Source organism: Bos mutus, chromosome 12, assembly GCF_027580195.1.
Source record: "Bos mutus isolate GX-2022 chromosome 12, NWIPB_WYAK_1.1, whole genome shotgun sequence".
Classification (NCBI taxonomy): Eukaryota; Metazoa; Chordata; class Mammalia; order Artiodactyla; family Bovidae; genus Bos; species Bos mutus.
In genome coordinates, this window is record NC_091628.1 from 20,471,557 (window position 1) to 20,709,547 (window position 237,991).

Below are 237,991 nucleotides of genomic sequence, written 5' to 3' on the forward strand. Positions count from 1 at the left end.
AGGGAGATTCCCTCTAGAATTTTTCCCAGCCAAATGCTACATATCATTATTGTATTCATTTTTCTACACAGTCTATTTCTGTCCCAAACTTCAGAGAACTGAAGCCTGAAAATCTCCAGCACAGGCATTTTCTTAAGCTGAGATGGGCGTCAGAGGAAACTATGAGCCCCTTGATATTGTAGTAAATGTTATGGGATATACGCTTTAGCATGGTTTAGTTTGCTGTGGGAGGGGGATTGTTTTTTTTCTTTCTTTCTTTCTTTTTGAGGAAGAAAATGTTCATGGCTTTATCAGATGTTCAAAGAGATCTGTGATACAAAAAAATGTTTAATGTTGACATCCTGCTCTAGAAAAATAACCATGACTTTTAAAATGTAACCAGGAAAAGACATTATAAATGTATTCTTCTTGAGCACATCCTCCGCCTGTGACATTCTGCCAGGCACGGTGGTGAGATGGTCTCGAATATGTAGGCACATCTACACTTTACATCTGTGGAGTGCTGATGAAACAGTTCCCCAGATGTTAATTGATGGCATCCTTGTGGCTTCCTCAAGAAAGAAGCATCCTTTCCACCAACATCATTATGGGTTCTCAATTCACAAATGAGAAGATGGGCCTGGAGGGGTCAGGAGACTTGGTGAAGGTCTGATCAGGCGAGTGAGAATAGTCTTTAAACCCGGCGCCCCAGCTTCGAACGCAGAGTGCTGGTCCCCTGCTGTTTGGTTCTCAGAGCCCTAAAGGCATGCACTTCAAGGTCTCCTGGGTGTGCGTGTCGGGGGTCTCTACCTATCCCACGTCTCTGGCTTTACACAGGCACAGTATCCAAGTATCCAGGATGGACAGGAGCTGACAGAATTCCTTCTCTGAGAAATCCAGGGTCTATGACCCCACTGCCTTTCTCGGTAGCTTGTTCCACTGGGCTTTATGATGATACTCAATCCACATGGATTGAGACAAAGTTTAAATAGATAAACAATGAAGTCTAGAGACTTCCCTGGTTGCCCAGTGGTTAAGACTCTGTGCTTCGACTGCAGGGGCACAGGTTCGATATATCTGGTCAGAGATCAATCCCAAATGCCGCTCAGCAAGGCCTAAACAATTTTTTAAATGAAATCTAATCTCTATTATACTCAGAATGTCATAAGAACCTAACCTCTATCTTCATGTATATTCTCCCCCACTGTACCCCTGCCTCCCGGATGGATTCTTCCTGAAGTCCAGACTTGGGAGGAAAATGGAGAGACTATTAAAGCGACATGACTTGGCAAGCACTTCATGAATACCAGGGGCAGATGGAAGAAGCAGCATGACCCAGCCAGCTGACTGTCCCACTTCCTGCCCCACACCAGCCACCTTCTCACCGGAGCTCCCACTGAGGGGGTCGAGGAGGGAATGCTCTCTCCCTGCAAACGCACTTGTCATCTCTGCTCAAGAAAATTCATCCCAAGAGGCAACTGCTTTTACATCATATTCAATTTCTCATGGCCTCACTAGAAGGAACGGATGGCCTTGTAAAGAGAGTTTTGAGATCTGAAACTAGGCATCACAGACAATTCTTCCCTTGCAATGGAGAACACTGGGCATGCACCTAGGTGGAGAACGGGGAAGGGCCTGCATCCACACCCCCGGCCCAGCCCCTCCACACCATCCCCACTGTGGACTGGGAAACAGCCCACTGTTCTTGGAAACCAAACCTGCTCTCTGTGCAGCTAGCAAGAGCCTTGAGGCTTGGCCAGGGCCCCAGAGACTCAGCATAAGGCAACTTGTTATAAGAAACGTTGCTTTATTCCAGAATTCCTCAAACCCAAAGGGCAGCATCCCAGCACAGGGCAGATCAGCCCAGAAGGACCTGCTCTGTAGCATTGCTGAGAGATGGCAGCTGTGGGCAGGAAGGGTGTAGGAGGATGATTAAGCTTCTCTCTGCTCCCAGGGGAGCCTCATTTGTGCTGCTGGGCAATGCTCTCGGCCTGGTGGGCAGGGCAGGGAGGTAGGGAAGAATGAGAGCATGGGCCTCGCTCAGATGTGATCTGACTCCCAGATCTGCCACTGACCAGCTTGGAAACATTACTTCAACTCTGAGCTTCAGTGTTCTCATCTTCATGACACAGGTTAAGTAGACATTACCAATGTCATGGAGTTTTTGGTCATGATTAAATGAGGTAATACAGAAGAGCACTTAACAGGGAATATTTGCTCAATCAAAAGTAGCAATTAAAACTTTTATAATAAAAGTATGATTATTACTACTTCTATTTTATAGCACCCAGGTGCCAAACTATTGTTCCAGGGCAAATATTTTGCATTCAGGCCTATCATCCTTCAATATTTGTAGAGATCAAAGGCCCAGATGGACCACCCTTAATAATGATGAGCTTAGAAATCGGCAGGTTAGTCTGCTTCCCTGAATGATGCTGAGCTTCACTTCCTGAGAGACTAGTTGTCCTGAGCAACCTGCCTGCACAGGGCCAAGCATGCCATCCCTCCGAGTGAGCCCTTAATCCCTTCCCTCCCCGACAAGGGGCTCCTTGGCTATTGTCAGGGTAGGATCAGGGATGATCCCAGTGGGACTCGCATCTCAAAGTGGTTGATTCTTCAGCCCCACCAGGCAACTGCGATTTCTCTAAAGAATCCAGAGTGAAAGAAAACACTCTGTATGCTCGCCCCGCGCCTGGAGATCCCCTTGGCTGTATCCTCGACAGGAAAGCCATTCTGAATGGGCATTTCCCAAAAGGCAGGCTAAAAACAAAAAGTGGAAAAGAGGCAGGAGGGGGAGGGGATGGAGAGGAAGAAGGGAGAAAATGAGAAAAGGAAGAGATCGAATCGTCTGTGCTGAATATTTAATAGAGGGTAAGATTACAAAGTTCGACAACATGTATCCCGTGTCATGCCGGTCCATTTGCACAGCCTGCTGGAACATTCTGCATTCTGGTTGTGCTGTGAATTGTGAGGGAAAGAATTTCCCCAGGAGACCAGCTCCTCTGGCTCATGCAGTGCCTCTGGGCCTGTGTCCAGTGGAACACAACCCTCCGGGGGTCAGAGCCCGTCCTGTCCCGCTGGGCTCGGTCCTCTACCTATGGAGACAGACACAAAATGCCAACAGGTGGCTTCACTGTTCCTTCTTACTTTAACATGCTTGGAAATCCTTTAAAAGTGTGCCTGTAAGTAAAAAGAAATGGCAACCCACTGCAGTATTCTTGCCTGGAGGATTACATAGACAGAGGAGCCTGGCAGGCAACAGTCCCTGGGGTCGCAAAGAGTCGGACACGACTTAGCGACTGAGCATGCAAGTAAACATCAGCTCCTCCGAAGTTCACAAGACTAAAAGAAAGCGACATGGTGCCTAAGGCCACGGAGGGTTGGTGGCTGTACTTGTGTCCCACCCTGAAAGGCACAGCCTCAACTTGGAAACTGCCATTAATGGAACGCAGAGTGGGCACATCTGCGGGAGGGTGGAAGGGGGACTCAGCTGGATTAAGACTACGGGCAAGTAGTGAGAAACAGGGCTGGAGAAAGCTGGAGTGGGGAGTGAAGGTGGCATCAGGCACTTAAAGGAAACTTGGAGGCCACACCATCTTTTGGGTTTAATTTTGGGTTTAATTCAACAGAATATTCTTTGTCAGAGTCTCCCTTACACGACTTAGAAAGACTGCCCTCTCTAGGCCCGGCCAGCAGTCCTTACTGGCTCCCTTGGCCGGATCCCCTGGAGCAGTGCACAACCCCTACAACTGTATATGACAACCCTGACTGGATAAGAACTTAGAGTGGAAGATGGTGTGGTAAAAGGGATTTTCAGAAAATTCCATTTAGAAACCTTAAGTAGGAGCTCTGTCAGATTTAGGAAAAGTGAGGGCTTCACTTCTCTCTTACCATGTATAATCCACCCTGAGACTTAGTGGTTTAAACTCAGCAATCATTTTATTTGCTCACAATTCTACAGTTCATCTGGACTGGTGATGGGCATGGCGGTGGTACTCCCATGCCTGCATTCAGCCGTGGGCAGGCTGGGACTGGGTTCAGCTGGGGAGCTGGGACACACAAGCCTCTCCTCCACATGGTCCCTCCAGCAGAGTGGCCAGAATTCTGCCTCAGTTTCTCAGGGCTTCCAATAAAGCAAAGGCAGAAACTGCCAAGCCTAACGGCTTAAGACGGGAAAGAGCACCATGTTCTCCTGCTTCTTCATACTGTTAATTAAGTCAATCACAGGACCAGCTCAGCAGGTAGTATGAGAACCAGTAAGCATGGCTCACTGGGGCCACCAGTGGGACAGGCTGCCATGGTCTGCTGGGGAGCTGTGGTAACCATCCTTGTAGAAGGATGAGGCTCTCATCGGAGGGCAGCCAGTGAAAGGGTTCTCTATAAGAGCAACCCCCGAATCATTTATATTTGGCTCAGGGTGTATTATATATCCCCAGGGGCCCAACCAGACCCAAGGTCCACAGTGTTTTCTAGGCTTCTTGGCAAATATCAGATTGGGTGAGAGACTTCCCAGAGATTCTTGAGAATTGTAGCAACTTCTTACCAACCTTTATAGAAAAACCACCCCTTAGGGGTTTCAGGCTGTCCTTCCAGATCTTTCTGTAACCTCCCACCTGCTTTCCCTCCCCCAGTTTCTTTTCATGGCGTATAAACCCCCAAACCCTGTATTAAGCCTCTATTCCTCTGAACAGAGCCTTCCTTTCTCTTTTCCTAAGAGTTAAATGGAAATTCTTGCTTTTATTCATACTCCAAAGAAACCTGTTACCTCAGCTCACAGGAAAACCCTCTCTGTGAGATTTGCTATCTTTGTCCTCCTCAAGTCTTGGCTGGAAAGAGGGGTGACGTATCGCTTCAGGCTCTGAAGAGAGCCTGGTCTCTACTCAGTGACAGCCTCTCTCCTGGGCAGAGGTGCTGGTCTGTCTTTGTGACAGCTAAAGGAGGAACAGGTGTAGCTAGAGGCAGTCCGTCTTTCAAGGTTTGCCAAGACGATGGGCCAACCTTCCAGAGTGCCTGTCCATCCTGACCTGTATTTGCTGACTAAATTCTCAGCTCCCGGACCTGCCCCTTCCAGCAAAGCATATTATTTCCCTCTCCATGGAATCAGAGCAAAACTGCTACTGTGCATCAGATATGGATGCCAGGTTGAATCAAGGTCTCAGGGCAGAGACTGCACTGTTCAAGAATGCATGTTTCATCTCTAAACCCTTTAACTCCCTTTGAGTAGAAAATGGCTGTAACCCAAACAGCTGATGGAGAGGAGCCTCACATCTCTGCCACAGGGCTGGGTGGATTAAGTGATGACAAGAAGTGAATATTGAAAAATGTCCAGATTCAGCAGGATTCTCGGTGTTTGTATGGAACTGGGTCACTTCAATTGCTGTTACAGAATCCCAGTCTATCTACATACAGCCTTCAGGCTTATCTTTTTAATCAATCAACAAATATTTACTGGAGGTGACTTGGTACTCATCACTGTAGACTCTATGGGGGTTTTCCTGTGGCTGCTCCTTCTCTGTGTCCTTCATAATTTCCTCTTTCTCTGTCAGTCATTAAATAAGTACAACCACACAGTGCGATTAACTAATGCTTACTGAGCTCTTGAAAGGTGGAAACTGGGATTTCTTTCATTCTGCTGAGCATGCAAGTCTTAAAAGTTCCACCAGAGGGCAGCACCTACACACACGCGCCCAGATCTGGGCAGTACAGACAGCAAAGCGAAAATGATTCACACTGATGGACGCTGATGTAATAAAGGTGAGCGAAAGTTAGACGGAAAGGAAACCTGTCTGAATGAGTGAGTGCGTCCAAATTTTCTGTCTGTGCCTGTATAAGTGGATGGAGCTACATGTGTTTATTTACATCTTGTAAATTTCGACAAAGGCATAGTCACCTACCTTATGCCAGAAATTGTGCCTCTTGCTTTTTTCTAATTTTTTAATTTTTTTTTCTTTTAATAAGGAATAATTTGTACTTTATATAAAGACCAGGAGAAGGCAATGGCATCCCACTCCAGTACTCTTGCCTGGAAAACCCCATGGACAGAGGAGCCTGGTGAGCTGCAGTCCATGGGGTCGCTAAGAGTCGGACACGGCTAAGCGGCTTCACTTTCACTTTTTACTTTCATGCATTGGAGAAGGAAATGGCAACCCACTCCAGTGTTCTTGCCTGGAGAATCCCATGGACGGAGGAGCCTGGTGGGCTGCCGTCTATGGGGTCGCACAGAGTCGGACACGACTGAAGCGACTTAGCAGCATATAAAGACCAGTGCCTGAAATGCATGTGTCTTCACACATAAATGGGCTTCCACAGGTGGCGCTAGTGGTAAAGAACCCGCTGGCCAATGCCAGAGACGAAAGAGTCACAGGTTTGATCCCTAAGTTGGGAAGATCCCCTGGAGGAGGGCATGGCAACCCACTCCAGTATTCTTGCCTGGAGAATCCCCTTGACAGAGGAACCTGGTGGGCTAAAGTCCATAGGATTACAAAGAGTCAGATACAACTGAAGCGACTTAGCACACATAAGCATTTCCCTCTAATTTTGTTAACCCCACTGAATTGGCTAAAGCATCCTTCCTGTTAAAAATAACATAAAAAATAGAGTAATTGTATTCAGGGAAAAATTCGAATAATCTGGTGATGAGAGGAGGACAAGGGAGAGGATGTTCAAATTACTTATTGAAGTTAAGACAGTTCTGAATTGAGCTACAGTTTTTTAAAGCCCTACGACAGAGCGGCTTCACTTTCACTTTTCACTTTCATGCATTGGAGAAGGAAATGGCAACCCACTCCAGTGTTCTTGCCTGGAGAATCTCAGAAATGGGGGAGCCTGGTGGGCTGCTGTCTATGGGAGCAGACACGGAGTCGGACATGAGTGAACCAACTTAGCAGCAGCAGCAGCAGCAGCTTTTAATCCATTTGTTAAATTGTCCACATGCACCCAAGATTCTCTGCTGCTTTACTTGCAAAGAGCAATGTATTTGCAAATGGGGCCTGGGGACGGTGCTGGAAGCTCTTTGCAAGGTTTAAAACTGAGTCTTGTAAGAGGGTTGGCTTCACTGTCCTGGCCTGGGAAGTGGTCTCTAGGGTGCAGAGGGCCAGAGAGGACAAGAGGAGACTGCCAAGGGGGTTCTGGCCCAAGATTGGGGTGAGCTGTTGCTGGTATTGTTTGATAGACAAAAACCGAGGCCATATTGTTGTGACTAAGGAGGAATCTGGTAGGGACAGAGTGCTAGGTGCCTGGGGGGGCGGGGTGGTTTACAAGATAAGAGGGGGCGGGAAAAGGAGGCAGGTGGGAAATTGTAGACACCTCCTGAAGGAATAACAGGCAACGGCTAGAGAGTTCAAACCATGTGCCAGGCATCGGTCTAGGAAATGCATGGAGTCACTTACTCCTGACAGCAGCGATAAGGTAGATATGAACTCCTGAAAATGCCACTAGAGGCCTCCTCCGTTTGGCTTCCCTGTTTTCAGCCCGGTAACCTAGGCAGGAAACCAGCCACCTTCCGTCTTGGGGCTCAGCCCCCAGGACAGCGGGAAGGGAGGCAATGACGTGGAGGGGGTGGGTGGGAAGCCCAGGCCAGTGCCGGGGCCACAGTGGTCCCTGCCCCAGACGACACACAGACCAAGCCGGCCCCACCGTCCAGGGCGGAGGGGAGGGGATGGGAAATGTGCTACTGCCTCGCCCACATCTATACCCCTGCAGCAGCCTCAGCCAACTCCTCATTTGCAAACCTCTAAGCCCTCCTTCCTAGGATCCTTCCCTTTCTGCTTGGCCAGATCCCCAGGTGATGGAAGAGTCCAGAAGTCTAGCCCCTGACTCTGGGGCAAACCAGAGATGAGCTTTAACGCAGATGCCTCCACTTCCAAAGTCGCCCGAGGTGGGGAGACCTGTGTTCTGGGAACCTGGGCCAGGGTTGCGAGCTGGAGGAGATGGGCTTCTGGCCCACCGGTGCCCCTGGCCAGGGCAAAGGTCCCACTTCCCCTCCCCCAGCCCACTGGTGCCCCAGGGCCTGGCTGGCTCACCCCGCCCCCACCCCCTCGGGGTCAGCCCCATCCATAGCCCCTTTTCTTCCATCTCATGTGGCCGCACAACCACCCTGGGTGTATTTTGTTCCTTCGACTGATAGGAAGACGTAGGTGACACTGCAGCGCGCTCCCCAATAAACGGCGAGGGGAACCCAGATCATTTTGAACCCAGAGCCCAGGCAGGATGTGCCCTCCAGAGACCCAAGTGCTTCTGTTATCTTTGCATTTGCAGACCAGAACCCAGGGCTCGATACACAGTTACTGAACTCCTCAGATTCTGAGTCATAAGCATTGGGAGTGAGGGATTGGGTCAGTGTTCTTCCTAAGGGCTGTCAGCATGCAGCAGCGTGTATGCTCAGTCATGTCCAACTCTGTGATGCCTCTGTCCGCGGGATTCTCCAGGCAAGAAAACTGGAGTGGGTTGCCATTTCCTCCTCCAGGGGATCTTCCCCACCCAGGGATCGAACCCAGGTCTCCTGCATCTCCTGCGCTGGCAGGCGGATTCCTGACCACTGAGCCACCTGGGAAGCCCCAAGAGCTGTCAACTAAAGCACAGCAGTGACACGCGGCTTCCCAGAAGGCTGCCTGCTGCAGAAGGCGCTGGTGATGAAGTGGGTCCAGGGCCTCACCCCAGGGCCTTTGACAGGCTCCCCAAACCCCCAAATGAACCTCAGGCAGCCCAGAGTTGGTACCCACCAGGGGAGAGGACCACCTCGAGAGTATAGGGCACACAGAGACAGACTCCTCACTGGTCCAGGGATGGGTGGGATGGGGAGGCCTGGAGGGGTGTGAGGCCAAGGGTGACCCACCCAGGGGCCGGGTCCCCAGGGCTCAAGAGCGAGGCAGCTGAGAGTGCATTCTTGCCATCTTCCTTCACCCAGAAAATGAGCGGCAAACTTCCACTGCCCAGGTCCTTGCTGCTCCCAACTCCTCCTTTGAGGGCAGCCCAGTGGCAAAGAGGACCCCTCAGGGGCTTGATGTGGGGGGAGGGAGGAGAGCAGCAAGAGCCAGGCCCCAGGGCCCGTAAGAGAGAAGATGTGAGTGTGTGTCTGTGTGTCTGTATGTGTGTGTCTGTGCATACGTAACACAGCCTCGTTCACTCATGGCCCTTGGTTATCCTGAAAACTAAATGGAGTGTGTGTGGAAATCAAATGAACAAATTATTTAAGGATCAATCATAAATGGTATATGTGCTTATATAGATTGGTTAGCCAAAATTATGCCTCAAATTAAACTTCCCTTTTAACAGTTACATAGTACTCTGAGCCACAGATGTATCAGGACTTATGTAATCAACAGTGTCCTCGACCGCCCCCCGTACCCCTAGGTCCCCCTCCTCCCTGCTCTCTGCCCCTCATTCTCAGGGAATGTAAGTAGACTGAGGGCAGGCCCTGGAGGGGAGCAAAGGCAGGGACCCTTGAATCAAACTTCATGTTCACAAAGGGTCTTGGAAAAAAAGCCCCTGATAGGACTCTCAAAAGCTGTAAGGCACCCAGTGCTACAGCCTGAATTGTGTCCCCCCTCCCCAAATCCATATGCTAAAACCTGAGACCCCTGTGTGAAGGTATTAGGAGGTGGGGCCGTTGGGAGACAATTGGTTCAGAGGTTGGAGCCCTCCGGACAGGATTAGTGTCCTCTAAGAAGAGACACAAGAGATCTGTCTCTCTCCTTTATGCGAGGACTCAAGTCTGCAAGCCCGGAAGAACACTATCATCAGGAACCAGGCTCGCCAGCACTTTGTTGCGGGATTTCCAGAACTCTGAGAATCGAATGTCTGTTGTTCAAGTCACTCGGTCAGTGTTGTTCTGTCTTAGCAGCCCGAGCTAAGAGGCCCACCGATAAAGCGACACCCACACAACAGAAAGATGCTCACTACACAACTTGATTCTTGTGGCCCATTGTCAGACACCGCCTAAACGCCAATACCCCTAAACAGTGTGTTATGATTCCACACTCTTAGAAACCCTGTTATTATCTTGTAAACAGCATGATCATCTTGCATCACACACCTGGGTGTGTGTTTGAAAGCATTCATTTGTTAAATCCAAACATGTAAAAGGCACCCTGATTTCTTCATTCATTTTAGAATGTCTAAATTGTGTAAGAGGTCTTCCTCTTTTGACACCCAGGGCATCTAACAAGTGAATGTCTGCAGAAGCAAGACCTCTGAGACCCCCCACCACCACTTGAGACAACACAGGACCCTGGTGTGCATCAGAGGATTTCCCACTTTTTTTACATTTGTGAGCTATGTTCCATCTGAACAAAACAAGCCACGTGTGTGCCCTCAGGTATAAACTGAAGTGCCCCTTGCCAAGGTTTCTGGGTCTCTCCTTAACCTCAGTGTACGCCTTGCCATAAGCGTCACCTGAACAGATCTCTCCGCTTGCAGTGGTCCACTCTGACCTTCTGCCTGTGTGAAAGGTCACGGTGTTTGCTTGGCTTGTATCCGTCTCAGAACGTCTCGCTGGAAGCAGTGAAACACGGTGGCAGCTGCCGCAGGTGGTGGGGGGACCCCGAGGAGCTTTGTCACAGACGTGGACACCCTTTCTTATCTGAAATGCGAGAGAGGGGCCTCAGATTCAGCACTGCTATGGAGCAAACTCAGTCCCGCTAGGGGATGTCCATGGCCCGGCTCTGCCCTGTGCCCCATGAGAGGGAGCAGGGCTGCGAGGTCAGTACCGTTATATGCCTGGCCTCTACTTACTCATCTGTAAGCCTGGGGAGGGGGCGGGTAGAAGGGGCCGGGTCCCCAGCCTCAGGTGCACCATGGGATCCCTGGAGAGCTGTCTGCCCCCTCTATCTGTGCCTCCTCTTGGACCAATTAAATCAGAACCTCTGGGGTGAGGTCTGGGCCAAGGCTCCGAACTAAGCGCACACAGGCTCAAGGATACCCCACCCCCGCCGCCATCACTGATGACGGCGATCCCTGTGTGGCCCTGAACTCTGGGAGAAGCTGGGCCCTCCTCTGCCTCCTGCCTCTTCTCTCCTAATAACGGGGTCCCGGAAAGCAGACGGGCTTGCAGTAAATGGAACCAAGCGCATGGAAATAAACAGCACTTGAGAACGCTGTGCACTGGCAGAGTGCCTTGGCCCCACTACGATCTCCATAACCCCCCGTGGTAGACTTTGCGGCTCTTATGACTTCTAGTGGGGTGGCCACGCCAGGGGCCCGCAGACAGGAGTCTTCACTGGCCTTTTCCACTGCCCCCTCCCAGCCCTTGGGCTCAGGCCTCTCCCTCCTCGATGCAAAGGTTGGAGCTCCTCTTCCAGGGGGACGCCATACCAGACGCCAACCCTGCCCAGGGGAGAGAAGACAGACATGCAAACCTACTGCATCAGAGCACATGAGCTGAGCACTGGGAAGCCAGCCTGCAGGCTGCCAGGAAGATAGAGAACAATGCTGTCGGTTGCAGGTAAAGGCTTCTAAAAATCTCAGTACAAGTCAGGGCAGGAGACATTTAAGCTGAGAGCTAGAAGCTAAGAGCGGGCAGGCCCGTGAAGCTCCGGGAGACTCACAAATGGACAACGGGCTGCATGGATTCACCACGGGTCTTGCTTTGCTGTTGTTCAGTCGCTCAGTCGTATCTGACTCTTTGCGAACCCCATGCACTGCAGCGCATCAGACTCCCCTGTCCTTCACCGTCTCCTGGAGTTTGCTCGGTATCCCTTGTGAAGAGAGATACAAAACTCTGTAACAAAATATTAGGCAGTAAAACACAATACTATATGAAAAGATCAGGTAGAGTTTATCCCAAGAACGTAAAGTTCAACGTTCAAAAATCAAACATTGTATTTCACAAACATTCAAAAATTAAACACTGTATTTCACATATTGAAAGATGTTGCTCAGTTGTTAAGTTGTATCTGACTCTTTGCAACCCCATGGACTGCAGCACATCAGACTTCCCTGTCCTTCACTATCTCCCAGAGTTTGCTCAGTCTCATGACCATTGGGTCAGTGATGCTATAGAACCATCTCATCCTCTGTCGCCCCCTTCTCCTCCTGCCTTCAATCTTTCCCAGCATCAGGATCTTTTCCAGTGAATCGGCTCTTCGTATCAGGTGGCCAAGGTCTCGGAGGTTCAGCTTCAGCATCAGTCTTTCCGATGAATATCAAGGGTTGATCTCCTTTAGGATTGACTGGTTTGATCTCCTTGCTGTCCAGTGGATTCTCTCCATGGGCCCCATTAGGATATAAGATGGCCACCCACAGACTTGGTCTGTGGTGTATGTGTGTGTGAGCTCAGTCGTGTCCAATTCTGCAACCCCATGGACTGTAGCCCACCAGACTCCTCTGTCCCTGGGATTTTTCCAGGCAAGAATACTGGAGTGGGTTGCCACTTCCTCCTCTGGGGATCTTCCTGACCCAGGGATCGAACCCGTGTCTCCTGCATTGGCAGGCGGATTCTTTACCACTGAGCCACCAGGGAAGCCCACTGTGGCATATGAGAAGGAAAGAAAGATTTCTTTCCTGCCACATGGTGGGGCTTCTGGCTTACTGACAGGAATCCCACTCCCACAGGGGAGGACCTGCCTTAGGAAACAGGAGAGTAAAAACCCTTCTCCAGCTGAGGGTACAAATTCCCCGTAGACCTCAGGTGCCAGGGCTCCATTTAAGTGGGCTCCTCCCCTGGCGCTCTGGCCAGACCAGCCCTGACTGTCCCTGGCTGGCACAGCCATGCTATAGCTTCCCAAGGCTGAGGCTCCTGGGTTTCCAGAATCTTCCAGACTTCTCTGCAGGCTGACTACTCCTGACTCCTTTTATCTGGGAGAAGGCACAGCAAGCATCTTCCACACCCCACAAAGGAAGCTTCTTTCCTTTCCTTTGACAAAGAAGTTTCTAACTGTTCCTGCCCCCCCCCCTTTCCCCAACTCCCACCCCCACACATAGATTTACAGAGAAAGGCCAGTATCTTGAAGCTTTTGAATTGAGGCCTCCTTGGGCCCCACAGGAAGAGCTGGGCAGGAATTTCGACTAGGCAGCAAATTTCATTCAATAGCTGCAGTGGCAGCCTCCTGCTTTCCCACTAGATGGCGCCCTTGGTCTCTACAGCTCAGTTTCCATCATTTCATTTGGCTCTGAAACCTGCTCAGAAATTTTTTTTTACCTAGCAGAAAGCTTCTTTTACAGGAAGTGGCCATGGGCGAAAATCAGAGAAGCCTTTGCAACACTGGTTTCATCTGTATCTTCCTTAATTATCAAATATGATAAAGGTGAAATGTGCTCAGTCATGTGCAACTCTTTTGTGACCCCATGGACTGTAGCCCACCAGGCTCCTCTGTCCACAGGATTCTCCAGGCAAGAATACTGGAGTGCCATGCCCTCCTCCAGGGGACCTTCCTGACCCAGGGATCGAACCTACACCTCTTATGTCTCTTGCATTGGCAGGCGGGTCGTTTACCACCAGCACCACCTGGAAGCCAAATAAGGGTTAAAAAAAGGAAGTGAAGTCGCTCAGTCGTGTCCCACTCTTCGCGACCCCATGGGCTGCAGCCTACCAGGCTCCTCTGTCCATGGGGTTTTCCAGGCAAGAGTACTGGAGTAAGTTGCCATTTCCTTCTCCAGGAGATAGATCTTCCCGACCCAGGGGTTGAGTCCATGTCTCCTGCTTTACTGTCTGAACCACCAGGGAAGCCAGGTGTTTGCAAAAAAACCTAGCAAATCTGAAATAGAGATACTTGTGCAGTCAGCTAGAAACTGACTCCTCTAAATAGAGAGCCATTGGGAAAATGCCCCTGCCGGCTCTGCCCCTCGAGACAGCCCAGAAGCATTAACTCTGGACAATCAGGCTGAAAAAATCCTCTGGGTTGGTCACTGTCCCCATTTTGCTCGGTCAATGGCAGCCTGCTTCTGACTGACCAACCCCAGGTCACAGACACGCAAATGAATAAGACCAGGGAAAAACAAGGTAGTGAATCTTCTCAGACATTTTTGGGCAGAACTGAGGTGGTGTTAGGCATAACAAGAACAAAAGAGAGTCTGCATTTGGGATTTCTCTGTTGGTTCAGTGTTTAAGATTTTGCCATCCAACGCAGGAGATACAGGTTCAGTTCCTGGTTGGGGAGCTAAGATCCTACATGCCTCATGGCCAAAGAGCCAAAACATAAAACAGAAACGATATAGTAACAAATTCAATAAAGACTTTAAAATACCTAAAAAAAAACTTTTAAAAAGTCTACATTTTTGCACAAGAAACAGAACTCTCCAGAATACAGTACAATATTGGTATTTTAACATCGTTTTAGAACTTTGCCTGTATAAGCAGAGCCCTTAACAAGCAAAATCAAAATTTTGAAGTGTAATGTTTTCCTAGATACATGACAGTTTTAAAGAAACTTAAAAAAAAAAATTGGAAGCTAATTACTTTACAATATTGTGGTGGTTTTTGGCACACATCGACATGAATCAGCCACAGGTGCACATGTATCCCCCCCACATCTTGAATCTCCCCCCCACCTCCCTCCCGACCCCATCCTTCTGGGTTGTTCCAGAGCGCCAGCTTTGAGTGCCCTGCTTCATGCGTCGAACTTGCACTGATCATCTATTTTACATATGGTAATATACATGAAAGTGAAAGTCAATTAGTCATGTCCGACTTTTTGCAACCCCATGGACTATACAGTCCATGGAACTCTCTAGGCCAGAATACTGGAGTGGATAGCCTTTCCCGTCTCCAGGGCATCTTCCCAACCCAGGGATTGAACCCAGGTCTCCCGAATTGTAGGCAGATTTTTTACCAGCTGAGTCACGAAGAAAGCTCTTTTTGAAACGCTTTCACGGGGCGCCACAAGAGGTGTCATTGGCATGCTTTGAAAAGGATGGCTGGACAAAAGCACAGGCTAAACCTTGACTGATAAGCTTTTTATTTATTGGAAACCTGCCTGCAGGGACCGCTTACATTTCCCAGGGATGCAGGGCATTTTTACTAAGAACAAGTGGCCTTTGGGCACTTGGCCATTGGGAACACAAGCTCTTGGGATACTTGATCATCATATTTCACCATTTTTACTCACAGTTTACAGCCACAGGCGTCCTATCGCCTACTGGAAAAACTGAGGGGAACAGGTATTGGGCTTTGTTTTCATTACGTGCTGGGAGCAAGCTGAAGATAGTTTCTTAGGAAGTAAAATTAGAACTTCAGCCATTTGGAAAGGGGCTTTAAGTAAAGTGTTTGCTGAGGGATCTGGGGATGGATGGTGGTGATGGTGGCAGGACAATATGAATGTGCTTAATGCTGCCCAACTGTGCATTGAAAAGTGGTGAAGGTGGTAAATGTTATGTGTATTTGCCCACACCTAGAATGTTTCCATTAAATTTCTTAAAATGTACTTTCTTTAACACATTTCTCTGTCCTGATCACAAAGCATGCATGTGTGCACGCTTAGTCGCTTTTAGTCGTGTCTGGCTCTTTGTGACCCCGTGGACTGTAGCCCGCCAGGTTCCTCTGTTCATGGGATTCTCCAGGCAAGAATACTGGAGTGGGTTGCCATTTCCTCCTCCAGGGGATCTTTCTGACCCAGGGTTCAAACCCGTGTCTCTTGCATCTCCTGCACTAGTAGGCAGATTCTTATCACTGAGCCAGCTGGGAAGCCCTCTAAGTGCTGTACTACTTAACTCACAACCCCACAATATATATCTGCCAATACTACCCCCATTTCTGCAGATGCGGGAATTAGGCACAGAGAGGTCGAGGTGCTCACCTAAGGATACACAGGTAGGCAAAGCAGAGCTGGAACTGAAAACCCAGTCGCTCGGCAGAGCTTACGCTCCTTGGCCAAAAAGCCAGACAGACCAGGGTTAAAATCTTGCCTCACTACTTACTGTTATAAGATTTCTCCGAAAGTGAAGTGAAAGTTGCTTAGTTGTGTCTGACACTTTGCAACCCATGGACTATACAGTCCTTGGAATTCTCCAGGCCAGAATCCTGGAGTGGGTAGCCTTTCCCTTCTCCAGGGGACCTTCCCAACCCAGGGATCGAAGCCAGGTCTCCCGCATTGCAGGCGGATACTTTACCAGCTGAGCCACAAGGGTTTTCTCTAACCTACAAATTCACTTATAAAATGGAACAAAAGATACTCACCTTATAAGGTGATTGGAAAAGCTGGAGAAAAAAATATACATATCTATAGTTAGCTCAAAACAGGTACTTGATCAAAGGTAGTTACCACATTTGTTTGAAAACAAGAGAGAATCTGAAAGCCATTCAGTTCCTTTGTCCGTACATCTGGTGACGGGGTATGTTCCAGTTTTCCAGTGTTACTGCCTCCCTGGACCAACTCTCATTCAGACTGGTTCACTCCACTGTGAGGGAATGACTTATCTGTTACCTGGTGCCATAGGTGGGTGAGGGCAGTTTACGGCTTTCTGTGAGTATAAGAGGGGCCTTCTGCACAATTACAATTTCAATTCTCCTTAACTCTGGTGGAGCCCATGGACAGTACAGGGCACCATCATAGCCATACAGCTCAAATGTCCAGATCCGGGTAGAAAAGATTTCCAGCACCCCAAAGGCTTCCACTTCTTCTTCCCCATCAATTCCCACTGGCCCCCAAGAAGTGGCCACTGGTCTGACTTCTACTGTCTTAAGATAGTTTTGCCTATTCTTGAACTTCATGGAAGTGGGGTTTCCGAGCTTTCACTTCAGCATTTTCATGGATCTTCTCCAGGCAAGTGAACGAGAAACCTGAGGGCACTTTAAAATGTTGAATGAATAGAGTAGGCTTAGTAGAAGCCTCTGTGGGTCATCTAGTGAGAAATGTTCACTAAAATTCAGAAGTAGGCAATTAAACATTGACACCCAAACAAAGACCTTGCCAAGGGTTTGTAAGTGGCAAGGACGGGAAAAGAGGAAGGCTTATAGCCATAATAGTTCAAGAAATCTCAAGTCACTACTTTTTTTAATTTAGTTTTTTTTTGGCCCACATCTTCTGACATGTGGGATCTTAGTTCCCTGACCAGGGATCAAACCGGGTCTCCTGCAGTGGAAGTGCAGAGTCTTAACCATTGGACCAGCAGGGCAGTCTCTCATATCACTACTCTTAATGATATTACTAAGAATAACGGTTAAGGAAAACCCCAGCCTTTTCTACATTTACAATACCCCAGGCCTACAATGGACTTGGTGTATACTTTGCTTCAGTGAATAGGTTTTATTCCCACCCGTGTTGCAGACTGCTGTTCACTTGCAAAGTGGTATCTGACTCTTTGCGACCCCGTAACCTGCAGCATGCCAGGCTTCCCTGTCCTTCACTATCTCCCGGAGTTTGCTCAAATTCATGTCCATTGAGTCAGCGATGCCACCCAATCATCTTTTCCTCTGTCACCCCATCCTCTTCTTGCCCTCAATCTTTCCTAGCATCAGAGTCTTTTCCAAAGAGTCAGTTCTTCGCATCAGGTGGCCAAAGTATTGGAGCTACTGCATAAGTCCTTCCGATGAGTATTCAGGGTTGATTTCCTTTAGGATTGACTGGTTCGATCTCCTTGCTGTCAAGAGTCTTCTCCATCACCACAGTTTGAAAGCATCAATTCTTTGGTGCTCAGCCTTCTTTGTGGTCCAGCTCTCACATTGAACATCACTACTGGAAAACCCATAGCTTAGACTCTACGGACATTTGTTCACAAAGTGATGTCTCTGCTTTTTAATACACTGTCTATGTTTGTCATAGCTTTTCTTCCAAGGAGCAAGTGTCTTTTAATTTTGTGGTTGCAGTCACCATAAGCAGTGCTCTTGGAGCCCCCCAAAATAAAATCTGTCACGGATGGAAAAGCAGAAATTCAGGAAAGTTATGTAAGTTTCACAAGGTCCCCCAGGAAGGGCCAGGATTTGAACCCATCTCTGTCAGGTTCCAGAATCTGTTCTCAGCCATCAAGCTATCCAGAGATACGAGGCCAGTGGGATCCTGCCAAGAATGTCAGCTTTGACGATGGAAAGGGGTGGGTTTGAAGGCTGCCTCTTCCTCTCACTGCTGGCTAGCCAAGTAAATGACCTCTCCAAAAATCTCATGCAAGAAAAGAGCAGGGAGGGGTGACAATTCCTACCTTGCTGGTTTGTTGAAAGTCAAGTAATAATGTCTGTAAAGGGCCCACACAGAAGGCGTTCCACAAAGGTGGCTGTTATGGTGATTCACCATTCACCAGAGGCGATTTGCCCATGGTGATGCTCGTGGCTGCATATGACAGCAAGGTCAGCCCAGCCAAAGAAGCACCCGCTGCCCACGGTGAGCCTGGTGTTCACCTTCTGGTAGGGTCTGCCTTGGCCTGAAGTTCCCCTGTGACACTTTGCAGGCACGGCAGCAACTGAGCACACCAGCCAACAGATGGATCTGAAGAGCCTGAAGTAACCCGTCAATCCAATGAAACAACTGCTATTGATTTCTGGCTTTTCTTCCCTCCCCACTGGTTGTTTAACTGAATTGATGGGTGTTGGGTGGAATTGCACCAGCCAGTCCTTGTCGTGGTGTGCTGGAGACAAAACGATAGTGCTCCCCAGAAAATGAATGAACCTGGAGAATGTTCAAGCAAATGAATGTTGCCTGTGACAGTAGCTTTCCTCCCTGGCTCCTTCTGCAAAGGGAATTAGGAAGCATTTCAGGGGGCCCTCATTGCAAGTAGATATGCTGATAAGCTGACTCCCTTCCCATTTTCTTACGATTCCCAGGGACTGATTAGATGCCAAAACGAACCCACCCATCTCTCTCTCCCCACACCCAGACTTTTGCGGGTGCTGAGTTCCTGAAACCCTTGTGTTTTATATATCCCACCCCTGCCCCTACCCCAAATCATACAGATGAAGGCTGATTTTCAGCATTCAGTGAAAAATACAGGCTCTTGTGCAAGTCAACAGCATGCCAGCTCTTGGGGGTGATGATTCACACACCTATGATTGATATTTTCTTCCCCGGAGGTTGCTCTTTGTGGGTTTCAGACAGCACCATGCTTGTTTTCACTGACAGTGATGAAAAAAACAGATGTCAGGACGAGGATTGGAAGGGCGATGGGGGTGGGCTTAGGGGGGTGTAGAATGACAAGAATGGAAAGAGAGCCGAGTCCAGAGAATTCTGAAACCTTTTTTTTGAGTCGCTGAGCTCTTAAGCTTCTTCCAGCCTCAGGGAGGGATCAGCTAGGTGACCCCCTCCCCTTTCAGGAAATAGATTATAGTTGCATTTTTATTGACTTAAAAAAAAATCGATTTCTCTCTCTCTCTCTGAGTCTTTGCTGCTGTCATTAATCCCATTGTGATGCTGAGATCTCTGGGTTCTTGTAATTAGCAGCACAACTGAAATTCTCACATATAATGAAAGAGAAAAAGACCCTGAGGACCCGGGGTCTCGCTCTCGTACAGCACCATAAGTCAGCTTGGAATTTGCAATATATCTTTTGCATTTTTATGGATTTTATACAGACTGGATATCTCATTCCTGGTAACTCACACGTAATACAGCGTGACAAGAAGACTGGCTCGACACAATGCCAATTTTTAAGAATTTGATTTGCTCCTCCATATTGACATACTTTACAGTGAACAAAAGATAAGGCAGGAACTAAGCCCCTCTCACTAACGAGGAATTGTGAATTCAACTGTGAGACTGGAAAGCAGATTATTTCTCAGTGGTGTTAGAAGACCATCTCTTAAAATAGCAAGTGGGAAATGAATGGGAATATCCATAAGTGACTTTGAAAGAATAAAAAAGAACCTCTGAGCGAACTATTAATAGAAATAGAAAATTGCTTAATTTTTTAAAGTAGCTACTAAAGTGCTGCAGAGTGATACTCATATTGGTAGTCACCAAAGGTACTCTTTCTGAAATAAGGCAGAGGGCAAGAAAAGCTGTGGGCAGCACTTTTAGGCAACATTGAAGATCCTGCCAGCATAGTAAGATAAAGGAAAGAACGTCTGCAAGGACTGGGGATAAAGACACAAACTGGCAGCTTTCTCAGTTAATATGATTGTCCAAAAGCAAAACTCAAAAGAGATAACTTATAAATAAGTGGACTTAATAAGCAAGTTCAAAGAAACAAAGAACAAACCGGCCGTTTTCACAGTTAATATGATTATCCGGAAAGAAAACTCAAGACACAGCTTATAAGTGGACTTAATAACCAAGTTCCACACTGCTATCCAATATCAAAATCCATATGCCAGTATCTGTTAGCTTCCTATATCCAATTCATTTAGCCAGCAGATACTTACTGAACACTTACTATGTGCTCCAGTGCCATGAATCAAACACAAAGAGCCCTGCCTTCTTGAGCTCACCAGTCACTGAAACAATGAAATTGACATGAAGACTAGATGGTCAATGAAGCTGGGGTGCGGAGCCTTGTAAACATCCGGGTCCTGATCTCTGGGGTTCCCTGCATTCAATGAAATTTAGCAAGGTGTACACCTGCTCTTGGATAACAGAGACCCAGTGGAGTAGACAGAACTCAGACCAGCACAAGAGCCAAGTGTGACCTTTGTCTAGCAGACAAAATGATAAAAAAAAAAATCACACCCCTAAAACTTAATATGGTCTCAGTAATATTCAACTATTAAGCAATCCATATTTAAGTTTCCCTAAATGTCCTAATAAAAGTTCTTTATAGCTGCTTTTAAAAAATCTAGGATTCCGTTAACACTCAATAATTCATTTGCTTGTCATATTGTCTTGGTCTCTAATCTAGATGACAGGATGGAGGAATAAATAGGTTCACCTATGGGGACTGCAAGTCTTTGTGACACAAAATGACAGGAAAGTGACAAATGGCCTTTAAATTTTATTTTCACGATTAGAAAAGTCTCAGTGTTCCATTTATTTATTTTTCATCTTGTGGGTGGATATCTATTTTATATAAGCATAAATGCCTGATTGGGCCTCAACTAATCAACTCCATGGTGTTCTGATTTCACCTGGGTATGTTGGATGAAATCATACTTTTTCTAATTTGATCACTAGGCTTTGGGTGTACTGTACATCCTGATGTCTTATGGCTTTTAATTTTTTTGTCTCTGAAAACTCTGTACGCTCAGAGAAGCTTTCAAAATCATTTATCTTAAGCTCCCCAGCTGCTGCCTCTGAGTATGTGTGTCCAACTAGACGATGAAATTCCTAAGAACAAATCAAATCTGAGTTCTAAACCTTCACCTGGCTATATAATTCAGCCTTCTGATAGAATTTCCAGAGTGAAATGGGAAAATGGGACCCTTCATTGTGACCACCTACTATGTGTCGGATGCTCTGACACCTTATAAACATTAACTCCCATTTGTTATCTCTATTTCATAAATAGGAAAACACATTTGTGGGAGGTCCAGTTACTGATAGTAGGAGGCAAAGATAAGTTGTGTTTAGATTATTAGTGACTTAGATGAGCCATTTCTCAATGACTGGTAAAGTTTTATATGCCAGAAATTCCTAATTATCCCCCGGCAATCATCCTCCTTTCTCTCTCAATTTTAGTGAAACAAATGGTTTCCCCCAAATCAAGGTTACATTTCCCAGCCTTCCTTTCAGTGCAGTGTAGTCATGTAACAAATTTCTGATGAATGAGAAGTAGAAGTGACGTGAGCTTCTTCTACTTTGCTCCATTGAAAGAAAAGAGCTTTCCATTGGTCTATAGATCTTTTATTCCTGTTTGGATTACTGCAACTTTATAATATATTTTAAAATCAGGAAGTGTTATGCCTCCAACTTTGTTCTTCTTTCTTAGGATTGATTTGGCTATTTATGGTCTTTTGTGGTTCCACATGAGTTGTGGAATTTGTTTTCTATTTCTGTAAAAAAAAAAAAAAAAAACCTTTGGAATTTTTGTAGGGATTGCATTGAATTTGTAGATTGCTTTGGGTAGTATGAATGTTTAAACAATGCTGAGTCTTCTGATCCATGAACACAGATGGCTTCCCATGTGTTGCTCTTAATTTTTTCATCAATGTTTTATATTGTTTAGTATATAAATTTTTACCTCCTTAGTTTATTCCTAAAGAACAAAACATAGAGCCCAGAAATAGATTCACATGTATACGGTCAGTTAATTTTCAACAAGAGAGTCAAGAATGTACAATAGGGAAAGGATAGTCTCTTCAATAAATGTTGGAAAAACTGGATATCCACAAGTAACACAATGAAATTGGACCCCTGACCCATTTTTTATATATATATATACATCATAACCCATATCATATACCATAAAATCAACTTGAAATAACTTAAAGACTTAAATGTGAGACCTGAAACGATAAAATTCCTAGAAGAAAATATGGAAGGGAAGTTTCATAACATTGGTTTGGCAATGATTTCATAGATAGGATACCAAAAGCACAGGGGAAAAAAATGAATATAAACAAGGGTATGAACGTGAAAGTCGTGTCTGACTCTTGAGACCCCATGGACTGTGGAATTCTCCAGGCCAGAATACTGGAGTGGGTAGCCTTTCCCTTCTCCAGGGGATCTTCCCAACCCAGGGATCGAACCCAGGTCTCCCACATTGCAGGAGGATTCTTTACCAGCTGAGCCACAACAAGGGAGACTACATTAAACTAAAAAGCTTTTGCACAGCAAAGGAAACAGTCAACACAGTGACAAGGCAACCCACAGAATGGGAGAAAGTATTTGCAAATGATAGCTCAGATAGGAGTTAATGCCCAAAATACATAAAGAATCTGTACAGCTCAACAGCAAAACAAAACCAAACAATCCAGTTTAAAATCATTCCCATCACTAATCCATATTGTTCATGGTCCTATCCTGAATTTTGATCAGGCTCTACATGTTAGCACCCTCAGAATTCTACAACTCCTACAAAACGACGCTCCGGCTTTGATTTCTTAATTAGCTTCCGGGTGATAAGCTGAGTCTTAGCGGTTTCCTCGGGTCCACTGCTTGCTCCCTTGCTGAAAGCAAACAATGAGAGTGCAGTCATAGGGATCGAAGCTTTCTCAGCGCGGATGAAAAAGAAACACAACATTAGGAAAACGTTGCTTCTGATCTAATTACCCTTGCTTTGTCCTGATCACTTCTTTGTGATATCATCAGAATCCCCCAAGTTATTTCTAGATAGAAACGTGTACCTTTGGCTGAGGCAGCCTTTGATTTACTGAGTTCCTTCACCTGGCCAAGCAGCACACAGACTACAGAGCCCACAGGTTGATTAAAACACAATGGACCCACATCAGGAATAACCAAGGCACACATCAACATCCTGAAATCACACAGCTGTGTGTTGTGTCTGAAGGCGAGTGGCCTTCTCCACCACTTTTCCAGTGCTCCCTTCACAAGCTGTGAACTTAAGCCCCTAGAACTGAATTTCCATGCCTTGAATGATGGGCTTCCCTGGTGGTGCAAGAGCAAAGAATCTGCCTGCAATGCAGGAAAAGCGGGTTCGATCCCTGGGTTAGGAAGACCCCCTGGAGGAGGGCATGGCAACCCACTCCAGTATTCTTGCCTGGAGAATCCCTTGGACAGAGGTGCCTGGCAGGCTACAGTCCATAGTGTTGCAAAGAGTCAGACATGACAGAAGTGACTTTGCAAGCACACACTCCTTGAATGATGCTGGACTTTCTAAATTCCTTGCACACTCTGCCTCCACAAGGCCAACCATCTGTCTCGGCTGGGAAATTCTACCTTCACAAGAGATACATTAAGCTCTGGGCATTCCATTTCCAGGTCCTACTTCCCAACCCAGCGATCAATCCCAGGTCTTCTGCATTGCAGGCAGATTCTTTGCCATCTGAGCCACAAGGGAAGCCCAAGAATACTGGAATGGGCAGCCTATCCCTTCTCCAGGGGATCTTCCCAACCCAGGAATCGACCCGGGGTCTCCTGCAGGCGGATTCTTTACCAGCTGAGCTATCAGAGAAGCTCCACAGTATCTCATACTTGATATACATTCAACAAATAGAGCTTAGTATTATTTATCCCAACAGAATACAGAAGTGGTTAAAAACTTGAGCTTTTGTATCAGACATGAATTAGTATTCACATCAGTTCTGTGATTTGGGAAAACATTTTAACTTCCTAAATTTGTTTCTGTGACTAGAAAGTATTAGTGAAAATGTATGTACTTCTTGTTGAGAGGATTAGGGTTGATTTTTGTAAAGCACTCAGCACTTGGAATGTGCTTAATAAACGATAACTGTTATTTTCCTTGATGTTACTATTATTATTATTACTGGGCACCTTTCCAAGTACAGGTTCAGAATGCTCTTTCTCTTAGCAGAATTAACTACCAAGTCAGTTAGACAACTCCATGCCTTGGGGTCCATGTTTCCATGTTGCCCACCCTATTGCTGAGTCCTGGATATGAGGATGAGAAAGGGTTTCCATTTCTTGATTTTTGTGGCCTCTGAAAAATGTCTTGGTTACCACACCCAATCTTCAGGGTGACTAAGCAAGCTGTCAGCCATGATGATTTCTTCTTCACAGGTGGGAGAGTGGCTGTGGAAACTTTGAGCCTGAGGTTATGGAAGCTTATAGGGCTGAAAGCCCAGAAAAAAAATTTGTGCTGATCTGCCCTTTTGTGTGTGTGTGTGCTGGGTCTTAATTTTGGTATCCAGGATTTTTATTTGCCCACGTGTGAACTCTTAGTTGCTGCATATGGGGTCTAGTTCCCCAGCCAGGGATTGAACCCAGGCCCCCTGCATTGGGAGCATGAAGTCTTAGCCACTGGGCCACCAGGGAAGTCCTCAATGCTAACCACTTTTAAGGGAAACAGTAAAGATTATTATTGTCACTCAGGAAATGAGGTCTCTGCCATACAATCCATGCTAACACTCACTGACAAATTGAAGGTTACCAAACGCTCTTCAAGTTTTTCTGTTCTCAGACCAGACAGTTGCACTTTCCTATGAAAATATGGGAGCAATTTTGAGGTTTTTAGCTTCCAAACCTGTCAGAAGTCCCTTTGATTTCCTTGCATTTCCACCTGTGTAGTTTCTGATCTCTAGCAGCATGGTCATTGTATGTAACTCATGCCAACCCACTTGCATTTGGGGGTTCACGTGAATCCTTTTTCACCTGGCTTTTATGGTAGGTATTGTCTGCTCATGTGGATTTGTATTTCTACTGCCATCCCATCCCATCCCATCCCATCCCATTCCACAGTCACACGGTATGGATATCCTTGCCAAATGATCTGCAAAATTGGTGACTGAGAAAAATAGTGGTCATCACTCTACAAGACATACTTAGATGAGTTGTAGATGAATTGAGATGAATGTTAAAATGTAAACATTATGAGGAGATAGTATGTAATGATGGGTCATATTTATTAAGAGAATGTTGGTTTTCTAAGATTAAAACTCTAGAATAACAAAGAAAACCATGAAAAATATCCATATAAAATTTCAAAACCTGAAATAAAAGAGTGACAAACAAATTAAGCAATAAATAACAAGAAAAATATTGACAATATAGCAGGATTAATCTTACTAAAGGATTGATAATAAAAAGGTTGTTAGTAAAGGATTAATAATTTTAATATATAAATACCATGGAACAAATCAACACGGATGATACAAAAATCTATGGAAAAATTAGCATAAGGCATGAACATGTAATTTGTTGTAAAAGAAATACAAAGACTAATAAACACATGAGTAATTGTTAACCTCTCTAGTAAGCAAAAATTTGCAAATTAAAACAACAGTATAATATCTTCCCCCCAAAATTTCCAATATTTAAAAACCAGGTATTGTCTTTACCTAGAAAGGATGCTGAAGGACTGGCATGTACAAGGACTGCTGTTGAGAATTAGTACAGAATTTCTGGATGAAATTTGTATTAAATGGGGGTGGTAATCATTTCGTAATATGTAAGTATATCAAGTGAACATGTACACCTTAAACTTACACAATGTTATATGGCAAGCATATTTCAATAACCTGGGGTGGTGGGGGGGCAAGAACACAGAACCTCTCCATAGTCTTGCCAAAAAGATTAAATGCATGTCTGATCAATACTTTTGGTTCAACTACCAATTTGCATGCGTGTGTGCTAACCAGTAGCTCAGCAGTAAAGAATCCCCATGTGATGCAGGAGCTGCAGGAGACTCGGGTTTGATCCCTGGATGGAGAAGATGCCCTGGAGGAGGGAATGGCAACCCATTCCAGTATTCTTGCCTGGAGAATCCCATGGACAGAGGAGCCTGGCCCGCCACAGTCCATGGGGTCACAAAGAGTCAGACAACATGACTAAAACAACATAACATGGCCGCAGACTGATTAAAACTTGGGTCCAACTATTAAGTTGCAGGACACACAAAAGACAGAGGAGCATGTTGGCTTGGATCAGTTTCCAGCCTTTTCTCATTCTTCCTCTTCCTTTCCTCCCTCCCTCCAGCATCCAGGTTAAATACACATCTGATCATGTTTATACATGATCCATAAAACTATAGGAGCCGTAAAACTGCAGGAACCTTGTGTGTGGGGCTCCCTCAACAGTGAGACACTCCCAGGTCTGCATTCATTCCATGGGGCACAGTGGAATGGGGAGGGGGTCGATGCTGTCTCCAGGTTTGTCCTCTTGCTTATAATATCACAGTAAGTGATGAAAGGCTTCGCTGTTACTTTCTTGTTACTTCAGTCACCACTCTAACACCTGACAACTCAGCTCTCTACAGCTCAGCTGATCTCCTGACAAAACACACAACCATGATAATCACGCTTTAAAGATATTTGGCATTTTAATTTTAGATCCAAGATCCTACATCATTATGAACTATTTCTGCACTTAGTGATAAATGCTTTCATGCTGGTTTAATCTCCCAAGACCACCCGCTGCAGCCAGACAACTTTATATTCTAATATAGGTAACTATAGTTACATATAAATACCTATTGAAGTCCACTAGCAATAGATATAAACCTCCCTATACACACATAGGGATGTCTCAAGTGGCCCTAGTGGTAAAGAACCCGCCTGCCAATGCAGGAGACGTAAGAAAAGCGGGTTCAAGTCCTAGGTTGGATCCAAGATCCCCCGGAGGAGGGCATGGCAACCTACTCCAGTATTCTTGCCTGGAGAATTGCATGGATAGAGAAGCCTGGTGGCCTTCAGTCCATAGGGTCACACAGAGTCGGACATGACTGAAGCGACTCAACACACATATACATATAGATACATGTGTTAACTTGAGACTCCTCTGTTGTTCCTATGTCTTGTCCATCAATATTCCCTGAGTTCCAGATATTTCTCTTCCTGTCCTCGACAGCACTTCCATGAGTCTTATCTTATTTACCATTCAGGCTAAACCTGTAATGAAATGGAAATACATTATCAATCTGCCTATCATCCCTTCCTTCAGGGGAAACATCCTTCTTACAATCAAGGTTGTCAAAGTGGGAACGATACCAACGATACTTTAGTCCTAGAGTTGGGTATGTGACCCGAGCGTGGCAAGTGGAGGGCTCTAGCCCTGTGGTCATAATAATGGTTTCAGAGATGGGCGTGTAAGCCAAGCTGAATTACAATCTTCCCAATGATTTTTTTTTTTTTTGCCATAGATATGGGGAAAGATTCTTCTTCTGGAATTTTTAGTCCTAAAGTCTATAAGTTCAAGCTGCCTTGAGTTTGAAACCTTCCTTGACTAGAAAAAAACTGCTCTAGGAATGAGTAAGGCCAACACTCAAAGGAAATAGAAGAAGAAACTAAAGAGATTGAAAAGTTGACTCTTGGGGTCCAATTATACCCAAAGCGTACCTCAATTTTATAGTGACATGAATCGGTAAGTTCATTTTCCTCTGTTTTAAATCAGTGTGAGTTGAGTTTGTCGCTTGCGAACACAAAAATTCTGATTAATACACCCAGGACAGCACAGTTGTATGTTTATTTAACATAACGCTTTCCTGGATAATTGTGTTAATGAGGCAAGATCTGAAATTAAAACTGTAAAGTGAAGATAATAGCATTCAATTAATTCTGTCACATATTCATTTATTCAATTGTCATTATGGAGGGTAAGATTGGAGAGGGAGGATAAGAAGTCTTTTATAGCAGAAAGCTCTGATAACTGGATTGCAAAATTCTAATCTCTGTAAGATGAATATGGCTATTTCTGCTTGAGAAATGAGTGGTTTCTGCCTAATTTTGAATTTTTGCCTTATTGTGTGCTCTGAATCAGTACTTCTATGAATGGGAAATATTAATTCTCATCAGAACCCATTTGAATTCTGACAATAGTTGTGATTTATATTTGCATCTAATTACATTTTACTAAAAGGGACAAAATTGAATGTATCAGAGACTGAATCCTATTGAATCCTGAAGAGATACAGGAGTCTACAAAAATTAGAGGAAGAGTCTGATGGAGTTAGAAGAGAGTAGATGCTTGAGGAGGGCTTCTCTGGTGGCTCAGGTGGTAAAGAATCCATCTACAATGCAGGAGACCTGGATTTGATCCCAGGGTTGGGAAGATCCCCTGGAGGAAGGCATGGCAACCCACTCAAGTATTCTTGCCTGGAGAATCCCTGTGGTAGAGGAGCCTGGTGGGCTACAGTCCACAGGGGCTCAAGAGTTGGACACGACTGAGCAACCAAACACAGCATAGGACACGTGCTTGAGGGGCATCAAGTTTTCACCACCTGAATATAAGGGAAGGTATGACACACATGCCAATGTCAGCATTTCTTGGGCTCCCAGTAAATACACACACATGCATGCACATACTTGCGTGCTGTCAAACACAACATTCACACACATACACACTCCTACACACATGATCTCAGATGCTCTTTGTTTCTTTCTAGCTCCTTAAATACCTAGACATTACTGACCACATTTATTATCCAAACACTTAAAAGAATGATTAAAAAAGATACAAAATGTTAACATGCCTACTGATTTACTCATTTCATCTAGCCTCTGTGATCCACTCCAGGCTTTAAACATCTTTAAAACAAATGCTGTACGATTTGTGAAAAACATACTACACCCATCCCAAATATCTGATGGCTGGTTTTCCCTGGTGGCTCAAACGGTAAAGAATCTGCCTGCAATGAGAGAGACCTGGGTTCAATTCCTGGGTAGGGAAGATCCCCTGGAGAAGGGAACAGCTACGCACTCCAGGATTCTTGTCTAGGGAATCCCATGGATAGAGGAGCCTGGTGGGCTACAGTCCATGGGGTCACAAAAAGACAACACTGAGCGACTAACACTTTAGATATTTTATACAAACATCTATGATATTGTTTCCCACATGCTGCTGGGGGTGGAAATAACTTTATTTGAAGAAGTTTCATGATGGTCCTGATGCCTCTGTTTCTTGCATTCGTTTAATCTCAACCCGTTTTTCAATGGCTCCAAAGTCCTGCTGCATATCAGTATTCACTGGGGAGGCTTCTTGGGAATCCACGCGTGGAAACCTCTACTCTACAGCCCAGTCAATCACAGTGTGGTCTGAGGCCCAGCAGCACTGGCATCAATCTCCTGGGAGCTTCTGAGAAATGAGGTCAGTGTGGCTCTACTGCAGACATAAGGAATCGAACTCCCCAACAAAGATCCCTAGGTGGGTCTATGCGCACATTAGTGTCCAAGAAGCATCTGCAGGACACGGTCAACAAAACTGGATTATCTGTTCTCCATTCCTATTATCCAAAATTCTGACTTCTTCTACTTCATTAAGAATGTTACAGTGCACTTAAATTTGATTTATTCTTCATCTGTACTTTGCTCCAATAAAATTTAAGTCTTTTCTTTGACTGCAGGTAAGAATAAGCCTTCAAACTTGTAAAGGCCTCTTTGATGTCTCATTTTATTTTATTTTCAGAAGCAAATTCCCCACAGGTCCACACTACTAATGTGTTCTGAGCTTTTTTCTTCCTGTATCTCTTGACCTTTGCTTCCCATGTAGGTTTTACTTCCAAGGCTATTTCATCTTAGCCATGACCTTGCCATTCATCTCCTGCTACCTAAATTTTCAAAATCTTTCTTTTGACAGACTTCCCAGCCTCTTACCTGCCTTTCGTCTTTGGGGCCAGCTTTAATTTTTGACTAATGTGGAGATCCATTTTCTCTAGGCTCTCAGGCTAGATGCGATGACATATTCCAACTTTACGTTTCATTTCTAGGAAATTGTCTGCCAATATCCACTTTCTGGATGTTACTATTTGACTTCAAAATGTCTAGACAAAGGTTATTCATCAGTCACCTTGACATTGCATCTTTCCACTGCTGGATACTTGGTGTTACTCCAACCATCTTCTTGAGGATCCTCAATTTTCCACTTTCCATCTGGATCTTTTGATGTTACACGGAAAAGGGAAACTGAAAACACTCCTGAACAGTGACTGGCTTGTTATCCTGATAGCAGTAGGGAGCAAGCGATGATCATCAGAGCGAGACGATTGTTATGAAATGAGTTCTGCCTCCGTGTCTTCACTTCCAAGGACCTGCGCTGCTATCCCCTTTCAGTCACCCCTCCCCTGGTCGGACCCTGGACTAGGCCAACATCAGGAACTGTTCCATATTTGACACCCTGAAAGCCAGTTTCCCACTGCCTGAGCAAACATCTTCTGTCTGTCAGGCTTGTGTTCCCCCATCCATGCCTGTTGATCTTGATTCAGGCTGAAATCAACCAAAATGTCAACTCAGCCTTTCATCAGTTTCCACAGGAAAGCAAGTTACCTAAGCATGTCATCGCATCTGAGGTCATTACTGAGGATGTTATGCGGCTGTGTTGCTCAGTCATGCCCAACTCTCTGCAGCCCCATGGACTGTAGCCTGCCAGGCTCCTTGGTCTGTGGGAGTCCCTGATTGACCCTCCTCTCCTCAAGACCACACTCAAGTTCTCCCAGCTCTCGTGTAAGGAAACTCCACTCTTCTCCCAGCTCCTACTCCCCCAAAGCCAGAGTATCCTTTGAAACCAAAGTCAAGTGTGCTGCAGAATTTCAAGAATCAAGACAGGAAAACATATCAGTAAGGGATGAGACCAAGGTTATGAAACAACAAGGCATTCTGAGGAAAAGGATTTGAGAAAGAAGCCACTAGAAATCAAGCTGTGTATGCACCCCGTTTACCAAATGCTGACCCAAGTTTTTGCATCACTGGGCCTCAGTGTACAAAAACTATATGAATTTACTACAGTTGAAGAGGGCAGTTGTCCATCCTGTAGGACTTAACAGCAGAGAGGTTAGATGTGAAGCTCTGGCATTCCACTGCTTCCTGACTAGCTCGGAACAAATTACTTTCTCCCTTTGTGCCTCATCTCTAATACGGGGGTAATAAAATATCTGCCCCCAAGGGTTGTGATGAGGGGTATATGACATCATCTATGTGAAGGGCTTAGCACAGAGCCTAGCTTCAAGTAAACACCAAATACACTTTAGTTACAGTAAGGATCAGCATTGGTTATAAACCTTCTACTGAAGTACTTATCTTAAAACCAGCATTTACTCCTTTGTTTATGCATTTATTTTTTTATGGAAGTATAGCTGATTTACAAAGTTGTGTTAGTTTCTACTGTTGCTGCTGCTGCTGCTAAGTTGCTTCAGTCGTGTCCGACTCTGTGCGACCCCATAGATGGCAGCCCACCAGGCTCCTGAGTCCATGGGATTCTCCAGGCAAGAGTACTGGAGTGGGTTGCCATTTCCTTCTCTACAGCAAAGTAATTCAGCTATACATATATACACATTCTTTTGGGCTTCCCTGGTGACTCAGACGGTAAAGAATCTGCCTCCAATGTGGGAGACCTGGATTTGATCCCCGTGTGGGGATAATCCTCTGGAGAAGGGAATGGCTACCCACTTCAGTGTTCTTGCTTAGAGAATTCCATGGACAGAGGAGCCTGGCAGTCTATAGTCCCTGGGGTTGCAAAGAGTCGGACACGACTGAGCGACTAACACTTTCACTTTCATGCATTTTTTTAACATATTCTTTTCCATCATGGTTTATCACAGGATTTTGAATACAGTTCCCTGTGTTACACAGTAGGACCGTGTTGTTTATCCATCTCTGTATGGATGCCTCTGCTAATCCCAAAACTCCGACTCCATCCTTCTCCCAGTCTCCACCCTCTTGGCAACCACAAGTATGTCCTCTATGTCTGTGAATCCAAAACAGCATTTTGTTTTGATAATTTCATGTTTGTCTTTTCTTTTGACCTAGCTTCTGTGTGGGTCAAGATAAAAGAAACAAAAATATAAATTGAAGTGGAGATAGCCTGGATCATTGAATTTTAAACAAAAGTGATGAAAAGAAATATAATTCCTCTGCCCTGATGAATTATTGCAGAAATATACTCCAAAATTAAACCAATATTGTCCAGGAAGAAAGAAAGGTCATCTACTTGGCTCTCCTGTCTTCACTCAGGCCCACATCCAACTTATCCTTGGGAGGCAAGAATAAGTTTTATTTTCAAAGGATCTCTTTGCAGAGATTTGCATTCTCCCTGCATAACCAACTCCTTTTCTTCTGACTGTGAGGCAGGAAAATGCAGGTCCTTTTGTTCTAGAAATGGACATATGTATAGAACAAAACCTGAGTGGTGAGGGGGCATAGAATTGAGAAAAATTCCTATTTTTATTTATGGTCTGTTTCCTAATTGCCAAACATGATTTGTAATGAGCAAGAAATAACTGGGTTTCCCTGGTAACCCAGCTGGTAAAAAAAAAAAAAAAAAATCCACCTGCAATGCAGGAGACTCTGGTTGGATTCCTGGGCTGGGAAGATCCACTGGAGAAGCAATAGGTTACCCACTCCAGTATTCTTGGGCTTCCCTGGGGGCTCAGATGATAAACAATCCACCTTCAAGGCAGGAGGCCTAGATTCGATCCCTGGGTTGGGAAGATTCCCTGGAGAAGGGAGAGGCTACCCACTCCAGTATTCTGTCCGAAACGCTGTACTTCCACTCATATATTCTTAGCCAAATTTGCCTTGCTTCCTCACTTTATGAAACCCTAATCACTTGTATAGTCTTGTTCATCTAAATTGGTAAAAATGATGTTAATAAATATTAAACTATGACTGCCACTTCAAAATCAGACAGTCAGCAATCACCCTTAGGTTGCAAGAGCATCCTTCTGTTCCTGATGTGAAGGAAACATAAAAAGGGCTAGAATCAGGAAGCATTGCTCTGAGGCTGTGGGGTAACACAACTGAGAAATGTTGGGAGTCCAGGCTAGTTAGTGTGGTGGGGGTGGGAAGAAGACAGTAAGGAAGTAGGGTGACAGGACATGGTGACAAATTCTTTCTGTCTAAATTTTTTCATTTGTTATATTAGTCTGCAGTGAAAAAAAGAAAAAAAAAAACTTTCCATGTTTATATCTGGCAATTCATCATACCTGGTGGTCCACTTGGACTTTGACTTCCAACACAGGGGGTGCCGGTTCAATCCCTGGTCAGGGAGCTTAGAATCCACATGCTGCACGGCCAAAAAATCAAAACATAAAGCAGAAACAATATTGCAACAAATTCAATATTTTTAAAATGGTTCACATGAAAAAAAAAGTCTTAAAAAATATACATCATACCTATTGAGGAGGGGAGAAAATTAATATTTCCTAAATGTCTACAAGGTCTTTGGACCTCTTCTCTATCTGTGTCTATTCCTGTGGTGATTTCAACCTCACAATTTTAAATATACATATACATTGAGGGCTCCAAATCTCCTCTGTCCAGCTTAGCTCTTCCTTGAACTCCAAGCTAATATACTCAGCTGCCTACTCAATTTTCCTACCTGGGTGCCCATCTGGGGTCTTCACATCCCCCCAAACAAGTTCCTGATCATTTTTCATCTGCTCCCTCTTCAGTCTTTCTCAGTTAAGTTATTGGTTTCTCCATTCTTAAACATTCAGGTCAAAAACCTCCCAGTCATCCTCAACTCCTCTTTCTGTTACATACTTCTTCCACTCAATTAGAGACCTATTGGGTTTACCTTCAAAATATGTCCAAAAGGACTCCTTCTTTCCAGTAACAATGGGTGATCTTATCAAACCAGACCTAACAACAAAAAATTATTGGACAAGATATTTTTTTAAATCTAAGAGCTAATAAGATAATGGGGAATTACAAAAACCAAAGAGAAATTATAATTCAGGAATAAAAAGGAGGGGGAAAAAAGAGAGACATCTTTCACCTGAGAATACGTGTCTAAGCCAGAACATTCTCCTGGAGAATGTAAACATTATGGGGATATAACAAAAAAACTCTCCCCCACAGAAAGTTGAGAGGTTAAAGGGCCTAATGAGATAAGGCTGGCCCAGGAATGAATCAGTCCTCTCATGGAATTACACTTGAAATTTATTTCTGGGTCATCTAGTGAATCTCAAACCTTGAACTTGATTTAAGTTACTCCCAAGCTGGTAGCACCCTGGTGCCAGGCAGAAGCAATGACAAATTTTATCTAGATGGAGTTCTCTTAATTCATTAATGAATTAAATTTCATTCCTACATATTTTTCCAAATAAAACATCCAGTATCCAGTCAAAAATAACTGGGCACACAAGGAAGCTAAGAAGAACCAGCAGAAGCAACAGAAAACACAATTCACAAGGCTTAGATATGGGAACTGTACTGCAACCCCAAGGACTATGGCCCGCCAGGCTCCTCTGTCCATGGGATTTCCCAGGCAAGACTACTAGGGTGGGTTGCCATTTCCTTCTCCAGGGGATCATCCTGAACCAGTGATCGAACCCATGTCTCCTACATTGGCAGGCAGATTCTTTACCACTGAACCACCAGGGAAGCCCAGATATGAGAATTACCAGAGTCTTTAAAGTAACCGTGCTTACTATGTTTGAATAAAATAAAAGACAAACTCCAGGCTCTCTGAAAGAACAGAAAACATATAGAAAATGATACAACAGACAAACTAGAATTTTATCAAAACAAAACATAGTAAGTTTGACTTTATTGGCAGCTTTTCCTCCAAGGCTCCTTTAAGGCACGCCTGTGATGTTCTAAGAGCCACAGCTTACTCTCCCTGCTCTAACGTTCTCTTCTAGCATTTCCATATGGGTCATCCCACCCGGCAGAGGTGGAGCAAGCCCGGATGTTCTGGAAGGGGCTGAGTGCCCTCACGATTCCCTAGGAGAGAGGGGTTTTCCTGACTCGACTTAATTGGTGTCCACAGACAATGCTCCTGCTGGCCGCTAAAAGCAGGTCCAGCAGGCTCCACACTGCCCCATTTTCAGACGGAAGGCATGGCCAGCACCCTCCGTCCTGTTCTCTTCGCCGCCTTGCTGAGGACCGCGCCTGTGACCCAAACACACACAGAAGGATGAAGCAGGCCCAAGAATTGAGCCTTTAATAAAGGCTTGTGAAATTGCATTATTAAGTCAATTCTCCCAGCACGTAAGTGGTACTTTCTGGAGCTACTTTAATAAATTACATCTCCAGTGTATTTGCATAGCTATTAAGCATCTTCATTATTAGGATAGGAAATTGGGCAGCAAGGGATAAGGCATCAAACCCTACATTGGATGAACACAGTGGGAAATGTTAGCAGTAGGATCAAGTTTTACCTTCATTCAAATTTGAGGAAGAAAGACTTTAAACTCTTGGGTCATACAGGCTCATAGCCTCTTATCAGCAATTCTATTTCTAACAACTTGCCCTACAGGGATAGCTACACGCAGATAAATGAACAAATAAGGTTATAAGGATGTTCACCCAGGTATTGTTTGCATTAATCAATAAGTTACTAATTTGTGGCCATCCTGCAAGGAAATATTAAAAGAAAGGCTATTTAAAAGGGAGGCAAGCCTGTAATATATTCCCAAAAAACATCCCTAAAATACATTAAATGAAAAAAATCAAGCCTGGAATGCCCCAGTGGTTAGGACTGAACACTTTCACAAGCTGGGGCTGGGTTCAATCTCTGGTAGAAGAACTAAGATCCCACAGTTGCATAGAGTGGTAAGGGGAAAAAAAGGAAGAAAAAAAAAATCAAGGCAACACAGTCTGTAATATTGAAAATTGGCTTAAAATAATATATTCATGTATGTGAGTATATGTATGAAGTGTTCCTCGGTTGCGCCCGACTCTTTGTGACCCCATGGACTGTAGCCCGCCAGGCTCCTCTGTCTGTGGAATTTCCCAGGCAAGAATGCTGGAGTGGTTGCCATGCATGGAAAATGTCTAAAGGAAGCAGAAAAAAACATGGAAGGAAGTTAGGTTGAAAGGACGAGAAATTTAAGTGGAAAAGAGCCTCATTTTTCATTGTAAATGGTTTGGTTCTATTTCAAATGTTATTACCATATTATGCATATTACCATATGCATATCTTTTTTTACTGAGAGTGTCCTTCATTTGATTACATCAGTTAAAAAATTGAGATAAGACTGGTTTATAGCATTATATAAGTGGCATGTGTGTGAAGCCACATTACTAACCCAATAACTTAGAATAACTTAATAAAAACACTCAATTTATGTTAAGAAGACTGAAATCCTTTTAGGCAATTTTATTCTTCTTCGCTTGTATTGTTCCTGAGAAGATCTTTCAGTTATCTTTTGCTAGTCGACCATGCCCCTGTAAATTCATTCTGACCCCTAAGCAGTTCTGCAAAGCGTGTCTGTTCTATTTAACACTTTAAATGTAGCTCTGGAGCAAGCACTAGGGCCCGATGCCCAGTGGGGGCAAATAAACAGCTAAAATATATAGTTTGTACAGTGATGGCTGCTGCTTGAAAAGAATTCAGCAGAGTGGGAGAGGGGTGAAGTACAATTTTTAAAAAGGTGATTGCTGCTGCTAAGTCGCTTCAGTCGTGTCCGACTCTGTGCGACCCCATAGACGGCAGCCCACCAGGCTCCCCCCCCGTGCCTGGGATTCTCCAGGCAAGAACACTGGAGTGGGTTGCCATTTCCTTCTCCAATGCATGAAAGTGGAAAGTGAAAAAATAAAGTGAAGTCACTCAGTCGTGTCCGACTCCTAGCGACCCCATGGACTGCAGCCCACCAGGCCCCTCCGTCCATGGGATTTTCCAGGCAAGAGTACTGGAGTGGGGTGCCATTGCCTTCTCCGAAAAAGGTGATTAGGGAAAGTTTTATTGATAAGTTGGTATTTGAATAAAGACTGAAAGCAAGAGATGAGGCTATTGGTAATAAGATTTTGAGGCACAAGAGTAGCAAGTACAAAGGTCCTGGGTTGGGAGTGTGTTGATCAAATAATATGCTGGATTATTTTCAGCTTTATATTTTAAATATGCATATTCACTTCCTAACTTGACATAGAATTTGAACATAATAGGTTTGATCTACATCACTGTTTGTTTAATATCCAGGATGAAAGACTCTAACCAAGTAAATAATTTCATTATTTCAAGCAAATGGAGATTACTGTTTGAAGGGCCCTGGAGCTGAGGTTACTACCCAAGAGAATTGAGGTGATCCTTCCAGGAAAGCCTGGGTGATCCCTCTGACAATTGAAGTTGCTTTTCAACAAGTCATAAATACACAGGCCAATTATGCAAATAACCCTGAGCCATAAGTTTTGAGCCCTTTTGTTTGGACATTATCCCAATAAGAACACTTGGCCAACACCTAATATAGTCATGGCTTAGCTCACACACCTGGGTTCAAGTTCATACTGCCTAGTTCTCCAGTCTGATTTGGGTCTGCCACCCCTGGACTGAAATCAACAAACATACTCGTCATCTGATTCTCAGTATCCCCATCACTGTGATGACCCCTTGTTTCACTTTCTACAGTGAAAGCCCTGAATCAGGGCTTTCTGATTCGTAGCACCTTCTCCGTGCATCTCATCCAACGTGCCCTCCACATAGTATCTGACACTCTTCTTTATCATTAATTTTTGCTGGAGTATTAAGTTCTTTACAATGTTGTGTTAGCTTTTACTATACAGCAAAGTGAACCAGCTATAGATTGTTGTTCACTTGCTAAGTCATGTCTGACTCTCTGTGACCCATGGACTGTAGCACACCAGGCTCCCCTGTCCTTCTCCTGGAAGTTTGCTCAAATTCATATTCATTGAGTTGGTGATGCCATCTAACCATCTCATCCTCTGCCATCCCCTTCTCCTCCTGCCCTCAATCTTTCCCAGCATCAGGGACTTTTCCAGTGAGTTGGCTCTTCGCATCAGGTGGCCAAAGTATTGGAGCTTCAACTTCAGCATCAGTCTTTCCAATGGACATACAGGGTTGATTTCCTTTAGAATTGACAACTATACATATATCCCCTCTTTTTTGGATTTCTTTCCTATTTAGGTCACCATAGAGCACTGAGTAGAGTTCCCTGTGCTGTACACTAGGTTCTCATTAGTTATCTATTTTATACCTAGTGTCAATAGTCAATGTTAATCCCAGTCTCCCAGTTCTTCCTACTCCCCTCCCCTTGATACCCATATGTTTGTTCTCTCTGTGTCTCTCTTTCTGCTTTGCAAATAAGATCATCTATACTGTTTTTCTAGATTCCACATATATGCATTATTATATGAATATCCTGACACTCTTGATGACTATGCATGTTCCCCAAACTCTCACCTTTGGCTGCCATAGCACAGTCTCCCACTAAGCTACGATCTTTCCTGGTCTCCTCTTTCCTGAACTTCTCCCTTAAAGTTCCCAAGGCTGCTTTGTTTCCTTTCTCTTTCCCTAGACACTGCTGCTGCTGCTGCTGCTGCTGCTGCTGCTAAGTCACTTCAGTCGTGTCCAACTCTGTGAGACCCCATAGACTGCAGTCCACCAGGCTCCCCTGTCCCTGGGATTCTCCAGGCAAGAACACTGGAGTGGGTTGCCATTTCCTTCTCCCTAGACACTGGCTCTCGCTTAAATGCTCACAACACTCTTCCTACATTAATCCACAGAGAGAAGGGAGGCAATCCACCCCCATCATCACTGTAATTTATAAGTAATGTCACCTGCTGAGTATTAAACAGAAGAACCAAGAGCACAGTATGTTAAACATATATAGAAGAAAATGAAGAGATTGTGTAGAAACATACAATTGATGCTATTTGCATGTGTTCAAGCCCAGCTACGCTGCCTTGAGAGTGCCTTCTTCTCTAGGCAGCACAAGAGAGGTGAGATTTTTAGCTAAGAAAGCTGAAATCCCAATGGATAGATGCGTACGTATGGCTGAGTCCCTTTGCTGTCCACCTGAAACTAGCACCGCACTGTGAATGGGCTACACTCCAAGATAAAATAAAAAAGTTTTTAAAAAGCTGAAATCCAAGCAATTGTATTTTGCTCTCTCCAAAGAAAGACTCTAATAGAAGGCTGTGGTCGGTAGGAAGAGCAACCAGACGGTGCAGCCCTGCACAGACCAGGGGGAGGGAACCTGTGTGTTCTGACCTGAGAGCTCATCTCCAAGCTTCACGCTCTGTTTCCCCATCACCACCTACAACCCTCCCCTCAGTTTGCCGTCCAGAGCTGGGGTGCTTAAGAAAGAATCTCATCTTTTGGTATGTGGGTAAGAACGAAAAAATAGAAAAGGCACCAATGTCCCAGCCCCCACCTCAGCCCCCTCTCCTAGCCTGGTCCTCAGGTGGAAGCCCCCTCCCCACTGACTATGGGTGCAGGCATGAAAGTGAAAGCGAAGTCGCTCAGTCGTCAGACTCTTTGCGACCCCATGTATACCAGGCTCCTCCGTCCATGGGATTTTCTAGGCAAGAGTACTGGAGTGGGTTGCCATTTCCTTCTCCAGGGAATCCTCCTGACCCAGGGATCCAACTCAGGTCTCCCACATTGTAGACAGACACTTTACCATCTGAGCCACCAGGGAAGTCCGGGGTGCAGGCATATGTGTCCTCAAACTGATTGTGACTTATTACAGATGTGATGTGATCACCTCTTCTGGGACCATGGGTCATAGACTTGGGACTCTCACTTCAGTGTCCTGTGTTCATTTCAGGAATGATCTATGTAGCAAAAGGAAGAGGTGGGGATCTTGAGACGGTGAACTCAGGAATCAAACCAGCTGGGCGAAAATCGCTGCTTAGCCACTTACTGGTTCTGTGCCTTCAGTAAGCTCCCTGCCTCCCTGTACCTCCATTTTCTTACCTGCAGGTTAGGGATACATAGAGCATCCAGCAGGCTTCCCGGGTGGTACTAGTGGTAAAGAACCCACCTGTCAATGCAGGAGACATTAGAGATGTGGTTTCGATCCCTGGGTCAGGAAGATTTCCTGAAGGAGGAAATGGCAACCCACTCCAGTATTCTTGCCTGGAGAACTCCATGGACAGAGGAGCCTGGCAGGCTACAGTTTGTAGGGTCTCAAAGAGTTGGACATGACTGAAGAGACTTAGCACAAACACACACAGAGCATATACCTCACAAAGTTGTAAGTAAGTAATGAGTTAATGTACTGAATAAGCCAGGCTCAGAATTAAATTCTTGACATCATCATAATGGGCAGAAAGGCACTGCTGCTGCTGCTGCTAAGTCGCTTCAGTCGTGTCCGGCTCTGTGCGACCCCATAGACAGCAGCCCACCAGGCTCTGCTGTCCCTGGGATTCTCCAGGCAAGAACACTGGAGTGGGTTACCATTTCCTTCTCCAATGCGTGAAAGAGAAAAGTGAAAGTGAAGTCACTCAGTCGTGTCCGACTCTTAGCGACCCCATGGACTGCAGCCTACCAGGCTCCTCCGTCCATGGGATTTTCCAGGCAAGAGTCCTGGAGTGGGGTGCCATCGCCTTCTCCGAGAAAGGTGCTGCTGCTGCTGCTAAGTCACTTCAGTCGTGTCCGACTCTGTTCGACCCCAGAGACGGCAGCCCACCAGGCTCCCCCATCCCTGGGATTCTCCAGGCAAGAACACTGGAGTGGGTCGCCATTGCCTTCTCTGAGAAAGGCTCTGCTGCTGCTGCTGCTGCTAAGTTGCTTCAGTCATGTCCGACTCTGTGCGACCCCAGAGACGGAAGCCCACCAGGCTCCCCCGTCCTTGGGATTCTCCAGGCAAGAACACTGGAGTGGGTTGCCATTTCCTTCTCCAATGCATGAAAGTGAAAAGTGAAAGGGAAGTTGAGAAAGGCTCTAGAGGAATACAAATCTCAGTTCTGAGTAAATTTATTGCCTCTCCCAATTTCTGCTCATTAGAACCAAACTTGCTCTGCACGGCTTCTTTTCCCCCAAGGCAACTGCCTCAGAAGCATTGGTGCTTATCTCTCTTGGGTATTTTTTTCCTGAGACTCTAGCAGAAAGGAGAAATCAAATGACTATTCACTAAACTGCTTTATCTTTCTCAGGGCGAAAGTTTAATAAATTAGAGCATCCTTCCGGCTGGCTCCTATGGAGAGTCCAAAGTTACCTTTGGAATTATGATACATTTTGAGCTAAATACTTCTACCTAAATTCTGAACATTTCCATAGCCTTGTGTTTTCTTTTGGTTATTTGTACGCCCCCCCCCACCCTTTTTTTTTTTTTTTTTTAACAAGGGAGCAAAAACCATTTGTAGAGAATAATTCTCATATATATAAATAAAAACAGTTACAGAAACAGACTCACAGACATAGAGAACAGATTTATGGTTGCCAAAGTACGGGGCGAGAGAGGGAAGGATTAGGAGTTTGGGATTAGCAGATATAAACTAGCTAGTGGTAAAGAATCCACCTGCAATACAGGAGACTAAGATACATGAGTTTGATCCCTGGGTCAGGAAGATCCCCTGGAGGAGGGCATGGTAACCCACTCCAGTATTCATGCCTAGAGAGTCCCTGTGGACAGAGTAGCCAGGCAGGCTACAGTCCATGGGGTCCTAAAGAATCAGACACAACTGAAGCAATTTAGCATGGATGCATGCAAATACAGGATGCATAAACAACAAGGTCCTACTGTTCAGCACAGGATATTCAATATCCCATGATAAACCATAATGGAAACAAATATGAAAAAGAATATATATGTATAACTGAGTCGATTTGCTGTACAGCAGAAATTAACATATGGCATTGTAAATCAACTATACTTCCATAAAAAAAAAAAAAAAACAGCTCCACTGTTTTTATCCCAACCTTACCTATGCACCAACAACTTCAAGACACAGCCTCAACAGTATCTGGAAACATGTACATGAATTTCTGGGCCGACAATTCAATAAGAACCATTCATCTTATTTCCCTACCTTGGCTTTTAAGCTCACCAAACAGCCTGCTGGTTATAATTTGTCTTAGAGAAAGTATCGAGTGGTGAACTTAAGTCTTGGGGAGAATTTTTGGTATTTCTATTTCTCACTCTAAATTAATTAATGAATTGATATCATGATTGTACATCAATCTCTTGTGAGTTGGGTACATACAAAACAGCCACTAAGTCACCGGTTAGTTCTGGGGACACCAGCGACTTAGAGCTCCCTACCCTTTACAGCCTCTAGAATGCTATGGTCACACCTAAGGGTGGTTGTCATCTTGTGAGCCCTTACTGGACCTTCTTTATTGTTGTTCAGTCACTATATTGTATCCGACTCTTTGGGATCCCATGGACAGGCTCCTCTGTCCTTCACCATTGAGTCACCAGAGAAGCCTTCTGCTGCTGCTGCTAAGTTACTTCAGTCGTGTCCGACTCTGTGCGACCCCATAGACGGCAGCCCACCAGGCTCCCCCGTCCCTGGGATTCTCCAGGCAAGAACACTGGAGTGGGTTGCCATTTCCTTCTCCAATGCATGAAAGTGGAAAGTGAAAACTGAAAGGGAAGTCACTCAGTCGTGTACGACTGTTAGCGACCCCATGGACTGCAGCCTTCCAGGCTCCTCCATCCATGGGATTTTCCAGGCAAGAGTACTGGAGTGGGGTGCCATTGCCTTCTCCGGGGAAGCCTTCTAGTTTACCTTTATAATGTCTCCATTTGGTTCTTTTTTACAGCAAGCAGCCCCTACCGTAGTTACATCTCCTACTAGGACATCTCTGCATCTGCCCAGCAGACCCCAACTGAATGCCCCACAGGCGTTTCAAGCTCAACACTTCTAAGACATAATTCACAGTCTCTTCCTACAAGCCCATTCTTCCTGCTGCTCCCACAGTGGTAGGGGATCCTAGAAGAGCTTTGAGCAGAGCAGCAACATGATCTGATTTGCATTTCTATAAGAGTTCTCTACCTGGTATTGAGAATACATCATTAGAGGGCAGAGGCAAATGCTGGGCACCAGTTAGAAGGATATTTCAGTCATCTCGGTCAGCAGGGATGTTGGCATAGACCGAGGGATGACATTGGAAGGGGAGGGAAGGAACAATTATGAAATATATTCAGGGTGTATGTGTGATGACTGGAATGTGAAAGGTGGGACAGATAAGGATCCAAAGATGACCCTGGTTTCTGGTGGATAGTGGGATCATTAGCTCTGAATAGACAGCAGGTTTGGGGAAGAAGGTCATAGTTTCTCTTTTGGACATGTTGCCTTTGATACACCTCTGAGACATCTGAGTGAAAATTCCACTTGGGAAATTCGACTTATTGTTTGAGCTCAGCTGGGAGAAATGGGTCAAAGATATAAATTTGGACACTGTCTGCCTATTGATAATACTTGTCTTCAAGGGCATGCGTAGAATCATCAAGGAAATTATTAGAGGATGAGAAGAGAAAAAGAGAGAGCTAGACAGAGAGAGAAGAACTAGCACAGAGAGACTCCAACACAAGAAGTCAGATTGCTCTTAGGATCTGCGGTCATCTGGGCTGCAAGGTCCAGAGCCATGCAAGAACAGCCGGGGTGCTGTCAGGAGAAGAAGATGCTGTAGGGAGGAGGGCGTGGCCACCCGTGGAGGCTGGTGCTGAGAGGTCATGGTGAAGTGTCTATACCCTTTCTCTTGGGAAAAATTCCATAATAGAACCCGAAAATGTTTATTACAAACCCCCCGCAAACAAACAAACAACCCAACCCTCTGGGTACCCATAAGTTATGGTTTGAAATGCAATGCAAATCCAAATTACACAGAATAAAGAAAATTTTCAAAGATGATTTATGCAGCACCAAAATAAAGAATTAAAAAAAACCCAACCCCACACAACACTTCATCCAGAAAGTTTGTCAGTGCAGTATCAGACATTCACATGTTTCCAAATATCTCTGTGTTTTGCATCATCTAAACTAAATGGGCAGATGTTTGGCTGTCTCTTTTTCCCATGAATCATCCTGACAGTTAGCATTGTGGGCAAAACAACCTAAAACTTTCCACAGCCCACCGACCCACATTCCCACCTAACATAAAGCGGTGGCTGCACCTTGATCCTTCCGGTTTATGCGCTGTTGGTTTCTTAAATCACTTAGCACACCATTTGTCAGTGTTCCCAGACTCACAGATGAAATATCACATGCATTCCCTCCCACCGTGAAGCCAAACCCAGATAAATTTTGAGTCCATAGCATAAGCCCTCCAAGATCCTCACATCGCGCTTTGCTTGTTTCCTAGGAGACGAAGCTGTGCAGCTAGTTACTATTCCAAAGCACACAGCCAGATTCCCATCACTATGATATATTCCATTTTCTATTCAATTTCATCCCCAGGAGGAAACTCAGGGGTTATATGGAATTGCACATCTAGACTTGCCCTCCTGTCAAACATTAATAGGATCACGGAATCATAATGCAGAGAGAGAGACTGGGGAACTCATGGAATCATTTCACTCCCCATCAGCAGGAGAACGTTTAACCTAACCCTGAGGAACCAATGAATACCCGTATTTAATAGACAGCTCCTTTCTCTTCCACAAGAGAAGATTCGACAACCTCCGGCAGACAATTCTCAGTGCTTAGCAACCTCTACCCTGTGAGAATCCTGGGTGACACGCCATCAACACCCATCACAGTAGGAGACCGCTAGTCAAAGACAGACTGGGAAGAAAATGATCTCATTCACTTACAGACGATTCTGGTATAATATTTTGAATTCTGGAAAATACAATGGAAAAGTGAAAGCATCAAAACACAGCCAGTTCACAATATAATGTTTTCCACATTAGCTTACTCACACTGGGCGGAGTCCAGAGGTTGCTTGGGTCAACTCTTGAGGAGCTGTGGGAATTAACCACTGTCACTCAGTGTACCCTTTTTTTTTTTTTTGGTCATGCTTTTTCCAGTAAATAAATCTCCCAGTGGGATGAAACAATTATTTGAACTGTATCTGCTCTGTGACATATTCTGCCTTGTCCATGATGAATGTTTTAATGAAAACTAAGTCATTTTTAAAAGGAGAGTGAACATCTTTGGAAAGTTTTCTAGTGTCCTCCAAGGGATTACAAAAGGTGTCAGGACATCCATCACTCACATACTGAGTCACCCTTTCAGTAACATTGGCAGAATACCTACTGTGTGCTAGGCTCAGTGTTAAGTGCTCAGCATAGAGACATCTGTTCTAAGGACATCCTGTGTCAACCATTCCCATCAACAGTGAAGGTACCACGATGAGAGGAAATCATCTGATCTTCATGAAACTTCTCAGTTAGAAGTAGTTGTTGCTCAGTTGCTAAGTTGTGTTCAGCTCTTTGTGACTCCATGGACTGTAGCACACCAGGCTTCCCTGTCCTTCCCTGTGGAACAAGGAAGGAACTTGTTCAATTCATTTAGAGGTAGAAAGAGAGAATGAGCAAAGTACCATAAAACAAATACAGAATGACTGCTATGTTAAGATCCTCTGAAAGCAGAAATGAGGAATCCATTTAATGAGGCATGAAATAATGATTGAGGCAATCGGATGACCAAGTGAACCAGGTCTGCCCAGATAGAGAAATTGGCATGGCAGGGCCTCTGTGCCTGGAGGGAAAGTCTAGCTGGTCAACAGTAGTAGCAGCATGAGTGGCTCAGTCGTGTCCGACTCCTTGTGAGCCCATGCACAGCAGCCTGCCAGGCTCCTCTGTCCATGAGATGCTCCAGGCAAGACCACGAGAGTGGGTTGCCGTGCCCTTCTCCAGGGGATCTTCTAGACCTGGGATCAAACCCAGGTCTCCTGCATTGCAGGCAGCTTCTTTACCATCTGAACCACAAGGGAAGCCCAATTTGATCATTGGAGAAACTAAAAAAAGGCCAGTGTAGTCAAGCACAGAGAAGCAGAGAGAATGGCAGGGGTTGGAGAACAGTGATGACACATGGGTGGAGGTTTGGTACAATTCTGGTCTCCATCATAAGAGCAACAGGAAGTGTCGTGGCAGTCCAAACGCAGGTTGGAAAAGAATTTTCCAACAGAGCATTTCAGAAGGGAGTGAGTTTATTAAGAGCAATGGAGCAGAGATAATGTGGGCGTTGCGAGCACAGCAGGCTGCCTCATGACAGATCAGGAAGAGCTGGCTTTTCCTGGTTAGTGTCCAATTTTTATAGCCTCAAGGCAAAGAAAATTTCTGCTGGAAGGGCAGCGTTAGGTGACTGGTTAGGGCACTATAGAGTAAGTACTGGAGTGGGCATTTCTGCCTAATTCAGGGTCAAGAAGCCTGCTGGTGATGATGGCAGGTTGGGGGGAGTGCTTTTGCCAGTGGTTACAAAGGGGCTCGGTCAGCTTCAGAGATGACCTTGGTTCTGGGCTCCGTGTCTGTAGCCTTGGGACAGGACTCCACAGGAAGCTCTTCCAGTCCTTCAGAATGTAGGGCAGGTGCTGCAGCCAGACCTGTCTTTCAGGAAGAGCACTCTGGCTCCAGTATGGCGACTAAACGAGAGAGGCAGCAATGGATGTGGGAGCCATGGAAGATCAGTGTAATAAGCTAGCCTAGAGAAAAGGGAGGAATGGACCAGGATGATGGCAGTGGACTTTAAGACAAGAGAAAATCTTAGGGTACATCTAGCAAGCAAGAGGCTGAAGGCCAAAGAATTGATGCTTTTAAATTGTGGTGTTGGATAAGACTCTTGAGAGCCCCTTGGACTGAGAGGAGATCAAGTCAGTCTATCCTAAAGGAAATAAATCCTGAATATTCATTGGAAGAACTGATGCTGAAGCTGAAGCTCCAATACTTTGGCCACCTGATCTGAAGAGTCAACTCATTGGAAAAGACCCTGATGCTGGGAAAGATGGGAGACAAAAAGGAGAAAGGGGATGGCAGAGGATGAGATGGTTCAATAGCATCACTGACTCAACGGACATGAATTTGAGCAAACTCTGTGAGATAGTGGAAGACAGAGGAGCCTGGCATGCTACAGTCCACGGGGTTACAAAGAGTCAGACATGACTTAGTGGCTGAAAAATAACAGCAAGCAGTAAGCAGAGGGTTCAAGTGTTTGTCTGTATTTTGTAAGTAGAGGGTGGCCATGAAAGTTCTTAAAGTTGCAAATCCATCCAGAGCTTAAAGGGTGGCTCAACTCTGACTTACATAAATAGAAGTCTTCATGAGGTTAAGGACCAGGTGGGGAGACAGAAATGGGAGTTGGAAGGATGGGAACATAAATTTGCATCTTGGAGTTTTAAATGGCCATTGGAGCAGTTGTAAAATCACAGCAGTATTGGAAAGGGTGGCTGTGAGCCAAATGTCCAAGTCCTCGTTGGACCAGAGGAGGAAGCAGCAAGACTTTAATATCAACCCACCAGGAGCAAGGGGACCAGGAAGGGTGGGAAGGGGGCAGAAGGAAAGGCAGAACAGCCTAGACTTCAAAGAAGACAGGTCTCTGCCCTTCCCCTTTCTGTCTGGTTGGTGAGTTCTATTCACTCCTCAAGTCTCAACTTACACTTTCTATTCTGTGAAACTTTTCTTATCCCTTCCTCATCATCCCCTTCCTGCTGCTCTCTCTCAGGATGTATTGTCTCCTCCCTTCCACGGACTCTAATAGCATCTTGTACATGTTTTAAAACTGAGTTACACACATACTGATTACGTCCTATTGAGGTTTGGGGTTTACTTGCCTGAATCCCCCAGTTGTGACATCAGGGTTCAAGGGCTCTGTCTTATTTGAACCAGATCCATCAGGATACTCAATCCAGTGTCTTTGGAGGAGAGAGCGAGTGTGCGGCATTTGCGTGGAAAGGGGGCGATGCATTTGTACAGAAGGTGAGAGAGCTCATGGAGAGAGAGAGACTTGGAAGCTGACTATTGAGCAAAATGATGATTAATGTTAATACCCAACACTCCCCACATGCCAGACACTACCTCTGTAATAACTCCTCCATCCTCACAAGCCCTTAGAGTGCCTGCGATACAAAGAAAGAAACTGATGGTCAGAGAGGTTACAAAACGTGCCCCAGATTATAAACCTAGTTACGTCATAGACTGTCGAGTTTGAACTCAACAGTCTGGCAGGGATAAAAACTCAAATCTACCCATTACACCTACCATCCCACCTCCTACATGAGATGTGTTTGAAAGCAGTGTTATGGACTACATTTTGCACCTGCAAATTCACATATTGGCACCCTAACCCTCAGTACCCCAGAAGGTGACCAGATTTGGAGTTAAGGTCCTTAGGGAAATAAATTAAAATGAGGCCATTTAGGGTGGGCCCTAGTTGCTCAGATGATAAAGAATCTACCTGCAATGCAGGAGACCCAGGTTCAATCCCTGGGTCGGGAAGATCCCCTGAGGAAGGGAATGGCAACCCACTCCAGTATTCTTGCCTGGAGAATTCCATGGACAGAGGAGCCTGGCGGGTTACAGTCCATGGGGTTGCAAAGAATCAGGTATGACTAAGTGACTAATTCAACCTCACTGGTGTCTTTACAAAGAGAGGAAATTTGGACACACCCAAAGACGCCAGAGATGTGCACACTGAGGAATGACCACGTGAGGGTGCAGAGAGAAGGCCAGGGACCTCAGGAGAAACCGCATCTGCCAACACCTGGATCTTGCCCTTGCAGCTTCTTCCAGAGCTGTGAGAAAGTAGACTCCTGCTGTTGAAGGCCCCAGCGTGTGGTACTTTGCTATGGCCGCCCTAAGAAATGAGCGCAGGCAGGCAGAATGGTGGAAGATTGCGTCACTGAAGGAAAGTGTGAGGACAAGAAGGCGGAGAGCTAAGATCCCATGATAAATAGATGCCTCGGCCACAGTTCCCAGGGGCACAGCCCTCCTCTCAGGGGCCTGGAGGGCAATGTCCTGAGTCTAATGTTTCCCTATATTTATAAATCTCTGCAGCACTTTTCCAGAAGTCTTTCGGGTTCCCATCTCATTTTTCGCTCACCACCTGGCAGGTGGAGGGGTAACGGCGGGCACAATGTGGGGTGTCTGTCCTTGGACTCTGGATCTGCCCCATAAAGCAAAGGCTGAGAGTTCTTTGGAGGCTCCAAGGCAGGACCACTCTCTCTGTTCTTCCCTATCCAAGAGGAGTCATTTATATTTTAATAAGATTATTTTCCAACGCAACAGTTTATCTTTAGTTTCATTTATCCCTTTGCCATCTGGTCCCCTTATGCTTGCCTGTAAGGCTAGTGGCTTTCTTTGTCTAAGTAAATTTGTCAATAGTTTATAATTTTTCTTGTCATGATCATAATATTTATTTTTCACATCAGACAAACTCTTCTGGAGTCTTGGAAGAAAGATAATTTTTCTTCCATGTCTCTCTTTAACCTGAATTGTTATTTCTGGGAAATGTTTTTTTATTTTTTTTGCCACATCACACAACATGTGCGATCCTGACCAGGGATCGAACCTGCACCCTCTGCAGTGGAAGCCCAGGGTCTTAACCACTGGACTCCCAGGGAAGTCCTGAAAATCTATTTTTTTTTCCAAATAAAGAATTAAATAAAAATGAATGAGCAAAACTTCTCAAACCAACATATCTCCCAGTTCAATTTGCTACTAGATACCATAAGCCAGAATTTCACTTAAAGAACTATCTTAGGTCAGGGTGGCCATACAACAAATGATCCAGAAGATTTAGACTCATGCAATGAGATGGCCTAACTTCCCCCTGAACTGAAACTCAAACCTAAGCAAATCCAATGCCTAGGAGATTTTAATTTTTTAAAAAAATATTACAACCTCTAACCGTTAGATTTCTTATCTTAAAGTTTTGTTGTTGTCATTTAGTCGCTAAGTCATGTCTAACTCTTCTTGCAACCCCATGGGTAGCCTGCCAGGCTCCTAAGTCCACGGAATTCTCCAGGCAAGAATACTGGAATAAGTTGCCATTTCCTTCTCCAGGGGATCTTCCTGACCCAGGGATCAAATTCGTGTCTCCTACATTGGTAGACTGATTCCTTACCACGGACTGAGCCACCAGGAAAGCTCCATCTTAAAGCTATTTATCTCGCACTAACTCCTTTGGCACTGTCCCTATTACTTTTTTGATCACTACTCTCTCTCTTTCACTGACAAAATTGATGCTCTTTCCTATCAGATTATTTTGAGTTTCTTCCTTCAGTAAAGTGCATTGATATTCCAGTCCTACTCTAATAGACAAAGGCATCTTTCAGGTGCCGGGGGGTGGGGGGCGGTGAGGGGGGTGGGAATGGGGGTGGATGGGAGGGAGGCGGGTTTCCTCTAAGAAAGCTCGGCTTGGTGGAAAGGCCAGCCCTGCCGGTGGATCTGGAACAAGATGAACTGTCCTCTCCCGACCTCAAAAGCTCCATGAGGCCAGCCACGGCCTCTGACTCGTTCACCAGTGTGCCCCTGGCACCCGGCCACTGCCTGACACACAACAAGTGCTCAACAAATAAATGGACGGATGGTCTTTTTCTAACACACCACCGTATGCAGCAGCATCCACAGAGGCTAAAAAGAGTATCCGGGGTGAAATCCAACAAGAGGTTGGGTTCAGATCTCTCTAAGAAAACGGTGATTGAAAAACACCAGTGACACCTTGTGATCATATGCTTCACAGTTTCTAGAGGCCTTCACATCTCTTGTGAGACTTACAACAGCAAGCCCAGTTTTTAAAACTTAATTCATTTCTTTTAATTGAAGGATAATTACAACATTGTGACGGACTCTGCCATACATCAATATGAATCAGCCACAGGCATACATGTGACCCCCTCCCTCCTGAACCGCCTCCCACCTCCCTCTCCCCACCCCTCAGAGCACTGGCTTTGGGTGCCCTGCGTCATCCTTCAGACTCCCACTTACTGTCTGTTTTACACAGGGTAATGTGTATGTTTCAATGCTATTCTCTCAAATCATCCCACCCTCTCCTTCTCCCACTCTGTCCAAAAGTCTGATCTTTATGTTTGTGTCTCCTTTGCTGCCTGGCACATACTATCTTTCTAGATTCAGAACTATCTTTCTAGATTCAGAACTATCTTTCTAGATTCCATATATATGCATTACTACACCACAACCTCATTTGAAGGACAATGGAAGCCCCATAGTTTTGTGTGAGGATTAAAGAGCTTGTGCATGGAAGGCCTGTACTTCAATGCCTGATGTGTAGTGAGTGCTTCTAAATCAGCTGATGATCTGCACTGTTACTCTAGTGACTTGATGAATTCTGGTTAGAAATCAGCTTTCATGTTTCCTGGTCTATGACAACCTACCTCAGTTTTCCTCCCACACTGGCCTCAGACTCCAATGGGAACATCTTTAAGGGGTTTGGACAGGACATGCTAAGCAGACCAGGGACACTTCTCTGCTCATATCTTACAGGGGGAGGAGAGGGTGTTGCACCCTCACAATTAAAGTGATCAACGTTAAACAGCTGGAAGGAGAGCCCGGGAATCATGTAAAGGTTATGGGCAAGATATCCTTTGGTGACCGCTACAAGGTCCTTTTACCAAAAAAACAAGAAAGGGAGGCTCCTGAGACCCAAAGACTTAAGGGAGAGCCCAGCTGGATACTCGTGCTCAGAGGGACAGTGAGTACTGTTCACAATTTTTGTCTTCCTGATAATAAATACATCATCCCTGAGTCACCATCGGGGGCTGTGCCAATGAAAAATAACACTTGTGTCCCCTGCAATCAAGGGGAGGTGGGTCAATCCATCATTTGAGACATGGTCCAGGTTTTTATCTAATTGACCTTTCTCTGGTTATTTGAGAAAGACTGCAGGAGATGCATTGAAGAAGGAAATGGCAACCCACTCCAGTGTTCTTGCCTGAAGAATCCCAGGGACGGGGGAGCCTGGTGGGCTGCCGGTCTATGGGGTCGCACAGAGTCGGACACAACTGAAGGGACTTAGCAGCAGCAGGAGATGCAGGAGACAAGGGTTCAATCTCTAGGTTCAGAAGATCCCCTGGAGGAGGGCATGGCAACCCACTCCAGTACTCTTGCCTGGAGAATCCCATGGACAGAGGAGCCTGGTGGGCTACAGTTCCTGGGGTCGCAAAGAGTCAGACACAACTGAAGAGACGCATGAAAATAATTTAAGCAGCATCTCATTTTCTAAGGATCATGCTGATTTCACTGTTTCTTCTCTGCTCTTTTTCTTAGTGTCCTCTTCCCGAGGGTGTGACAGCCGGCCCTTTGGCCTTTCTGGCAGATGACAAGGACTCCATCCACATTCAATGGGTCACCTGGCTCCTCTGCTCATTCACTGGGTGGCCTGGGCCAAGGCCCTTGAACTCACTGGAATTTAGTTTCCTCAACTGCCAAGTGAAAAAATAAACCTACTTCAGAGAACTTTGTCCAGGATTAAATGAGGTGACAGATATGAATTGCCTCTACACAGAATAGACAAAGGTAGGTGCCCTTGAGGCTGTTAAGGAGAACAAGACAGCTGAATGTTCATTATCTTATGGCTGTTGTTCAGTTGCTCAGTCGTGTCCGACTCTTTGCAACCCCATGGACCGTAGCACACCAGGCTTCCCTGTCCTTCACTATCCTCCGGAGTTTTCTCAAACTCATGTCCATTGAGTTAGTGATACGATCCAACCATCTCATCCTCTGTCGTCCCCTTCTCCTCCTGCCTTCGATCTTTCCCAGCATCAGGGTCTTTTCCAATGAGTCAGCTCTTCTCATCAGGTGGCCAAAGTATTGGAGCTTCAGCTTCAGCATCAGTCCTTCCAGTGAATATTCAGGGTTGATTTCCATTATACTTACCTATTTGGCCCCTTTTCTCAGCCCTTAAATCTGGTTTCATGGACAGCCTTTGTTCTACAACTTTTCAAATAGACTATAATGGTCTTTTGATTTCCAGGAGATGTCATATTTATACAGAAATGCCTCACTGTCATCTTTCCCATTTGGGGTCCTTCTGGTCCCCCCGCTTCCCTCCGTCTCTAATCACATGCTCAGTGCTCTGTCCTGCCGCACTCTTGCTGGTCTCTGTACCAGGGGAGCTCTCCTTACTACCTCCCCTACCCCAGGCTGTGGCTGCTTTCCCTCCATTCACTCAGCAGGTGTCTATTGCTCCAAGGACTACTCCAGGTACTGGGGATACAGCAGTGAATAGAACAGAGACTCTGCTCTTCTGGAGCTGGCATTCCATGGGTAGGATTAGGGTGGGAAGAAGAGGTCATCAGTCAATAAATCTATCTTATGTCAAGTGCTGGTAGAGTTATAAGAAGGAAGAGAACAGGGTAAGGGAACACTGTGATGCAAGTTTAATCAGGAAGGGCTCTCTGATCAGGGGCCATTTGAACAGAGTCCTTTAAGTTCAATGTTTTCTTAAAATTTATTTTTAGTTGGAGGATAATCGCTTTACAATGTTGTGTTGGTCTTTCTGCCATACATCAATATGAATCACCCCATAAGCAAACGTATGTTCAGGGCCTCCCAGATGGCTCAGTGGTAAAGAATCTGCCTTCAGTGCAGGAGACCTAGGTTGGATCACTGGGCCGAGAAGATCCCCTGGAGGAGGGCATGTCAATACACTCCAGTATTCTTGCCTGGAGAATCCCATGGACAGAGGAGCCTGGTGGGCTGCAGTCCACGGGGGTCGCAAAGAGTTGGACACGGCTGAAGCAACTGAGCATACAGGCATGCATACATATGCTCCTGAAGCTCCTTCCCATCCCCCACCCCACCCCACTCCTCTGGGTTGTCACAGAGCACCAGGTTGAGCTCCGTGTTATGCAGAAACTTCCCATTAGCTATCTGTTTTGCATATAGTGAACTTCCTGATGTTCAAGCTGGTTTTAGAAAAGGCAGAGGAACCAGAGGTCAAATTGCCATTATCCGCTCGATCATGGAAAAAGCAAGAGAGTTCCAGAAAAACATCTATTTCTGCTTTATTGACTATGCCAAAGCCTTCGACTGTGTGGATCACAATAAACTGTGGAACATTCTGAAAGAGATGGGAATATCAGACCACCTGACCTGCCTCTTGAGAAGTTTGTATGCAGGTCAGGAAGCAACAGTTAGAACTGGACATGGAACAACAGACTGGTTCCAAATAGGGAAAGGAGTACATCAAGGCTGTATATTGTCACCCTGCTTATTTAACTTATATGCAGAGTACATCATGAGAAACGCTGGACTGGAAGAAACACAAGCTGGAATCAAGATTGCCGGGAGAAATATCAATAACCTCAGATATGCAGATGACACCACCCTTATGGCAGAAAGTGAAGAGGAACTCAAAAGCCTCTTGATGAAAGTGAAAGAGGAGAGTGAAAAAGTTGGCTTAAAGCTCAACATTCAGAAAACGAAGGTCATGGCATCCGGTCCCATCATTTCATGGGAAATAGATGGGAAAACAGTGGAAACAGTGTCAGACTGTTTATTTGGGCTCCAAAATCACTGCAGATGGTGACTGCAGCCATGAAATTAAAAGACGCTTACTCCTTGGAAGGAAAGTTATGTCCAACCTAGATAGCATATTCAAAAGCAGAGACATTACTTTGCCAACAAAGGTCCGTCTAGTCAAGGCTATGGTTTTTCCTGTGGTCATGTATGGATGTGAGAGTTGGACTGTGAAGAAGGCTGAGCGCCGAAGAATTGATGCTTTTGAACTGTGGTGTTGGAGAAGACTCTTGAGAGTCCCTTGGACTGCAAGGAGATCTAACCAGTCCATTCTGAAGGAGATGAGCCCGGGATTTCTTTGGAAGGAATGATGCTAAAGCTGAAACTCCAGTACTTTGGCCACCTCATACGAAGAGTTGACTCATTGAAAAAGACTCTGATGCTGGGAGGGATTGGGGGCAGGAGGAGAAGGGGATGACAGAGGATGAGCTGGCTGGATGGCATCACTGACTCGATGGACATGAGTCTGGGTGAACTCCAGGAGTTGGTGATGGACAGGGAGGCCTGGTGTGCTGCGATTCATGGGGTTGCAGAGAGTCGGACAGGACTGAGCGACTGAACTGATGTATATATTTCAATGCTTCTCTCTCAATTCATCCACCTTCTCCTGCCCCTGCTGTCTATAAGTCTGTTCTCTGAACACAGTACTGAAAGATAATGTGGCAAGAGCCTTGCAGAAAATCTGGGAGCAGTTATTCCAGGGAGCAGAAACAGTAAGTGCAAAGACCCTGAGGCAGAAGAGGGCTGAATATCCCTTCCTGAGAGAGCATTCCCTGACATTCCTACTTGAATTATGTCCTCTCTCAGGACACACTGTTCTTTTTCTTCATAGCATCCATCTTCATTTATGTTATATATATATATATTTTAATATATACTTATTTCATTAGTCTCCCTCTCCTTATAAGGAGAGGGATTATAAGCTCCGTGAGGGCAAGCATAATATCCATTGCTGTTTTCCTTCATTTATATATCCAGAACTCAGCCTTCTAAATGGTATTTATTGACTGTACCAATAAATTTAAGTTGGTCATTAATGGCATTGTGCTGTAAATCTCTTACAACAATTCTTTTGTCTTGTCTGAGAATTTTTCTTTTAGAAATCAGTATATAGGGTGGGGGTGGGGTGGCAGTGAGGGGGATCTCCTTTGAAGAATTGACATGCTCCTTCTTTCAGCTAATGAGCACAAACTGAGTATAATATTTCAATCTCTATTTTGTGTGCAGGGAATTTTATGCTCAGCAAGCACAATTCAGTTAAGATTTGGGGTTGGCATATTTACCTATGTTTTTTTCTTGCTAAGATTGCATGTCTATTCTTTTGTTTAGTTAGATCTCTGTTTTGTGTAATTTAATTAAGAATCAAAGGGAGTGACATTTAAGTAAGTAGGAAGGAAGAACAGAAAAGAGAGGAGAGGGAGAGAGGAAAGAAAAATAGATTCCCCTTCTTGAAACCACTTGTCACTGCTTTGCAAATCGAGACTGGGACTATAGCTAGCTCATGCTTTAGAAGTAATGATGGCTGCCTAGGACTAGTTCTTATCAGGACCAACACTACATATTCTTACATATGATCTCATTAAATTCACAACAAGCTACAGGGTAGATATCAACAGTCCAATCTTACAAAGAAGTAAATCAAAGCTCAAAGAGGCTAAATAACTTATCTCAAAAAAGAAGAAACTAGAAATGAGTGACTTCCTGTGCCTTGGGCAGGGCTGTCAGAATTAAATCCAAATAGTTTTGCTCCTTCCTGACCCCAAACTCTATCCAGCCTCACCCTAAGGGGAAGAGATCCGCTTCAATAGTGATCATTAACTCACCCCAGGGGCTGAGCAGGGTATTTTACAAACATCCATTATCTCCCTACAGCAGCAACCCCTGAATGCAGGTGCCTGCAATTGTCTTCAAGTTATTTGTAAAGGCTTTTTTTTTTTTTTTTTAACTAGCAAAAGGTAGCTCAGATGGTAAAGAATCTGCCTGCAATGCAGGAAACGCTGTTCAATCCCTGGATTGGAAAGATATCCTGGAGAAGGAAACGGCAACCCAGTATTCTTGCCTGGAGGATTCCACGGACAGAGGAGGCTGGGGGCTACAGTCCATGGGGTTGCAAAGAGTTGGACACGACTGAGCGACTAACACACAAAATGACATGACACTAGCTGTAAACTGGCAAGTTGGCGGTGGGAAGCCACTCAGACCTGTGCTAAAAAAGGTGATAATAAATTCAGTGTTGGCAATTCTGAGGGAACTGTGAGAAAACACCTAGATGCTCTGGAAGTAAAACAGGTTTCTCCTCGCTTCCACCGTGCGCCCTGCTGTTTCGCCGTGGGAATTGCAACGCCGCCGGGGCTCAGGAACCTCCCCGCGATACCTAGGAATTTGGATTCCAGGACTGTGGGCCCAGGAGAGTGGCGCGGCTCACTCACACGGCTCACTAGCGAGGCACTCGTTTCTACTTTCTTCTTTTTTTTTTTTTACCAATAATTATAGATTTAAAAAACAGTATTTACATATTTGTTTTTAAACCAGAATGAATAGAATCATAGACTTTTAGAGCCCCCAAATTATGATTCAGATAGCCTAGGAGTGTATCTGAGTCTGGACAAGTTATTTAACCTCTTTGAGCTTTGATATACTTATCTGTAAGATTGGACTGTTGATATCTACCCTATAGCTTGTTGTGAATTTAATGAGATTATATGTAAGAATATGTAGCACTGGTCTTGATAAGCGGTCACAAAGCACAGACAGGAACACGCGCCCCCCAAACACCCAGAAGTGTACACCGACCAGTGTATTACATGCCTCACCCACCCACCCACACAAACCACAAGTGCACGAGACCGCACAGACCTCATCCATTCGTTCACTCACACCACACACGGGCACGCAACATGCGGGCTCATGCGAGCTCGCGCACACGCTCACACCCGGTGCACACACGCTCTCGCGCGCGCACCTACGCTCGCTCACAGGCACATACTTTCTTGCGTGCGCACAGACTCCGCGCACACACGCGCGCGCGCTCACACCACGTGCACACGCCCTCTTGCGTACGCACAGACCCCCGACTCGCGTGCACACGCCCTCTGGCGCGCGCACACGCTCGCTCGGCATCGGCGAGGGGCGGAACGCGAGCAGTCCCCGGGGGCCCGGCTGGGCGCGGCCAGGAGAGGGCGCGGCGCGGGGCGGTGCCGGAGTTGTTTGCCGGAGCCCCGGCCGCCAGACTCTCCGAGGGAGCCCCGCCAGCTCGCGCCGGGCCGGGTTGAGCTGGGCCGCCCGGGTCACGCCGGCGCTCGCGAGCGGAGCGCGGCGTGGAGCGCACCATGGACCCCAAGGCGGGTGGCGGCGAGGAGGATGACTGCGTGGACTCGGGCGCCGAGACTGGAGGGTGAGCCGCACGGACCGGGCCGGGCAGTGGGCGAGGGGGGCACTCTCCGAGTTGCGCGGCGGCTCTTCCCGGCCGGGGACCTTCCTGGACCGCTCGCCGGAGCCGCTTGGGCTGGCCTTGAGCCACGGGGGCTGCTCCTGCCGCTGGGTCCCTCGGGGAAGCCGGAGGGGCTGCGGTGAGCCCATCTGGGCGGGCCTTGAGAACAGAACGGCGTGGTTCGTGGCTGCTCGGGTCAGGGCGGTCCCCTCCCTGAGGGGCAGAAAAGTGGAAGGACTCTAGGTTCACAGTAATCCCACACCGCCGCAGCCCACCTGCCCTCCGCTATCACTGAGATGATGCAGCGTGCAGTGCAAATGCAGTGTCCCCTGTATCCTCCTTAGACCAGGGACGCGCTTGCACTTGTTTCCACCTTCCGCAAGGACTTTCTTCCTGTAACTCCGGGGCCCCCTGGAGTCCGGGATGGGGGCTTGGGGATGAGAAGTAAAGAGGGTAGGACACGTGAGACCTAGAAGTCTTTCAGAAGTCGCCTAAGAGAATGGCGTTTCTCATTTTGTGCTTGATTGTACTTGGCGAGACGCCCTGTCTCCCAAACCCCTCCGCTGCCCAGCCTAAACTTCCTCGCCCCTGTGCGCACCTGTGCCAGCTGGATGCACTAGCCTTGAACACAGGTGGTGTGAGGATAGTGCTATGATCTAGCCCTGTTTATTATTATTATTTTTAATATCCTCTTCGCTTCAGCTGACTCAATTAGCCCAAACCTTTGGAGACTCATGTAATTAACCCTCTCCCACCAACACTGTTTTCCTGAGTGGGACAAAAGACTGAATGTCTTTTAGGAGACGGAGGTCATTGTAAAGGCTCCCGCCCAGCCCCTATCTCTAGAGGACTTCCCGGTGCAGAGTCAGCGCTACATCCCGGATGCGGGTACCGACCCAGAAGGAAAGGGTGTCTTTTCCTATCAGCGGTAACCCGGGGGAGGGGGTGGTGGGGAGGACCGGAGCTGCCCAGAGGACAGAAAGCCTCATTCCTGGAAGGTTGAGGGGGAGGGGAGTAATTCAGAATAATCTCAGGATTTGCAACCCTGGGAGGACAGGAAGAGAGTCCAGGTCCAGAATGGACCCAGGGTCTGACCTGACTCTGGGAGAGTCTCGCTAGGCAGCCCCTCCTGCCTGCCCACCCCACCCTTACTTGCAGCCTCCACTGGCTCTAGCCCACATCTGGGACTTTACTGCCCCAAAGCATTTACCGTGCAATGTGCTTTCCTTGTTACCCACACTTGTGATCACTAAGGGTCACTACAGAACCCAATTACCTTCCAGTGTTGCAACTGATTCCAAATACTGAACTCCTGTGCTTCCTCCCACATTCTGTATATGTGACATTTATCCACTTTAATCAGAGATTCTTGGCTTCCTGCCCCTCACGCCCCGCCCCCCATCTTTAGTTAGCTAGACCATGAGTAGAAGGAACAAAGCAAAATTAACCAGCTCATTTTCAGCTGGATTAAATAAAGCATAAGCTGGTCCATTGGTTTTCAATTTGCAGAACTCTCGTAAAACAGATCTTTTTTGCAAGGGCTGTCTTGAAGAAGTGCAGAGGAAACCCTGACCCAGAAGTGTCACACACTCACACTCCCAAGGAACAGCATGACAGCTGTCAGGGCTCTGGGGAGGGCTGAGCATTCTGCCACCTCTCTGCCTCTGTCATAATGTGTACGTTAATAGGACAGAATTGTTTGAAGAATTCGTATTACTTCTGTAGCATTCTTAAAGCTAAAGTGGCATACATTTAAATGAAATAGTTTAGGCTATTTCTATTAATCTAGTATTTGCCACTTATATATCCTTTCTGGAGAATGCGATGGCACCCCACTCCAGTACTCTTGCCTGGAAAATCCCATGGACGGAGGAGCCTGGTAGGCTGCATTCCATGGGGTCGCTAGCAGTCAGACACGACTGAGCGACTTCACTTTCACTTTTCACTTTCATTCATTGGAGAAGGAAATGGCAACCCACTCCAGTGTTCTTGCCTGGAGAATCCCAGGGACGGGGCAGCCTGGTGGTCTATGGGGTCACGCAGAGTCGGACATGACTGAAGTGACTTAGCAGCAGCAGCAGCATATATCCTTTAAAGTTGAGTTTACTTATTTAAAAAACTGTCCATAATTTCCCTGCTTTTCTGGTGCTTACCCCCTCTTTCCCTATCCAGCTTTTATATAGCTGCCTGTGGAGACTGCAGAAAACATGCAGAAAGCATTCAGCATGAGTTTGCTTCCCAGGTGGCGCTAGTGGTAAAGAACCCACCTGCCAAGGCAGGAGATATAAGAGACTCGGGTTCCATCCCTGGGTCGAGAAGATCACCTAGAGGAGGGCATGGCAACCCACTCCACTGTTCTTGCCTGGAGAATCCCATGGACAGAGGAGCCTGGTGGGCTACAGTCCAGGGGGTCTCAAAGGGTCGGACATGACTGAAGAGACTTAGCACAGCATATTTTTAAAATGCAAATCTGATCATGTCTCTCTGCCTTACAAGCTTTTAGTGGTTCTGTTGTCTACAAAGGACAAAGAGTTTAGCATGGCCCACAAGCCCCAGTGTTATACTGCTGCTGCTACTGCTAAGTTGCTTCAGTCGTGTCCGACTGTGCGACCCCATAGATGGCAGCCCACCAGGCTCCCCCGTCCCTGGGATTCTCCAGGCAAGAACACTGGAGTGGGTTGCCATTTCCTTCTCCAATGCATGAAAGTGAAAAGTGAAAGTGAAGTCGCTCAGTCATGTACAACTCTTAGCAACCCCATGGACTGCAGCCCACCAGGCTCCTCCATCCATGGGATTTTCCAGGCAAGAGTACTGGAGTGGGATGCCATTGCCTTCTCCACAGTACCCCCGACCCCCATTCTCTGGCCCTTTCACTTAACAGGCCCATCCTTGCACCCTGCATCCAACCACATCAGCTGGATTTTCTCCAGTTCCCTCACCTGTGTCAAGCTGCCCTCTCTGCCTGCTGGGCCCTTCTCCACCTGGCACGCCTGTCCGCCAGGTGAAACTCTACTCTTCTTTCAAGAGTCAGCTCAAGTGACACATCGTCTTAAGACAAGGAGTCTTAATTTGGGGTGCATGAATTGCTTTGAGCTGTAAGCAAAATGATGGGCTTTGTGTGGTTTTATGAGAAGACACTATTTTTCATCAGAGTCTCAGAGTAGCCCTTGATATCCTCCAAACACAGTTTGGGCAGGGTATGAGAAGTTTCCTCTTCAACATGCTGTGTTTGAAGTATTGGGAGACATTCAAGGAAAGATAGTGAGTCAGCAGTCAGGTAATCTACCTAGAGAGGAGGACTGCAGGATGGCATTGCATTTGGGAACTGCCAGCCTGAAAATGGCAATTAAAGCCTTCAGAGAGGATTAAATCAACTAAAGGTCATAGCAAACACGTGCCTGGCATTTACTATGTGCCAGGTACCATTCTAAGACTTGTGATGTGTGCTAAGTCACTTCAAAAGTGTCCTAGTCTTTGCGACCATATGGGCTATAGCCCGCCAGGCTTTTCTTGTCCGTGGGATTCTCCAGGGACGAATAGTGGTGTGGGTCACCACTTCCTTCTCCAGGGGATCTTCCCAACCCAGGGATTGAACCCATGTCTCTTATGTCTCCTGCATTGCAGGTGGGTTCTTTACCACTAGGGCCACCTGGGAAGTTTCATTGTTGTTTTTCAGTCGCCCACAGTCACCCAGTTATGTTCAACTCTTTGTGACCCCATGGACTGCAGCACGCCAGGCCTCCTTGTCCCTCACCATCTCTCGGAGTTTGCCCAAGTTCATGTCCATTGCATTGGTGATGCCATCCAGCCCTCTCATCCTCTGGTACCCTCTTCTCCTTCTGCCCTCAATCTTTCCCAACATCCATATTTCATTAACTCAGTTAATCCTTCAACAGCTCTGGGAAGCAAGTGCTGCTACTGCTGCTGCCAAGTCACTTCAGTCATGTCCGACTCTGTGCGACCCCATAGACGGCAGCCCACCAGGCTTCCCTGTCCCTGGGATTCTCCAGGCAAGAACACTGGAGTGGGTTGCCATTTCCTTCTCCAATGCAGGAAAGTGAAAAGTGAAAGTGAAGTCGCTCAGTCGTGTCTGACCCTTAGCGACCTCATGGACTGCAGCCCACCAGGCTCCTCCGTCCATGGGATTTTCCAGGCAAGAGTACTGGAGTGGGGTGCCATTGCCTTCTCCGAAGCAAGTGCTATTGAAGGCCAGCCTTGCAAAACTACAGTATTTAAATGTCAGGTAAAGGAGGAGAGAAAAAGGATTCATAGAGTGAAAAAAAGAAGGGCGTACCCTGGAAGCCAGGGGGGAAAAAAGGAAAGAGATAAGCTATGCTACTGAGAAGTGAATCAGGAGGAAGGTGAAGTGTCTTCTTTTTTTTTTTTTTTTTGCATTTTTGGCTGTGCTGGGTCGTCATTGCTCCACGTGGGTTTCTCTGGCTGCCACGAGCCGGGGGCTGTTCTTTAGTTATGGTGTGCGGGCTTCTCACTGTGGTGCTTCTCTTGTTGTGGAGCACAGGCTCCTGGGCTCAGGCTTCAGTAGTTGCAGCCCGTGAGCTTAGTTGCTCTGCCCCATGTGGAATCTTCCCGGACCTGGGATCGAACCCGTGTCCCCTGCATTGGCAGACGGATTCTTAACCACTGGACCATGAGAGAGATCTGGAAGTGTCTTCTTTGTAAACGGAGATGAAGAGAAGGTGGAGTAGTAGTTGATGGAGGAGAAGTGGGTGCAAAAGCCAGGTCAGCATGAGGGGAGAGGAGGTGGCTGGGAATGGGAGGGGTGAGGAGAGGCAGTAGCTGGGAGTGGGGAATGGGATGAAGGAAGGAGCCTTCAATATAAGCAATAATCGGGCGGTAAATGCTCACAGAAAGGATTCTGTGAATGAGAAAGGCTAACTGTATAGGAGAAAGATGTATATCTGTAATGTCAGCTTTCTAAAAAGGTGGGGGCAGATGGACCTTGGACCAGCTGGACAGATTGGCCTTGGAAAGAGGGGGACATCCCTGTTGCAGTCAGTGGGAGAGAAGGGAACATGGGTTTCCACTGAGTCCAGATGCAGCCCCCAGGAGAATGGAGACCTGCCGTGGTTGCTCAGGCAAAGATGAGCGAGAAGCCAGGTGAGATTAGTGATTACATTGGAAGGAGCCAGTTTGTCTCTCCTGCAGCAGGGTTCACCTGCCTAGGGGCAGGCAGAGAGAGAGTGGGTAGCTGGGATCATCAAGGTTGGTGGGGGGACTCTTGCTAGGCAGGTGTGAGCAGAACAGAGGAGCAAGGCATTCTGGGGCTATTGCTTGAGCCGATGACTGATCCTTTCAGCAGCGCATCTGAAATGCCTCTAAGAACCTCTCTGGGTCCCACTGCCAGGGCGTGGACTGTGCTCATCCCTTTGAAAGTCAAAAGAGCCAGTCAGCTGCGGTTTAAATGCTGGCTCCTCCACTTAGGAATTGTGGAACCTTGAGCCAGTTGCTTAACCTCTCTCTGCCCTCAGCTTTCCCTTCTGTAAACTGTGGGTGACAATAATAGTGCCCTCCTCATAGGGTGGTTGTGAGGATTGAACGAGTCTATACACTTAAATTCCATGGACAGCGGAGCCTGGCGGGCTACAGTCTGTGGGGTTGCAAAGAATCAGATACGACTGAGCCACTAACATGATACACTTAAAGACCCTAGAATGGTGCCTGGCATAAGTAAACCCCCAGTATGAAAAATACTGCAAATGGTAAACTTGAGGATTAAAAAAAAACATATATATATATAGGCTGCACTGGGTCTTCACTGCTATGTCCAGGTTTCTCTAGTTGCTGCCGGCCTAGTTGTGGTGCTCAGGTTTCTCATTGCAGTGGCTTCTCTTATTGCGTAGCACAGGCTCTAAGGTGCGTGGACTTCAGTAGCTGCAGTACTCAGGCTCAGTAGTTGTGGCCCTCCGGGCATGTGGAATCTTCCAGGACCAGGGATCGAACCGGTGTTCCTGGTATTGCAAGGCTGATTCTTAACCACTGGACCATGAGGGAAGCCCCTTAGAGTTTTTTTTTTTTTTTAACGCTGTTTTTTTTTTTTTTTTTTTAAGTTTATTTTATTTACTCTTCTTTTTGGCTGTGCTGGGTCTTCATTGTTTTTGCACAGGCTTTCTCTAGTTGCAGCAAGTGGGGGTTACTGTTCCTTGCAGTGCGTGGGCTTCTCATTGTGATGGCTTCTCCTGTTGCACAGGCTCTAGGGCCAGCAGGCTTCAGTAGTTCCAGCGCTCAGACTCTGGGGCACAGACTCAGTAGTTGTGGCACACGTGTGTAGTTGCTCCATGGCATGTGGAATCTTCGTGGACCAGGGATCAAACCTGTGTCCCCTGCGTTGGCAGGCAGATTCTTATCCACTGTGCCACCAAGGAAGTCCTTAAAGTTGTATATAATAAAAAGGTACATCTCCAGGTACACTCAAAACCATATATTCTGTGGCCTCATCACAGTAGAGGCTCTGATGCTTTTAAATGCCTTACAAATTTGGTCATTGTTCAGAACATCTGAAAGGCTATGTCACATGCCTCGATATAATGATTATTTTTCTTTTAAAGATGAGGAAATGAAGGTTTAGGGGGTACATGACTAGTTAGTGGGTTAGTTTGAAGCCCAGGTCTCCAGCACACTTTCCACCTGGTAAAGTTGTCTTTCAAGGAGCAGCTGGTCTGTAATTCTTATTTTCTGTTCAAATACTTTCTTTTGCTTGGAATGCTATCAGTACCTTTGCAGTCTGACCCCTCAACATGGGCTAAGACTAAAAGCAAACTAGCATTCTGGGGTAATTGATGTCGTTTTGAAACTTGCATTCTCTAGATCCACTTGAAAACCTGCTTTGTGCTTCCGTGTACCTTCTGTTAGAAAAAGATTGGCAAGTCGGCTACTGACTGTAGTCCACTATCATAAGAAACAGAATCTCTTGAACAGAGAGACAAGCAGAGTTTTGTAAACCAAAACAAAAGACTAAGCTGAATGTTTTCCAATGGGTGTTTCTTTAGTGCTGTTTCCCAGATTTGGCCTTTAAGCCACTCTTTGAAATATAACAATAGCTGATGGGTTATTTTCATTCAGAAGTTTGACCTGGCATTAATGGCAGTAATGTCAGCTGTCACTGAGCTTCTGAAAACATAGGGTCATATTATGTCCTTTATCTTCAGGTGACCTCCAACAGATGCATCACTGTGATTTCAGAGATAACCAACAATTCACAGGTCTAGCATGTATAAACCGGTGGATGGGAAAAAATAGGTAGAGCAGATTTTTAAACGAGACGTTTAAAGAATGGTAGATGGGGAAATCTTGCATAGAAGAAAACACGATCTGTTAGATACTCTATTATCTTTGTGTTCAAGGTGGAGCTTGATAGCTCTAAATTACTTTGGCATCTAATTCAGTTGACTGAGAGTTCACAGATGAAGTCCATGGGGCATTGAGCTGATGTTTACCAAAATGTCAAGATCAATTTCACTGAAATGTCCTGATCAATTCTTACCCCAAGATTTCCCTGGAAAAGAGAATTTAGGAAGGTATCTATTTTAAATGAATATAAAAATTGGCCAGTAGGCTGTTAACAGTGCTAAACTATCTTAAGTGCCGACCTCTTTCTATTTAACCCCTCTATGTATAATTGTTGGAGAAGGCAATGGCACCCCACTCCAGTACTCTTGCTTGGAAAATCCCATGGACGGAGGAGCCTGTTAGGCTGCAGTCCATGGGGTCGCTAAGAGTCGGACACAACTGAGCGACTTCACTTTCACTTTTCACTTTCCTGCATTGGAGAAGGAAATGGCAGCCCACTCCAGTGTTCTTGCCTGGAGAATCCCAGGGATGGGGAAGCCTGGTGGGCTGCCGTCTATGGGGTCGCACAGAGTCGGAAATGACTGAAGTGACTTAGCATAGCATAGCATGTATAATTGTGATTAAAGTCCAGTCAAGGGACCACATATCACTTTCTGTTTAGTATTACATTACTAAATAAATGTAATGTTTGAAAATGTGTCTACTATATGTTCCAGGCACGTGAATATATATAATCTTTGTATTATCCTGCTTATCTGTATCATGTGTCCATAAATTTTTCTTCCTAAAATTTGTGGATTCACCTGGCATACTTCATTCTGGGAGAGCTGAATATCTTATGCAGAGCCACCTAGATAAATTCTTATAAATTCTTCTCACATCTTAGGATGTGAGACCAATGAATAAGATTCCCAAGACAGGTACCCTATACTTGCTTCCTCTCATCTAAAGAACCTGCGAGTACACGCCTCGGAGAACCAGAGTCAGTATCCAAAATTGTTTGACCATATTTATGCACAAAATTGTTTCAAGCTTTACTGTTTGTCTTCCATTGTCCATATTTCTAGTAAATAACCTTCCAGGGTTATTTGGAATGTCTTTTAAGAACTACAAAAGTCTTCATACCTCAACTCAGTTCCTATTCCCCATCCTGATAATTTTTCTAAGGAAATTAAATATATTGATAAATATCTCATCTCCGTGTACTTTGCAAAAGTGAACAATCAGGAACAGCCATATAGCCCACAAAAGGGACATAGTTGACTAAATTATAGAATTTCACTGTGTCTATATAATTACAGGAGCTATGTGGCAGCATTTTATGATAGAGTTAGTGAAAAGAGTAGTTTAAAATTGTATCTCTGTCATTATAGCAACTGGGTACAAATGACATCACCAGGACCAGAGGCTGGAAAGCAATGTGAGGTTGTAAGTGACTTTTCTTTCTGTTTGATTTCTGTTTTGATGGCGGACAGGGGTAGAAATTGGAGTGACGGATGAGACTGCAGAGCTGAGCAGAGGCCATCAGTCATAGAAAGAGGGGTTTATGTCCAGCTTGAACTTCTTCAGATTTGTGCTTTGCAAAGATTGGCTGCTGTATGAGGGAGGAATTCGAGCAGGGCAAGAGTGACAGAAGACTGACCGTTTGGCATGCCTGACCTGGGCGGTGCTTTTCATCACAAGAAGTATGGAGAGATTCAAGGCACAGGCATCCATTTTGCTAGCACCTGCCCTAAAATACCCCCTCTGCACTTTAAGATTCTTGGAAAATGTTTCAAATGTAAATTTTATTCTACATACGTATCCATCCATATGTAAATCTTTTAAAATGTATGCATGTGTGAAACCCATATGCTTCGAGAGCATTTGGAAAACCCTAGCCGAAATTACTGACAAAATTTTAATGGTAAAAATCAATACGATTGCACATTCTTATAGAATGTTCTATTGGACTTGTCATGCAATTTCTTTGAAGCCTGGCCATAAGATGATCACATTGTCATGGAATTGTTTTGCTATTGCATCTACCAAGTGGATGCTGGTTGAGTATTCATTGCATTTATATATAGTTACATTTCTAAATATCGTCCTAAAGTTTATTTATGTCCTGCCTGGTTCCAGAAGGAATTTAATGCACTGACTTACAAATCCTGCATTTCATAATGTTCCTGATCCCTGACTCTCCTTTCTCTCCTTCTCTCCCTGTTCCTGGAGCTAGCGTGTGTCTCTGGGCTCTGCTCGCCATTCTCGCTTCTAACTCCTTCCTTGCCACCACCCTAGTTCAACCTTAATCATATCATTCCTCATTTCCTGGTCGCCTTACAAATATTATCACCTTAGTTTCCAAATCTGTGGTATGAAAACTTGGATGAGATTCCAGTGGATGCAGTTTGTAGTCTCGAGGGATATGCAAGTGTTAGTAGTTGTTATTCTTTCCAGTTTTAAAATTCAGTGATTCTGTGACAATTAAAGTATGAGTTGGCCAAAGAACTCGTTCGAGTTTTTCCATGATAGCGTTCTGAAAAAACCCGAACAAATGTTTTGGCCAACCCAGTTTCATTTAGGCTTCCCAGGTGGTGCTAGTGGTAAAGAACCTGCCTGCCAAAGCAGGAAACATGAGAGACATGAGTTTGATTCCTGGGTCAGGAAGATCCCCTGGAGAAGGGCATGGCAACCCACTCCAGTATTCTTGCCTGGAGAATCCCATGGACAAAGGAGCCTGGTGGGCTACAGTCCATAGGGTCACAAAGAGTTGGCCACAACTGAGCACGCAGTATTTCATTTGAAAAGAGAAAATCACTCACTGTCTTGCTTTCATTGTGTCCCTCTGTGTGTAAGTCAGCACATCATTTTGTGTGAGCGATATAGGTTGTTTTTACTAGTATGAGAGAGTGCTTTTTATGATCTTAAAAATTTTTTTTGTATATGCCTTTTTAATGTGGTAAGAAACTCAATGGAATAAAAGATGATTCAAGAAAGCCCACATGAGGCTTAGTAAATACAGGGAGTGTGTACCTATAAAATTAAACATAATTAACTAGTCTATTTGCATAACTATGTCCCCTAACTACCACCTTGGCAGAATAAACCCCTCCGTGCCTGAGAGATTAGTTGCCTACTGAGAATGACTTGGGGACCCTGCAGGGAGAAAACCAATAGCTTCTATACCACGGAAGTTGCCAGAGAGGGACGGCTTAAGAGCCACACAAATAGAGCAGAAACTTAGTAGAGATTAAGCAGGCAAGTTCTTGGCTAGATTCCCATTCTCACAGAGGCCTAATGCCAGCAGCTGATTTTCTGTGTAGAAACTGATGGGTTATTTCACCCTGGCCCTAACCCTGCCTTTGCTGATCATAGCCCACATCCTGTTACTCTAGTATCAGCAGGATTTCTTCCCAGATGGAACTGAAATCAACCACCATTGTGCCTGAGTGTTTCCTGATAGTCAGCCAGACCTTGAGCATAGGGGCCCTCCCAGCCAGGGTCCCCTCTCACTCACCAGGAGTCCACTTCACCTCTGCTTACATCAGCAAAGAAACATTTTCCCAAGGGGTGGAACTGACCTTTGAAGGGTTTAACCTTTTGCAGGTTTAACCTTGGGGTGGGGAGTGGGTTGCGGTGTGGTGGGGGAGGTTGTGAACCCTTTCTAGAACCTGTTGAAAACACTGAGCCTTCTCCCCAGACAAATAAGCTTCCATTCAAAACTTTGTCAGTAAATTTAGATGGTTCGGAACTGATCTGGTCTCCCATGTGGGAGACTCACAGAGCCCATATGAGGGACCCTGGGTTTCTAGAATGTCTTTATAGTTGTGCTTTCAAATTCAGACATAACTTGATTCTCTGCAAAACAGTCCACAGCATGACACTTTTTAATTTGTGGCATTTCTTTACCAGTTACATGCTACTACTGACTGTTTTAAGATTCTAGCTTGAAGCGATCACTTGGATAGAGAAAAATAACATCTAATCCTACTAATACTGAGGTTTTGTGTTTCAGGTCCGACTACAGCCACGTGTCCTCCACCAGCAGTAAGTATGGCTTAAATGTCCTTCCTGTTTGTCTTGAGTACCCTGGGTGGGATGGGCAGTCAGTCCCAATTCTGTATGTAGAGAAGGCTATCCACACTTCAATAGTAAGAATCACAGAAGGTTTACCAAAGAACGTGACACAGCATCCTGTAAATCTGGGAAGTAGAATTTGATTGTACCTTGACTTTAGGGCCAGGCATGCCACTATTTTCCCTATGGAAATTCAGCCTGGAGGAACTAGTCCAGGCTTTATTTACCTGCATGCTTGGAAAATACCTTCTCTGGTAAAGCTGCGGTCATTCATTCATTCAACAAACGTGTCAAATACCTACTGTCTGGAGCTCACATCTCAGAGTGCTCTCATTGGATCTATGAGGTGGCCCCAACTCCTCTGCTGGGCAAACTTCCTCCCATGTATGTCTGTACCTCCAGGCAGATGTCATAGGTGACTATTACATATGGTAAAAGCCAAACAAAAAAAAAGAGGAGTATGTTTATAAGCATACTCTGAGCATAAAAAAGGTGCCTGTATTAAATATTGTTAATAACTTACAAATCTATTTATGGGAAATTAGGCCCTACATCTTGGAGCAATGTGCAAAGATGAAGATCACTACAAAGCCATTCAGATTAATGAAACACTTATCTTATAAACAAAATAACAGAAAAATTGTCTTACAGTAAAAGCCCTTTTTTTTTTTTTTAATTTGAATCAGTAAACCCTGAATTGTTCTGTCCTAACTCACTGTTAAGCTCTCAATTCTAAATAGTTCCCAAATGGAAAGATACTTAATTGGATTATTCTATTTATTGATGTTCTTGCTTAGTTTTTTCCCTTGCAATAAGGGACTGTGTGGAAAGCTGTATGTCTGGGATGGTAATTTAGTGTCAAATTATATTTAGTTATTCGTATAACCTCAGTGAGCAATTTCTGATCATTTCAGCCAACTGGAGACCCAGCATTGCCCCTTAGTTATTAAGAACCATTAGTAATAATGAGATTAATGCTCTAGTGATCCGCATTCCCTCCCTGAAGCTTCTGCATTCCGAAAACCAGAGAACATGCTTTCTCTCTCTGCCACCATTTTCTGTTTTACCCAGAGGCTACATTTCTTTAAGAATGATTTTTCTAAAATACTTGCCCGAAACCTTTGTTCAATCTGTAGCTCTCAAATCAGTCCTCTGGGTCACCACAAAGCACCTCTCTTGTCAGTGAAACTGGTAATTTGGTTTGGGATGTTTTTCTCTCCATTATTTTAATTGCGATCTCTGAGCTGGAATTTTTCTTGGTGCAATTGGGATCAATAACCTTTTATTGTTGTTCCTTTTCTCTTTAAATACCTGGCGATTCCTGCCTCATTCTTCAGTGTTGGGGCCTCTTGGTGAGTGAGGGTGTATACATGCATTTTGCACTTCAGTTAGGACATGTATTTGACTACTAGTAATAGAGAAAAATAATGACTTAAGTGTGGTTTTCTTTTCCTCTGTTGTGCATCAGTTGCTAAGTCATGTTTGACCCTTTGTGACCCCATGGACTGCAGCACGCCAAGCTTCCCTGCCCTTCACTGTCTCCTGGAGTTTGCTGAAATTCATGTCCATTGAGTCAGTGATGCCATCCAAGCATCTAATCCTCTGTCGCCCCCTTTTCCTCCTGCCCTCAATCTTTCCCAGTATCAGGGTCTTTTCCAATAAGTTGGCTGTTCACATCAGGTAGCCAAAGTATTGGAAATTCAGCTTCAGCGTCAGTCCTTCTAAAGAATATTCAGGATTGATTTCCTTTAGAATTGACTGGATTGATCTCCTCCAAGCTACTCTCAAGAGTCTTCTCCAGCACCACAATTTGAAAGCATCAGTTCTTTGGACCTTCTTTATGGTCCAACTCATATATTCATACATGACTATTGGAAAACCACAGCTTTGACTAATGGACCTTTGTCAGCAAAGTGTTTTCCTCTAATTAAGAAAAAAGTCTGGAGGAAGCAATGCAGGTCTGTTACTCAGTCCTTGGATTTTGGTTTCCATCCTCAGAGTTGCCTCAGAGTTACAAAATAGCTGCCTCTGCCACAGCCATCACATCATTGTTCTGGGCAGCAAGAAGAGGTGAGGGGATACTGGTGGGCCTCTGGATGTCTTTGTCCTGTATGTTGCCTGAACTGCCTTTCCTCCCAGCTAGGATCATTATCGTTCCTCACAAACGATAATCAGAGGACTGAGCAGAAAGAAGGTTAATAATTTTCCTCTTCCTTCTGAATGGCAGAGTTGCAGGGTCACCCCCCCTCTCACAGCCAGCTTGGTGGCAGCATCCTCTGTGTGACCCAGAGGGCTCACCAGTCAGTCCCAGTTCCCATATGTTGGTCGTGGAAGCACCTCCTGCCCGTCGGTCATTCTGCTGCTGTTGGTCAGCCTCTGTCCACTGGATGGCTGGTTTCTGAATGATTCCTGATTCCTGATCAGGGTTTGAACACTGGTACTAACTGGTCACTTTTAGGAAATGGACTTATCTGTGTCTGCAGGTGGTTCTTAACCGAATACCACATGATGTGCCTTTAACTGTTTGATCCTGAGTTCACAGAAGTGTAAATGCTTCCTTGGGATGAGCTGGGGTTGGAGTGTGTCTGTCCAGGGTTGGGTTTTGTCATTACTGGGGTGGTCGGGAGAGCTTCCTCCAAGAATACCACTCTGTTTGGCCACCAATTTTCTTCTTAGAATGCAGAGGCTGCTTCCTCATGCTGCCTGCCCTGATGGCGGTAGAAGAAAGGTCAGCCCCAAGAGAAAGGACCAGAGCGGTGATGTGGGGTCCAGGTGTCCTAGTCCTGGTTCTGCCATGAATTAGCTGTGTGCTCTTGGGAAAGTCGTCTACCCTCTCCGAGCCTCGGTTTCCCCTTCTGTAGAATGAGGCGGTTGGACTGAATGGCCCCTGAGGACCTCCCCAAGAGCTCTGGGATGCTCGGATGTGACTGTCTTAGAAACTCCACTAAAGAGAGAGAAGAAGGGAGGGAGGAAAGACAGTGTAAAGACTCAAGGACTGTACCTTTTTTCTTTGTCCTGGAATAAGAGTCCAGAGGGTGGGCATCCTCTCTGGTGGATGGTATCACTAACCCTGAAGTGAGGGCTGTTCAGGTCAGTTTGAGCTTCCGTGAGCTTCCTCTAAGTCAGCTTCCTCTCAGTCAGTAGAGACATTGTGGTGAGGGGCAGTTGCTTCTTTTTATCCCCCTCCCCTCAAATAAGTGGATAGGGGAGGGGAGAAGGAGGGTACATATCACTGGTCATCTTCCTTTTTTTTATCTTTTTAAAAATGTCATTGAAATATAGTTGATTTATAGTGTTGTGTTAATTTCTGCTATACAATAAAGCGATTCAGATACATATATACATTATTCTTTTTTAATATTCTTTTCCATTATGGTTTGTCACAGAACATTGAATATAGTTCCCTGTGCTATAGAGTTGTTGTTGTTTAGCCGCTAAGTCATGTCTGACAATTTGTGACCCCATGGACTGTAGTCCGCCAGGCTCCTCTGTCCACGGGGTTCTCCTGGCAAGAATACTGGAGTGGGTTGCCATTCCCTTCTCCACACTGGGCGTCTTGTTTTTCCGCCACATCCGGGATTAAAGGATTGCATTTCCATTGACTGTGTCCAGTCTCACTTTCAACTCAGGAGAGTGGCTCAGAGGCTTCTTCAGTGGATGTTTTGGTTTTGTGTAGATGAATTTTCTCATTGCAACTGGTCCATTTGCCCTTTTTAGATTGATGGCCAAAAAGGCTTTTCATTTGTTTCTGCAAAAACTGTACACATGCTGAGCATTCAGGAGATCTCAGTAAAGCATGATGCTTCCTTAGGAAGTTGACTTTAATTTACACTCTCAGAATTTGGGGCCTCCCTGGTGACTCAGAAGGTAAAGAATCTCCTTGCAATGCAGGGAACGTGGGTTGGGAAGATCTCCTGGAGACGGGAATGCAACCCACTCCAGTATTCTTGCCTGGAGAATCCCGTGGACAGAGGACCCTGGCAGGCTACAGTCCATGGGGTCGCAGAGTTGCACACGTCCGAGCAACTAACACTTTCACTTTCTCAGAATTTTAGGTTGTTTTTTTCCAGCAGCCTGGCTAGAAGATCATCAAGCCACTGTGTACAGTTTGCATTCTTAAGCGATTTAAATAAAAAGAGGAAATTTTATAAATGGGATAAAATAAAAACAAACATTATGCCAAGGGGAAAAAAAATCAACTGCACTTCCTGTGATGTGTGATTGAATATTTCCATTCCAATAAAGATTATAACCATACTTGGAGAATTCCTCTTAGAAGATGCTGGGAGTTGGAAAATGATATTTTCAGGACAGTATAACATTTCTTGGGGACTTCTAGCCACAGGATAACGCCGGTAGTCAAAGAATTCATGAGTTCTCTCTGTTTAAGACTCTTCTCCAAAACCCTTCTCTCTTTGCCCTCCTAATTGTGCCTAAGTCTGTTTTTTCTCGAAACTCAAGTAGAGTCATTAACTCCTCACCTGGCTCTTATCAACTGACAGCAGGAATGCCTGGCAGGTTTGTGCTCTTTCAGACTTTTCAAAGCACGCATGGCAAAAGAACAGTTGAAGTGATCAAGAAGGTGCTTGGCAGTGCCCTGAGGAATCCTCTGTGTCTGAAATTATGGAGAAATGGCCTTGAGCAGTGCGTTCTGCTCATCTGAGCCCAGGAGCATGTAGTAAGCTGTGCAAAAAAAGGCACCTGTATGGGTGGGCAGGAGTCACTGAATCTGTTTTCACCCGTTTCTCCCCCATCTTCCCTGGCCCCTGCCTATGCCTCATATTCCTGCCCGCCAGTTTCTCTCCTAGCTTTCTGTCCCTTGCCTCCTGCCCTGCCCTTCTAGTGAGTCAGGTAGCTTCCCTGTTTCCCACCCACTCTCTCCCTGATGGTCCCGAGCTGCCACAAGCTGTAGGTCCAGTGGACTTCTGTCCCCTCAGTTTTCCTGGGGCCACCGTATCTGTGATTGGCCCTTGAGGGCAGCCTCAAAGAGGCCCAGCTGCTGCTGTGGGCCCCTGAACACATTCTCGTCTCAAGGAAAAATGGTCGGTAGATTGCAGGTGTTTGTTTGTTTGGGGTTTTGTTTTGATAGGTAGGAAGTGAATTTAGAGAGAAATGCACTCCACAAACAGAGTATGGGCCATCTCAGAAGGCAAGAGAGACCTCAAACTATGGTGTGGTTAGCTTTTATTTTGTGGTTTAATCTCTAAGTTGTGTCTTACTCTTGTGACCCCAGGGACTGTAGCCCACCAGGCTCTTCTGTCCATGAGATTTCCAGGTAAGAATACTGGAGTGGGTTTCCATGTCCTTCTCCAAGGGATCTTACAGACCCAGGGATCAAACCTGGGTCTCCTATGCTGCAGGCAGTCTCCTGCATTATATTTGAATTCTTTACCAGCTGAGCTACCAGAGAAGCCCCTAAGCTATTATGGGCTGGGCAGTTTTCATAGGCTAACGAGTGGGGCAGATTATTCTAACTATTTGGGAGAAGGGGTGGGATTTCTAGGAATTGGCCCACTGCCCACTTTTTGGTCTTTGGTGGTCGGCCTTGAAACTGTCATGGTGCCGGAGTGTGTCACTTAGCTTGCTGGTATGTTACAATGAGCATTTACTGAGGCTCAAGGTGTAGTGGAAGTCAACTTGTCTGCCATCTTGGACCCATTTGTTCTAATCAGTTTATGTCATGTCCTCGAGCTCTGTCATTCTGTCGAAGGCTGTGCCCTGCCCCCGCAGGTGCTTTTTAAATGGAAAAAGTTGGGCTATCTGGATTAAATGGCAACCCACTCCAGTATTCTTGCCTAGAGAATCCCACGGACAGAGGAGCCTGGTGGGCTACAGTCCATGCGGTCGCAAAGAGTCGGACACGACTGAACGACTTCACTTTCACTGTCTTTCACTTCACTTGGTTAATTGCAAGGCACTGGCACCCCACTCCAGTACTTTTGCCTAGAAAATCCCATGGACGGAGGAGCCTGGTAGGCTGCAGTCCATGGGGTTGTGAAGAGTTGGACACAACTGAGCGACTTCCTTTTCACTTTCCACTTTCATGCATTGGAGAAGAAAATGGCAACCCACTCCAGTGTTCTTGCCTGGAGAATCCCAGGGATGGGGAAGCCTGGTGGGCTGCCGTCTATGGGGTCGCACAGAGTTGGTCACGACTGAAGCGACTTAGCAGCAGCAGCAGTAGCTGGTCGAGAGCCACCTTGGGGCTTGTCAAGTCTGCCTCGCTGTTCTGATGGGAGGACATCCCATCCCTTCCCAAGGCTCCCTTTGTTCACAGGCGTGTCTTTCTAAATGCTGTCTTTTTCTTTTCATTTCTTAGTGGTGTCATCATTTCCATACTATTTCAGGATACAGAAGCATAATACGTTTAGATTTTTGTCTCTGGCTACATCTGTGCCTCCCCTCAGCATGGGGGGAAAGTTAAGCCCATTGTGATATAATTAATGAAAGAATGTAAGGAGCTTTTAAAGCAGCAGCACCTTGAATATGTATGGTTTTGTCCTGTAGGACTCACCAATGGTGAGGAATATTTGTGTATATGATCTGTGTCCCTATATCCAGAGCTAAATTCAGACTTGGGATATGAAATATTCATTATTTTCTTTCTGTTTTTATTAGAAGAGAAGATAACTTATTGACAGAGTTTGCTCATTTTACAGCCAGTTTTTATCACACACATCCAGAAACAGGAAGATCAGTGTTTTGGAAGAGGTGACGGGAGTCAGTTTCACTTTGATCCATTTGTAAATGTCTTAATTTTGTTTTCTGTGTACAATACGTTCCCCATTATGATTTTTAGAGCAAATCTTCCAGAACAAATCTTCCAGAATCTTATTCCTTAAGATCTAAGCAGAACTCAAACCTATGTATTAATCCTTATGAAGAACAATTTCAGCCATTGAAGTTGCTTAATTCTGTGATCAGTGTGGAATTGGCATTATACACAGGCTTGCCAAAAGACTAAAAAAATCCACCTATTCCATCCCCAGCTTCACATTCTATTGCAGTAAAAGCACCAAAAGAAAAGTCACCAATTTTCTAATTTAGAGTATTGCCTTTCAGACAAAGTTAGTTATAGTTAAAGATGGTAATACGGTCTTTAAAAACCAACCTGACCAGTATCTTAGGTATCTCAGTTCACATGCATCACTACTTTCTTTCATTTTCTACTTCCTCGGATTCTAAAGGGCTTATTAATGTTAATACTAGTGATGCTGTCTGACATCCTGTTGTATATATACAGTTGATATAAATGAATGCACTGGGGACATGTGTATATATTTTCAGTGCAGGACAGTCAGGGTTTTGTGTGCCAGGAAGGCTTGAGTGTGCAACTTCCAGCAAATGAAACCCAACAAGAACTACTTCCATTTTTATTCTGCTTGAGAACCTGTTCTGGCCTAACAGTTAGGTTCACATGCAGAGCTGCTCTCGTGGAGGTTCTGGTGAGCTACTGCACAACTGGAATGATGCCCCAGCCCTAGACAGGTTTTGTGATGTTATCACTGATGATACAGCCCTTCCTCGTCTGTGGTCATGGTCACAGAGACCAATCAGAAACCATTACGATGTTGTGCATGAAGACGGATCAGTCTGATTTTCTTGTCCAGTCTGTCCTGCCTTGTGGCTCTGCCTTCCAAAGAGTGGGATTACTGCTTTTACTCAGAAATACCTATTGCGTTCCCTAGCCTGGGGCATCTGGGCCACCCACTGCCAGCTCCTGCAGCCATGTGGGAAAGAGCCCTCAAGACGTCCTCTCTCCTCCTGGGGATGCACTGGTCTCGCTCCAGTTAGGAACCGGCTCTTCTGCCTATGGAGAAGAGCCCTGGTGCTTGTGGCTCTTCCCAGGCCCCCGACACTGAGGCTTCCCCTGGGGCAACTGTGGCTTCGTGTTTGAGACAGCTGCTGTGCTCCTGGGCCTTCCTCTTGGGGCTGGAGCCATTTAGCACATAGCTTGTAGGGAACACTAATACAGACACCGCAGCCCTGTGAGTGTCATTTTTGACAGGTCTGGGCCTTGCAGCCACACAGGTGGAGCTGAGCAGAGGCTGAGAGCTACAAAATGCAGCTGGTGCAGCTATGTGCCCATTCCACATTTTGTCAGCTGCCCAGACAAGGTGTTCTTGGCTTGGCATAGCACCTTAAATCACCAAACAGGAAAACTTGCTACTCAGAGTGTGGTCCACAGACCCCTGCGTCAGCATCACTCTGTTAGAAATGTAGAATCCCAGGCCCCACCCCTGAACTCCTAAGCCAAGTGAGTTGTTTGTACTTATATTTTGCAGAGCACTGATCTAGCCCATCCCCCCAATAAATAAAATAAATAAATCATCCCTGATTGAGGTGGTTGATCCAAGTTTCTTACTTTCAGAGGCTAACTTTTAATGGTACACTCAAGGAAATGGGAACCCACTCTAGTACTCTTGCCTGGAAAATCCCATGGACAGAGGAGCACGGTAGGCTCCTACAATCCATGGGGTCACAAAAAGTCGGACACGACTGAGCGACTTCACTCACTCATTCACTCTTTGGGCTCTAGGATTTGTATAACTATGATATCTAGATAAAATTATCCACTTACTATTTAAGTTATTTTATCTGATCTGATCTGATGGATAATGTAAAAGAATTGTATTCCTCCTCCAAGACTAGATTTTTTTTTTAATGAATGTGTTTAATTTTTTGGCTGTGCTGGGTTTTCACTGCTGCATGTGGGCTTTCTCTGGTTGTGGTGAACAGCAGCTACTCTCTGGTTGGGAGCACCAACTCTGAAGTGCAGGTTTTGGTAGTGGTGGCACACGGGCTTAGTTGCCCTGCAGCACATGGGATCTTTCCAGACTAGGGATCAAACCCATGTCCCCTGCATTGGCAGGCAGATTCTTAACCACTGGACCACCAAGGGAAGTTCTAAGAGTAGTTAATTGTAAAACGTAGGACCTGTTCTTTATCAGGCTGGCTAGAGGTATTTGTTTGGGGTTCTTTTGAGAAGGAAGTAGCAGCTTTATCTATATGATCATGGAATTAGCAAATGAAACCTGAGATGAATGAACCTGTTGGAGCTGAAATTGTGAGTGCACTTTGAACGTTAGTTAGTTGATGGTGTGGAATCTATATATTCAGAGTCCTCTGAGTGGGAACCTGAAAAACTAGACAGTATTACTGTTTGACAGTTGATAAGAGAAAAGCAATAACCAAAGATACTCATCAGGAAATCAGAGTCTGAGTTCAGTATCCCATATGGACAACTCCTCTGGTGGTCTGTTACACGGACATCTGTTTCCAAAAAATTGTTGTGTAGTCCTCTGGCTTCAAAGATAAGTTTTAATTGTGTGATTTCAACTACATAAAGGGTGTCAATTTCTAGCCAGGATATGAAAGAAAAACAGAGGCAGGATTCTCATGATCAGATTTTTCCCTGAAGGACTGAAGTGACACTTCAGGGACATCTGGTCTACCACAGTTGTCAGGATCCCACCCCCATCCCAAGAGAGGGAACAAAAGTGGATAGCTGCCATTACACATTCCCCTAGCATGCCAGGTGCTTTTCTCACCGAAAGAAGAAAACTCAGAATGCTACCATTCAGAAACAAGTCATAATTTGGTGTCTGCCTTTACAGATTTTTTCTGGGCATTTATATTCCTATATATATGTATATTATTACCAAAAGTAGTATTGGAGAGTTTTATAGTCTGATTTTCTCACTAAGCATATTGTGAACTTTCTTTATATACCAAACTTACTTCTGTAATAGTTTAACTGTACAGTATTCCATTGTATTTCTTTCTGCACCAAACTTCATTCAGTTCAGTTCAGTCGCTCAGTCATGTCCGACTCTTTGCGACCCCATGAATCGCAGCATGCCAGGCCTCCCTGTCCATCACCAACTCCCGGAGTTCACCCAGACTCATGTCTATCGAGTCCGTGATGCCATCTAGCCATCTCATCCTCTGTCATCCCCTTTTCCTCCTGTCCACAATCCCTCCCAGCATCAGGGTCTTTTCCAGTGAATCAACTCTTCCCGTGAGGTGGCCAAAGTACTGGAATTTCAGCTTTAGCATCATTCCTTCCAAAGAGCACCCAGGGCTGATCTCCTTCAGAATGGACTGGTTGGATCTCCTTGCAGTCCAAGGGACTCTCAAGAGTCTTCTCCAACACCACAGTTCAAAAGCATCAATTCTTTGGCGCTCAGCCTTCTTTACAGTCCAACTCTCACATCCATACATGACCACAGGAAAAACCATAGCCTTGACTAGACGGACCTTTGTTGGCAAAGTAATGTCTCTGCTTTTGAATATGCTATCTAGGTTGGTCATAACTTTCCTTCCAAGGAGTAAGCGTCTTTTAATTTCATGGCTGCAGTCACCATCTGTAGTGATTTTGGAGCCCAGAAAAATAAAGTCTGACACTGTTTCCACTGTTTGCCCATCTATTTCCCATGAAGTGATGGGACCAGATGCCATGATCTTCGTTTTCTGAATGTTGAGCTTTAAGCCAACCTTTTCACTCTCCTCTTTCACTTTCACTGGTACCCTATTGTTGGTCCTCTTCTCTTTTTTCACTATTATAATCAGCATTGGCAGGAATATTTTTATACCACAAGTTTATGCATATCCTTCATTATTTCCTTAGGATAAATTCCTACAAGTGAAATTGTCAAATATTTACTTTTTAAAGCTTCTGATCTCTCTTGCCGGGTTATTCTCCAAAAGAACTATTTCACTGTCCTGTGGGCGTGGGTTTGAGTGCCGGGGTCTAATAAAAATTGAGATTTTATGCAAAAAAACTGTATAGATGGCTACTCACACACACTATACACAGATGTACACAATAAGAATGGGCAAAACTGCTCTAAAGAGTAGATTGTAAACAGGGAGACCCAGCTTTTGGAGGCCCACAAGCTGGAGTCTGTTCTGTGGTTCTCATTAAATGTATGGTATTGATTATACACCCGCTCCAACCTCAGGCGTTATTAACAGTACCCAAACACCATGAGTACGCTGCACAGGCTTCATGAAAAGCAATTTCCCTCCAGTAGCCAATTTCTATCTTTATTCAACATCAAAATTGTTGCCATTAACCTTTGAGGGAATAACAGGTTGGGAATATTCAAGGACTGGTATGTAAAAAGCCAGGTCATAGCCACTAAAGGTTATAATCAGAATTGACCAAGAAAGCAAAGAGGATCCCATTAGTCCTTTCTTTCTTCTTTGTAAACCTTCTCTTCCTCCAGATTTGTTGTGAAAGCATTAGTTGCTCAGGTATGTCCAACTCTTTGTAACTCTGTGGACTAGCCCCCCAGGCTCCTCTGCCATGGGATTCTCCAGGCAAGAATACTGGAGCAGGTTGCCATTCCCTTCTCCAGGGCATCTGCCTGACCTAGGGATCGTACCTGGAACTCCTGCATTATAGGCAGATTCTTTACCGTTTGAGCCACCAGAGAAGCCCCCCCACATTTGTTAAACTTTCAAATTTTGTACAATACACTGGTTATGGAAGAGAAGAAACATTTTACCTGCTCTCCGCCTTTTTTATCTCATTCTGACATCTGACATTATTATTGATATCAAAAGGGAATGAAGCTGAGCTGTGCAACCAATGCTTGAAGGACTTCTCTTTCCTTCTGTATAACAAGAATAATTGTGAGAAGTCTTTCTTTTGTCTGTTGCTGGGACAATGGGCTTCCTCTGTGATTCCATTTTTAATATTCCACTGCCTCAGGCTTGAACATAGTGAGGCTAAAGTGTGTGGGTCATAGATAACCTAGACTTAGAAACTGGAGGTCTTTCTATAGGTTGGCATGTTTAGAGGGGGTCCCTGTCAGTTGGATCATAACACTTTCTGCTGTCTATTAAGCACTCTCTATGAACCTCCTGATACAGTGAGTAGGAATTTTTCACAGTCACCCGCTCAGGTATAAAAGTGGAACTGCCGTATATCTCTGCAATAGAGCTGAACTTCATTCCTGAGCCTCTGCCCTCACCCCCTGGCAAGGGAAGGCACAGGTCTGCACTGGGGGCCCCACCCCCGCAGGGCTCAGCCTGGGACTTCAGTACGTGATCCATCCTGAGAAACCTTCTGGCATCCAGGCTTTGGTCCCGTCCCTTCTGGTCTTCTCCCTCCCACCAGGAGCCCAAACACGACATCATCTGAGCGGGAAAAGCCACCCCCAGAGCACCACACATTCTTCTTGACTTCCAATTCACAAGGTGAAACCCCTGCTCTAGGTTTTTAGCCCTTTTTGGCTCAGAAAGCGTCTTCTGTCTCCAACCCCCGAATCCTCACAGTAGAGAGCTTTGCGCTTCCAGGCTGTTTCTTCTGCTGTGATAGGAAAACAGCCTAAATTCAGAAGCGTGATGAATGAGTCCGTCAGACCCCATGCTCCCTGAAGCAAGGAACAGCCCGGACTCTGCAGGGGGGATGCAGGCAATAAGAAAATAGGGAAGAGGGAAACTTCAGTTATTATCTCTGAAATTCATCCTCTAGAGCATCCTGAACCTACCACCTCCCATTTTGTGTTTTTCTTATGTTGCTCACGTGTGAGCGTCTTGCTTCCTTAATTAGCTTGTGAGCTCGGGAAGGGACTCTGTCTCTGCCTGCTTTGCAGTCCTTGGCCCATCAGTAGGAGAGGGAACTTCAGAACCGGGCAGAGCTGCAGACTGGGAGTTGGGACGTGTTTCTTCTCTTTCTCGAACTGCCATTGACTAACTGGTCCACTTGGGCCAATTGTCTGATGTCATCTGAAACATGCGGGGGGTGGGGGGGCAGGCAGACTGAAATGCCTCCCCCATCTTTTTTTTTGGCCATTCCGCATGGCCTGTAGGTTCATAGGCTAACCCGCCCCCTGTGCATTGGGAACGTGGAGTCTTAACCACTGGACCACCATGGATGTCCCTCCCCCATCTTTAATTTTTGAGTTGCCCCCAGGAACCTTGTTCTTCCAATGGGCTGTAACATACAAATTTTTCTATGGAAACTTGGAAACAAGGCCCGGGGGTATATCAATATCCTATTCAAGTTGGCAAAGCTTTTGAATGTTTCACTGAATTTTAGGGCAAAAAAAATAAGAGAGTCCACAGGTTCCATTTCCCATATTGCTAGTTTGATCACGAGCAAAACCAAATTTAATCGCTGATTTTCCTAAGACCATCCACTATGTCTTTTATATGCCTGTCAGTAGTAGTTTTTTTTTCGTAGACTTGTAATGACTAATCATGGCCCGTCTCATTTCTCAACATCCTGCCAGACAAATCCCTTTTAAAAATAAATCTTAATTACTGTAATTGTGAGGGTTCCTCCTGCTAGCTGCATTGTAAGGCTGAGCGGTCTTGGTGAACAAATCCTGGGGATAGGTTTGGTTAACATCTTCCTCTTTTGTCTGTTTGGCTTTGACGGATACACCTTACTTCTTAAAACAAGATTAACCCTCCAGTCGTGTTGTTGGCAAGCCCTGCTGCCTCACCTCCAAATCTTCAGAATTTTATTGAGGTCCTGAATTTTATTCAGGGGAACCGTGCCACTGATGGAAATGACAAGATATAACGTGTTTTAGGAAAAAATGGCAGTTACTGAGTAGAGTGATTGTGTGTAGAATACTAGAGACTCTGCAGTTCTGAACAGTATAATTTTTATACATAAATGGTCTAGCACATTTTTAAAAATTTTTTATTGATGGAGTTGCTTGAGCACGCCTTTGTTTTGTTTTGTTTTTTAATATATATCTGGCTGCACTGGGTCTTCGTTGGGTGATGTGGAATTTAGTTCCCTGACTAGGGATTGAACCCAGGCCCCCTGCATTGGGAGTGCAGAGTCTTAGTCCCTGGACCACCAGGGAAGCCCCCTGAGTACATTGCTAAGCATTGGGTGTTAGTGTGCGTCAGACCTGTCTTACCTTCTCATAAACTTACAAAATCATTAAGTCCTCAGGACTTGGATAACGATGCCAGATATGCTTAAGTGTTTTTAGCTGAATTAAAGCTTCTCAGACTAATCACATATCAACTTCCCGGCCCTCTTCCAGAATTGCTGTCAAGCAGTGTCGAAATTTAAAGTGACTTGGTCCTTCCTGGCTGGTTGGTGTCTGGCCTTTGATTCCCCCTCTTCTCCCCATCTGGTGTGTGAGACATCATGTGTGTCTCACAGCAAAGCTTAGAAATACCTTTAAAGTCAAGTGGACATCACATTTCCACATGAAAAAACATGCAGTGTGTCTAAAGCATCTGCCTTGCTTTCTCTATTATTACTTTCTTAATAGTTTTAGAATGAGCTTAAGAATATGAATCACATGTTCAGATTCCTGACATTGTTTCTGCAACAGATGATGAAAATTGAGAGAGTGGTCAAATACAGTAACAGCAAAGCCGTACCTCTTACAAAAGCCCAAGTATCAGAAAGATGCCCTAGTGTTTTCCTCTGTCAAAGGAAAACAGGTTTGTTTGTTTTTTTCTTCAGCCTATATGCGTACATGCTGAGTCATGTTTGACTCTTTGTGACCCTATGGACAGTAGTCAGGTTCCTCTGTCCATTGAATTTTCTGGGCAAGAATACTGGGGTGGGTTGCCATTTCCTTCTCCAAGGGATCTTCCCAATCCAGGGATCGAACTCGAGTCTCCTGCGTTAGTAGGTGGATTCTTTACCACTGTGCCATCCTCCTGCTTTCCGACTTCACCCGTTGGTCTATGCCCTGGGCGTGTGCACCCTACATACCTGATGCACCATTTTCCATGGGTTTTTTACCACTAGGTCATGTGTGTCTGGTCGATAGACTAGGTGTTCTAGCCTGTATTCCATTCTTCAATTATAGGAAAGTCGGTGGTGCTAGTGGTAAAGAATCTGCCTGTCAATGCAGGAGACTTAAGAGATGTAGGTTTGATCCCGGGGTCTGGGAGATCCCTTGGACGAGGACATAGCAAACCACTCCAGTATTCTTGCCTAGAGAGTATCATGGACAGAGGAGGCTGCTGGGCTGTAGTCCATAGGATCTCAGAGAGACAGACACCACTGAAACGACTTAGCGTGCACACATGCTCTGTGAATTCAGGCTGAGGAGAAGCATTTTGGATCCCCTATGTTAAATATTCTATATGTACCTCACTGCCTCCAGATTGCCACTATTGCCAACCCTGTGTCTCGTTTTGACTGTATTTTGGAGCTGGCACTGGGACCAGTCTTGTTCCCTTCACAGCTCAAAATTTCAGGCCAACCAAAGGCCTTGTCAAAATCATAAAAGTACTAAGAATTGAGTATGTCTGGGGCTTTAAGTGTTGTCAGAGACAAAGGGGTTTGCCTCAATTTTTAATTAGTTTAGAGGTTCGAAGAACTGGCTTTAAGAAAAACTGTAAAAGAAAAAAAAAAGAGCTGAAGGCAGGTTATTCATTACATTTCGGATGAATAGATTCTCCCAGGAAGGAATTTGGAAGCCCCTTTCTGGCAGCTTTTATTTCTGGCATTCAGGAAAGACCTGGCAGCTTTTATTTCTGGCATTCAGGAAAGACCAGGCAGCTTAATGGTGAGAGGTTGGCCCCCTGTGGCACTTTAATGCAGCGGGTTTTGTGTTCCTTGTCATTCTAGGGTCTCTTTCCCTCCTGCTTTCTGACCTAATCTTACTTCACACGTCAGTCTATGTCCTGGGTGTGTGGATCCTTCATACCTGATCCACCGTTTTTCTGTGAGTTTTCTGCCACTTAGTCATGTGTGTCTGGTCAGTAGATTAGGTATCCAAGCCCCTGAACTGTTGGGTACCTCAGAATGGGGCTTTAGAAATGTAAATAAGTTTATTCAATCTCCTGCATTTGAGGTTGGAGGGACTCTAGCTAAACTCTGGAGCCAGGTTCCCTGAAGCAAGCAGCCTGCAGCAGCTGGAGGGGGCCTTGTTCAGACTCTGTTGGCCTCCTGAGCTGTTTGGGGGCCCTGTGGGTCTTAAGGCCCTGGAATGGTCCAGGGCAGTTTATTTAGGTGATGGTAGTGGTTATGGCTGTTGCCTTGGAAACACCTGCGGTACCCACTTTGAACATGAGTTTGTACAGTGAAGTGTCTATTGCATTTAGGACCTGACTTCATCTTATTTATTTGTTTATTGTCTATCTCCCCCACTAACTAGATGATAAGTTCTATGAAGGCAGAGACTTTTATTCACCACTGTATCCGACACTTCTGGCAGATAGTAGGTGCTCGATAAACATTCCTTGATTAAATAAGTCAGTGCCATGCGTGCATGCTTGCTCAGTCACTTTAGTCATATCTGACTGATTGTGACACTATGAACTGTAGCCCACCAGGCTCCTCTGTCCATGGGGATGCTCCAGGCAACAATACTGGAGAAGGTTGCCATGCCTTCCTCCAGGGGATCTTCCCAACCCAGGGATCGAACCCACGTCTCCTGTGGCTCATGCATCGCAGGCGGATTCTTTACTGCTGAGCCACCAGGGAAGCCCAAGTCATTGTCACAGAATTGCAGACTGTCAATGATAAACGGTGGATAAAGTGACAAGAGACATTAATCATTGCCCAGAAATTCTAGAAAGGGGTGTCTGACCTTGTCATGTCCTGAGACTTGGCCAGGCATTCATTCCCTTTGGAACAGATGATCTGGACCTTCAATTTGACGTACCTGCTATTAGGAAGTCAGTGTCTTGAGGAGACAGCAGTTTGTCAGTTCTGCAAGGAAGGCCAGGCTGGTGGACACCAAACAGCGGGGGACAGTGCAGGCAAGGCTGGCGTGAAGCCTTGGGATACAGAGAGTGGCAGTGAGGGGTCCTGGCACAGGCAGCATTGAGATAACCCAGTGGGAGGCCCAGCATCGGGTCATCTGTCAACCAGCAGGAGGACTCGGTCCCCTCCCTGTGCCTCCACCAGACTCAGGACACCCACACGGGTCAGAGATTGCCAGAAGCTGCCCAGACACACTGGTCAGTCCATTCACAGCAAAATTACCCAACCACGTTTCCTGATGGAGCCTAGCCAGGCAGGCTGAGGTTCAGGGCAGGATGATCATAAGGTTGGTGGGCTCAAGAGGCAAGAAATAGCAGGACTTCCCTGGCAGTCCAGTGGTTAGGACTCTGTGCTTCTACTGCAGGGGGCACAGGTTCGATCCCTGGTCAGGGAGGCAAGGTCCCACAAGCTGTGTAGTGTGGGAAAATAAGTAAATTTATTTAAAAATAAAAGCGGCAAGGTGATTTCCCTAGCAGTCCAGTTAACACTCCACTCTTCCATGGCAGGGGCTGTGGATTTGATCCCTGGATGGGGAACTAAGATCCCACAAGCCATATGGTATGCAATCCCTCAAAAAAATTTTTTTTGAAAACTAAAAGGGGCAAGAAGAAGCACATGTTGAGGAACATAGAGATCCAGTTCTTCCTCAGCCTAATGGCCTTTGGCAAGTCAGTTAACATTTCACCTGCAAGATGGAGAGAAATGATATACCTTTGATCTTGGGGCTTGGGTTCCCAGCTAGAGATTGAGGCCAGTTCGCAGTGGTGACGGCACCTCATCCTAGCCACTAGACCAGTGGTCAGTGACAAGGGCCCTGGCCCTTTGGCTTTGCAGGAACAAACTCCCACAAAGACAGAAAGTAGTGAAGCTAGTAAAGTATTAAGAGGGAAAAGAATACAGTACATGTGAATAGACACACAGGCAGACTCAGGGAGAGAGAGTCGCTGAACTCGTGGCAGTCTGAATTACTTTTATGGGGTATTTCCTCTGGGTTTCCTTTGGCTGGTCATTTTTATTTGCCTGGTTCACAGTTCATATCTGTATATCTCAGGATCCTCCCATGTGTGCACACACATCTCTTAGCCAAGATGGATTTTACTGAAGAGGCGTATGGGTGGAGAACATCCCTTGGCATCACTTCCCTTTGGCTTCCAGGGAGCCTTTTCTGCTCATGTGTGGTCAGGAAGGTCTCCTGACTTCGAGAAAAGAAACATGTGGTCTGGGCAGGGCCCAGCCTCCTCCCTTAAAGATCCTGCCCCTGTCTTTGAGTTTTGATCCACAGGGAATGAATCTCCAATTGCTTTACCCCATAGCTGGGAGGTGGGTGTTGGGGAGCCTCTACCTCCTGCCTCACCTTTATCATGGTGGTGCTTTAAAAATTGGTTGGTTGGTTTAGTTGCTAAGTTGTGTCCCACTCTTGCAACCCCATGGACTGTAGCCCGCCAGGCTCCTCTGTCCGTGGGATTTCCCAGGCAAGAAAACTGGAGCAGGTTCCTTCTCCAAGGAATCTTTCTGACCCAGGGATCAAACCCAAGTAAAGCTTAAATGAGAGATTTGAGGCTTTTAAGATAGTGTCTGACAAACAATAAGAACACAATACCTGATTGTTATCGTGTAAGTTATTTTCTGTTACACTTAACAAGACAAAAACAGGGGAGTATACAAGAGAGTGAAATACTGGGGTAAAGGGAACAAATCCTCAAGTTAATAATACTCTTTCTGCCTCATAAAAGGCCTGACCTGGTGCAGTGCTTTACTTACAGTTGCTTACAGTGTTATACATTCTCCAAGGAAAATCTAATGGTATATAATCACACGGGAAGGAATCTTCCTCATCCTCTTGGGAAGCACAAGCCAGTTGGAAAGCTTGGTGAACAGCTCTGATCTCTCTCCAGCCCTGGCGGGGAGATTGGCCTCTTGGGTCTGTGTCCTTCCCTCTCTGAACAGGTGCTCTCTGAGGGCCTTTGAGAGGCCGTGTAATAGATATGATAAAGGCATATCCCACAGTGATGTCGTCCCTGCTCCTCCAGGGAGGCGGAGAGGCCTTTCATGGCAATTAATTATTCACATTTTCTCTCCTGCCCCTCCAATACTTGGTTTTCTATCTAGCTCCATGGAGGCAGGTTCTCTCTGGGGCGTGTGTAACCCCAGTGCCCGATGGTGGTTTGGAGCTGTGTTCTGTCCCCCTTGGAGCCTGTTTATTTAAGGGTCACATGCAGTGGGCACAGGCTGGCAACAGCCAGAGTGTCCTAAAATCAGCACTCATTCCCCTGACTCTTCTTGGGGACAGGATACTGGCTGCTGATGTCTCTATGTTTCACGGTCTCCATCCTCGTTGCTTGGTCGATTGGGGTTACATCCTGCACCGCCCGGGCGAGCCGGGCTTGGTGGAATGCCTTTCAGCCCTGTTCCCTGCTCTGAGGCTGGGCATCTTGCCCTTTTTGCAGAGCTGTAAACAGTCACTCAGGCATGCAGGCTTCAGCCTGGCCTTTGTTACTGCTCCCCAGGAAACCTTTGTGCTGCTGGTAGAGGTGGCCCAACGCTGGGCACCCTGACAACTCTGTCTTGGAGACTCAGAAGTTACCTTCCCCCTCTCATACCGGCTGCTTTCCCAGTGTTGCTGTTCTGCTTTTCTGTGCCTGTCACGCCCACCTGCAGTGCTGGCTTGATCCAGTTCCCCTTGAAGACAGTACTCAGATGTAGAGACTGGGGGATATGCCCTCAGGGAGGTGGTTTCTGGGGCATTCTCCCTCAGAGACCCAGGGCCAGAAGGAAGAGATGTAAATGTGTGACCACAAAATAAAGCTAGGACTGGGGCCGAGGAGCAGGCAGGAGAGCAGGAGAGGGAAGTGGCGGCAGCGCGGCCAGAAAGGGCTGGAGAGTGACAGCTGCCCCTTCAGCTGGGAAGCGAGTCCTTTTGCAAAACCTCGGAGAGGACAGCACCCACAGACCTCAGATGCCACAGCCAAGTGCCTGCCCGCTCACTCCCTGCCTCTGTGCCCTTGGCAGGTTCCTCCACCTCTTTGTGCCTCAGCTTCCTGCTCTAGGACTGTTGGTGGGAATTCAAATTGATAATAACCACTATGGAAAACAGTATGGAGATTCCGTTAAAAAAAAAAAAAAAAGGAATAAAACTACCATATGACCCAGCAGTCCCACTACTGAGCATATACCCTGAGGAAATCATAATTGAAAAAGACACACCTACCCCAGTGTTCATTGCAGCACTATTTATAATAGCTAGGTTATGGAAGGACTTCCCAGGTGGCACAGTGGTAAAGAATCCACCTGCCAATACAGGAGATGCAGGAGACACAGTCAATCCTGGGTTGGGAAGATCCCCTGGAGAAGGGAACAGCAACCCACTCCAGTATTCTTGCCTGCAAAATTCCATGGACAGAGGAGCCTGGTGGGCTATAGTCCATGGGGTTGCAAAGAGTCAGACACAACTGAGTGCACATGTGCGCACACACACACAGGACATGGAAACCACCTAGATGCCCATTAACAGATGACTGGATAAAGAAGTTGTGGTTACATATACATAATGGAATATTACTCAGCTATAAAAAGGAATGCATTTGAGTCAGTTCTAATGAGGTAGATGGACCTAGAGCCCATATACAGAGTGAAGTAGATCAGAAGGAAAAAAGGCAAATATATATTAACACATATAAATAGAATCTAGAAAGATGTTACTTACGAACCTGTTTGCAGGGCAGCAATGGAGATGCAGACATATAGAACAGACTTGTGGACCCAGTGAGGAAAGGGGTGGGTGGGATGAATTGAGAGAGGAGCATGGGAACATATACACTGGCGTATGTAAAATAGATCGCCAGTGGGAATTTGCCATTTGACTCAGCTCAAACCAGTGCTGTGTGACAACCTAGAGGGGTGGAAAGGATTGGGAGGTGGGAATGGAGGCTTAAGAGAGAGGGGACATATGTATACCTATGGCTGATTCATGTTGATATATGGCAGCAACAACAGAATATAGTTAAGCAATTATCCTTCAATTAAAAATAAAATAATATTAAATTTTAAAATGCCCACTCTCACCACTACTATTTGACATAGTTTTGGAAGTCCTAGCCACAGCAATCAGAGGAAAAAAAAGAAATGAAATCCAGATGGGAAAAGAAGTAAAACTCTCACTGTTTGCAGATGACATGATCCTCTACATAGAAAATCCTAAAGACACCACCAGAAAATTACTAGAGCTAATCAATGAATATAGTAAAGTTGCAGGATATAAAATTAAAACACAGAAATCCTTTGCATTCCTATATACTAACAATGAGAAAACAGAAAGAGAAATTAAGGAAACAGTCCCATTCACCATTGCAACAAAAAGAATAAGATACTTAGGAATAAATTTACCTAAAGAAACAAAAGACCTATATATAGAAAACTATAAAACACTGATGTAAGAAATCAAAGATGACACAAATAGATGGAGAAATATACCGTGTTTGTGGGTTGCAAGAATCAATATAGTGAAAATGAGTATACTACCCAAAGCAATCTATAGATCCAACACAATCCCTATCAAGCTACCTACCAATGGTACTTTTAACCCAACTAGAACAAATAATTTCACAATTTGTGTAGAAACACACAAAACCTTGAATAGCCAAAGCAATCTTGAGAAAGAACAATGGAACTGGAGGAATCAACCTGCCTGACTTCAGGCTATACTACAAAGCTACAGTCATCAAGACAGTATGATACCAGTACAAAGACAGAAATATAGATCAGTGGAACAAAATAGAAAGCCCAGAGATATATCCATGCATGTACAGACACCTTATCTTTGACAAAGGAGGCAAGAATATACAATGGAGAAAAGACAATCTCTTTAACAAGTGGTGCTGGGAAAACTGGTCAACCACCTGTAAAAGAATGAAACTAGATCTAATTTCCTAACACCATACACAAAAGTAATCTCAAAATGGATTAAAGATCTAAATGTAAGACCAGAAACTATAAAACTCTTAGAGGAAAACATAGGCAGAACACTCTGACATAAATCACAGCAAGATCCTCTATGACCCACCTCCCAGAGTAATGGAAATGAAAACAAACAAATGGGACCTAATTAAACTTAAAAGCTGTTGCACAACAAAGGAAACTACAAGCAACGTGAAAAGTCAGCCTTCAGAATGGGAGAAAATAATAGCAAAACAACTGACAAGGAATTAATCTCCAAAATACACAAGCAGCTCATGCAGCTCAATACCAGAAAAATAAATGACCCAATCAAAAAATAGGCCAAAGAACTAAACAGACATTTCTCCAAAGAAGACATATAGATGGCTAACAAACACATGAAAAGGCGTCAGCATCACTCATTATCAGAGAAATGCAAATCAAAACCACAATGATGTACCATCTCACGCCAGTCACAATGGCTGCTATCAAAAAGTCTACAAACAATAAATGCTGGAGAGGGTGTAGAGAAAAGAGAACCCTCTTACACTGTTGGTGGGAATGCACACTAGCACAGCCACTGTGAAGAACAGTGTGGAGATTCCTTAAAAAACTGGAAATAGAATTGCCATATGACCCAGCAATCCCACTGCTGGGCATACACACCAAGGAAACCAGAATTGAAAGAGACACATATACCCCAATGTTCATTGCAGCACTGTTTACAATAGCTAGGACATGGAAGCAACCTAGATGCCCATCAGCAGATGAACAGACAAGAAAGTTGTGGTACATATCAGTTCAGTTGCTCAGTTGTGTCCGACTCTTTGCAACCCCATGGACTGCAGCACACCAGGCTTTCCTGTCCATCACCAACTCTCAGCTTGCTCAAACTCATGTCTATAGTAATGCCATCGTGTCAGTGATGTCATCCAACCATCTCATCCTCTGTTGTCCCCTTCTCCTCCTGCCTTCAATCTTTTCCAGCATCAGGGTCTTTTCAAATGAGTCAGTTCTTCACATCAGGTGGCCAAAGTATTGGAGTTTCAGCTTCAACATTAGTCCTTCCAGTGAACACTCAGGACTGATCTCCTTTAGAATGGACTGGTTGGATCTCCTTCAAGAGTCTTCTCCAACACCACAGTTCAAAAGTATCAATTCTTCAGCACTCAGCTTTCTTTATAGTCCAACCCTCACATCCATACATGACCACTGGAAAAACCATAGTCTTGACTAGATGGACCTTTGTTGGCAAAGTAATAGCTCTGCTTTTTAATACCCTGTCTATGTTGGTCATAACTTTTCTTCCAAGGAGCAAGTGTCTTTAAATTTCATGGCTGCAGTCACCATCTGCAGTGATTTTGGAGCCCAAAAATATAAAATCTGTCACTGTTTTCACTGTTTCCCCATCTATTTGCCATGAAATGATGGGACCAGATGCCATGATCTTCATTTTCTGAATGTTGAGCTTTAAGCCAACTTTTTCACTCTCCTCTTTCACTTTCATCAAGAGGCTTTTTAGTTCTTCATAAGGGTGATGTCATCTGCATTTCTGAGGTTATTGATATTTCTCCCGGCAATCTTGATTCCAGCTTGTGCTTCTTCCAGCCCAGCATTTCACATGATGTACTCTGCATATAAGTTAAATAAGCAGGGTGACAGTATACAGCCTTGACATACTCCTTTCCCTATTAGGAACCAATTTGTTGTTCCATGTCCAGTTCTAACTGTTGCTTCCTGACCTGCATACAGATATCTCAAGAGGCAGGTCAGGTGGTCTGGTATTCCCATCTCTTTAAGAATTTTCTACAGTTTGTTGTGATCCACACAGTCTAGGTACATATACACAATGGAATATTTCTCAGCTAACAAAAAGGATGCATTTGAGTCAGTTCTAATGAGGGGGATGAAACTGGAACCTATTATACAGAGTGAAGTAAGTCAGAAAGAGAAACACCAATACAGTGTACTAACACATATATATAGAATTTAGAAAGGCAGTAACAATGACCCTATACGCAAGATAGCAAAAAAGACACAGATGTAAAGAACAGACTTTTGGACTATGTGGGAGAAGGTGAGAGTGGGATGATATGAGAGAATAGCATTGAAACATGTATATTTCCATATGTAAAACAGATGACCAGTGCAAGTTCAATGCATAAAGCAGGGCACTCAAAGCTGGTGCTCTGGGACAACCCAGAGGGATGGGATGGGGAGGGAGGTAGGTGGGGGATTCAGGATGGGGACACATGTACCCATGGCTGATTCATGTCAATGTATGGCAAAACCATCACAATATTGTAAAGTAATTAGCCTCCCATTAAAATAAATAAATTTTTAAAATAATAATAAAATGAGGACGAGAGTCGCACCTCCTCCTTTTGGGGTTGTTTATGAGGATTCTGTGAGTTCATACATATAGAATGTTGAGAAGATGCCAGCCCACGCCAAATGTCATTTGTGTGTTAGCCAACAACTTCACCCCACACCCGTGGCCGCCTGCACACCCTGAGTGTGATGGGGTCAGGATCTTATTGGGACTGTCTGATGCTCTGATGACTTCTTTTCCCAAACACTCTTCCTACCCCATGTGTCTTTCTTTCCCTCATAGAAACCATTAATAATCTTCTCAAGTGAGTGTCTTCATTCCCAAATTATTCAAAGCCCTTCTTTTCCATTTATAGTGAGCATCCATTACTGTTTAGTGAATCATGTATCTCCAGTGGTGGGTGATGAGGATACCATGGAAAAGTGAAATGGGCATCGCTGGTGACTGTGGTGTCTCTTGCCACCGGTGACGCTCCTGACCGGTGGGAAATGTCATTGGTCTGTGTTTTCACTACTTTTGCATCAGCTGCACTTCTGTTGATAGTGGTGCTCATGTTCAGTGAAACAGAAAGTAGCCAGGTGAGCAGAAAGAGCATGCAAAGAAAAGGACCAGAATCACCCATGAATTCTGCTTGTTTTTAAAGCCGTCCAGGTGAATTTTCACCGGTTCAAATCAATATCTTGGTGTTTGATCACTAAGTCGCATCCAACTCTTTCAATATGGTCACACACTTAAGAAGTAACTGCATGAAAGTGAATGCGGCCTAACGGTAACTGGTCCATCCTTGAGTTCAGCCCATCACCTCAGCAACGCGCAGGTCCACTGCCAACAACACATCCCTCCTGGAAGTCACTGGGGCATCTCAAGCCAGCCTGGCCAAAGGAGAGCTCATCTTTCCCCACAAACCTGCCATTCTTCCTCTGTTTTCTATCTCAGTTAAATATCAATATCAGACAAGTTGCTTATGCCAGAAACGTCAAGGTCAACTCCTCTCCTGCTTTTCCTGCCCCCGTCCCCAGGCCCTGGACTCCCTGTGCTTCCTGAATAGCCTAAGACTATGTCTCCTCTGTATACCCACTGACTCTGCCTGCAGCTGTAAGTATCGCTGTGTAACAACAATCCCCAAACAGTGGCTTGAGTCAGCTGATCCAGACCAAGCTTAGTTGGGTGGCTCTTACCACATGTCTTTGGGTGTCCGGTCCTGGCTGATGGAGACTAGGCTCAGCTAGGCTGGGTCTGCTCCACATGGCTCTCATCCTCCCTTCTGGCTCCAGTGGGCTGGCCCAAGCGTGTTCTTCTTGTGGAAATGTCAGAGGCACAGGAAGGCAAGCCAAAACACACGCTACTGTTGTGTGTTTCCGTTGGCCAAAGCTAGCCATGTGGTCTCATTCAAAGTCAAAGGGTGGGGGAATGCACTTTAACCATTTAGTGGAAGGAAGTGTAAAGCCACATGGCAGAGAGAAAGGTGACAAGAGAGAAGAAAGAACCAGGGCCAATAATGTAATTTCCCACATCCTTGTTATCTCTTACTAGACTCATCACTCATTTTCTAACTTCTTACTTTGCCTGCAGCCAACCTCCGCTGACTTGATTCCAACATCCCTTTATTAAAACTTTCCACTGCCCCCTTATCCCAAATTGAGCTGAAGCCCTGTACAACTTGGCTCCAGTCCATTTTTCCTTCTGCATCTGTTGCCGTGTTTCAGAGTTACTCACCACCCACTTCCAAATGTGCTTGTTTTTCATACTGATCTGTGCCTTCGTAAACAGTCTTCCCTCTTCCTGCAGTGATCTCTCCCGCATTTGGGGTTATTGTGAGATGTTGTTGACCCATCAAAACCCAATTCACCTGGAGCCTCTTCCAGAAAGCCTTCTCAGAGGCCCTGTGGAGAAAAAATTGCTCCTTCCTTTGTGGTATGATAGTAAATTGAAATTGCATCATGCTCATACTTAACTCGTATCAGTTTGGGAATACATGTTCAACCAGAGAGAGAGAGAGAGCTTAAATAATTCCACCCACCATTCAACTCCATGATTGTGGGAGTACGGAGACTTCACTTTGTTGTTACATTAGTCATCCTTCGGTTCCAGAAGCCTCTTGTAGATGAAATACACAGCCTACTGAGCAGGGGTCTAGTGTTTAAATGATGCAAGACTCTTATAACAGCCATGCTGCAAGCCTTTATTTCATTTACTAGTCAACCAAAGGAATATCTATCTGGCTGTGTGGTCTTGTTGCAAGTCAGGACCTTCTAGTTCCATCTTGGAAATTCAAGGGACCTTCAGTGGTAGATCGTCTATAGTAAATGTTTATGTCATTGTGACTTTAGAATCCTCCCGCATCGAAGATGCTCCTGTACCATATCTCCTATAGATTTATGTCAGATTGAATTTTAATCTTTTATGTTGGTGTTGCCCAGCTAAGTTATGAGGGTCTCATTTGTGGCTCATGGTTCTTTACGGCTGCTGCCTGTGGCTGTGCAGGTCATACACTCTAAGGGGGCACTAGTCATGCCAGAGTCTATAGTAATGGACTGTGTAGTAGTCATGGAGCCAGCTTCCTTGTCTCCCAGTGCCTGGTACATAGCGATAGCTCAAGAAACACGTGGATGAATGAGTGAAGGAGAAAGAGGCAACAACAGACTGAGCTAAATGTTCCTGAAATGGGTTTCCCAAGTGGTGCAGTGGTAAAGAATCTACCTGCCAATGCAGGAAAAGCAGGTTCAATCCCTGGGCTGGGAACATCCCCTGAAGAAGGAAATGACAACCCATTCCAGTATTCTTGCCTGGGAAATCCCATGGACAGAAGAGCCTGGTTGGCTACAGTCCATGGGGTCACAAAGAGTTGGACATGACTGAGCTCTCACACACAAATGTTCCCAAGTGAGAGATTTAAGAGTCAGGGTTCCAATGAAAATTCAGACAGGTTTTGCTCCAGGAAAATTAAGACCATGTTATCATTGGTGCCTGTGATGAAATGTACCTGTCAACCCACTTGAAATGTCTTGTTTAACTACCAAAAAATCACCTTTCATCATGTGAACCGATTGAAATGATGGTTCCTACAAGGACATCATTCTTCTCAAACGTTACTGACGGCACGATGGCCCTGTGCCTAACACCCTAGTGGACACTGTGAGGCATATATGTGGAGACAGATCTAGATGCTAGATGAATCTTGCCCTCCAAGTCACAATAGACTTAAATTTTCCTTGATTTCCCTTGGATGGTCATACAACTTAAAAGAGAGCCATTGTAAATAAGAATAGGGTTTTTATCAGGTTATCTGATAAAATATGCTGAACATTCCTTAAGTAGGGTGGCCAGCAAACTTTTCACCCCATGGGAGAAGGTTGCCAAGGTAAATATCAACTTCACACTTGTTATCCGATGTTCTGCCAGAGGACATGGGGAGGGGAACTGACCCACTCGGGATGTGCGGGCTTCTGGGTGGATGTGGCCCAAGGAGGGGTTCAAAAGGCAGCATGACACGGGCAGTGATGGTCCAACTATGCCTCACCCCACCCCAAACCACAGGCCTAGGAAGCTCTGACAGAACGTGGGGTTCACCCCCTCCCCCCGGATTGTTCTTCCCTGTGTCTCCAGCAGCAAGACGATCACCTCCTGGCCACCCCACCAGCATGACAGTCCAGCAGGATGCCTCACCAGCCAGGGCTTGATGTGTCCATTAGAGGAAGTACCTGGTGAAGAAAGGGTTCCATAAATGTTAAATGAATGAGCAAAGTGATGAATAAGCCAACGAAATAAGCACACCAAAGGAGTGCTTATAGGGAACATTTGTGGGGGAAGGCACTACAGTAACCCTAGGAAATTCTAAATGGTATAAATGGATCTTCCCAACCCAGGGATCGAACCCATGTCTCTTATGTCTCCTGCAATGGCAGGCAGGTTCTGTATTTTAGCACCACCTGGGAAGGAAATGTTGTACACCTAATGCTTAATGTACAGCTCTTCCCTAAGGGCCCTGGTATCCTTTCCAAATGCATGGAGACTTAACTGTGTTGTTCAATGGAAGATACGTTCAACCTGCTGCAGTACCACACCAAGGTCGTCCTAATACCATGCAGCTTGGGAACCAGGGTAATAGTTCTTGAGTTTGGGGCTGCTGTTGTGTATGCCCAGCTATGTCCCTTCAGTCGTGTGTCCAACTCTTGGCCACGTATGGACTGTAGCCCACCAGGCTCCTCTGTCCACGGCAGTCTCCAGGCAAGAATACTGGAGTGGGTTGCCATTCCCTCCTCCAGGGATCTTCCCGACCCAGGGATGAAACCCCAGTCTCCTATGTCTCCTGCATTGGCAGGCAGCTGGGTGCCCCAACACTCCTATTTGCACGTGAACTTGGGTTCAGGATTTCATAAGATCAAGGAGTCAGTTCAAATGGAGCTTCTGTTTCTGCCAAGACCTTGCATGTCACCGCGGGCCACCTTCATGAAGTAGTCACCATGTGTTCTCTGGGGTTTCTTTGTGTGTGTCGCTAGGTGAGTACTCCACCGAGGAGGCGCAGGACCCTTTCCTGGTCAGCATCCACATCATCGCGGACCCAGGGGAATCCCGCCCCCTGCAGGAGGCCATCGACAAGGTCTTGGCATGGATCCACCCGGACCTCCCGCTGTTCAGGGTCTCGGAAAGGCGGGCGTGCCGCCGGCGGAGGAGGGTCCCCAAGGCGGCACAGCCGGCGCTGGCGGTGGTGCTCTTCCTGCAGGAGGAATACGGCGAGGAGCCGATCCTGCAGCTGCACCGCACGCTGCAGCGGCCGCCCTGGCGCCACCACCACACGGAGCGCGTGCCTGGCAAGTTCCTGCCCTACCTGCCCTGCAGCCAGGACTTCTTCACGCTGGCCCCGGGGACGCCGCTCTGGGCCATCCGGCCGGTGCACTACGGCAAGGAGATAGTGCGCTTCACCATCTACTGTCGCCATGACAACTACGCCGACATCCTCAAGTTCTACGAGCTGATCCTCAAGCGGAGCCCCAGCCAGAAGAAAGCGGACTTCTGCATCTTCCCCATTTTCTCCAATCTGGACATGGACATCCAGTTTTCCCTCAAGAGACTGCCCTGTGACCAGACCCCGGTCCCCACCGACTCCTCCGTGCTGGAGTTCCGGGTCAGGGACATCGGCGAGCTGGTGCCGCTCTTGCCCAACCCTTGCAGCCCCATCAGTGAGGGGCGCTGGCAGACAGAGGACCATGACGGCAACAAGATCCTTCTGCAGGTACCTGGGGGAATGTCCGTCTGTCTCCCTGTGTCTGTCTCCCTTTGATGATAACAGAGAAACAAGTGAAATGGCTTTTCCTGAAACCCTAGCAAGTACCTGTTAAGAAACAAGGAGTTAAGAAAAAGGAGGGATCAGTGACCCTCTTTTTGGCTTGAAGACCAAGTCAAGTTGTCCTCTAATTAAATGGTTTTCACTTTGCTGCCAAGGTCATGTGCCCCAGGCCAGCAATAGCTGATCCCTCTCGTGTGATAAGCATCCATCCACTACATGCTTGTGGTTCCAGGGGATCTTGAATGAGCTGATATCCCAGGGAATTCGCTATTAAAGATTGTTTAGTCTACTCCCTCACAAGTAGGCGGTTTTTACCAGTGAATTCTTCATTTCCACAAAGGAACTTCAGGAAAAGCCATCCGTGACAATTGTAAAATATGTTGACATTCAGTAGAGAAGATATGTTTTCTTCTTTGCTCTGGTGCCTCGCCTACTTTCCACCCTTCACCCTCCTGCTACTGGGCATTACGTTGTTAAAATTCAGTGATTACTGGGAAATGCCTTCTAGGCGTTTTAAGGAGTACTGTGATGTCTTTGGGGCTTCTGGTTTCATTAAGCATGGGAAGAGGGGAGTAAACACATAGAAGGAAATGGATGCAGCAGGCTCTTCTGTTGCTTCTGTGGTTAATGTCTTGGTTCAATTACTGGACCCCTTTCTTCTCCCATCCTTCCAGCAATTATCCCAACTCTTTAGAAGTCATTAAGTTACACTCTTGAATTCAAAATTGAGCATATAGATTTAAGAATGTCCTATATATGCCCTACCTGATACATGCTTTCAAGACCCAGGCTTTCTAGAATTACTAATAACAGGTAAATCAGTTCCAGGCATATACAATTTTGTCTTTCTGAAATGCCTCTGCCTTTGGCATCTCGGTTTTCACAAATGGCTACCTGAGAGGAGAAAGCTGATAGCAAATTAGGCAACGTTGTCTTGAAAGGTGTTGGCTGATTGTATTTACTTGAATCACAGGTAAAGTTTCATGGTTTCTGTTGGTTTTAGCGTTAAACATCAGAAGTATAATCCACATATTGCAAAATGAAGTGAGAATTTGGCACATGTCAGATACCTGGTTCAAACTATAGCTAGGCCACATTGCTCAAGTCAAAAAAGTCACCTTGAAATATTTACGATTTAAAGGAAATAGGTAATTTTCAGATTTCTCTTTGAATTATGCAAATACGATATAATATTGCTTTATTATTCACTGAACTAAACCCTATTTGTTTTAATTTTTATTTTATATTGGAGTATAGTTGATTTACAATGTTGTGTTCATTTCAGGTATACAGCAGTGTTTCAGTTATACGTATATCTATTCTTTTTCAGATTCTTTTTTCATGAGGTTATTATGGAATATTAAGTGGAGTTCCTCGTGCTATACAACAAGTCCTTGTTGATTATCTATTTTTATATATAGTTATATATATATGTTAATCCCAACCTTCTAGTTTATCCTCTACCCTCCACCTTTTCCCCCTTTGATAACCATAAGTTTGTTTTGGAAGTCTGTACATCTGCTTCTGTTTTGTAAATAAGTTTATTTCTATAATTTTTTAGATTCCACATATAAGTGATATTATATTTGTCTTTGGCTTACTTCACTTAGAATGTTAATCTCTAGGTCCATCCATATTGCTGCAAGTGGCATTATTTTAATCTTTTTTATGGCTGAGTGATATTCCATTGTATATATGTACCATATCTTCTTTATCCATTTATTTGTCAGTTGGACACTTAGGTTGCTTCCATGTCTAGGCTATTGTAAGGAGTGCTGCAGTGAACACTGGGGTATATGCATTCTTTTTGAATTATGGTTTTCTCCAGATATATGCCTAGGAATAGGATTGCTGGATCACATGGTATTTCTGTTTGTTTTTTTAAGGAACCTCAAAGCGGTTCTCCATAGTGGTTGTACCAATTTACATTCCTACCAAGAGTGTAAGAGAGTTCCTTTTTCTCCACACCCTCTCCAGCATTTATTGTTTGTAGATTTTTTCATGCTGGCCATTCTGACCAGTGTGAAGTGATACTTCATTGTAGTTTTGATTTGCATTTCTCTATAATTAGTGAAAAGGTCTGCCTAGTCAAGGCTATTGTTTTTCCAGTAGTCATGTATGGATGTGAGAGAAAGCTGTGAAGAAAGCTGAACACTGAAGAATTGATGCTTTTGAACTGTGGTGTTGGAGAAGACTCTTGAGAGTCCCTTGGACTGCAAGGAGATCCAACCAGTCCATTCTAAAGGAGATCAGTCCTGGGTGTTCTTTGGAAGGAATGATGCTAAAGCTGAAACTCCAGTACTTTGGCCACCTCATGCGAAGAGTTGACTCATTGGAAAAGACTGATGCTGGGAGGGATTGGGGGCAGGAGGAGAAGGGGACGACAGAGGATGAGATGGCTGGATGGCATCACCGACTCCATGGACGTGAGTTTGAATGAACTCTGGGAGTTGGTGATGGACAGGGAGGCCTGGCGTGCTGTGATTCATGAGGTCGCAAAGAGTCGGACACAACTGAGCGACTGAACTGAACTGAACATCTTTTCATGGGTTTTTGTTTTGTTTTGTTTTGGCTATCTCTATGTTGTCTTTGGAGAAACATCTGTTTACATCTTGTGCCTATTTTTTGATTGGGTTTGTGTTTTTGATATTGAACTACATGAGCTGTTTGTATATTTTAGAGATTAATCATTTGTTGGTTGCACCATTTGCAAATAGTTTCTCCCATTCTTTGGGTTGTCTTTTTGTTTTGTTTATGGTTTCCTTTGCTGTGCAAAAGCTTTTAAGTTTAATTAGGTCCCATTTGTTTATTTTTGTTTTTATTTTCATTTCTGTAGGCTATGAATAGAAGATCTTGCTGTGATTTATGTCACAGCATATTCTGCCTATGTTTTTTCTAAGGGTTTTATAGAATCTGGTCTTACATTTAGGTCTTTAATCCATTTTGTGACTTTTTTTGTGTATGGTGCTAGTGTTCTAGTTTTATTCTTTTACATGTGGCTGGCTGTTCTCCCAGCACCACTTGTTGAAGATTGTCTTTTCTCCACTGTATGTTCTTGACTTCTTTGTCACGATTAATTGACCAAAGGTGCAGGGGTTTAATTGTGGGCTTTCTGTTCTGTTCCATCGATCTATAAGTCTGTCTTTGTACTCGACCATACTGTCCGTAGCTTGGTAGTACAGGCTGAAGTCAGGGAGCCTGATTCCTCCAGCCCTGGTTTTCTTTCTTAAGATTACTTTGGCTCCTCGGGGTCTTGTGTTTCCATACAAATTTTAAGATTTTATTATTCTAGAGCTGCAAAAAACGGCCTTTGGTAATTTGATAGGCATTGAATCTGTAGACCACCTTGGGCAGTATAGTCATTTTGACAATATTTATTCTTCCAGTGTAAGAATACAGTATAGCTTTCTATCTGTCTGTGTCATCTTCCATTTCTTTGATCAGCATCTTATAGGTTCTGGAGTACAGGTCTTTTGCCTCTGTAGGTAGGTTTATTCCTAGGTGTTTTATTCTTTTTGATGCAATGGTAAATCGGGATTGTTTCCTTAATTTCTCTTCCTGATCTATTGTTGTTGGTGTATAGGAATGCAAGAGATTTCTGTGTGTTAACTTTGTATCCAACAACTCTACCAAATTCATGTATGAGCTCCAGTAGTTTTCTGGTAGCATTTCTAAGATATTCTGTGTGTAGTATCATGTCATCTGCAAACAGTGACAGTTTTACTTCTTTTTTCCAATTTGGATTCCTTTTATTTCTTTTTCTTCTCTGACTGCCAAAACTACGTTGAATAAAAGTGGTGAGAGTGGACATCCATGTCTTGTTCCTGAACTTAGAGGAAATGCTTTCAGTTTTTCATGTTTGAGTATGATGTTAGCTGTGGGTTTGTCATATTTTGTCTTTATTATGTTGAGATAGTTTTCCTCTATGCCCACTTTCTGGAGAGGTTTTAACATAAATGGGTGTTGAATTTTGTCAGGAGCTTTTTCTGCTCCTGCATCCTGTTGAGATGATCATATGTTTTTATTCTTCAGTCTGTTAATGTGGTGTATCATTCTGATTTGTGAATATTGAAAACTCCTTACATCCCTGGGATAAATCCCAGTTTTTCATGGTGTGTTACCCTTTTAATATATTGTTGGATTCATTTTGCTAGTTATCTTGTTGATTTTTGTGTCCATGTTCATTGGTAATATTGGCCTATAATTTTCTTTTTTGTGGTATCTGTGTTTGGTTTTGGTATCAGAGTGATGGTGGCCTCACAGCATAAGTCTGGGAGTGTTCCTTCCTTTGCAATTTTTCAGAATAGGATGGGTGTTAAGTCTTCACTAAATGTTTGAAAGAATCTGCCTGTGAAGCCATCTGGTCCTGGACTTTTATTTTCTGGGAGTTTTTCCATCACAGTTTCAATTTCAGTACTTATGGTTGATGTGTTCATATTTTTTATTTTTTCCTGTTCAGTTTCAGGAAATTTGCTAAGAATTTGTCCACTTACTCTAGGTTGTCTATTTTATTGGCATATAGTTGCTTATACTAGTGTTTTATGATCCTTTGTATTTCTGTACCTGTTTTATAATCTCTCTTGAAATGTGAGAAAAGTTTTCTTCTGTATTTGAAGACTGCCAATTCTTTATGCAAAACATAATGCATTTGCGTAAGTAAAAATTAATGAAAGGACTTTGTTTATACTAAAAGTCCAAAATGAATGTGATTGTTTCTGAGGGAATTTTTCCTTTTTGTGTTATCTAGAATACTTTTTTCCCCCCTCAATCCCTGTAATAATATAAATGAAAGAATAAAGTAAGAAAGCTTGGCCTGAAACCCACTCGAAGGAACCATTGAAAGAATATTTCAAAGAAAAGTCACAGATTTAAATAGCTATACAATCTGTATGGGTACAGGCTTTTGAATTTGTAGCATCCAAGTATGAAAAGAGTAAAAGATTTGTATCATGGGGGTTTCAGGAATTTGGGCTTTTGTCCAAAATGGCAGTATGTCAAAGAGTTAAATTAATGTGGGAAGACATGAATAATGGTCCCCTCTCACAGTTCTTGATTATGGCTGTTTGAATAGGTTACTGTTACTGCATCACTGTAGAAAGACGCTCTCTGCTCTAGCTTGATACACCTGCCCACCTGTGTGTGTGTGTGTGTGTGTGTGTGTTAGTCGCTCCATTGTGCCCAAATCTTTGTGACTTCAATGGACTATAGCCCATCAGGCTCCTCTATACATGGAATTCTCCAGACAAGAATAATGAAGTGGGTTGCCATTCCCTTCTCCAGGGGGTCTTCCCAACCCAGGGATCAAACCCAGGTCTCCCACATTGCAAGGAGATTCTTTACTGTCTAAGCCACCAGGGAAGTCAGTCCAACTCTTTTAAGTTCCTTTTAAAAGTAAAAATTTATATGCTTCAGTCTTTAGCAAATTAAGATGTTTTGGTTGTGGGAGGAGGGACGCAGTGGAAACAGCACCTTTTTTTCCCACATTCTCCTTAGCAGTGTGGTTCCCGAGTTTCATTTTCAACATACATGCTTTTGTTCACTTGAGTGCGGTTATACACTGAAGACGATCTTGGCTGGGTAGTTTTTAGTTGCTTTCTTAAAATATAGGTTGCATTTATTTTTTCATCCTGCCCCATTGACTCGACAGTCCATATTTCAGAGACCTCCTTCAGTGTTTAATTCCTCTGAAGGAGAAAAGCTGAGAGGTTTGTTTCTGGGACCTATTCAACCTCTTTTAAGAATTTGGAATTATTTTTTGTAAAATTCACTCTTTTATCTTTTTATAGTTTCTTTACACCGTTGCATTAGTTTCTGCTGAACAGCAAAATGAATCAGTTATTCATCTACATATATCCACTTTGCTTTTGGATTTCCTTTTCACTTAGGTCACCACAGAGCATTGAGTGGGCTTCCCAGGTGGTGCTAGTGGTAAAGAACATGCCTGCCAATGCAGGAGACAAAAGAGACATGGGTTCAACCCCTGGGTTGGGAAGATCCCATGGAGGAGGGCATGGCAACCCACTCCAGTATCCTTGCCTGGAAAATCCCATGGACTGAGGAACCTGGTGGGCTACAGTCCATGGGGTCCCAAAGAGTCGGACACGACCAAAGCGACTTAGCACACACGCAGAGCGTTGAGTTCCCTGTCCTATACAGTAGACTCTCATTAGTTATCTATTTTATATATAGTGGTGTATATATGTCAATCCCAATCTCCCAATTCATTCCACCCCCTCCCTCACCCTGGTAACCTGTAAGTTTGTTTTCTGCATTTCTGACTCTGTTTCTGGTTTGCAGATAAGTTCACCTGTACCGTTTTTCTAGATTCCACATATTATTTGATATTTGACTTTCTCTTTCCGCCTTCCCTCTGTATGACAATAGGTCCATCTAGGAAGTGAGTCCCAGAAGATCTTGCTGCAATTCCTATCAAAGAATGTCTCTGTTTTCCTCTAAGAGTTTTGTATTTAGGTCTTACTTTAGGTCTTTAATCCATTTTATGTTATTTTTTGTGTGTGTATAGTGTTAGGAAGTGTTCTAATTTCATTCCTTTACATGTAGCTGCCTAGTTTTCTCAGTGCCACTTGTTGAAGAGACTGTCTTTTCTCCACTGTATATTCTTGCCTTCTTTGTCACAGATTAGGTGGCCACAGGTGTGTGGGTTTATCCCTGGACTTTCTGCCCTGTTCCTTTGATCTGTATTTCTGTTTTTGTGCCAGGAACAAACTGTCTTCGTTACGGTAGCTTTGTAGTATAGTCTGAAGTCAGGGAGCCTGATTCCTCTAGCTCTGTTCTTCTTTCTCAAGATTGCTTTGATTAGTTGGAGACTTGTGTTTTTGTACAAATTGTGAAATTTTTTGTTCTAATTCTGTGAAAAATACCACTGGTAATTTGACAGGGATTGCACTGAATCTGTAGATTGCTTTGGATATTATAGTCATTTTCACAATATTGATTCTTCCAATCCAAGGATATGGTATATCTTTGATTTCTTTCCAGATAGTTTTCTGACTTCGTCTTTTACCTCCTTCAGTCAGTTCAGTTCAGTTGCTCAGTTGTGTCTTTTTGCCAGACCATGGACTGCAGCACGCCAGGCGTCCCTTCCATCACCAACTCCCAGAGCTTGCTCAAACTCATGCCCATTGAGTCGGTGATGCCATCCAACCATCTCATCCTCTGTCATCCATTTCTCCTCCTACCTTCAATCTTTCCCAGCATCAGGGTCTTTTCCAGTGAGTCAGTTCTTCGCATCAGGTGACCAAAGTATTGGGAGTTTCAGCTTCAGCCTCAGTCCCTCCAATGACTATTCCAGTTAATATTCAGGACTGATTTCCTTTAGGATTGACTGGTTTGATCTCCTTGAAGTCCAAGGGACTCTCAAGAGTCTTCTCCATTAACACAGTTCAAAAGCATCAATTTTTTCCAATACCACAGTTCAAAAGCATTGATTCCTCAGTGCTCAGCTTTCTTTATAGTCCAGCATTCACATCCACACATGATTACTGGAAAAACCATAGCTTTGATTAGATGGACCTTTGTTGGCAAAGTACTGTCTCTGCTTTTCAATATGCTATCTAGGTTGGTCATAACTTTCCTTCCAAGGAGTAAGAGTCTTTTAATTTCATGGCTGCAGTCACCATCTGCAGTGATTTGGGAGCCCAAAAAAATAAAGTCTGACACTGTTTCCACTGTTTCCCCATCTATTTCCCATGAAGTGGTGGGACCAGATGCCATGATCTTCGTTTTCTGAAGGTTGAGCTTTAAGCCAACTTTTTCACTCTCCACTTTCACTTTCATCAAGAGGCTTTTGAGTTCCTCTTCACTTTCTGCCATGTAGTAAATGGGATTGTTTCCTTAATATGTCTTTCTGATCTTTGGTTGCTAGTATATAGAAATGCAAGACATTTCTATGTATTAATTTTGTATCCCACAACTTTACTAAATTCATTGATGAACTCTAGTAATTTTCTGATGGCAACTTTAGGATTTTCTACTTATAGTATCATGTCATCTGCAAACAGTGACAGTTTTACTTATCCTTTTACAATTTGGATTCCTTTTGTTTCTTTTTCTTCTCTAATAGCCCTGACGAGGACTTCAAAAACTATGTTGAATAAAAGTGGCAAGAGTGGACATCCTGATTTTATAGAAAATGCTTTCCACTTTCACCATGGAGTATGATGTTAGCTGTAGATATGAAGTATATGACCTTTATTATGTTGAGGCAGGTTCCCTCTTATCCCACTTTTTAGAGAGTTTTTATCGTAAGTGGGTATTGAACTTTATCATAAAGCCTTTTTTGCATCTATTGAGATGATCATATGGTTTTTGTTCTTCAGTTTGTTGATGTGTATCACACTGATTGATTTGAATATACTGAAGAGTCCTTGAATATCTGGAATAAATCCCACTTGATCAGGGTGTACAATCCTTTTAATTTGTTGTTAGATTTGGTTTGCCAGTATTTTGTTGAGGATTTTAGTGTCTGATTAGATGGAAAGCAAGCCTTCCACCTCCTGAAGCTCACCTCTCCTTTCTTGGCATTGCCTGACTCAGGGGGGACAGGCAGAAAGGTAGGTGGGTGGGGAGTTGCCAGCCTCTGAAGTTGCCCAAGATATCTCTCTATAAAATATATCTCAGAAATTTGCGTTAATGCTTGCTGATCGAAACTACAGCTTTCTGGAGCCAAGACCTGTGTTACACACACTAGAACATGGTACTTTGAACGTAGTAGGTTCTCTTTATACATTTTCCTTACTTTTTCTTGAAGAATCATATAAATGATATATACAAGGAAAAGTGCAAATCATATATCCATGCTCAGTGAATTTTCACAAATTAAACCTTTGCCTGAGCAACACCCAGATGAAGAAACAAAGCATAGAAACAGAAGAGGAGGCTTCTCTTTCCCCGCTCGTGGGACCCCCTTCCCTGAAATGAACATATTGATTACTCCAGATTGCACAAAGGGGTGGGGGCATACGTGATCAAAAAGGGGGGAATATGGCCACGTTATCTGGGGCTTTTGTCTTTATAAGGAGATCCCACATCATTTTTTTGAAAAGACTGAGGTTGATTGATAAATACAGGCCACACCAGAAGATTAATAAAGATAATTAAATATTAATAATTAAATACCAAAGAAACTTGAAATGGAGGAGAAATTTGGATAATGTTAGGAAAGTAGGTAAACCATCTGTGAGATCCAAGATTTATGTCATTCCCTACTTGAGAACTTTGCCATGGAATCTATAGCCACTAGCCACACATGGCCATTTAAATTTAACATTGAAGTTAAAATAAAAAAATTCAGTTCCGCAGTCTCACTCATTTCAAGTACTCAGTAGCCCCATGGGGCTGGTGGCTACCATGTTGGGCCGCACACATACAGAACACTGCCATCGTTGCAGAAAGTTCTGTTGCACAGCATTCTTCCAGAAATAGGACCCCAATTTGATTTTGAGTTCCCCAGCAGCAAAACCAGAATGCAACATCATCACTGATGCAATTTAGAGTCCACGAGGGAGAAATAGATTGCACTTCAGATTGCTGACTCTGAGTCCTGGGAGCAGCATTGCCCACGCCTTCTCACGTCCATCCAGGCGTCGGTAGCCTGCCTTCAACTGTGCGTCTAGAACGACTGCACGGAGGCCTCCCAAGGCTTCCTTACATGGCACCTGCAGGGCGGGCAGGGTTCCCAGTCAGCGTAGTGCAACAAAGACACCCCGCAGAGGGAGGCTGGGCAAAACCAGGTGGTCCCACCTGCAACTCCTGGGGACTTAACCCCAAAGGGAGGGATACACCTTCAGTCTTCCCAAAGTTGTTTCTTACAGCCAAGTTTTTGGTAGATTTTAAGTGACAGTGAATTTGGCTTGTTTATTCCCGGCCCAGTCCCTGGAGTACACCTGTTCCCATGTAGCTGGTAAAGGATGGAGTCGTTTGTCCTGCGACTCACTTGAGCTGGGTTGTGTGTTGACATCTTCTTGAGATGCTCTGAGGAGCCTCCAAAGGACACAGGCCTGAATAGTAGCCTACCACCTCCCTTAGAGGTCTACCATGGGAGTGCCATGGGCTGGTCCACACCTTAAGAAGCAATTTGGGGTCTGTCCAGACACATAGAGGCACAGTTGACTCAAAGGTCGGTTTCACCAAGAGAATGTGGCTGCAGTTTTAGGCTGGACAATGTGGAAAGTAGATCACTCCATGTCTTTGGAGAGGCGAGGGAATTTAACAGTGGTGTCTAAGTCCTTTGGAGGACTTCTTCCATAGATGGTCACTGGCTGTTCTTTGCATTCTCAGAAGGCAGAGGAGAGAACTGGCTTAAACAGAAGGTTTTGTGTATGCTAAGTCACTTCAGTCGTGTCTGACTCTGTATGACCCCATGGGCTGTAGCCCAACAGGCTCCTCTGTCCACGGGATTCTCCAGGCAAGGATACTGGAGTGGGTTGCCATGCCCTCCTCCAGGGGATCCTCCCAACCCAGGGATTGAACCTGCATCTCTTACGTCTCCTGCATTGGCAGGCAGGTTCTTTACCACTGGGCCACCAAGATTTAAGTAACATTTGAGTGAGTAAGTGAAAGTTGCTCAGTTGTGTCCTACTCTTTGCGACCCCATAGTAGCCTGCCAGGCTTCTCTGTCCATGGAATTGTCCAGGCAAGAATACTGTAGTGGGTTGCCATTTCTTCCTCCAGGGGATCTTCCCAACCCGGGATCAAACCTACGTCTCCTGCATTGCAGGCAGATTCTTTACCAGCTGAGCTACCAGGAAGTAACCTTTTTTATTTATTTTTTATTTGATTTTTTTTTCTTTTAATAAAAAAGTTTTGCCAAATATCAAAATAAATCCACCACAGGTATACATGTGTTCCCCCTCCTGAACCCTCCTCCCTCCTCCCTCCCCACACCATCCCTCTGGGTCGTCCCAGTGCACCAGCCCCAAGCATCCAGCATCGTGCATTGAACCTGGACTGGCATCTCGTTTCATACATGACATTTCACATGTTTCAATGCCAATCTCCCAAATCTTCCCACCCTCTCCCTCTCCCACAGAGTCCATAAGCCTGTTCTATACATCAGTGTCTCTTTTGCTGTCTCGTATACAGGGTTATCGTTACCATCTTTCTAAATTCCATATATATGCGTTAGTATACTGTATTGGTGTTTTTCCTTCTGGCTTACTTCACTCTGTATAATAGGCTCCAGTTTCATCCACCTCATTAGAACTGATTCAAATGTATTCTTTTTAATGGCTGAGTAATACTCCATTGTGTATATGTACCACAGCTTTCTTATCCATTCATCTGCTGATGGACATCTAGGTTGCTTCCATGTCCTGGCTATTATAAACAGTGCTGCGATGAACATTGGGGTACACGTGTCTCTTTCCCTTCTGGTTTCCTCAGTGTGTATGCCCAGCAGTGGGATTGCTGGATCATAAGGCAGTTCTATTTCCAGTTTTTTAAGGAATCTCCACACTGTTCTCCATAGTGGCTGTACTAGTTTGCATTCCCACCAACAGTGTAAGATCTCATCCATGCCAGTTCATTTATCTGTCGTCTTCACACAGCGAGGAGATTGTCTAAACAATCAGTTGCTAAATACTGGGGTCATCATTGCCATGAGGACAGGGAGATGGGTGCTGATGAGGATGCAAATGGGAGACTAAGTGGCCTCCAGAGACTTTCTAAAAAACATTTTTTGACTGTAGTAAAATACACGTAACAATACACACAGCAGTGAAGTTGACTGTCTGAATCCTTTTTAAATGTAAATGTATGTAGGGTGTTACTGCACCCAGCCATCACCACTGCCCATCTGCAGAGCTCTTCTCATCCTGCAGAGCTGAAGCTCTGTCCTAGTTACACAGTAACCCCGCATCCCCACCTCTCTCCGGCTCCTGCCAACTGCTGTTCTACTTCCTGTCTCTATGCGCTTGACTGCTCTAGGAATCTCATACAAGTGGGATCGTACTGTGTTTTGTCTTTTCTTGACGGGCTTATTTCACTTCGCATAATGTCCTTAAGGTTCATCCAAGTTGTAGCCTGTGTCAGATTCCCTTCCTTTTTAAATCTGAATACTATTCTGTCGTGAACATGCCACATTTCGTGTATCCATTCATCCGCTGATGGACACGTGAAATGCATCCACCTTTGGACTATTGTGAATAATGCTGCTGTGAACGTGTGTGTGCAAATATCTCTTTGGGTCCCTGCTTTTACTTCTTTGGGGCTTATACCCAGACGTGCAATTGCTGAGTCACATGGTGAGTCTGTGTTTAATTTTTAGAGGAAAGTAGCTTTCATATTCTTTTCTGTAGTGGCTGCGCCATTTACGTTTCCACCAGCAACACATGAGGGTGAGACTTGTTTTTTAAGAAAGTAGAGAGGGACTTCTCTGGCGGTCCAGTGGTTAAGACTTTGCCTTCCAATGCAGGGGGTGTGGGTTCGATCCCTGGTCTGGGAGCTAAAAGCCCATGCTGCCTTGTAACCCAAAAAGCAAAACATAAAATGGAAGCAATATTGTAACAAAATACAATGAAGACTTTAAAAAATGGTCCACGTTAAAAAAGAAATCTTAAAAAAAAAAGCAGAGAAAGACTTTGCTCTTTGTGGGGTACAGTGGTTACTTCAGTTGTGTCCAACTCTTTGCGAGCCCGCCAGGCTCCTCTGTCCATGGGATTCTCCAGGCAAGAATACTGGAGTGGGTTGCCATCCCCTCCAAAGCTTCCCATGGCCCTGACAGCCTTTCCAGATGTTCACCAAGGCCCTTTTGTCAGCTGCTCATCTCTCAGGCTTTATCTCTCGCTTCTTACTCCCTCTCTGCCTTCCCTGTCGGCCTGCTTTCTCTTCCTCAGATGCAACAAACTCTTTGCTGCCTCAGGACCTTTGCACCTCCCGCCTGGGATGGTCTCCTCCAAGATCACCACACGGTGGGTTCCTTCTCATGATTCAGGTTTCAGAGAGTCTTTCCCTGCCCGCCCCACCCACACAGCCTCCTGACCAGTCACCTTACCTCCACCCTCACTTGCCCACTGGACAGTGAGAAGGTCCCTGTAGAGTATAAGCCAGATCAGGTGACTCCTGTGCTTGGAACCGCTGCCTGTCCCCTCCCTCGTGGAGCCGGTTTCCTCCCAGTGGCCCTTCCTGCTCTGCTCCCCTCCCCTCACTCTGCCCCAGCCACCCTGCTGTCACTCTTGACCCTTCGGAACACCCTGTGTCAGTTCTGTCCTTCTTCCTGGACCCCCACCGCCCAGCTGGCCACGTGGCTGTTCCCTCTCCCCCACACCCCGAATCAGGGCTCTGCTCCGTGTCCCTGCCAGCGAGAGCTTCCCTGGCCATGATGTTGAAGAGCATCTCTCTCTCCCATTCTCACACACGTGCCCCTGCCCTGCCAGCCTTTCCCCGTAGCGCCATCCCCCGTAACAGATGTGCAGTGATCCAACAGAGGCTTGTCTATCTCTCCCACCAGAACCTGGGCACCCGGAGGCAGGGACTTTCCCTGTTTTGCCCGCTGCGGGCTCCCTAGTGTCTCTGACAGTGCCTGGCACACATTGGACACTCACTGTTGAATGAATGAACAAAGAAAAGGAGACAGAAGGGGAGAAAGATGGGAACTTGGGGCTGTTCTGGGCAGGCCCCCTGGAGGCAGCCTGAGCAGGGGAGAACCCTGGCTGGTGGTTAGAAACAGGGAGGGGAGTGACCAGGACCCAGAGGGGAGACCGGGCCAGGAGGCACCCATGGTGTCTGCTGGAGAGCGGGCCTCCAGCACTGAATGCAGGGTAGGGGGCAAAGGGAATGTGTGGATGGCCCCCTACCCCTCTAACCCTGACATCGGGTGAGAACAGTGGCCATGCCAATAGAAGCCCCTCTTCCTAGAGCCCCTCCGCTCCCAGGGGAGGTGGAAGAGTAAGGCGTGGGCTCAGCCTGCATCTCTGGGAGGGCCAGACAACACAGGTGACGAAACACTGTCCACCCTACAGACCGGGCGCCTCTGCCTCCAGCTGCCAGAGACGGACACAGACCACCTCCAGTTGGTGAGCTTCTTGACTGGGGAGGCGCAGGGAAGAGTTTCCCCAAGAGATATTGGGTTGGCCGAAAAGTTCACTCAAGCTTTTGTACATTTTTATGGAAAACCCAAATTTGTTTGGCCAACCCAATAATACTGGTGTGATGGTGAATATCAATTGGTTGCTTGGGAGTTGCCATGCCGTGGGCTTAGTACATTCTAATACCTTCCTTACTGCACCCTCCCAGCGTGTCTACCAGCAGGGGGACCACTCACACCCCTGCCCTGCAGACACACCCCAGACATTTAGGTCAGTACCTGCCATGCCCAGAATCACCAACAGCAGGGGAGACTGGGAGCTCACTTGGGGACTCAGGAGCCCACACCGGCTGTCTTATTCCCTGTTCTTTTCCAAGGAACCCATATGGAACCTGGGCACTGCATCTGTCAGCACCCCTCCAGCTTCAGCAACCCTGAAAATCACAGATTCCCTGGGTCCCCCCTCCAGAAACTCAGATCCAGGAGGTGTCGGGAGAAGGACCTGAGATCCTGCATTTCTAAGCAGCTCCCGGGTACTGAGGACCATAGCACCCTCTCTACATGGTCCCTCGCTCAGGATATTCTCCACAGGACTGCCCAGTTGTCACTGCATGTTTGATTAGCACTGCCTGGGGCACATTCCTTCTAAAAAACGTATTTTAACTGTACTTCATAGCAGGCTCAGGACAGACCATCAAGAGTACAAGTCATAATATTGTGGTGGTCACTCACAATAGAATTACATGTATTGAATCGTTGTACACCTGAATACCTAATACAAAGCTGTGTGTCAGTTATAAAACGGATCGTATCCTGTTCCTAGCCCCAGGCTTGAAGTGCAATGCACAGCGACTACGCAGTACGTGTTAGCTTGTCCCTCCTCCCCCTTGGTCTCTGGGCAGGCCTGCAGTGACCCAAGGAGCAGAGCATCACATATGGAGCAGGGAGGGGTGTGAATGAATAGGAGGCCATTGGGCTCGGTACACTTGGTCAGGGTTTCTGGCTCCCAGTCCAGACTCTAAAGAAGATTGCTGTTTCCAGCCAACCACGTTGCCTACACTGGGTTAGTTTATCGCTGCACATTGCCCAGGTGGCTGAAAGTCATCCCCAGAATATAATTTCCCAGAGTATCTCCCAAGTTTGATATTCCTGCAGAATGTATATGTGACATTGGAGCTCTTTCAGGCCTGGAAGTAAGAGTAATTTTCTTTCAGGTTTAAAAAAAAAAAAAAGAAGTGAACTGGGCTTATAGGCTTTTGTAGGACTTGGAATCAGATCTTTGAGGGAGAGGAAGGAAAGTGAGGGATTCTAAGCAGTGTTTTCTGCTCTCAGTCCTTAGAGCAGCTTTCCCTGGTGGCCTGCCTGCCTCACTTGGCTTATTTAGTTTGGCCTGTCCACGGCTCTGCTTCCAAAGGGGTTTGGTTTGGCGGTGGACCTGGAAGAAAGGGCTGCTGATTCTGCCCATGGCAGGTGGCTCCCAGTAGGTAGGGCCGATCCACTGTAAGCCACAGTGTGCCTCTGACTAATTAAGTGCAGGGGAAGGGACAGTCCAGCGCCAAGGCTGGGAGCTGCTCAAGTCGGCAGACACTGTCTCCACTCAGTCAGATGTGGGACTGGAGATGGACCAAGATGAACAAGAGTCCCATGCTCCAAGTTCACGGCTGGTCCAGACCACCCCATGGAGTGTGACACGTGCGAGCTGTGGTATGGGAAAGTGGGGTGTCGTGTGTTTGCTCCAAGGGAGCATCTCCTTCCAGGGCGGGGAAAACAGGAAGACCATAGCAGAAGGCTTCTGGGAGCCAGCAGTTAGGAGTTGGGGGTGGGGGGGGTCTCGATCCCACCGATCTAGACTAGATCCTGTTGGGACAGTGCTTAGGGTTTGGCTGAACCTTCAAACGGGGGGCTGAAAGGCCTGCTTTAATTTTCCCTCTATGTTAATGTATTCTTTGTTAGCACACAATTAAGTATCCTTTTTATTGAAGTATAGTTGATAACGCAATATTATATAAGTCACAGGTATACGATACAGTGATTCACAATTTTAAAGGTTATACTCCATTAATACTTATTATAAACTATTGGCTGTATTTCTCGTGGTATATAATACATCTTGTAGCCCGTTTTATACTTAACAGTTTGTTCCTCTGAACTCCCTGCCCCATACGGCCCCTCCCTACTTCCCTCTCCCCCTTGGTAACCACCAGCTCTCTGTATCTGTGAGTCTGCTGCTTTTTTGTTATATTCTCTAGTTTGTTTTTTAGATTCCACAGGTAAGTGACATCACACAGTGTTTATATTCCTCTGTCTGCCTTCTTTCACTTAGCAGAATGCCCTCCAACTCCATCCATGTTGCTGCGAATGGCAAATTTTCATTCTTTTTATGACTGATTAGTATTCCATTGTGTATATATACTACATCTTCTTTATCCATTCATCTGTTGTTGGACACTTCCATTGCTTTTATATCTTGAAAATTGTGACTTTTGCTGCTATGGACATTGGGGGTGCGTATCTTTTTGAATTTGGGGGGATGCATATCTTTTTGAATTAGTGTCTTTTTTTTTTTTTTTTTTCAAACATAGACCCAGGAGTGGAACTGCTGGGTCACATGGTAGTTCTGTTTTTAGTTTTTCAGTCTAATATTTTCATTTAAAATTTTTTATTATATTTTTTAAAGATTTTTTTGATGTGGACCATTTTTAACGTCCTTAATGAATTTGTTACAAAGGTCCATCTAGTCAAGGCTATGATTTTTCCTGTGGTCACATATGGATGTGAGAGTTGGACTGTGAAGAAGGCTGAGCGCTGAAGAATTGATGTTTTTGAACTGTGGTGTTGGAGAAGACTCTTTAGAGTCCCTTGGACTGCAAGGAGATCCAACCAGTCCATTCTGAAGGAGATCAGCCCTGGGATTTCTTTGGAAGGAATGATGCTAAAGCTGAAACTCCAGTACTTTGGCCACCTCATGCAAAGAGTTGACTTATTGGAAAAGACTCTGATGCTGGGAGGGATTCGGGGCAGGAGGAGAAGGGGACGACAGAGGATGAGATGGCTGGATGGCATCACTGACTCGATGGACGTGAGTCTGGGTGAACTCCGGGAGTTGGTGAAGGACAGGGAGGCCTGGCGTGCTGCGATTCATGGGGTCGCAAAGAGTCGGACACGACTGAGCGACTGAACTGAACTGAATGAATTTGTTACAATATTGTTTCTGTTCTATGTTTTGGTTTTCTGGTCGTGAGGCATGTCAGGTCCTAGCTCCCTGACCAGGGATCAAACCCACACACCCTGCATTGAAAGGCAAAGTCTTAACCAGTGGACTACCAGGGAAGTCTCTATTATATTTTTATTAGAAAATAATCAAACCACAGTACCCAAAATATTTTGGGGAATTAGAGATTTAAAAAAAAAAGTTACTACCACCATAACAGAGCACTATGGTATATTTTCTGCCAGGTTTTTTTGGTCATGTAAACTGTATGTTATGCCAGCTTTCTGACAAATATGAAGGGAAATATACACTTACACATACAAAGGGAAACTCTGTATTTCTCACTTGTCCCCAAGAAAGATAGGAAAAGAACCTCTTGCTAAAGGGCTTCAGACCTTTGGGTTAGACTGTCCCACCACCAGCCTTCCAAACACCCAGATGGAAGGTCAAACATTGTTTAGACTTTAAGGCACTTTCCACTGGATTCTTGGCTTCATGCTGGGAGAATGAGCCCTGGGATCCTCTGGAATTTTATACTCAAAGAATTTGTGTCTCCCTTTTTGTACTCAGATATAGGGTCCCACGAGTCAGGATTTTGTCACCTCAAAGGAGTCACCTTCTTCTGGGCGTAGTCTGGAAGGGTGTATGTGTGAGGATCCACTCAGTATGCGTGAGTACGGCTGTCACAGCGTCTGCCCAGAGCAGGTGCCCAGTAAACACCTGCTTCTGGGGAAAAAAATAAAACCCGTGTGTCAAGCACAACTGGCCTCAGAGTTTTAGAACCACTCACCAGGCCACATGAGAGGGGAGGGGGACCCACTGTCGCCCCGGCTGCAGTCCGTGGCAGCGGGGAGATCTGCAGCCCCTCAGATGGGAACCTGCCCTCTCCCACTGAGCGACCTCTAGCTATGACCTCTCTCTCCCTCTCTGCTATCTGGACCAAGGGTGGGGGGTGGTAAACAGTGGGCCTTGAAGGGAGGCAGGAAGGAATAAAGGAAGGACCAAAGGGCCTCAGTCATGGGAGGCAGAGCCTGGACAGCCTCCAGGCCAGGCCTGCAGGGCACTCTGTCCATCTGCTGCTGAAAGCTGTGTGCCACCAAGCTGCCGCTGCTCCCAGGAGACCAGCTGGGACTCTAGATCAAGCAGAGAGCACTTTCTCTGTGTGCACGGGAAGGAAACGGCTGGGTTTGACCATCCTGCCCTGCCCGAAGGGGCCTGAATGGTTTCCTGCCCCTGGACCTGACTGTGTCCCTGAGATGCCTGTTCGCTGAGTCCTTGCCTGGACAAACACGAGGATGTGCACCCTGGCGCACAGTTACCATAGTCACCAAGTGACGGCACCATATCTCCACGGTGTCGCACAGAGGGGATGGCCCTTGGTCACGTCAGCCTTTTCTAATGGACTTCAGACCCAGTGACCTATAACTAGGGGAGATGTGGTTAAAACAGGAGTAAATTTCACCTGGACACACAGACCTCTCCAGTCCACCTTGAGGTGGAAGCAAGTCAACGGTATCCCTCATTTCACAGCTACTTATTGAGAATATTATATAATGCTATTTTCCTCCAATACTTCTTACTGTTTATATATGGCATTTGTAAATTATATACTGACTTCTAAAATATCTTAAGTATATATGTATACACACACACACACACTGTCTTGTCAGTTATTAGTTGACTGTGTCTATGTGTATGCATGCATGCTCAGTTGCTTCAGTGGTTTCCGATTCTGTGCAACCCCATGGACTGTAGCCCGCCAGGCTCCTCTCTCCATGGGATTCTCCAGGCAGGAATACTGGAGTGGGTTGCCATGCCCTCCTCCAGGGGATCTTCCCAACCCAGGAATCAAACTCTCATCTCCTGCATTGCAGGCAGACTCTTTACTGCTGAGCCACCAGGGAAGCCTGACTATATATATGCAAGGGTTTATTTCTGGGCTGTCAAGTGCATCCCACTCGTCTATGCGTGTATTTTTATGCCAGTACCGTACTATTTTGATTACTATAGCTTTATAATACAGCTTGAAATCAAGAAATGTGATGTCCCCAGATGTGTTATTCTTTCTCAGGATTGCTTTGGGTATTCTGGGTCTTTTGTGGTCCCATATAGATGTTAGAATGGTTTCTTCTATTTCTGTGGGGGAAAAAAAATGCCATTGGGATCTTAATAGGGATTGGATTGAATCTATACATGTCTTTGAGTTATGAATAGTTTTAACAATAATAGTTTTTCTAATCCATGAACATATAGGATACCTTTCCATTCATTTGTGCCTTGAATCTTCAGTTTCTTTTATCAATGTCTTGCAGTTTTCAGTGCAGAGAACTTACACTTCTTCAGTTAAATTTATTACTGAGTATTGTATCATTTTTGATTCTATTGTGAATGAAATCATTTTATTTCCTATTCAGATAAATTACTAGTAGTTTATAGAAAAACTACTGATTTTTATATGTTAATTTTTAATCTTGCAACTTTTCTGAATTCATTGGTTAGCTCTAACAGTTTTTTTGGTGAAGTTTTCACAACTTTTATATATTTGCAAATAGAGATCGTTTTACTTCTTCCTTTCCAGTGTTGATGCCTTTTATCTTTTTCTTGCCTGATTGTTCTAAGAGTCCATGCTGTGCGGAATAGGAGTGGTGAGAGTGGGCACCATGGTCTTGTTTGCAATCTTAGAGGAAAAGTTTTCAACCTTTCACCAATGAGTATGACATTAGCTGTGGCATGTTATATGAGGCCTTTAGTATCATGAGGTATGTTCCCTCTGTATCTAATTTGTTAAGAATTTTTAACATGAATAGATGTTGAATTTTGTCAAATGCTTTTTCTGCATCTATTGAGATTATCATTTGATTTTTTTTTCTTTCATTCTATTAATGTGATATATCATATTGATTGACTTGCATGTATTAAACCATCCTTGTATTGTGGGACAGTCTTACTTGATCATTGTGAATGATCCTTTTAATATACTACTGAATTTGGTTTGCTACTGTTTTATTGAGATGTCTACATCAATATTCATTAAGGATATGGCTTGTAGTTTTCTTGTGTCTTTTTCTGGCTTTGGTGTCAGGGTAATACTGTCCTTATAAAATGAATTTAAGAGTGTTCCCTTTTCACTTTTTTTCGAAGAGGTTGAGAAGGATTTAATTCTTCTTTAAATGTTTGTTAAAATACATCAGTGAAGCCATCTGATTCTGGGGTTTTCTTTGTTGGGAGATTTTTGATTACTGAGTTAATCTGCCTCCCAGTAATTAGTCTGTTCAGATTTTCTATTTCTTTATGATTCATTCTTGATAGGTTGTATGTTTCTAACAATTTTTCCATTTCTTCTAAACTGTATGGTTTGTTGGCACTTACTTTTTTATAGCATCTTCTTATAATCCTTTGTATTTCTGTGATATTAGTTATAATGTCTCCTCTTTCATTTATAACTTTTAAATTTGGGTTCTCTATTTTTTCCTTGGTTTGTTTAGCTAAAGTTTTGTTTATATTTTCAAAGAACCAACACTTAATTTGGTTACTGCTTTCTGTTGTTTTCCTGTTCTCTATTTCTGTTCTGATCTTTATTACTACCTTCCTTTGGCTAAACTGGGGTTAGTCTTTTTTCTAGTTCTTTGAGGCATAGATTTAGGTTGTTTATTTGACATGTTTCTTGTTGTTTATGTAGGTGTTTTTTTTTTTTATCGTTATGAACTTTCCTCTTACAACTGCTTTTTCTGTATCCCATAAGTTTTAATATGTTGTTTTCATTTTCATTCACCTAAAGGTACTTTTCAGTTTCTTCTTTATTATTTGACCCACTGATATTTCAGAAGAGTGTTGTTTAATTTCTATGTGTTTGTGGTTTTTCCAGTTTTCCTCCTGTCACTGATTTCTAACTTCATGCCATTGCGGTCGGAGAAGATTCTAGGTATGATTTCAGTTTTCTTGAATTTGCTAAGACTTATTTTAACATACAGTTGTTATCTTAGATAATGTTCCATGTGCATTTAAGAAGAATGTGTGCTCTGCTGTTGTTGCTTGGAGTGTCCCGTACATGTCTGTTAGGTCTGCTTAGTTATCGTGGTGTTCAAACTTGCTGTTTACTTGTTGATTCTCTGTCTGAATGATCTATCCATTGTTGAGAGTGTTTTACCAAAAAATTCAACTATTGTTTATTTCTTCTTTTGCCAGGTTAGTTTTGCTTTACATATTTATGTGCTCCAATACTGGGAGTGGAAATTTTGAAACTGCTGTGTCTTTTAGAAGGGTTGACTTCTTTGTTATTAGATAATGACCTGCCTTGTATTTTCTTTTAAAGTTCTATTTTGTCTAATATAAACATCCTGGTTTTTTGTGTGTTTTTTTGGTTACCATTTGCTTTAAATATCTTGATCCTTTTCTGAAAGTCTGTATCCAGTTTTAAAGCTCAAGTCAGTCTCTAGTAGGTAGTATCTAGTAGTATCATTGGACCTTGTGTTTTTTTTAAATCCATTCAACCAGTCTTTGTCTTTTGACCAGAGAGTGCAATCCATTTATGCTTAGAGTAATTATTGATACTTAAGCACTTAATAGTGTCGTTTTGTTCATTGTTTTCTGGCTGATTTTTAGATCCATTGTTCCTTCTTATTCTGCAGTCTTTTTTGTGTTTTGATATTTTTTGGTATCAGCATGCCTTCTTTATCATATTCCTTTGTGTAATTACTACAAATTTTCCCCTTGTGGCTACCATGAGGCTTATATAAACTATCTTATAATTAACACCCTATTTTAAACTGATACCAAGTCAACTTTAATAGCATTCCTAAAATTTTGCACTTTTACTTCTCTCCTGACATTTTAGGTTTTGATGTTACACATTACATATTTTTATCTTGTGTATCTCATAACAGATCATTGTAGTCATAATTTTTACTCACATTTTTTAACTTTTAAATTAGAGGTATAAATGAATTACACACCACCATTACCATATTACTGAGTTTGCCTGTATATTCACCATTACCAGTGAACTTCACACTACCTTCTTATGCTTTAATAATGTTAAATGGCATCCTTTCACTTCCACTCAAATAACTGCCTTTAGCCTTTCTTGTAAAGTGGGGTTAGTGGTTGATTTTCCTTATACAAGCATTTGTTAGTTTGGCAAAGTCTTTCTCTCTCCATTTTGAAGGGAAGTTGTGCTGGGTACAGCATTACTGGTTGACACTTTCTTTCAATATTTTGAATATATCATCCCATTTTCTCCTCGCCTTAGAACTTTTCTGTTGAGGCCCTCATCCCTCAGGTAGCGGTGTGGTCCACCCAGCTACACGATGGAGCCGGGGTCCAGTGTTCAGAGCCCTTCCTCCTGGGACATGGGGTGTGGCTGGAATGGTGGCCGCCCCCTTGCCCGTCACACACCGCATGTTTTTGGGGAAGCTGGTGCTAAACCATTCGTAGACAACGTGCTTCTGGGTCAGGGTTTCATACCTCGCAGAGCAGCTCCCTCACTGCGGTCTATTGAAAGTCAGTCCTCAACAAAAGGGTTTGAAACTAAAAAAAGAGAAAAATAAATAAAATGATACACTAAATTAATAAAAAATTTTTTTCTGTTGAGAAACCCACCAGAAGTCTGTGGGCGTAACTTTGTATGTAATGTGTTTCTTCTCTCTTGTTGCTTCCATAATTTTTTGTCTTTTGACATTTTAATTATAATGTGTCTCAGTGCTGTCTATTCAGATTCAACCTATCTGGGGTCCTTTAGGCTTCATGGATCTGCGTGTCCATTTATCTTCATAGGTTTGGGAAGTTTTCCGCCATTACATTTTAAATATACTTTCTGTCCCTATCTTACTGTCCTTCAGGAATTCTCATAATGTAGATACCATGTCCTTTTATTGTGTTCCATTAGTCCAATAGGCTTTCTTCACTATTTTTCATTTGTTTTTATTTTTGCTCCTTTGACTGTGTAATTTCAGATATCCTGTCTGCTAGTTCATTGATTTTTTTTTTTCCTGCATTGTTGAGACCATTTTTGAAGCTCTCTATGAATTATTCAGTCATCATATATTTCAGCTCTAGGATTTCTGTTTTATCCCTTCTGTTTCTTTGTTGAACTACTTGTTTTTCATGCATTGTTTTCCTAATTTCACATAGTTTTCTGTGTGTTCCTGTAGTTCATTAAGCTTAAGAGGGTTATTCTGAATTTTTATCCAGCTCTTCATAGATCCCCGTTTGTGGGATTAGTTATTAGAGTTTTATTAGTTTCCTTTAGTGATTCATATTTACCTGATTTTTTTTTTTTTTGACCCTTGATATGGTATCTATGCATTTGAGTGTCGTCTTTTCTAGAACATTGCAGGCTCACTTTGGAAGGGGCAGTTCTTTACTAGTTTGCTCAGCTTAGTGTTCTGGACATGTTGGCTGGTAAGATACTTGGGCAGGTAGGGGTTGCCATCAGTGTCTATTTTGGACAGGGCTCCTGCCCAGGCTTTGAGGTCATGGGGAGGGAGGCATACCAGTGGCTGAGAATATTGCATGGGACTGGGGTTTGGTTCCCTGCCCAGAGAGACTATAGGATGGGCTCCATGGTTACCTGGCCTCTCTAGATGGTGGGGACTAGGTGTTATATTCTGTAGTCAGCTGGGCTATGAATTGGCTTCCCTGCTCAGGGGAGGCAGCAGAGCAGGGCCCAAGGCACTGCACTGCTCATTGTTTGGGGACACAAATCAAGCTAGACTGTGCACTGAATGCACTGAAGATCCTGACCAGACTGGGCCATTGGTTCTTCTCTGCAGACAGGGAATCCGTTCATGTGGTACTTAAACCAGGGCTGTACATAGCTTCTTGTGTTCTGATTAGGTCCCCTGGGCGGGTAGGCTGATAGCTGTATTCAGCCGTGGGTGGAGCTATGAGTTAGTGTCCCTGCCCAGGCAGGGCCCCATACAGGGCCCAGGGCTGGCAAGGCTCTTGTTTGCAGATCAAATTGGGCAGCTTCCCTGGCCTGATGGGCCAGCATCCTAGCCTCCTGATGGGCTGGGCCGCTGGCCAGGTTCTCCACTCAGTGCTGCTGTAATTGGAGTTGCAAGATGGGCTACACAGATTCTCAGGAGCTCTGGTTAGGTTCACAGGCTGGAGGCTGGATTCAGCTCTGGGTATGGCAATAAATGACCTTCCCTGCATGGTTGAGGCTGCATGCAGAACAGTCTCCAGGGACAGTGAGGTTCTTTGGGAATCAAACCAGACAGACTTCTTCACTAAGTTCCCTGGACAGCTGGGACTTGCTTCAGGTGCAGAGATGCTGGTTGGGTTGTCCACTCAAATGCTGTTGGAACCAGGGCTGCCAGGGTGAACTACTGAGATTCCTGGGAGCTCTGTTTAGGTGTCCTGGTTAGCAGAGCTGGAGGCTGCATTTGGCACTGGGCAGGGCTACAGGTTAGCTTCTCTGCTTGAGGGGTAGGGGTGTGGAGTCAGGATGCAGAACACTTCAAAACAGGGATCCCTAACCTCCAGGGTCTAATGCCTGATCATCTCAGGTGGAGCTGATGTTATAATAGAAATGAAGTAGACAATAAATGTAATTGCTTAAATCATCCTGAAACCCCCAGTCCATGGTAAAATTGTCTTCCACAAAACCTGTCCCAGGTGCCAGAAAGGTTGAAGATTGCTGGTTTAGGGAGCTAACCAGGCAGATTTGTGCACCAAACTGCTCCAACGGGGTCACTGGCTTGTCTCTGCAGACTGGCAGAGCTTCTGGCGAGGCCCTCTGCTCGAGTGATGCTGGTCCACGCTGTCTCCCAGGTGCTCAGGCCCTGCTTCTTGGTCAGGAAGAGCCCGAAGCTCCCTCAGCTGCAGGCAGAGCTATGAATTAGCTGCACTTCTCAGTGGCTCAGATGGTCAAGAATCTGCCTGGAATGCAGGGGACCTGGGTTCAATCTCTGGGTCGGGAAGGTCCCCTGGAGAAGGGAATGGCAACCCATTCCAATATTCTTGCCTGGAGAATCCACATGGACAGAGGAGCCTAGTGGAGTACAGCTCATGAGGTTGCAAAGAGTCAGACAGGACTGAGTGAATAACATTTTCACTTTCCTGGACAGAGCAGGAAAGCTCTCTGCACACAGCTTTCCAGGTGTTCTGGAAGGTTTCTGGTTGGGCAAGGCCAGCAGTAATCTGTGCTGTGAACCATCTCTTATGCCTGGGAGGAGCCAGAACCACTTCCCAGTCTGGCAAGGCTCTTTGTTGGTGGTCTTGACTCACCCCCCCACCTCCCCACCATACCCCAAGTTCCTGGGCTGAGCCAGGCTGCTGGCGTTGCTGCAGCGATGATCAGCTCTGCCTGCTGGCCTCTTTGCTCAGCGATGCTGGGCTTCACGGCTTCGAAGTGTTCCCGCCTGGCTCTCTGGTCGGCAGGGCCAGGAGTTAAAGCTCAGCAGTAGGTGGGTTAAGGCTCAGGGTGGAGGCGGAGAGACAGACCTGGTTACAGAGCTGCGAAGGTTCTTCACTTGAGGTCCCAAGTCAGACAGACCTGCGCCCCGCTGACTTTCCTGCTCAGACTGTGCCGCTGGTTGGGATCACTGCTGGGGGTGGCAGGTAGGAACTCAGGCTGCCAAGGTGCCGGCGCTGGTTGTTGTGAGCCCCTCCCACCTTTTCCATCGCAGTCAGATTCCCAGATTCAAACCCCACAGGTTTCCCTGTGATCCTCATATGGCACGATCAGAGTTGGGGCACCCACAAAGTGACCCACCACGCTGGGGGGGGATGTCCCAGCTGGCTCTCGGTTCCCACTGGGGGACTTTGGGGCCCATGGAGTGGTGGGCTGACCTGGGGGAGAGGCAAGGCTGACAGCGTGCAGCTGCTCTTCTTAGCCTTCCAGTGCAGCCTGTCTTGGTCTCTGGTGGTGGGGTGAAGCTGAAGCACCCCCAATGTGTCCTAGAGTTTCCTCAGTGCTGCTTTGTTCATGAACAATTAACTGTCCTTCTTCTAGTTGTTCAGTCACTAAGTCGTGTCTGGCTCTTTGCAACCATGTGGACTATAGCATGGCAGGCTTCTGTGGTCCATCACTATCTCCCTGAGTTTGCTCAAACTCACATCCATTGAGTCAGTGTTGCCATCCAACTGTCTCATCCTCTGTCATCCCCTTCTCCTTTTGCCTTCAATCTTTCCCAGCATCAGGGTCTTTTCCACTGAGTCAGCTCTTCGCATCAGGTGGCCAAAGTATTGGAGCTTCAGCATCAGTCCTTCCAGTGAGCATTCAGGGTTGATTTCCTTTAGGATTGACTGGTTTGATCTCCCTGCTGTCCAAGGGACTCTCTCCCTCCTAGGAGCGGGGCAAAGTCAGGCATGACCTGTGTTGCCATCTTGGTGACGTCACCCCTAGGAAAGAACCTAGGATAGTAAACCCTGGCGCACAGGGAGGTCTGTTAAGTATTTGCTAAGCTGTTGTATCATTTTCATTATCACCACCACTGCCATCATCACCAGAGCTAGTAGGACACTTGCCTCAGGCCACAGAGCTAATAAGTGGCCCAGCAAGGATTCAAAGGGCTTCCCAACTTCAGGGGTCTCTCTGCAGACCACAGCAAAGCACCTTCCTGCCTGAGTCAAGAATGCAAGATGCTTGCTTGATACGTGTGAACATCTCAGCCACCATACATGGGATTTACATAAATTAGTCCTAGCAGGCTGAGATATTTAGGGATAAACTGTTTAAAAAGCCACAAATTGCTTTCAAGTGGTTCACCGAAGAGCTGTGTATAGATTTTACTATATATACGTACTCTCATACATATATGTATACATATAGATAAATGATAAAACATTATATACACATAAAATGAATCTGTACAATGGAGATAAAGGAAGCAAAACAAAATCATTGTATCTAGGGTGTTTCTTCTACTGTTCTTTCAATATTTTTTATATATTTGAGAAGCTTCATAATAAACATTGTTGAAAAGTACATGCAATTTTTCACCATTGTTAAGGTATAGTTTTGGGGGTCTTTCATCTGTATAGCCCACTACATCTACATTGTCACATTTTTATTTAGAATGTATACAAGCTATAATATGATAGGTAAAATACCAAATAAAAACAGTGCTTCTCTACTCTTGAATTGGAGAGCTAAATCTGTATTTCAAAACGCAGCAGTGTGACCAGGAATCTTCCCATTCGACCACAAAGTCAATTGAACTAGTAGGGCTCAGTAATGCTGTGAGGAAACATATGCAGTTGTTTGTTTATGGCAGAATTTGGCAATTAAACTTCGTGATGAGGCCCATTATGAGTGAATGTGTATTCATCATTTGCCATACTGTAGGTTTATATTGTTGTTCAGTTGCTAAGTTGTATCCAACTCTGGGACCCCATGGACTGCAGCATGCCAGGCTTCCCTGTCCTTCACCATCTCTTGGAGTTTGCTTAGTCCATTGAGTCAGTGATGCCATCTAACCATCTCATCCTCTGCCTCCCCCCTCTGCTTTTGCCTTCGGTCTTTTCCAGCATCAGGGTCTCTTCCAATGAGTTGGCTCTTCGCATCAGGTGCCAAGAATTGCAGCTTCACTTTTAGCACCAGTCCTTCCAGTGAATATTTAGGGTTTATTTCCTTTAGGATTGACTAGTTTGCTCTCCTTGCAGTCCAAGGGATTCTGGAGAGTCTTCTCCAACACCACAGTTCAAAAGCATCAATTCTTCAGTTTTCAGCCTTCTTTATGGTCCAACTCTGACTTTGTTCATGACTATTGGAAAAACCAGAGCTTTGACTATATGGACCTTTGTTGGCAAAGTAATATCTCTGCTTTTTAGTATGCTGTCTAGGTTTGTCATAGGTTTTCTTCCAAGGAGTAAGCGTCTTTTAATTTCATGGCTGCATTCACCATCTGCGGTGATTTTGGAGCCAAATAAATTAAAATCTGTCGCTGCTTCACTTTTCCCCCTTCTATTTGCCATGAAGTGATAGGACAGGATGCCATGATCTCAGTTTTTTGAATATTGAGTTTTAAGCCAGCTTTTCCACTTTCCTTTTTCACCCTCATCAAGAGGCTCTTTAGTTTCTCTTTGCTTTCTGCCATTAGAGTGGTATCATCTGCATATCTGAGATTGTCGATATTTCTCCCAGCAATCTTGATCCCAGCTTGTGCTTCATCCAGCCTGGCATTTTGCATGATGTACTCTGCATATAAGTTAAATAAGTAGGGTGACAACATACAGCCTTGACATACTCCTTTCCCAATTTGGAACCAGGCCATTGTTCCATGTCCAGTTCCAACTGTTGCTTCTTGACCTGCATACAGGTTTCTCAGGAGACAGGTCAGGTGGTCTGGTATTCCCATCTCTTGAAGAATTTTCCACAGTTTATTATGTTCCACACAGTCAAAACCTTTGTGGTTTAGTTGCCAAGTTGTCTCCAACTCTTGTGACCCCATGGACTGTAGTCTGCCAGGCTCCTCTGTCCATGGATTCTCCAGGCAAGAATACTGGAGTGGGTTGCCATTTCCTTCTCCAGGGGATCTTCCCGACCCAGGAATCGAACCTGGGTCTCCTGCATTGCAGGCAGATTCTTTACCAACTGAGCTATGAGGGAAGTCCAAAGGCTTTAGCATAGTCAATGAAGTAAATGAAGCAGAAGTAGATGTTTTTTTGGAATTCCCTTGCTTTCTCTATGATCTAGTGTATGTTGGCAGTTTGATCTTTGGTTCCTCTGCCTTTTTAAAACCCAGCTTGTACATCTGGAAGTTGTGGGTTCACATACTGTTGAGGCCTGGCTTGAAGGATTTTGAACATTACCCTGCTAGCATGTGAAATGAGCTCAATCGTTTATAGTTTGAACATTCTTTGTCATTGCCTTTCTTTGGGATTGGACTGAAAACTGACTTTTTCCAGTCCTGTGGTCACTGCTTAGTTTTCCAAATTTATTGGCATATTGAGTGCAGCACTTTAACAGCATCATCTTTTTGTTTATCTTCAGAAAACCAGGTCTTAGTTTCACTGATCTTTTCTTTATTGTCTTTTTAGTCTATTTATTTCTGTTCTGACCTTTGTTATTTCCTCTTTCTGCTAACTTTGGGCTTCATTTGTTCTTGTTTTTCTACTTTCTATCAGTGTAAGTGAATGTGTTTGAGATTTTTCTTATTTCTCAATTAGGCATTTACCACTTGAACTTCAGTCTTAGAGCTTTTTTATTGCATTCCATAAGTTTTGGTATGTTGTATTTTTATCCGCCCCAAGTAACTTTAATTTTTCTTCTGATTTCTTTTTTGACCCATTGGTTATTGAATAGCATGATGCTTAATTCCATGTATTTGTGAATTATCCTGCTTTCTTCTTGTAATTGATATCTAGTTTCACACCATTATGGTTGGAAAAGATGGCTGATGTGATTTCTGTCTCCTTAAATTTATTAAGACTTTTTTTTGTGCCCTAATACATGATTTACCCTGGACATTATTCCATCTACACATAACAATATATGTATATGATTTTTTAAATTATAAAATGAATGTCATTTTAGTTTGAAATCAGTGCATGACTGAACTAAAATACTGTTAGAAATTGCAAATAGATTTTTCTTCCTTGGACCTCAAAAGAGAAGGATATCTTCCTGAAAATGAGAAGCAAAGAAAAATACTTAAAACTGTTAGGCTGAAATCACACCTAAATCATTAGGCTATTGGCCTGTTTCCTACAAAATTTCAGGAAATAAATCTTTGCACCTTACTTGTCATCTAGGTTTCGTATAAATAAGATTTTTTAATGTCCTCCTTTTTTGATACAAAAGACATTCAAACAGTGTAAAGAAGAAATATAGTTTGTTTAAGAGAAAGCCTAATGTTAGACCATCTCAGCAGTGATCTGAAGTGTAAGGTTGGGATGCCTTTCTGTTGATGTTTGGCCTAGTCATCTCCATACTGTCACCATGTAAGGTATTCCCTTCCCAGTGGTCCTTTGTTGAAAGCCCCCTTCCCCGCCTCACACAGGTACAGCCAGAGCACCAGGTTAGACTAACCTAGTCCTGCCTTCCATCTGTAGTTGCTGCATGTCAACCATCTGTGCACCAGCATCTTGGCCTTGGAGAACTAGTACTGATTGAGAAAGGAAGTGAATCTCTGTCCAGATGACTGAAGCTCTAAAATGAAGCCCGGCAATGGTCAATAGCTGTGTTTTCTAGCATGTAGAGAAAGCCACCTGGCCATGAATGGTGGCTGACCTACAAGAAAAGTCCTGGGAAGAGAAAGGAAGGGCCTTAGGAATCCTCAACTCTGCTTGTGTCCATGGCTTGCTGCACTTCTGTCTTTATGAGTGTCTCAGTATTCTTACCTTAAATTTCCCTTTTAAATAGTGTGAGATGAATTTCTGTCCTTGACAACTGAAAGAGTAAAATACATTCAGTCTTAGAGGACAAAATTCAGTTTTGATTGCCACCTTTTGAAGGGCTACAGAAAGGATCCATGGGAAGTCGAAGAAATGGTAAACAGGATCAAGGAGGAAGCTTCCAGGGCTTGGGTATTGTTGAATAAAGAAACAATTTTTAAAAACCTTTTCCTAATGCTACAAAAAGAGGGTCTTTAAGCTCCTTTGCAGAGAAGGCAATGGCACCCCACTCCAGTACTCTTGCCTGGAAAATCCCATGGACGGAGGAGCCTGGTGGGCTGCAGTCCATGGGGTCGCTAGGAGTCAGACATGACTGAGTGACTTCCCTTTCACTTTTCACTTTCATGCACTGGAGAAGGAAATGGCAACCCACTCCAGTGTTCTTGCCTGGAGAATCCCAGGGACGGGGGAGCTGGTGGGCTGCCGTCTCTGGGGTTTCACAGAGTCGGACACGACTGAGGCAACTTAGCAGCAGCAGCAGCAAGCTCCTTTCACTAGAGAAAATGGGGTTTGGTCAGAACTAATACTTTTTCGTTACACAGAGCTCCGCACTCCTGGTGTGCCATTGGCATGGCTGCCCTGGACTGTGTGTCTTTATTCAGGAGAGAGTCCGGTTGGGTAGCCCAGTGTGTTGCTTGTTTCACTTTAGTCAAGTGTCCGCTCTTGGCCCAGCCCCTTAGGGAGCGGGAGCAGGATCATGCATGTGGCACGGAACCTTGGAGGAGGCAGACTCTGAAGGCCTGTGAGTCCATGGGTGGCCACAAGAGGGTGCCATGTTGAGGGTCCTGGGAGCCGGTACGTGATTTGTTTTCCAATCTCTGAAGTCTAATGATGTTGATAGTTGAGTTATGAGCAGCACCTTTCTTTCCCAAACCAGCTCTTTCTTCAGTTGCCCCAGCTGCTTTGGAGGTCACTTCTTTAACATCCCATCGTGTGGGACATTTCAAACAGCTGGGTTCCCTGATTCAACTGGTTCATCTCTTCCCTGACGCCAAGAACACCTGGTTATCAGTGGACTACAGAGGCAGCAAAGCCTTGAGAGAGAGAGAGTCCAGTGGGGTAACATGTCAGTATTTTAAGGGAAGCAGAGACTTGCAGAGCTAATGAAGCAGTGATGGAAGCTGTCACAGTCTGAGGGGAGGATGCAGAAGTCTGTTCATAGAGAGAAATCAGATAATGACTTGACTTAAATCCAGTGACATGGACCATGTGAATAACCTCTTTAAGTCCTGGAATCTGTTTAGCAACCATAAAAGGAAATGGCAACCCACTCCAGTATTCTTGCCTGGAAAATCCCATGGAGAGAGGAGTTTGATGGTCTATAGTCCATGGGGTCGCAAAGAGTCAGACATGACTGAGCATGCGTGCATGCAACCAACCATAAAAGAGGACCCTGTATGTCCCTCCTCATTGGGACACCTCTTGGCCAAAATAGCTGTCTGCATGCAACCTCTATCAGCTAGAAAAGCAATGGCGGATTGTTTGGGATGACATAGTTTCTTCTTAGTGGATATTATATTTTAATCCCAGAAAAAAAATAGGATTAAACACAGAAATAATAAAATAAAACCTATATATTAAAAATTTTGTGCTAGGGGTTTAGAAATAATTTGTTCATGTCTGGTATTTTAAGCATTTGTTGTGTTTTTGAGAATTTGGTCTATTAGAACAAGAGACCAACAGTATGACTCCAATTTAAAATATAACTTAGAATTGATTTATATTTGCTGTTTTAAGTTAAGGGATATAAGAGTAAAGGTAGCAAATTTGTAACACTGAAATATTTAAGAGGATTTAATAGTCAACATTTCTATGTTTAATTGATTAGATTTATTATAGTTAAGGACTTAAAAAGTTTTGTTTATTAATCAGACCACTAAACTACTACAAAAGAAGATCAAAACATTAAATGTATAAATGCAGTTTAAAATGTTAAAGGAAATTAGTTATTTAAGCTGCAAGAGCTCTTTTAAAAATAAGTGTTAATTATTAACATTTGCTAGACTTGTTAGTGGAGTAATAAGATTTGGGAATTGAACTCAAATTAGTAAATTTAAGGGAAATTTGGGCTTGACATGGATAACGGTAATTAATTGGATATTATTTTTTCAAAAGTAGATTTTAGATATTTCTCTAAGCACAAAAGCAGATCAGAAAGCCTACACTGATAGTCCAAAATTTTAACTGAGTGACCCATGGAACGTTAATGTAATCCCAGCCAGAACTAGTCCAAGTACAGCCAGGGCTGGTCCCCAAGAAAGTAGGAAAGTGCAAGGATCCAGCTACTGAGCTAGGTCAGCATGGGACCAGTGAGACGGTTCTGGGGGCCACTCTCACACGTGGTATTCTGGGAGTGCTGTGCTTCGTCACTGTTGTGTCCAGCTTTTTGCAACCCCATGGACTATAGCCCACCAGGCTCCTCTGTCCATGTGGATTCTCCAGGCCAGAATTCTGGAGTGGGTTGCCATTCCCTTCTCCAGAGGATCTTCCCAACCCAGGGATCAAACCCAGGTCTCCCGCATTGCAGGCAGGTTCTTTACCATCTGAGCCACCAGGGAAGTCCAATTCTGGGAGAGGTCCTATTCATGCTGGGTTTTACTAGGACTTTCCTCATAGCTCAGTTGGTAAGGAATCCACCTTCAAAGCAGGAGACCCGGTTTGATTGCTGGGTCGGGAAGATCTGCTGGAGAAAGGATAGGCTACCCACTCCAGTATTCGCAGGCTTCCCTTGTAGCTCAGCTGGTAAAGAATCCGCCTGCAATGTGGGAGTCCTGGGCTCGATCCCTGGGTTGGGAAGAAGGGAAGGGCTGGAGAAGGGAAAGGCTACCCACTCCAGTATTCTGGCCTGGCGAATTCCATGGACTGTATAGTCCGTGGGATCGCAAAGAGTTGGACACAGCTGAGTGACTTTCACTTTCACTACCAGATCCCATGGAAATCTGGCCCATTCTCTTAATGGTCCTCTGCATCTTTAGGGTGGGCCCAGCCCAGGTCAGTGACCCCAGGCCCCCACATTCATCCTGCAGTTGTGATATCCCAGCGGGTTGGAGTGGCTAGTGCTTCTACTAGGCAAATTGCCAATGACTTCATGTCCGGTTGTTGACGTATCTGAATATTCAAGCCAGAAATGAGTCATCCTGTTCAACATATGAAGATACTTGCTGCATCCTATCTTGTCTTGAGTGAAAATGCTTATTTAATTGACATATCTCATTGCCCATCTATCAAATTGTCCCAGCCTTAGATCCTTATGTTTCTACATCTGTGTTTTGAATAGTAAGCACTTCAAAGACCAGATTATTTTTTAATTTAGTATTTTTACTTTGACCACCCAATAAAGCCCACACAAAATTCTGGTTGGGAAAGCTCCTAAGGACATAATGAGTACTACTGCTCTGTGAATAACAGTCACGGTGAGTTCCTGACATATTCCTGGCAGGCTTCTTATTAACTCGCGAAACTTGGAGATGCTGTCCTAAATTCTGTTTGCTGAGTAGAGGCATTGTTATTACAGAACTAATCTCAACAATCAACATTTTTCCCCAGTGAGGCAGATTTATGGAAAAGATTAGATCCATCTTTGCTCTTTCGAATCTGCAATGACAGTGACATCTGTGTATTCTAAGGGAAGGCTAGATGGAGCTTTTGTTCAGCCCAGCTCTTTGTTCTGTGGGACAGTTAGCTGATCTCGTCTGATGTGGGCAGCCTTGTGTTCCTGACCTCAGCATTACAACTATATTCAATAGTTCTCTGTCTGTTTTAAGTGAGCTAACAGATAATACTGCAAGAGGAAGCCTAGGTGAGCCACAGCAATGGCTGGAACTGATGAGGTTTCAAGGCTTGAAAAGCAAATTTTGTTTTTAAAACAGATTGGCAGATAAGAACAAAGTAGAAAATTATTGAAAGGGGAACGCAGCAGTGGAAAACTCATTCTTCGGAATTTCCATTATCCGTATCATTTTCCAGACAAAGGTTAATTGAGAGGACAAGTTCAGGGTACTTTAGCCAAAATAATTGTATAAAACTAGGGGGAAAGTGAATGCTAATCTAATTAACACAGCAGGGGTAAGACAAAGAGAAAAGAATATTCCTTTGCGCTCACGCTGCCTCTCCCACCAGCTTTCGTCATGAACGTGAAGCAAGGCACAGTTTACTGGGTCTCAGTTTTCAGAATCACAGATTTTTGGAGCTGAATGGTGATAAAAGTTTACTTCACAGAAAGTAAAAAAGAGGGTTTTTCCAATCTGAAGAGTATACAGTCACGAAAATATATACTATCAAGGCTTTCAGAATACTGGCTTGACCAAAATATTCATTCAGGTTTTTCCAGAACATCTTACAGAAAACCCCGAACGAACATTTTTGGTCAACCCTAAGAGTTACGTGACGCAGGGAACAAGAGAAATAAAGGTAGGCACAAGGGAAAATCAGGAAATTGGCATAAAAGAGCAGTTCCAGTTCTAGCTGGATGTTAAAAACCACCTGGGAAGTTTTTCAACTGATGTCTGGGACCCACCCCAGAGATGTAGTTTCAGTTGCTCTAGGGTCGGGTAGGTCTTCAAGCTTCCCTGGTGATTCTTATGTGCAGCCAGATGGCAAACTGCTGGGTTGCCTAATACAATCCATTCACTCTCACTTGTCTTGGCATGACTTCATGACAGCCTCAGTCCCGAGGCTTTGCCAGTCTCTCTCCTGGCACCTGTGTGTGTTCACTGCCCTGAGGACGGTGTGGGGGGCTGAAGTTGAGAGCAGCCGGGAGGTGACCAGTAGTCTGGCAGTAATGCAGCCTTGGCTAGGGCCCCTGGGAGGTTTTGAAGATGTTCATTAGACATGGCTCTTCCAGTGTCTGGCTCACTGGTGTTGCCTTGTTTTAAGTGTGGGTCCTTTTCTGATATGAGCAGCTAGCTCAGCTTTGCAACAGCCCTGCCTTTGAGTTTTGAGAATTCATTTTTATTTATGCCAGCCAGTGGAGGTGGTGGTGGTGTTTAGTCACTAAGTTGTGACCAACTCTTTGCGACCTTATGGACTGTGTAGCCCACCAGGCTCCTCTGTCCGTGGGATTTTCCAGGCAGGAATACTGGTGTGGGTTGCCATTTCCCTCTCTAGGGGATCTTCCTGACCTAGGGATTGAACCCACATCTCCTGCACCGGCAGGCAGATTCTTTACCACTGTGCCACCAGGGAAGCCCAGAGAGTGGTACGGGGTGCCCTGTTTTCCCTAGACTAGTGATTGTAGGCCAGGCAGAAAAACAAAGGTGTTAAGTACCCTACACTGGACATTGTGAGATGCTGCAATTGTGACACCAGTCGTTTCCCTCTCCAAGGCACGCTCGGTGACCCAGTTCAGCAGAACTGGAGCTTCTCCCACCTCCATCTCCATAAAGCATGACTGGGGTCATGTCAAGTCAATAGGTTATCTTTGGGAGGACACAGTCCCTCAGCTTACTGTAAGATTGAGTGTCCCCAAAACCACACTCCCTCTCTGCATTCATGAACGAGGGGACCAGTGAGTATCTCTTGTCTTTATCATGCCGAGCCACTGAATGCCTGAGTCTTGATGCCCCGGGTCCTTTGTTGTTGGAGCGTGGAGGAAAGGCAGGAGGGAGGTCGTCAAGCCAAGGGAGATGGGGCGGAGTTCATGCATGGTGTCTGTGCCTTGGAGAGTGGGTGGTGAAATTGGAAAATTGGTTTAAAATTAGTTTAAAAGGCAGCTGACAGGCAGCAACAGACCAGAGACCACAAGCCAAAAGTGGCCTGCTATTTTTGTACATAAAGTTGTATTGGAACCCACACATAGCAAGTGAACCCCAAATCAGCCACCTTTTCCTCATTGCATCAGACTGGTGGCTTACACACCAGACTGCGTCATTGCAGAAAGTTTTACAGAACCTTCTTTTTTTCTCCCATAAGCTTTGTAGAACTACAGAGTTGACCCTTGAACACAGTGGTGATTCATCTAAACATAGCTTAAGAGTTGGCCTCTGTATCCATTCCTGCCATAGAGCACTGTAGTTCTCACTACGGAAAAATATCCATGTACAAGTGGACCCATGCAGTTCAACCCCATATTGTTTAAAGCTCAGCTATGCTTTGTTTTTAAAACCGTCCACCTATCAGTTTATAAGAACAAATATTTAATTTAAAAATGATGATGAGGCATTCCTAAAATTTTGACTGCTGAATTTATTGAAAGGCATTCAGTTCAGTTCAGTCGCTCAGTCGTGTCCGACTCTTTGCGACCCCATGAATCGCAGCACGCCAGGCCTCCCTGTCCATCACCAACTCCCGGAGTTCACTCAGATTCACATCAATCGAGTCAGTGATGCCATCCAGCCATCTCATCCTCTGTCATCCCCTTCTCCTCCTGCCCACCCTGTCGTCCCCTTCTCCTCCTGCCCCCAATCCCTCCCAGCATCAGTCTTTTCCAATGAGTCAACTCTTCGCATGAGGTGGCCAAAGTACTGGAGTTTCAGCTTTAGCATCATTCCTTCCAAAGAACACCCAGGACTAATCTCCTTTAGAATGGACTGGTTGGATCTCCTTGCAGTCCAAGGGACTCTCAAGAGTCTTCTCCAACACCATAGTTCAAAAGCATCAATTCTTCGGCGCTCAGCTTTCTTCACAGTCCAACTCTCACATCCATACATGACCACTGGAAAAACCGTATGTTTCCATAATACAAAAGCAGTGGTTCTCAACTGGGGGCATTCTTGTAGCCCTTTGTGTCTGAGAACATTGGGCAATGCCTGGAGACGTTTGTGGCTGTCTCCATGTGGTGGGGAGAACAGGGGTTCTGCTGACATCTGCTGGGCAGCATCTAATGCATAAGACACCCCCACACACACAGCAAGGAACTATCCAGCCGAAAATCAGCTGTGCTGAGTTGAGAAACCTTGAGTTAAACTAAATGTCTAAGATTCCAGTGAGGCTTCCAAGTGTGTGTGTGTGTTGACTTAAATGAATAATCCTTCCAAATGTGTGTGTTAACTTAAATGAATAATCCTCTCGCCTACAATATAGTAATGGGTTAAAGTTCAGTCCCACAGGCTAGCATTATACCCTCAGAAACAATTATCTGGATAATTCAAAACTAGATTCTCTTGATTAATGCTCAAAATAAAAATGGGATTTTAAAAAATTATTTTTATTGAGATATAATTGATAGATAATGTGTAATTTTCAGGCACACAGTGTGTTGCTTTGATAACATTTATATATTGCAATACAGTTACTTCAGTAGTTAAAGTTTGTTGCTGTTCAGTTGCCAAGTCATGTCCGACTCTTTGCAACCACATGGACTGCAGCATGCCAGGCTTTCCTGTCCCTCGCTATCTCCTGGAGTTTGCTCACACTCATGTCCATTGGTCATACTAGCTAGACATCTCATCCTCAGCTGCCCAGTAGTTAGCTAAAAGCTTTATCATGTCTTGTATTATTTTTGTGTGTACACTGTACAGAGAATGATTAAGAGCAACTTTGAAGTTTATAATATAGTACTGATGACTAGAAATACTGTTGTGCATTAGATCTTCAGAACTTACTTATCTACTAGTTACAAGTTTGTACCTTGAAATAACAACTCTCTGATTCCCCTACCCTAGCTCTTGATAACCACCATCTTATTGTTTTTACAAGTTCAGTGCTTTTAGATTCCACATATAAGTTGTGTTTGTCTTTATCTGACAGAGGCATTAAGGTAGTAAAGTAAGTCAGATTGGGAAGATCCCCTGCAGGGGGCATGGCAACCCACTCCAGTATTCTTGCCAGGAGAATCTCCATGGACAGAGGAACCTGGCAGGCTACAGTCCAAAGTACAGCTGACCCTTAAACAATACGGGTTTGAACTGCATGGGTCCACTTATATTGGTGGGCTACAGTCATAGGGTCACAAAGAGTCGGACACAACTGAAGCGACTTGGCATGCATACACGCCCCTGTTGTCACAAATGGCAAGATTTCCTTCTTTCATGAGGCTGAATAGTATTCCACGGGGATATATAACATATTTTCTTTATCTGTTGATGGACTCTTAGGTTGCTTCCATGTCTTGGGTGTTAGAAGTAGCGCTACCATTTATTGTTTTAGGACTTCCCTGGTGGCTCAGGTGGTGAAGCATCTGCCTACAATGCAGGAGACCTGGGTTTGATCCCTGGGTCGGGAAGATCCCCTGGAGAAGGCAATGGCACCCCACTCCAGTACTCTTGCCTGGAAAATCCCACGGACAGAGGAGCCTGGAAGGGTGCAGTCCATGGGGTCGTGAAGAGTCAGACACGACTGAGCGACTTCACTTTCACTTTTCACTTTCATGCATTGGAGAAGGAAATGGCAACCCACTCCAGTGTTCTTGCCTGGAGAATCCCAGGGACAGCGGAGCCTGGTGGGCTGCCGTCTGTGGGTCGCATAGAGTTGGACACAACTGAAGTGACTTAGCAGCAGCAGTAGCAGTTCATATTCTCTTTTTTCCACACCCTCATCAGCATTCATTATCTCTTTTTGATGATAGCCTTTGTAACAAATAAGAGGTAATATCTCATGGTGGTTTCAATTTGCATTTCCCAATGATTAGTGATGTTGAAAACCTTTTCATGTACCTGTTGGCCATTCATATATTTTCTTTGAAAATATTGTCTGTTCAGGTCCTTTGTCCATTTTGTTTGGGTCATTTTTTGTTTTTGCTATTAGGTTGTGTGAGTTCTTTGTTTACGTTAACCCCTCATCAATATGTGATTTACAAATATCTTCTTCCATTCCATGGGTTGTCTTTTCACTTTGTTGATCCTTTCTTTTGCTATGTAGAAGCTTTTTATTTGATCTAGTCCCACTTGTATATTTTTTGTATTTTGCTGTTTATGGTTTAAATGTCATATTCAAAAAATTATTACCAAGACCCATATCAAGGAGCTTTATTTCCTATGTTTCTTCTAGGAGTTTTATAGTTTCAGGTTTATTTTTAAGTCTTTAATCCACTTCAAGTTAATATTTGTAAGTGGTATAAAATAGGGGCCTAGTTTCATTCTTTTCCAAGTGTGAATATTCAGTTTTCCAACCACCATTTATTAAACAGATGGTCTTTTCTCTAGAGTATTCTTGACTTCTTTGTCAAATATTAGTTGACCGTATATGCATAGATTTATTTCTGGGATCTGAATTTTGTTCCACTGGTCTGTGTGTGTTTTTACGCCATACCATAAAAACATACAGTTTTGATCACTGTCCCTTTGAAATCAGATATTGTGGTGTCTCCAGCTTTGTTCTTCTTTCTCAGGATTACTTTTGCTATCTGAAGTGCTTTATGGTTCCAAAAACACTTTGCTGTTGTTGTTCGGTCACTAAATTGTGTCCAACCCTTTGCGACCCATGAATTGCAGCACGCCAGGCTTTCCTGTCCTTCACCATCTCTCAGAGTTTACTCAAACTCATGTCCATTGGGTCAGTGATGTCATCCAATCATCTCATCCTCTGCCACCCCCGTCTCTTCTTGCCCTCAATCTTTCCCAGCATCAGGATATTTTCCAATGAGCCATCTCTTCACATTAGTGGACAACATATTGGAGTTTAGCATCATTTCCTTCCAATGAATATTCAGGATTGATTTCCTTTAGGATTGACTGGTTTGATCTCCTTGATGTTCAAGGGACTATCAAGAGCCTTCTCCAGCACCACAATTCAAAAGCATCAGTTCTTTGGCACTCAGCCTTCTTTATGGTCCAACTCTCACATCTATACATGACTACTAGAAAAAGCATAGCTTTGACTATATGCACCTTTGTCAGCAAAGTGATATCTCTGCTTTTTAATATGCTATATTTCTCATAACTTTCCTTCCAAGGAGCAAGCATCTTTTAATTTCATGGCTGCAGTCACCATCTACAGTGATTTTGGAGCCTAAAAAGATAAAATCTGTCATTGCTTCCACTCTTCCCCTTTCTGTTTGTTGTGAAGTGATAGGACCAGATGCCATGATCTTTGTCTTTTGAAGTTAAGTTTTAAGCCAGCTTTTTCACTCTCCTCTTTCACCTTCATCAGAAGGCTCTTTAGTTCCTCTTTGCTTTCTGCCATTCAGTTCAGTTGCTCAGTCATGTCCGACTCTCTGCGACCTCATGAATCGCAGCATGCCAGGCCTCCCTGTCCATCACAAACTCCCAGAGTTCACTCACACTCACGTCCATCGAGTCAGTGATGCCATCCAGCCATCTCATCCTCTGTCGTCCCCTTCTCCTCCTGCCCCGAATCCCTCCCAGCATCAGAGTCTTTTCCAATGAGTCAACTCTTCGCATGAGGTGGCCAAAGTACTGGAGTTTCAGCTTCAGCATCATTCCTTCCAAAGAAATCCCAGGGCTGATCTCCTTCAGAATGGACTGGTTGAATCTCCTTGCAGTCCAAGGGACTCTCAAGAGTCTTCTCCAACACCACAGTTCAAAGGCATCAATTCTTCAGCGCTCAGCCTTCTTCACAGTCCAACTCTCACATCCATACATGACCACTGGAAAAACCATAGCCTTGACTAGACGAACCTTTGTTGGCAAAGTAATGTCTCTGCTTTTGAATATGCTATCTAGGTTGGTCATAACTTTCCTTCCAAGGAGTAAGCATCTTTTAATTTCATGGCTGCAATCACCATTGCATTAGAGTGGTATCATGTCTGAGGTTGTTTTGATATTTCTCCCAGCAATCTTGATTCCAGCTTGTGCTTTATCCAGCCCAGTATTTCGCATAATGTACTCTACATATAAGTTAAACAAGCAGGGTGACAAAATAACCTTTGATGTACTCTTTTCCCATTTTAGGGTAATTTTTTCTGTTTCTGTAAAAAATGTCATTGGAATTTTTATTGTAATTCCACTAAGTCTATAAATCAATTTGGGTGGTATGGACTGTTCATTATAATAATTCTCCCAATCTAGAAATGAGATTCTTTTTTCTTTAATATCTTAGTTTTGAGTGTGCAGATCTTTCGCCTCCTTGGTTAAATTTATTGATAAGTATTTTGTTGTTTATAGTACTATTGTAAATGAAATTTTTAATCTCTCAGATAATTCATTGTTAGTGTGTAGAAATGTACATGATATTGATTTTTGTATCCCCCAACTTTACTGTATTCATTTATTCTAATAGTTTTTATTGGAGTCTTTAGGGTTTTCTTTTTATTGAGGTCTAAATGACCTGTCACATTATATTTGTTTCAGGTATACAACCTAATGATTCAGTATTTGTATATATTGCAAAATCATCATGAGTCTAATTAACATTTATCATCAAACATAGAAAAATTTTTTCTTCTGAAGAGAACTTTTAAGATATACTCTTTACAACTTTTTTATACATAATACAGTATTACTAATATAGTCGCCATGTTGTATATTACATCCCTAGGACTTATAACTAGGATTTTATACATTTGGGCCCACTTTGCCTATTTTACTGATCCCCCAACTGACTTCTGGCAATTATTAATAATACCCTGTTCTCTGTATCAATGAGCTCATTTTGTTTCCTTTTTTGGTATTTTTTTGATTCTACATGTAACCAAGATCTTATGATATTTGTCTTTGTCTGACTTGTTTCACTTAGCAAAATGACCACAAGTTCTATCCGTGTTGTCCAGAATAGCAAGGTTTCCTTTTTATGACTATTATTCCTGTGTGTGTGTGTGTGTACATATATATGTACGCCCATATTTTGTTTACCATTCATCTGTTGATAAATACTTAGGTTGCTTCTGTGTCTTGGCTATTGTAAATAATGCCACAATGAACATGGGGGTGAAGATATGCTTGAGTTAGTGTTTAATTTTGTGAGAAGCTCCATATTATTTTCCATAGTGGCTGTACCAATTTACATTCTCAATAACAGTGCACAAGGGTTCCCATTTTTCTATATCTTCCCCAACACTGTTATTTCTTGTCTGTTTAACAGTAGTCATTTTAATAGGTGTGAGATGATATCTCATTGTGGTTTTAATTTGCATTTCCAAGATATTAGTGACATTGAGCACGATTTTGTGTACCTGTTGGCCATCAATATGTCTTCCTTAGAAAAATGTCTATTCAGATCCTTTGACTTCTACTTAATTGGACTTTTTTCTTTCTTTTTTTTTTGCTATTGAGTGTATGAGTTCTTTTTATATTTTGGATAATTAACCCTTTATCAGATACATGATTTTCAAATATTTTCTCCCATTTGGTAGATTGCATTTTCACTTTGTTGGTGGTTTCTTTTGCTGTGCTGAAGATTTTAGTTTGATGTATTCTCTTCTCACTTTTTCATTTTTGCTTCTGTTGCCTTTGCTTTTGGTGTCAAATTCAAGTCATCATCATCAAGATCAATCTCAAGAGCTTACTGTTTTTTTCTAGGAGTTTTATGGTTTCAAGTTTTATATTCAGGTCTTTAATCCATTTTGAGTTCATTTTTGTGTATGGAGTGAATGGTTTAGTTTCATTCTTTTGCAAGTGGCTATCCAGTTTCCTGACATCTTTTCCCATTGTATATACTTGGGTCCTTTTGTCATAAATTAACCATATATGCATGGGTTTATTTCTGGGCTCTCTATTCTGTTGCAATGATTGATGTGTCTGTTTTTATGCCAGTACCATACTATTATGATTGCCATTCAGTTCGGTTGCTCAGTCGTGTCTGACTCTTTGCGATCCCATGGACTGCAGTATGCCAGGTTTCCCTGTCCTTCACCAACTCCCGGAATTTACTCAAACTCATGCCCTCTGAGTTGATGATGCCATCCAATGATCTCATCCTCTGTTGTCCACTTCTCCTCCTGCCTTCAATCCTTCCCAGCATCAGGGTCTTTTCTAATCAATCAGCTCTTTGCAACAGGTAGCCAAAGTATTGGACCTTCAGCATCAGTCCTTCCAATGAATATTCAGGACTGATTTCCTTTAGGATGGACAGGTTTGATCTTACAGTCCAAGGGACTCTCAAGAGTCTTCTCCAACACTTCAGTTGATTACCATTACTATTCTGTAATATAGTTTGAAATCAGGAGGCTTAATGCTTCTGTGTTCTTATTTCTCAAGATTCTTTTGGATATTCAAGGTCTTTTGTGGTTCCACAACAAATTTTAGGATTGTTCTATTTCTGTGATAAATGTCATTGGAATTTTGATAGGGATTGCACTGAATCTGTAGATGGCTTTGGGTAACATGGACATTTTCACAATATTCTTCCAATCTAGGGCCCAGAATATATTTCCACTTATTTGTGTCTTAATTTTTTCCTCTGTGTCTTATAGTTTTCAGTGTACAGGTCTTTGATCACCTTGGTTAAATTTATTCCTCAGTACTTTGATACAATTTTAAGTTGGACGGTTTTAACTTTTCTTTGTGATAGTTCATTATTACTATACAGAAATGCAATAGGTTTTTGTATATTGATTTTGTATCCTACAACTTACTGAATTTATTATTCAGTAAATCTCTTCTATTAGCTTATCAATCTCTATTTCATTTATTACTGCTCTGATCTTTGTTATTGCCTTTCTGCTAAATTTGGGCTTAGTTTCTTCTTCTCTAATTCTTTGAGATGTTTATCACTATAAACTTCCCTCTTAGAACTGCCTTTGCAGCATCCCATGGGTTTTTATATGTTGTGCTATTATTTTCATTTGTTTTAGGCTATTTTTTATTTTACTTTTGATTGCTTCTTTGATCCATTTGTTTTTCATTATACTTGGGAACATTTCAGCTCTCCTCCTGTTTTTGATTTCTAGTTTTATACCACAATGGTATAAAGATACTTGGTATAATTTTGACCTTCTTAAATTTGCTAAGACATTGTGATTTATTCTGGAGAATGTTTTGTGTGCAAGAAGAAGTGTGTGCTGCTGCTACTGTATAGTCTATTCTGTATATGTCTGTAGGTCCATGTGTTGTAGAGCATCATTTATGTCCATTATTTCCTTCTTGACTTTCTACCTGGATAGTCTACCCACTGTTTAAAGTGGTATATTGTTGTCTGTTTTTCCCTTCAGATCTTTTAATATTTTAAAATAATTGTTTAGTATTTCAGACACTCTAATATTGGGTGTGCATATCTTTACAGTTTAGGTATCTAATAAATTGCACCTTCATCATTATATAATGACCTTGTCTCCTGTTAAGTTATTGACTTAATATCTATTTTGTCTGATATAAATACAACCACTTCTGCTTTCTTTAGGTTTCTATTTGCTTCAAATGTCTTTTCTAATCCCTTCACATTCTGCTTGTGAGTATCTATACTGCTTAAGTGAAATTCTTGTAGACAGATACAGATGGGTCTTATTTTTAATCCATTTAACCAATTTTTAGCCCATTTACATTAATTATTGATAGCTAAAGACTTACTATCACCAATGTTAATTTGATTGTTTTGTCATTCCTTGGTTCCTTTTGCTGTCTTTCTTTGTGAATTTGATTATCTTTTTGCAGTAGTTTGCTTTGATTCTTTACTTCTTGTCATTTTGTATCTATTATCTGGTTTTGGTCTATGGTTACATGCTGCTGCTGCTGCTGCTAAGTCACTTCAGTCGTGTCCGACTCTGTGCGACCCCATGGACGGCAGCCCACCAGTCTCCCCTATCCCTGGGATTCTCCAGGCAAGAACACTGGAGTGGGTTGCCATTTCCTTCTCCAATGCATGAAAGTGAAAATTGAAAGGGAAGTCGCTCAATCGTGTCCGACTCCTTGCGACCCCATGGACTGTAGCCCACCAGGCTCCTCCATCCATGGGATTTTCCAGGCAAGAATACTGGAGTGGGTGGCCATTGCCTTCTCCATGAGACTTTCATAATACATTTTATAGTTTTCAGCTAAAAATAGATGATTATGACACCTTCCATTACTTAAGAAAGATCCACCCATTTACCTGCCCCCTCAGATTATGTTGATGTCCCAACTTATATTTATAAATGTTACATTAACATAATATTGGATGGGTTGCCATTCCCTTCTCCAGGGGATCTTCCTGACCCAGGAATCGAACTTGTGTCTCTCACATCTCCTGCATTAGTAGGCAGGTTCTTTACCACTGGCACCACCTGGGAAGCCCCATATATTAAACATCTGTATTGTTATATTTATAAAAGTTATATTAACATAATGTTTCAGCTATGGTTACTTTCATTCAACACGGTTGTCTTTAACCTATATGCTAGCTATCAAAGTGATTTATACACCACTGCTGAAGTATTGAGTATTTTGAATATGACTATATGTATTCACCTTTACCAGTATTATATTTCAGTATGTTTTCATGTTAATTTGTTTCAGTTTGAAGAACTTTCTTCAGCATTTCTTGTAGGGCAGGTCTGTGTTCTCAGATAATCAGTTGTGTCCGACTCTTTGCGACCCCCTGGACTGTAGCCCGCCAGGCTCCTCTGTCCAAGGGGTTTCCCAGGTAAGAACACTCATTTCTTCCTTCAGGGGGTCTTTCTGACCCAGGGATCAAACCCACATCTCTTATGTCTCCTGCATTGGCAGGCAGATTTTTCACCTGTGAGCCACCTGGGAAGCAGGTCTAATGGTGATTAAATTCCCTCATGCTTTGGTTTGGTCTTTATCTCGCCTTCATTTCTGGGTGACAGATTTGGTTTGCTTAAGTGCTTTGAATACATCATCCCACTGTCTCTAGGCCTACAAGGTTTCTGCTGAAAGCTTTACAGTTCTATCAGAATTCCCTGGTTGGGATTTTCTCTCACTGCTTTCACTGTCCTGACTTTTGAGAGGTTGATGATAATGTGTCTTAGTGAGGATCTCTTTGGGTGTTATCTCTGAGCTTCCCTTACCTAGATGGCTATCTCATCCCTCAGATTTGGGACTTTTTCAGCTAATATTTCTCTGAATAAGATTTCGGTCTCTTTATCCTTTCTCTGTTCTAAGACTCCAAAGTGAAGATATTCTTTTGATCATGTCCCACATAGTTTGTGTCGGTATTCTTCACTCTTTTTCATTCTAATTTCAAAAATGGGATTCTTGCTTAAGTTGTTGATCATTTCTGCTACTTTTAGGATCTCCTCATTAAACTGTGGCAAGGAGTATTTCTGTAATGCTTACCACTTATGCTTATGATCAAGGGAATTTTAAGGTGCTTTTATATATACAAATATTATAAATCATAAATACCAACAGTTATATTTGGTTTTGATGGGGAAAAATGAGGACTGTAGTATTATTGAATAGTGGTAGCAGTACCTAATGATGAAAAAATTTCAAGTCAAGAAATATCTGAGGGGCTGCCTCAGGGACCACCTTTGTTTAATATTATCAGATCTTGGGAAAGTGTGGTAAGCATTACAGAAGATACTAAATAGAGGGACTGAACACCAAGACAACGTATGAGATAAAAATACATATCTTATATATGTCAGATCAAATCAGTTGCTCAGTCGTGTCCGACTCTTTGCGACCCCATCAATCGCAGCACGCCAGGCCTCCCTGTCCATCACCAACTCCCGGAGTTCACTCAGACTCACGTCCATCGAGTCGGTGATGCCATCCAGCCATCTCATCCTCTGTCGTCCCCTTCTCCTCTTGCCCCCAATCCCTCCCAGCATCAGAGTCTTCTCCAATGAGTCAACTCTTTGTATTGGGTGGCCAAAGTACTGGAGTTTCAGCTTTAGCATCATTCCTTCCAAAGAAATCCCAGGGCTGATGATCTTCAGAATGGACTGGTTGGATCTCCTTGCAGTCCAAGGGACTCTCAAGAGTCTTCTCCAACACCACAGTTCAAAAGCATCAATCCTGTGCTCAGCTTTCTTCACAGTCCAACTCTCACATCCATACATGACCACTGGAAAAACCATAGCCTTGACTAGACGGACCTTTGTTGGCAAAGTAATGTCTCTGCTTTTCAATATGCTATCTAGGTTGGTCATAACTTTCCTTCCAAGGAGTAAGCGTCTTTTAATTTCATGGCTGCAGTCACCATCTGCAGTGATTTTGGAGCCCAGAAAAATAAAGTCTGACACTGTTTCTCCACCTATTTGCCATGAAGTGATGGGACCGGATGCCATGATCTTCGTTTTCTGAATGTTGAGCCTTAAGGCAACTTTTTCACTCTCCACTTTCACTTTCATCAAGAGGCTCTTTAGTTCTTCTCTTTCTGCCATAAGGGTGGTGTCATCTGCATATCTGAGGTTATTGATATTTCTCCCGGCAATCTTGATTCCAGCTTGTGTTTCTTCCAGTCCAGCGTTTCTCATGATGTACTCTGCATAGAAGTTAAATAAGCAGGATGACAATATACAGCCTTGACGTACTCCTTTCCCTATTTGGAACCAGCCTGTTGTTCCATGTCCAGTTCTAACTGCTGCTTCCTGACCTGCATACAAACTTCTCAAGAGGCAGATCAGGTGGTCTGGTATTCCCATCTCTTTCAGAATTTTCCACAGTTTATTGTGATCCACACAAAGGCTTTGGCACAGTCAATAAAGCAGAAATAGATGTTTTTCTGGAACTCTCTTGCTTTTTCGATGATCCAGCGGGTGTTGGCAATTTGGTCTCTGGTTCCTCTGCCTTTTCTAAAACCAGCTTGAACATCAGGAAGTTCATGGTTCACGTATTGCTGAAGCCTGGCTTGGAGAATTTTAAGCATTACTTTACTAGCGTGTGAGATGAGTGCAATTGTGCGGTAGTTTGAGCATTCTTTGGCATTGCCTTTCTTTGGGATTGGAATGAAAACTGACCTTTTCCAGTCCTGTGGCAACTGCTGAGTTTTCCAAATTTGCTGGCATGTTGAGTGCAGCACTTTCACAGGATTATCTTTCAGGATTTGGAATAGCTCAACTGGAATTCTATCACCTCCACTAGCTTTGTTCGTAGTGATGCTTTCTAATGCCCACTTGACTTCACATTCCAGGATGTCTGGCTCTAGGTCAGTGATCACACCATCGTGATTATCTGGGTCGTGAAGATCTTTTTTGTATAGTTCTTCTGCGTATTCTTGCCACCTCTTCTTAATATCTTCTGCTTCTGTTAGGTCCATACCATTTCTGTCCTTTATCGAGCCCATCTTTGCATGAAATGTTCCTTTGGTATCTCTGATTTTCTTATATTTATTCAGTAGTAATTTGAGTGCCTGTTTTGTACAAATATGAATGTATTAATATTTTTTTTAAAAATACTTCTATAAAGGATAGGTGTTAAAGGTCAATCAACCCAGCTCCTAAATGCCTTACTGCACTAAGTAAAAATTTAAACCTAGTTCCTTTAAATACGTAAATATACTTCTATGCAAAATGTTTGTTGTGGTGATTTGTAAGCTCAGGTTCAACTGAAAAAGACGCTTAAAAAAATGGAAGCTTACTGATGGATGCTTACTTCTCTCTCCTGTTTTTGGCAGCCCATAGTCCTCAGAGATCCAAGCCTCTTTTCATTGTGTCTTTCAGAATGGCTGCTGGGTGGAATAACAAATGTTTATCTTATTTTTTTTTATAAAGTTATTACTAGTCTTAAAAAAAAGAACTCCTGCCCATCAAGAGACACCAGAAAGAGAGTAAGATGACAAGCCACAGACTGTATAATGATATTTAGAATGCATACAGCCAAGAAAAAGAATTGAATCTAGAACATACTGTATACACAGAGCAGGCGCTTCACTAAAGAGGATATTCAAATGGCCAATAAACATAAAAAGATAATATTAGTCATCTGGAAGATGCCAGTTAATAGCATGATGAAACACCATCACCTACCGAAATGACTGAAATGAAAAAGAATTGTAACCATAAAGGTTGGCGAGGATATAAAGCAGTTGGAATCCTTGTAAACTCCTGGCAGAACTATGCATTGGTACAGTTTGGTGTAGATTTCTTTGGAAGTGCCAGCTGAAACTAACAGTTGCTCACCTTGTGCCCCAGCAATTCCACTCCTACTTATGTGGCCAAGAGAAATGAGAGCATTTTGTTCACAAAAGAAGGGAAGTGGTCGGATGAGGCTTCACAGCACCCCCTTAGGCTTGGTCTCTGAAGACGGGCAGATGTTCTCTAGGCAGACAGGCGTCAGGAGTGGCATGGGTTGTTTGGGAATGATGGCAGTTCCAAATGACTAGAGCATCCAGAGTGCAATTGTAGGAAGACCCAAGGCTCGATGGGGTAGACAAGTTCTTGCAGTGCTTGCCAGTGAGTCTCTTCTGCCGAGAAACATGGTCAGGTTTGTATTTGGAGAGGTGTGTGGGGTGAAGCTGGGGAGGCTGTGTAACCATTGGCAGGAAGCCTGTCCAGGTGGAGAGTCACTTTGCTGCCATTTTGCCAGTTCGGCAAAATGGTATACATTGTCTTGTCTTTCGTTTCATAAAGAAAAGAATTAGTATGTAGCCCTGACAGTTTGAAAACCTTACAATTCCATAATAACAAAGAGGATAAAAACAGACAAGTAACTGTCCAGCGAAGACTTGGTTAAACCACCATCCTGTACAGCCTAGAATCTCTGAAAATTTTCAAACTTTCAACCTAGAAATGTCGCTGATTTGACAAAATGTACACAGATTAGGCTTCCCTGGTGGCTGAGTTGGTAAAGAGTCTGCCTGCAATGCCAGAGTCCCGGGTTCAATCCCTAGGTCAGGAAGATCCCCTGGAGAAGGAAGTGGCAAAACACTCCAGTATTCTTGTTTGGGCAATCCCATGGACCGAGGAGCCTGGAGGGCTACAGTCCATGGGGTTACAAGAGTTGGACATGACTTAGCGACTAACCTACACAGATTACTTTGAGAGTGAATCTTGCCTGAATCCTCCCCCTCTTTCTACTAACCATTCAGAAAAGACAGCCCAGGGTTTTGGTTCAAGATGGTGACACAGGAGGAGCCTCAACTCACCTCCCACCATGGACACAGCAAACCTCTAGCTACAGATGGAACAACTTCTTCTAAAACTAGCAGAGCAACTCCTGCAAAGTAGGCAGGAGAGACTGAGACACAGTATCCCCATGACCCACAATCAGAGGGGCTCTTTAACTCCCAGCCTGTCCCCAAGGAGCAAAGGGTTTGAAGCCCAGATTTTAAGGCTCCCACCTGAAAGTGAAGTCGCTCAGTCATGTCTGACTCTTTGCGACCCTATGGACTGTAGCCCACCAGGCTCCTTCGTCCATGGGATTCTCCAGCCAAGAGTACCGAAGTGGGTTGCCATTTTCTTCTCCTGGCTCCCACCTGAGAGACAAGTTATCTCTAACTCTGAGAACCTCTAGCTTTGAAAGCCACTGGGGCTTGTGTGCAAGAAATTCAGAAGGTGTTAGAATTCTTAAAGGGCTTAGGCAGAATCACCCATTCTAGGGCCCAGAGCAGAGGCAGCCAACTAAAACATACCAAGGCTTTCTGTGAAACAGGTCAATTTGTTTATCTTAAAGCTTCAGCCCAAGAGGCAGGCATCTAATTTAACACATGTGCAGGGGCTTACTCTCCAAAACAGAGGCGGGAAGGTGCTATCTTTACACTGTCCCTCACTCCAAGTCACTGGTATCTCCTAGAAAGAGCTTGAGCAGTCATCTTATGCCCTGCTTTTTGCAGTTGCCATCCAGAGGAATCCCTTAGCTGCCTGGCTCTGGTGGACAGCAGAGCTTACACTCACAGGTCCCACAGGACTGTAACAAGTCAAGACATTTTAACTATCTAACCCCAGGGAACAGCAGAGAAGAAGAGAATCAAAAGCCCCAATCCTCCTATACAGGAAGCCTCTTAACTTACCTTCATAGCTGTGGCCTGTGAGCCAGGCTTCTCTCACACACACACACACTTCTTTCCTCTGCAAAGACCGGGGAAGCTGGTAACTGTCATCTTCATGCTTTCCGTCTTCCCAGCTCCAATTCACCATAGTCTCTGAGAATCTGGTGACCCAGAATTTGTGGCTGCCACCCTGAGGACACGTCCTTTGATAGCCTGGCTCTTGTGGCCAGTGAGGCTTATGTTCACAGGTTCAATGGGACAGTAGCAAAGAAATAGTTCCTAACACATTATTGACACACATTAATACGTCTTTTGCTACCCAAACATTATCAAATGGAGATGTAGCAATACATTTTCAGAGGGTGATACAATCAATGTCAGCATTAAAGTTGCTGGAGCTTAAAATTGATCAAGGGTCCAGTTCATTTACAGCTCATGACTGCTGTTATTCACATTTTGCTCTGTTAGTTCCAACCATGTGTATATTATAAACATGAATTTATCAGGGAGTTTCATGCAGATACTTTCTCTAATTGTCCGAGGAACATATATACTAGTATCCTAGAAGATGGTAGTTCTACAGAGTATAGTTCTAACTATATGAATATTAGACCAACAAAAAGACGAAAAAAACCTTAGTGACTGATACTGATATGGAAAGTAAAAATGAAACTCACCATGCTGGAGAATACTCCTTTGCTTCTACAGAACAGTGTGTTGAAGACTACAGTTCACAAAAATTAGAAGAATTTACAGGTATGTCAGGTGTAGCTAACCCCCGAAGTGTTAGTCAAGTAACAGAATTAGTTTCTGCAAAAATCCCCTGGTCAATAAGGACTTAACCGGCTATCAACCCCAAGGCTCAGTACAGAGGGAGCAGATAGATTCTCCCCTCTGGGACACTGACAGGTCTAGGAACACCCTCCCTTCTGGGACCCACTAGGAATAAAATAGGCTCCTTAAACAAACACAACCAACTAGGGCAGGGTTGGACAGTAATTTTATCTTTTACTTGAGGTTGCTACTTCAGACTAGAAGCAGTGGCTGTTTTCTCTAGTGCGCATACACACACCAACACAGAAAGTCAAAGAAAATAAATAGAAGAATATGCTCCAGATGGAAGAAGATAAAAATCTCAGAAAAAGACCTTAATGATACAGAGATAAGTTATTTACCTCATGATGAGTTCAAAACAATGGTCATAAAGATGCTTATGAGTTCAGGAGAACATGGGGTGCATAAAGTGAGACATGCAACAAAGGAAGGAAAATATAAGAAAGTAGCAATGAAAGTCACAGAACTGAAAAATATAATAACTGCAGAGAAAAATACACTAGAGGGGTTTAGCAAGGCGCTAGTGGTAGAGAACCTGCCTGCCAATGCGGGAGATATAAGAGACACAGGTTCAATCCCTGGGTTGGGAAGATCCCCTGGAGGAGGGCACAGCAACCCAATCCAGTATTCTTGCCTGGAGAATCCCATGGACAGAGGAGCCTGGCAGGCTGCAGTCCATCGGGTAACGCAGTCAGACATGACTGAAGCAACTGGACAACAAGAACTTTAGAATGCTTTTAAACTTATCAATTCAAAACAGACTTATAAGTTGTTTTTTGTAAGCCTCATGGTAGCTTAAAGCAAAAACCCATTAAAAAAATACACACACACACAAAATACAAAGAGAAGAAAATCTAAGCATGCTAATGCAAGATATCATCAAATTTCAGAGGAGGAGCCAGAAAAGAAGAGGAATTACAAAACAGCCAGAAAACAATGAACAGAATGACAATAAGACATACCTATTAATAATCACTTTAAATATAAATGGACTGAATTCTCCAATCAAAAGAGTAGCTGAATAGATATAAAAAGACAAGATACATCTATATGTTGCCTATAAGATACTTACTTCAGATGTAAGGATACACACAGATTGAAAGTGAAGGAATGGTAAAAGACTAATTAGAGACAAGGTTATTTTATAATGATAAAGGGGTTAATCCAACAAAAGGATATAACATTTGAGACGAGCTATGCAACCCAACTTTGTTTAGTCACTAAGTCATGTCTGACTGTGACCCCATGGACTGTAGCCCACCAGGCTCCTCTGTCCATGGGATTTCCCAGGCAAGAATACTGGAGTGGTAGCTATTTCTTTCTCCAGGGGATCTTCATGATCCAGGGATCGAACTCGCATCTCCTATGTTGGCAGGCTGGATCTTTACCACTGAGCCACCAGGAAAGTCCACAACCCAACATAGGAGCACCTTAATATATAAAGCAAATATTAACAAAGAAATAACATTACAGTATTAATAGGGACTTTAATACTCCACATTCATCAATGGATAGATCAGACAGAAAACAGAATACACATTCTTCAAGTACACATGGAATTATTCTCCAAGATAGATCATATGTTAGGTCAAAAAAAAGGTCTGTGTAATTTAAGATGATTTAAAATGTATCTTTCCCAGCCACAATATTATGAACCTAAAAATTAATTATAAGAAAACCAGAAAATTTACAAGTATGTGAAGATGAAGCAACATGCTGCTGAACAACGAATGGGTCAAACAAGTAAGCAAAAGAGAAATAAATACCTTAATATAAATAAAAATGGAAATACAACATGCCAGACTTATGGGATATAGCAAAAGAAGTCCTAACAAAAAAGATCTAAAAAAAAAAACAAACCTATCTTTATACCTCAAGTAATTAGTAAAAGAACAAAGAAGCTCAAATTTAATGGAAGGAAGGAGATAAAGATCACAGTGGATATAAATGAAAAGACAAAAATAGAAAAGATCAGTAAATCTAAGAGCCAGTTCACTGAAAAGATAACAAAATTGACAAACCTTTGCTAGACTCACTAAGAAAAGGACAGGACTCAAATCAGAAATGAAAGAAGAAAGGTTAAAATGGATAACACAGAAACACAAAGCCTCATGAAACAGAACTATGAACAGTTAGATGCCAATAAATTCAGTAGCCTAGAAGAAATGAATATATTTCAAGGCACATTCAATCTACCAAGACTGAATCACAAGACAAAATCTGTGGCTGATTACTAGTAAGGAGATTGAATTGGTAACCCAAAATCTCCAAACAAAAAGAAGTCCAGGGTCAGATGGCTTCACTGGTGAATTCTACGAAACATTTAAAGAAAAAACTAATACCAGTCCTTCCCAAGGTCTTTCCCCAAAAAAGAGGGGAGGGGACTCTTCCAAAACCATTTTATAAGGCCAGCATTACCCTGCTACCAATCATCTAGATAAGAACACCATAAGAAAATTACAGGTCAATATCCCTGGATGAACAGAGATGCAAAAATCCTCAATAAAATATTAGCAAACTAATTCAACAATACATTAAAAGAATTGTACAACATATTCAAGTGGGATTTATTCCAGAGGTGCAAGGGTAGTTTAACATCTGCAAATCAATTAGTGTGATATACCACAATATCAAGCGGCTTCCCTGGTGGCTCAGAGGTTAAAGCGTCTGCCTGCAATGCGGGAGACCTGGGTTCTATCCCTGGGTCAGGAAGATCCCTACAGAAGGAAATGGCAACCCACTCCAGTATTCTTGCCTGGAGAATCCCATGGATGGAGGAGCCTGGTGAGCTATAGTCCACGGGGTCACAAAGAGTCAGACACAACTGAGCGACTTTACTCACTCACTCACCACATTATCAAAATGAAAGATACAACCATAATCAATAGATGCAGAAAAAGCATTTGACAAAAGTCAACATTTACGGAAAACTTTCAACATATTGGGTATACAGGGAACATATCTCAACATAAAAAAGCCACATATGACAAACCAACAGCTAACATCACACTCAGTGGTGAAAAGCTGAAAGCTTTACCTCTATGATCAGAAGCGAAATAAGGATTCCAACTTTCATCACTTTTATTCAATGTAGTATTGCAAGTTCTAGACAGGACAATTAGGCAAGAAAAAGATATAAAAGCCATCCAAATTAGAAACAAATAAGTATTCCAGGAACTCATTTATGGCTAAAGGATATTAACATTTGTCATGCAATGTCAATGAAATACCATATTTTGTTGCCAACAATTTACTATGGTGTTTTATATTGTAATTTTTATTAAAATATAATCATGTTGTGTTTTTAAGAAAAGGAAGTAAAACCTGTCACTACTTGCAGATGAAATGCTATTTTATAGAGAAAAATCCAAAACCCTGCGCTAGAAAACTGCTTGAACTAAAAACTTTAGTAAAGTTGCAGGATCAGTTCAGTTCAGTTCAGTCGCTCAGTCGTGTCCGACTCTTTGCGAGCCCATGAATCGCAGCAAGCCAGGCCTCCCTGTCCATCACCAACTCCCGGAGCTCACTCAGACTCACATCCATCGAGTCAGTGATGCCATCCAGCCATCTCATCCTCTGTCGTCCCCTTCTCCTCCTGCCCCCGATCCCTCCCAGCATCAGAGTCTTCTCCAATGAGTCAACTCTTTGTATTGGGTGGCCAAAGTACTAGAGTTTCAGCTTTAGCATCATTCCTTCCAAAGAAATCCCAGGGCTGATCTCCTTCAGAATGGACTGGTTGGATCTCCTTGCAGTCCAAGGGACTCTCAAGAGTCTTCTCCAACACCACAGTTCAAAAGCATCAATTCTTCGATGCTCAGCCTTCTTCACAGTCCAACTCTCACATCCATACGTGACCACTGGAAAAACCATAGCCTTGACTAGATGAACCTTTGTTGGCAAAGTAATGTCTCTGCTTTTGAATATGCTATCTAGGTTGGATATAACTTTCCTTCCAAGGAGTAAGCGTCTTTTAATTTCATGGCTGCAGTCACAATCTGCAGTGATTTTGGAGCCCAAAAAATAAAGTCTGACACTGTTTCCCCATCTATTTGCCATGAAGTGATGGGACTGGATGCCATGATCTTCGTTTTCTGAATGTTGAGCTTTAAGCCAACTTTTTCACTCTCCACTTTCACTTTCATCAAGAGGCTTTTGAGTTCCTCTTCACTTTCTGCCATAAGGGTGGTGTCATCTGCATATTTGAGGTTATTGATATTTCTCAGCAATCTTGATTCCAGCTTGTGTTTCTTCCAGTCCGGCGTTTCTCATGATGTACTCTGCATAGAAGTTAAATAAACAGGGTGACAATATACAGCCTTGATGTACTCCTTTTCCTATTTGGAACCAGCCTGTTGTTCCATGTCCAGTTCTAACTGTTGCTTCCTGACCTGCATACAAATTTCTCAAGAGGCAGATCAGGTGGTCTGGTATTCCCATCTCTTTCAGAATTTTCCACAGTTTATTGTGATCCACACAGTCAAAGGCTTTGGCATAGTCAAAAAGCAGAAATAGATGTTTTTCTGGAACTCTCTTGCTTTTTCCATGATCCAGTGAATGTTGGCAATTTGATCTCTGGTTCCTGTACTTCACATGCTAGTAAAGTAATGCTCAAAATTCTCCAAGCCAGGCTTCAGCAATATGTGAACCGTGAACTTCCTGATGTTCAAGCTGGTTTTAGAAAAGGCACGGGGGGGGGGGTGGGGCGGGGGAGGAGCTAAGATGGCGGAGGAGTAGGACAGGGAGAACACTTTCTCCCCCACAAATTCATCAAAAGAACATTTAAACGCCGAGTAAATTCCACAAAACAACTTCTGAATGCCGCCAGAGGACATCAGGCACCCAGAAAAGCAACCCAAGTCTTCGAAAGGAGAGAGAAGAAATACAGCTCCACTCACCAGAACACCGACACAAGCTTCCCTAACCAAGAAACCTTGACAAGCCACCTGTACAAACCCACACAGAGCAAGGAAACGCCACAATAAAGAGAACTCCACAAACTGCCAGAATATAGAAAGGACACCCCAAACTCAGCAATTTAAACAAGATGAAGAGACAGAGGAATACCCAGCAGATAAAGGGACAGGATAAATGCCCACCAAACCAAACAAAAGAGGAAGAGATAGGGAATCTACCTGATAAAGAATTCCGAATAATGATAGTGAAATTGATCCAAAATCTTGAAATCAAAATGGAATCACAGATAAACAGCTTGGAGACAAAGATTGAGAAGATGCAAGAAAGGTTTAACAAGGACCTAGAAGAAATAAAAGAGAGTCAATATAAAATGAATAATGCAATAAGTGAAATTAAAAACACTCTGGAGGCAACAAATAGTAGAATAACAGAGGCAGAAGATAGGATTAGTGAATTAGAAGATAGAATGGTTGAAATAAATGAATAAGAGAGGATAAAAGAAAAACGAATTAAAAGAAATGAGGACAATCTCAGAGACCTCCAGGACAATATTAAACGCTACAACATTCGAATCATAGGGGTCCCAGAAGAAGAAGACAAAAAGAAAGACCATGAGAAAATACTTGAGGAGATAATAGTTGAAAACTTCCCTAAAATGGGGAAGGAAATAATCACCCAAGTCCAAGAAACCCAGAGAGTGCCAAACAGGATAAACCCAAGGCGAAACACCCCAAGACACATATTAATCAAATTAACAAAGATCAAACACAAAGAACAAAGATTAAAAGCAGCAAGGGAAAAACAACAAATAACACACAAGGGAATTCCCATTAGGATAACAGCTGATCTTTCAATAGAAACTCTTCAAGCCAGGAGGGAATGGCGAGACATACTTAAAGTGATGAAAGAAAATAACCTACAGCCCAGATTATTGTACCCAGCAAGGATCTCATTCAAGTATGAAGGAGAAATCAAAAGCTTCTCAGACAAGCAAAAGCTGAGAGAATTCAGCACCACCAAACCAGCTCTCCAACAAATACTAAAGGATCTTCTCTAGACAGAAAACACAAAAACAGTGTATAAACTCGAACCCAAAACAATAAAGTAAATGGCAACGGATCATACTTATCAGTAATTACCTTAAATGTAAATGGGTTGAATGCCCCAAACAAAAAGACAAAGACTGGCTGAATGAATACAAAAACAAGACCCTACATATGTTGTCTACAAGAGACCCACCTCAAAACAGGGGACACATACAGACTGAAAGTGAAGGGCTGGAAAAAGATTTTTTATGCAAATAGGGACCAAAAGAAAGCAGGAGTAGCAATACTTATATCAGATAAAATAGACTTTAAAACAAAGGCTGTGAAAAGAGACAAAGATGGTCACTACATAATGATCAAAGGATCAATCCAAGAAGAAGATATAACAATTACATATGCACCCAACACGGGAGCGCCGCAGTATGTAAGACAAATGCTAACAAGTATGAAAGGAGAAATTAACAATAACACAATAATAGTGGGAGACTTTAATACCCCACTCACATCTATGGATAGATCAACTAAACAGAAAATTAACAAGGAAACACAAACGTTAAACGATACAATAGACCAGTTAGACCTAATTGATATCTATAGGACATTTCATCCCAAAACAGTGTATTTCACCTTTTTCTCAAGCGCACATGGAACCTTCTCCAGGATAGATCACATCCTGGGCCATAAATCTAGCCTTGGTAAATTCAAAAAAATAGAAATCATTCCAAGCATCTTTTCTGACCACAATGCAGTAAGATTAGATCTCAATTACAGGAGAAAAACTATTAAAAATTCCAACATATGGAGGATAAACAACACCCTGCTGAATAACCAACAAATCACAAAAGAAATCAAAAAAGAAATCAAAATTTACATAGAAACTAATGAAAATGAAAACACAACAACTCAAAACCTGTGGGACACTTTAAAAGCAGTCCTAAGGAGAAAGTTCATAGCAATACAGGCATACCTAAAGAAACAAGAAAAAACTCAAATAAATAACCTAACCCTACACCTAAAGCAACTAGAAAAGGAAGAAATGAAGAACCCCAGGGTTAGTAGAAGGAAAGAAATCTTAAAAATTAGGGCAGAAATAAATGCAAAAGAAACAAAAGAGACCATAGCAAAAATCAACAAAGCCAAAAGCTGGTTCTTTGAAAGGATAAATAAAATTGACAAACCATTAGCCAGACTCATCAAGAAACAAAGGGAGAAAAATCAAATCAATAAAATTAGAAATGAAACTGGAGAGATCACAACAGACAACACGGAAATACAAAGGATCATGAGAGACTACTATCAACAATTATATGCCAATAAAATGGACAACGTGGAAGAAATGGACAAATTCTTAGACAAGTACAACTTTCCAAAACTTGACCAGGAAGAAATAGAAAATCTTAACAGACCCATCACAAGCACGGAAATTGAAACTATAATCAAAAATCTTCCAGCAAACAAAAGCCCAGGTCCAGACGGCTTCACAGCTGAATTCTACCAAAAATTTAGAGAAGAGCTAACACCTATCCTGCTCAAACTCTTCCAGAAAATTGCAGAGGAAGGTAAACTTCCAAACTCATTCTATGAGGCCACCATCACCCTAATACCAAAACCTGACAAAGATCCCACAAAAAAGAAAACTACAGGCCAATATCACTGATGAACATAGATGCAAAAATCCTTAACAAAATTCTAGCAATCAGAATCCAACAACACATTAAAAGATCATACACCATGACCAAGTGGGCTTTATCCCAGGGATGCAAGGAATCTTCAATATCCACAAATCAATCAATGTTATACATCACATTAACAAATTGAAAAACAAAAACCATATGATTATCTCAATAGATGCAGAGAAAGCCTTTGACAAAATTCAACATCCATTTATGATAAGAACTCTCCAGAAAGCAGGAATAGAAGGAATATACCTCAACATAATAAAAGCTATATATGACAAACCCACAGCAAACATTATCCTCAATGGTGAAAAATTGAAAGCATTTCCTCTAAAGTCAGGAACAAGACAAGGGTGCCCACTTTCACCATTACTATTCAACATAGTTTTGGAAGTTTTGGCCACAGCAATCAGAGCAGAAAAAGAAATAAAAGGAATCCAAATTGGAAAAGAAGTAAAACTCTCACTGTTTGCAGATGACATGATCCTTTACATAGAAAACCCTAAAGACTCCACCAGAAAATTACTAGAACTAATCAATGATTATAGTAAAGTTGCAGGATATAAAATCAACACACAGAAATCCCTTGCATTCCTATACACTAATAATGAGAAAACTGAAAGAGAAATTAAGGAAACAATTCCATTCACCATTGCAACGGAAAAAATAAAATACTTAGGAATATATCTACCTAAAGAAACCAAAGACCTATACATAGAAAACTATAAAACACTGGTGAAAGAAATCAAAGAGGACACTAATAGATGGAGAAATATACCATGTTCATGGATTGGAAGAATCAATATAGTGAAAATGAGTATACTACCCAAAGGAATTTATAGATTCAATGCAATCGCTATCAAGCTACCAATGGTATTCTTCACAGAGCTAGAACAAATAATTTCACAATTTGTATCGAAATACAAAAAACCTCGAATAGCCAAAGCTATCTTGAGAAAGAAGAATGGAACTGGAGGAATCAACCTGCCTGACTTCAGGCTCTACTACAAAGCCACAGTTATCAAGACAGTATGGTACTGGCACAAAGACAGAAATATTGATCAATGGAACAAAATAGAAAGCCCAGAGATAAATCCACGCACATATGGACACCTTATCTTTGACAAAGGAGGCAAGAATATACAATGGATTAAAGACAATCTCTTTAACAAGTGGTGCTGGGAAATCTGGTCAACCACTTGTAAAAGAATGAAACTAGACCACTTTCTAACACCATACACAAAAATAAACTCAAAATGGATTAAAGATCTCAATGTAAGACCAGAAACTATAAAACTCCTAGAGGAGAACATAGGCAAAACACTCTCCGACATACATCACAGCAGGATCCTCTATGACCCACCTCCCAGAATATTGGAAATAAAAGCAAAAATAAACAAATGGGACCTAATTAAACTTAAAAGCTTCTGCACAACAAAGGAAACTATTAGCAAGGTGAAAAGGCAGCCTTCAGAATGGGAGAAAATAATAGCAAATTAAGCAACTGACAAACAACTAATCTCAAAAATATACAAGCAACTCCTACAGCTCAACTCCAGAAACATAAATGACCCAATCAAAAACTGGGCCAAAGAACTAAATAGACATTTCTCCAAAGAAGACATACAGATGGCTAACAAACACATGAAAAGATGCTCAACATCACTCATTATCAGAGAAATGCAAATCAAAACCACTATGAGGTACCATTTCACACCAGTCAGAATGGCTGCAATCCATAAGTCTACAAGCAATAAATGCTGGAGAGGGTGTGGAGAGAAGGGAACTCTCTTGCACTGTTGGTGGGAATGCAAACTAGTACAGCCACTATGGAGAACAGTGTGGCGATTCCTTAAAAAACTGGAAATAGAACTGCCTTATGATCCAGCAATCCCACTGCTGGGCATACACACTGAGGAAACCAGAAGGGAAAGAGACACGTGTACCCCAATGTTCATCGCAGCATTGTTTATAATAGCCAGGACATGGAAGCAACCTAGATGTCCGTCAGCAGATGAATGGATAAGAAAGCTGTGGTACATATACACAATGGAGTATTACTCAGCCATTAAAAAGAATACATTTGAATCAGTTCTCATGAGATGGATGAAACTGGAGCCTATTATACAGAGTGAAGTAAGCCAGAAAGAAAAACACCAATACAGTATACTAACGCATATATATGGAATTTAGAAAGATGGAAGCAATAACCCTGTGTACGAGACAGAAAAAGAGACACCGATGTATAGATCAGTCTTATGGACTCTGTGGGAGAGGGAGAGGGTGGGGAGATTTGGGAGAATGGCATTGAAACATGTAAAATATCATGTATGAAACGAGTCGCCAGTCCAGGTTCGATGCACAATACTGGATGCTTGGGGCTGGTGCACTGGGACGACCCAGAGGGAGGAGAGGGGAGGGAGGAGGGTGGAGGGTTCAGGATGGGGAAAGCGGGTATACCTGTGGCAGATTCATTTCGATATTTGGCAAAACTAATACAATATTGTAAAGTTTAAAAATAAAATAAAATTAAAAAAAAAAAAAGGCACAGGAACCAGAGATCAAATTGCCAACATCCTCTGGATCATGGAAAAAGCAAGAGAGTTCCAAAAAAACATCTATTTCTACTTTATTGACTGTGCCAAAGCCTTTGACTGTGTGGATCACAATAAACTGTGGAAAATTTTGAAAGAGATGGGAATACCAGACCACCTGATCTGCCTCTTGAGAAATTTGTATGCAGGTCAGGAAGCAACAGTTAGAACTGGACATGGAACAACAGGCTGGTTCCAAATAGGAAAAGGAGTACATCAAGGCTGTATATTGTCACCCTGTTTATTTAACTTATATGCAGAGTACATCATGAGAAACGCCGGACTGTAAGAAACACAAGCTGGAATCAAGATTGCCGGGAGAAATATCAATAACCTCAAATATGCAGACGACACCACCCTTATGGCAGAAAGTGAAGAGGAACTAAAAAGTGATGAAAGTGAAAGTGGAGAGTGAAAAGGTTGGCTTAAAGCTCAACATTCAGAAAACGAAGATCATGGCATCCAGTCCCATCACTTCATGGGAAATAGATGGGGAAACAGTGGAAACAGTGTCAGACTTTATTTTTCTGGGCTCCAAAATCACTACAGATGGTGACTGCAGCCATGAAATTAAAAGACGCTTACTCCTTGGAAGGAAAGTTATGTCCAGCCTAGATAGCATATTCAAAAGCAGAGACATTACTTTGCCAACAAAGGTTCGTCTAGTCAAGGCTATGGTTTTTCCAGTGGTCATGTATGGATGTGAGAGTTGGACTGTGAAGAAGGCTGAGCACCGAAGAATTGATGCTTTTGAACTGTGGTGTTGGAGAAGACTCTTGAGAGTCCCTTGGACTGCAAGGAGATCCAACCAGTCCATTCTGAAGGAGATCAGCCCTGGGATTTCTTTGGAAGGAATGATGCTAAAGCTGGAACTCCAGTACTTTGGCCACCTCATGTGAAGAGTTGACTCATTGGAGAAGACTCTGATGCTGGGAGGGATTGGGGGCAAGAGGTGAAGGGGATGACAGAGGATGAGATGGCTGGATGGCATCACTGACTCGATGGACGTGAGTCTGAGTGAACTCCAGGAGTTGGTGATGGACAGGGAGGCCTGGCGTGCTGCGATTCATGGGCTCGCAAAGAGTCGGACATGACTGAGCAACTGATATGATCTGATCCTGTGCCTTTTCTAAAACCAGCTTGAACATCCGGAAGTTCACAGTTCACGTATTGTTGAAGACTGGCTTGGAGAATTTTGAGAATTACTTTGCTAGCATGTGAGATGAGTGCAATCGTATGGTAGTTTGAGCATTCTTTGGCATTGCCTTCCTTTTGGATTGGAATGAAAACTGACCTTTTCCAGTCCTGTGGCCACTGCTGAGTTTTCCAAATTTGCTGGCAGATTGAGTGCAGCACTTTCACAGTGTCATCTTTTAGGATTTCTAATAGCTCAACTGGAATTCCATCACCTCCACTAGCTTTGTTCATAGTGATGCTTCCTAAGGCCCACTTGGCTTCACATTCCAGGATGTCTGGCTCTAGGTGAGTGATCATACCATCATAATTATCTGGGTCCTGAAGATCTTTTTTGTACAGTTCTTCTGTGTTTTCTTGCCACCTCTTCTTAATGTCTTCTGCTTCTGTTCGGTCCATACCATTTCTGTCCTTTATCGAGCCCATCTTTGCATGAAATGTTCCCTTGGTATCTCTCATTTTCTTGAAGTGAGTCTCTAGTTTTTCTCATTCTGTTGTTTTCCTCTATTTCTTTGCACTGATCACTGAGGAATGCTTTCTTATCTCTCCTTGCTATTCTTTGGAACTCTGCAGTCAAATAGGTATATGTTTCCTTTTCTCCTTTGCTTTTGGCTTCTCAAGGCCTCCTCAGACAGCCATTTTGCCTTTTTGCATTTCTTTTTCTTGGGGATGGTCTTGCTCCCTGTCTCCTGTACAATGTCACGAACCTCAGTCCATAGTTCATCAGGCACTCTATCTATCAGATCTAGTCCCTTAAATCTATTTCTCACTTCCACTGTATAATCGTTAGGGATTTGATTTAGGTCATACCTGAATGGTCTAGTGGTTTTCCCTACTTTCTTCAATTTAAGTCTGAATTTGGCTTCATACACACAGAGTATTATTCAGTCATAAAAAAATGAATAAAATCCTGTTTATTTGTGACAATATGGATGTACCTTGAAGGCATGAAGCAAAATAAATCAGAGAAAGACAAATACCATATGATCTCACTTATATGTGGAATTAAAAAAAAAAAAACCTAACTCATAAATACAGAGTATTTAACTCATAAATACAGATTGGTGGTTGTTACAGGTACATGATCAAAAGGTACAGACTTCCAATTCTAGAATTATAAGTCTGTTGATGCAATGTATAGCTTGGTGACTAGTTAACAATACTGTGTTATATATTGAAAGTTACTAGAGAAGTAGATTTAAAATTATCATTATGAGAAAAAAGCATAAATGTGTGTGGTAGTGGATTAACTAGACTTACTGTGATCATTTCACAACATACACAAATAATGAATCAATATGTTGTACACCTGAGACTAACATGTCAGTTATATTTCAATAAAAATTTTAATCAAATTTAAAATAATTTTTAAAGACAACGTAGCCTTTTCTAGGAACAGTACTCTTAGTGGATATATGAAAACTATCCAGAGGACAGTGAAAGGAGATGCAAAATATGATGTTTTTATTTAGAACCAAAATCTGATTTCTCATGTGAACCCACTGCCCAATGTTTTTGAGACTGCCCCTAACTTTTATTAGTCCCTAGGTTAAACGGTCTTTGGCTCATTACATAACAGACAGTGCCACACTGGTTGTGTTCCTGGCAAGGACAGAACAAGAGGAAATGACCTTTCTCAGAACGAGGAGGTCTGAGGATGAGAGAGAATTTCCTGACTGTGATGGATCCGTGAGACACCACCCAGGCTTACTGGGTCAGGGGCAGAATCGCCCTTCCTAGGGATTCTGTCCATGGGTCTATTGGCACAAGATCCCTTGAAGAAGACCTCTTTACACTTCTTGCATTGCAAACTGCCCAGGTTCCACGCAAAGCTCATGGGTCACTTACTGCATGTCAGCTTTTTGGTGATTTCAGGGACACAAGAGATCTCCCTGGCTGGTTGCCTTAGGCAGTCATTGATGTAATGCTGAATACCTTAGAGAAAGTTCCATAAGTAGCAAAGAGGGAAATAACTGGGTCCCAGTGAGTCAGCAAGCCTGCACTGCCTCAAAGAGAAGCCGAGGAAGCTGTTCTGCAGGTACCGTGCCGCAGTCACTTGGAGAAGCTCCAGAGGGCAACCCTCAGAGCCGAAAGCTGGGGGATGGGGAGTGCGGGGGAGTGGGGAGGCTTCCCTGGACAGAAGGCACAGGGTTTCATTTCACCTTGAGAAAGTGCCCTGGGAGAAAGAGACAGACTTATGGACATGGGGAGAGCGGAGGGGAGGGTGAGATGCTTGAAAAGAGTAACATGGAAATTTACATGGGACCTAATTAAAAGCTTTTGCACAACAAAGGAAACTATAAGCAAGGTGAAAAGACAGCCTTCAGAATGGGAGAAAATAATAGCAAATGAAGCAACTGACAAAGAATTAATCTCAAAATATACAAGCAACTCCTGTAGCTCAATTCCAGAAAAATAAACAACCCAGTCAAAAAATGGGCCAAAGAACTAAACAGACATTTCTCCAAAGAAGACATACAGATGTCTAACAAACACATAAAAAGATGCTCAACATCACTCATTATCAGAGAAATGCCAATCAAAACCACAATGAGGTACCATTTCACGCCAGTCAGAATAGCTGCTATCCAAAAGTCTACAAGCAATAAATGCTGGAGAGGGTGTGGAGAAAAGGGAACCCTCTTACACTGTTGGTGGGAATGCAAACTAGTTCAGCCACTATGGAGAACAATGTGGAGATTCCTTAAAAAACTGGAAATAGAACTGCCATACAACCCAGCAATCCCACTGCTGGGCATACACAAAAAGGAAACCAGAATTGAAAGAGACATGTGTACCCCAATGTTCATCACAGCACTGTTTACAATAGCCAGGACATGGAAGCAACCTAGATGTCCATCAGCAGATGAATGGATAAGAAAGCTGTGGAACATATACACAATGGAGTATTACTCGGCCATTAAAAAGAATACATTTGAATCAGTTCTAATGAGGTGGATGAAACTGGAGCCTATTATACAGAGTGAAGTAAGCCAGAAAGAAAAACACCAGTACAGTATACTAATGCATATATATATGGAATTTAGAAAGATGGTAATGATAACCTTGTATGTGAGACAGCAAAAGACACACAAATGTATAGAACAGTCTTTTGGACTCTGTGGGAGAGGGAGAGGGTGGGATGATTTGTGAGAATGGCATTGAAACATGTGTATTATCATATGTGAAACAGATCGCCAGTCCAGGTTTGACGCATGAGACAGGGTGCTCGGGGCTGGTACACTGGGATGATGCTGAGGGATGGGATGGGGAGGGAGGTGGGAGGTGGTTCAGGATGGGGAACACGTGTACACCCATGGTAGATTCAGGTCAATGTATGGCAAAACCAATACAATGCTGTAAAGTAATTAGCCTCCAAAAAAATAATAATTAAAAAAAAAAACTTACATTACCATATGTAAAATAGATAGCTAACAGGAATTTGCTGTATGGCTCAGGAAACTCAAACAGGGGCTCTGTATCAACCTAGAGGGATGGGATGGGGCAGGAGATGGGAGGGAGGTTCAAAAAGGAGGGCATATATGTATACCCCTGATTCATGTTGAGGTTTAACAGAAAACAACAAAATTCTGTAAAGCAATTATCCTTCAATTAAAAAAAATAAGTTAAAATAAAAAGAAAGAAAAGTCCACTAGGAAAGAGCTTCTTGAAGCATCTGTGATGCTTCATTCTCAGCTTCTAGTGCTTCTGGTCAAGTCAGACAGGCAGACAAGAGCGGCCGGAAAGAGAGTCCTCGCCGGGGGAAGGACACAGAATGAAGGGCCTCCTTTGCATAAGTGAGTTGTCATTAGACAGGCAAGACCCTGCTTTTAGAAGCTGCCTTCTCTGCCTCCAGGTGGAGCTGGAGGAAACCACCCAGGGGGAGGGGAGCCCCACAGCCACCCTCCTGCAGCTCCCCACCCCAGGGTCCTGCAGCCCACCAGCCAGCACTGTGCCAACTCGAATCCCACCCACCCAGCAGGCACCCCTCCAGTGGAAAATACTGGATGCCACCTCTCCTTAAAGCAGAAATCAGGGTTGATCTGGACTCCAGCCTTCATGATGCAGGGAAAATAAGAGCACAGACAGGTTTCCGTTAAATAAGCACAGTGACGAAAACCTCCGCAAAACCCACCGCGCTTTCATCCTCTGCCAGCTGTTCCTGATTTAAAGTCAAACTTAATCCCACTCTGTCTGTGATAGTGGAGAGTTCGGGTGTCCCCAGGCAGTTCCTAACACAGGAACCTTGGCCTTTTGCTTCTCATGGAGCAATGTTCACAGAGGCTTCCTTTTTCAGGCAAATTTAGATTGCAGACAGCCTCACCCAGAGCATGCCCCTTGAATAAGACCCTGAAGACCCAAGTTACAGGGCAGTACATACTATTAGAGGAATCAGCCCTTGGGGAAAATAAGATAGATGTCCTTTTTTTAATAAATAAATAACCATACTTTTTTTTTTTTTTAATTTTTGGCCTCACCACGCAGCATGTGGGAACCTTAATTCCCCAACCAGGGATCAAACCCATTGTCTCCTGCATTGGAAACATGGAGTTTTAACCACTGGACAGCCAGGAAAATCCCTCAACATCTTAATTAATAAACACTGTCTCTCCATTGAAAGCAGCCTCCATTATCTGAGGACTTTCTTGTCTAAAGAACCTCACAACTTACTTTCACTCTTATTTAGCCAAACTCAAATGATTGGGAAAATCGGTTTCTCTCTTCAACAGCTACCCAGCTGTAACACCTCTCAGGCACACGTGGGCCTTCTGGGGCCATTCCTTACCTGCGCTCCAAGCTGCAACTCTTCACTCACGCTTAAGCTCCTGTTACTTCACTCATGCTTAAGCTCCTGTCGGATACTTGGGTAGGGCGTGTGCTGAGCAAGCTCTCCCGTGTGAGGCACAGAGCTTTGCAGAGAAGATGATCACTAACCAGAGCAGCACAGCACAGAGTCAGATTGGCTGGTTGAGGTTCCGGGGATGCTGAGCACAGAGCAGCCAGCCCTGGGGAGTGGATCACATCCCTAGGAAGAACCAGCTGGGCTCAGCACCTTCCTCACCAAATTCAGCAAGGTCCCCATGCACATAAAATGCACATAGAGGGCATCCCCAGTGGCTCAGTGATAAAGAATCCACCTGCCAGTGCAGGGGCCATGGGTTTGATCCCTGATCTGGGAAGACCCCACATGCTGTGGAGCAGCTAAGCCCATGTGCCTCAACTATTGCGCCTGTGCTCTAGAGCCCGAGGGGCCACACTGCTGAGCCCCTGTGCGCCCTACAGACCGTGCTCCGTCAGAGAAGCCACCACGATGAGAAGCCCACTCACCCCAACTAGAGATGCAGCCCCCTGCTCACCACAACTAGAGAAAAGCCCACGCAGCAATGAAGACCCAGCATGGCCAAAAAAAAAAAAACAAAAACACGCACATAGAATGGTCTAGGGGAGTGTGATCTTTAGGAGAACCATACCTTACAACCTGGACTAATTTAGGAGAACCATACCTTACAACCTGGTCTAAAAGTGTTTTGCATTGTATTCCTTAAAAATTTGTAATTTAGACCATCAGAAGTCTCTACAATTGCTGCTCTTGACCTTCAGCTCCCTAGGCCACCCTCAGCAGAACAGCTTGAGAATTTCAATATGCTGTACAGAGCCTGATGGGCAGGAAGAGAACCAGCAGGTCATGGGTTCACACACACACACCCCAACACACACACAGAATTAGAGACTGAGGATGAAAAGGATCAGTAATCCTCCCAGATTTCAGACAGTACTACAAAGCTACAATAATCAAAACGCCACAGGACTGGCACAAAAACAGACGTGTAGATCAATGGAATAGAAGGCCCAGATTAAACCCACACATCTAGAGTCAATTAATCTTCGACACAGGAGGCAAGAATATACAGTGGAGGAAAGTGGTACTGGGAAAGCTAGACAGTTGCTTGTAAACCAGTGAAGTCTGGACACTCACACCATACAAAAAAAAACTCAAAATGGCTTAAAGGGAAAGTCGCTTAGTCTTGTCCGACTCTTTGTGACCCATGGACTGTAGCCCACCAGATCCTCTGTCCACGGAATTCTCCAGGCAAGAATACTGGAGTGGGTTGCCATTTCCTTCTCCAGGGGATCCTCCCGACCCAGGGATCAAACCTGGATCTCCTGCATTGCAGACAGATTCTTTGCCATCTGAGCCATCAGGGAAGCCCCATAAAATAACAAAGGTTTACTGTATAGCATGGTGAATTATATTCAATTATAATAACAAAAATGGAAAAGAATCTGAAAAAGGATATATATATGCATCCCTGGCGAGGCTGCTCTCAGCTCTCAGGGCTCACCTCGGCTTTGATGAGCCAGCCTCCGTGCAGGCTGCTTTTGTGCCTATGTGCCCTTCCATGCCATGCCTGCTGCCTTCCAGTTGGCAGATCCCTCCTCCACTTTCCAAGGTTTTGTCCAAGCGTGACTTCTTAAGGCAAGCTTTTCGCTGCCTCACCCCTCTGTAAAATCAACCCCCCTCCTCCTTTGCATTCCAATAGTGCTCACATATTGCCACTCACTTTATCATCATGAGAAACGCTGGGCTGGATGAAGCACAGTCTGGAATCAAGATTGCTGGGAGAAATGCCAATAACCTCAGATATGCAGATGACACCACCCTTATGGCAGAAAGCAAAAAAGAACTAAAGAGCCTCTTGATGAAAGTGAAAGAGGAGAGTGAAAAAGTTGGCTTAAAACTCAGTGTTCAGAAAACTAAAATCATGGCATCCAGTCCCATCACTTCATGGCAAATAGATGGTGAAACAATGTAAATAGTGAAAGACTTTATTTTCTTGGGCTTCAAAATCACTGCAGATGGTGACCGCAGCCATGAAATTAAAAGACGCTTGCTCCCTGGAAGAAAAGCTATGACCAACCTAGACAGCATATTAAAAAGCAGAGACATTACTTTACCAACAAAGGTCCATCTAGTCAAAGCTATGGTTTTTCCAGTAGTCATGTATGGATGTGAGAGTTGGACTATAAAGAAAGCTGAGCGCCAAAGAATTGATGCTTTTGAACTGTGGTGTTGGAGAAGACTCTTGAGAGTCTCTTGGACTGCAAAAAAATCCAACCAGTCCATCCTAAAGGAAATCAGTCCTGAATATTCATTGGAAGGACTGATGCTGAAGCTGAAACACATTGGCCACCTGATGTGAAGAACTGACTCATTTGAAAAGACCCTGATGCTGGGAAAGATTGAAGGCAGGAGGAGAAGGGTGTGATGGTAAGATGGCATCACCGACTCGAAGGACATGAGTTTGAGTAAACTCCAGGAGTTGGTGATGGACAGGGAAGCCTGGTGTGCTGCAGTCCATGGTGTCACACAGAGTTGGACACAACTGAGCGACTGAACTGAACTTATCGTGGCTTACTTCAATACATTTGAATGTTGTGTTGTTACTTTTGGGCGTTCGATATCTTGTCTTATGCAAAATTATCTCTGCCTGGTCCTCTAGACCTTTTCCACATCAGAGCACATAGAAAATGATAATATTTACATGGCAAGAGGCTGCCACTGAAAGAGACCTATATGTCAGCACACCTTTAATAACCCAAAGCTTAAGCAGTCCAGATGAGAAGCTCTGCAGGAAAGGCCCTCATTTAATATTGATTGAAAAAAATGATTCAATAAGTCTATTTATAGGATAAAGAAATATCTGAAGTTAAGCAAAGATCTTAGGAATGAAAGGAATGATCCTATGGATGGGGACATAATCAAGACTGAATATGACCCCAGCAGAAGGATAAGATTGTGGATTTCTTGACCACCACTAGACTGCAGCCCCAAGCTGACCCACAGCACTGCCTTCCTCGCACCTGGCCTCTAATCATTCAAACTGCTGGCTTCCTGCCCCTCACAACTCCCTCACTTGCCTGCCAAGTGTCAGCCTCTGTGTGTCTTGGCCTCCCTCTCCCACTCAGCCTCCTCTCTACCTGCGCCTCCCGCTAGCAGTACAGCTGCCCATCTCCGTGCCCACCTCCACGGACACTCCTCTGCTCCACCGACAGGCATGGCCTCTCCCCTCTCCAGCCCGGCACTGTGCCTGTCATCACAGGCTTCTGTATGAGTTCTTTTTGTCTCCTGTTCTCTCAATGAAATGTGCTTGCTGTGGTTGAAAATAGTCCTTCTCATTGTAGTTTCCCCTCCTTTACCTGTAACAGGTATAAGTAAGTGTACAGGACGTTGAACTAAACTTCCCAAGCAGTTGTGGGAAGACCATGTTCCTGTGTAACAGGGAGACGGGGATGTGTGCTGTCCAGGATAGGGCCAGGGTCTCGTAGTCTTGCAGAGAGCCAGGAAATATCCCTTGGAGTAAACTGCACTTGGGTGTTTAAAAAAAAATTCTTTCCTTATTTGGAAATTCATAAATGAAATTTATTGAGGGCAGAAGGAGAGGGGGGTGACAGAGGATGAGATGGTTGGATGGCATCACTGACTCAACGGACATGAGTTTGAGCAAGCTCCGGGAGATGGTGAAGGACAGGGGAGCCTGACGTGCTGCAGTCCATGGGGTCACGGAGAGTCAGACACGAAAGAGTGACTGAACAATAAATGAAATGATCCTATACTAAACAGAACCAGAATCACTGTCCCCACATCCATTATTTAACTGAAATTTTGCATAGTAAGTTTGGCCCGGAGGCCTGGGGAGCAGACCAGGAGGAAAACCTGAGAGCAGCAGCCCCAGGTGGGAACATACATTGGAAGAAAGGTTCCCAATTAATTCTGTGCAATGGAAACTCCTGCAGAGCTGCAGGGAAGGTGGGAGAGAACAGGAGGTCAGGGCTGAGCTGCTGAAGGATGAAACTGTCTGAGCCCCAGGGGCTTGCCCTTGCCCCTGTGGGGCATCCACGGGACTGGTCAGTAGTTAGCTGCCCACTCCCCTTACAGTCTCTGAAAGGGGACACAGAGGAGTCAGTGGTTCCTAAAGCAAGTCAAGTACATGCTCATTTCCTGATATCCCCTCGCTCACCAAAGGTTTACCGCCCTGAACCAAGGGCCAGCCCTGGGATGTGTCCCGATGGCCACACGTGCACTAGGATCAAGCCCATCCTGACGTTTCCACCCTGTCGTCGGTCGGGAGCACGTCCAAATGTTGGGGCTTCGGCCAGAGGGAAGCAGACGCTTCGAGCATCCTTTGTACTGGGAATGGTAACCCCTGTGTCCTCTGTCCCGCTCAGCCAGGCCTCAGACCTGTGGCTAATCCACAGAGCATCCTTGCATGTGTGCTGGAAGAGGTCCTATTCCCTGTCGTGACAAGGGCCTGCCTGTCCTCCTGGGTTCGGGGACGTCTGCTCAGACTGAGAAGTCTGATCTGTCTTCCCCCAAGCTCTGCAATCTCTGTCTTCAGTTTAGAATTTGGAGAATGAAATTTATGTATGTATGTGTGTGTCCGACTCTTTGCGACCCCACCGAGCTCCTCTGTCCACGGGATTCTCCAGGCAAGAATACTAGAGTGGGTTGCCATTTCCTCCTCCAGGGGATCTTCCCCATGCAGGGATCGAACCCGTGTCTCTTACATCTCCTGCATTGGCAGACAGGCTCTTTACCACCAGGGCACCTGGGAAGCCCCAGTGACATTTCTGGCAGCGCTTTATTGCCGAGACAGTTCTGGAAGTTTCCAAGAATCATCAGAAAGTGTGTTTCATGTTCTGTTTAGCAATGAATCCCCGTTGCCGGGTGGACCCCAGCCCGGCTCTGATAACGATGTCCCCTCTTGCCCCTACAGGCACAGAAGGGGCACAGGAAGCGCCCTAAACCCGGCAGGGCTCACCAGGCCTCAGAGCAGAAACCGTGCTCCACGTCTTCCCCGCGCGCCACGGCACAGAGCCGGACCCCAGGCTGCCGCCTGCAGCCGCCACTGGATGCGTCACACCCGGGCCTCGGCCAGGCAGGTCCGTCTACCAGGCACCCGCAGGAATTTGCCAGACGAGCCACCAGCCCTCCCAGCCTCCCCTGGTCTTTCCAGCGAAGCAAGTCCTTGTTTTGTCTGCCCACCGGAGACCCCTCCCCGGCCTCTGCGGCGGAAGCGCAGCTGTCTGCAAGCATAGGCGGCCGGGGGCAGAGGGCGCCGGAGCGGGGGCAGAGGGCGCCGGAGCGGGGGCACGGCCACCTCCTCTCCATCGATGACCTGGAGGGGGCCCAGGAGACGGACGTGGACACCGGGCTGCGGCTGTCCTCCTCCGACCTGTCTGTGGTCTCTGCCTACTCGGCACCCAGCAGGTTCTGCAGCCCCGAGGAAGCGCCACGCCCCCCGGAACGAGGCAGCGGCCTCTGGTCAGAGCGCAGGGGCTTCAGAGAAGGACCCCTGCCCACTGCGGGCGGCGAGACCGCGGGGGCCTCCTGGGCCACCCTGCCTCTCTTCAAAGGGCCTTCAGGCTCCTCGGCCACAGCTGTCACTGCTCCCCCAGCTTCGGACACCTCCTCGCTCACAGAGACACCCCCAGAACTCCCTTCCGATGCCCTCCAGGCCCAGCAGACTGGCAGAGACGTCCTGGCAGCCTCAGTGCCAGCCGGATGCGGGGACAATGACACGGAGGAATTCTACATCTGAGCACCCTCCACTCGTGTCTTTCAGAGCCACAGGCTTAGGTCCCACCTTGCCCTTCTGGGGTCTGCGTGCCATCCGTGTTCTCAGCCCTGCTTCCCCAGGTCCATCCGGAGTCTGATGATCTGTCTCATGGGTCATTAACACCCTTGCCTGGCACCCTTTCTCACCCATGAGGTGGTGTATTTCTAGGGGCTCAATGGCATTTTAAAAGTCGATAAAGATCCTGGGATTTTTATGCAAATAAATTCTCAACAAATTTTTAGGTCATAAAATATATTTTTTAAATACTCAATTCCATTTAGGAAACGGTTTAATGCACTTACATAATTTAAATGCTTCCTATAATTATTTGAAAAGAAAACCTAGTCAGCTGGAGCTGATTGCACAATTTTTCATGACGTGAAGGAAAAATGACTAAAGCCAAAATGCTGAATGTGAGCAAGATAGCAAGCGACTTGGAGGAGAGGTCAGTGCTCATGATGTCCACCTCAGTGGATTCTCCGTCTCTGTTTACCCTACCAGGGAGCAGTGGCCCTTAGGATTGCCAGGAACTGTTACAGTGAAAAGAGTCACCTTAGTAAAACAATAGATACATATCTGACTACAGTAATAATACCTCACTTCAGCACTATCACTACAGTGATGCCACGCACCATCCAAAAATCAGCATTTATGCAAAAGTGGCTAATAAGCTTTATACAGATTGAGCCTGAACAACAGACTCTTGGTGCATTTAAAATACAATTTGAGCTCCAAGAACTAGATTTGAATGCACTTTTCAAACACATTCACTGTAACAAGTCGGAGTCTACAGAAGACCACCACCTGGATTTATTTGGACCACTGAGGAAAAATCGTTCTTTGGGGTTACAGGATAGCAGGATATTAGACTTAGTGGGTAGGTATTCATAAGATGCTTCCATTTTTAAATCTACAGTCTAAGGGCTATCTAGACATATATGTAAATGGGGCCACTTTTTATACTGCTTTCTCCAGTAAACATGCATTGTCATTTTTTCTTTTTTAAACAATTTGTAACTATTTTAACTGGCATTTTCATTGCACTGAGTAGTAAATGCCCTCCCCTGTTCTCCAAGTGGGAAGCTTTGCACAAGATGCTGTCCTGAACCAACACTGCTGCACAAGTGCAGAGGAGCCTTAGTTAAAGCTGGAGCTCTGACCTGACCTTGGTCTTGTCTGTGGTTGCCTGCTTCTGTCAAAGCATGAAAGAAAGAAAAGAAAGTGAAGTCGCTCAGTCGTGTCCGACTCTTGGCGACCCCATAGACTGTAGCCTACCAGGCTCCTCTGTCCATGGGATTTTCCAGGCAACAGTACTGGAATGGATTGCCATTTCCTTCTCCAGGGGATCTTCCCAACCCAGGGCTCGAACCCTGGTCTCCCACATTGTAGACAGATGCTTTACCGTCTGAGCCACCAGGGAAGTCGCAGCGTGAATGGTATTCAGATCTCACGTCTCTCCCACTCCAGCAAGGGAATGTTTACAGTCCCCACCTCGGGGACTCGGCAGTGCCAAGTGCTGGCATCGGGAGCCACACCAAGCTGTTCCTGGTTGCCGTGTGCCTTTGGAGAAGAAGAGTGTGGACTTGCCGTGCTCCTGTCCCTCCCTGGTGCTCCGCGCCTGGATGACTCGTGGCCCAGTTTACACCTCCCTGGAAGTGCCCACGCCAGCCCAGACGGGGCTTCAGAATCCTCCTCGACACAATCCTCCCCAATACAATCCTCCCAGCAGCCCTCACTAGGCATCACACTTGAGCCAAAGTCTTTGCCGTCCCTGTAGTGAGAACCTTCTCTCCTACCCCGAACAGCCCGGATACTCCAGGACTGCTGTTGTTTAGTCACTCAGTCGTGTCCGACTCTTTGTGACCCTGTGGACTGTAGCCTGCCAGGCTCCTCTGCCCATGGGATTCTCCAGGCAAGAAGACTGGAGTGGGTTGCCATGGCCCCCTCCAGGGGATCTTCCCAACCCAGGGATCAAACCTGTGTCTTCTCTGTCTCCTGCATTGGCAGGTGGATTCTTTACCACTGAGCCACCAGGGAAGCCCTTCCAGGACTACAGATTACAATACTGTACTCTGATTTAAGTACATAAAATTATTTTCTTTTATAATTCTATACCAGGAGTGAGCAAACTTTTTATAAAGGGCTAAATAATAAATATTTTAGTCTTTGCCAGTCATACGGTCTCTGTCAAAACTACTGAACTCTGTCCTCATAGTGTGAAAGCAGCCAAGGATATGTAAATGAAGGGAAGTGGCTGAGTTCCAAGAAAATTTACTTTACAAGAACAGGTGGAGGGTCAGACTTGGCCCAAGAGTCATAGTTGGCCAGCCCTTGTGTTCGACTGAGGTTGACTTGAGACTTGAGATCTCAGCCACAGTCAACGATGAAGAACGGAGGTCTGCATCCCTCTGCAGCTGTGATGCCCAAGACCAAGAAAACACACTCCTGGGACCACGCTGATGACTACAGAACCGCAGGGCTCAGAGCAGTGCGGGGCTTCTTGCCGCAGAGATGATGCCTAGAAAGCCACTGGCTGTCTACCTGCTGCTCAGAAACGGGACTCACAGCCTGTAGCTGAGGATGCAAAGGAACATGCTAACCATTCAGGTGTTGATGTAGCCTCCAAGGACCAGGAGGCAAGCTCAGGACAGCAAAGTCACTGAGGTATCATGAGTGGACTGTCAGCCAGGCAATGGCTCCTCCAGTCTTCACCCTTCAGCAGCGCCCTTAGCTCAGAATACTCACACGCCCGCTACTTCAGAGCCAACTCGGGTGCAGTCTGCCTTCACCCTTTTTCTCACTGAGCCCTCACCCCAGTACAGTGAGTCTACCAAACTGAGTGACAGCAAAGGATGTCAGCAAACCTCTTCCATAACAGGAAATGCAAGACGTCCCATAACATGAGAAGGGAAGAGAAGCCCAGCACAGACCACACTCAGACACTCCCCTCCCTGCAGACAGCAGTCTCTCTGGGGAGGAGGAGCCCCAGAGGCACTGCTGGGGCTCAGCTCCCTTTGCTGACCTGCCTCTAGCGCTGTCCTCGTCCAGAAGGGCTCCTGATACTCCCTGGTGGATCCTGACCCTTTCAGATTATTATTGTGGTAGATGCTGGCTGGCATACAGTAGGTGCTCAATAAATTTTGTCAATTTTTAAAAGCTGCAGTCATCTCCTAAATTATTTTTCTCCTGGAAAAGAAAATTCTTGATGGAAGATCTATATTTTAGCTGTAGTTTCTTGTTGTTTAATGGATAAAATGTGTCCTTGACCTTGCATTTCTCTCCCCAGCATTGCCCCAGGGGTCATGTTAGTAAGTGCCCCGGTCTAGCTCACAGGCCATCCCTTACTTGCCCCTTTCCCAAATAAGACTCCCCAGATTACTGCTCACAGTCCCACCATGGTCTCACCTGTGGTGTAGTGGTGTTAGTCACTCAGTCGTGTCCAACTCTCTACGACCCCATGGACCAGGCTCCTCTGTCCATGGAATTCTCCAGGCCCGAATACTGGAGTGGGTTGCCATTCCCTTCTCCAGGGGATCTTCCCAACCCAGGGATTGAACCCAGGTCTCCTGCATTGCAGGCGGATTCTTTACCATCTGAGCCACCAGGAAGATCCACCTAGTATCCATTAGTATCGCTACTTGGTATATGCTTTAAAGAGCAAATGTTTCTTGGGGGTCCCTAATGGACCAAGCCCTACAGAAGCCATCCTGGGTCACCCCGGTTGGGTCTCCCGTGGAGGAGAGTGGTGAGCCCCTGAAGAGACTTTTGTGTTGGTGGAGGGGCTGTTGTGCGGTGACCACAGTGGTGGTAGCACCAGGGGCTGCTTGATCCCTGAGACCCAAGGACAGCAGGGCAGTCACGTGGAAGCCAGCTGAGCTGCACCGTCCAGCACCTTCCGGGTGAGGCCAAGTGTTTACTTGTATCCGGAAGACCCTGGAGCGCATGGCTGATCTCTTTAGCCCCTTCGTCAAACAGGAGAAATCCAAGTACTTCCTGTTCCCCTACTGGGCCTTCTGTAGATGAATGAATTCTCCAATCCACCAGGTAAGAGGCACCTGAGTAGACTCATAGAATTTCTAGAAGAGATTTTTTTTTTTTTAAGAGCAAATAAAAACTGTTGAGAGCTTCTCCCTTGCAAGGCCTCAGAACACTAATCAGAGCCACTTCTCGCCAGTGATCCCAAGTCCAAATTTCAGGAGAACAGTGGGAATAGCTGGACGGCTGCCTCCCCGTGCCCCCCACCCTTCCGACCTCCACCCCTGCCCAGGGTCACGTTGCTCCACATTCTTGGTCTGAACATGAATATGCCCCTCAATGATCTGCAGTATTCCACTCCTCTTTAATTCTCTGGAAACACAACTGATCAGATACTATTAGATGCTTGAAGAAACAAGAAATTGACGTGAATAAAAATGGCTTTTCAAAGGAAACATCTTTTGTCACAGTTATAACACATGGATTCAAGAAGAGTCAAGAACCTGAATTTAAAGGTTTTTTATAGAATTACATTCTCCCAACTTCCACGGAAGGCGTTTTTACAAAACGGCTTTGAATGGCATAACTTCTCTGAGTGAGTAATGGAAGCAAACATTAATGGTAATTAATGCTGACACCCTCGGGTCTTTTTAAAAGTCAGTTTCTATTTCACAGGTGTGATAACTGTTGTCCAGTTATGTGCCCAACATTAGGGCAGTATGTTCATTTCAGACAGAAGTCACCAGGCACCAGGAAAGCTGAAAGGCCCCTTCCCCGTGCCCCCATAACACACCTCCTAAACTCTCCATTTGTGAGGAGGGTCCCACCTCCCGCTCTCCCAGATGGTGTCACTAATGGAGCTGCTTCCATGGGGGACACATGGCCCCCAGTTGACCTGATCTGGTTCAGACTCGCCTCACCTTATTTGAAACATTGATTTTGTAAGTTGAACACCTGAAAGAAGCCAACCAGGCTCCCCTAGGTTAGCTTTGCCCAGGCCGTAGAACTATATACCCAGAGCATTGTGGAGAGGAGCAACTCGAAACGTGCTTAGCACAGTCCAAGAAGTACGCGGTTATAAGAAACACTTTTAGGCCAGATCGCCTGGCTAAGGATGGCTGCAGGAAACCTTTGGTGCCACCTAGTGGCCGGCCAGTGACTGCCCTTTCCTTTGCAGAAGACTCCGCCCTGATGAACACCAGAGATGCTTCACTTCCATTTATTATTCTGCATTTAATTATTTTATTTCCACAAGGTATTGAAGCCACTGAAATTGCAGTGACATAAGACGATGCAAAGAGAATTAGGAAATTGGGGCTAAGGGAAAGAGAGCAGAAATATGCCAACAGTAAAGAAAACTGCTGCAGATGAATTTCCTAGAAGCCAAAGCAAAAAGGGAAATGTGAGCAGCACAGTGGTTCATGTTTGTTAATATAATGAGAAACCCTAGTGACACTGTCCTATTTCATTGTAATTTAAGTTGCCTCAATGTTATGTCTCAAGAGAAACCCAAGTTTTTCTTAGCAAAGAGGTACACTATCTATCACTTTCTCCTCACAGACTGAGAATGAACTTACGGTTACCAGGGCAGAAGGGACGGGGAGGAGGGATAGATTGGGATTTGGGGATTTACATGTACACACTGATGTATGTAAAACGAATAACCGGGCTTCCCTGGTGGTCCAGTGGTTAAGAATCCACCTTGAAATGCAAGGGACATCGGTTCGCTCTCTGGTCCCAGAAGATGCCTCAGAGCAACTAAATTATTAAGAGCAACCACAATTATTAAGCCTGTGCTCTAGAGCTTAAGTCTGTGAGTCTGGGAGCCCTAGAGTCCATGCTCTGCAACAAGAGAAGCCACTGTAATGAGAAGCCCGTGTAGCACAACCAGACAATAGCCCCTGCTCGCTGCAACTAGAGAAAACCCTCCTGCAGCAACAAAGACCCAGAACAGCCGAAAATAAATGAATATTTTAAGGAAAAAAAAAATAACAAGGACCTAGCACAGGTGAGCTCTGCTTAATATTCTATAATAACCTAAATGGAAAAAGAATTTGAAAAAGGACAGATAACATGTATATGCATAACTGAATCACTCTGCTGTATATCTGAAACGAATACAACATTGTCAATCAGCTATACTCCCATATATAAAAATAAAATCCTTTCTCAGAAGGGGGTTTTCATGAGGGATTTTCTCTGTAGGATGATGACTTTGGTCCAAGTTGGCAGCTTTCCTTGACTGAAGGATAGAGTTTACAAAGGCTGGAGGGGCGGACACAACCTCATGCTTTGGGTGAGCCTCTGGACATCTCCAGTCACACTGTGGAAAGAGGGCAACTTGGCCCTGGGCAGGAAGCCTGGAAGCTGGCCTCCTCTGGTCTCTTGAGACCAGATCTGTTTGGCAAATGGAGAGCCACTGGTGAGACTGACATCCTCCTGGGAGAGTGCAGGCTGTACCCGTGGTTCTAGCCTGTGTGGATAGAGAGCCCTTGTCTAGCCCCCTGCACCCTCATCCACATCCTGCCCTTCCAAAGTCACCGCCAAGTCTCTGACAGTGCCCCCTCGTGGTTAAAAGGCCTTCTAGCACTTTGAAAACTGAGTTGCTAAGTCCTTTCTGACTCTTTATTGGAGAAGGAAATGGCAACCCACTCCAGTGTTCTTGCCTGGAGAATCCCAGGGACGGGGGAGCCTGGTGGGCTGCCGTCTATGGGGTCGCACAGAGTCGGACATGACTGAAGTGACTTAGCAGCAGCAGCTCTGACTCTTTGAGACCCCATGGACTGTAGCCCGCCAGCCTCCTCTGTCCATGGAATTCTCCAGGCAAGAATACTGGAGTGGGTTGCCATTCCCTTCTCCAGCGAATCTTCCTGATGCAGGGACTAAAGAGTCTCCTGCATTGCAGGCAGATTCTTTACCATCTGAGTCACCTGGCAAGCCCTCTGAAGCCCTTTCATAAATCCCTTCAACCCACCCTCCACTGAGATTCCTGAAAAGTGATAAGAATTCCATTCCCTGCACCTCTTTCTTCATTGATCTGAGTAAATTTACTTATTCATTCAACAAGTATTTACTAAGTCCCACTATGTGTCGAGGCTTCCCAGGTGGGGCAGTGGTAAAGAATCCGCCCGCCAATGCAGGAGATGCAAGAGATGTGGGTTTGATCCCTGGGTCAAGAAGATCCCTTGGAGTTGGAAATGGCAACCAACTCCAGTATTCTTGCCTGGAAAACTGCATGGACAGAGGAGCCTGGTGGGCGACAGTCCATTGGGTCAGAAAGACTTGGACACAACTGAACGCACGCACGTGCACACTACGTGTCAGGCAGGGGCTATTTGTGCCTTTTTTTTTTAATTGGAGTGGCCAAAAAGTTGGTTCAGGTTCTTCTTTAGGAGCTTATGAAACCCAAATGAACATTTGGCCAATAATTTCTAGGAGAGATTTATTTGAAGAAATATTACAACATATAAAAACTACATAGACAATTTCCACTCATATGCTGGTAAATTCGGTATAACAATAAAAAAAAGAAACCTTTTATGATCCAGGATGAACAAGGTACTGCACAGTGTGATCACTAAGTCAAATCAGGGTACAAGCAAACCACACGGAGCAGTTTTGTATCAGCCCAGGGGACCTGGGATGCAATGGGAGAGACATAATCTCATCCTACTCCCATCATGACTAGTTCTTCTTCCCTATAGATTTTATACAGGTGGCTCAGACGGTAAAGAATCCGCCTACAATGAGGAGACCTGCTCGGGTTCAATCCATGGGTCAGGAAAATTCCCTGGAGAAAGGAATGGCAACCTATTCCAGTATTCTTACCTGGAAAATTCCAAGGACAGAGAAGCCTGGTGGGCTACAGTCCATGGGTTTGCAAAGAGTCAGACATGACTGAGTGACTAACACTTTGCTTCATAGATTTTACAATCCTCCTAAAGGATCTAACACAGTTACATATACAGAGCCTCAGGTTTTGGCATCAGGTTAACCTGGCTTCCCATTCTGACCCCACCACTCTGACCACCCCTTCCCACTCTGACCACCCCTTCCCACTCTGACCCCATCACTTTGGGAACCCAGGGCAAAGTTAATTAACTTCTCTGAGCCTCAGTTTTATCATCTGTAAAATATGGATGACAACACCTACCCTGGAGGGTTACTATGAGAATTAGGTTACATAATTTGTGTGGAGGGCTTTCCTGGTAGCTCAGCTGATAAAGAATCTGCCTGCAATGCAGGAGATCCCGGTTTGATTCCCAGGTGGGGAAGTTCCCCTGGAGAGGGGAGAGGCTACCCACTCCAGTATTCTTGGGCTTCCTTGGTGGCTCGGATGGTAAAGAATCCATCTGCAATGCTGGAGACCTGGGTTCAATCCCTGGGTTGGGAAGATCCCCTGGAGGAGGAAATGGCAACCCACTCCAGTATTCTTGCCTGGAGAATCCCATGCACAGAGGAGCCTGGTGAGCTACAGTCCATAGGGTTGCAAACAGTCGGACACAGCTGAGTGACTAAGCACAGCACAGTTTGTGAGGAAGTCGCTGTACTGCCTGCAGCACGGCGGCATTTCGTAAAGGCAGATGCTCTTTCCCTTCCCTCGGGCTTCATAGCGGCCCTGTACTCTGCTCACCTGACATCTGCCTCCTTCACAGACTGCTCAGTGCCAGGAGGACAAGACAGGGTTTGGTTTCAACATGCTCTATAATCCGCGATTCCACCATCACCTCTCCACCGTCTCTCTGGACAGATTCCACCAGATCGTCATCTTTCAGATCCCATCGGAAAGTCATCTTTCCATCATCACACCCTCCATCCACCTCCCTGGCTTGTCTCTCTTCTGCATCTCAAGCCACTGCCAGCAAAACCAAACCCTCATGCTTGTTACCACTCAGCAAGAAAGCTGTTCTTTCTCCCAGCTCCCCAGTTCTGAGCTGCCCTTCCCTAAACACACTCTCTCCCCACAGCTCCCCACCCGATCCCCCAAGCCTACAAAACCTGTGCTCCCTTCTCTTCGCCAGTTCCCCGTCTCTACACTCCCCTCCTCCCTCGTGGGTTCCAGACCCACCGAACCCCACTGGATCCCAGGGCTGACTGGCTCACTGTGGCCTCCATGGCATCTGCAACCCCCCACCCCACCCTCTTGCCTCACCTGCCGGGCCCCCAAGTCGAGCTGTCCTGCGCTTTTGCTGTTTCCACTCTGAAACTGCCAGACCACAAGCAGTCCACCCACCCATGACTACTCGGCCAACTTTCACTGCACACTTACAGGCCTCAATTGTTCCAACCTGTTCCAACTTCCTGAATGCTCTCTAAACTCTGCCTGCATGACTCCCAGACTAACCTTGGCCCAGAACCATCCATCATCCCCGCAGGCCCCCACCTGACCCCATAAGATGGGAGTGATTCCAACGAGGTCACAAGCAACAAGAGACTGATGTGTAGAAGAGACCTACTGCCTGCTCCTCTGCCCTCGGAAGTGGTCTGAAGACTGAAAACGCAACCAGGGGCAATGGAGGAAAAACAGGTGAACGTAGCAAGGAGACCACTCATCCTCTTGCCACACCAAGAATTAGTCCCACTTCCTGCAAAACGAGCCTCCGGTGCCCAGAGCAAGTCAACCAGCCCAGGCCAGCGGCTCTGCCACTCTCCTTGGCCAGAAAGCTCAAGGCGGTCTGGGCCTGTGTTTACCCCAAGCTGGTTCTGCAGACCCACAGTGGCCTCTTTGCTCCTTTGGTGGGTGTCAGAGCTCACAGCCATGCCCAGGCTTCCGGGAGTGTCCCCAGGCACGGCTGTGCCCCACTGGGATGCCGTGAACTGCTGCTGCTGTGTAGGGGTGCACTTCCGGGTGCCTATAACCCAGCCACGTGTAACCGTGACCATCCCCAGGGACTGCCTGGTCACAGCTCTGTTCTGGGTCTCACCCAGCCTTTGCACTCAGATTAGGTAAGCACTAGACCCTTCACACTCAGGCACACCCCATCCTGCGGGTCAGACCTGAGCTTTCAACTACCTGTATAATCCCCTAATGGACGTGTCTGGTTCCTCCATGTCCCCCAATCAACAAGACCCACGTTAAACTACTGCCACACCTTCACACGCCTGAAAGGACCAGCTCCTTCTTCTCCAGGATTCCTCAGTTCTGTAACAGTTTTGTAACAGTTTTGTCTCTCTCCTCATCATTCACATTCGAAAACCCAAGCAAAGCACCCAAACAGGTTAGTAGAAAGAAACGGGATTTTGGAGTCAACCTACCCAAATGTGAACGTCATCACTTACTGCCTGAGGACCCCAGGTGGCGCAAGTGGTAAATAACTCACCTGCCAATGCAGGAGACAGAAGAGACACAGGTTCCATCCCTGGGTTGGGGAGATCCCCTGGAGGAGAGCATGGCAACAACTCACTCCAGTATTCTTGCCTGAGAATCCCATGGACAGAGGAGCTTGGCAGGCTCTAGTCCATGGGGTCGCAAAGAGTCAGACCCGACTGAAGCGACTTAGCACAGACGCTTACTGCCTGTGTGACCCAAATCAAAGGAACTTTATTTCTCGCCCTTGGTTTCCTCCTTTGCAAAGTGGCGTGAACCAGAGCTGGTCCAGGGTAGTCAAGGGAGCCACTCACCTCAGAGGCAAAATTTAAGAGGGTGCCAAAAACGCACCCAGCAAGACTAAGAACATTTTAATGAAAAAGCTCTTTGTCTAGGGTCATTCTGAGCAATCAGTGAAATCAAGAGGCAAAGCCCGACACAACAAGAGGTCATTTTTCAAATCAGCCAAGGTTTTAAAATTAATACACAATTTATGTTTATACATGGCTGTTAGCAGTAATTGGTACAATATTTTTGGAAAGAAGTATGGCAATAGATACGTCAGTAGCCGCAGAAATGCTCAAGGATGGTAATTCACTTTCCAGGACTCGCTCTTAAGAAAATTATCTAAAACAGAGGTAAAAACATGCATCTGTTTATCATGTAGAATTTATAATAGCAAATCATTGGGGAACAACCTGAATGTATATGTGTGTATATATATATATACACACACATATAATACATAAATATAAGTACATATATAGATATATATACATTTTTCTTGATCATGTAAAACAACGCAGAGAAAAACAGATTGTAAAGAAGCATGTCAAGCATTTTTCCAAAGAGGAAATGCAGGTGGCCAGCAGGCACATAAAGTGGCTGATTCAAGTTGATGTATGGCAAAAACCATCACAATATTGTAAGGTAATTACCCTCCAATTAAAATTAATTAAAAAGAAAAGATGCTCAACGTTGCTAATCATCAGAGAAATGCAAATCAGAACCAGAAGAAGGTATCACCTCACACACATCAGAAAAGCTGCCACCAGAAAGACCACAAATAACAAATGCTGGCCAGGATGTAGAGAAAGGGTGTTGGCGGAAAAGTAGAAAATACACTGTTGGTGGAAAAGTAAATTGGTTCAGCCACTGTGGAAAACGGTATGGAGGTTTCTCAATAAAGTGAAACTGGAACTACCACACGACTCAGCAGTTTCACTCCCGAGTCTATATTTGAGGGAAACAAAAACACTAATTTGACAAGATACACGCACTCCAATGTTCATTGCAGCATTATTTACAATTGCCAAGGTATGGCAGCAACCTAAGTGTCCATCAACAGGTGAACGGATAAAGTCGATGTGGTACATACATACAATGGAATATTATTCATCCATTAAAAAGAATGAAATAAAGCCATTGCAGCAACATGGAAGGACCTAGAGAGCATCATACTGAGTGAAATAAGCTAGAGAAGGAGAAATATCATGACATCCCGGATACGGGGAATCTAAAGAGAAATGCTACAAATGAACCTATTTACAAAACAGAGACTCACAGACAGGAAATGAACTTATGGTTGCCAAAGGGGAAGGGATAGTTAGGGACTCTGGGAAGGTCATGTACACGCTGCTGTATTTAAAATGTATAACCAACAAAGACCTATTATATAGCACATGGAACTCCACTCAATGTTATGTGCCGGCCTGGATGGGAGGAGGCCTGGGGAGAATATATACATGTACATGTATGGCTGAGGTCCTCTGCTGCTCACCTGAAATGACCACAGCATTATTAATTGGCTATACCCCAATACAGGATTAAAAGTTTATTAAAGTTACCAAAAAAAAAAGAAAAAGATGTGGTATACACACACAACGGAATACTACTCAACCATAAAAAGAGAGTGAAATTTTGCCATTTGCAACAATGTGGATAGCCGCAGAGGGTATTATGCTAAGTAAGATAAGTTAGACAAAGCAAGACAAATACTGTATATCACTCATGTGTGGGATCTAAAAAATAAACTAGTGAATATAACAAAAATAAAGTGTGCCAAAGCCTAATAGCTTCTGTTTCTGAGTGGTAAAATCACGGGTGATATTTTTTAATTTTCCTTTTTTGTACATGGTATGTTTTCTATGGTAAGTATTTATTAATTTTATAATTAAAAAAATAAAGATACTAAAACTATGAACACACAGCCACCTTTGATTATTCCCAACCTGCACATCTAATCTGTCTCCTTCCAGCTTACTCATTTTCCCCAGATTTTATGTGCTTCTGCTCTTTCCTTTCTCTCCAGCCCTAACTACATAAGTGCTGTAGACTAGTGATGGGGGAGACCGGTCTTCTAATCCTGGCCCCTTCCTCACTAGCTGTGAAACTCCATAACCTTCTGTGACTCAGGTTCCTCATCTGCAAAGCATGTGTGCGCAATTGCTCAGTCGTGTCCAGCTCTTTGTGACCCCATGGACTGTAGCACCAGGCTCCTCTGTCCATGGGATTCTCCGGGCAAGAATACTGGAGTGGGTTGCCATGGCCTCCTCCAGGGGATCTTCCCGACCCAGGGATCAAACCTAGGTCTCCTGCATCTCCTGCATTGCCAGGCAGAGGCTTTACCATTGAGCCACCTGGGAAGCCCCATCTGTAAAGTGAGCGCATCCAGATACCTCACCTGGGGGTGTTTGTCTTCGTGGTACAGACGCCGGCTTCATGGACCACTGTGGGACGGAAGAGCAGGGATGGCAGCAGGGCCATGAGAGACCGAGGCCCCACCCCCTTCACCTGTCATGTCGTCCTCCCAGACTCTGATGGGTCCCTATGCCAGCCCTCAACTGTCACTCAGTGGGATTTCCCTGTGACACATAGGATGATGGTTTTGAGTCAAAATTAGTTTGATTTAAAAGAAAACGAAGGGTATTCCCTGGTGGTCCAGTGGCTAAGACTCCACACACCCAATGCATGGGGCCTGAGTTCGATCCCTGGCCAGGGATCTAGATCCCACATGCTGCAACTAAAAACGATCCCACATTCTGCAACTAAAATATCCCACGTGCCACAATTAAGACCCGACGCAGCCAAATAAATAAATAAATATTGAAAAAGAAAAAAGAAAATGGAGAAATATTTTTGCACCTCTGATTTGGTTGCCTGAGAGTCATGCCCACTATCTGGTGTCTTTGTGCAAGCCTCACCCAGACTATAGCCATACACTCCCCACTGGTCTCCATGGCCCCGACATCTGTCCACTCCTGTCCATCCATACACAACTGCTCATTTTTAACAGGCTCTGCACATCCTCCTGCTCCCGTGGTTCCCTGTTGCCAACCATGCAAAAGTGCCTTCTGCTAAGACACACTCACAAGGACTTCATCACGGTCCCATCACCTCTTCGTCCTTACCATTCTTCATTCCAGAGGAATAGGCTCTTAACTCTCCACTAAACACATGTGTTCTCACCCACATGCCAACATCCATTCATTCCTCTGCAACTCCCTGCGCTTCAGAATCCCACCATCCACCAAAGCCCAGTGCAAACACCACCTCCGGAAGCCCGGGCACCCTTTCCACTGCTGTCATGTGGGGGTCCTAGGGTGTCCCTGACTCGGGACAGATCACAGGATACTCAGCCCTGCAGTTGTTTAGATACAAGTTTTATCCACCCAGGCAAAGTATAAACCAGTCCTTAGTCCAAGCGGTACCGCAATAAATCAGATTGGAAGGAGTGAACGTACGAGTGATGTATGTGTGTGTGGCTGACCTGGCCAGAGCTCCTTTCATGATAAATCCCCATTTTCACATTCTCGAGTCAAGGCCCCTGACCCTGATCAGGCTGCTTACTTCATAATTAATTCAATCCAAATGTCCTGGAGGGCTGAGAGGGGGAAATTGTGCGCAGGGAGGAAAATTCATGAGGCCATGGCTGAGCAAGACTGTATTTACTGGAACCTCAGTCTTTACCGTATTTACCCAAACCTCAGCCACTTACTGCACTTTTCAGTTTTAATTCCGTTTGCCTTCAGGCTTCTAGACTGAAAAATCCTAACTTCTCTAGCCTATTTATATGGAAGTTTTTCTCCCTGTTTCCCCCCTGCACCTCTTTTTAAATTTTAATTCTTTATTCTGGGCCTTTAATTTCGCTCCCCCACCCCCATTACACATTTCTGAGTCACTCTATTCACTCCCACATTTGGATCCAGAGGGACTGTGGTTTGGACTAAGGGTAAAACACGATTGTTACTCTGATCTCCAAAATGTTTGTCTTTGCAAACATTTAGGGCTAAACATTGAGGGCACTTGCTCACAGAACCTTTTTCCAACCTAGAATTTACCCACATTTCCCCACAGACATCCTATGTGTACGTAGCTATTTTTAAACTTTACACCCACGAAACTCCTGGCAAAATCACAAACTGAATGGATTCCAAACCCAACTGGCTTTAATCCACATGTTTGGAAAAGAACGCTGAAGTGACGTGAGTGGACTTACTTGCTCTCTTTACCGTTTGTCAGGATAGAATTAGAGCCTTTGACGGTAGGGCCGGGAGTTTAGGTACCTGACCAGCTTCTTTCCCTCGGACTGAAAATCATTTCCATCACCACTTTCCAAAATGTCCCTCGGGATTGGCCTCCTGAACCTCCAAAGCCACACATATGACATAAAACAGCCCTCAGACATGGATGGGCTCTGAAAATCCTTCAGAGTCTCAACCACTCCCAGGAGCTACAATGCCCAAATTCTGTCGCTTCCTTTGCATTTTTGCCACGTCTGCAATGATCTACTCATTTTTAAAATCAAATGGAAAACCAGCAGACTCTCCATGTCAGCTGGTAAGTAAATGTGGTGCCCACAGGTCAGAGGTCAGAGGATGCTGGGAGTGGGGGAAGGGCAGCTCACCCGTTTCAAGGATGCTGCTGCCGCTAGTCTGTGCTGAAAGCCCTGGTGTTTCTTCTCAGCACATCCGTGGCTTTGAGGCCATTCAAGAAAGCATGCAGTGAACATACTCCTTGCAACAAGGCAAACTCTGCAGGAGCCAGCAGTGCATTCACAATCTAGTAGGAAAAAAAGCAGGAAGAGGTGCAGGAGATGGAACCTGTGCACTGGACCATCCCTCTTAAAGCTCAAAGAGGCTTCCCTTTGCCTTTGGACTAAAAATCCAACTGCTGGTCCCCCGGTCACAAAGCCCTGCGTGATCCAGCCCTCCATCTCTACCCAGCCTCTTCCCCCCGGCTCACTGTGCTTCGATCCCGCCACACTTCTCGGGGCTGCTCCATGATGGGAACCACTGTGACCAGTGGAGTTGCACTCTGGAGGGTGACAGGCATTGTGTCCCAGGCAGGCTCACAGAAGGCCTCGTAGCTGCCCACCCCGCTGCCCCCAAACCTTCCTGTTACAACCTTAAGACATAAAAATGATCGAGAATAGATCTAAACCTTCAGTGGCTCATAACCAACCAACAGAAACAAGCCTTTACACTCACATTTGCCCTACAATTACGGTCACAGTAGTGATACAAATAAGAACCATCCTGCATTACCCAGAGGCAGGGAGGGCTGGAGAGAGGCAGTGCACTCTTCCTGGGGAGTCAGAAAAAGCACCGTGGGTGAGGTAAATGCTTCTGCAAGTCTAGGAAGATGAGCAATGCCAGAGAAAAGGGACATAGAATAGCTCTGGTGCAACTGGAGATGTTGGAGAACACGAAGGGAAGAAATGCTAGATCCAGCTCTCACCTTGAAGAAAAGAATCTCTAGGACTTCCCTGGTGGTCCAGTGGTTAAGAATCTGCCTGTCAATGCAGGGGAGGCAGGTTTCGATCCCTGGTCCAGGAAGATTCCACATGCCGCAGAGCAAGTAAACCCACGCGCCACAGCTACTGAGCCCTGGCTCCGGAGCCCCTGCTCTGGCCTGCATCGCAAGTACCGAAGCCCACATGCTCCAGAGCCCGAGCTTCACAAGAGAAGCCGCCGCGATGAGAAGCGCCCACACCGCAACTAGAGAGTAGCCCCAGCTCCCCGCAACCAGAGAAAGCCCACATAGCCATGAAGACACAGCACAGCCAAAAATTAATATTGCTTTACAAAACAAAAAGGAAGAAAAAAGAATCTCTGGTGAAAACAACTACCTCAACATCACCATCAGTAGATACTGGCCAGACCTACCGAAGCTGTTGACCTTTGGCCTCTGTAACTCTAGGAAAGTAAATGCAGAGAGAAATAAGGCATGAATTTAACCTTCCTTGGAGAGTCCTTTTAAAAGAGCAGGCTACCCAAAGTACCACCTGCATTGGAGGGAGACCAGCACAATATGCATTCACTTGATAATGGACATAATTCCTTGGCTGTAGATCAAATTTATGATGAGGATTGTAGTTTTATGTGCTGAATGCACGCCTGAGAGTACATCGGGTCCTTCTGGAAACCTGCCCATTATTGCATATGGAGCTGAGCATCATTTTCCCAGTTGAAACCACTCTGACTTTATTACTGTTACTTTGCTTTTATGAAATACCATCGCTCCTATTACCCCTTCATTTGCTACTATGCCCTTGGTCAGCAAAGAAACCACCCTGCTTCAAAGGACCTACTGAAAATGACATCACATGTTAATAGTGATGAAATAAAGATCTGACATTTATTGAGAATTCAGTGTGCCAGGCCTTAAGTATTTTATATACATGATCTCATTTCATCTTAAATGTATGAGGTTGTCGTTATCACCATTATACACAGGAGGAAACAAAGAGATGATAAGAAATGGCCATGATCACACAACAAGCAAAGAGCAGAGACTCATCATGCATTTATTCTTTCTTTAAATAAATATACTGAGTACTGATAAGTTGTGTCAGAACATGTAAAGTTGTACCTGCAGTAACATTTCCCTAAGGAGTTTCTGATGCAGCAGGCATGGTAAAACAACACACAAATATCTAAAAGGAAGAGTGAGGTGTGTGACTAGTGTTGTGAGCACTCTTTTCTTACAGAGAAGTGAGGAATCAGCCCTGTGAAAGCAAGTGACAGACGTGCTGCGCTCTGAAGAGGAGTAAAGTCTTAAGAATAAAATGTGAGGATGTCCTTCTAAGCAGAAACATTTAAGTTGAGCTCCCCAAAACAGGAATAATTAAACCAGCAACATACAGTACAATCCATTTCATTATTTTACCATTCATAGTTTTATTAATGCTAATGTATTATATTTACTTATTTGCATATGTAATTGTCAGCACAATTCACAAGACTGTTGTTCTCAGGCACAACACCTTAGTAAATCTGACAGTCAAAATCTGGTAGGCATAGCACATAGCTGTTTGAGATTAAATCCAGGTTCCAGAAGTTATTAGCAGATTCTATTAAAATTCTATCCCTATGACTTAATTATGGTCTTTATTAGACCAGCGATAGTGAAAACTGTCTCCTTTTAAATAGGAAGGTCCCAGAACTTCCCTGGTGGTCCAGTGGCTAAGACTCCACACTCCTGATGCAAGGAGCCTAGGTTCAATTCCTGGTCAGGGAGCTAGATTCCACATGCTGCAAATATTAAGAGTTCACATGCCACAACTAAAGATCAAAGATGCTGCCTTTGATGCTGGCATCACATGCTGCCACTGAGACCCGGCACAGTCAAATAAACAAACATTATTTTTTTTAAAATAGGAGAGTCCTGCTTACATCAGATGGAAGCAGGAGGTTGCCTGGCTAAGAGTCTGACCCTGTCTTTGGAAGGCAGTCGGGAGTATCCATAGATGACATGGGAAAGACCTGGTTCTCTGAAGGTCAAACATACAAAACCACAGGCCCATCCACGGCCAGTCTGCACACCCAGGGCCATGAGGCCCACTTGAAGTGTGCAGCAAGGGTTGCACCTGTAATTTGACAGGGGGAGAAACTTCTTCCCCCTGCAACCAGAGGGAGCTGGGCAAGGGGATGAGCCTCTGCCTTCCCTCCACCTCCAATCAAGAGCCGGATTCTTCCCACCACTTTGATGTTTGGAGCAAAAGAAAAGAAACGAAAATATCTAGAGGCTAGAAGAGGAGCAAGAAAGATGGAAGAAATCATAAGCACCCCCCTCCAAGAGCTCCTGGCTTCTGGGGTCTCCAGAGAGCTGGGGGAAAGCCTTGGTGGGGAAGCCAGTGCTCCTGGGAGACCCTGACTCAATCCTGTGCCTTCAGCATCATTAAAGCACTCGGCACACTCTTTGGTTTAAGAAGGATTTACGTGTCCACAGTTCCCCATGGAGGACATCAGGGAGTTTTAAAATTCTAATAAAAATAAGGACAACCAGGCACAGACAGGAATAATAAGGTATGAACATCACACAGCTGACAAAAGTCAGATTTGTGACATTTTCAATGAGATCAAAGAATGTCATGAGATGTCCAAAGCTAATTTGCTCTCTTTGGGAAAAGATAATGTTACCTCTGGAAAAGAGGGAGTGGGGTAGAGGCTGGGAGGATGTAGTTGAGCCCAGGGGTCATCAGAACAAATGAAGCAACAAGGAAGAAGCGTCTGGAGCATGCAGGCAAATGGGTCCCTGGGTCCCGCACGTGGATTTCACACTCAGATGAGGGCCATTTGCATAGTCAATGCTTGTCACAGGGGTCCCTCAAGTCATCAGAGTTTGTCCAGCTTTTCTTTCCAGCTAAGTACAATCAATTTGGCAATGTGTTTGATTTTTATACAGCAAATATGGGTTCTTAAGCAAGCACCCGCCTGTCTGGATTTTTGTCTGTTCACTTAATTACACTGTCTGAGATTCCTTCCTGCGTCATATCAACTCTAGACAGCACAGAGATGGCACCATAGTTAAGACCATTCTGCTGAACTGCAAACGTCTTCCATTGCATTTGGCAGCTCACTCCCCCACCACAGATCGCTAGCAGAGCACCATAAATCAGCATATTCTAAACAGTTGAACCAGAAATAACCAAAGAGGATATTTAGACCAAGTGGAGTGGGAGGCCAGGGTGAAAGATTTAAACATAAGAAAAAATGTATGATAAAAGAACAAAGAGAGATGAATTAGGCAGAGCCCATTTTTATATTGCATGGGGAAAAGGTGATATCACTGCAGAAACTCTTGCTAAAATCACGCTTGATATTAATTTTTTTTATTCTTCCACCCCTGTCCCATCAAATTACTATCTTCAGGGTCACTGTAGCATTAACCTAATTAGAGTCAGTGACAGAGCCAATGTCCAGTGACAACCAACTGAATGGGAAAAAATATCTGCAAATCGTATCAACCCGGGTTTCCTACATTGCAGGTAGATGATTTACTGTCTGAGCCACTAGGGAAGACCCAATAAATCTGATAAGTGATTAATATACAAAATATATAAAGAATTCATACAACTCAATTAAAATAAATAATTCAATTAAAAATGCCCAAAGGAGCTGAATAGACATTTTGCCAAAAAGGATATACAAATGGCCAACAGGTATATGAAAAGATATTCAGTATCACTAATCATTAGGATTAATATCACCTGCTTATTTAACTTATATGCAGAGTACATCATGAGAAACGCTGGACTGGAAGAAACACAAGCTGGAATCAAGATTGCCGGGAGACATATCAATAACCTCAGATATGCAGATGACACCACCCTTATGGCAGAAAGTGAAGAGGAACTCAAAAGCCTCTTGATGAAAGAGAAAGTGGAGAGTGAAAAAGTTGGCTTAAAGCTCAACATTCAGAAAATGAAGATCATGGCATCTGGTCCCATCACTTCATGGGAAATGGATGGGGAAACAGTGGAAACAGTGTCAGACTATTTTGGGGGGCTCCAAAATCACTGCAGATTGTGACTGCAGCCATGAAATTAAAAGACGCTTACTCCTTGGAAGGAAAGTTATGTCCAACCTAGATAGCATATTCAAAAGCAGAGACATTACTTTGCCAACAAAGGTCTGTCCAGTCAAGGCTATGGTTTTTCCTGTGGTCATGTATGGATGTGAGAGTTGGACTGTGAAGAAGGCTGAGTGCCGAAGAATTGATGCTTTTGAACTGTGGTGTTGGAGAAGACTCTTGAGAGTCCCTTGGACTGCAAGGAGATCCAACCAGTCCATTCTGAAGGAGATCAGCCCTGGGATTTCTTTGGAAGGAATGATGCTAAAGCTGAAACTCCAGCACTTTGGCCACCTCATGCGAAGAGTTGACTCATTGGAAAAGACTCTGATGCTGGGAGGGATTGGGGGCAAGAGGAGAAGGGGACGACAGGGTGGGCAGGTGGAGAAGGGGACGACAGAGGATGAGATGGCTGGATGGCATCCCTGACTCAATGGATGTGAGTCTGAGTGAACTCTGGGAGTTGGTGATGGACAGGGAGGCCTGGCGTGCTGCGATTCATGGGGTCGCAAAGAGTCGGACAGGACTGAGCAGCTGAACTGAACTGAATCAATAGGGAAACACACAACAAAACAATGAGATATCACAGCATGACTGCCAGAATGGCCATTAGCAAAAAGACAAGCACTAATAAATGCTGGTGAGGATACAGAGAAAAGGGAACCCTAGTGCACTGTTGGTAGGAATGTAACTTGGTACAGCCGCTATATAAAACAGTAGAGAGGTTCCTCAAAAAATTAAAAATAGAACTACCACATGATTCCACAATCCACTTCTAGGTATTTATCCAAAGTGAAGTGTTAGTTGCTCAGTCACACCGAATTCTTTGCAACCCCACAGACTGTAGCCCACCAGGTTCCTCTGTCCATGGGATTTCCCGGGCAAGAATACTGGAGCGGGTAGTCATTCCTTTCTCCAGGGGATCTTCCCAACCCAGGTCTCTTGCATTGCAGGCAGATTCTTTACCATCTGAGCCACCATGGAAGCCCCATATATTCAAAGGAAATGAAATCACTATGTCACAGAGATACCTGAACTCCCAAGTTCACGGCAGCATTATTTACAACAGCTAAAAGACATGGAAATAACCTAAATGTCCATCAACAGATGTATGGATTTAAAAAAAAAAAAAGTGATGTGGAAAATTCCGGCAATCCAGTGGTTATGGCTCCATTCCACTGCAGGGGGCATGGGTTTGATCCCTGGTTAGGGAACTAAGATCCTGCATGCTATGTACTGTGGCCAAAAAAAAAGAAAGAAAGAAAGAAAATGTGGTGTCTGTATATACACAATGGAAAACTATTCAGCCATTTATAACAATATGAATGGAATTTGAGCACATTGTGCTAAGTGAAGGAAGTCAAACAGAGAAAGACAAATACTGTATGATCTCACTCATATGTGAAATATAAAAAGAGTTTTAATCACAAAGAAAGAGACCGGATTTGTGGTTACCAGAGTGTGAAGTGAAGGATGGAAAAATTGGATGAAGCTGGTCCAAAGGTATAAACTGCCAGTTATAAGACAAATCTCTACAGAGTATATAATGTACAACATGATGCGTGTAGTTAACAATGTAAAACAGTACATTTAAAAGCTACCAAGAGTAATTCTTAAAGTTCTTAAGATTTTTTTTTGGTAACTATTTGAGAGATGGATGTTAGCTAAACCTACCATGCCAATCATCTCACAATATATATATGTCAAGTCATTATGCTGTATACCTTGAACTTATATCAATTATATCTCAACAAAACTGAGGGAAAAGTACCTCCAAAAAAATAAATAAAAAATAAAAATAATCACTCCTGTGCAGCCTGGGGACTAAGTAGTCATGTGACCCACTTTTGGCCAATGAGGTATAAGCAGAAGTCTACTGTATGGAACTTCTATGGAAGCTATTATTTTGTTGATGAAAACGGACAGATTCAGTTGGCCCATCACTTTTTTTTTTTTAATATTTTTTGAGAGAAAGAGAAATTTGAGGTTCACAGCAAAGTTGAGCAGAAAGTACAGAGTTGTCAGAAGCCTCCTGCCCCTACACATGAACAGCCTCCCCCGTCCACACCTGGACATCCTCCCACTTTGAACACGCCACCCTAGAGGGGTACAGTTGTTACAGCTGATGAACGTACCCTGATACATCCTTATCACCCGAAGTCTGCAGTTTAGGGTTCATTCTTGGTATTGTACATCCTATGGGTTTTGACAAATACACAGCAACATGGATCCGCCATTAGAGATTCATACAGTTAGTTTCACTGCCATAGAAATCCCCTGTGTTCCATCTATCCTTCCCTCCCTTACCTCTATCTCCTGCAACCACTGACATTTCTACTGTCTTCATAGCTTTGTCTTCTCCAGGATGTCTTATAGTTGGAATCATACAGCACGTAGCCCTTTCAGATTGGCTTCGTTCACTTAGTAATAAGTTTCCTCCATGCCATTTCATGGCATGATAGTTCATTTCCTTTTAGAGCCAAATAGTATTCTGTTGACTGGATATATTTCAGTTTATTTATCCATTCACTTACGGAAAGACATCTTGGTTGCGCTTGATTGGCAATTATGAATAAAGCTCCCATAAAATTCTGTGTGCAGGTTTTTGTGTGGATAAAAGTTTTCAACTCATCTGGGTAAAAAGCAAGGAGTGGAACCCGCATCTCATGGCCCATCACCTCTGCGCTTATGTCTAGTGCCCTCCCTCCTGCCTGCAACTGAGCAGCGATGCCGGGAGAAAGAGCGGCCATCCTGCCACCCGGAGCAGAGGTGCTCCAGGCGAAGGAAGGATCTGGAGGCTAGAGGGGACCAGGGTCCACAGTAGCTCCATCGAGTAGCTACACCAGCCCTGGATAATCCACATGACTCTTTCGTCACATGAGAGAAAAAAAAAATTTTTTTTTTAAAGATCCTATTTTACTGAAACTACTGTTCAGCCAAACACAGTCTGAACTGGTACAGAAGGCTTCTCCATGTTCCTGAAACCACCTGGAATGGGACGTTGATGGACAACAGGCTTGGCCCTTAAAGTATTATCAGCCTGGAAATAACTGTACCTTTTTTTCCCCCTTGATTTAAATTCCACCTAAATCTCAAATCTAATCCCTTGAATCTATTTCTCTCTTCCACTGTATAATCATAAGGGATTTGATTTAGGTCATACCTGAAGGATTGATGCTAAAGCTGAAACTCCAATACTTTGGTCACCTAATGTGAAGAACTGACTCATTTGAAAAGACCCTGATGCTGAGAAAGATTGAAGGCAGGAGGAGAAGGGGATGACAGAGGATGGGATGGTTGGATGGCATCACCGACTCAATAGACATGAGTTTGAATAAACTCTGGGAGTTGGTGATGGACAGGGAGTCCTGGCGTGCTGAAGTCCATGAGTCCGACATGACTGAGTGACTGAACTGAGCTGAAATCTCAAATCTCTTACCTTTGTTTAAAATAGATTTCCCTCCACTCAGAGTGAATCTCAGTGAACACAGAAAAGGGCATCATCAGTGTTGGGGGCAGGGAGAGGCAAGGGGAGTGGGCCCCTTTTCCTTCATTAAACACCCAGTTGGGAGGGAAACAACACCATCTGCAATTCAGTACCTGCTGGGCAGAGGATGTGCATTCCTAGGAGAGAATCCATTTGCTTTTATGCAAGAGGGTTTTTTCTTTGCCTCTGAAAGTCCTATTACAAAACAATTAGTCTCGTTAGAGGATTCTGTTTTGCAAAAGAACCCACTCTGCACAGCTGCTCATCCTTAGAAACGGCCTGGAGTTCTGGAGGGCGGGTAACTGACACTTCTGTAGAATCTGCTGCTGGAGCCAGAACCAGCCTGGCTGAGGGAGGGGTCCACCCCCGCTGGAGGCAAGACCAGACCTCCAACCCCATCAGCGCTGCTCTGTGGCCCAGGGGTTCCAGGGGCGAAACCCAAGGGGAAGAAAAGGCTTGAGATCAGCTGGCTCCTGTCAGGGAACAACTCAAAAAATCCCAACACTTTTATCATGTTCAGCAACTCTGGATTAAAATGGGCTGCTTTCCAGTATCTTCGGTTGTATGAAGGTGGGCAGTTTGACTGGGGCGGTTCCATTTATAAAATATAGACATGAGACAGGTTATTTTTCTCACATACCGTTATGCTCTGCCAAATTCAACTCTTCTGATGGGTCACAGGCTCCCTTAAAGGACGTTTTGGGACTTCCCTGGTGGGTCCAGTGGTTAAGAATCGACCTGCCAATGCAGGGAACGCAGGTACAATCCCTGGGCTGGGAAGATCCCACATACTGCCAGGCAACTAAGTCCGAGCGCCACAGCTACTGACACCCACATGCCTAGAGCCCGAGCTCCTCAACAAGAGAAGCCACCGCGATGAAACACCCGCGCACCACAATGAGGAGTAGCCTCTGATTGCCGCAACTAGAGAAAAGCCCACACAGCAACCAAGACCTGCACAGCCAAAAAATACATAAATAAAATCTCAAAAATAAAAAAGATGCTTTAATCCCATTTAACAGCTTTTCAATCACTTAATTACTCACCTTGTCGCCTATAAGACGTGTTCAGTTTGAAATCTCAGTCTCACACTTGACTCACATCCTTCCCCAGCACCACGTGCTCAGCTCCCGGTTCCGGGGACCAGGAGTCAGGGGCGTGCTGGGAAAGGTGGGGCACCCTGACCCTTCTCAACTCGGAAAGGAGGGGGACACAGGGATTTGTAGAGTCTGCTGGCCCTTGTGCTGTCAATACTCCCGCCAGGTGGACTTCAAACGACTAAGGCGGTGTCAGTGCATGTGGAGTTGCTCTCCAGCTGATTAGCCCCGAGCAGCACTGCATGGAGTGGACGGAGGGGTGAGCCTGGCCCACTTTCCCATCCCCTCTCCTGGACCTGCTCTTCCAGCATCAGAGCAAGAGAAACAAGAAAGCCAAGAGACCTCTCCAACTTCAGCAACTACACAGTGCAGAAGGCATTGTAGTTCTATCCCTGGGCTGGGAACACGCCCTGGAGCGGGGCACAGCAACCCGCTCCAGTATTCTTGCCTGGAGAATCCCCATGGACAGAGGAGCTTGGCGGGCTACAGTCCATGGGGTCGCAGAGAGTCGGACACAATTAAAGCCACTTAGCACACGTAACTACACAGAAGGTGCTCCCCCCTTTATTGGTCACTATCACCAATCTAAGCTGTGGTCCCCAAGCCCTGCTGGCAGAGAACACATCCCCAGGCAGCTTTCCCAATCACTGAGGGTGACCCTGTGGCCTGGCTGCCCCTAGCTGGTCACTTCATACCATCCGGCCTGTCCTTACAGACCCCAGAACTGTCTGGCCTCCTGGGCCTGAGCACCTGGATGGATTACACTTCTGTTTGTCTTAAAATGGAGACCTTAAAAGTGTCCTTCCAGGGTTCCTCCCTTTGTTTACATAGACCAGACCTGCTCAGCACACACTGTGGAAGGGCAGACATCCATCCAAGGGGCAGAAGGACACCCTCTCCTACACACCCACTCCAACCATCCCCGCCTTCTCCAGCCCCAGTCAACACTCCCCATAAAAAGGGTCACTTCTCACTCTTTCCCTTCAGTCTTCTTCCTTTATCCTGGGGGAATGTTCTCAGCAAGCCTAGCAGGACCTGCCTTGCCTGTTAGTGGACAGGTTTCAGGACTCATAACATGAAATCCTTAGAGCCCCTGTGGGCTGTTGTCACAATTTTGGAAAAACAAAACATAGTTATTATTAACATCACCTGTAACATTCTTCACATCACACAAAAGGCTTTCATGTACATTATCTCACTTGATCCTCACAACCAGGGTCTTTAAACTGGGGTACAGGTATCACTGCAGGTCTCCAAAGAGTCTCCAAGAGGAACACTGTGCATGAAAGGGTTTAAGGGAATCAATTTTCAGCTCTCATCTTTCCTCTCCCCTCTCCCTACATCTGATCTGCTGAATACACCCTTTGACTGAGCTATTATGAGGGTCCCCTTTCCCATGTCTCCTCCTCCTCCTTTACAAGAGAAAGAAATGCCTCTCACTCATCCCAAACCTTATATTTAGTTTTTATTATAGATCACTATCTACAAAATTAAAAGATGCTTGCTCCTTGGAAGAAAAGCTTCAACAAACATAGCGTAATAATAAGCACAGACATCACTTTGCCGACAAAGGTCTGTATAGTCAAAGCTATGGTTTTACCAGTAGTCATGTATGGATGTGAGAGTTGGACCATAAAAGTAGGCGGAACACTGAAGTATTAATGTTTTTTAACTGTGGCACTGGAGAAGACTCTTCAGAGTCTCTTGGACTGCAAGGAGATCAAACCAGTCAATCCTAAAGAAAATCAATCTTGAATATTTATTGAAAGGACTGAAGCTGAGGCTCCAATACTTTGGCCACCTGATGTGAAGAACTGACTCATTTGAAAAGACCCTGATGCTGGGAAAGATTGAAGGCGGGAGAAGGGGACGACAGAGGATGAGATGGTTGGATGGCAGCACCAACTCAATGGACATGAATTTGAGTAAACTCTGGGAGATGGTGATGGACAGGGAAGCCCCGCATGCTGCAGTCCATGGGGTCACAAAGAGCTGGACACGACTGAGCAACTGAACTAAACTGAATGACTGAACAACAATAGATCACCATGTGCATTTCAACATATAACTCACAGAGTCCAAAGACACAATTAATTTTGCAGTTTATAAAATGCCTTCCGTTTTCATCAGCTTATTTTTGTGAGTGAGGTTACTCAACACCTCAATCCACACACATGAAATGAGAATGCAGTTGAAGTGAGACCCTATCCCATTCAGCAATAATATTCTTCCACTTTACACATGCTTTAGTAGCATTAAGAAATATATTTCCAGTAAAATCTGATTTGTTTCATTATTTACCAAAATGTGCACCTCATGTTGTTTTGGTCAGTTGTGTTCTGATCAATAAATCATAACAATAACAATTCAAAAGAAATGTTTGTGATGGGCCTTATGGTTACAGGAAATACATTTTTTATATTTCAACTTACAGTCATAGTTTTTGCTTCAGGGAAGTACATGAGGCTCTTGGGGTACATGCTCAACTGCCTGCCCTATAGACATGCCCGTTCCCCTGTGTATCATATGTAGAATTTCCCTTCCACAAGAGACTCTCACTTTCCCAGCCAACTTGCAGCTAAGGCATAGGCATATGAATCAGTCTAGCCAAAGAGAGATGAGGAAAAGTTCACCAGGGAGTTCTGGAAAATAGCTTCCTCCCTGATAAAGACAGGGCCTTTTCCTTTCCTGCATTTGGATACGTAAGAGGATGTGAAGCCTAGAGCTGCTGCAGCCACCATATAACTGTGAGGTAAAATCCAGAAGAACTGAAGCAAATTCAAGCAGAGACCTGACGTTATTGAGCTTCTAAACCAATCCTGAGAACACTTTCCTCCAGATTCTCTATTAGAAGACCAAAGCTTTGATGTTTACAATATTTTTGTTCAGGAATGTTTTTCAGCCCAAATTCTGTCATCTCTACTCTATGCTAAGGGTTTGGGGTTTTAGGTACCTTGGGAGCCAGCAGAAGATTTTAGGATTTTTAGCAGTAGAGTTGCCTGTCTTTGACAGTCATTTGGAGAATGACTTGGAGAAAGGAGAGAAGGAAAGCAGGGGACCAGTCACAATCTCCAGGCCCTACTACTCCTGCCTTCACACAGAGAGCTTTCATTGAAATGTATTCTCGAATTTAAGTGCTCAACTTTTAACATCTTTATTAAAGAACAGAGAAAGTTGCTCTGCCAAACACTTCAGTCTGCAGTTGAATGGAGATGTGAAGAGGGGACACAGGACAACCCCATAGCCCACATGTGGTTTGCAAGGTTGCTCTATTTTCTGCCTTTTCCCAGGTGGCAGAAGCAGAAAAGGGAGAAGCCAAAGCAAGAATCATATAGTAGAAGCCATGAAGTTGCATACATCACTCCCACTCACATCCTATTGGGTAAACTCAGTCACGTGGCCATACACAGCTGCAAAGGAGGCTGGGAATTGTAGTTTAGAGCTGGAGGCCATGTGTCTGACTGAAACAGAGCTCTATCACTAAAAGGTAGAAAGAAAAATGGGTATCAGGACATTTTGCTTCAAAATCATCGACAAATATAAAGTGTTTGAAATTGAGCATCAGACTTCCTCAAAATTAGTCAATTATTTTAAGAGTAGAACAGATGATGTAACTGAGAGGAATGGACTTGAAATAATTCTCATTTCATTGAATAAATATTATCACAGATTCAGTAATATGCAGTTGAACTGGCCTCTGAATGTAGAGCAGATGTCAGCAAGAAAAAGAAAACCAATCTGGTACAGGGTCAGCACCCCTAGAAAGCTACAGAAGGAGGCAAGGAATGTGAGCAGATTCACATATAAGGATATTCCTGATTTCTATCAAATCTAGAAACACAAACAAGAAACGCCAGGAAAAGATGTTCCCAAAATATAACAATTTAAAAATGGTGCCCATAGGTATGAAGTGAAGTGAAGTCGCTCAGTCATGTCCAACTCTTTGCGACCCCATGGACTGTAGCCTACCAGGCTCCTCCGTCCGTAGGTATAAGAGCGCCTAAAAGACAGGCTCGTTCCTCCACCAGACCCTCTGACATCTGAAGTGGACAGTCATCTGCCTGTAGCTTAAAAATGGAAAAAAAAAAAAATTTAAGCAGGAAACCCAGGCACAGGAATGACAGCTTGCTCAAGAGCTATTGCTCTACTTTCTATTCTCCCAGCTGCAAGACAGCATCAAGGGAAAGCTTTGCAAGAGCTAAGGAGTTGTCTTGTAATAGTAGAAAAATGCCGTCTTTCCTGGCATGAATCAGTGGTCCTCAGTGAAGCTACAAGTCTGCTGCTGTCCAAGTTTTAAGTAAAGGATCTAATTTAACAGAGGAAGCAATCCTGGTGCTACTAAGCCCACTTTAATATTTATTTATACCCCAGGAAGCAGGGGCGTTCAGAAGTTTCCCCTCCATGAGAGGATATTCTTCTAAGTGTTTTGTAAATTATAAATCACCATGCAAATACTATAGCGATGTATGCATACAGCCTACATACATATTAATATGTATTAATACTCCCCAGGAGCACGGAGGAGTTTCCTCCACTTGAAGAGTCTCTGAGATAATATATATAATGATGTTTTTTAAATGCTGAAGCACAGCACACATATAACAAGCTGGTAGTAGTTGATTTTTTTTCAATCAAGGCAGGCAGCAGGACCTACACAGCGCCACTGAACCCAGACCTGCCCATTAGAGGCATCAGCCAAGAAAGTGGCAGACACAGCAACGAAGCAACGCCCACACAGCAAGGACCCTAAGAGCCTAATGGAAGCCACAGTCTCTTGCCATTTGGATAAATAAGACTCTTAAAACCAGCCTGAGCAGCTATGATTTGCTCCTTTTTGTGCTCTAACAGGCTGAAGGAAAGGATAATAAGGCTCTCCTTGCTCCTCTCTTGTTTAATGAGGTATTACATTTACCCCCAAATTTAAATGGACAATTAATAAAACATCAAGCGTCTTGCAGACTCCTGGAGATCAAAGGCAAATTGAACCATCCATGATAATCGAGTTTAGCAACATCCTGACTATCACCATTCATTTTCACGTAGAGCCCAGAGGCCCCCCTCCCCTACCACCAAAGCTGTGAAATAAAAGCAGTCAGTCCAGAAGACACGTAATAAAGTGCTTAAAGCACTCTGTCACCAGAAGTGACAGAGATATCGAGATGAAAAAAGGAGTGCAGGTTCGAAGCATTGCCGTAAACAGTCTTTTCCACAAAAACAATTACAATAAAAATCTTCAAGTAGCAAAAGCAAAAAAAAAAAAAAATCCACCCCATCCAGCAGTCCATTCATCTCAGGCAATATTAAAGGCAATCAAATTCAGGTGCAACCAAGACTACAAAGCATTCGTTGGAGCTGCCCCGACAGCACTCGACCCTGAACTGTCACGCTTTACTGCTGCACACTCCATTCTCAAGGACTCCACAAAGGCAGCTGCCGTGGGAGGCTCACTGAAGCCAGCTGGCCCTTCACGGTGCCTCCCTACACACAGCCAAACTGCCAGAGTCTGGCCTCCACGGCCTTCCATTCGCGATCATCAAGACCTGGCCAAGCCCTCAACATCTACATGTTTGACTTTCCTCCAATCCAAACTCTTACACTCTACCCCAGGACTCCTAAACCCTTCCCAGGCCTGACTTGGCCTTTGAGTTATACTTGGAGCTTGTACCAGCAGTGCTAAGCCACAAGCGTTCAGTTCAGCCCAGAATGTCATCTTGGCTCATGAATAACCATGCAGTTATCTGACATGTTGTTGCATTCGGCCTTTCTCTTATGCAAACTACTGGAAAGTAGAACTTAAATGTGGGTAATAGTGTCATAGGAATGACCTTCACCAGTATCAATGTTGGGACTTTTCCTTCAATTACGAAGGAAGGAGCCATTCTTCTCTTTAAGGGTCCTGACAAGTGTCCTGGGCCACCAGAAAAGAGGTGGCCACATATAGGCCAATAGGATTGGCATCTCAGAGTCAGAGCCCTGTGCACCCCACCCTAAACACTGATAGAAAGAATTATTACACTCCTCCCCCAGCAGAAGGTGCATGCAGGGATCCCTCAAAGTCAGGGTACACTACATGGGGAGGAATGGAACATGTGCAAATTCTCTGCAATTTCTGCTTAATTTTGCTGTGAACCAAAGATGCTCTAAAGAAATGAAGTTGATTCATCTTTAAAAAATCAGTGGAAGGTCTACAGACATCAGCTTGGCTCCCCCCATGGCTTCCTGGTGTCCCCAACGCAGCAGGGCTGGGTCACCCTCTCCATTGCTGGCCCCTTCCTCTCCTCTTTGCCTGTTCCCTAGGTTTGCTCCCCTTTACTAAGATGCCATGGACCCTCCTAAATTTATGCCAGTTGTGGTAGGCAGGCAATGGCAACCCACTCCAGTATTCTTGCCTGGAAAATCCCATGGGCAGAGGAGCCTGGCAGGCTACAGTCCATACAGTCTCAAAGAGTCAGACGCGGCTGAGTGACTAACACTTGTGGTAGGCAGAAAAATGGTTCCCAAGATGTCCTCACCCCTGGACTCTGTGAAGACATCAGGTCACAATCACAGGGGAACTCAGGCTCCAAATCAACAGATCTTCGCGTTGGGGTGAGCCCAGTGCAGTCACAAAAGTCCTTAGTAGTGGAAGAAGGAGGCAGAAGAGAGTCAGAGAAAGAGATTTGACAGTGAAAGCTGCAGTAGAGAGATGCTACCTTGCTGGCTTTGAAGATGGAGGAAGTGGCTGTAAGTGAAAAACTAAAAACAGGGACAGTGTCTAGAAGCTGGAAAGAAAACAGATTCTCCCCGAGAGTCTTCAGAAAAGAATGTAGCCCGCCCTGCCAACATCTTCATTCCAGCCCAGTGAGAGCCATTTCAGGCTTCTGAATTACAGAACTGTAAGATAATAGATTTGCGTTGTTTCGAGCCACTAAACTGGTGGTTATCTGTTACAGCAGCAACAGGAAACTGGGATATTGTCTTCCAGCTATTTCATCCCTCTTTGCTCTCCAATGACAATAATCCTTTCACCTGAAAGGGCATCCTTCTCATAGACTGGGAGGGGAGGCAGGCGGGGCACAGTGAGTCACACTTCAGGGCATTTTCTTGGCTCTCTAGAGACACCAAGTACAAGCATCATCCGTTGTACACGCTTGGAAGCTTTGGCACACCACAACCAGCCAGTAAAGAGTCACTTCAAACCAGGTGTCTCAGTGAAATGCTTATACAATCAAACACACAGCCAGGCTATGTGTTTCATCAGTGCTTATTACTGACATAAACTCTTAAAAAATAGATACCTACTTTTTTAAGATAATAAAATAGCTCGCTCTCTTTCTCTCAATCTAAAAGCTGACTTAAAGAGAACATGCTAGAAGGATTCTCATAAAGGTCAGAAACAAGATGACAAGGTCATCCGTTATCACCCCAATTATTTATTTAACATTGTTCTGGGGGTACTAGCCAGGGCAATCAACAAGTAGGGGAAAAAAATCGGAGGTATAAAAATTGGAATGGGAAAGACAAAATTATTATTTGCAGATTATAAGACTGTTCACAAGGAAAAAAAAAGAGATAACTATTATAAACAAACAAAACGAATTCAAGGGTTTTGGTGAAAGATGGCAACACAGGAAACTCCTGAACTCTGACAGACACACCAAATCTACACCTACACATTGACTAATTCTCTCTGAAAGAAATCCAGATACTAGCTGAGTGACTCCCACACATTGAGCAAATGAGAAAAAAAAAAAAAACCCACATCAAAAAGAGTAAGAAAGGCTGAGACACTCTCTCACCATAAGCCCCACCCTGACAGAGAAACGTACACTTGAGAAGAAACTCACAACCTCAGATTTTCCCTGGGGAGTGAAGGGTTTGAATCCAACATCCAGTGTCCCAACTTCTACCTGATTCTCACTTGAGTGATGGGCCACCAAAACATCTCACTCTGAAAGCCCATGAAGAAATGTATCCATGACAACTGTGAGACATGCAAACTAAGATACAGCTCTTAAAAGGCTCATTGGAATCACCATGGCTCTCCCCTCAGGGATCAGTCCAGACGCAGCAGACAGATATGCCTGTCTTTAAGTCGTTCCCTGAAAGAGGTCTATTTGCAGACTATAAAAGCTGCTGCCTAAGAGTCAGGTCTCTAATTTAGCACATGTCTAGGAAGAGACTGCAGTTCTTCCTGCAGATCCGAGAGGCCAGCTGGTGGTATCTCTGCACCTTCCCTCTGCCCTGCTTCAGATCGTTGGTGTCTCCTTGAAAGGGACGTGTACACGTCTGGAACCCCGGCTTTTGGAGATCCTGCCCTGAGGACACAAATCTTTATAATCTCAGTCTTGTGGTCAGAAGGGCTTGAGTTCCAGGTCCCACAGAATTATAACAAGCAATAACACTCTTGTTAACCAGGTATCCTCCTCAATACACAGCAGAGAGGAAGCAGAGAGAAATGCTCAGCTTCACGCCTTCCATGAGAGAGGCTCACCTGCATCCTTCAGAAGCTGCTGCCTGAGGGCCCAGCATCCAATGAGCTTATATCAAGGTGCTGACTGAGATCCTTCCTTCTGGGACACTGACAGGTCTTGGCACACTCTCAACTACTGAGAGCCACTAAGAACAAAGAGATGGCTTGAACAAACACAGAGATTTGAGAAACAACCAAGAGTTAGGGCCAGGCTAAATGATAAGGTTCAACTTCCCCACAAAACTCCATCAAGACTGGGAAAGGTGGCTGCTCATCAAAGGCACAGAAACCAACTCTGAGAGTCAAAAAGAAAGAAACAGGAGTGTGTACAGATGGCACAGTGGTGAAAAAAAAAAATCTGCCAGTGCAAGAGACACAAGAGGCATGTGTTCCACCCCTGCGTCGGGAAGATGCCCTGGAGTAGGAAATGGCAACCTGCTCCAGTAGCCTTGTGTGGAAAAGTCCATGGACAGAGGAGCCTGGTGGGCTACAGTCCATGGGGTCGCAGAGCTGGACACAACTGAGCACGGACACACACGTGTAACAAACAAAAGAACCAGTTAAATCTCAGAAAAAGACCTTAGTGAAATGAGGGGATGTGATTTATCTGATAAAGAGTTCCAAATAATGGTCACAAAGATATTCACCGAGGTCAAGAGAACAATCAATGAATGAAGTGAGAATTTCAACAAAGAGCCGGAAAATATAAAAGTACCGAACAGAAATCACAGAACTAAAGGACATATCAATCATAACTGAACTAAAAAATTCAACAATAGAGGGGCTCAACATCAGAGTAGATCAAGTGAAAGACAGAACCAAGCAAACTTCAAGACAGGGCGATGAAATCCATTTAATCAGAGGAACAAACAGAAAAAAGAATGAAAAAGAGTACAGTTGCTTGAGACTTATGGGGTACCTTCAAGTGGATCAATATTTGCATTATAGGGGTTCCAGAAGGAGAAGAGAAACGGGGGCAGAAAGCATATTCAGAGGAATAAAGGCTCAAAACATTCATAACATGGACAAAGAAACAGACATCCAGATTCAGGAAAACCTATAGAGAGTTTTAAATAAGATGAACTAAACACTCAAAGGCTCAGTGTAATTAAAGTATCGAGAGTTACAGACAAGGAGAGAATTTAAAAGTAGCATGAGAAAACAACCTGTTATGTAAAAGGGATCCCCAGTAAGATGTGAGATTTCTTCAGCAGAAACTTTATAGGCCAGGAGAGAATAGCAATATATTCAAAGTTATGAAAGAAAAAACTGAACCAAGAATACTCTATCCAATAAATCTGTCCTTGAGCAGTTGAAAGAGAAATCAAGTTTTCTAAAAAAAAAAAAAAAAAAGAAAGAAAAGAAAAGAAAAAACTGAAGGAATTCATCACCACTAGACCAGCCTTCGGAGAAGGCAATGGCACCCCACTCCAGTACTTTTGCCTGGAAAATCCCATGGACGGAGGGGCCTGGTGGGCTGCAGTCCATGGGGTCGCTAGGAGTCAGACACGACTGAGTGACTTCACTTTATTTTTTCACTTTCATGCACTGGAGAAGGAAATGGCAACACACTCCAGTGTCCTTGCCTGGAGAATCCCAGGGACGGGGGAGCCTCGTGGGCTGCCGTCTATGGGATCGCACAGAGTCGGACACGACTGAAACGACTTAGCAGCAGCAGCCGCAGCAGCAGACCAGCCTTACAAGAAATGTTAAAGGGACTTCTTCATGCTGAAACAAAAGATACTGATTAGTAATATAAGGGTATAATCTCACCGGTAAAGAAATATATAAATTCTATATATTTTTATATAAATATATAATTTTATATAAATATTTAAATTTATATATAAAATATAATATTTATATAAATATATATAAAATATATATAAATACTCTAATGTTGTAATGGTGGTAGGTAAATCGCTTTTAAATCTACTATGAAGGTTAAAAGCAAAAATAACTATAACTTCAATAATTTGTTAAAGGATACCCAAAGTGTAAAGATGCAAACTGTTATACCAAAAACATAAATGTAAGTGTTGGGGCAAGAGTAAAAATATAGAGCTTAGTATGCATTTTAACTTATGTTGTTATCAACTTAAAATAGATAGTCACAATAAGACATTTTATAAAAGCCTCATAGTAACCAGAAAGCAAGAACCTATAATAGTTACACAAAAGAGAAAAAGCAGTCTAAGCATACCACTATAGAAAACCATCAAATCACAAATAAGTCACTCAGTCATGTCTGACTTTTTGCAACCCCATGGACTGTAGCCCGCCAGGCGCCTCTGTCCATGGAATTCTCCAGGCAAGAACACTGGAGTGGGTTTCCATTCCCTTCTCCAGGGGATGTTCCTGACCCAGGGATTGAACCTGGGTCTCCTGCATTGCAGGCAGCTTCTTTACCATCTGAGCCACAATCAAATCACAAAGGAAGAGATAAAGAAGGAAAGAACAAAGAAGTCACAAATTTCCAGAAAAAAAAATTTTTTAATGGCAAAAGTAAGTCCATTCCTACCAATTATTAAATGTAAATGAACTACATACTCCCATCAAAAGATATAGTAGCTAATGAATCCATTAATCAAAAAAAAAGCAAGATCCCACTACCTGCCATCAACCAAGTGATTCATCGCAGCTTTAAGGACACAGACTGAAAGTGAAGGAATGGAAAAGAAGATTCCAAGCAAATGGAAACTATAAGGAAGCTGGGGATATTATACGTGTATCAGACAAAACAGACATTTAAAAAAGACTGTAAAGAGAGACAAGAAAAGGTGATTCTGTAATGATAAACAGGTCAATCCAATAAGAGGCTACAACATTTATATTTATGTACCCAACATAGGAGCACCTAAATACATACAGCAAACACTAACAGAACGAAGGGAAGAAACAGTTACACATAATAGTAGGGGAATTCAATACCCCACTTTCAAAAACAGAGAGATCACCCAGGCAGACAATAAGCAAACACTGGACTTAAACTACATGTGTTAGACCGGATGTATTTAACACATTTACAGAGCGTTTCATCCAAAGTAGCAGAATATACATTCTTCCTAAGCACACATGGAACGCTCTCTGGGATATATCACATGCTTCAGGGTACAAAAAAAACAAAACAAAAACAATATATAGTTGCATTCCTATACACAATATCAGAAAAAGTATTGAGAAAACAGTTCTATTTACAATTGCATCAAAAAGAATAAAATACTTAAAAATTAATTTCACCAAGGAGATGAAGAATTTGCACACTGAAAAACTAAGTCACTGCTAAAGGAAATTGAGGAATACACAAATAAATGGAAAGATACTCTGAACTCATGGACTGGAAGAATTAATTTGTTGAAGTGTCCATATTAACCAAAGCAATACAATCTCTATCAAAATTCTAATGGTGTTTTTCACAGAAATAGAAAAAACCAGTCTAAAAATTTATATGGAACCACAAAGGTGTCCAAATAGCTAAGAAATCTTTAGAAAAGATGACAAAGCCAAAAGCTTCTCACTTCCTGACTTGAAACTTTATTACACAGCTATAGTGATCAAACTAGCATGGTATTGGCATAAAAATAACAGATCAAAGAAAGAGTCCACAGAAAACCCCACACATATGTGATCAATTAATTTGCAACAAAGGAGATAAGAATATATGATGAAGAAAGGATAATCTCTTCAGTAAATGGTGCAGAGAAAACTGGACACCCACATGCAAAAGAATGAAACTGGACCTCCAATCTTACACCATACACAAAAGTCAACTCAAAATGGATTTAGAGACATGAATATCAGACCTGAAATCATAAAACTCTGGGGTATGCGCCTTGACAGTCATCATTTCTTTTTTATTAAACAGCGTAACTACAAGCAACAAGAGCAGAAATAAGCAAATGGGGCTACACCAAACTGAAAAGCTTCTGCAGAGCTAAGGAAATCAACAAGATGAAAAAGCAGTCTACTGAACGGGAGAAAATATTTGCAAATTATCTATCTGATCAAAGGTTAATATCCAAAATTAAGAACTCAATAGCAAAAAAATCTGATTTTAAAATGGGCAGAGAAACTTAAGAGATATTTTTTCAAAGAAGACATACAAATGGCCAACAAATGCATGAAAAGGTGCTTAACACCACTAATCGCCTGGAAAATGCAAATCAAAACAATCAAAATGCAAATCACCTCACACCTGTTAGAATGGCTGTTATCAGAAAGACAAGACCAAGTGCTGGTTACAATAGAGATCAAAGGGAACCTTGGTACACTGTTAGGAAGGATGTAAATTATATAGCCACAGCGGAAAACAATATGCTGGTTCCTCAAAAAGGTAAAAACAGAACTACCATACCATCCAGCAATTCCATCTCTGGGTATTTACCCAAAGGAAACAAAATTACTCTCTCAAAAAGATATCTGCACCCCCATGTTCACTGCATCAGTTCAGTTGCTCAGTCGTGTCTGACTTTTTGCCACCCCATGAACCGCAGCACGCCAGGCCTCCCTGTCCATCACCAGCTCCCGGAGTTCACATAAACTCATGTCCATCGAGTTGGTGATGCCATCCAGCCATCTCATCCTCTGTGGTCCCCTTCTCCTCCTGCCCCCAATCCCTCCCAGCATCAGTCTTTTCCAATGAGTCAACTCTTCGCATGAGGTGGCCAAAGTATTGGAATTTCAGCTTCAGCATCAGTCCTTCCAATGAACACTCAGGACTGATCTCCTTTAGGATGGACTAGTTGGTTCACTGCATCATTATATATAATAGCCAAGACATGAAACAGTCTAATTGTCTATCAGGAGATGAATGGATAAAGAAAATCTGGTATATAGAAATATATGTGGATATATTTGGAAATATGTATGGAAAATATACAATGGAATATTAATGTTGTTAAGCCATAAAATGAATAAATCTTGCCATGTGCAATAACATGGGTGGAACTTGAGGGCATTATGTTCAGTGAAATAAGTCAGAGAAAGACAAATACTGTCTGATGTCACTTCTTTGTGGAATCTAAAAAAACAAAACGAAGCAAATGCAGAAACAGAACAGATTGGTGGTTGCCAGAGTGAGGAATGGGGGGTAGGGGAAATGGGTAAAGGAGGTTAAGAGGTATAAACTTCCGGTTATGTTGTGCTTAGTCTCTCAGTCATGTCGGACTCTTTGCTACCTCATGGACTGTAACCCATCAGGCTCCTCTGTCCATGGGGATTCTATAGGCAAGAATACTGGAGTGGGTTGCCATGCCCTCCTCCAGGGGTCTTCCCAACCCAGGGATCGAATCCAGGTCTCCTGTATTGCAGATGGATTCTTTACCATCTGAGACATCAGGGAAGCCCTTATCAATCATACCTGTGTTGTAACTCCTCCAGAATAAAAAAAAAACAACAACAAAAAAAGGGGGTTCCAAGAGCTTCCAGTGCCGGCACCAAAACTTCATCAAGACAGAACCTCGTTTGTTCAGGACTTCACTCATACGTATTTCTTCATTTGGCTGTTGATCATTCCTTTAACATCCTTTGTAATAAATCAGTAATCTAGTGAGTAAACAGGTTTCCTGAGTTCTATAAGCTGCTCTAGCAAATTAATTGAGCCCGGGGCAGTGGGGGCAATGGGAACCTCCAATCTGTAGCTGGTCGATCAGAAGCACAGGTGACAACCTAGTGTTGTAAGTGGCACCTGAAGAGGAGGGCAGTCTTGAGAGACTGAGCCCTCAGCCTGTAGAATCTCATTCTATCTCCAGGTAGATAGTGTCAGAATTATGTTAAACTAGAGGATACCCAGCTGATGTCAGAGAACTGCTTGCTTGTTGGTGATGTGGAAATACCTGCCCTGCTCAACACACACACGTTGGAAATTAGGTGCAAAACCTTTCAGTAACTATGTGAGGTAATAGATGTTAACTAAACTATGGTGATCATTTCACAATATATGTATATATCTAATCAATATTTTGGGGGGCTCCAAAATCACTGCAGATTGTGACTGCAGCCATGAAATTAAAAGACACTTACTGCTTGGAAGGAAAGTTATGACCAACCTAGATAGCATATTGAAAAGCAGAGACATTACTTTGCCAACAAAGTTCCGTCTAGTCAAGGCTATGGTTTTTCCAGTGGTCGTGTATGGATGTGAGAGTTGGACTGTAAAGAAGGCTGAGCGCCAAAGAATTGATGCTTTTGAACTGTGGTGTTGGAGAAGACTCTTGAGAGTCCCTTGGACTGCAAGGAGATCCAACCAGTCCATTCTGAAGGAGATCAGCCCTGGGTTTTCTTTGGAAGGAATGATGCTAAAGCTGAAACTCCAGTACTTTGGCCAGCTCATGCAAAGAGTTGACTCGTTGGAAAAGACTCTGATGCTGGGAGGGATTGGGGGCAGGAGGAGAAGGGGACGACACAGGATGAGATGGCTGGATGGCATCACCAACGCAATGGACGTGAGTCTGAATGAACTCTGGAAGTTGGTGATAGACAGGGAGGCCTGGCGTGCTGCGATTCATGGGGTTGCAGAGAGTTGGACACGACTGAGCAACTGAACTGAACTGAATCATTATGTTGTCCATCTTAAAGTATATAATGTTCTATGTCTACTGTATCTCAATAAAACTGGAAAAAAGAATTCAGTATGGTAGCTGGCTACAATATTAAAATATAGAAATCAATAGCCCTCATGTATACAAACCACTAAGAATTAAAGAGGGAAAATAATGGAAGAAAACATCCTATTTCCCATGCCAACAATTTTTAAATCCCTAAGAATAAACTTAAGGGGAAAACAATAAGATATATATAAAGAAAACTTTAAATCACTGCTTAGGGACAGAAAAGACTTGGGCAAATAGAAATACTATGTTCTTGGATAGGAAGTCTCTATAACAGAAAGATATCATCAGTTCTTCTCATATGTGTGTGTGTGTGTGTGTGTGTATACGCATGCATGCATGCTCAGTCATGTCTGACTTTGTCACCCTGTGGACTGTAGCCTGCCAGGCTCCTCTGCCAATGGAATTTTCTCGGCAAGAATACTGGACTGGGTTGCCATTTCCTCCTTCGGGGGATCTTTCCAATCCAGGGATGGAACCTGCATCTCTTGTGTCAGCAGGCAGGTTCTTCACCACTGGGAAGCCCTGTGTTAGTGCATAAATTTAACGTGCTTTCATTTAAATAAAAATAGGATTTTTTAATGGGCCAGTTGGTTCTAAGTTTATATAGAAAAACAAAGGAAAAGAAAAACCAGGAAAATAATGAGAAGGAACCATTCCTATCAGATATTTAAATACAAACCAAGTAATGAAAATAAAAACAAAAATAAACAGATGGGACTTAATTAAATTTAAAAGCTTTTGCACAGCAAAGGAAACCATAAACAAAATGAAAAGGCAACACACAATAGGAGAAAATTTTTACAAATGGCGCAACCAACAAAGGACTAATCTTCAAAATACACCAACAGCTCATACAGCTCTGGGCTTCCCTGTGGCTCAGCTGGTAAAGAATCCACCTGCAATGTGGGAGACCTGGGTTCGATCCCTGGGTTGAGAAGATCCCCTGGAGAAGAGAAAGGCTACCCACTCCAGTATCCTGGCCTGAAGAATTCCATGGACTGTATAGTCCATGGGGTCACAAAGAGTCGAACATGTCTGAACAACTTTCATCATCATCATCTTCCAGGTCTATATCAAAAATATAAACAATCCAATAAAAAAAAGTTGGCAGAATACCTACATAGACCTTTCTCCAAAGAAGACATACAAATGGCCAACAAGCACATGAAAAGATGCTCAACATCACTAATTGTTAGAGAAATGCAAATCAAAACCACAATGAGGTATCGCCTCACACAGGTCAGAATGGCCATCATCAAAAAGTCTACAAACAGCAAATGCTGGAGAGGGTGTGGAGAAAAGGGAATTTCTCCACAATGTTGGTGGGAATGTAAATTGGTACAGCCACTATGAAGAATAGTGTATCTTCCTTAAAACACTAAAAATAAAAGTAACATACGATCCAGCAATCCCACTTCTGGGCATATATCCAGAGAAAGCCGTAATTTGAAAAGATACATGCACCCCAGTGTTCACTGCAGCACAACTTACAATAGCCAAGACCTGGAAGCCACCTAAGTGTCCACTGACAGATGAATGGAGAAAGACAATGTGTACAATGGAATGGTACTCGGTCAGAACAAAGAATGAAATAATGCCATTTGCAGCAACATGGATAGGCCTAGACTAGAGAAAGACAAATATGATATCACTTAGATTTGGAATCTAAAAAAAAGATAGAAATTAAATTATTTACAAAACAAACACTCAGAGACTTTGAAAACAAACTTATGGTTACTAAAGGGGAAAGGTGGTGGGGAGAGAGAAATTAGGAGGTTGAGATTAACATATACACACTCCTACATACAAAATAGATAACCAAAAAGGACCTGTGTATAGCACAGGAAACTCTACTCAATATTCCACAGTAAGCCTATATGGAACTGCTAACTGCTAAGTCACTTCAGTCGTGTCTGACTCTGTGCGACCCCATAGACGGCAGCCCACCAGGCTCTGCCATCCCTGGGATTCTCCAGGTAAGAACACTGGAGTGGGTTGCCATTTCCTTCTCCAATGCATAAAAGCGAAAAGTGAAAGTGAAGTCGCTCAGTTGTGTCTGACTCTTCGCGACCCCATGGACTGAAGCCTCGCAGGCTCCTCCGTCCATGGGATTTTCCAGGCAAGAGTACTGGAGTGGGGTGCCATTGCCTTCTCCAGCCTATATGGAAAAAGAATCTGAAAAAGAATGGATATATGTATAACTGAATTATGTAGCTATACATCTGAAACTAACACAACATTGTAAATCATAATATGAAATAAAAATTAAATTAAAAAATAAGAATAGGGAATTCCCTGGTGGTCTAGCAGTTAGGTCTCTGCACTTCCACCACAGAGGGCATAGGTTCTATCCCTGGTCAAGGAATTAAGATCCCGCATGCCCTGCTGTGCAATCAAAAAAGACAAAGAAAAAATAAACATAAACTTACTAAACAGTGTACATCTAATACATAAATAACCAGAGAGATCAAAGACAGAGCTGAAATGAACCCAGGTACCAAGAGGAAATTGTCGTTTAGTTGCTAAGTCATGTCCAATTCTTCTGCAATCCCATGGACTGTAGTCCACCAGCCCCCTCTGTCCATGGAATTTCTCAGGCAAGGATTGTGGAGTGGGTTTCCATTATATATTTATTTGAAATTATTTTATATAATTATGTTTTATATATACTTTATAAAAATTATATTTTATATATAAATTACTTTATATAATTATATTTTATATTTTTATATATACAAGATAATTATATTATAAAATAGTTATTTGAACTATTTTATATAAGAATTTCAAATCAGTGTGGAAAAGATAACAATAAGTTAACCAGGTAACCACCCATATGTTTTACCTTACACCAAAAAGAGATTCCAGGTGGTTAAAATATTTAAATGTAAAAAATAAAATTATAAAGCAGAAGAAATCACAAGAGAATTCTTTTACAGGTGCAGAGCAAGGAAGGCCCAACTATAGCACCAAAAAGGAAAAGCAGACAAATTTTGTTACATGAAACCTGAGATTTTTCAAGATAAGAATCATCGTAAGCAATGTCAAACTGTGGGGAGGGTTAGAAACATGTGTAATTTATGTCTCAAGCAGAGAGCTGATTTTCCTCATATACAAAGAACTCCTACGTATCAATAAGAAAAATCAACAGAGCAAAAGAATGCAATGAGACATGTGAAAAGGTGCCAGTTGCATGGGTAATTAACATTGCCCATCAACTGGCCTTAGAATTGGAGTGGACCCAGTTCATTTAAGGGTCCTTAAATGGAGAAGGAGGTGGCAGAGAGGGTCAGAGAAAAAGATGTAGTAACACAAACAAGGTCGGAAAGGTGCATTCATAAGAAAAGAAATCCATATCTAAGACCACACTTGGATCCCATTGTTTTAATCTATTACATGGGAAAAGATCAAAAAGTTTTAGGCCAACTATCAGTAAGAATGTGGGGAGAGAGGCACTGTCATGTACAGCAGGTGAGAGGGTGCTAGTACAACCTCTATAGGATGACAGTTTGGCAATATCTAATAAAACTCATTTGTATTTGATGCTATCAAATAGCAATTTCAATCAAATAATTTATCCTATTGACACACTCGCACACATGAGAAATAATGCATGCACAGAAGCACTGTTTACAGTAATAGGAAAAAATCACAAATGAGCCAAATGCCCATTAATAGAGTACTAGCTAAATGAACTTTGACAGTGGAATATTATGCAGCTGTAAAAAGGGAAGGTCTTTACTGGTATGGAACGATTTCTGAGATGTATCATTAAATGAGAAAATGAAGGAGCAGAAGTTGCCTATTGTAAGCTTTTTTTAAAGAGAAAAGGATATACATATATAGTAAAAATTTATAAATGCAAATATGAATGTGATTTTATATATATACACACATGCATGCATGCACGCTTGCACACACACATATAACTTGGCAGGAAGAGAAATGAAACAAGAGACCAGTACTACCGGCTGCCTCAGAAGAGCAGGCCTGTGAGTTAAGGACACAGAATGAGAGAGTACTTTCAACGTATGCTGTTTTGTGCCTCTTTGATTTTGCAACCTTATAATTATAATACCTTTTCTAAAAAATAAAATATAAATGAAACATTGTGCCTTAAAAGAGAAGGTACAACTTGGGGACTTCCCTGGTGGTCAGGTGTTATGAATCTGCCTGCCAATGAAGGGGACACAGGTTTGATCCCTGGTCAGGAAGATCCCACATGTGCCGCAGGATATGTGTAACTAAGCCTGTGCACCACAGCTACAGAGCCCGCGCACCCTAGAACCCATGCTCCACAACCAACGAAGCCACCACGATCAGAAGCCTGTGCACAGCCGGGAGTAGTCCCAGCTCACAGCCATGAAGACCCAGCGCAGTCAGAAATAAATAAATAAGTAAACAACATTTAAAAGAGAATGTATAACTTGGGATTTTATTATTTTTGAGCCCTCTGAAATTGGAATGCCTCCTCAACCCATAAGTCTCATATCGTACTTTTACTGCTCAGTTCAGTTCAGTTGCTCAGTCGTGCTCAACTCTTTGTGACCCCGTGGACTGCAGCATGCCAGGCCTCCCTGTCCATTACCAACTCCCGGAGTTTATTCAAACTCATCTCCACTGAGTCAGTGATGCCATCCAACCATCTCATCCTCTGTCGTCCCCTTCTCCTCCCACCTTCAATCTTTCCCAGCATCAGTGTCTTCAAATGAGTCAGTTCTTCGCATCAGGTGGCCAAAGTATTGGAGTTTCAGCTTCAACATCAGTCCTTCCAATGAATACTCAGGACTGATCTCCTTTCGGTCCAAGGGACTCTCAAGAGTCTTCTCCAACACCACAGTTCAAAAGCATCAATTCCTCGGCACTCAGCTTTCTTTATAGTCCAATTCTCACATCCATACATGACCACTGGAAAAACCATAGCCTTCAATAGACAGATCTTTGTTGGCAGAGTAATGTCTTTGCTTTTTAATATGCCGCCTAGGTTGGTCATAACGTTCCTGCCAAGGAGTAAGCGTCTTTTAATTTCATGGCTGCAGTCACCATCTGCAGTAATTTTGGAGCCCCCCAAAATAAAGTCTTTCACTGTTCCCATTGTTTCCCCATCTATTTGCCATGAAGTGATGAGACCGGATGCCATGATCTTAGTTTTCTGAATGCTGAGTTTTAAGCCAACTTTTTCGCTCTCCTCTTTCACTTTCATCGAGAGGCTCTTTAGTTCTTCATTTTTTGTTCAGTAGATATCAACTAAGTGGGAGTTAAGCTGAGGATACACTGCATTTGAGTCTAGTGGGATATACTTATGTGTTGTTTTACAGTCTCTTGACTGTAAGCCCTGGCTGGTATCACAGGCTGAGCACAGTTTCCAGAAAGGTCCCCATCAGCCCACAGGGCCAGGCATCATACTGGCATCAGAACATGCCCTTTTGGGCACCTGACATTACAAATACTTGTGTGGTCAGAGAAAAAAGGATGGAAATGTCCTAAGCCCAAAGCTTGTCTCAGAAAACCCTTCCCATCCCCAGACGTGAAAAATGTGAGCAGAGAATTCCATTCCCACAGGTGCCTACTTAAAACAGAAGTCCTCTTGTCAAGAATATGCTCAATAATACAATTACAAACATGCCACGCATTATTTTTTTATTTCCCTGGGAACTGCACAGAAGTTACTAGTATGCTTGTGTCCATAAAACACAAACCTATGGCAATTTAACACAAATATCTTATACTTCAGGAAACGAAGTCACATGTTTTATGTATTAACTCATTTAAACTTAAAAATCAATTTAAAATATTTTGATCTTATGTATCAATTTAAAATATTTTGATCTTATGAAACTCTGAAACCCTTTGCGATCCATGATGCTACAGAAAGTCTGAGTTATCTTTCTAGTCTCTCTATAGAAAGATAATATGATCTTGGTATAATATTACAAAAATCACTGTCCTAAGAAGGGGTGGACAAAAAAGTAGGGGAAACAAAGGTGGGACAAGTATTCGAGTCCATTAACATATTAGACTCTTTTTCTGGGTTTTGTGATTTGTGTGATACTTGTTGGGTATTTCCAATTTGTAATCTGTTGGGCTTTCTTTCTTCATTCTTCTAATTCTTCATTCACCTAATTTTGTTTCAAATATGTTCTTTCTTTTTTCTAAAACAGGTCCCCACAAATTCTGTAAACTTCAGCCCCCAGACTCACACCTGGTATTCAGGATCAATTTAAAATTTGCATCTGCCAGTGTCCCATGAGAAGATTAGAACTGGCAGCATACAGCGACTCCCATTTTATACTAAAGACTGAAACCCAGATCAGCTAAGTAATGTGAACCAGTGAAAAAGGTGGAAACAAAGTCCCTGGGTCTCTAAACCGCCTGTTAACTCTCCTCTGAACCTTTGTCTCCTAGGGGCACAGAAAACAAAAAGATGTTTCCCCAAACCTGCTTCCACCCCAGTCTGCAAGCCCTCAAGTGCTACCTCTCCTGGCTTGCTGGAGGCCTAGGGGCACATCTCATTTTATACAAGTGGAGGATTAATCATAAGACATGATTCTCTGTGATGGAACCTCCATGGAGGTTACACCGCAGGCTCATCTGCAGGACCTGACGTGAGCCCAGCTTGTGACACGCAGCCCTGAGTTCCCAGGCTTCCAGACCACTTTGAATTTTGTTACATGGGAGCCGTTTTCTGCCTATGGGCTATTCCACCAAAATCTAAGCTTTCTTAGCGGGACTTTTCACTAGTTTGTTCTTCTCAGCTACTGAAGGTTTGTTGTTGTTTAGTAACTCAGTTGTGTCTGACTCTTTGCAACCCCATGGACTGTAGCCCACCAAGCTCCTCTGTCCATGGGATTCTCCAGGCAAGAATACTGGAGTGGGTTTGCCATTTCCTTCTCCAGGGGATCTTCCCGACCCAGGGATTGAACCCATGTCTCCTGCATTGACAGGCTGATTTTTAACTGCTGAGCCACGAGGGAAGCCCTGTTGAAGGTTTCAGTTCAGTCAGTTCAGTCGCTCAGTCGTGTCCAACTCTTTGCAACCCCATGAATCACAGCACACCAGGCCTCCCTGTCCATCACCAACTCCCGGAGTTCACTCAGACTCACGTCCATCGAGTCAGTGATGCCATCCAGCCATCTCATCGTCCATCGTCCCTTTCTCCTCCTGCCCCCAATCCCTCCCAGCATCAGAGTCTTTTCCAATGAGTCAACTCTTCGCATGAGGTGGCCAAAGTACTGGAGTTTCAGCTTTAGCATCATTCCTTCCAAAGAAATCCCAGGGCTCATCTCCTTCAGAATGGACTGGTTGGATCTCCTTGCAGTCCAAGGGACTCTCAAGAGTCTTCTCCAACACCACACTTCAAAAGCATCAATTCTTCGGCGCTCAGCCTTCTTCACAGTCCAACTCTTACATCCATATGTGACCACAGGAAAAACCATAGCCTTGACTAGATGGACCTTTGTTGGCAAAGTAATGTCTCTGCTTTTGAATATGCTATCTAGGTTGGTCATAACTTTACTTCCAAGGAGTAAGCGCTTTTAATTTCATGGCTACAGTCACCATCTGCAGTGATTTTGGAGCCCAGAAAAATAAAATCTGACACTGTTTCCACTGTTTCCCCATCTATTTCCCATGAAGTGAAGGGACCGGATGCCATGATCTTCGTTTTCTGAACGTTGAGCTTTAAGCCAACTTTTTCACTCTCCACTTTCACTTTCATCAAGAGGCTTTTGAGTTCCTCTTCACTTTCTGCCATAAGGGTGGTGTCATCTGCATATCTGAGGTTATTGATATTTCTCCCAGCAATCTTGATTCCAGCTTGTGTTTCTTCCAGTCCAGCGTTTCTCATGATGTACTCTGCATAGAAGTTAAATAAGCAGGGTGATAATATACAGCCTTGACGTACTCCTTTTCCTATTTGGAACCAGTCTGTTGTTCCATGTCCAGTTCTAACTGTTGCTTCCTGACCTGCATACAAATTTCTCAAGAGGCAGGTCAGGTGGTCTGGTATTCCCATCTCTTTCAGAATTTTCCACAGTTTATTGTGATCCACACAGTAAAAGGCTTTGGTATAGTCAGTAAAGGTTTAGTTACACTCTAACCTGAAATCTATGAGAAACCCTCAATTGAGATTTTTTGGTTGTTGGGTTTTTGCTGTGCATTTGTTGGGGGGATTCCCCATTATACCTAGTAATTACAAGACTGCACATTCAATTCTTTCCTCCAAAGAGAAGCTGCTGCAGGGGATATAGTGGGCTGTCAGGACGGTGCCTGGGCCCAGTGGGGACACCAGGGACAGGCGAGTCCTCCCAAAGCACCATCCTCCAACAGGCAGTCTTTGCTTGGACTCCGTGTTGTCTGGCCAAGAGCATCTCAAACCTGCACCAAACTCTCAAGCTCTTCTCCCCAACACTTTCTCCTCTCCCAGATGTCAGACCAGCATCTCAGTCTGAAGGTTATCTTCTCTCCTGTTCTCCCCTATTTTTCTACAATGAATCACCTGCACATCTAATTTCATCTGCTTCTCAAGGACTCAGATGGATTCACTACCCTAGAACATTTGAATGTTAGTAAAAGGAGAGGAAAATGTCATTTTTGTTTTTGTAAGGGGAAAAGGGGGGAAGCAAAGGTTTACAAGGCATCTACTAAGTGTCAGGAATTGCCAGGTATTTTACTTGTCTTTAAGTTTTTATTTTGTATTGGGGTAAATCCAATTAACAAACAATGTTGGGATAGTTTCAGGTGAAGAGCAAAGGGATTCAGCCATACATACAGATTATCTCATGGAATTTTCAGGCAAAAATACTGAAGTGGGGTGCCATTCCCTCCTCCAGGGAATCTTCCCCACCCAGGGATCAAACCTATGTCTCCTGCGTCTCTTGCATTGGCAGACAAATTCTTTACCACCGGCACCACCCTGGAAGCCCATGTATGTATCCATGCATGTATCCATTCTCCCCCAAACTCCCCTCCCATCCAGGCTGCCACATACCACTGAGCAGAGTTCCCTGTGCTATACACTAGGTCCTTGTTATCCATTTTAAATCTTGCTAGGTATTTTAAAATACATTGTTTCATTTAATTCACAAAGGTAAGCACTATTATTCCAAGATTAACAAAAAATCTAAGGGGAATTCTGGTTGGTAAAGTGGTTGCTGATACCCTGAGTATTTACAGAGCTGCCAGCCCTTCTAAGCTTTCTTAGAGAAGCTATATTTGCAGTCAAGATGCAGTTTTCATGAGCCTCAGATAAGGGATAATGAATGCATTAGGTTGTAGGTTGAATGGAACGAAAACTATTACCTGCAGTGATCTCATATCGTTCCTTCACCCCAGGCCCTCTGAAATAAGAAATCTGCCAGCAGGCCTTTCCTCACTGATACACCTGCCACTCTTGTTCTAAGAATTCTCTGCCAAAGCCCAAACTGAGTCTGAATCCACACTGGGGAGTTTCAGCCTTTAGACTTGTCAGCGAGAGTCATATCAAATGGTGACCACAGAACATCGTGCTTAGTCACCCAGTCATGTCCAACTCTTTGGGACCCCATGGATGTTAGGTAGCTCTGTGCAATTTCCTGGCAAGAATACTGGAGTTGGTTGCCATTTCCTTCTCCAGGAGATCTTCCTGACCCAGGGATCAAACCCATGTCTCCTGAAGTGGTAGGTGAATTCTTTACCAGCGGGAAGCCCCACAGAATATCATGAACTGTTTAAAAAAAATAAAAAACTTGTATGGTAAAACTGCCTAGCCTTTTAAAAATTTTAAAAAGAATATACAATCAAATGGTCAAAAAATAGCTTAAAAGGTTGGACAGCTATATTAATTATAATAGCGCTGCCTGCTGGCACACTGACTCCTCACTTCTGACACCCAATAGAAGCTTGTATCCTGTTTGCCCCACAGCAGGGGTGACATGTGGGTGGTGGGGCACCTTGGCCACACGCAGTCAACCACTGACCCAGGTGCACAGTGGCTCTTCCATTTGCAGTGCATGGCATTCCCAAGGCTGCCTTAGGTGTCAGCACCCAGGTAATATAAGAGAAGCCAGCAGAGAAGCACCTGCTTCTGAATCACTTTTGCTAACATGACAGCCATTGATGAGAACCAGTCACGTGGCCACACCTGGACGCAAAGGAGGCTGGGAAATGTGTCCCTGGCTAGACAAAAATGTGACACCATGAAAGAAAAATATGAGTGTTTGGGGTGGAGCTGGCAATCTCTGCCCAGCAGGCAGGGCCACCTGGGATGGCTACCATATCCTTTTGCCCTGGACACTCGCAGTTTCAGCACTCAAAGTTTCACTGGAAACCCCTCAGTCCCAGGCACACTGGGACAGCTGTCACCCCATAACTGAAAAGTGAATTAACAATTTAAAATAATAACTTTGAAAACGGACTCAACTGGTTTCACATGCATTCAGGATGGCAGGAAAAAACCTGAGCTGATGATTACAAAGATTCGCTTTTAACCATTTTTTTCCAGATGGTGAATTTGCTAACAGCCAAAGGCAAAATTTTAAGAATTCATGAACACATTGATTAGCAACTAAAGGAGTCACAAATGCCTGAAAGTAAATTGGAATTAAAATACAAAAGCAGTAAAAATCCAAAACCATGACTATCGTTTGATATGCTAGAAAATGAGCAGAAATGCTTACTCAGATATAAAGCACTGCTGAATTGCCTCTCTGGCAAAACAAAATTATCAATATCTGAAAAAATTGGGGTGATACTCATATTTACCAGTTCACCATTTCAGCCAATGCATTATTTTAAACTACAAGTTTCAACCTGCATTTCCGTTCATTTGACTTTTATCACATCATGACTCTGTAGAGAAGCCCTCTCAAATACAGGTGATCCCTGCCTTATCTCATCCCCAGCTCTTTTTGTTTTAGCATCTTCCTGCAGCTCTGTCTTGGAGAAGGCGATGGCACCCCACTCCAGTACTCTTGCCTGGAAAATCCCATGGGCGGAGGAGCCTGGTGGGCTGCAGTTCATGGGGTTGCGAAGAGTCGGACATGACTGAGCGACTCCACTTTCACTTTTCACTTTCATGCATTGGAGAAGGAAATGGCAACCCACTCCAGTGTTCTTGCCTGGAGAATCCCAGGGACGGGGGAGCCTGGTGGGCTGCCATCTATGGGGCTGCACAGAGTCGGACACAACTGAAACGACTTAGCAGCAGCAGCAGCTCTGTCTCACTTGATTGTGTTCTCCTTGCTTGTACTGCCATTTCCCTCAAATTCACAGGCCAAGTGTTTCCTTTCTGTGCACTCTTCCCTATCCACCTCCACAACCTCTTGGTCCAAAGAGTAATTCAAATCAATGAAGGAAAGAAAGCCTATTCTCTCCAGAAGGAAATGATGCTTCATTTATCACCCACCCTACACACACACACACACCAGAAGTATCACCCTCTCTCCACATCCTCACATCATATTAGATCCAGCCGCATCTGTGAGCACCTTTCATGGGCTGCTGAGAACATGCGATCTTTGCCACTCTGTGACTTCCCTAAGGAATTCCTGGAATTTCACACTGCACCTTAGCCTCCTTCAAAAAATGCAAAGTGCTGAATTGAAGTTTGATTCAAAAACATTAGATGAGGAAGAGATCCACAAACTTAGTCTCATGACAAAGTGAAATTCCCTAGGGAGACTGGAACACTATGGCATTTGCATTTAAACCTCCTGAACAGCAATTTCTGTGAGAAATCTGAGCTCTAGAGGGCTACTCGGACAAATCAATAAATCCTGGCTTTTTACTATAGTTTGGAGAACCATAAACTTTTCATTGTTCTCCGGTGTCTTTCGAGTTGTCCGTGAACTGACTCCAGCTAGATTTCCTGGGCCTTGGAATTACTTTGTTTAGATAATTAAAGAAAGGGAGTCAGGCTGAACCGACTTGTCACAGCTGTGAATCCCAGCTGTGTATCCCCAGGGTGCTGAGATAACAGTCCCCTGCACTAATCCAATCTGGGCTTTTCCTGGGGGCTGTCATTACTGCAAAATGAGGTGAATGTGGTGGATGAAAAGTAGCAAGGCTGGGGAGTTAGTAGTGATGCAGAATCGTGCCTAGGACGTGAGGGGTTGTGATCAGAGAAGGAATCACAGAGATCCAGTGGCCAAACTACCGTAGCCAATGTATATACTGCATTATATACTATATACTACACATCTGATATATGTATATACAATATATACACACAAATTACTTATATGTAAATACCGTAGTCACTATACACATTACTATATATATCAATGCTGCTGCTAAGTCGCTTCAGTTGTGTCCAACTCTGTGGGACCCCATAGATGGCAGCCCACCAGGCTCCCCCGTTCCTGGGGGGCAAGAACACTGGAGTGGGTTGCCATTTCCTTCTCCAGTGCATGAAAGTGAAAAGTGAAAGTGAAGTCGCTCAGTCATGTCCAACTCTTAGCGACCCCATGGACTGCAGCCTACCAGGCTCCTCGGTCCATGGGATTTTCCAGGCAAGAATAGATCTACTATAAATAGAGGCTATATGTATATAACATATACATACATATTATATAGTATATAGATTATAATATATAGAAATACATTAAATATATGATATATATTATAATGTGTATATAATATGTATATATTACCCAATACTTTGGCCATCTGATGCAAAGAGCTGCCTCATTGGAAAAGACCCTGATGCTGGAAAGACTGAAGGCAAAAGGAGAAGGGGATGACAGAGGATGAGATGGTTGGATGGTATCACTGACTCAATGGATATGAATTTGAACAAACTCCAGGAGATAGTGAAGGACAGGGGAGCCTGGCGTGCTGCAGTCACGACCCATGGGGTCACAGAGAGTTGGACACAACTTAGCAACTGAACAACAACAAATATATATAATATGTATATATGTGTGTGCATGAACACACACACACACACACACACAATGACCACTACACCCACTACCACTGAGGCTCCCTGCTCTGCTGCCCATCTGTCCAGTGCCCCTCCTCCCACCACACTGGCCTCGCAGCACCTTGAGTGTCATGCCGTCGCCCATTGCACAACCTACCTGCCTGCCCTCCCCACATCTGAATCTCTCTCTTCTTCCACAAACACCCCTCACCTACTAACTCGTACTAATCTTAAGGTCCGAGCTCCAAGGTCACTTCCTTGGAGCAGGCTGTGCTCTCAAATGAGGTCAGCTTCCCCAACATAAGCTAATTTTTCCCACACAGCAGGTTTCACCATTTATCACATAATTAGGCTATTGTTTTGAAATAATATCTGTCCTCCCCAATGGACTTATGAGCAAGGAAGTTGTCTAACTTGCTCACCTTTGCATCTCCAGAGCCTGGAATAGTACCAGCTGTTGTAGAGGTTTGGTTAATACCGGTTGCATGGGTGGATTTGGGTCTGATAATGAACCCAGTCAAGACAGCATAGGTGGAGGGGAGCAGACGCCCGCGGGGCAGACTTCCTCCAGGTGCCACGGATGTGCCCTAAAGCAGTGGTTCTCAAACTTGAGTCTGCAGTAGAAGCACCTGGAGGGCTTGTTAAACTGCAGATTACTAAGCTTTATTCCCAGAGTCTTGGCTTCAGTGGGTCTGGACTCAGACAAGAAACTTGCATTTCCTACAGATTTCCAGGTTATACTGAAGTTCCAGTTCCTGGGACCCCATTTTAAGAACCACTGTTCTAAGACATCAGGCAGTTTCCAAATGGCCTGCTAGAAGCAACTCGACCACTCCCAGGCTTTTCTGTAAGATGAAAATCTGGTGTTTCCAAGACACCAGGTTTTGTCTATCTCACACTTACATATATATAGCTCTCAGCCATCAGTGGGCTGCAGAATCACCTGTAAAGATCCCCAAGGCTCAAATGCCAGGCATTAGGTTTCCATTAATCTGCACAGGAACCCAACATCTACAGTTAAAAACCCTCCTCAGGTGATTTTAAAGTATAACCAGGATGAAGAATGACTGAGATCACAGCTCATAAATTCAACCAAAATTTATCATTGTTGCAGATGTCTAACCTGGAATTACTGAGGTTTATCCCAGAACCCTGCTGTGCCCTTTATTGGACTAAAGTCTAGCACCACACAACATCATTACAGGTAAAACAGAAGCCTGTCTCTTACCCCCAAATAACCACGTTAAAGGAAACTGTGCTTGGAGTCAGAACTAGAGAACAAAAGGTAGGAGACCATTCATTCCTTCAATTCTTTAGCGCCAGGTACGGTATTTAAGTGCAAGGCACATAGTGATAGCTCGGACACGGTTTCTACACAGATGGAACCAACAGTCTCAGGCTATGTTGCTGGAAAATTTCAGGTAAGGATCCAGAAGGCAGAGGACTGTGAACATCAGAAGGACACGGAGATGAGGGGCAACAAGACCCGCTTGGCCCAGAGACGCAGTGAGAACTGAGAGGACCTACCTGGCGTCCTCCAGGGGTTGGGGTATTCACTGTGGTCCCAGCAAAACTGAGATGCTGAATACAGGAGCAGAGGCATCCGAGACCTGCATGCAAAGCCAGGAAAACAACTTGATTGCGTGCACCTAAGCAGGCTGGCTTTGGAAGTCTGAGATACTGCACGTAGGGTTGTAGGCCGGGGAGCGGGGTTTGATATATTACCATTGGATTATATCTTGGCAGGGAACCAGTTATGCCTGGGGATCCCACCCTGCTGCACCCCTTCAACTGGGGGATTGGGGGATTCTGGTCATCAGAGAAAATGCACGCACACATGCAAACATCACACTAGCAAAATGGGAACCATAACCACTTATGTCTGAGTAAGCTCTGTACCTTTGAAATGCACGGCCCTCCACAAGTAGCTGGCTAGGGACTAAAGTCAACCCAAAGGCTCCCACTTCGCTGTCATATTATACTTTAGGGCAGATGTAGATCCCAGCCACATCCCCTGGAAGCCGGTGGAACCCAGCCAAGCAGGATCCTGCCAGCGCCCTACCTGACATCTTGAGGGCCCTGGGTATCCACCGTGGTCCCAGCAAAACTGAGATGCTGAATGCAGGAGCAGAGGGGATTGTGAGCTGTGGAAATTGAGGGCTTACCTGCTGCCCACTTCTCCAGCTCAGCCCCATCTGAGAAGCACCAGAGGAGCTGTTTTCACCACTAGGGATGCCCAGGCCCCACCCAAAACAGTTAACCCGGAACCGGAAGCTGGAGCCAGAGAGAATTTTTTTTTTTTTTTTTCCTCCCTCCCTGAACCCACAGGCCTGTGAGGAGGGCTTACTCTGCAGAAAAAGCCTCCTGATGGGGCCACTGCCAGGGAGAGGGCACGGAAGGGCTGGCCCTTCCTCCTGTCCTGTGGGCAGTCAGCCTTGTGCATCCTGGGGTCCTAGAATCAGCCAACTCATGCTCACTCCGACAGGGTAGAGAAGGGAGTGTTTGACCCCCCAGCCCTGTCTCGGAACACACAAACTCCCCTCCCCTGCTTCCTCTCTGCTGAATCTACCCCTTCCCTATTTGTCCAGCAAGCATTTGAAGACGAAGAGGCCCAGCATTTACTGAGCACTGACCTGGGCTGGGCAGGGCCTGGGGCTGAAGAGAGAGCAGGGAACAGCAGGGGCGCTTACAGAAAACAGTCTAGAGCCCAGACACAGACCCCAAAGTGCAAGCAAAAAAGTGGACAACGTTTCAGACAAGGGCTGCAATAACCTGGTGTGCTATTATCATGACTGGAGTCATTTGGAGGGAACGGTTTCTGTGGACTGCATGGTCAGAAAAGGCCTCTGTTCTGAGAACGTGGTATTTAAGTAAAAACCTGAATCAGAAGCAGGAACTGGCTCCCCTGGGGCAGAGGGCACCAGGCAGAGGGAACAGCAGCCATGCAAAGGCACCGAGGTGGGAAGAGCTTGCGACTAAGGAACGCAGAAGGCAAGGCAGAGGGCACCAGGCAGAGGGAACAGCAGCCATGCAAAGGCACCGAGGTGGGAAGAGCTTGCAACTAAGGAACGCAGAAGGCAAGGGTAGGGAGAGGAGGGCCAGAAGAAACCACCCAGTCTGCAGTCCACACCTCACGGGAGGACGGAGGAGAGAGGTGACATAACTGGCAGTTTTCAAAGATCGCTTTGGCTGCCACGCAGAGAACGGGATGGAATACAAGGAGCAAGGGAGGAAGCTAAGCGACAGGCTCAATTGTCCAGACCAGAGGCCACGCCCAGCACCCAGGACACGCGGTATCAAAGCCCAGGCTGCTGTGTGCGCCCCTCGAGGCCTCACTGGACAGTTCTGCGCGTCGTTCCTGACTCTGCCCCGCAGTCTTGTTCCTTGGCCCTCCCAGAGATGTGAGCCACCAACATCCTTTATAAAAATTCTACTTCTGCTCAAAGCAGAGTCAGGCTCTGTTCCTTGCCACTAAGAACTTTAACATGGTTAAGCATATCTTGAAATCAAGAACAAACAAATTAGAGGTTATTGTAGGTTCAATGCAAGTGATACACTGACCTAGCTCAGTGTAAGACTGGAGAGCAGAAAAGTATGGTAACATGATTTATTAACGAAAAGACTAATGACTATAGTTTGCCAGACCTTCCTAAGTCTTTATCTGCTGACCCCATACACTTATTAACAGCTCTCTCTTTCATACTTCAAAGCTTCCTGATTTGGAGGATATGAATCATCTCTCCTTATTAATTCCTGGAGCATAGCTTTGATTCTGGGTCCCTAAGTTAAAGCTTCCTGACACACATCTTATGGCCCAGCCAGCCACAACAGGAAACAACTTCTTTTACAATTTCAAATGGCATAGCAACTGCAGGGGTGTGGGGCATCCATCTACAATAAGCCTTTTTGGTGACCATATCAATGATCTCATTGTTAGGGGGCTAAACTGTATCCCCTCTCCAAATAAATGTGCTGAAGCCCTAACTTGCAGGACTTAGAACGTCACTGCCTTTAAAGATAGAGTCTTGAAAGGGGTAATGAAGTTAGCATGGCTTCCCCCATAGCTCAGATGGTAAAGAATCTGCCTGCAGTGCAGGAGACCTGGGTTTGATCCCTGGGTCGGGAAGATCCCCTGGAGAAGGCAATGGCACCCCACTCCAGTACTCTTGCCTGGAAAATCCCATGGACAGAGGAGCGTGGTGGGCTGCAGTCCATGGGGTTGCAAAGAGTCAGGCACAACTGAGTGACTAACACTTGTGACTTGTGAAGTTAGGGTGGCCACTAGTCTAACCTGATTGGTATCCTTATAAGAAGTGGAGATTAGGGGACTTCCCTGTGGTCCAGGGGTTAAGAAACCGCCTTGCAATGCAGGAGACGAAGGTTTGGTCAAGCAAACTAAGATCCCACCTGCCGTGGAGCAACTAAGCCCATGCACTGAGACTCCTGAGCCTGAGTGCCTTAACTAGAGAGTCTGCGCACTGCAACAAAAGCTCCCACGTGCCGCAACTAAGACTTCACGCAGCCAAATTAATAAATGTTTTTTAAAAATTAATTAATAAGTGTTAGTCGCTCAGTCGTGTCCAACTCTTTGCAACCCCACAGACTAGCCCACGAGGCTCCTCTGTCCATGGGATTTTCCAGGCAAGAATACTGGAGTGGGTTGCCATTCCCTTCTCCCGGGAATCTTCCCAATCCAGGGATTGAACCCGGGTCTCCTGCATTGCAGGCAGATTTTTTACCATCTGAGCCACCAGGAAAGCCTGCAATGAATGAATACTATATTTTTTAATTATTTTAATTGGAGGATGATTACTTGACAATATTTCAATGGGTTTTGCCATACATCAACATGAATCGGCCACAGGGACACGTGTCCCCCCTACATCCAGAGAGGAGATTAGGACACAGAGAAAACATTATTTGAAGACACAGGGAGAAGACGGCCATCAACAAGCCAAGGACAGAGGCCACAGGAGAAACCAACCCTGGCAGCACCTTGATCTCAGACTTCCAGCCTCAAGAATTCAAAAAAAAAAAAATATCTCTGTTGTTGAAACTGCCCAGTCTGTAGGACTTGCCATGGCAGCTCTAGCAACTAATACACTCACATAACACAACGCAGGCTGGCATTCTCGCAAACCCTCCACCTTGCAAGAACTTTCCATTGCCCCGACCTACATACAATTCATGCCACTCAGCTGAGGGACCTTCAGCTGCTGCAACATGGGCAAACCAATGTGCCCAGGCTGATAATCCAGACCAGTTAATCTTCAGTACCTGGCGGCCCACTTCTGTGCAGTGACCAGCTACGGTTAGGGGTTAACTGGGGCTCCCTTAATCCATGCTGACTGCCTGTCTCTGTGTATACAGGCCACAGAAGGTTATAAAATATTAAGAACCTTAACCATGAACTTGACTCATGCCCACTGCTCCTGGCAAGGCAGGGTCTCCTGTCCTCAAACATAATACTTTGCTTTCACCCCTGCGTCCTGGAGCCAGCTCGTGGGTCTGAAGGTTCTCAAAGAGAAAGGTTTGTCATGAGACTGGTCAGCTGTCTGCTATCAAGGCCTTTTATGGGGATCAATCAACAAGTCTTTATCAGATACTCCTGACCCTGTGGGAGTTTCAACACTCGGTTCCTGCCCTCAAAACCACGTGACTGTACTGTTGCAATGGATGTGGTTCAAGAGCTTTAAAAGTTAAATACAAATAAAAGAGCTGAGTAACTAAGCAAAGACCAAGCCCGACTCCTGGTTCTGTGTCTGTTCAGCTGCATGACCAAAGCTAACTCTTCCACCGCTGAGTCTCAGGGGCCTCCTTTGCCAAATGAGGCTAAGAATACCTTCCTCACAAGATCCTTGTATGAGAAGGGAGCTAAACATTACATGGAGGGACTTCTCCGGCAGTCCAGTGGTCAAGACTTTACCTTCCAATGCAGGGGGTGCAGTTTCGAACCCTGTCTGGGGAGCTAAGATTCCACATGCCTTGCAGCCAAAAAACCAAAACATAAAACAGCAGAAATAGTATAACAAATTCAGTGAAAGTGTTCCAGTGAAAGTGCTGGTCGCTCAGTCGTGTCCAACTCTTGCAACCCCGTGGACTGTAGCCCACCAGGCTCCTCTGTCCATGGGATTCTCCAGGTAAGAATACTGGAGTGGGTTACCATTCCCGTCTCCAGAGGATCTTCCCGACCCCACGATCGAACCTGGGTCTCCTGCATTACAGGCAGATACTTTACCACCCGAGCCACCAGGGAAGCCCAACAAGTTCAATAAAGACTTTTAAAAATGGTCCACATTGAAAAAAACAAAACAAAACAGTATATGGAAAAAGTATTCAGTAAGTATCTAGCACCCAGGAGGCGCTCGTTTTTAAAGAGAAGAAATTGACAAGCGTAGGCCACGCTTGAAATTGCCATGAGTGAGGATAGGCTCAGGAAGCCCACACTGTAGGACCTAGTTTTCACCCTTGTCCAGTGTTTACTGAGCACCTACTATGTGCCAGAAACCCAGCTCTGTCGAGAATATAAGACTAGGTCCCGAGATGCTCCCAGTTGGCTGGAAGCAGACAGATGAACCAGACAGGTGTGGGGCAGGAAGCAGGGAGCGCTCTCAACTGAGGGCTGAGTTTGTGCAAGGCTGACTTGGCTGGCCCTTCTCTGAAGATCTATCTGGACAAGTGTCATTCTCTCTCTCTCTCTCTCACACACACACACACAGACACGTGTTTTATTGAAGTTCTCACTTTGCTTTGTAATTCAGTGTTTTGCCTATAACAGCACCGAGAGACCCACACAGATATGCATCCATTTTCAGGTTTCTATAATGAGATGGGTTTTGCTTTCTATTTCCTCTTCCACAGAGAATAAGAAGACAGATGAATGTCTATGACGATTCGAAATACAGATCCTCACAAATGTGTGATCTGTTTTCCCCTGAAGTCCTGATGTTTATCACATGCCAAGGTCCCGAGGCAGGCAGCTGGGTCCCATGGTCTGCTGATGCCTCAGTAGCTGACCTGTGAGATGAGGATAGTGGGACAGAACAAGGCTGGGCTGGAGGCTGAGCTGACCCCTCCTGCACTAACCAAAAGGGATGAATAATTGCATTCCATCCGCTACTGTCATTCTTTCAGGGGTTCCAGTCTGGGTGGAGGTGATGCCTAAAGTCCAGTGGGCAGGGTGGGTGGTGACATCATAGTTCTCTGTGGACCACCTGAATTCAAGGAGGGCCCCAAGCAGATGCAAGGTAAGGGGTCATCAGTCAGACCAAAAAAGACCCTGGGAGGAGCAATGATTTCACAGGGAACCTGGGCCGGAAGCCATAGGCACAGCGGTGCATAGCAGGAGGAACTGAGGTGTTAAAGGTAACAGGAGCCCCTGTTAGTCCAGATGGACTTAACCTGAATCAAGTGTTTCTGTGTAACGTCTCCCGTGACCTCGCAACAACCTTAACAAGGAGTTTTTCGTGAACTTCATTTTACAGAAGAGGGAGCAGGAGCTTGGCGAGGTTACAGAGCAGCCCAAGACTGCAGGGCCAGTGAGCAGAAACCCACCCAGCTCTGACTCCCAGGTTCTCATCTTTAACCGCTACATCCCACTGCCCCTAGGTAAAGCCTCTGGGCTTTCAGTAAGCATGGGCTCATGCACACAGCACCACCAGCCTCTTGGGAGCAAGATGAACTTCAGGCCTCACCCACTCAGGGAGAGAGAGTCTGCTACATTTACTGACCTGGATCAGGCACCCAGCCTCAGTTACTGCAGCTGAGGAGGGCTGGGGGGAGGTGGGAGTTAAGAGCTCAGGCAAAAACTAGTAAGAATTGAAACATTCAGGGCCTCAATTTCTTCTATCCCAGATACATAAAATAAAGGTTTGGATGGCAAACTGAGTTTTCTACTTTCTACCTGGATGTTTTGACAAATAAACTACAGATCATCGCATCTGCCTCATGTTCAGGAATTTTCTGAAACGATATTCTGATGTTTCATGGTCATTGTGGTCATTTGGAATGAATCTGGTAGGCCCAGAGTAGAAATGGCTGGTGTTTCACCCAGCATGTCATCTGTACGTTAACAGTTTTCATGAAGAGTTTTACTTGGCAGAAGCAAGCCAGGGATGCTCCTTGTAGTACAAGTCACTAGGAATGTTTATTTCATAGGAAGAATGTTGCTGTGTTCAGATCCAAGTTGAAATGGACTTCCAGCCAGGGGACAGCAGGTGACACCAACATGGTGGATGTGAGGATGTCCCTGAAGTCTTTGGGGGCCATAGACAGAGCCCCAGGCATCTCAAGAGTCTATCCAACCTCCAGCATGTGGGAAAGGATGGCTCAACCCCTGCTGGGGCTTTGGGAAAAGGGAAAGAAAGTGGGTATAGGGAGGACCAGCCAAAGGGTCACTGGCATCAGCAGCCAGAACAGGGATCCTGGAAAGATGCAAAGCATCACCTCCTCAGGAGTGTTTTGCCTGATTGGAAGAGAGTGGACAGGACTGAGTGAGCCCGAGCAGACGTGATACGTGGGGATGCACCTTTGAAGCCTGTCCTCGTAGCCCTCGGCCCTGGGCTGGAGGAGGGGGTCTTTGAGAGATGCTGCCTGGTTCAGACACATTTAAGCATAAACCGGAACTCCCAGAAGCCAGGGGCTACCTCCACATGTAGGATCACAAGGCCCTGCACTGGATGCCTGGGGCTGCTGTCACCAAGTACCACCTGCTGGTGGCTGGGAACAACAGAAACTTAGTATCTCACAGTTCTGGAGGCCAAAAGATCAAGGTGTAGGCAGGGCTGGTTTCTCCCGAGGACTGTGAGGCAAAGTCTGTTTCATGCCTCCCACCCCACTTCTGCAGGTTTGCCAGCTACCCTCGGCATTCCAGGGCTTATAGAAGCATCAGCATGGTTTCCGCCTTCATCGCCTCTTGGCTCTGTCCCTGTGTGCTGTCTCTAAGTTTCCCCTTCTTAAAAGGGCAGGATTAGGGTTCATCCAAACAGCCTCATCTTTACTTGACCTCTTCTGCAAAAACCTTATCTCCAAATAAAGTCACATGCTAAGGAATTAGGGCACTAGAACTTCAATGTACCTTTTTGGGGTGGCGCAATTTGGTGCTCATCACCCCATTCCTACCAGGCCTTCAAACAGTCAGTGCTCGTCAAACCTGGCTGTCCATCAGGTATTGAAAGTACCAGGTTTGGGACTACCCTGGTGGTCTAGTGGCTAAGACTGCACTTCCAACGCAGGGGGTCTGGGTTCAAACCCTGGTCAGGGAAATAGACGCCTCCCCCCTCCCACCACGCCACAAATAAAGATCCTGAAGATCCCACATGCCACAGCTAAGACCCAGTGCAGCCAAGTAAGTAATAAACAAAAAAAATACCAGGCTCTAGGGTTTGTTGGAGAATGGACATACGTATATGTATGTGTATATGAATGGATACATGTATATGTATGAGTCCCTTCATTGGTCACCTAAAACTATCACAATATCGTTAATCGGCTATACCCCAATACAAAATAAAAGATTAAAAAAAAAAATACCAGGCTCTACTCAGATTCTGATTCACTTGGGCTGGATGGGGCCCAGGTACCTGGATTTTCTACAATTTTCCCCCAAGCAATCCAAAAGTATGGCCATGTCTGAGCACTGCTGTCCTGGGAGTAAAACAAGGTGAAGAACCAGAGACACAGGGCCGCCACCGCTGCCCGAGTGAGTCATGCACCCACTGCTGTCACCCGGGCTGTGGCTGAGCAGCCTGGAGGAGGGCACTTGAATTGAAAACATCAGCCTTTTGGAACAGCATCAAATGATGGCCCCCAGTGTCTTAGGATGAGGGAGCCTGCGCTTTCCATGCTTTTCAACACTAAATTAAAAAGGCACAACTAATCTTCCTCTTCATGAAGATATAATTTACTGAGGCCTACCCTAAGGACAGTCTTGATGGTTTCCAGAGCAGGGGACTGCGTGGCAGGTCAAGAGCCATGGATTTTTAAGTGACACTAAATATTTATAGAGAAAACTGAGACTGACTCACCTTGCTGCAAGGTAAGACAGGAGATTACAGTCACATCTCTAGCCCAGGAAAAGAGAAACGCAATGAAAATCTGGATGCCTGTGACAAACCCCTTAAATACCTACAGGCCTGATTATACGCTACTCAAAATAATTTTTGCTCTATTTTTAAACACTGTGGAAATCAAAACTAAATTAATATGGGCTCAACTTTGAAGGGAGGGAAAAGGCAATATCCATAATGAACTGACAAGCTAATTAATGTATCTGAACAGAGCAAGAAAAACCATAGAAACTGATTGGAAATCATGTGGATTTCATTCATATGAGAGAGAAAGCAATTGAAGTATTCTCAGGCAAATTAATTAAATCTACAACACACCCAGAATGCATGTTGTTCCAGCTTCCTGCTGAGTTCTGTGGGAGAACTCACCAGTAAGAATTTCTCAAATGCACTGTGAAAATGTGCTTTAGAAGCAGGGCAGGAAGGACAAGCATGCAGTCGAATGTGTCTTTTGGGGCCTGTGTCATGGTTACCCTGTGAGGATCAAGCTGACCTCTGGCCTCTTTCTTCCTTTTGTCCTCGACCCACCCACCAACAGGTTCATCTAAACTCAGAATAACCGTGCACCACTGATGCTAAAGACAGGATGCCCAGCTGCTGCTACTTAAGCCCCTTGGCTAGCTCCAGTGAGGAGCAGCCTACAATCTAGTATTAAAATCACGACTATTCAGCTGGGAATTTTTCCTAAGGCCATGGTCACAGGTCCAGGAAGGTATGGCCTCTTCAAGTACCTGATGGCGACTTAGCTGGGGGTAGGGGGTGGGGTGTTGTTTAAATACTCTCTTCCTTACCCTATCACAGGCAGGACCTAAGGCTCGGGAGTCAGGACTTGCCTGGTGGTCCAGCAGTTAAGAATCCACCTGTCAATGCAGGGGACACAGGTTTGATCCTTGGTCCGGGAAGACCCCTCATGCTGTGGAGCAACTAAGCCCATGCACCACAACTGCTGAGCCCATGTGCTGCAAATCCTGAGCCCGCACATCTGGAGCCTGTGCTCCACGACGAGAGAAGCCCAAGCACCGCAACTAGAGAGCAGCCCCCGCTGCCCCCAGCTAGAGAAAGCCCGCACGGCAACAGAGACGGCACAGCCAAAAAAAGAGACTCAGGAGGCAGGAGATGGAGCCTTGATTCCCACCAGCTGTGTGAATCCAGTCAGCCTTTGACACAGCCCCAGTTCATGCTCTCCTTGTGCCCTTTACTTTCCATACCATAATAATAATTTTGCTTTTCAATCTATTTATGTTCTGACTATCTTCCCACGAGATTGTGAATCCCTGTGTGGACAGGACTGTGTGTAATTCACTGCTCACTCCCGTACTCCGCACAGTGCTATCTCCAAAGGTCACATTCATTTTCAGCCTTAATCCCAGGTGGTTAGTTGCACAGAGTAGGACCTCAGAATGCTCTTGCTGAATCAGTGACCGAATTCCTTCACAATGAAGGGAAAGCCATGGATAAGACAGTGCACCCCTTTCTACATGGAATGTTTCTGTCTCAAGACCTGGCAGTCCAGCCACAGAAATGAACTCACCTGAGCATCTGAAAGAATTACAAAACTAACTCCTCAACAGAGGATAAGGGCTGAGAAGAATGAACTGAAAAGGAAAAACTCTCCAGCATAAAGAGGTGGGTCTTAAGGGATGAATTATCTGCCCTAAAAGGATGCTGAAGTCATGCTAATCAAAGGTGCCTGTGAAGGTCCTGGAGATGTAATCAAGTTCAGATGAGGCCCCACTCAATTAGGGGAAGCCCTGAATCCAGCATGACCTGTGTGTTTATGAGAAAGCCGCGTGGTGACAGAGATCACAGTGATGTGTCCAGAGGCCAAGGAAGGCCAAGGACTGTTGCCAGCCCCCAGAGGCTAGAAAGCAGCAGGAAGCCAGGTTCTTCTGCAGAGCCCCTCAGAGGAGCCAAAGCCACTGACTGCTTGATTCCAGCTTCTGGCCTCCAGAACTGGGAGACAATATTTCTGTTGTTATAAACCACCCAATTTGTGGTACTTTGTCACACGAACCCTAGGAAGCTAGCTCAGTGTGGGTGGTCACATGCACACAGGGGAAGGGTAAACTGATGATCTGTCCGTATCTCAAAACTATTACTATTATTATATGCTGTTACGTAATAAGATATAATACATATTTAATATAAATAATATTAAGCATAATATAATTTCTACTCAATATGTTATACAATGTATATTACATATATTCTATAATATTATTATATAAAATTATATACATATTATATATAATATAATGCATATATGTAGCATGGGTATATGTACTTAAGTTTCTCAGTCGTGTCCAACTCTTTGCAACCCCATGGTCTGTAACCCACCCAGTTACTCTGTCCATGGGGATTCTCCAGGTAAGAATACTGGAGTGGGTTGCTATGCCCTCTTCCAGGGAATCTTCCCAAACCCAGGGATCAAACCCAGGTCTCCCACCTTGCAGGCAGATTCTTTACCACCTGAGCCACCAGGGAAGCCCAAGAATACTGGACTGGGTAGTCTATCCCTTCTCCAGGGGATCTTCTTGACCCAGGAATTGAACTGGGGTCTCCTGCATTGCAGGTGCAGTCTTTACCCGCTGAGCTACCAGGGAAGCCCATATATAGTATAATTATATATAATTATTGTGATCATATATAATTATTATAATATATACTAATTATTGATATCATT

General features: G+C 44.4%; 1 protein-coding gene and 1 non-coding gene across 2 annotated transcripts; both read left to right on the top strand.

The window, feature by feature from the left end:
• The first annotated feature begins 57,498 nt into the window (after positions 1 to 57,498).
• On the top strand, positions 57,499 to 175,692 carry FAM124A (family with sequence similarity 124 member A). Its single transcript, XM_070380350.1, has 4 exons — positions 57,499 to 57,775; positions 69,117 to 69,148; positions 97,650 to 98,383; positions 171,714 to 175,692. Exons 1-4 carry the CDS (start codon positions 57,711 to 57,713, stop codon positions 172,536 to 172,538), a joined length of 1,656 nt encoding a protein of 551 aa, XP_070236451.1. The 5' UTR covers positions 57,499 to 57,710; the 3' UTR covers positions 172,539 to 175,692.
• Positions 86,208 to 86,280, top strand: TRNAR-UCU (transfer RNA arginine (anticodon UCU)). Its single transcript has one exon. It is a non-coding gene; the product is annotated as a tRNA-Arg (tRNA).
• Positions 175,693 to 237,991: the final 62,299 nt, after the last annotated feature.

Bases quoted from the DNA above. Each gene is read 5' to 3' on its own strand.
- FAM124A (XM_070380350.1), top strand. From the start codon at position 57,711: ATGGACCCCAAGGCGGGTGGCGGCGAGGAGGATGACTGCGTGGACTCG. The intron at 57,776-69,116 runs GTGAGCCGCACG...TTTGTGTTTCAG, and splicing joins TCGGGCGCCGAGACTGGAGG to GTCCGACTACAGCCACGTGT. The intron at 69,149-97,649 runs GTAAGTATGGCT...GTGTGTCGCTAG, and splicing joins CCACGTGTCCTCCACCAGCA to GTGAGTACTCCACCGAGGAG.